A 288,358-nucleotide genomic window follows, 5' to 3' on the forward strand; every position below is an offset into this window, starting at 1 on the left:
GTTAATTGGATTATTTTTAGGCTAGTAGAAATATATTTTACTTTTTAAACAGATGCATTGTGTTGTAACCAGTTCTCTTTAGGAATATGTAATTCCCATTAAGAATAGATGTACATTTATATTAAAAGCACCACTCAGCTCGGTCACTGCACTAGAAGGGCTCATATCCATGGTGTGTTTTGCTGATGCCACTGGTCGGACCCTTTCAGTTACACAGTAACAGAGTGTTGGGCTCCATTGTAAAAGTCTGGGCCTGCCTAATACTAACTGAATTTTCATTTGTTGTAGCACAAATTACAGGGTGGACAAAACCAAAAATGAGAAGGAACATCTGACATCGATCTGCTATAGGGCTTGTGACAGATCCAGGTCTGGATATCAACCAGTGTCGAAGGCTGTGGGTGATAATACAACTGAGAGGCATGATCTAAGGTTCAAGGGCTTTTTAAAAAAAACATTAATGCTAAGGGTTTAGGTTGAACTGTTGTTATTTTGTAGGAAATCAAAGAACACAAACAATTGAGGCGTGTTCTCTTCTTCAGTCTTTCCTTCTCTTCCTTAGCTTCCTCCACCAGGAAGTTAAATAGTCACTCAGACTTTTGGGGCTTAGATTTTACAGCATATTGATGTTGAACTGGCATCTGTCTCTGGTACTCTTGGTCATCTGATGCTTTAAGATCCTAGCAAAGATTGTGGTGGTCCTCGGGGTGGTCCAGCTTATCTCAAATGTCATTGTAGCACCCTGGCACATGATGAAATATGGATTTCTTGATTTCCAAAATCCTCACAAATTCAGAGTCTTCCAACACGGGTATGTGTGATGAAATATGACTTCATTATTGATATTTATGATTTTATTAATAAATAGTAATGTTCACAATATTGTGTTTGGTCTCATTTTGTACAGAAGAAGTGCATGGTTTGAAAACACCTTTTCGTTTAATTCTAAACCTTAGGTTTGGGATTTTTGGGCTAAAACCGTATTTTCACGCAACAATGAGCTGATTCAAATGGTCCATTTTAATTCTTGTTTGTGTCAATAAACCATGGGAGCAGCTCTCATAGGCCCTTTGGAGAAACCTTCAATCAATGATTGATATGAATAGCTGACTGGCCCCTTTGCATTTACATGTGCATCGCAGTATTTTTATGACATGTTTTATTAGCATGGTAGTCATTCAATTTTGCTTACTATTGGAAATATAAACACATGGCATTTTGGTTTACATGTTTGACAATGTTTCCAGGTATTAAAAGAATTGGTGTCAGTTCTTTGGCATTCTTACACTCTGCTTACCGCTATTTACAGGGAATGGTTATCATCATTGCTTAGATGCAATGCAAGTTTACATTTCACAGGCTCAATGTTTCTTACTTGTAGAGTTCTGTACATTGTTGCAATGTGGAAAGGTACATTTCTTAGATGAAAGTAGAATGTTTTATTTTGAAAAAGGGATTTCTGCATTATTTGTTTTGAATTTAAAGTTGGTCACAACTCAATCCTTGGGCCTTACATATATTTCACGTAGGCAGTTCTAATTTTGATTCAAAGTCTGTGAGGAAAATCAGCATCATTTACCTGTTGCTGTCTTTCAGGTGAGAAGGTAACTACCTGCATTTTACAGGTGTACTTTTTCCTAGTATTTGAAAAAAACACAACACGTATGAATGAAGCAAGGTACTATTCTAGCATTTCTCACTTTAGATTTGTGCATTCTCCATGTCTCTTAATTTCTTCTATACGCTCTCATCTTCTCCTCAATCCTCCTTGCTGTCACCAACTTTCCTCAGCTCCAACTCCCTCTTTAAAGTTTTTTCCCATCATCCCCTTACTATTCCTCTGACCCTAGTGTATCTTCTGATTGTTAATTGTTCTCCCCACCTCCTCCTTATAACTTCTCTCACCCTTCTCTAGCTCCCCAGCCATTAACCTACATAACGTCTTTCTCTCTATTTGTCACCTCTTTCTCGATTTTCACCACCTTCTTCATGGTCCATTCAATTTCTGCCTCCATCCTTCTTGACACACCTTTTTGCACTATCCTGCTCCCTATGTCTTCTGCTCCTGACTCCCACACCCCTCCTAAAACCTTTGGCCTTTTTATATCATGGTGTGTCTTCATTTCAAAATTGTAATTGTCTAACGGACCTCAAGGGATGATTTCTTGCAAGCTCTGTGGTTGGGTAACTTGATGAAGGACTCCAAAGCCCATGGCTTTTTTGGATTGATGTGCATGCTGCAATGCAGGTGCACATCAAAAAGCTTCAAGTCTGAGGGGCTCCATCTTTGGTGCTTCCTGATGGCACCCGTACCCAGGTACGGTTGTATATGTTCATGCTCCTGTTTCCAAGCGCGTTGGCTTCCTTACACTCTGCTATCTTGTGCAAACTCGTGCGATGTGGGCAACTTCTTTGGGAAGCAATGTGCATGAACACTGTTTCCATTCTAGTAATGTTAAGAAGTTCACATTGTCCCATTGACAAGGCCCCAAAGAAGCTATCCCACGGACAGAGGAACTTGGAGAGCCAGAGAGTCCTTCAAAATCATTCCTCTTCTTTCCAGAGCTGGTCATTCTTAGATGTGAGTTGCAACCAACATGAGCAACATCAATCCCCTGACTTTCGGTATGGGTCTTCACATAAACTGGCAAGGGGGACCCTGGAGATGTAAGGTAACTCAGACACAATAGCCTAGGGCTAGAATGGGGAGCCTGGGGGATCTACCAATCGGCACCTCTGGGACCTACTTCATGTGCAGGTGGTGGTCCTGGTCATCATGTCCTCCCGAGTCCCATCCTTTAGACAAAGATATGAGACTTTGTCTCAGTAGGAAGAATGGGAAGATGTATGTTACGTTGCTTATAGAGCACTGAACACAGCCCGCAGGCCAATTCATAGCACTGTAGGGGGAGAAATGCGCAAAGGGTGTAGGAAAAAAGGGAAGGAGTTGGGATGCGAGGAAAAGGAGTCAGCACCAAGCTGCATTAAGTAAGGTTAGGTTAGATGTATGCCACATAAAAGTGCCATAATAAGACCTCAAACCACTGTAGAGGAGGAGTGGAGAAGTCGGCAGGTTAGGAGCGACAGCAGCGGCAGAGCGGGAAGAAGCCAAGTTTAGAGTGATAACGATTAGAGGAGAAGTAGTAGAAAATGTTCTGTGTAAAAGAAAATTAAATCTGAAGTAGTTTCCGAACCGGAAATAGTTCTGGATAATCAGTGTTGAGAAGGATCAAGGAATTTGAACGTCCATATGGGTTACCTGTAAAATGACTTTTTAAAACCTGCAATCTGTTTTATAGCATTAATAAGCTGTGTTGCATACAGTCATTTCTGGCATAACAGCCAATTCAACTGCATTCCAAAGTTGTCACAGCTTGCTTAACATATTTCAAGCACGCATCAAGCAGCTTGAATGTTTGAATACCAATTCCAAAACATGGAGTTCATTTATTCGCTAAGCATTGAGTAAACTGCTTAGAAAATGTTCACTGACTATTTAGGTCATTTACATGTTCGTGCCTTGGTTAGAAGCGTTTGAACCCACCCAGTGGGTTATTCACCACACCACTGGGCTTCCCCTCAAATCCCCCAAAAAAGACCAACACCTTTCTCCCATAGTATAGGAACCCTCCCCAGCAGGTCCCCTGGGAACTGGTCCTTTAAAAGCAGTCCTGACATAACAAAGACATGCTCCCACTCGGCTGCTGATCATTTGAGTCCCTTTGGAGTCAGCAGACATGGTACGGGGACAATGTTAGAGTAGCCATTGGAGAGAGGTAGGCTGAGATAGGAATTCCATTATCTTAGTTTCTGCTCGGGTTCTCCTGTCCCCACCTCACATTTTGCAGATAAAGGACCAATCCACTGTTGCAGTTTATCTTCCAAGTGCAGGTAATCCTGTCCTTAATGTATTCATCTTGGACCCTGAAAGAAGAGGCCTTCATTTGGAATTCTGCTGGGTATTTAGTATATTCAAACGTCCACTGAGATAGGTGAAGACAGATGCTTTCAAGGCAGGGAAGAGCTCTGCTAACCACCTCTAGGGAACAGTGGGAGTGATCCTGCTGTTCGACCCAGGCCTGTCTGCTGGCCCTGCACCTATCCCCCACCTACTCTTGAAAGCGCCAAACAACTACTTGGAATGGAGGTGCCAAACTAAGACCTCACCTTGCCCTTGGAGACCCTAGATTGGGCCTCCAAGTAACCTGAAAGTACAGAAGCAGCTGGATCCCTGTTTTACTACCTCAAGGCCTCTTTCGGCAGGCTCGCCAACGCTCGACTCACTTCAAGCCCCTACACAAACAGCAGTGCTGATTTTGCCACTCTACACCCTTTGAACCGCCAATATGGTCTTCAAGCCATCCAGATGCTGGCTCGATCCATTGCAGCGGACCCCATCAATCAACCTGGTAGCGCGACGCTGTGGTAGCAACTGAGTCCCAGCACGCACCGTGACTAGACAGCGACTTGCCATTTGGACCACATGGCTCGATCACCTTGAAACCAGCTCGATTGCAGCAATGCAGCTAGAATCCTGTTGACACTGCTGAGCCCCAATACAAAAGGTATTTGAAGTGGGCCTGTTCCCTTGGTCTGCCTTAAAGAAGCATACTGACTTTGAAGCCCATTCCTCAGCCTTTTTAAAAACTTATACTTGAGCACTGTCATTGCTGCAGAAATCTCTTGCCTGAACACCCCTGTTTATCAACCCATGGCATCCGTTCATATCAAAAGTCTGCATTCACTGTGTTTCTCTTACAGGTGATGGTCTTAAGTGTTTTTAATGTATTAATTGCTTTTATTAAATTTCGTATTTGCACATAACCTTACTGGATATGTTATTATGGCCCCACTGAGCTATTGTTGCTTTTGTGGCAACTGTATCAGCTCACACCCCTCGCGAAGATGGATCCTACTACCCTCAGCTCACGCTTCCAAAAGAAGCCAAGCAGGTTTACCTGTAGGGCTGTGCCTGTTTCACCTTCATGACTGGGATCACTGCTGGTCTAGTACTAGTGGGGGCTGAGCAGGCAGTTTAGCCACCACTCACCCTTGTCCTTCTGCAGAGCAGGGGCCATGCCGTCACACCTAGAGAAAGAGAAATGCTTGCTTAACATATTTTAAGCAGGTATCGAGCAGCTGGAATCTTCCAAAGCATGGATAAGCATTTCTCTTCTGCACGCAGTTCATTTTTTCTCTAAGCATTGAGTAAACGGCTTAGAAAATGTTCACCGACTATTTAGGTCATTTACATTTCTCGTGCCTTGGTCGAGCTTTGTAAATACTTAAAAAACGCACAACCGAAGCCGTGTCTTGCTTAGTAACTGTTTACAAAATGTCTTTCATTTTGACTACATCCTCAAAAACAAACTGATGCACTTTCGCTCTGGGGGTTAGCTCTCGTTTGGTTCAGAGCAGAGAGGGGGGCGTGGGCCATTTTTGGTAATTTCCCAGAAGTTGGCCTTTTCTGAGTGTTTTTCTCGTTCTGCCTTTTTTTGTGTGGTGGTTGAGGAGAGGATGTAGGAGGTGCTGGACTTCAGCTGCTCTCTGATAGGCGGAGGGGAGAAGACGATGTGGTCTGCCATGTGAAAGCGGAAGCACCATTCTGTCGTGCGTTAACTGTCGAACCTGTGTACCAATTGCACACACATTCCAAGCTTCGAGGAGGCAGCAGGTTCACACACAACAGACAGAGGTGAGTGGCACAATCTGGGCAACCACTGTACACAGCACAACAGTGACGGGGTACGTCTGGAATGGCACTGTACACAGCACACTAGTGAGGGGTGCTTTTGAACCTGCACTGTACACAGCACAACCGTGAGGGGGTACATCTGGACTGGCACTACAAAGCACACCAGCTAGGGGTAAATCTGGACTTGCACTGCACAGAGCACACCAATGAGGGTTACATCTGACTGGCACTGTACACAGCACAACAGTGAGGGATGCATCTGGTCGTGCACTGTACACAGAACACAAGTCATGGGTGCATCTGGACTTGCACTGTACACAGCACAACAGTGAGGGGTGCATCTGGACTTACACAAGTCAGGGGTGCATCTGGACTTGCACTGTACACATCACGCAAGTCAGGGGTGCATCTGGACGTGCACTGTACACAGCACAACAGTGAGGGGTGCATCTGGACTTGCACTGTAAACAGCACAACAATGAGGGGTGCATCTGGACTTGCACTGTACACAGCACACAAGTCAGGGGTGCGTCTAGACTTGCCCTGTACACAACACACAAGTCGGGGGTGCATCTGGACTTGCACTGGACACAGCACACCCGTCAGGGGTGCATCTGGACTTGCACTGTACACAGCACACTAGTGAGAGGTACATTTGAACCTGCACTGTACACAGCACAACCGTCAGGGGGTACATCTGGACAGGCAGTACAAAGCACACCAGCTAGGGGTAAATCTGGACTTGCACTGCACAGAGCACACCAATGAGGGTTACATCTGACTGGTACTGAACACAGCACAACAGTGAGGGATGCATCTGGGCGTGCACTGTACACAGCACAACAGTGAGGGGTTCATCTGGACTTGCACTGTACACAGCACACCAGTGAGGGGTGCATCTGGACTTGCACTGTACACAGCACACAAGTCAGGGGTGCATCTGGACTTGCACTGTACATAGCACACACGTCAGGGGTGCATCTGGACGTTCACTGTACACAGCACAACAGTGAGGAATGCATCAGCACGTGCAATGTACACAGCACAACAGTGAGGGGTGCATCTGGACTTGCACTGTACACAGCACACAAGTCACGGGTGCATCTGGACTTGCACTGTACATAGCACACACGTCAGGGGTGCATCTGGACGTTCACTGTACACAGCACAACAGTGAGGAATGCATCAGCACGTGCAATGTACACAGCACAACAGTGAGGGGTGCATCTGGACTTGCACTGTACACATAACAACAGTGAGGGGTGCATCTGGACTTGCACTGTACACAGCACACAAGTCAGGGGTGCATCTGGACTTGCACTGTACATAGCACACACGTCAGGGGTGCATCTGGACGTTCACTGTACACAGCACAACAGTGAGGAATGCATCAGCACGTGCAATGTACACAGCACAACAGTGAGGGGTGCATCTGGACTTGCACTGTACACATAACAACAGTGAGGGGTGCATCTGGACTTGCACTGTACACATAACAACAGTGAGGGGTGCATCTGGACTTGCACTGTACACAGCACACAAGTCAGGGGTGCATCTGGACTTGCACTGTACATAGCACACACGTAAGGGGTGCATCTGGACGTTCACTGTACACAGCACAACAGTGAGGAATGCATCAGCACGTGCAATGTACACAGCACAACAGTGAGGGGTGCATCTGGACTTGCACTGTACACATAACAGTGAGGGGTGCATCTGGACTTGCACTGTAAATAGCACACAAGTCAGGGATGCATCTGGACTTGCACTGTACATAGCACACACGTCAGGGGTGTATCTGGACGTTCACTGTACACAGCACAACAGTGAGGAATGCATCAGCACGTGCAATGTACACAGCACAACAGTGAGGGGTGCATCTGGACTTGCACTGTACACAGCACACAAGTCAGGGGTGCATCTGGACTTGCACTGTACATAGCACACACGTCAGGGGTGCATCTGGACGTTCACTGTACACAGCACAACAGTGAGGAATGCATCAGCACGTGCAATGTACACAGCACAACAGTGAGGGGTGCATCTGGACTTGCACTGTACACATAACAGTGAGGGGTGCATCTGGACTTGCACTGTAAATAGCACACAAGTCAGGGATGCATCTGGACTTGCACTGTACATAGCACACACGTCAGGGGTGTATCTGGACGTTCACTGTACACAGCACAACAGTGAGGAATGCATCAGCACGTGCAATGTACACAGCACAACAGTGAGGGGTGCATCTGGACTTGCACTGTACACAGCACACAAGTCAGGGGTGCATCTGGACTTGCACTGTACATAGCACACACGTCAGGGGTGCATCTGGACGTTCACTGTACACAGCACAACAGTGAGGAATGCATCAGCACGTGCAATGTACACAGCACAACAGTGAGGGGTGCATCTGGACTTGCACTGTACACATAACAACAGTGAGGGGTGCATCTGGACTTGCACTGTACACAGCACACAAGTCAGAGGTGCATCTGGACTTGCACTGTACATAGCACACACGTCAGGGGTGCATCTGGACGTTCACTGTACACAGCACAACAGTGAGGAATGCATCAGCACGTGCAATGTACACAGCACAACAGTGAGGGGTGCATCTGGACTTGCACTGTACACATAACAACAGTGAGGGGTGCATCTGGACTTGCACTGTACATAGCACACAAGTCAGGGATGCATCTGGACTTGCACTGTACACAGCACACCAGTGAGGGGAAAATCTAGGTATGCACTGTGCATGCCACATCGTTCAGGGGCTGAGTCGTGGCATGCATGTTACACAGCACACCAGTGAGGGTACATTTGTAACTTGCACTGTACACAGCACAACAGTGGGGGGTACAACTGGACGTGCACTTTACACAGCACACCAGTGAGGGGAACATCTAGGCATGCACTGTACACAGCACACAATCTCGGCATGCACTGTACATGCCACATCGTTCAGAGACTCAGTCGTGGCATGCACGTTACACAGCACACCATTCACATGGTGGATAACTGTTAGAGAACATTATTGTAGTGCCACTACCCTTAGGCTTCTCTTAGCACTGGCGACCTACGAAGTGACTTGAGGATTTAGGAGCGACCTCCGGTTGTCTCGAAAGATGCAAATATGCTCTGATTTGAAGGGCATCTGCCCTCTGCCACCTTGGCTTTAAGTTTGATAGAGCTCCTATGATCTCCTGCCTGATCTTCCTGCTACCTTTCTCCCGAGCCTGCCCTGCCCCCTGGGCAGTCTCCACTGTTCCTCTTTGCCTCTTCATTTTGATGACCCCAAAGGTCGATCCTTGTGCCTCCTTTCTTTCCTAGCCACACCAGTCCTCTTGCTTCTATTATCTCCTCTTCTGGCCTTGTTTCACATCTTTCTCTTCTGATGTTACTTAACCTTTGACATCCTGCTTTTCCAGAGGTTTAAGTTGGGCCGATAAATCTATGGGCTTTCTAACCAGGGTGCACGTCCTAAAGAGGTTGAAGCCTAAAAGCAAGCATGAAACACTTGCGTATAGGCGCGTTTTAAATGCCATATCACATCATATCATGTGGCTTAGGCAAGGGCTGCCTGCAGCAAAGAATGCAGAACCACTTTTTTGGGGAGCGTGGGCAATCTTGCAACAAACAAAACATGTTCACTATCCACACGCCATATTGCCAGCTTTATCAATGCTACAGTATATTAGCATACACTACAAACTGAATTGCTTCTAAGGGCTCTCAATTTTGGCAACTGTGAGATTAAATGATTTGCCCAGGATCAGGCACTTGGGTTAAGTGTGGAAGCTGGGATTTTAGCCCAATCTCCAGTTGAGGCTCTTCAAAAGATATCTTGAAATGGACCAAATCACACAATCAAGCAACCTGAACATATATGCATCTGTATACAATAATCTTGAGCAACAACGTTATGAGTGTATTGTTATTCTCCTCCTCCGGAAAGCACTGCAAGACACAAAGCGAAAGAAAATGCATGATATGGTCACCCGATTGAATGAATTGTTTGACACAGTACGTTTTCAACTGCTCTCCTGTCTAAGCACACATTTAAGAACATCCCACTAACTCCAGTCAGTCCCTATTACACACTCAGTCTGAGTCTGCAGCTAACTAACACTAATCATCCCTTTTAACTGCTCTGCTTGTAACGAGACGCCTAATGCCTTCCTTTGAAATGCACCCGGCTCCACAAAGTTTCATCTGGGTGGGCCACGTTTTGTGATAAGGGGGGCTCAATCATCATTGGGAGTGGGCGTAGGAGTACCCTAAACACATTGAGCCAGATTTCCCAGATCGGGAAAAAAATGCATTTGCATCCATCAGCTGGTTTAGTCTGACCGCTTTAAGAGGTGCAGAAGCCTGGATTCAAGCCCAGGTTGTTAGGACCAGGGGCAAGGCACCTACCCCTAAGACTACTTGAGTGTCTGATCAGGATGCTTGTAAGGATTGCAGTAGTAACATGTTTAAGTCAAAGTGCTTCATAGCCAAGATTGACAGAGGGCCCTGTCTAGGCTGGTCATAGGGGTGGAGCTTAGGGTGGTAGTAGTTAATGGCTGCTACATGTGCGACAAATGTTCCATGTTTAAGGGTTTTTCCTGACATAAAGTGATTTGCAGAGGATCACTCAATTTGTTCAAGTTGGAAATCTGCTCTCCCCTTCCATCTGCTCCTCCCTTCCATAATCACATGCTCCCCACTACATCTTCCAAAGTGTTTTGCTCCCCTCTTCCATCTACTCCATTGTTGCATTCCATAAACTCTGACAGTACTTTGACCTTCCATTCCCTGTTCACTTCAGCTTCCATCCACTCCCCCTTCTCCATCAGGACAGCTATTGCCAACGCATGTAAAATAAAAACGGTATAGTGCAGACCCCTGAACAAGAGCCTGAGAGGTAAATATCCCAATTAATCATACCCTAAGAACAAAGGTTGTGCATCTTTTTTCAACATAATTCTATAAATGAGCTAAAAAAAACATTACAGAGAGAAAGAGAAGCCAGCAACATAGTGTGGCAACATCAATTTACCTATCTTCCTTTACCTTCCCACCTGCTCTCCCTTTTCTATTCTATGCACTGCTCCCTCACCTTTCACCCCAATCACCTTCCATCAGATCCCCCTAACCACTATTCCCATCTACAACCACTGCCAGCTACCCGCACCATGCCTTCTTGTCCTGGCTGGGGAGAACCGAGGAAAATGCCTTCTCCTCCTCTGTGAGGGCTGAGCAACGAGGCTCCAGTACTTATTCAATCTCAAATGGTGTAGGTTCAACAATGTCTCTTTGGACACTCTGGCTACTCCCAGCAGGCAATGGAGGAGGTGATTGGGATACTGCCAATGTGCTGTGAAAGGCAGACCCTCCTCCAGAATACTGGAATAGGACATTTTATTTCTTACAAAATGACATTTTGAAGCACAAAAGTGTGTTTTTTGTTGCAATTTTGCAGGACACTTTCATTGAGTTGAGGGTCTGAGGGAGTGTTAGCATGCAGATGAGAGAGCCAGGGTGGGGGTGCTGGATAAGGTGGCAGACAGTGAAGAATGAAGGGTTTCTGGACCCCTGGTTTTGCTCCAGGTGTGGCGTGGCAGGGAGGACGAAGCCTTTATGTCATTGTCTGGTACATAGTAATATGCAGTTCTCCATGATGACATCTTGTTTATCATGTTTGCTTTGATATGTGCTTGAATGTCGCAATTTTGTTCAATAAATGCAGCATTAGTTTTTCCAAGAAATATCTGTGTGTGTCTCCTTGGCGGACCCTGCTCTGCCCATCGATTAAACCATGAATGAGGCTTTTTAGAATAGATTATCTTAGTGGCACCTCAATTTGGCAGGTACAGCATAGTGAGATTCAATGATTTTCCCAGGATCATACACTTTGGTAACTGGCAAAGCCAGAATTTGAGCATAGCCTTAAAGGCGGTGGGTTGGCAGAGTGTTCATTGCACTACCAGAAGGAGGAGCAATTTCCATACACACTCCACTCCGGACGCAGAGCGTCGCGGAGTGTTGGGAGAGTGTGGGCCTGACTCCATTTGACTGTGCTGCTGTGCTGGAGGGCTGTTGCAGAAGGGAAGTATGCTTTCCATTGCGCTACCAGAAGGAGGAGCAACTTCTATATACACTCCACTCCCAAAGCAGAGCGTCGCAGAGTATTGACAGAGTGTTTGCAGAGGGTTCGAGGAGGGCGAGGAGGCCATGGAGGCTGCGTTACCACGGGAGACCGGACGGCTGCAAAGGACGCGCAGTCAAGTAAGGACCCTGATGTACGAGGTAACGGGGGTGCAGTACATCTTGTGTGCCTCATGTAAGAACAGGTAAATCCACATTAACTATTTCAGCCGCGGGAACCGTGAACACACCCCTAATAAGGCAATATCCTACTCTGGGGCAGGACTCAAATCCAGGGGATGCTTCTGAGCACCCCACATTGCGAGTGACACCAGAAACCCCCGACCGTCCCACTACCTCTTCACCCCTGCTGATGACTAACGACAAAATTCAATTGCAACTACAAAATTCGCCTGAAAAATTGTCTCTCTGTCGTCTCCTGACATCGAATTGACAGGGCCTCCATATGGGTCTCCAATCAAGGATTTATGGGCGGGTGGTGTTCAGTGGAGGCAATGGAGGGGGAGGTTATGCCACCCTCCGCAACGTTCCCTCGTTCAAGGAAACTACAGACTTGTGAAGACCAAGAGGTCCATATAGGTACGGTTCCCATAATGAAAGGAAGCAAAGCGGGGGTGTCTTCAACTACAGTGAATGCTACCGAGGGAAAAAGGGGAGAGCACACCTTGTTAAAATCGAGGAGCAATTCCCTTCCTGACTATAAGAACATAAAACGGCACTTCAGACTAAGGGATGCCCCGCCGCTGCTGCTAACTGCCAAGGACCACAGAGTCGGGTTGGAGAAAAACATAACTAACAGCTCTGTGATGCAATCCCCGAAAGAAGAATGTCATGATCCATCGGATGCTGACCTGCTGGCGAGCACAGATTCACCTGCTCTGTCTCTCCAGGAGACCCAGCAAACTGTAATTACTGAACTGAACGATCCGTAGATGGGAGCTGCTCTCTAGGGAGGTGCAGCTCAACAGGGGGACCTGTAGATGAATCACTAGACCTCCTAGACCATGCCGGTGCCCCAACTGAAGACTTAGCTACTGATAGTGAATGTAATAAAGATGTAATTGAGAGACATACGACCATCCCAATGGAAACCATAATTTCAAATATGGAACTAAGGTCATATCCGGGTTGGAGGAGCCAACCTCGGGGAAGAAAAACGCTCTGGCGGCTCAAATTGCGAAGGACATCGCAAGTTTCACCTTACAATTGAGTATGATCATAGCCCCCAAGGGTGGAAAGAGGTCAATCGCAGAAGTAGGAATGAATACAGAGTCTAGTTTGCCCTTTCCTCAATAAAAGTTGAAATCTGTCAGAGACACCGACACTGCTTCGACTTCTAAGGATCAGCCTCCCAGGCCAGCAGGGATGGCTTCCAGAGAGGTCCACTGTGGGGTGCTCCCTTGGGGGCAACAACCCCGCTTACCGAGTTCAAGTGAGGAATTGTGTGAAGAATCCGACATGGAAGCATCTTGGAACCCGATAAACCATCAAGAGACAAGAGAAACGGGGGTTCTGAAACAGACTACAGGTGAGCGAGACCCTATAGAAATCACCCTAGAGAAAAGCAGATGGGATGGTCAGTCTCCACAACTCCAAGCCGCTATTGGACACTGTCCCCTTTCCTAAAACTGTATGAAAACTTAACATTTTTAAGGACAAGTCGACACGTCTAGCTCTAATGAACTCCAAACTCATCTTCATTGAATCTCACATTGAAGTGGCTAGAGATAAAAGATCAAGGGAAAAGGAGACAGAGGGGTTGATCTTTAAAACTCTCATTGATGTAATTGAAGAAGCAAGAGAAGATAAAAAGGCCTTCATAGAGTGCTTCCAGGACATCATAAGATTAATGAAGCAACAAGGTAACACTGGGATCAGAAAAGGTGAGAGCAAACAAGTGGATGTGGATTTGGTGTCAAGCTCAAAGCAACTGGAACTCACCCGAATCCCAATGATACCCGAGGTCAGAACTGAAGTTTAGCCATCTTTGGAGAATATGGAGTGCCTACAAGCCCAATCTAATAGTGAGCCTTGTCACGCCATAGAAGCCGATAGGTGTCAGAACCGGGGCATCATCCAGCCCGCACCTGGCACAACCAGGCTGTAGTACTGAGACAACAACCTCGATAGAGGTTGGTAGGTCAGATGAACCGGTTGGGAGTACAGCGACGAATACGGACCATTTTCCCATTTTCAGCATGAACCTGCAAAAACAGACAAAAATATCAACAAAAGCAAAGAAAAACCATGACCTATTTAAAAAACCTAAAACACACACCAACGATGAAAACATCAAGGGGGGTGGCGGCTCAAGAAACTTCATTAGAAATTTAAGAACTGTTTCAGTAGAACCAGCTCATACTGCAATTCTAAAGGAAAGCTTCTGTATAGAATCCTCTAAAGTAATCACTTTGTATCAGGAACCACATGAAAAAGTACTTAGGTCCTTGCCCACGCAGGAAGTGACGATAAAGGTGGAAAACATTGATGAACCCTTGATGCAGCGGCCCACATATGAGGATTACGAGTCGGACGACTCCGTGGAGGAACCTATGTCATTCTCAAATCGGAGTTATGGAGACCGAGGAGAAAAAGGGCCGGAACTCCAAACAAAATACTCGACCCAACAAAATGTATCATATACGACATTAGAGGATAAGCGGCCTAAAGCAGCGATGAAGCAAGCTCCCCCAGTGAGACGGTCTTTACTGTTGGGCAGAATGATTGAACAATCTTGTAAGGACAGACAGTCTTGTGATCCGGGCAGAGACTATAGAAATACCAATTGGACACGGGGTGCAACCCCAACTTATCTTCCTAAGCCCAGACTGTCAAAGAAACAAGACACAAGAAAGCCGAAAGGTGAAGTAATATAATGTAAAGATATCCGGATAGTTGACGTCCAAACTGAGCAAAAAAATTATTGAGTGTGCCTGCACATGGCCTCCTCTGCCTTGACAGCTCTCATGGTGAACGCAAATGATGATCTAGGGGTCTTAGGTTTCGATCTCAAAGATTGTAAATCACCAACTAGCGGGTGCCCTGATACACCCTTAGATAGTCAAAAGGAGAGGGCATGTGATTTTAATAGAGGTCGTAACATAGAAGCTGAGGGGCCAAACAAACCAGGAAAAGACAGCCCAGTGGTCCTTCATGGCCCGTCTCTCTGAGGATAACCATAAGAGAAAAGAAAAATTAAACAGCACATGAGAGCCGGCTCCGGAGCACAGACTCTGCAGATAAGACAGATAAGGAGCAGTCATGGGACTGGCTTGCTAGAGCTCTAGCTCCTGCCTCCCAGGATTAGAGTGCGACCTGGAAAGGACCAGGAAGGTTGCAGAACAGATCCTGGAGCACCAGAGGATTCGCCCACCTGTTCCGAGTTCTTGATCCAAGATTGGCTAAACAGGACATTATGTGTCTACAGGAATGATGGCTCAGGGAGACCCCTTAATTGGACGGTTTCACAGGATATTTAAATAATGCAACAAAAGGGGTGTAGGGAAGGCTTAGCTCAGGACTCCTGACATTGATAAATAATAGTTCCATGGGTAAGGTCCTGCGAGCAATACACCACAAACCCCTTATTCAGATAATAACAATAAAGTTACTGGACTAGCCCTCTGACACACAGGGGAATCTAGTTCTATTCAATCTGTATTGGAACCCTAATGGCAAGTAGGCCAATATTTGTGTTCATTGTGTAATGAAATGGATAGATTTTCTATACACTCAATTGGATGATCCATGGTTAATCATTTGTGGCGACCTAAACATTGAATGTCTGCACTCTGCTTTGAGAAGAGATGGGGGATTAGGAGGCCTCAACAGAAAAAGAGTACTCAACATCAGGATTGGCTGGAGGAAATGGCCCTGAAGGACATACACATGGAATACGGCCAAGTGAAGGGAGATCTGGCAGGAGCTACAACTTGGCACCCAGGGTCAGCAAGTGCAATTTTGGATTACTTTTTTGTCGCAGGCTCCGTAGATTTACGAGTAACATCTTTGACAGTAATACCCACAAAACAAAGTTATCACGATCTGTTGGTGCTGTCTTACGTGAGACCGTGCTATATCGGAATGATAAAAAGGAAATTGAAACATTAGAATAAAAAGCTGACTGCGGGTAGAAACAGACTTCGTATTAGCCCTGAGACAGCGGCTCAGCTTACGGAGAGACTGGTTGTCTGGCAACAGAATGTAGAAGAGGGGGTTGAATATGAACACAGTTTGGCTGTTTTTCCAGGAAGAATGTAACAGAGGAACTAAAACCCGCTTTAAGCCAAAGCACGTATCTGACGTAACAATTGCAAACCAGAAACGTCTGCTGCAATATGACCTCAGGAGACTAAAATCTCTCCCAGCTGTATCCAGGGGTCAGGCAGTGAAAAAGAGGAAAAACAATACAGGAATTGGGTCAATTCCTACAGAGCTACCCTTTATCAGAAAGACACAGAATGCATGATGCAGGCCATAGATATGAAGAACTCAAGAAACTTATGGCAACTGCTAAATGGCAGGGAAACCGACAACGGCCTTCTACAACTAAACCCGATCCACAAGAACGGGTGGGTCGAACATTTTGAAAGCCTCTTTGGTCTCAAGGTCCAAGAGAAGAAGGATTTGTACATTGAACAGGCAGAGTCATGGTCAATTCATTTTGAAAGAGAAGAAATCCAAAGCATCATAGCAAAAGAAAGCAACTCCCGAGCCCCTGGACAACACGCTATGATGAACGCCATGCTAAAGGAGGCCCATGCCTGGGCGGTCTTTTGTATGGTCCTATTTAAAAGGATTGCGCGATGTGGAAGAGTCCCGGCTTCCTGGAAACAGGCGGTGGTGGTCCCTCTCTACAAGAAGGGCGATAGGGTGGACCCGAAAAACTACTGGCCGATCCCCCCTTTTGATGTATTGGGAAAGATCTTCACGGGAGTTCTGCTCATAGACCTAAAAGATTGGGGTGAAGAAGTCTGAGTCCTATGACCCCAGGCAAACCAGATTTGTCAACAGCGCAGACTGCGGCCTGAATCTGCTACTAGTTAGCCTCCTTAAGATGAAGATGCTGAAAAGGAAAGCATGCATAGATATGGAGTGTGCTTTCAACTGCATCGACAGGGAACGATTATGGGAAAAATTGACAACAATGGGATGCCCTAAGGACCTAGTGGCAGCAATTAAAGATCTGTACACCGGACGGCTCTGCAGATTAGGCTCGACCAGGCATGGAATCTTACGAGGGGGATACAAACCTTTCGGGGATTGCAGCAGGGTTGCCCCTTGTGCCCCATACTCCATAACATATTTATTATGGATATGAAAGAGGTCTTAGACCCACCCAGATCCTGCCCACCAAGGATCAATGGAACCTCGGCTGGATGACTTCTGTATGCCAATGACCTGTATGCCAATGACTTGAACCCCCATCGGTATTTAGAGAAATTTGGATACTCTGCAGAAGTACATTGATCAGAATTGACTTAAGATTAACATTCCAAAAACTGAAATTCTGAAGATGGAAAATTCAAGAGGGAGGAGAAAGTGAACGCCATGTTGGACGTTCGGTAAAAACTGAATAAGACCACTTGTATCAATAAAATACCTAGGCATAATGATCAGCACGAGTGGGTGTGAGAAGCCATGGATAGCCAGTCTGAATATGAAAATAAAGCAGCTAACAGAGCAAGGTATGGTGATCGGGAGGAAATATGGTAAATTCTCCCTCCTCCCCATCATCACCTTTTACAACCAGAAGGTTTTACCAACTTTTACCTATGCGGCTGAGGCCGGACTGGGGATGTCATGAGAAACCAGGGAGAGACTGGAGAGCAGATTTTGGAAGAGGATTCTAAGACTACCGAATGCGATCCCCATGGCAATCATCAGACATGAACTGGGCCTCCTATCACTACACGTGATAATTGTTTGGAAAGTCTTGACGATCTTTGGTAAACTTAACACTTCTTAGTGCCCTCTGCAATTTCACATCATAATGATGAAAGAGGAGGGTATATCCGATTGGCCTTTAAACCAAAGGAGAGAGAAATGTGTGGTAATATTGTGAAACCTTGGTTTGTCAGTTGCTATCCTATGCAGAAACCCCTTATTGATCAATAGGGCCTTGTGGGCAGGCAGACTGGAACGAAACTGAAGCTAATAGATCAACTTCTAAGATTTACACTCTTTCAAGATCGCTCACTGGTTTACCCAACATAAAACCTCAGTATCTGAAAAAATGTCCAAAAGCCAACTACAGGCACCTGTTTCTGAGATTCTGTTTGAATTTTCTCAACACAAAAGTAGCATCGCATAGATACGGTGGTATGGTAGAAGATGATAGACGCCCCTATGTAAAGCCGAAGGGGAAACATTAAAACACCTGATCCTCTCCTGCCCGGAACTGAGAATACAGAGAACACTTTTCTTGTACGAGCGCATGAAGAATATCTTTGGGACTGACTAAGATGCTTGGTGGGAGGCATTGGCCCTTTACGGGGGCCAATGTGGGTCTCATGCGGTCCTTGGTAAAGTCCCTGGAGTTGATCTTTTGGAAGAAATTCAGAGAAACTGCCCAGCTTTAGGATTGGGTTGCCTATTCACTTTGAACCAACTTGAGTGCAGTACCCTTCCTCTTCTCATTGGTTGTCACTACTTTGCTGGACTTTTTAGAAGTGCTTTTGGGAAGGGAAGTATTGATTGACGAACTGACCTTTTCTTTCTTTTTTTAGCTGTAAGTGTTCTGTTTTTAAATGGAATGTAATGGAATAGCAAACGTTTAAAAAAAACTAAATGTTAAATGCTTTTTTTAAATAGCCTGAAAGTTAGGTACTTGATCACACATCTTCCCTGCTCAAGTTGTTACAAATATTTGTTGAAGTTTGGTTTTGCATACATTAACAAAAACAAAGTGTATACCTATTATTTTAAAAATGTACGAGTCACATGACAATGTATACATCACTATGGAAACGTGTTGCTGAAAAAGAGCAAGGGGCGGGTTATTTTGTTTTGAATCCTACATTTCACAGAGGGGACAATTCCTATTTGCAGGAGGGCCCCCTGCATGCAATTTTAATTGTTTCCACCTAGCACTGGGAATGAAATAGTAAAACACAGGTAAAATTGCCTTTGCTCTTTACATTTCGATTGCATGTCTGGAAAAGTGTAAATCCTTCCAGCAAATAACGATGGTGGGGAGCCATCTACAATGGATTGCTTTGGAAATCTGCCGTTTACCAGGCGTAAATGTCAGGTGGTTTTTACAGAAATCGATTGGTTTTCCCACCAGCATAAAAATACATGCTGGTGGAAAACCAATTGGATTTGGCAGGGGATCTGTAAGAGCAGGCAAACATGCAAAGTCTGCTCTGCTCTCCAACTTCGCCAAATTCCTGCAGCACCTAAAACGTGGCGCTAAATGCTTTTTTGCACCACTTTTTCCACTCTGCTTGACTTGGAGAATTGCCCACTATGATTGTAGCTTTATTTTCCCTCTCCTATTTCGAAGCCTACAAGATCCAGCATGCAAATTAACAAGAGACACAAAGTGAAATGAAAACTTGACAAGGTCGTTGTTCCACACAGCTTGTTCTGTACACCCCAATTTCTAATTACCCAACATTCACAGTTAAATAGCTTTTTAAAACCGTACATAATTTTAGGAAAAATTTACCACAGTAATGGTCACTGCCAGTTACATTTTCCCATTTCAAATCACTTCCTGTTCTAAATAATCTGCTGCTGAGATACATTAAGTGATACACCCTCACTGGGAGGGCCTGTGCGGCACTGGCTGTTTGTCTTTCAGGGAAGAGAGGCCAAGCTGGGGGTTGGGGGGCATGGACATTTGTCCCTTGCCTGACTGTTGAATCTACCTCCGATTGAACTTTGCAGGTAAAATGTAAATACCGCTTTTTAGCTTTAAAGATGTGCCCCTTTTATAGTTTACCAGCAACATTGTAGGAAATGTTCCTCTCTTGTGTTATGTTCCAGATATTCATGATTAATCTTCTGAGAGGAAAATGTTTATTGGGGGATGAGAACAATCCGCCTGTCTCGCTGTCCCGCTCCCCGCACCCATGACACGGGTGGGATATCACAGTAAATATTATCCATTTCTGGCATTTCAGCACATATTGAGGCCGATTTATGGAATTAATGTGCGCTGAAATTTTCGGCGCAAGCGTGCAAAAGCGTGCGAATCGCAGTGCAAGTGCGAAAATCGCAGCAAAACCCGCGCACAGCGATTCATGGAAGCCCGTGTGCGTGTAAATCCCTGGATGTGCGCTAAAATTCTGCGTGGCGCACGCTGGCACACACGTCTCCAAACAGCATGCGCTAAGCGCACATCGAAAGCGCACTTAGCGCAGCGCACACAACAAAAGTAGGCGGAACAGGGGGCGTAACACGCGGAATGGGGAACAACGCGTGAAAATGTGGACGTCACGGGGGAAGTACAGGAGGCAAATGCGCGGACACGCGCGTCTACAACACGTATTCATGGAATTGAACGGGGCTAAGGCGTGCAGCAAAAAAGAAGCGCTAATCCGGAAACACGTACGCCAGCAGGAAGCAGGCGTACGTGGACCCGCGCAGCATAAAAGTGTGCGCAAACAACAAACAAGCTCAGACGCAAAGATGAATATACTGTTCCTAGCAGCAGTGGTCATGGGATAACGCAGGAGGAGGAGAAGGATAGTCAGGCCCAGAATTTTTACTCCCAGAACCAGCCTTTTTGGGATGACTGATGACCAGGTGTATGGGAGGTACAGGTTTCCACCTCACATAATACTCGACCTGGTGAGTGAGTGGGAGGATGACCTCACATCACCCACCCTGTGCTCCCAAGTACTCAGCCCCCTGGAGAAGGTCCTCAATGTACTGCACTTCTTGGCCACTGGATCATTTCAGCGGACAAGTGCTATAGTGGGAGGGTGTTACAGGCCACACAGTCATGCTGCCTACACCAGGTGTTGGCCATCATGACTGCACGCCCATCAGTCCGCAGGCACATATACCTGCCCAGAACACCTGCAAAAAGGCAGGCTGCCGTCCTGGATTTCTATGGGGTGGCACAATTCCCCAAGTGCTAGGTGCCATTGATTGCACCCATGTGGCTCTACGTCCCCCCATGGCATCTGAGAACATCTATAGAAACCGCAAGCACTGGCATTCCATCAACGTGCAGGTAGTATGTGATGCCAAGGGAATCATCACCTCAGTATATGCCAACTATCCAGGGTCCACCCACGACAGTTTCATTTACAGAATGTCAACCCTAAACCGGGACCTAGAAGCTGGGCGGCATGGCGATACATGGCTGCTTGCTGAGTATAAATGCCACTGCACATGCATGCATGTCAGATACTGAGTAATGTCACAACCCCACTAATGATACCCATCACCACCTCCCCACGGGACAGTGCCTACCCTCCGAGCACCCACATGATGACACCAATTCGGAACCCCACCACGCCACTCGAGGTAAGATACAACACAGCCCATATTGCAACCCGGGGCATAGTGGAGCGCACATTCGGAGTGCTCAAGTCACGCTTTCGCTTCCTTGACCGCTCTGGTGGGCAGCGGTTATATGCTCCCCCAGTAGTGTGCAGGATCATAGTGGCAGCATGTGTCCTGCACAATGTTGCAACACGCTGGGGCCTGCCGGTGGACATGGTGGTGCCCCCACATCCCCAACCACATGCACGCCTGCTGCGCATGTGAGGGGAAAGGGCACGTGGTGAGGCAGCCCGTACGCAGTTGGTGGCTAATTACTTCACATAAAATCACACCCCTGTGGAGTGCACACAGCCCTGGCACATACCAGCTGACAATCAATGATGATGACATAAGGGACACTCAACTATCACAACCATACCATCCTGAGATTGGTCACCTGGAAGTGTTACATTGTGCGCATCCCTACCTACCCAAACATCACTGATGCTGTGTCATCAAAGACAAACATCAATGCTGCTAAATTCATTACCCCCTTGCTAAATACAACATGAGAACAGCGCCATGTCACCCAACCCCTCCACAGCTCCACCACTAAACACACCATGGCATGTCATGCAATGTGAAAGCAAAAAAAGCAATGCACAAGACCGGACACAAGTGTCAAAAAGTACACTGTCCCTAATGGAAACTGCCCACACACAATATGCTCCCAGTAATGTATAACTAACAGCACACATTACCAAATACCACCAACACAATGCTGCAACACACCACGGAAAAATGCAAAAACATGACAGTATTAAGTTCAAGTAGTGGTAGTCTTACAACCTGAATACGCCAGCACATCGACCCATTACAACTGCAGAGTGTTGCTGCCACGCAAATGTCTCAGTGTACTGCATACAACATTAACTGCATCTGCAAAGTAGACAGCCTTGTGAAGACATGAGGAAGGAACCTGCAGATTAGGAGGAAGACATGGATGCACAAGCACATATCAATACACCATGCAGTGTACAATACAACAACAATATCCACTAGGGATGTCTACAGAGTATTGACTACAGACTGCCCATACAGCTCAATGGAGCCCAACATCTCTGTGTAATTCACTGTCACTTGGTCACACCCTTTGCAAGCCCATGGAAATGGGAAGCAGGAGGGGTGTGTGTCTCACGAACCCAAGCATCTAACCCAAACTCAGGACAAGCCTGCATGTGCCCAGCCGGAATACAGTGGATGCCCACGGAAGCCACACAAGGCAACACACTGTAAAAAAGAAAATGAAAAATCAAAAATGGCCATGTGGGGACTAGGGGGTTGGGGGAGGCCACCCAGGAGGTTCGAGGACAGAGTCCACACCAACACCCACCTGCGTGGATGTTGCAGAAAAAAAAACCCTCCTTGGGCTCATGGCCTGCACTGCTATGCCATTGTGAGAGAACTACTGTCGATCTGCTCATCCTATGCTGCTGCATCAGGAGGCAGTGGCACTATGGGAGGCAGCCCATGCAAAGCCCTGGTATGGTCCTCCATGGCAGCAGGCATGTGGGTCTGGAAGGTCTGATTCTGGAGGATTAAAGTGCCGAGATCCCCATGCAGCACATCATGGGTTGCCTGCATTTCTGCACGCATGGCCTCGGGTGATGCCCGGATCTCCTCACGTGTTGCATGCAGCTCAGCTGAGAGCGAACGTGTGAGCTGCTCCAGCTGCTGTTCTGCCCTTAAATTACTGGAAGCCTCAAGTGCAACCAGAGTCTGCCTGAGGTTATGTAGTTCTACCCTCAGGGCTTCCCTGTGGCCCTGGGACTCTATTGATATGGATTCACGCAGAGTCTCCAGTGCCGCCCGTCTGTCGCTGTTGGACGCCAACATGTCTTCCCTGTGTGATTGGCAAATGGAGTCTGTTGCCTGCTGTTGTTGCTCCATCTGCCTTTCAGGGGGGATAATGGAATTGGCCACCCTCTCCATTGCCTGAGCCATCATTTCTACTGATGCTGCCTGTTGGGTTGCCATACCGTACATGGAGTTTTCCCATACAGTATTGCCTGGTGGCGCACGGCCACCGTGTCGACGGGCACCACACCTGTTTGGGGCAAGGCGATCTGCACCTTGCTGTGCTGGCACTGCCTGAGGCTGCAGGACTGCATTCCCCCTCTGATCTACTTGCCCAGGAACAGGATCAGATGCTGTGGAGTGTGACCCTGCATCCGTAACCACCAAAGGCGGACCTACCAACACTGATATCCCCATAGAGGGTTCGACCCCTGGTGCAGGTGGGTTGGACAGAACAGAATCCCTGCCAGAAACACTTACCTGCGACTGCACATAAGTCTCATCATCCGATTCAGCACCTGAATAGAGGTCTGGGGAGGTGCACCCAGAGACACCCCTGGACAGTATGGTCTGCAGTAACATTGGGTTTTCACCCACCACCACACCACATCCCCCACTGGTGCCCGGTCGTGCCTGAGATTCCTCCTGGGTCTGCACCATCTCCTCAACCTCAACAGCACCAAGTGCGTCATCACCTGCAAAAACAAGAAAGACAACAAATGGAAACAGGCATGAGCACCATAGCACACACATAGGCCGTGACAAGCCAGAGATCCAGTACATGATTTACACATGTCCCACATGACTATAACCCTGCCATGCATGCACTGTCAAAGAGTTGGAAGTGGAGTCAAAAAGGCAGACACTGGGGAGAGCAAGATGGAAATGCAACACATTTGCAGCATGTTGGGTAGCACTGGCATCACACATCAGGCTGTGAGTGGCATGTCCAATACACATACATGACAAATGCCACCACACAGATGTCATGTAGCATAGCCACAGTAAATTACCAAACTACAGCAATATGTCAGTGAATGAGTACTGTCACACATCCATGTCATATTGACATGATGCGAAGATTGATGCTGAATAGTGTTGCAAAATATGCATGTGCCACACACTCAAACACATCCAGTGTCCAATAACACAGTCATTGTGGGCTGATCAATGGTTGGTCACTTTAACATTACAGGAAACATCTGTCATCTTCCACATGCAAACAGGCCCTAATAAAAAATGTCTGCAGCCCAATACTCCATCGGCCTGAATGGTGTAATCATTAACATAACCAGGTAAAAATAGTGGCCCAGTGTGGGCTGTAAACAATGACCGAAGCATATCACATATGTTGCAATAGGGCAGAATAATGCGTAGCAAAAATGGGAGAGTGGAAACAATCAGCCTGAATGAACACTTACAAAATCTGAACAATGTAGTTGCAAGATGACAGTTCAAGGTAAAGTGCACTAATGTGGGCCTAATTGGCAACTGTGGGCAGAAGGGATACAGTCATACCCAAATCCAAGGCACGTGAATGTATGGGAGGAAGCAAATGGGTGACCCATAACACTCAGGAGTACACACCCTCACCGGGCACTCAATCAGAACCCGTCACCCAAACAACATACACATAGATTACACACACACGCATGGACACTCACCGGACAATGCATCGTAATCAGGTAGTTCTCCCACACCTTAGATCTGTTCCTCTGTGGCGAAGGTCCCAGCAACAGACTCATGTTCAGTGAGTTTGTTGTCCTCTTGTGGAGACCCAGCGCCAGTCACCAGAGTAGCGGCATGCTTTGAGGCCAGCTTGTTCTTTGCTCTGCGTTTCAGGTCATTCCACCGCTTGTAGCAATCATCAGCTGTGCACCTCACAAATCCAAGGGCACTTATGCGGTCCGTGATGGTCTGCCAGTGTGCCGTACGTTGACCAGGTGTGGTCTTGCACCCTGCAGTCACCAACATTTTGCGGCTATGTGCCGACACATAGCTCACAAGTGCATCAAGTTCGGGGTCATTAAAGCTAGACGTGCCGGACTGTGTAGCCGTGTCTGGTGTCTCAGCCTGTAGTGCCAGAGCACCCTTCTTCCTCTTCTTCAAAGGTGGAGCTGAGCCTGAGTGGCTTGCGCTGCTCTGGTCAGTAGGGGCAGAAGCGCAGGTGGACTGGGTACTGGGAGTGTGCAAAGGCACAATGACCATAGGTCTTGGTGCAGGCATTGGCTGAAGTGTGATGTTGGCAGGGGCAACGTCAGTTTGATGGACCAGGACGAACACTGTCCCAGCTGGGAGACTCAGAGCTGGGGTGGATAGAGCTGCAGCTGCCCCTGCAGCCTCCCCACCCTGCCTACTTGGGGCAGCAGATGACATTGCTGCCCCAGATCCACATGGCCTGGTGACACCAACTTGCACCGACACACGTGGCTTAGACTTGCTGACCTGGAAGTCAGCCTGGGAGTCATCCTGTGTACCGGCTCAGGTGCCACAATGGGCTGGTTCAACAAGGGCTGAGCTGGGATGGTGTCAGCCATGTTTCCCTCAACCGGGGGGGCATGGGTGTCCCTGATTGGTCCTCCACACATGGGGGTCTAGGGGCATCCTGCAAATCCTGGCCACGTCCCCTACCACGCCCACCTTTTGGAGGTCAGCCACCTTTGTCTCCCTTACCGATAGGTTGCCTCCCAACCATGGCACTGATGTTGTTGTGCGTATGGGAGTTGCAGTAAACAATTGGGGGTGAAAGGGGTAGGGCACTAGATGGAATTCGTACCCTAGTGCTCTAGCAAGGCTGTCTGTGACCCCTGGGGGAAGATGACGGGTCACGCAACGCACAGGCACCCCAAAAACAAAAAGTAACATGCACGCAACCCCTCATAGACCACGTGCGTGGAAAAATGAACCCGCACTATGCTGTGGCACCCAGAATCACAAAAACAAGCGTACGCGTGCTACACGCAGCCTACAATGACCTCTGAAGGGGTACGCGACACACGGGGCAAGCACAGTTGGTAAATGTGTGCGCGACTGGAAAAAGAACGTGAAAAAAACGTGTGTGCGCGTAGGCAACACCCCCGCCAAAAGAAGAACTGTACGCTGTCTGAGGAGACAGGACAAAAGAAGAAGTGAACGCTGTTTGAGGAAACAGGCCCAAAGAAAATAAAGATTGCTGTCAGAGGTAACAGGGAGTACGAACTTGAAACGCTGTGAAGTAATCGCATGTGAACCGACAAGAAGTACAGAATTCACCCACTCGCTCTCCACGAAAAGCACGTACAAGGGAATGGGGTCCTACACGTACCTTTTAAAGTGGCCCACACGTACAGAGTCACTTACGAATGTACGCGCTAAGGCCCTTTCCTCCAATTACACGAGCTGACACTCGGACGTGCAGTTTTTGGACGTGTACGATGAATATGCCCCCGTGTTGATGGAAACGCCTGTGCGCGTCACGTCACTCACGCACGTAGGCCCTTTCCTCAGATTACACGCATCCACACACGGACGTGCAGTTTTTTCACGCGCGCTGAACCACTATGCCCATGTCACGAGGGAAACGCCTGCGTGAGTCATGTCACAGAAGCGCTTACGCGCTAAGGGCCTTTGGTCCAATTAAACCACATATGTGTGCTGACGCGCTTATGCGCGAAGGGCCTTTCCTCGAATTACACGCTGATGTGCAAGATTTTCACGTGCCAAATCACTCTGTATCAAGCTGGCCACGCAACAACACACAGAAGACCACGCTCCTGCCCAGAAGGCCGAATTACTGCCCCCCAGAGCCCCGAGCACGCCCCCACCTGCCATCTGCTGCTGCCTGCCTGCCTGCTGCCCACGTGCCCTGCTATTTGGTGCCTGCACGTCAGCCAGGGTTCCAGTTGCTGTGTCCACCCCTGCTGGAACAGAAGACTCCTGACTGGGATACCATCGCTCCACAGCCCAGCCCCAGGACCCAGTTGCCCACCCACACCTGCCTCGGGGGTCGCCATGTCGGGGCAAACACCATCTGAGACCACTGGTGACCCCCAGCCAGAGAGGCAGAGAGCCACCAGCTTCGGTCTTCGGACCATCACGCGCCAACAAGGAAGGACTGGAGAGGATCTGGGACGACGTAGTGGTTGCCATCCACGTGGAGGGGGTGGTAACCCGCGACATCAAGCACCTCAAGAAGCGCTGGAAGGACTTGAGGTCCAGGACCCTCTACAAGGCCCGGTGCCTCGCGCAGGGGGGCCGGGTCAGCATGAGTGACATCCAGATGAGGGTCCTGGAACGCGTAGGCCCAGCGCTCCACGCCCAGATCCTGCAGAGGAAGACCCGTCTGGAGTTGAGCGGTAAGTGGCCAAGCATTGGTGTGTGAGACAGGGCATGTTGCAGTGTACTGGTAGTCTGATACTTGCCTGTATGTGTGACATAGGTCATGTATGAATGTGTGTGTGCAGGGACATCATGGTCATGAGTGTGAGACAAGTAATGTGTGAACCACATGGTTGGTGCATGAGTTACAATGCAACATGCACATGGTAGGGGTGTGAGGGATGGGTGATGCTGTCATGTACATGTATGGTGCACATGTGTGTGTGTCTGAGAAGTGTGTGTGTGACTTAGGTACGCCATGTATTCATGACACATGTCTGTGATGATGTGTATATTCACTCATGAAGTGCGGTCACCGTTGTATGCACTGTGTCTATCCACTGTGTCTGTGGTGTGCAAGGCATGATGCATGACCCGCCGGTGATGTGTGTGCATGGGATCAGTGTGAGCCATGATGCATGTGAGTTTGAAGGCAAGATTTTGCTTAATAGAGGCCCTTGTACATGGATGCTGGTGTTTATTGCAGGCGCTGTGCCTGTTCATGCATGTGTGTTGCGTGCATTCACCCATGTGTTGTGGAGGGACAGGATGGAAGTGACGTTAGACACTGCAACTCATGTGTTATTGCTTCCTGTCTAGGGGAATGTTGTACTGTACCCTGATGCTTGTGTTCTATGTCTCCCTCTACGCATCGTCAAGTGAAGAAGAGGGCGGAGACGGCGCTGTGGAGCCAAGCGGCGGGGATGCCTTTACCGGGCGGCGACGCAAGGCCTAGCCACCCTCCCAGGACTTGCCATCATCCGGGACCAAGGGGGCTGGTGCCGCGTCTGCCACTACGGCTGTGGTGGAAGGGCCGGGTGAGCCCCCACAGGGGCTTGCAATGGCGGAAGACAGTACGGAGACATCCAGGTTGGTGGTCTCAACAGAGGAGGAGCCCGCTACTGAGCCGCACATGGGGCATGGTGGGGGTAGTACCACTGGTGCAAGTGGTGCAGTCCAGGGCCAGGGTCAGGAGGCAGCACAGGTCACCGCGGAGGGGCCTGTGAATGTCCCTGTCCTTGACCCTGTGACTGCACCACCATGCACCAGCAGGGATGTCCCGTCCCAGGCCCGTCCGCAGGTAGGGGAGAGTGCCATGTCATCTGCCTCTCCACTACTTGCGGACGAGGGGTCCCATGACCGTATGGGCTCCGTCCGGATTGGTGTTGCGTTGCGCACGCATGACATTCGTGATGACGTGCGTTCGTCCTGGGCGGAGAACGCACGCCATCACGAACAGCAGCATCGCAACGTGGCACTGTTGGGAGGGGTCCTGGTCGGTGGGTTCCTACATGTGTTGCGCACTCTGGTGGGCCTCTCCTCCTCTGTGGAGACTATGCTCCAGTCGTTCTCCCAGCCGTCTTCCGGCCCAGATTCCACCAGGGCCCCCTGTGGACCTGGCCCGACCAACACAGCCAGCTTGGTGGAGCTCACATCCCTGCCACAGTCGGGAGTCGCCGGTCCAGCAGGGGTGGACACCACAATTGGAGACCAGCTGATGGAGGATATGTAGGCACCATCGGACAGGGCACCTGGACAGCAGCAGCAGGAGCAGGCTCTAGGTGGGAGCAATGATGGCTCGGGGCCATCAACATCGGAGGGGCAGGCATCGGCCAGAGGGCAGAAGGACCCAGGAAAGGGAGTGTCTTCCGTGTGGCAGCGGTTGTGCCAGCGGATAGATGCGGAGCGGCAGCGGTTGGAAGAGGCGCGGCTCACCATGGTCAGGGCGGAGTTCTCCATGCGTCGGGCGTTGAGGCGGGCAGAGTGCCTCGAGGCAACTCGTAGGGAGTTGGAACAGGCCATGAGTGCCTCCCTGCGAGACCTCGGGGCCAGGGCAGAGGCCCACCTCCGGGACATTGACATGGAGTTCGATGATGCCGTGGCCCGGGACAGCACAGAGTGAGCCGCAGGACTTGCCTGCCGCCATTGTATATAGTTAGATAGTGTTAGGTTTCCTTTCTGTTTTTGTTTATTTTGGGGCGATTTCACAATGCACCACGTTTTTGTAAATAGTTCTTTATTAGGTGGTCTTTTTTGTAGGTTTAATTTCATTTGTTGGGCTCATGGACCCTGGATTGGTGATTTGTATATAGTTGAACAGTGGATTTATTATTATTTGTTTTCATTTCACCATGGAGCAATGGATTTCACTTATTTTTTTCCCTTGAATTTGCTTTGTTGGACTGAGACTTTGGACACATTTTCATTTGGATTTCTTTTGATTCTGATTTCATATTTTTGATTATTTTCTGGACATGCTGCGTTTTATTTCTTCTTCACATTATTGTGTGTTTTTTTTCATTGCATTCATTTTGGGTTCAATACATTTTTGTTTCATACTTCGATGTGTGGTATTCTCTCATTGATTTCATGCATGTCACAATGTGGGTTTTGACATTCACTTGCACCCATTGTGTGTGTGTGACGGACATGTGTTCATTTACATACTTGCCATTCGGGTTGTATCATGTAATGGCCATTTCTATGTGGGTGGATGCAATACTTGGTTGGGTCTTTTGGCTGGGGTGGCGTGGGGTGTGATGTGGCTGGCCATTAGGCCCATGATTGAGGATCGTCATGACGTGGGGGCAGGGGGACATGTGTGGGGGCCTGCTGGCAGGTGCCCCTGACTGCTGGGGGTGGGGTGCTGGGGGACATGAATGGGGGCCTGCTGGCAGGTGCCCCTGACTGCTGGGGGCTGGAGGTGCTGGGGGACATGAGTTGGTGATCAGTAGCGCAAGGTGACATGTGGCTTGCTGGGAGGCATGCCCATGGTGGATGGGCTGCCTTCGGGACATGACCAGGGGTGCAGGGTAGTCCCCTGTGGTGTGGGCTGCCTGCAGGGGCCTTTGAGGGTGTAGAGGGAACACCTGGGAGGACCCACACTGCCAATTCACGTGTAGGACTCCCCGCACACCCCCGAAATACAAGTTCCCCTCTCCAATCCCGTGTGAAACTTCCCGCGCACCCCAGGAATACACGTACCCCACTTGCACAGGGCATTTCACGTGTGAAACTTCCCGCGCACCCCAGGAATACACGTACCCCACTCGCACAGGGCCTATCACGTGTGAAACTTCCCAGGCACCCCAGGAATACACGTACCCCACTCGCACAGGGCCTATCGCTTGTGAAACTTCCCGCGCACCCCAGGAATACACGTACCCGACTCGCACAGGGCCTATTGCATGTAAAACCTCCCGCGCACCCCCGAAATACACGTTCCCCTCTCCAATCGCGTGTGGAACTTCCCGCGCACCCCAGGCCGACACGTACACCACTCGCACAGGGCCTATCGCGTGTGAAACTTCCCGCGCACCCCCGAAATACACCTTCCCCTCTCCAATCACGTGTGAAACTTCCCGCGCACCCCAGGAATACACGTACCCCACTCGCACAGGGCCTATTGGGTGTGAAACTTCCCGCCCACCCCCGAAATACACGTAACCCGCTCCAATTGCGTGTGAAACTTCCCGCGCACCCCAGGAATACACGTACCCCACTCGCACACGGCATTTCGCGTGCAAAACTTCCCGCGCACCCCCGAAATACAAGTTCCGCTCTCCAATCGCGTGTGAAACTTCCTGCGCACCCCAGGAATACACGTACCTCACTAGCACAGGGCCTATCGTGTGTGAAACTTCCTGCGCACCCCAGGAATACACGTACCCCACTCGCACAGGGCCTATCGCGTGTGAAACTTCCAACGCACCCCAGGAATACACGTACCCCACTCGCACAGGGCCTATTGCGTGTGAAACTTCCCGCGCACCCAAGGAATACACGTACCCCACTCGCACAGGGCCTATCGTGTGTGAAACTTCCAGCGCACCCCTGAAACACACGTTCCCCTCTCCAATCGCGTGTGAAACTTCCTGCACCCCAGGAATACACGTACCCCACACGCACAGGGCCTATCGCGTGTGAAACTTCCCGCGCAGCCCCGAAATACACATTCCCCTCTCCAATCGCATGTGAAACTTCCCGCGCACCCCAGGAATACACATACCCCGCTCCAATCACATGTGAAACTTCCTGCGCACGCCAGGAATACACATACCCCACTCGCACAGGGCCTATCACGTGTGAAACTTCCCAGGCACCCCAGGAATACACGTACCCCACTCGCACAGGGCCTATCACGTGTGAAACTTCCCGCGCACCCCAGGAATACACGTACCCCACTCGCACAGGGCCTATTGCATGTAAAACTTCCCGCGCACCCCCGAAATACACGTTCCCCTCTCCAATCGCGTGTGAAACTTCCCGCGCACCCCAGGACGACACGTACCCCACTCGCACAGGGCCTATCGCGTGTGAAACTTCCCGCGCACCCCCGAAATACACGTTCCCCTCTCCAATCACGTGTGAAACTTCCCGCGCACCCCAGGAATACACGTACCCCACTCGCACAGGGCCTATTGCATGTAAAACTTCCCGCGCACCCCCGAAATACACGTTCCCCTCTCCAATCGCGTGTGAAACTTCCCGCGCACCCCAGGAATACACGTACCCCACTCGCACACGGCATTTCGCGTGCAAAACTTCCCGCGCACCCCCGAAATACAAGTTCCGCTCTCCAATCGCGTGTGAAACTTCCTGCGCACCCCAGGAATACACGTACCTCACTAGCACAGGGCCTATCGTGTGTGAAACTTCCTGCGCACCCCAGGAATACACGTACCCCACTCGCACAGGGCCTATCGCGTGTGAAACTTCCAACGCACCCCAGGAATACACGTACCCCACTCGCACAGGGCCTATTGCGTGTGAAACTTCCCGCGCACCCAAGGAATACACGTACCCCACTCGCACAGGGCCTATCGTGTGTGAAACTTCCCGCGCACCCCTGAAACACACGTTCCCCTCTCCAATCGCGTGTGAAACTTCCTGCACCCCAGGAATACACGTACCCCACACGCACAGGGCCTATCGCGTGTGAAACTTCCCGCGCAGCCCCGAAATACACATTCCCCTCTCCAATCGCATGTGAAACTTCCCGCGCACCCCAGGAATACACATACCCCGCTCCAATCACATGTGAAACTTCCTGCGCACGCCAGGAATACACATACCCCACTCGCACAGGGCCTATCACGTGTGAAACTTCCCAGGCACCCCAGGAATACACGTACCCCACTCGCACAGGGCCTATCACGTGTGAAACTTCCCGCGCACCCCAGGAATACACGTACCCCACTCGCACAGGGCCTATTGCATGTAAAACTTCCCGCGCACCCCCGAAATACACGTTCCCCTCTCCAATCGCGTGTGAAACTTCCCGCGCACCCCAGGACGACACGTACCCCACTCGCACAGGGCCTATCGCGTGTGAAACTTCCCACGCACCCCCGAAATACACGTTCCCCTCTCCAATCACGTGTGAAACTTCCCGCGCACCCCAGGAATACACGTACCCCACTCGCACAGGGCCTATTGCATGTAAAACTTCCCGCGCACCCCCGAAATACACGTTCCCCTCTCCAATCGCGTGTGAAACTTCCCGCGCACCCCAGGACGACACGTACCCCACTCGCACAGGGCCCATCGCGTGTGAAACTTCCCGCGCACCCCCGAAATACACGTTCCCCTCTCCAATCACGTGTGAAACTTCCCGCGCACCCCAGGAATACACGTACCCCACTCGCACAGGGCCTATCGGGTGTGAAACTTCCCGCCCACCCCCGAAATACACGTACCCCGCTCCAATTGCGTGTGAAACTTCCCGCGCACCCCAGGAATACACGTACCCCACTCGCACACGGCATTTCGCGTGCGAAACTTCCCGCGCACCCCCGAAATACAAGTTCCGCTCTCCAATCGCGTGTGAAACTTCCTGCGCATCCCAGGAATACACGAACCTCACTCGCACAGGGCCTATCGTGTGTGAAACTTCCTGCGCACCCCAGGAATACACGTACCCCACTCGCACAGGGCCTATCGTGTGTGAAACTTCCAGCGCACCCCAGGAATACACGTACCCCACTCGCACAGGGCCTATTGCGTGTGAAACTTCCCGCGCACCCAAGGAATACACGTACCCCACTCGCACAGGGCCTATCGTGTGTGAAACTTCCAGCGCACCCCTGAAACACACGTTCCCCTCTCCAATCGCGTGTGAAACTTCCTGCACCCCAGGAATACACGTACCCCACACGCACAGGGCCTATCGCGTGTGAAACTTCCCGCGCAGCCCCGAAATACACATTCCCCTCTCCAATCGCATGTGAAACTTCCCGCGCACCCCAGGAATACACATACCCCGCTCCAATCACATGTGAAACTTCCTGCGCACGCCAGGAATACACATACCCCACTCGCACAGGGCCTATCACGTGTGAAACTTCCCAGGCACCCCAGGAATACACGTACCCCACTCGCACAGGGCCTATCACGTGTGAAACTTCCCGCGCACCCCAGGAATACACGTACCCCACTCGCACAGGGCCTATTGCATGTAAAACTTCCCGCGCACCCCCGAAATACACGTTCCCCTCTCCAATCGCGTGTGAAACTTCCCGCGCACCCCAGGACGACACGTACCCCACTCGCACAGGGCCTATCGCGTGTGAAACTTCCCGCGCACCCCCGAAATACACGTTCCCCTCTCCAATCACGTGTGAAACTTCCCGCGCACCCCAGGAATACACGTACCCCACTCGCACAGGGCCTATTGCATGTAAAACTTCCCGCGCACCCCCGAAATACACGTTCCCCTCTCCAATCGCGTGTGAAACTTCCCGCGCACCCCAGGAATACACGTACCCCACTCGCACACGGCATTTCGCGTGCAAAACTTCCCGCGCACCCCCGAAATACAAGTTCCGCTCTCCAATCGCGTGTGAAACTTCCTGCGCACCCCAGGAATACACGTACCTCACTAGCACAGGGCCTATCGTGTGTGAAACTTCCTGCGCACCCCAGGAATACACGTACCCCACTCGCACAGGGCCTATCGCGTGTGAAACTTCCAACGCACCCCAGGAATACACGTACCCCACTCGCACAGGGCCTATTGCGTGTGAAACTTCCCGCGCACCCAAGGAATACACGTACCCCACTCGCACAGGGCCTATCGTGTGTGAAACTTCCCGCGCACCCCTGAAACACACGTTCCCCTCTCCAATCGCGTGTGAAACTTCCTGCACCCCAGGAATACACGTACCCCACACGCACAGGGCCTATCGCGTGTGAAACTTCCCGCGCAGCCCCGAAATACACATTCCCCTCTCCAATCGCATGTGAAACTTCCCGCGCACCCCAGGAATACACATACCCCGCTCCAATCACATGTGAAACTTCCTGCGCACGCCAGGAATACACATACCCCACTCGCACAGGGCCTATCACGTGTGAAACTTCCCAGGCACCCCAGGAATACACGTACCCCACTCGCACAGGGCCTATCACGTGTGAAACTTCCCGCGCACCCCAGGAATACACGTACCCCACTCGCACAGGGCCTATTGCATGTAAAACTTCCCGCGCACCCCCGAAATACACGTTCCCCTCTCCAATCGCGTGTGAAACTTCCCGCGCACCCCAGGACGACACGTACCCCACTCGCACAGGGCCTATCGCGTGTGAAACTTCCCACGCACCCCCGAAATACACGTTCCCCTCTCCAATCACGTGTGAAACTTCCCGCGCACCCCAGGAATACACGTACCCCACTCGCACAGGGCCTATTGCATGTAAAACTTCCCGCGCACCCCCGAAATACACGTTCCCCTCTCCAATCGCGTGTGAAACTTCCCGCGCACCCCAGGACGACACGTACCCCACTCGCACAGGGCCCATCGCGTGTGAAACTTCCCGCGCACCCCCGAAATACACGTTCCCCTCTCCAATCACGTGTGAAACTTCCCGCGCACCCCAGGAATACACGTACCCCACTCGCACAGGGCCTATCGGGTGTGAAACTTCCCGCCCACCCCCGAAATACACGTACCCCGCTCCAATTGCGTGTGAAACTTCCCGCGCACCCCAGGAATACACGTACCCCACTCGCACACGGCATTTCGCGTGCGAAACTTCCCGCGCACCCCCGAAATACAAGTTCCGCTCTCCAATCGCGTGTGAAACTTCCTGCGCATCCCAGGAATACACGAACCTCACTCGCACAGGGCCTATCGTGTGTGAAACTTCCTGCGCACCCCAGGAATACACGTACCCCACTCGCACAGGGCCTATCGTGTGTGAAACTTCCAGCGCACCCCAGGAATACACGTACCCCACTCGCACAGGGCCTATTGCGTGTGAAACTTCCCGCGCACCCAAGGAATACACGTACCCCACTCGCACAGGGCCTATCGTGTGTGAAACTTCCCGCGCACCCCTGAAATACACGTTCCCCTCTCCAATCGCGTGTGAAACTTCCTGCACCCCAGGAATACACGTACCCCACACGCACAGGGCCTATCGCTTGTGAAACTTCCCGCGCAGCCCCGAAATACACGTTCCCCTCTCCAATCGCATGTGAAACTTCCCGCGCACCCCAGGAATACACATACCCCGCTCCAATCACATGTGAAACTTCCTGCGCACCCCAGGAATACACGTACCCCACTCGCACAGGGCACTTTGCGTGCGAAACTTCCCGCGCACCACCGAAATACAAGTTCCCTCTCCAATCGCGTCTGAAACTTCCCGCGCACCCCAGGAATTACACTTACCCCACTCGCACAGGGCCTATCGCATGTGAAACTTCCCGCGCACCCCCGAAATACACGTTCCCCTCTCCAATCGCGTGTGAAACTTCCCACGCACCCCAGGAATACACTTACCCCACTCGCTCAGGGCCTATCGCGTGTGAAACTTCCCTCACACCCCCGAAATACACGTTACCCTCTCCAATCGTGACTTCCCATGCACCCCAGGAGTACACGTACCCCACTCGCACAGGGCCTATCGCGTGTGAAACTTCCCACCCACCCCCGAAATACATGTACCCCGCTTCAATCGCGTTTGAAACTTCCCGCGCACGCCAGGAATACACATACCCCACTCGCAGAGGACATTTCGCGTGCGAAACTTCCAGTGCACCCCCGAAATACAAGTTCCCCTCTCCAATCGCGTGTGAAACTTCCCGCGCACCCCAGGAATACACGTACCCCACTCGCACAGGGCACTTTGCGTGCGAAACTTCCCGCGCACCACCGAAATACAAGTTCCCTCTCCAATCGCGTCTGAAACTTCCCGCGCACCCCAGGAATTACACTTACCCCACTCGCACAGGGCCTATCGCATGTGAAACTTCCCGCGCACCCCCGAAATACACGTTCCCCTCTCCAATCGCGTGTGAAACTTCCCACGCACCCCAGGAATACACTTACCCCACTCGCTCAGGGCCTATCGCGTGTGAAACTTCCCTCACACCCCCGAAATACACGTTACCCTCTCCAATCGTGACTTCCCACGCACCCCAGGAGTACACGTACCCCACTCGCACAGGGCCTATCGCGTGTGAAACTTCCCACCCACCCCCGAAATACATGTACCCCGCTTCAATCGCGTTTGAAACTTCCCGCGCACGCCAGGAATACACATACCCCACTCGCAGAGGACATTTCGCGTGCGAAATTTCCAGTGCACCCCCGAAATACAAGTTCCCCTCTCCAATCGCGTGTGAAACTTCCCGCGCACCCCAGGAATACACGTACCCCACTCGCACAGGGCCTATCGCGTGTGAAACTTCCTGCGCACCCCAGGAATACACGTACCCCACTCGCACAGGGCCTATCGCGTGTGAAACTTCCCGCGCACCCCAGGAATAGACGTACTCCACTCGCACAGGGCCTATCGCGTGTGAAACTTCCCGCGCACCCTTCAGGAATACACGTGCCCCACTCGTACAGGGCCTATCGCGTGTGAAACTTCCCGCACACCCCCGAAATACACGTTCCCCTCTCCAATCGCGTGTGAAACTTCCCGCTCCCCAGGAATACATGTACCCCACTCGCACAGGGCCTATTGCATGTGAAACTTCCCGTGCACCCCAGGAATACACGTACCCCACTCGCACAGGGCCTATCACGTGTGCAACTTCCTCCGCACCCCAGGAATACATGTACCCCACTCGCACAGGGCATTTCACGTGTGAAACTTCCCGCGCACCCCTGAAATACACGTTCCCCTCTCCAATCGCGTGTGAAACTTCCTGCACCCCAGGAATACACGTACCCCACTCGCACAGGGCCTATCGCGTGTGAAACTTCCCACGCAGCCCCGAAATCCACGTTCCCCTCTCCAATCACGTGTGAAACTTCCCGCGCACCCCAGGAATACATGTACCCCACTCGCACAGGGCCTATCGCGTGTGATACTTCCCTCCCACCCCTGAAATACACGTACCCCGCTCCAATCACATGTGAAACTTCCTGCGCACCCCAGGAATACACGTACCCCACTCGCACAGGGCATTTCGCGTGCGAAACTTCCAGCGCACCACCGAAATACAAGTTCCCCTCTCCAATCGCGTGTGAAACTTCCTGCACACCCCAGGAATACACGTACCCCACTCACACAGGGCCTATCGCATGTGAAACTTCCCGCGCACCCCAGGAATACACGTACCCCATTCGCACATGGCCTATCGCATACAAAACTTCCCCCGCACCCCCCGAAATACACGTTCCCCTCTCCAATCGCGTGTGAAACTTCCCGCGCACCCCAGGAATACACATACCGCGCTCCAATCACATGTGAAACTTCCTGCGCACCCCAGGAATACACGTACCCCACTCGCACAGGGCACTTTGCGTGCAAAACTTCCCGCGCACCACCGAAATACAAGTTCCCTCTCCAATCGTGTCTGAAACTTCTCGCGCACCCCAGGAATTACACGTACCACACTCGCACAGGGCCTATCGCATGTGAAACTTCCCACACACCCCAGGAATACACCTACCCCACTCGCACAGGGCCTATCGCATGTGAAACTTCCCGCGCACCCCCGAAATACACGTTCCCCTCTCCAATCGCGTGTGAAACTTCCCACGCACCCCAGGAATACACTTACCCCACTCGCTCAGGGCCTATCGCGTGTGAAACTTCCCTCACACCCCCGAAATACACGTTACCCTCTCCAATCGTGACTTCCCGCGCACCCCAGGAATACACGTACCCCACTAGCACAGGGCCTATCGCGTGTGAAACTTCCCACCCACCCCCGAAATACATGTACCCCGCTTCAATCGCGTGTGAAACTTCCCGCGCACGCCAGGAATACACATACCCCACTCGCAGAGGGCATTTCGCGTGCGAAACTTCCAGTGCACCCCCGAAATACAAGTTCCCCTCTCCAATCGCGTGTAAAACTTCCCGCGCACCCCAGGAATACACGTACCCCACTCGCACAGGGCACTTTGCATGCAAAACTTCCCGCGCACCACCGAAATACAAGTTCCCCTCTCCAATCGCGTGTGAAACTTCCTGCGCACCCCAGGAATACACGTACCCCACTCGCACAGGGCCTATCGCGTGTGAAACTTCCCGCGCACCCCAGGAATACACGTACCTCACTCGCACAGGGCCTATCGCGTGTGAAACTTCCCGCGCACCCTTCAGGAATACACGTCCCCCACTCGCACAGGGCCTATCGCGTGTGAAACTTCCCGCGTACCCCCGAAATACAAGTTCCCCTCTCCAATTGCCTGTGAAACTTCCTGCACACCCCAGGAATACACGTACCCCACTCACACAGGGCCTATCGCATGTGAAACTTCCCGCACACCCCAGGAATACACGTACCCCATTCGCACATGGCCTATCGCATGCAAAACTTCCCCCGCATCCCCCGAAATACACGTTCCCCTCTCCAATCGCGTGTGAAACTTCCCGCGCACCCCAGGAATACACATACCCCGCTCCAATCACATGTGAAACTTCCTGCGCACCCCAGGAATACACGTACCCCACTCGCACAGGGCACTTTGCGTGCGAAACTTCCCGTGCACCACCGAAATACAAGTTCCCTCTCCAATCGCGTCTGAAACTTCCCGCGCACCCCAGGAATTACACGTACCCCACTCGCACAGGGCCTATCGCATGTGAAACTTCCCACACACCCCAGGAATACACCTACCCCACTCGCACAGGGCCTATCACATGTGAAACTTCCCGCGCACCCCCGAAATACACGTTCCCCTCTCCAGTCGCGTGTGAAACTTCCCACGCACCCCAGGAATACACTTACCCCACTCGCTCAGGGCCTATCGCGTGTGAAACTTCCCTCACACCCCCGAAATACACGTTACCCTCTCCAATCGTGACTTCCCGCGCACCCCAGGAATACACGTACCCCACTCGCACAGGGCCTATCGCGTGTGAAACTTCCCACCCACCCCCGAAATACATGTACCCCGCTTCAATCGCGTGTGAAACTTCCCGCGCACCCCAGGAATACAGGTACCCCACTCGCACAGGGCCTATCGCGTGTGAAACTTCCTGCGCACCCCAGGAATACACGTACCCCACTCGCACAGGGCCTATCACGTGTGAAACTTCCCGCGCACCCCAGGAATACACGTACTCCACTCGCACAGGGCCTATCGCGTGTGAAACTTCCCGCACACCCTTCAGGAATACACGTCCCCCACTCGCACAGGGCCTATCACGTGTGCAACTTCCTGCGCACCCCAGGAATACACGTACCCCACTCGCACAGGGCATTTCACGTGTGATAGTTCCCGCGCACCCCAGGAATACACGTACCCCACTCGCACAGGGCCTATCACGTGTGCAACTTCCTGCGCACCCCAGGAATACACGTACCCCACTCGCACAGGGCATTTCACGTGTGAAACTTCCCGCGCACCCCTGAAATACACGTTCCCCTCTCCAATCGCGTGTGAAACTTCCTGCACCCCAGGAATACACGTACCCCACTCGCACAGGGCCTATCGCGTGTGAAAATTCCCACGCAGCCCCGAAATACACGTTCCCCTCTCCAATCACGTGTGAAACTTCCCGCGCACCCCAGGAATACATGTACCCCACTCGCACAGGGCCTATCGCGTGTGAAACTTCCCTCCCACCCCCAAAATACAAGTTCCCCTCTCCAATCGCGTGTGAAACTTCCTGCACACCCCAGGAATACACGTACCCCACTCACACAGGGCCTATCGCATGTGAAACTTCCCGCGCACTCCAGGAATACACGTACCCCATTCGCACATGGCCTATCGCATGTAAAACTTCCCCCGCACCCCCCGAAATACACGTTCCCCTCTCCAATCGCGTGTGAAACTTCCCGCGCACCCCAGGAATACACTTACCCCACTCGCACAGGGCCTATCGTGTGTGAAACTTCCCGCACCCCCCCGAAATACACGTTACCCTCTCCAATCGCGTGTGAAACTTCCCGCGCACCCCAGGAATACACGTACTCCACTCGCACAGGGCCTATCGCGTGTGAAACTTCCCGCCCACCCCCGAAATACACGTACCCCTCTTCAATCGCGTGTGAAACTTCCCGCGCACCCCAGGAATACACATACCCCACTCGCAAAGGGCATTTCGCGTGCGAAACTTCCAGCGCACCCCCGAAATACAAGTTCGCCTCTCCAATAGCGTGTGAAACTTCCCGCGCACCCCAGGAATACACGTACCCCACTCGCACAGAGCCTATCGCGTGTGAAACTTCCCGCGCACCCCGGGAATACACGTACCCCACTCGCACAGGGCCTATCACGTGTGAAATTTCCCGCGCACCCCAGGAATACACATACCCCACTCGCACAGGGCCTATCGCGTGTGAAACTTGCCGCGTTTTCCAGGAATACACGTACCCCCCTCGCACAGGGCCTGTCGCGTGTGAAACTTCCCGCGCACCGCTGAAATACACGTTCCCCTCTCCAATCGCGTGTGAAACTTCCCGCACCCCAGGAATACACGTACCCCACTCGCACAGGGCCTATCGCGTGTGAAACTTCCCGCCCACACCCGAAATACACATACCCCGCTTCAATCTCGTGTGAAACTTCCCGCGCACCCCCAAAATACACGTTCCCCTCTCCAATCGCGTGTGAAACTTCCCGCGCACCCCAGGAATACACGTACCCCACTCGCACAGGGCCTATCGCGTGTGAAACTTCCCACGCACCCCAGGAATACACGTACCCCACTCGCACAGGGCCTATTGCGTGTGAAACTTCCGGCCCACCCCCGAAATACACGTACCCCGCTTCAATCGCATGTGAAACTTCCTGCGCACCCCAGGAATACACATACCCCACTCGCACAGGGCATTTCGCGTGCGAAACTTCCAGCGCACCCCCGAAATACAAGTTCGCCTCTCCAATCGCGTGTGAAACTTCCCGCGCACCCCAGGAATACACGTACCCCACTCGCACAGGGCCTATCGCGTGTGAAACTTCCCGTGCACCCCGGGAATACACGTACCCCACTCGCACAGGGCCTATCGCGTGTGAAACTTCCCGCACACCCTAGGAATACACGTACCCCACTCGCACAGGGCCTATCGCGTGCGAAACTTCCCGCGCACCGCAGGAATACACGTACCCCACTCGCACAGGGCCTATCGCGTGTGAAACTTCCTGTGCACCCCCAAAATACACGTTCCCCTCTCCAATCGCGTGTGAAACTTCCCGCACCCCAGGAATACACGTACCCCACTCACACAGGGCCTATCGCGTGTGAAACTTCCTGTGCACCCCAGCAATACACGTCCCCCACTCGCACAGGGCCTATCGCGTGTGCAACTTCCTGTGCACCCCAGGAATACACATACCCCACTCGCACAGGGCATTTCCCGTGTGATACTTCCTGCGCACCCCAGGAATACACATACCCCACTCGCACAGGGCATTTCTCGTGTGAAACTTCCCGCGCACCCCCGAAATACACGTTCCCCTCTCCAATCGCGTGTGAAACTTCCCACGCACCCCAGGAATACACGTACCCCACTCGCACAGGGCCTATCGCGTGTGAAACTTCCCACGCACCCCAGGAATACACGTACCCCACTCGCACAGGGCCTATCACGTGTGAAACTTCCCACGTACCCCCGAAATACACGTTCCCCTCTCCAATTGAGTGTGAAACTTCCCGCGCACCCCAGGAATACACGTACCCCACTCGCACAGGGCCTATCGCATGTGAAACTTCCCGTGCACCCCCAAAATACACGTTCCTCTCTCCAATCGCATGTTAAACTTCCCGCGCACCCCAGGAATACACGTACCCCACTCGCACAGGGCCTATCGCGTGTGAAACTTCCCGTGCAGCGGGGTACGTGTATTCGGAGGGGTGCGCGGGCAGTTTTACAGGCGTTTCCGTGGTTGTGGGCCTGCGCGCCATGTATGGGATTTGTGCGCTGTGCATGGCGCACGGGGAGGGGTTGGGGGCATAACTGGTGCTGCTGCAGGGTCGCTGCGCCACTCTGCGCCACGGCTGGTTTTGGAAACTAAAATCCATGAATACGCTGTGCGCGGAAATGGATTTTAGCGCACGCGGCTGGCGCAGAAATTCGCACGCACACACTGTGCGCCAGCCGCGTGCGACACTTGTGCGCTGAAGTCTATGAATTACCCTCATTACCTTCTAAAAATGACCCAAAATAAACATGATCTATTCTGTTGGCATACAACCTCTGTTAATAGTTACTCAAACGGTATGAGGTTATCAAGTTAGGCTTTCCAATAGCTTATTTTAGAGAGAGCAGCAGCGCAAGGAACAAATGCACGATAGGCATATTGCTTATAAATGAACAGGCTACAGACATATCTTGTTAGGAGATTTGTATTACACCAGGAGCATATTTATAGAGGCATTTAAGTCATCAAACCCTCTACGGGATGCATAGATATAACACTGGCAGGCCATATACAGCACACACGTTGGTGCTAAATCTGATAGAGCTTGCTCAAAGAGTTCCGAGGAGGGGGTCTGTTTCATCAGGGAGGTGCAGGTAATCAGTGAGTATGTCATAGGGATGGACATGGCAATGGGTAGTTCAATGAGTTTATAAATGACCAAACACTCCTATAGGCTGTGTGTCCCACCTCACATCCCATCTCCATCCTATCTGTGTTACAACGCAAGAGTTCTGGCTTACACCCAAAACTTAAACAATATGGATGTAAGTATCTGAATCAATCATAACCACCAGCATTGCTTTGGTCAGCCTTCCAGGCCATAGTTTGCAAATCAACCTTAGCCCTGCCACTAATTTGAGCAGTCCTGCCCAAACTGCTAGTCCACAAGTCCTACAGATACCTGTGGTTGCCTGTGTTTCAGTGCAAAGAGCGCATGGCCTGGCAACTGAGATTGAACGCATTTGGTGGCAGACGCAAGAGTCATTTGCTGATGACATGTTCCCTTCTGTAATGGCACAGACATACCAATGGATTATGGCATGGAAGGTTGCCCAGAGCAATGATAGTTGTAATGTTCATTCAACGCCTTGCTTCTATCACATTTTGGTTTTACTACACTTTCCCCTCCAGAATTAATTTTTTCTTATTACCAACCTTATTTTTTCACGTATACCCAATTAGTGCATTCAGCAGAACATACACATTGAATGTAATTTGTAAGGACCCTCAGTCAGTAGATGCACCTGCTGCAGAAATCTGTGTGCAAGCAGCTCACCAGACATTTATTGTTTGATACAGTTAAGCCTTTAACTAAGCATGATGGGAATAACTGTTCTATTCCCACAACAACAACAAAAACATACTTTAAATTACAGAAATTAACTTGTGATTTCAAGTTTGAAAAAACCTCTACCTTGTAACTGAGATGTTGGAAATGTAGGTAAGATGAACCATGCAGTTAAAACACAGGATCTTGCTGGATACAGTTTAGGCAGCCTTCTTGAGCAAGTGTGCTGCCACAGGTGTGAAATGCCCTCCATGTCCCTGCTGTCATTAACTACAGAACACGTCCCTTTTGGACTTCCTGGTCCTTGTCACAACGGGGCGTGCAATCCATAATACTCCCAACATGGTCATCCAGCGTGAAACCCCTTTCTCACTCCACGCGCTGGACGTAACGTATTCTATTAATAGACCACGCCTTCCCCAGCTCTGCGCGTCTCAATGCTATTGCAAAGTAGCGATCCGACGTGTGTTCCGTAGCTCGCGGTAATGTTTCCTTGTACCTGTCTATCTACCCGTTCCTTGCCCCTTCCTTTCCTCCTATTTCATGGACTCCTGTGCTAGTTGCACCTTTCCTAGTTCCCCGGATTCCTGGATCTGCGTCCCGGAAACTGAACGCACTCTGGAGTCGGAAGACACTCGGGCAGCCTGGTTCAAAACCAGGTCCGTCCGCAAGAAGGCAGCGACCAAGGACTCTAGCAAAGAACGGACCCAGGTGAGAAGGGGGGAACTCCTTGACAGTTTGAGAGGCCACCCGACCGAACTCGATAGCGACATGGAAGCCGCCGTTCAGGACCTGATGCGTCACATGCAAGAACTATCAACCGAGGTCCAAAATCTAAAGGCGGAAAACGCTGCACTCAAACAATTGGTCCTATCCCGGGATTCGGCCACAAAAGAAAGCGTCTTGTTGGGCGGCATTGTTGACAAATGCGATGGGTCAGCAAAATCCCTTCGTGGATTCCTGGATTCATGTTTGGTCCACTTTACATTTAAGCCTTATTACTTTTCGACTCCCAGGGCTAAGGTGGGTTTCATAATTTCCCACCTTTCCAGGAATGCCTTAACCTAGGCTACACCCCTCGTTAACTCCGGCAATGCCCTCCTAGATGATTATGATGGGTTCATACAGGCCCTTAAAAACATGTTTGATCGCCCTGAGCAGGTCTATAGTGCCCAGGAACGTCTGTTAGACTTTCAGCAGGGTTACCAGGATATGCTCACTTATGTGACCCGATTCAAACAATTTTCCAAGGAAGCTGATTGGTCCTCTGAGGCGAGTTTCACCCTGTTCAGGAGAGGACTGAATGATGAGATTAAGGATGAGTTGGCCAGAGTGGCTCGACCAAACTCATTCCAGGCACTAATGGACCTTGCCATGCAAATAGACTTCCGTATCCAGGAAAGAAAGGCTGAAAAGAAGAAATCCATGGGAAATCCTTCCAAGGTGTCCTTTGAGAGCACCGTCAGAACGGACACACACCCAGGCTCAGTCACAGAACCAGAGCCCATGCAGATAGGAGCCTTCCGTGGACCCATATCCCCGCAAGAAAGGATGAGAAGGATTCATACGGGGTTGTGTATGTATTGTGCTTCGGACAAACATTTGGTTAGGGAATGTCCTCTAGCCCCCCCTCGGCATTCGGGAAACGCCAGCTCCCGATCCTAAATGGAGCAGAGCTTCGGGAGAGAGATGTTTGCTCCACATCAATTCCATCCTTGAACTCTCCTGGACAAAACAAATTGGTCATACTACAGGCATTTCTATCACCCTCCAAGAGCAAGACCTATCCCATTTTGGCCTTGGTAGACTGCGGAGCTATGGGGATCTTCATGGATCATGATTGGGTTGCTAGTCACCAGATTCTATATGAGACACGAAGTACCTTGCAGCCTGTGGAAGCCATCGACGGAAGACCCCTCACTTCAGGGCCCATAAGCCTGCAGACCAAGGAGATCCAGCTCTCAATAAATCACCATCGAGAGCTGATTAGGTTCAACATCATTAAGTCAGCCCACTACTCCATGGTATTGGGCATGCCCTGGTTACAAAAACACAATCCGTATATCAACTGGACAGCAGGATCACTATTCCTAGGCTCAGAGTTTTGTATGTCTCACTGTCTATTCCTGGAACCTTCATTAACACCCCCTAAGGAACCGCATAAAGACCAAGAAACACCACTCATGGTTTCCAATATCATACAAGTCCCTGAGGCCTACCAAGGTTACGCTGATGTGTTTTCGACTGCCATAGTCCAGGCCTTACCCCCACACAGGCCTGAAGACTGCGCAATAGAAACTGAACCCTCAGCAGTGATTCCCTTCGGCAGGATGTTCATCCTTTCTGAACCCGAGGAAAAGGCCCTCAAAGAATACCTGGTTACCAACCGTGAAAATGGCACCATAAGACCTTCAAAATCTCCAGCAGGTGCTTTGTTATTCTTTGTTCCCAAAAAGGATAACCAGGAACTCAGACCCTGCCTCGATTATCATGGCCTAAATCAATGCACCCTCAAAGACCGATACCCACTACCCTTGATTTCGGATATCCTGGAAGCCGTAAGAGGTGCGGTAATATTCACCAAGTTGGATCTCCGGGGTGCCTATCATTTGATCCGTATCCGGGAAGGAGACGAATGGAAAACCGCCTTTAGAACACCCTTTGGCCATTACGAATACCTGGTCATGCCCTTTGGACTAGCTAATGCCCCGGCAGTCTTCCAACGTTTTATGGATAGGGTGTTCTCTGACATGTTGTTCCTCTTCGTCACTGTATATCTGGATGACATATTGATCTTTTCCAAGGACCCTCAAAAGCATGAAGAACACGTAAAGGCAGTACTACAAAGACTCTGTGAACACCAACTCTTAGCCAAACCCGAAAAATGCTTGTTTCACATTACCTCTGTTCACTACCTAGGATTTATCCTTAGCCCAGAGGGAATTGGTATGGACCCTTCAAAGGTAAAGTCTATTCTGGCATGTCCTGCTCCTACGTCCGTGAAACAAGTTCAATCCTTCCTGGGGCTTGCCAATTTCTACCGAATGTTCATATCCACCTTTTCCGAGATTGTTCAACCGATCGTTGCTCTCTTAAAGAAGGCACCCCTTTTATCTGGTCCACACAGCAAGACACAGCATTCCAGCATTTGAAGACCGAGTTTACACAAGATCCTATCTTAGCCCAATCCGACATAAGCCGACCATTTCTAGTGGAAACGGATGCCTCTAATTACGCCATAGGAGCAGTGTTAAAACAGAAATTAGAAGATAAGCTGGAACACCTCATTGCTTATCTCTCACGAACCCTGACTCCGAGTGAAACACACTACTCCGTCCTGGAAAAGGAATTGTTAGCCATCCGCCAAGCCTTCACTGAATGGCGGCATCTACTTCTGGGAGCTAGACATCCAGTCCAAGTCTGTACGGACCATCGGAATCTTCAGATTCTACAGTCATTGGAATGTAGAAATAGTCGTCAGGTGCGTTGGGCCTACTTTTTTGCCCAGTACCAGTTCCACATCACTTATGTTCCCGGATCACATAACCTGATTGCTGACGCCTTGTCTCGACGTCCTGACTACGTAACCACTGAAGATAAGGCATATCCTAAGATGTTTTTCCCCACGATCTTCGTAGCTCAAGCAGTCAACCTCCTGGAAGAAATCCAAGCGCAAACCCAATCCTCTGAGTTATGGAAGGATATGTCAAGGAAAAACCAATGGAATCTAAGAGCCAAGGAAGGATATTTATTCAAGGACAATGCACTGCTCATTCCAACACAGAAATTACAACCGAAAATAATAAACCTCTGTCATGACACACTTCACTCCGGGCATCGTGGCATCACCAATACCCTCCGTCTTATACAGAGACAGTTCTGGTGGCCTAAAATGAAGACTGACGTACAGCAGTACGTCCAAGCTTGCGGTGTCTGTGCTCAAAATAAGCATAACAAGAGACCGGCGGGTCTTCTACGTCAACCAACACTGCCAACTAGGCCATGGGAATTCATTGCTACAGACTTCATTGTGGAACTACCACCATCTCGAGGATACACTACTCTCATGGTTACCATAGACTTGTTCACTCATATGGCTCATTTTACGCCCCTCAGTAAACTACCATCCTCCTCCGAACTAGCTGGAATCTTTCTGGAACACATATTCCGCCTGCATGGACTTCCTTCCAAGATCATATCTGATAGAGGACCTCAATACGTCTCACAATTCTGGAAACATCTCTGTCGAGTTCTCGGAATTCAACGTGCCCTCTCTTCAGGATATCACCCCCAAACCAATGGAGCCACAGACCCGAATCAGACCCGGGAACAGTATCTTTGATGTTTCACCATCAAGGTCCAGGATGACTGGTCACTCCTGATACCCGTTGCTGAATTCGCCTACAAATACTCCGAACATTCAGCGCTCAAAACCAGTCCTTTTTATTGTAGTCAAGGGTTCCATCCATCGGTTTTACCCTCTGTTCTTCCTCATTCTACACCGGTACCTACTGTTGACTCCTGGATTGAAACCCTCATCAACATACACCAGGAGGCCAAGGAATACTTAGAGAAGGCCAGAACGCAGACCAAGAGATATGCAGATTCTAAAAGAAGACCAGGCCCCTCTTATGCAGTCGGTGACCAAGTATGGTTGTCATCAAAATTACTACCCCGACATCTACGACCAAACAAATTGGCCCCCCGGTACTATGGTCCATTTTCCATCAAGGAAATTATTAACCCCGTCTCATACCGGATCAAACTACCAGACTCCTGGAAGAAAATTCATCCAGTTTTTCATACCTCCTTATTGAAACGCTACATTCCATCCTCCCGGAAATCCTGTAGACCTCCTCCTCTGCTGGTCGACAACCAACTGGAATATGAGGTATCCCGTATTTGCGATTCCAGGTATAAACAGGGCCAGTTTCAATACCTGGTTGAATGGAAAGGATACCCTCCTAGTGAAAGAACCTGGGAACCTATTTCTAATATCAAGGCCCCTCGGTTGCTCAGAAGATTTCACCTCATACACCCGGACAAACTTGGAGGAAAGGGTCTTCGGAGGAGGCATACTGTCATGAACTACAGAACACGTCCCTTTTGGACTTCCTGGTCCTTGTCACAATGGGGTGTGCACTCCATAATACTCCCAACATGGTCATCCAGCGTGAAACCCCTTTCTCGCTCCACGCGCTGGACATAACGTATTCTATTAATAGACCATGCCTTCCGCGGCTCCGCGCGTCTCAATGCTATTGCAAAGTAGCGATCTGACGTGTGTTCCGTAGCGCGCGGTATTGTTTCCTTGTACCTGTCTATCTACCCGTTCCTTGCCCCTTCCTTTCCTCCTATTTCCTGGACTCCTGTGCTAGTTGCACCTTTCCTAGTTCCCCGGATTCCTGGATCCGCGTCCCGGAAACTGAACGCACTCTGGAGTCCGAAGACACTCTGGCATTCTTGTTCAAAACCAGGACCGTCCGCAAGAAGGCAGCGACCAAGGACTCCAGCAAAGAACGGACCCAGGTGAGAAGGGGGGAACTCCTTGACACCTGCTCATGTGCTGTCATGTCTGTGGAGCATAAACCATTGTGCAGGGCAAACAATCAAATTCTGTCTGGGCCTCCTGCAGTGCTGCTCCTTAGAAGTTGCTGCTGCGAGTTTAGAGCAAACTCCACTTTGCCTGCCCCAACTCCCCCCACAACTTTCCCAGTTTAGCACCACTGGCAAGGGCTCCCTTCAAGTGGGGGTAGGGCGTGGCCTTAGGACAGCCTGGCACCCCAGACCCCATCCCCCCCCCCCCTGTGCTGGAGTCAGGGCAAAAAGAGATGAACACAGAACAGAGGTCTGCTAGTGCTGGCTAGTAACAGCTGACGCTGTGCCCTTACAGACCACCTAGAGCCGGTCCTGGCTGGGAGGACTGAAGAGGTAAAGCGTGATAAGCGGCGGAAGCGTGAGTCACGCTTCCGATCATGCTTTTGAGGAGTGTTTGCGAGCATTAGAGCTCCCACGCATACTTCTGCTACTCGTGGGAGACTGAGAAGTGCCATGCTCAGGAGTAGTTTTTGGCGACTGCTACGGTCAGCCTCGGCTAGCTCCAGCACACTTAAAGCCCACCTCTTTCCACCATTCAGTTCTGGGTGACCTCTCAGTCTGCCCATCTAGACTCCAATGATCATACATACGTTCTTTCCTTCTGCCTCTCCTCTGCAGACATCCTCCTCTATGTCTTTGAACCCTCTTACCTCCCCTGATCCCTATACACCTGTAATGCAGGCATACCTTTGCTCCCACTTTCACGTCATCTCCCTTACTCCTTGCACGAGGCAATATCGACTATACGACATCTACAAAATACGCCCCACCCCTGCTGTCTCTGCTAGTAAAACTCTCTACCTCAATGCTCCCCTCGACTTGGTGACTGCTCTTCTGTTTTCCTGCGCCTCCCTTCTTCCTGCTTGTGAATTAGCCACTCTTCCGCCTTCCGTGCTGTTAGGCGCCTTTGCGCTCAGCTCCCCCCTACAGCACCACCTGCTCTGTAATGGCTGCCATCCTCAGGCTGCCTTTCCCTGCACGTCTTTGTGTTTGCATTCTCTATGCTACCATGGCTTTGTCCCTAACACGTTCTCCTGTCTCCACACCCTTTCTCTTCCTTATTGACGCCAGTGCTCGTTTGCTCTGCTCCTTTGTGTCCCCCATCATTTTCCCCTTGTGCCCCTTCCCTCTTATTTCTACTGCAATAGTGAACTACATTTGCTGCTAAGGAAGCAATTTAGCTAGCAGTTAAGTGGATGCACTCTGGCACTTGGAGCCAATGGAGTGAGCGATCGGCACCGAGGTCCACCCTCAGTCACTTTCTGCACTTCCACACATGCCAACATGCCCCATTCCGTTCGGGGAGATGATAGTCTATAGTCCAGGCCTGGTTTTAACTTTGCAGTTTTGGACTCGATGTCCCGGATTTCGCCATTATAAACTCAGTTTGACAATTCCCAGAAAGCAAACTTAAAAACCCGGACTGGAGTAGCATCTCCCGACCGGAATGGGGCGTGCTGGCATGTAACCACTCCCTGAAGCTTGATGGCTAGATCGGAGGGAAACACTTCATGCAAGGCACTGGCACGATCCAGTCTTCAATGTATCTGCTAGTTTGATACGCAAAAAGGAAAGTCTCATTTCACAGAGATATTCAAAGTTCCTTAACACCATTCATAACATCACACTGGAAGTCTGAGTGAAAAGATCTCAGATACACTGCTTTACCAAAGTGTGTGGTCCCTGGAACATCCTTTAATCTCTCTCGGCATTGCCTGCAAACAACAGGGAGTGCCTAAAAGGACCCGTGTCCAAGGTGCCGCGCCGAAACAGCCGCCATCGAAAGCGCTGCGCCGTAGCTTGGTGAGTACCTGCACGTCTTTATTTCCGTTTAAAGCACTGCATATGAGCGGGCACTCGAGGGAGTCTTAGGGAATTCTCTGCATTTGATCTGAGAGAGTCAGTTGGGGGCCTGAGCTGGAGGGTCCCGTGAGGATTGGCTGGTGGTCTCTTGTACAGAAGCTCAAGAGTACCTGGAAATAGTGTAAATGAAGCAACCTGGAGCGTTCTGCAAAGAGGCTCACAGCTGGCTGGCGTCTTGGCGCTGTAACATCTCAATTACTAACCACTGCAGCCATCTGAGGGCTTAGGGACTCGAGATCCTCTGGATGAAACCCCTACCCTCTTTTGGCTTGGTCCTCAGAGCCCCAAGATGTGAGAGATGATAACTGAAGTGGGGGCTGGATGATGTATAACCCTAAAAATAATCACATCCGTTTTTGAGCTGTCCAGAGGTAGGTGCTTATCTCTAGTCCAACACTCGTGTTTGCTATTGGCAGCCTTGAAGGGTCTGGAACTCCTCCTCAGTCCCAGACACTTTCGCATGAATGTGGGTGCATGCAATCACCATGCGATTACACGGGCACTGGCAAGGCAGCACGTTAAACAATGACCTCCACTTCAGATTGAAGAGAGTCAGGGACAGCGGGGGCGGGCTGCTGGCAGCACCGGAACAGAAATGGGGAGCACGGGTCGCACCACAGCTGACCATGATGAACAGAAAGGGCCCACTTTCACCCTCTAAGCTAGGGGTTATTTTCAAGGACAGTATGGGACCAGCTGAGGGTGATACTTGGCATGCACTGTTTACACCATCTGTGGATGAGTCTGGGGTGCATTGTGAACAGCACATCATTCCGGGGGCGAGTCTGGGCATGGACTGTGCCCAGCATGCCATTTAGGGGTGAGTCTTCCCTCTCAAAGAGAACTCTTTCATTTTCCACAGCAGCCATGTTTTCTGTTTTTTTCATTGTTTCATTTGGAATGCAATCCAATTTCTCAAAATAAAAACAAATTAGTCTGGGAGGGCAGCTTGGCTGTTAATTGACCTTCACCCTCCATGAAGGCACTTGCCTTCACCTTGGGCCTCTAACTTAGGCGGTTTTTAATTATCTCATGATATTGCCCTTTTGAATGTTCATGAATGCGCTTTTTGAACCAGCAAACTAAAGCCATAACCCTCAGGGCATAACAATTGAGCGATTCAGTCTTCAAGTGCCTGCTAACCTTCAGGCCTGCCTGCCTTCACTTGTGTCTCCGGGCTGTCTGCTGCTTGGGCAGTAACCAGGCAGTAACCAGGCCCTCGGATGAAGCCCAACGTCTGTAACAGAGGATGATTTGTGGGTTAAGCTGCTCGTGGGTGAAAAACTAATAACACGATTAGCGCTATTGAATTTCTTCCAGGGTCTGAAATTGACTTAGATGCTTTGACTATTTTTGGTGATTGATGTATATTGGTTGTTTCAGTCATGAATTGTGGAATGAAACCATTCTGTGAATGTTTTAAGAATCGTGAAATTTGTAAGTGTGTAATAATGGAGGAAGTATTTTAACTTTTAAAAAATTGTAAAATGTAAATTAATTGTAACAGGTTAAAGACTTTTGTAAAGTTGATTATTCAGCTGTATCAAATAAAAAAAAAAAAAAAGAAGCCCAACGTCTGTATCAAAGAACCCTGTCTCGTTTCACTTCCTCCGTGATTCTCAATGCATTCTTGATCATCATAGCTGAGAGATTACAGCTCTTTAAGGAAGGGTCTCCAAGCCGACCCATGGACCCCTGCACCTAGCTCCCCACCTGTTTACAAGTTAATATTGCCTTATTAAGCATTTCCAGCCTCCACCCACATGCGCTTCACAAATATTTCTCGGAACGCAGTGTCACAGCAGGTCAGGATGTTGAAAAATAACCACAGAAGCAACAAAAAAAAAGACTCAAAGTAGATAATGAAAATGGAGAACCAAGCAACGCTATCAGCCGGATACAGTCAGTGTATTTTTGAGGGCTAGAATGTCACCTTGGTGCCTGGTGAGTTTACAGTAAACTAGATTTTACTAGGGCATTGCGCTGGACAAGTCTATCAGCCACACTGAGCAATTCACGACCGATTAAGCGCTCTGTCTCCCAAAGAGAGCACCATAGAGTTGCTCCACCTGGTGCAGATAGGGAGGGAGTTTTGAGGGTCTGCAATTATCTGTTACGTGGAGCAAAACACACATATCTTGTCATGATACACCACTGCCCCCACCTCTAACTTTAGAAATTCACGCCTCTCGTTCGGGACAACACGCATCAAGACTCCAAAACCCTGTCTTCCACCTTCCCCCACCAACACACCATTCTGGGAGTCCTTATCAATGCCAGATCTCTCCCTGCCCACGCCCTTGATATAGCAGGCATCACCTCTCACAACCTAGACTTCCTAGCGATAACTGAATCTTGGCTCCATGACGCTGCAGGCCCAGCTCTCTCACTCGCGGTTCCTCACAGCTATTCCATTTGCAGAAGGGACAGATGAACGCCAAAGGGGGAGGGGTGGCCATCATAGCCCAAACATCTATGAATATGAGAGAGATACCCTCAACACCCCCCACTCCTCCTGTGAATTACTGTCTGTTAAAAAGTCCCTATCAGCTACCTTGACTTTAAACGTGCACCTCATCTACAGACCCCCAGGGCCAGTACACACCTTCGAGAGCGAGGTCTTGCAAATCATCTCATCCTATGCCAAACCCAAATCACAAACCATCATTTTAGGTGACCTCAACTTAAGCCTGAACCACCCACTCGAATAGCTATGCTCGATCCCTGGCTAACACCATGTCGGCACTATGTTTTGCGCACAAGATTCAGCACCCAACTCATGTGAAAGGCTGCATACTTGACTGGCTTGCAGAAACCAACTGCATGTCCACCATCACCTCTAAGGCTCCCTGCCCATGGTCGGACCACCACCTCATTACTTTCAACACAGACATTAAGAGCTGCCCAACCAACCTACCCATCCTAGTGCCTGAGGCGCCATCCAGAAAGAAAAAGAATATCTCTGCCAACAATCCGCTCCCACACATGCAACTTGTCCTTGAAACAACAATGGACAATAATGCTGACCATACCATTATGACCAAACTTTCCAACAGCACCATCTTAGCAGCAATCAACACATAGCTCCCCTTGAGATTCGCAAAGCTAAACAACCGGCCCACCTGAATGGCTGGTTCGCCAATGAACTTAAGGCTTTAAGAATCGCCAAAGGAAAAGCAGAATCACTTTGGATAAAATACCAATCTACCTCCAACAAAAACCTATTTGACTATGCCACGAGGGAATACACACAAGTACTCCTTACCAAAGACAAAATCTATAACGATAGAATATCTAAAGCTAGCTCTAATACTAAGGAACTGTTTACAATCCTCAGAGAGCTAGAAACTCCCATCCCACCACCTGAAAGCTGCAACAAAGATGCTAAATGGTGCAAGGACATACAAAACACCTTTCAGAACAAAATCTCTTGCTTCCAATCCAACATCGAAGCCAAAAAGAATAGCCTCGCCAAACTACATGAACCTCCACCCCCCATAAAACTGCTATCAATACCAAGGAGCCCCCAAATTCGAATTCTCAGAAGTCAACATCCCAGAAATATTGAAAATCATCACTAGCCTAAAACCCTCCTGGTGCCAGGGTGACCCCTGCCCACCTACAGTCATCAAAGACTGCGCACCTCAATTTGTCCCCTTCATCACCAACCTCATCAGCACATCATTTAAAAACAACTGTGTACCCACAGACCTAAAAGACGCCTGTGTATTACCTCTCCTAAAAAAGCCCACCCTTGACCCTAACATTCCGAATAACTACTGCCCTGTAACAACGGTACAATTTCTCTTAAAAATACTAGACAGAGTACCCTACTTGCAAATCCAGAAATATCTGCAAGCCAACAACATTCTAGGGTTATGTCAGTCTGGTTTCCACTACGAGACATGGGACCGAAACAGCACTTCTGGATTTGAAAATCCAAATGGACAACCTGAGGGACAATGGAAAACTAGCTGTGCTCCTACTCCTAGACCTCTCTGCTGCCTTTGATCTGGTGGACCACAACATCCTGTTCAAACACCTTACATCTGCAGCCAACTTCTCCACTAACGCCATGCACTGGATAAAATCCTTCCTCAGCAATAGAACCATGAAAGTCTTCTCCCCTAAAGCCGAAGCACCCCCCTCCTTAGTCACGTATGGAGTACCACAAGGCTTGTGCGTGGCCCCCACCTTGTACAATATCTTCACAAAGCCACTCTTTTACCGTCTGAATAACTTGGGTGTCACCTACACCAATTATGCAGATAACACCCAGATCCTCTTCCCCATATCAGGTAACAAAGCCCCCCTCAACGCCATTTACCTCACCATCCAAGCGTGGATGGCACAGCATGGGCTTTGCCTCAACGACGACAAGACCGAGATACTCATCATAGGCTACCAACTCAGAATCTCCATGCTTAAAGGCATCTTCAACTCTTTTATCTTAGACAGCGGGCCTCATTACTAGGTTGGAGGTAGCCATGGCGCTATTACTCATCCTCCAAACTCGTTCCGACTCCGCCCTGGTGAATGGAGCAATTACCGGTCCATTCCAAGGTTGGCGGGACCGGTAATTCCCCATTCACCAGGGCCATTCCCCATTCCCATTTGAGCCCCCATAGGGCTCAATGGGAATGGGGAAGGCGCTAATAACGGGACCGCAAATTGCGGTCCCGTTATTAGCTCTAGAGTCCCTTTGCGGGTCCCATCCTTAACGCCTGAAAAAACCAGGCGTTAAGGAAGGACCCGCAAAGGTTACTCGTAGTAGGGCGGTAAGGGATTACCGGTGGTGCCCTTCACGGTGCCGGTCAATCCCTTACCGCCCACCTCGTAATGAGGCCCAGCATCTCCATTAAAACCACTAACGACATAAAAACTCTCGTCTTCTACCTAGACTCCTAACTTAATCTACATAAACAAGTCAATGCTACCACCTCTGCCACGTCATGCACGTGCAAACTCATCAGTGCCTGTAGAAAATTCTTGACACCAGCCAGCTGCTTAACTCTAGCCAGAACCCTAGTCGTTACACGCCTTGATTACTGTAACGCCTTATATGCTGGCACTCAGATCCAGAATATCAGGAAGTTACACGCCCTCCAAAACAATGCCCTTAGAGCTGCGCTCAACCTCCACTGATCCGCACACATATCTGCCGCCAGACACCAGCATCACTGGCTCCCAGTACGCAAATGTATCTTTTTCAAATCTCTCACATTAACTCACAAATGTCTTCACCAGATAGCCGCTGCCTACCTAGCTAATAACTCACCATGACACAACGCACCAGACCCACCAGAGCTTCCTACCAGCACCGCCTCAACACACCCAAGCTGCAAAACTCATGTGGTAGCGGTTTACACACGTTCGCCAGCAAACACTGGAACTCACTGCCGCCCACACTCAGAGCGCAAGAATCATTCTGGACTTTCCGGAAACAACTCAAAACGCACCTCTTCTCGCAAAGCTTGTGCAGCTAACCTACCCACTACAGACCTTCCTGCCCGCAACTGCTCTCGCTTGTCCCCTCTCTCAGTAAAATGTCTATTTTTTCTTTTTTCGTCCTCTGTAAGACCACCTACAGGCTACACGTCTCTGTTTGCGTGGTTTTTGAGTAACAAATGTAACTACGAAACTCTGTAAGAAAGCGCCCAGATGCCTTTGGGCTTGGTGCACTATATAAGCTTCAAAATAAATAAATACATAAATGAGTGCAATGCGTCATTACGGTAAATGAGTAAAGTGTATGTGTGCGCCAAAGGAGGCGCCAGCTAGACCACACCTGCCCTGTTTCAGTTTATTATTGATGCCAGTTTACTTGTCCTCGTAACTACCTCAAAGCAGGTAACAACTGGTAACAAGCAGAAATGTTGATTCTCTTATCAACCTGTGTAGAGAAATCGTAATCTTAATAAGATAACGGAGAGTAGATTCTACATTAACTTTTTTCAGAGGTCAAAGTGGGTGGGAACTAAAGGGTATGACTTCCCTTTCTGCTCGGTCATAGTTCCCTTACTTTATGTGACCGGGAGTATTGGTCCAGGATGGTAGCAAAGGCCACTTTGAAAATCACAATTCCCCTGCTAGGGATTTGAACCTATGTTCTGGGTTAACAATCCTGTGCTAAACAACATTGTGCTATCTCAGAAGCGCTGGCTACGTTTAGTTTAGTTTATTGTATTTGCTTGTATAGCGCACCAAACCCAAAGGTATCTGGGCGCTTTCACTTGAATATACATTTGTTACATAAAAGCAATAATATTACAAGGTACAAACGGATATCACAAACATTGAAAGAGAAATACATAAAAAAGCAAAGTGGGCGACTGACTTGTGTTACATGTCTTGACTAACAGGAAGTGCTATATAGTTATATGCAGTGTTCTATACAGATGTAGATATCGTTCTGGACTGTATATATGGACTGCTTGCTAATGAAGCCTATTCCCAGGCAGCCACTCAGCAATTTGGGAATTTCTGTAGGCACAAGGGGCTTGTTTAGGCACAGAGGTGTTTACAGGTAATGGCAGGGTGGGTGTATCAGTGCCCATTGTCAGGTACATGCCCCTTAAGAGGTGTGAATGGTGCATGAAGGGAAGGGGAGGCTACATTAAGCTACATGCTGAGGGGACAATAACACACTAATAGCCGTCATTTAAATGTTTTCTTTAGTCTTGGGAGAACCTTTGTAAATCACAGCTTTTTGGGGTGGAGCTAAGGATTGGAAGGACCCAGGTCAGTGGTTTGAATTGAGGGGGTGGGTGGAATGACTGTATGCGGGATGGAATGGAGCAGAAAAAGGGGCGGGCATAAAAGGGGGGCAGGACAGTGGAACATCGTTCCACTACTTTTTTTTGTACACCCGGACCACTGACTTTTTTAAATAAAATGCCAGCAGCAAAGAAAGTAAGAGCCAGTTAAATTGTGAAGATAAAAAAAGCACCCACCAATGTGACGTGCGTGGTCCCAGGTGGATATGGGCATAATTAGCAACCTATGAATATCTGGCACTCTGCCGCCACCAGGCGATAACGAGAACAAATACTCAGAGGAGGAGAGGAGGCTGGGAAAATCTACAGATCCGCTGTCTTTATCGAAATTACAATTTTCCTACACAGCTAGCTTAGAAAATCGATATTTTAGGGCAAGACATAGAGGCTGCATTTCTGCACGCTCAGCACGCCTTTATCACCACCTGTGAAGAAGGCAGAATTGGCTTAAAACAGAATGAATGCCTTAAAGGTAAAACGGCTGGACCATTCAGCCGATCTCAATAGGTCTTGATCTGAGCCCTCTGCTAAAAAGGACTTAGGAGCCATAGCCCCCGGGGGATGAATGTGGTCCAAATGCAGACACATCAATGCCTGCTCGGGACATGACCCACTAGATAGAGCGAGGGTTTAAGAGGAGACGGAGGCAAAAGGCCCTTTGAAAGAAATAAGCAGCTATGATTGGCTCACTCAGATTGGATGTAGCTCTTTCTTACTTTTTTAAACATTTCACAACCCACCAGGAGAAGATGATTTTGTATTGATGTCTAAAATCTAACACCAGAAACACTTCTGAAGAAACTCCTGAGGCAACATGTTCAGTTTGCCAGATAATTATTTTAAAGAAAAAAACGAATTACCATGCCAAGATTAGAAAAGATTGAAAACTAATTTCACGTCCCACAAAGCAGCGTATGTGGGGCCTAGGGAAGCTTGAGCGCACCTTCACACCTTTTAGAAATTGACATATCAAAGGATGGTTACTTAGACGCAGCCCCTCATACAAAACATGCCCAGCTGAAATGGCTGACCTGCAAACATTATTGATGTGGAATAGTTTGCCTTGTTCAAATAAACTGGACAGAAAATGAACCGCAGCTTGATCCAAGAATTGGCCCACACACCAGTGCACCCAAGATCCCCAGAACCCTTTTGGGGTTCTGTGGGCTCAAGACCCTCTATCGAGGGAGGCACCTGTAGCAAACAGGCCCTTGAGATCCCAGGAACCCCTGACATTTCCAAACTGGAGGGATGCCTCGGGAACAAACTTCTGCCACCTCCCTGTATGGGTCCAACTGAACAGCGCGGAACATGGTCAATAGCCAAGGAATGTCTATGGGCATTTCCGACAGCCGGATGCCTAGCTTGAGATTGCCATAGAGAAGAGTGGCGGGTACCGCAGTGGCCTTCTGCATCCTCGCCTGCCTAAGCAGCCTCTGAATCATCACGAATGGGGGAAGAGCATAATCATTGCTCTTCTACCAACTCAGTTGAAAGGCATCCAGAGCAGCTGCTTCTGGGTCCGCTCTCCAACTGAAAAACATCAGATTTTGTGCATTGAGAAGAGACAGAGAGAGGCACATTTGCAGAGTCTCTACTGGTGAAGCCTGTAGTCACTGGAATCTTGCAGGTGTCGGGAGTTCCAGTCGGCTACCATATTGTGCAACTCTGGAAGGTATTCCCGTGGATTACATTAGCACTGTCAAGGCAAAAATACCAAAAATCCTTTCTGAGTTCCACCAGCATGCGCAAAAGGGGACACCCCCCCATCTTGTTGACAAATTAGACTGCTGATACGTTTTCCATTCTCTGAAACAGTTGATCCTGTCCTTGGCCAAACATTTGAGAGAAAACGTCTGCCATCAATTCTAGACAATTTATGTAAAGTTCCATTTCCTAAAAGGCCACCTTCCTCCCACCCCCCGTGGCTAGGGAGAGACACGGCATGACTGCCTCCAACCTAGAAGACTGGCGTCAGATACTATAATGAGTTCTAGAGCCATACCAAAAATATCCTTGCCATTCCAGGCTTGTATGTGGTCCACCACGATCGTAATTCAGTCCTGGCTTCTGGGGAAAGCCATTTCTCATCTGCATAACTGAGACCTTTCCTGATATGAAGAGTTTTCAGCCTCTGAAGGACATGATAATGGGAAAATTGCCTAAATCGATGCAGGCAGCAGCCCTACAATTGGAGTTAGCGATCACAAAGAGATTACTCTAGTCGTTAGAAGTATTTTGACCTCCTTTCTGATGGACCTGATCTTGGACCGAGGAAGCTATAGACAGGCTTATAAGGTGTCTATTTGAAAAGCTAGAACATATGTTATCTGACAAGGTTCCACTTGGGATTTCATCCAAAAAAGTGCTATAGGAGAGAGGTCTTGATTTGTAGGGGACAGGCTTGCGTGGCCCTGGATTGGTACATTAAGAGAATGTCATCTAGATAAATAATGAGTTCAAATCACCCTCACCCTGAGGGCTGTCACAACTGGTTTTATAACCTTAATGAAGCACCAAGGGGCAGACAACAGTTCAAAGGAGGGAGCTACCAACACACACTTCCTGTTATCCTGAACAAACTGCAGGTAATTCTGATGAGGGCCATGAATAGGAATTGTCAAATATGCATCTTTGAGAGCAAACCTGGTCAACGGGTCACCTGCAAGTAGGGTGCCCCACAACAAATTAATGCCTTCCATCTTGAAATGGTTGTACCTTGCTGCGGAATTCTCTCAGATTGATTATAGGTCACAACCCTTCCAGATTCCTTTTCACAAAGAAATGTTGCTCACAAACCATTGGGTGTCCCTGAAAACCTGAGTGAAGGTTGGCTCCCTTCTGGAGAATGTCTAGAACCTCTTGATGAAGTGGAAGAGCACTTGAGGGACAAAAACAAAATGAATAGAGAAAGCGGACTAAACTTGTTCTTGTAAAACAAAATGTGAAACCCTCATATGGTCTAAATAACACGTGGGTCACCTTTGATGTGGTACCAAGAAGGGAAAAGCCAAGCCAACCTGCCCTGATTTGTCCCTCGAAAGAATTGCAAAGGAGGGAAAGGGATCTAACCTCTTTGTTACCTCTGCTTTTGGAAACCCCAGTTGCTAGTTCTGGATCGCCATCCTCTGCCTTGCTGAGGAAAACATTTAGGGGATTGGAAGTCAGCTTGTGGCTGCTGGACAGGGCGTTCTTGTCTTGACGGTCCTTGATATTAATCGCTGGCCAAAACAACCCCATCCTATTGCCAGCTGACAAAAACAACACCCCCCAAACTCCGAGGGAGGCCTGTGCTTTATCTAGTCAAGTACAAAGACCCACACATTTGGAAATGTCCTTGATAAATCTTTCTCTGGTTAAGTGAGAGCCTACTTCAACCTTTGGCTCCATAAAGGCTAACTCTGTCAATTTGTAGTCTAGGGTCAAAGGATCCTCATTTCTCCTCTCAGCAGCGATGGCTGCATTGCCATCGCCCCATAAACAAATTGCTCTTTGAGGCCATACTCGGAGAGGGACAGGGCCCACCGTACTTTAGCATGGCCTCTTCTGCCAAATCAAATATCTGTGTTAAGGGCCCTGAAACGTCCAGGGCTTTGACTTGACATGTTTTTCAAACCCTATCCAAGCCTGTTTAGGGTCTCTGCCTAACCATGCAAGTGACCAGTTGTGGATATAAGTCAGGGATAGCCATGAACTTCTGAAAGGATGCAGGCCTGGGTCATTCAGATCGTAACTTGTTATTACCTCTCTCTCTCCAGAGGTTTTCTTAGTCTGACATCTTAGTACCTTTCCACAGTGGGTAAATGCGTCCACTGCTGGTGCCTCAGATGAGTAATCTCTGAAGGAACTAGCAAATAGATGCCATGGGATTCCAATACCCACTTTGTGGCATAGGATGCTTCTATAAAAGGGGAAGTATGTCCCTCACCTATAGGGGGTACAGAGTCACAATTACACCTCTTTTAGCTCTCCAACCCGAAAAGCAGGTCAGAAGAATTAGACTCAATCTGCCTCACTCTCCGAGTAGGAGAGAAAGGCTACCCCCACTTCCTTTTCCCAGAAGCACCATCTTTGCAAGCAGAAATCTTACCTCTCATCAAATGTTCTCTTTTATTTTGAGGCACAGACACAATCTTTTTCCCTTGGCACCTCCCAAGGACTTTCATTGCTAGACTGGCCCAGGCATCTTTTTAGTAGGTGCCTCACTAAAGGATGCCAACGGTCTGGACATCCCAGACGACCCAACTGCTCTTCAGAATCAGGAGATACTATACAAACGTTATCCTTCCTTTTTGGGATGCTTGACCGACTTTATCTGACATTTATTGTTAAGGTAGAAGTCATAGTAGAGGAAAGAGATTAATCAGCACTTATTGAGAGGAATGGAGTTTTGCCAAATCCTCAAACAGAGCTCTGGCGACACTCAAAGGTCCTCTGCAGGGCTTGTGGCTAGCTGGGGCTCCATATTGCGAATACTGAAGTTATCTATAAGCTATATATAAACCTAAAACCTTACCTAACAGATGAGGACAGAAAGAAAATAAAGAAATAACGAAACCCCCGAAAAAGAACACTTGTTATAGAAGAAGGCCACAAGGGTTGAGTTAATCTGCAAAGGCAGGCCACAAAGTATCCATCTCTGTGAGGAACGGTTGGCGGTGCCGTGCCGGTAAATACCGGCATGGCTGCCGCTAGAGTCATGAATTTTCCAGCTCTCGGGAATGGGAAATTACTGGGTCCAATGGGGCTGTATTGCCCCGGTAATTGCCCATTCTCGAGTGCAGAAAAATATTACTCCCTATTCCCATTTGAGTCCCATTGGAGGACGGATGCACCAGCACCATTAATCAATGGTGCCAGTGCATCCGTCAAGGTCTGCGAGCGGGTGCCGTTCCGCCCGTCAGGTCAGACCTGGCGGGCTGAAAGGCACCCGCTCGCAGAACTTTTTAGTTTGCTGGTCCGTAAACAATGGCACCGGCAAGCTTACCGGTACCGGTGTGTCCGGATCAGCAAACTTGTAATGAGGCCCAATGGGGTGCGTTACAACATTGCGGGTATCCTGTCGGTAAATCCGCCAGGATACCAGCTAATGGAATTACCATTACCGGAATTCGGTCCAGTGGAATGTCCACTGGATTACGAGTGCCAGGTGACACGGGGGGATATTGCCGGTATTACAGGTGCTTGTAGTTGTCCAGTGCGATAACGTACCAGTATACCTTAATAGAGCACGTCCAATCAGACACACTGGCACCAGTTTGTGGATGGGGACCAGACAGTCCCAGCCTACTACCTGGGCCCATACACACATGGCATGCACGAGCCCGCGAAAACAGCAGTTTTCCGAGGCAAATGCATGACTATAAAAAGGAATTCCTGACCTGAGAAGGCAGGAAGAAGGCCAAAGAACAAAATGAGCAAAGAAAAAGTGAAAAGTCTAGTGGCACATCCATTTTGGGCCACTAGCCAATGTTAGTAGCCAAACCCAGTAAACACGAATGTGCTAACTAAAAGTATAGCAAAGATTGTCAAAATGTAACTGCTTCCACCAGCTTGTGTTTAGGCACACTTAAAAGTAACCAAAAATTCCTTTGGTGTACGCCTAGAGTGAGACAACAGTATCCTCATTGCAATGCATTGAAAGATGCTGTGTGCAATATGAAAAAGTTACCCAAAGAGGTAATATGTCAAAAGACAAAAGGGAAACATATTTTCCCAGTACTGACTGTCTGAAGGCCAGCATGCTATCCGAGGGCAGTCCAAGGACCCCCAAAACGAGGCAATAACTCTCTTGGTGAGTACCAAAGCGATGGCAAGGAATGTCTTCTCGCAGTGAGAAAGCCCCTCCTCCCCCATATCCCAAGTATTACACATCTCGGGTCTTAGAGGACCTCCACATCCAATACATTTGACAACTTGCGTTTACATTTCCCCCACAATAGTTGAGCCTAAGGACATTCCCACAGGGTGTCATAAAATAGGTCATAAAATATGCTCCCAGGCCTCCCGCACTGTAGGCAACAATTGTTCTTAGCCTACCCAGACCCACACAGTTTAGTGCAGGAGTATTAGACCCGATGCAGAATCTTACACTGTATAAGGCAGAGCCTGGCTGACATTCCAATCTCCTGAGGAGACATCAGCGCCACCACCCATTCCTCGGATTCCATGGGGCCTACATCCCTTTCCCATCTGTCCTTGAGGCAGGACACTTCCTTAGCCCCATAAACAGATATTACTTGATACAATGTTTGCCTCCAACAGGGAGCACTGCGGGATCTTACTCAAGACAGGAAATTGGGATCTCACAGCATGCGAAAGCAGTATGTACCTAAAGCGTTCACCACCACCACGGGCAGACTGCTCCTGAAGAGACTCAAAGGGAAGAAGGCCATCCCCCTGTATCACATCTGCCAAGTTCAAAATCCCACGCCTCTCTCAATGTCTGAAGGGACCCACCTTGAGGAGCTTGAGAAGATGTGAGTTACCCCATAAGGGTTGACTTAGAGTCGGCCTCCCCATCTAACCAATGTATGCATGTGCCTTGTCTCATACTGGCTGCACATGCTTCGACATAAGTGGGAGCGATCCCCCTCTCCCTTTCTTCATATATAAAACCTGCACCGGGACCCCCCCATCCAGCCCCGTTCAGATACAATATGAGGCAACCTACGGTCACCATGCAGCCAGTCGTTCACGACTCCCAACTGCGCAGCGCAGTAGTATTGTTGCAGACAGGGTAGGGCCATCCCTCCCTCTCAGACTGACCACTGGAGAGTCTTAAGGGCGATACAAGCTTGTTTACCCCACCACAGAAGCTCCCTATGGACCTCATCAATCCCTCTAAATACCCTCTTGGATACCGGGAGTGGAGCGTTCTGCAGTACACAAAGAATCTTGGGCAGGGATATCGTTTTGAAAAGGGCCGCTTTGCCCATCAGGCTCAGTGAAAGGGACTGGCAGTGCATGACATCGAACTTGAATTTGTTGATTATCGGGTGTACATTTAAATCGAGAAACCTCAAGAGATGTTTGCCCAATTGAATCTCTAGATACCGGAAGCCTGTCACAGATACCTGGTAAAGGCAATCCTGCGGGAGTGTCCACATCCCAGCCTAGTATAGGGAAGAGGACCAATTTCTGCCAGTTGACCTTGGGGCCACTGGCACCCTAATAGTTGCTTAATATTCTTGTCACCACGTAACAGGATACAGATGGATTACCCATATAAATAAGTAGGTTTTCCGCGTATAAAGATGTCTTTTCTTCACCTCCCCAGGGCCACTTGAAGCAGACCTACTCTGTACTTGACCTAAGCTTCACAGCCAGTGGTTCCACTGCTAGAATAAAGAGCCAGAGAGAGAGAGGTGACAGCCCTGTCTCGTTCTCGTCCCCACCACAGGGGAAAAGTCCTAGTGCAAAACCCATTGACACACACTTCAGCTACTAGCGATTTGTATAGAAGGTGCACCCAGCTCAGAAAGTTCTTCCAAAACCCATATTTTCCATATTTCCCCACATCGAATCCCAGTGCACAGAATCAAAGGCCTTTTCAAAATCCACTGACAGTAGAGCTAGGGATTGTTGAAGCTTGACCCAGAGCCGTTTGTGCCCTGAGCAAGTTCATGCGAGTAGACTTAGATGGCATAAACCCGCACTGATCCGGGTGGAGCAGGCAGCTATAACTCCTAGAAGATGATTTGCCAAGACCCTTTCCAGGATTTCCATGTCCCCATCTATTAACGATATTCGCATGTGGGGGCATAACATCCTGGTAGCTTGCCTGGCTTAGGAAGATCCACAATGCGCGCGTACCTCAGATCTTCTGGTATTATGCCGTCTCTCCTGCCCTGCAGATATAGCCGGTGGAGTGGGACAGACTTCCACTAGAAAGCCATTCGGGCCTGGGGACCTCCCTGTAATTGGGAGATAACTGCCATTATTTCTTCTTCTGAGATATCTGCGTCTAGCCACTCCCGCTGCCGTACTGACAACTGTGGTAGATCCCCCGGATCCATTATCCCCAGCTCCTCAGTTCACTGTTCCCTGGTCTGCCTGATGAGACACTGTATAGAGATTCATAATACTCCACAAATGCCTGTGCAATGTCCGCGGCCCTTGTCAAAGCCTCAGCTGTTTCACTCTGCAGGGCTCACACATATGCGCTACCTCTTTCCCATCGCTCCAGCAGTGCCAGCATCTTTCCCGGCTTGTCCCTGGCTTCATGAATCTGGCTTCGCTTGAGCCAGTGTGCCTGTTTCGCGTTGTCTACATTCCAGAGTGTTTCCTGGGTTGTCCGTAACTTAAGCTGCGCCTTTTAGGAACCAGAGGCGACCAAGTCCACCTCTGCTCTCTCGGAGGTCGCCTCAGCTTCCCCCATATGCTTGGCTAGTGCGTGTTGCTTCCACTGTGCCGCGACCAGTGAAATCGCCTCCTTCCTGAGAACTGTTTCGTATCCCTCCCAGACTGTAACCAGACTGTCCACTGATCCCTCATTAACCGAGAAGTATTCCTGCATGGTGTGTGTTAATGCCGCAGGAAACTCAGGGAAGCCTACGAATTCAGCCTGGTGTGCAGTCAAAAAATCGAAGAAAAAAAATTCGAAAGTCAAAAAAATCGAAAACATAATGTCGAAAAAAAAAGTCGAATGATTTATTCTTTTATTTATATTTATTTTTTGCCTCTCGCATGTAAAAAAAAGGTAAAAAAAAAAGTGGGGGGACCCCGCCCATTTCGAATGAAAAAACGTAATACAAAAGAAATTCGACACTTTTTTTCTCGATATTTTGACTTTCGACTTTTTTGTTTTCGATTTTATGACTATACACCGTTCAGCCAATGCGGGAGACTCGTGCCCGCTCTTGAGCGTAACGAGTGAACAATGGTCAGAAATTCCCCAGGCTAGAAATTTTGCGGAGAGCAGACAATGACTATCGCCCAGAGGATGATAAAATGATAGTCCAACCTGGATAAAGAAAGAGTGGGCCCCATATCCCCAGCATGCAAGGATCACCAAGTGTCCAACCAACGCATTGTCCTAGCAAAGGAACATAATGTGGTGGGGTGCTAGGTATTCCTACTTGCTATGTGAGATCTATCTAGACCCGTGTCCATCACATTATTGAAATCCCTTGCCAGGACCCATCTCTCCACCTCATCCAGCACTATAAGCTTCTGCAGATCATTAAGCAGGTCCCGTGTGAGGGGGGTGTGCATACACCACCATAATGCCCCATGTGGCTCCCTGTAATTCCCCCCCGGATCAACACAAACCATCCCCTGGGGTCTGTTTGTACCACAATGATTGAGAATGTCACCCGTTTGTGTGTAGAGATCATGGTAGCACTCGCTCCTCTGGCAAAGCTGGCATGATATGTCACTCTGTAATTTGTGCACATAAAAACTTACAATGCGACCCCGCCAGGAGGGTTTCAGTGAGGAGAGCAAAATCTGGTGTGTGCCTATTGAGGAACTGCAATATTAGCCTTTGTTTTATGCCCAAGCACATCCCATTTACATTCTAATTTACCCACGTGACTCCCTTATCCTGTGCCATCCTCCCCTAGGTGCCAAATACCGGGCAGCTTCTCTTGGGGGCCCGGGTCCCATCCCACCATTGTTCCCACATAATGGGCAACGCAAGAACCCACTGCGCAGATATTCTCCCGCCTCAGCCAAGCAATGTGAAACCAACAACAATAGAAACATTCCCACCCCCCCTCCCCCAACTTACACTTCTCTCCCAACTGAAGCACCTGTCGGCCAAATAACTCAACCATGAGCGGAGCAACCGCTAATTCAGCAAAAACTCCAAATGGTTCTGTCCCCAATCCTCTTGTGGTCTAGAGTCCAATTTTTTAAAGTAGGTTCACCATGAGATTTAAACATCTCCAGCTAAACCGGTGTCCGGCGCCACCTGTCGACCCAAGTTCATCCATCCTTCCCCCTGTCCGGGGTCCTGCCAATGTCTTTTCGGGACATCAGTACCTGCAAGGCGAAATAAGACACTGGTTCTGTCACTGGTCACTGCTTCTCCCACAGCATGCGGCCCATTGGTGGCTGAATTTTGGTTTCATACCACTCCCATGCTTCCTGTGGTGTACTAAAGAGGAGGTTCCCTTCCCTGGGGTCCACGGTCTATGAGGCCCTCACCTCACTCAAGGATGCATGCCCCAACTAGGTGAGCCACCATGCTCCTGCCCCTCCGCCCCCCGCTCACCAGACAGGCATGGGGCCTGCCCCACAGAACAGTCACTGCCAGCCAAGATGCTGCACCAAAGACACCTGCTGCCTCTAGCGTCCCGCCACCACCTAGGCATGCCCATGTTGTGTGTATATAGCCCCACTGGTTATTTCATTGGACTCAGGGCCCCAGGCCCACCCCCTCCTCACCTCCATGCCGCCCGGGGGCTTTCTGTCCACTGCAGACCCACTCGGGAGGAATAAGGATCCTCCAGTGCTGCACCTCACTTTCTCTCCGGTAGTGTGCCGCTCCTTTTGTGCCCTCAGGCCTGCCGTTGCAGGGATGCACCAGTAAGTTGAAGCAGCCCACGCTGCCAACAAGCACCGCTGGCACGGCTCACCTTCTTGCACAAGCCTGTCGTCGCTGGGGTGCTTTTGCTTGTCATAACAGCCCACACTGCGATTGTGCCTGCAGGGCAATCTCAGCTGCTCTACTGCCTGTCCGCCAGTACCTGCATCATGGCACCCGCTTCACTGGTATTTGCCCGAATATCCACCCAGAGGGTCACTGTGTTGGCCGGCGGGCTCACCACACTCTGGTCCCCAGGAAATATGGCGGCCGCAGCACTGGGCCCTCCAGCTGCTGCAACTGTAGCCGCTCGTTTCCCCTCTTCCCGACCTCAGTCTGCGTCAGAAAGCTCCAGGGGGTCGCAGGCACCTTCCACAGTGCAATTATGGATCTTGCGCCAGCTTTCAAGCAACTTTAGAATTTGATCAGGATAATTTAGGCCTCTCGGAGCGCCGAAGTCCTACGTCTGCATCTGCTGCTGCTCAGCATTGCCCCCAAGAGTCGCTATCTTGATGATCCAAATTCACACCTCCCAATACAAGAGGCAGGGTAACCAGCTTCTGGTAGGAATCTTCCCATGGCAGATTTGAAACTATAGATGTCTTGTTTCCTCCCCTTCCCCGACCAAAAACTCGAACCCAAATTCCTTAAATCTGTTTCTAATGAAGCATCTTCCCATCGATAACAAAACAGGACACTGAAACCTACATTTTCTCGAGTTCAACTACAGTACCACATTTACAATTTGAAGATGATGACATTCTCTAAAGGAGGCACACATTTAAAATGCAGTCTGGCCTCACTGTTGATCCACAAGCCATGAGGTCTCATTACGAGTTCTGTGTAAATACAGTGGTTGTTCCATGAGAATGAATTATCAATGCACACAGAAAGGTTGGCAGAATTCCCACAGCATTATCAGGCCATAGCGTGCACCCATTGACTTGGCGTAATGGTAATTCCATCTGTTGGAATTACTGTCAAATCGCTTTCCTGATCGCAAGTCCTGCAGCATTTGTTCTATTCTATCATTCCCTGCCCTCCTAACATTCCTCTCTTTTCTACCTTTGAGTATCAATAGTCTCTCTTTACTAAACCTTACTCCTTTGATTTCTGATTTGTCTATTGGCTCCCTGGCCCTGGTGGCTCCTTCTGTGATGATCTTGATGTTCCCCTGTACTCTCTTCCCTCTGGTGCTCCTTTGATACTCCTCGATGAATTCAACCTTCATCTCACCACGTACTACCCTTTTGTCCCCCTTATCCCTCTCCTGGACCCATATAATTTATCTACTATTCCTACTCCCCCTTCCCACATTTCAGGCTCTTCCCATTTATCTTTCATCTCATTCCTACCCTCTGTATGTATTCATCCGATCATTCTCCCCTCTTCTCACTAATCACTTCCCTTTCTTCTAATCCTCTACTGTACTCTCCTTTGACATTTCTTCTTTGTGATCTATGGTGTTTCAATGCCCCTGCTTTTACCTCCGCTTTCACGTTATCACTCTTGCAACCTCATCTACAACACTCTGCACACCCTCTACCCAGCCTCTAATTATTCTCCCACGCATATGCCATCTCAACCGTGGATGACTTGTGCTCTACGCCGTGCTGAAAGTCGTTGGTTGAACTCCCACTCCCCCTTTGACTACAATATTCTAACTTCTCTCCGTTCTGCTTTTGACTCTGCTTTATTTCTTGCTAAACAACATTACTTTACTGATCTTCTTAACAATTTTTCCTCTCATCCCCGACACCTTTTTGAGACTCTGAAACACGTTCTTTCTCCTCCCTCTGATCCAGTTCTGTCCCTCTCTCTGTCTGCCTCTGAATTTGCCTCCTATTTTTACACCAAGGCTACCCTTCTCTGTTCTACTAGTTCCTCCTTTCTCTCTCCTTCCCTTTGAGGCTTATTCTCCACGTAAGTCTTCTTTTCTCACCCTTTCCGAATCTGATATCTCCTCTTTTCTTTTTGAAGCTCACCTTACTTCTGCTCCTTCGAATCCTTTCCTGTCTTCTTTTATTCTGAAGAGCTAGCCGTCTCCCCTTCCCATCTTACTATACTTTTTAACTCCTCTCTCCTATCTTCCACCTTTCATTTCTTATTCAAACATGCCACTATTCTCAAGAAACCTTGCCTCTTCCCTCTATTGCTCTAATTCACTTCTCCCCTTTCACTCCAAGCTCCTTGAGCACACTGTTTACGCTCAGATTTCTATTCATCTTAACATAAATGTTCTCCTTCCATCATATCAATCTGTCTTTCATCCGTTTCATTCAACCGAGACCGCACTTCTCTCTATCTGTGACTCTCTTCTTTCTTCTCGCCATGCAAAACAATCTTCTCTTTTGCTTCTTCTCAACTTGCCAGCTGCTTTTGACATTGTTGATAAATCTCTTCTTCTCTGCTTTCTTTCTTTTCTGGGATTAAGGGTCCTGTCCTGCACTCGTTCTGTTCTTACCTTTCAAAACCGCACTTAGTCTGTTTCATGGGCTGGTCAAACCTCCATGTATTCCCTCTTCAATACGGGGTTCCTCAGGGTTCGGTCTTGGGTCCCCTTCTTTTCTCTCTTTACACAATCCCTTTAGCATCCATGATCACTTCCTATGTTCTATCTCATCACCTTTATGTCGATGACTCACAGATGTTTCTTTCTTTCTGTTCTTTTACCCCATTGATCCATAGCACTCTTACCTCTTGTCTTCTAGCTATTCAGTTTCAGATGTCTGATCATTTTCTCCATCTTAATCCCTCCAAGAGTAAGGTTCTCTTATTTCCAGCTACTATTATTCCTCTGCCTCTCCCTCCCTTTCATTTTCTCCTGCTTCTCTTCCCATCTCTCTGTCTGCCGCTAATCTTGGTGTCATCATTGATTCCTCCCTCACTTTCTCTTTCCATATCTCTGCTATTTCTTGATCCTGTCATTTTCATATTTTTCGCTACACCGTACCTCTCCCGCTTTCGTCATTTTCTTTAATTGCCCCAAGGCACTGGAACGCACTCCCTGTTTTTGTTTGCTCCCTGTCTTCATTTTCTCAGTTCTGTTCTCGCTTTAAAGACTATCTACTGTCCTCCTAGTTGTATCATTATTATTTGTATAACCTGCATCTGATTTGTACTGTTGTTTCACTTTGTTCAGCGCTTTGGCGAGAAGAGCTCTGTAAATAAAATAAGGTATATTAATAGAAAAGATATATTAATAAAAAAGTAATTATATCCATTTGGGCGATTTACTGATCGATTATTCCACACAAAAAATAGAGAATTAGCGATAAGTGGAAATAACGACATGATTAAAACAAGAAGCAGAGCGGCATCCATCATAACAATGTAATACATTAGAAATCATTAATGTCTGGTGTGAAATCAAAGTGTTAAGTGCCAGAAATGAGGCTCAGGAAATCCACATTCACTAAGGTGGAGCTGACTGCCATGACAGTTGAGCTTGTGGAAAATGCCAACAAGCTTTCCGGAGAAGGAAGCAGAAAAAATCAACTAGACGTAGAATGCCGCCTGTAACAATGTGATGGATAAGGTAGTGGCAGTTGGTACAGTGTCCTGTGATGGATGATATTAAAAACATTGGAATGATCTCAGGCCAGAGTTCCTCTCACACTGGTGCTCCACCATAAGAAGACAACAACCACAGGAGGAGGCACCGTGAAGTCTCCAAGCGAATACGGTCAGCGTCATCCTGCGCGTTGGTTGGCTTGGAGGGCCTAGGAATGGCCAAGGTTGGAGCTGCCAGCCAAAAAGACCCCAGTTAGTAGATGAATGTCCACTTGAGCCATTTGCAATGGGGAACTGTGCTGTGTCTAACAATCCGCAGACCCTGTAGCTGACAATGCACAATGTACACAACTAATGCAATGGTACCAACAATCAGGCCCCAAAACAGGTAGTAGTACCCAGAGAATAGGATGTGCAGATAGAAGCAAGATTCATCAAACATTGCTAACCTGTGATTGACATGGCCATGGAGTATAATTTGATTGACATGGAGTATCTTTTCCCTGGAGTATCCTCTGGCTCCCTAATCCCCCCTTAGCACAATAGCATGTAAAAACATGCACATGCAGGCCCAAGACATAATGAACCCTGACTGGCACACGTGCAAGCCAGATGCCATCCTGCCTCACCTGGGTGTCAGTCCACTCTTCCTCTGCCCAATTCCCACCACTCTCTGTCTTGTCTCCCTCTCACACTCGGCCTCCCTCTGCTTGTCTGTGTCACTGCATCTGCTGCTGATGGCCGGCAGGTCTTGCTCTGCTCCCGACATACCTCTCCTTCAATGTTCTCACAAAACTGAAAGGGGGACGTCTTATGCCCTGCCTGTGTTGTCTGTGGTTGTTTTTTAGTTTTACCTATTGGTTTGCACTTAGGCACCACCTATGAGCCGAAACTATTGCATAGGAGTAAAACTAGTGGGTGAGATGACACTTGTTAAGGACACACCGCTTGTGGATGTTGTTTTATTATTTACCGCCCATTGACTTTCCATGACCTTAACTAAAGCTCTGCAACCTTTGGCTCTCCAGACGTGTTGAACTACAATGCCATCAGCATACACACCATAGCCAACTGCAAAAGGTCATGGGAGTTGTAGTCCTAAACATCTGGTGAGCCGCAGGTTACAGACCCCTGACATAAACCCTATGGTCATTTCCCCCAACTGCATGCACTTTCCTTCCCAAAACACACCCTCCTGGGTTCTCTTTGAGCCATCTCTATTTAGCAGTCACTGCAAACTTTGGACTTCCATTGTTATTGCTAAACATTCTGCCCAAGTAGTAGCTGTAAATGCGCTACTGGTGTAATCATTTCTAAACCAAGTGTGTCTTTAGCCACTTTAGCACATTGCATTTATTTCCTGTCAATAACCAGCATTGGCAAAGGCAAGAGTTTTGATTTTTTTTATATGCATTTTCCAGTCAGTTTCATCATATGACCACATACTCACACCATTTTCCAGCTGTTGCCATCGTATGGCCAGGTAGTATCATTCCGGCAGAGCTTTGCGTATGCCTACCCCATGCCAACACAAAAGCCAAAACTGTTGGCTTTGCCAATGCTTGTTTCCCTTCTATTTCATCCTTATGATTCAGTAAAAGAAAGTGAAAATCAGGGCCCAAAGTGTATACCCAGGTCAATACTGGGATGCTAATAGCTTTCATCTAGTGGCCGTGGGCAGTAATTGTCCTCAACCCTTGTTCATTTTATTCTAAAGCAAGCCAGCAGTTTGCCCTGGGGAACCAGTTGGTGGGGAACCCACTGGCAGAGACAGGGGAAGAATATAAAGGGTCAGAGAGAACAGGTCAGTGTGGGCTGTACAGGTGAGGTCAAGGAAGGAGAAGTGGACCACGAAACAACTGGGCAGAGGAAGGACAGTGCAGAGGAGCAAGGAGATGTATTTTCAAGAACGGGTGCTCTTGAAAGCTGAGATACTGGTTGCAGAGAGAAAGTGGTACATGTGTGTGAGAGTGATTGAGAAGGGTGACTGAGTAGTGAAAGGAAAGTGATTGTGGAGAAGGAGTGGGGATAGAGTGCAGTTGGTGGAGAGTGTAGCGGATTGTATCAGTGGTAGTAGACTGGGAGGAGTGGAGACTAGTGGGAGGAGGTCAGTAGGGGATAAGATCAGAGAGCAGAGATAGGCAGTACAGAGAGAGAGGAATATCAGCGGGACAGAAGAGGGAGAATGAGGGAGGGAAGGGAAGGCCGGTGGGAGGAATAGCGGGGAGGAGAGTTGGAGGAAGGGAAAGGAGACAAGATAGATTACAAGATTACTTGGGGTTTTAAAACGTCTGGGCTGGATGGGGGGAGGGAGAGCCCACGTGAGACAAGAAAGAGAGTGACAGTCATTAGTGATCCCTTTACAAAAATGTCAATGAAAACCGTTGAAACTTCCCTGCCATTTGGTGTGTATTTGAGACCACCTGTGACATAACCCATAAATGAAATGACTCTTGCCTCTACGAGTTAAATTTAGTTTCATTGTGTTTTCATAATGTTAATTGCACATAAGTGTGTTCCATTATTTTTGCTTTTGGGAGATGCTATGGAAACGACCTATGAAATTGTTTTGTATTTCTGAAAAGCTTAAATGATGCATCATAATTAGAGTTAATTCGATGATTTCTTTTGTTTTACATATTGTACATATTGTTTATGCTAAAGACATGTGACGTATACTTCTGCATTCTGAAGAACCCAAGACGCAGAAGATGGTTGTTGCTGCAGTGCTGTTAATCTGAATACCCTTAATCGTGGTTAAAAGACAAGATGCTGTGTAGCAAGGAAGGTTGGGTGTATGAGGCCTGTTCTTGTTTTTCGGACCTCAGAACAGTGGCATGTTGACACCATCACGGGGAGCTAATAGAAGAGCCTGGGATAACTTAGAAAATGACATTTGCTATTTTGCAAGACAAATACAAAAATTGTGCTGAATTGCCCCAATGGGCTTTGGCAATTAAGCCTAAACCCATCCTTACAGGTGGCAACTTCACAGTTCTGGCAGAAGCGAAATCGCCATGTTTCCACTGATCACGAGTACAGTGAAGGTGGCGTAATGTACGCTGATGTTACTATAGTCAATCCATCACAACGCTGATGGAACAAATTGTGGTTGTGAGGGGTCAGTAATGTGAGACTCACGATTGTATTTAGTTTTTGCAGGATTTGCCATTTTATTACACACAAAATAATAACAGAAATCCTAACTAAACCTACTCTACCAGGGGATTCCCTACCTATTATAAGATCTAAGGGAAAGCCTCCTAGCATTCACAAAGCTAACCGTCACACTAAACAACATAAACATTAAAAACTACATAAATACAACATAAATAAAAAGGTTGCCAAACACCCAGTGTCTTGGATGACTTCCTGTGGTCCTGGGCAGATGTTGCTCCTGCAGGAATGTCCATAGTCATGTTCCTCCAAGGAACAGAAAGTCTTAACCAAAGTCTTGAAAAGTTCCAAACAAACAATATGTTCACACAAATAAAATCCACTGGCCAAAGTCTTTTCTTTGTTTGACAAAAGGCTTCTTTCTTTACAATTCCACAAAGAAAATAACCGCACCAATGGAGTTTCCTGGATGACTTCCAGGAAAGAATAGATGAAGTTGACTAAAGTACCTCTCCTACTTTGTGTATTATGTACAAATTGTCAGGATGTTCCCATTTGAGATTTAGTTTTCTCTCAGCAAATTCCTTCTGCGATATTACTGTGAGAGCAGGTTCCTTTGCCTTCATTGGTTACCCCAAAGCAGTTGTGCCGCTCTCCCAGCTTTGGATGAAGACTCTTGGGTAACAATCCATTCATCAACTTCAGAACACTGGCATACAGTTCTTATGTGCGTGGGATTTTACTTTTATAGAGGTCCCTCTATGGGCTTGGGTAATGCTTGTTCTGTTCTACTACTTCTATATCTACAATCTCTTGCTTTAGCCTTTAATGTGTTGCCAGATGTGTTTTTTTTATGAAAACAAAATTAGGGACAGGCGATTGCTTTTCAGTATTGAACTGCCACTTCAAAGAGAGACGCGCTCCCTCCTTTCGGTAAGCACTCAGCCTCCAAGGTATCGGGAAACATTGTCTCATGCACGCAGTCCCTTTAAACAATACTTGCAACTCTTCAGGAAAGTCAGTGTAACTTCAGTTGGGATACCAGTAGTGTTCTTTGTGTCAAATGGGGCTACGCGACTGCTCAGCAACAAAGTATTGCTGATGTTAGGGAAATAAAGGCTTTTCAACATACGTGAGCATTTCTGTTAAGTGTGTGTTACTTTCCTATTGATAAAAAATGTCCCACTTCTGCAGTTAATATCTACTTGCTCATACTTCAGCGTGAGTGCAATTAAAAACTGGCCACAGTTACCGGCAATCAACTTCTGCTTCTCAGGAGTACAGAGCTTCCTTTCCCGACTCCCAGTTATAATGACTGCAGGCTGATGCGCTTCCCGACTTTGTTTCGTCTCCTCCTACTACTGCGGGCACTCTTGGGATCCGCAACCCTGTGCTGCACGGATTTCTCCGATCCGGCCTCCTTAAGGGAGAGTCTCCTACTCTCCAGTTTCCTTCAGCTTGACTCTGCACACAGGCCTTAGGAATAGCTGAAACTTCAGCTATGCATTCCCAGCGATGAGGTGCACCTGGAAAAGACTGCATGTTGCTTTCTTTTCCATCAAGTGCTGCCACAGCTATTCAGGGTTTGTGAGCACAGGACCAACTCAGAGTTTGCAATTGAAAGTTGTCTCTTTACTCCAGAGTCCCTTTTGTGGTCACACTTCCTTGTGATCTGCTGGATAAGTGCTCTACTTTTGCTACTTCCAGCTCCTGCCCCAGCTGCTTGCTACTGCTTCTCTCTCCGGTAGCCTTTTATGACCCTCAGGTGGACTGGTCAGGTTCAGGCACATACACTTATGATTAATTGCATGACCTTGTCTAGAGTCATTAAGCTTGCCTGCCTGACCTGGATTCCTACATGCCTCTTTAGTTCTCTTCTTCGTCCCAGTCCCTGAGGGATTCTGGGACTTGTAGTTTGTTTTGGAAAATTTCAGTTCCACTTCCCAAAAGGACATAAAAATGGCAGGGTTATGGGGACAGTTTAAAAAGGGTTCCTCCCAGTCATCCTGGTCTGATTCCCCCATGTGATCCTTCCACAGTATACCACCCTCAGGGTGGGGATCAGAGAACTCCTCCTTCCCCTGGCCACATGAGAAGGATCCCAGACCATGTTCCTGGGGCGAATCCCATCGGATTCTCCACATAACCTTCCCCTAATGTGACTGGTTTCTTCAGCTTCAAAGGGGAACCGGGAAAGGAAATCAACATTCCCTTGTTCCTTGCCTTCCTGATGTTCCACAAGGAAGCAATAGGGCTGCAGACCTAGACACTAGCACATGACCCTAGCTTAGCGTTGGAGTCTTTTATTATGCTTAACCATTTCAAAGGGTCATGGTCTGTGACCAACTTAAACTTCCTTCCTGTTAGATAATACTTTAAAAGGTTTATAGCCCATTTCATGAAATTAATTGATATTTTATTTATATTGCGCTTGTACACAAGTGCTTCAGAGTGCGACCAGGCAAAGGGAGGGGAGCAGAGGAGAACAAAAACAACAATCTTACTAGGCTGAGTGACATTGAGAACGCGCTAGTGCATGGGTATGGAAAAAGGGGGAAAGCACACGGAAGGGGGGAGAAATTGGAAGGAGCAGAACAGAGGAGAGAATAGAAATAATAATAATAAGTAAAATAAATAAAGGCGATAAACAGTGGTAGTGCAGCCGGCAAGGGGCAAAGTGCTAAGTTAGTCGATTAGGGTGTACCTGATACGATACAGTCCCCAGTGCAAGGGGTGGCCCGGAAGCAGTGCAGGTGGGTGGTAGGGCGAGCAGGTACCTGTGCCTGAAGGACAGAGGGTGGCCAGGTGCACAGTGCCGAGAGAGAAGGCAAATCAGCTGGGGAGATGAGGGGCAAAGGTAGAAGCAAAGAGGAAGGTCTTGGGGTGATTCCGGAACTCAAGATGGTTCTCCTCAAGTTTCAGAGTGGCAGGGAGGCTGTTCCAAAGGGAGGCCTCAGCTGAAGACAGAGATCTAGCCCCAGCTCATTTCTTTGAAAAACGACTGACCCTGAGGGAGTTAGATGTAGAGGAGTGAAGGGCTTGAGAGGGGAGGTATTTACGGAGGGATAGTTGAAGGGATTTTGGAACCTGGCCCCAGAAAGCCTTGTGGACAATGCAGAGGGTTTTAAATGTAATCATTGCATCCACTGGGAGCCAATGATGGGATTTCAGAGCTGGAGAGATACAATCCCAGGGCTTGAGGCCAAGGACAAGTCTTGCAGTCCTGTTCTGGGTTAGTTGTAAAGGGCGGAGAGTAGAGGTAGGTAGATTTAGGAAGAGGCTGTTACAGTTGTCCAACCTAGAGAGAAACAGAGCTTGGGAGACAGTGGGCTTCTGAGGGAAGGAGAGGAAAGGCATAGTACCTCTAAGGAGGTGCAGTCAAAAGTTTGACTTTTTGGAGACGTCAGAGATGTGTGCAGAGAAGGAAAGTGTGGAGTCAAAAATGAGGTTCTTAGCCTTGCAAGTAGGGGCAGGAGGAGGGCCAAGGGAGGCCGGCTAGAGAGTGAGGGGGTAGGTTGGTTAAGGTGTACCAATGAGGAGGTTCTCAGTCTTGTTGGCATTTAAACAAAGGTCGTTGGCGGCACACCAATTTTGAATGGCGATTAGGCAATCAGAGAAGAGGGAAGGAGAGGAGGTGGCTGAAGGAAGCCTGAAAATGAGTTGGGTGTCGTCAGCATAGCACTGGTAATTTGAGCAGAACATGTAGATGCAGTAGGTGAGAGTTGCCAGGTATTGGTTGAAAAGCCAGGGCGAGAGGTTAGACCCCTGGGAACACCAAAGGTAGAGAGGGAGATAGAAGATAGGAAGGCCCCAAGTTGTACTTGGGAGAGTCGATCAGTGAGGAAAGAGGTCAGGCAGGCCAGAGCCTGATTGGTGATAACCAAGTTGTCACAGAGACGATTGAGCAGGGTGGTATGGTTGACCATGTCGAAAGCAGAGGAGTGATCAATTAGGATGAGGACAGAGGGAATGTTAGAGTCAAGGTTGGAGAGCAGGTCTTCATGAATGTTCAGGAGAGCAGTTTCCGTGCTTCTGGCAGGACCCTCCAATTCTAGAGTAGCATCATTCTTCTCTCGATCAAAATGTTTTCGACTTACATATATAGGATTGGATGCTCTATCCCATCATGTATCTGAGATTACACTGTTCCTAAGCCAATGCCGAAGCATCCATTTGTAAGACAAATGGTTGATTGACATCAGCTACTTTTAAGGCTGGTGCACTGCATAGTATTTTTTTCAGTCTATCAAAGCATTGTTGAGCTTTAGATGACCACTGCAGTTTTTGAGGAGCTACATTTTTAAGCTTATTTGTAAGGGTCTTGGAAGAAATATTTTTGATAAAACAGCGATACTATCCAACAAGCCTCAGAAAAGCACATAGCTCTTTCTTTGTTTCAGGAGGTGAAGGTTACATAACAGCTTGCACTATATCCTGTTGGGGTGGCACTAAACCATTTCAAATGAAAATCCCTAGATATTTAGCAGAAGATCTGCCTAGATGGCACTTTTGGGATTAGCTCTTAACCCTGCTTTTCTCAATGCTCTTGCAACTTGATATAAATGTAACATATGTTCAGACCAGATCTTACTATATATAATGATGTCATCAATATAGGCCCTACAAAAAGAGGATAGTGGTCTCAAGACATGATAGATTAATCTTTGATGAGTGGCAATAGCCCTGTGCAGGCCAACAGGCAGGACCTTAAACTGGAATAACCCAAAAGATGTTAAAAAGGCAGTTTTGTGCTTTTCTGCTGGATTAACCGGTACTTGACAATATCCTTTTGTAAGGTCCAGAGTAGACAAACATTTGGCATCACCTAACCTGTCGATTAGGGGGAAGATCAAGGGATTTGGGAAGGCTCAATCACATCGGCTTCTAACATGGCTTCTATCTCTGCTTGGATGATTTGTTTTGTAGTTTCTGGTATTCTGTAGGGTTTCTGATGTACCACTCTTCCGGGAGGAGAGCAAATGTAATGATACACTCCTTGCACTCTAGCGGGTTCTGTCCTAATCACATCAGGAAATTATGCCAATAGATCTAATAAATCCTGGTTTTGATTTTGGGGTAGTTCAGGAGATATTAGTTCATATTCCTGGTTTCCTTCAGATAGGAAACTGGTAAGCATAATGGAAGTATCTGTGCATGTAGGTTACTTCCATTCTTTGAGCAGATTAACATGGTAATTTTCCTATCAGGTTGTGAGATCTTATCATTATAAAGCCCTGTCTGTTCCAGGACTTCATAAGGTTCATGCCACTGTGATAGCATTTTATTATCAGATGACGGAAGGAGGACTCATACCTTTTGCCCAATGAAGTAGGATCTTATTATTGCTTTTTGATCATCGTTTTACCTTTGTTTTTCTTGTGCTTTTACCATACTGGAATGCACTATTTTTCTGACAGCAGCCATTTGTTCCTTCAACGTCTGTGTTGTTTGGGATAACGGGATACTAGCTCTTTCATTTCCTCCCACATTCCTTTTAACATATCTAGCACATCCCTAGGTTCTCTTCCAAAGAACTATACAAAGGGTGAAACTCTCGCAGACGCCTGAGGAGTTTTCTGGGTGGCAAACAAAGCCTAAGGTATCATAACATCCCATTTTTTCCCATCTATTTCCACCAGCTTACTCAAAATATGTTTTACGGTTTGGTTGAATCTTTCCACCAACCTGTTTGTCTGGGGATGGAAAATGTATGTTCGGGGGTTTTTAATTTGGAGGATATCCTTTACTTTGGACATAAATTTACTTCTGAAAGTGGAACACTGATCGGCAAGAATCTCTCTGTGAAAACCAATTTCAGAAAAAAATGGTCACAAATGTTTCAAAATTTGTTGAGAGGTATTTTTCCTTAAAGAAAATGTAGAGAGGCAGATGTAAAAGGCATTTATAGAGCCCACCCCCTCACCTCCATCAAACTGGAAGAACAGCAAGAGCAAACTGTGCATGACACCTGGTATCACCCCAATACCAAACCGAAGGTATGAGAGACGTTATGTACTCAGACAATCGTACCGAATGTACTCTCGAACTGAGGCAGTAGACATGAGTCTCCAGACACCACTGGACATAGAAAAGCTATAAGTAAAGTCGGGCAGAAGTGATGTCATGAAGAGAGAAGATACATAGACACAATAAACCTGAAGTATAGATGTCCAAAGATTGAAGATATAACTGAAGCAACGAAGAAAAAATATATGCAAATATGAAGAAAACCATATACACTTAGAAGATAAGTGAAGAGAGATGTGGTATATGTATATAGACAGAAATGTACGAGACATAAGACTATGCATGAGCTTCCTAAAGCTGGAAATATAACGCAAGTAAACAAACATCGTTGAGAAAATGGACATCGGCATTGTATAATAGTAAGCAAGAAATCTCGAGGAGAGAGACCAAGGCTGCAGAGCTGACATGAGCTGGAATACAGCTTTGTGCAAGTACACAGGGTAATTGCTTGGCTCATGATCAAGGATGCCACAGCAAGAATCAACTGCAAGGAACGCAAGGAGTCAAAGATGATAAGCTATGTCCGTAACACATATTTCTCTCAGATTCAGTAAAGGAGTGAATAGTTATGAGTGCCAATTATTGAACGATCAAAGATGCATAAAGCACATGCAGAACAGAGCAACCAAGTCTCCATAGACCTAGAGGAGTAATAGCAACCAATATAGTTTATCAAATAGCATTAAATAAAAGAACAGAATGGACAAAATCATGGTCTCTTCACAAATGGTGTAAGTCCAGAAGAAAATGCCTATTCATTAAGCTCCAGGCAAAGATAGCAATGTACCTTTACTCCCTTTAAAGTTCAGAGGAAGAGAACAGCCAGCAAGGTCATCTACAAAGAGGAAGTTCTGTCTTAGGGCCTAACTGATGAGAGATGGAAAATAGCTAATACTTTTAAGTCTCTTACAATAAGTGCCGAGGCTAAAGAGAAGGCATAAGAAACAAATTTACCTTGCAAATAATTTAGTTTTTTTAAAATAGAGATGAAAACTCCTACTTTTCTGCTGTACGAGTTCTAGTTAAATATTTGCCGTTGATGATTAATTAGAAGTAGACGTGTATTAAACTAAGTTTAAAAATGTCTCCACTTAAAAAGAGAGCCAGAGAACCCTTTCCCCAGTCTATCTTCCTTTTGTCTTAAGCATCTAAAACCACCAACAAATCGAAAAAGGTGCATCAGAAAAGCTAACTCGTTGTACCAAATGTTCTTCCTCCTCCACTGGGCCAGTGTAGGAAGTGTGCTGAGATCGTTACTCAGGATCTCTTTTTTTACAAGAAAACTGCCACTGTGTAAGCAACAGAAAGCAAGATAATGAAAAAATGGCACTGACCTGTGTACCCTTAGGAGAAAGACCATAAATGACTAATAGATACTACCACGAGTTCTGCCAGTCCTTCCCTCTGCAAGTGTGCACATAAACAGTCACATGTGCAAGTCCGGTGGCCCCATCTGAGGTGTTTCCAATGGACCTCAGGAAACCTTGAGGAATCCAGAAAGGTTAAGCACTACAGCTTGACAGAAGCAACAGGTGTGTATCAGAGAACAGAAAGACAGGTTTATAATATGCACCTTCTTCCTGAATACACCCCCTTCAACTTCAACTATTCCGTAGCAAAGTTTGGCACCTCCCTTGTACTCGAACACCATTAATTCCAGAGTTAGGGGCATCTCTCTCTGTTTCTGACCTACTGTTACACTATAGTTGAGAAAAGCAAATAATTCTCAACAAAACATCCCTACACTTAACGCCACATAACCACTTTCTCAAAAGGGACAGAGAAACACTGGATGACTTTAAAGTAACTTGAAAACCACACTGAATGCATAGCAGCATCTATGGGACAAAGAGGGTATACTAACCAGGAAACTCATAAACAAACATAAGACTACTAAACCGTGAGGCACTGCTAATAATGCATCTGCTTAACCTAGGGATATCAAATAGCCACCTAGGAGGTTTCTTCAAGGAATACTAAACAGCAGAATGCAACTAATGAGAAATCTTATGAATTGAGGAATAAGAAAGAGGAAATATCACTAATGAGGATGCTTCAGTAATTTAAGAATACTATGTAGTAGAACAGAATCAATTAGTAAACTTCTGTAATCTAGATATACACAACAGCTCAATGCCACCAACAAGGAAGGCTCTGTGATCTAGGTAAACCAAACAGCACAATGGCACTAATGATGAGGTTTCTGTACTCTAGAAATCCCAAACAGCAGAATTCCACGAATGAGTGAACTTCTTGTGGTAGCCAAGGTGTGCCCCTTCCCAAGGGTCACCCCGGCATCAGCCTCAGCTTGCATCAAATAAGGAGATTAGACACAGACTGATGGGTAAATGAAGCTTCTTGTATTAGATAGAAAATACACAGCATACAGAGTTATCAGCTGATAAGCAGGAAAATACAACAGGACAAGTGGTGGGCAGTCGGCACTCAGAGCTCCCGAGACAGCCCTTAGAGCGCAGGTTATATAGCATATCATATGCAATTACTAATATATTACAGCATTTGCACAATGGTAGGAGGTACTTGCCATGAAATTGCAGACATTTGGCAATAGCTGTCAACATCTCACTGTAACAAAGCCTTGCAGGGACATGGTTTGGGTATGTCGTGTTGTCATATGGATAAGCAGTATTCACAGAAACACTATTGTTATCTACCATCTATGGTGCTCATGCTATACTCGTAGAGAGCAAACAAAGAGACGGTCTGATGTGTCCCTCTGCCTTGTTACGGGGTCTTGGTCCAATCAGCACCAGAAGGGGTTTGAGCAAATCAGAGGAGCTGAGTGCAGAGGGAGGCAGAGGGAAAGGCAATATGGAGGATTTGCGGTCTAAATATATGAGAGCACAATGTAACATACCATAGACTAGCATAACATAGCATAGCATAACATAGCATAACAATCCGGCCACATCAACCCCCCCGTTTGGGCGTCCCTGAGACAGGGCATAAACTATAGGGAGCAGCATTGGGGCATAGCATCAATCAACGATGCCCCGGTACATTGGTGACATAGGGATAGGGTGGATAGGCAAAGGGATTGTCACAGAAAGGATGTTGCTTCAGAGACCTCTAAGGTCCCAATTCAAAAATTCATAAAATTCGGGCATTGGTGATTTGTCATAGCACATCTACCATTTCATGTTCATTGGAGGCGTCCTCCTTAATTAGAGATGTCTCTGTTTCAAGTGGCAGCAGTCAGGTCTTGGCAGGCAAGTGAGACACCTGCTTAGCACAGCATGACAGAATGCAGCTAATAAGAAAAACTACCATTGCAAAGGCGGCAATTATAGTAACAGTGACTGAAATATTATGTAGAATGGAAGAGCACAGTGAAGCAAAAGTGATTAGAATCCAAGTTAACAGTGAGCTGGCATAATCTTCATTTATTTCGTGTAAGGTGGTCCCAACCCTAGAGGTGTTTCATGACGCCCTCAACCTGGGAGAAGTTATCGGGTCCCCAGGTGCAGCATTCTTGTCCTATAATTTTACAGGTACTCCGTGTTGATGGCAGTGCCAATGTTCGGGACCAGGAACCCTAGGAGGCCTTTGAACCATGTCCAGGCATTGCGTTTGGAACATCGGGGTGGTTAGTGAGCTTTTGGGATAAGGGACAAATGGTGGATCGCTGGGCGAATGAACCCAATGGTGCACTGACCATTCCAGTTAGCTGGCAGCCATTGGTAGGCACTAGCCCCACAAAGGAAATATAACCCTCTGTGGTGTAGAGTGCTATTGCGGTGCTAGGTGTGCCAGTACTATGAAATTGTCCTATCCTACTTACGCTGTGTGGTTATAGGTGGTGGTGGTAGCATTTCTGTTAAGGACATAGGTGGCTGGTATGATATCCATTGAAGGCAGAGTGCCTATTGTGGTGAAAGTGATAAGAGGGTCTGGAACAAATGTAGTCAGTGTTTTGGGAGGTAAAGTATTGGTGTAGCTGGTGTAGAAGACTCCCCGGGGGAATGGATGGGTCAAATTGGGACAAGAAGAGTAATTGATCAGAAGGTTATAGCACCATTCAGCAAGACTGAACGGGACAGGGATGAAGGGAATCCCCACACTGGCGTACATAGGAGTGTGGGAGCATAAATAGCAATCAGGGGCATTCATTAGGTCAGCGTGGGCCCAAGAGAAGTTGAGGAAGGTGTTGGTATCTGGGTGTAGGATGGCGGAGGTAGTGGGAAGCAGAGCCAATACCATGGTAAGGAACAGCAAGATGTTGGAAACAATTGGGACAGTGAATGGTGAATGCACCAACAATGCAATAGTAGCATTATTTCTAGCTTTAACAGTCCAACCCTATGGAGATTGGGTCCTTGTGCCCAAAAGTTCCAAAGAGTGCCAGGCTTTACAGGACCCGGTAGGCAGGAGAAAGGATGATGCAGAAATTCAGGATCCCTGTAAGCATGATGATGACATAAGCGTAGATCTGGATGAAATCAGGTAGCTGCCCCACTATTCTAGCCTGGCGAGCAGTGAGGAGGAGACCCAGGTGCTTCACGTGGGTCAGGCATGGATGGCATATGCAGAGATCAATAACTGCAGAAAAAAATCCTTCAGCTAAGACACTGGGCACATCCAGCTGGCCCCTGAACTCTTTGGGCCGGAGAACATATGCACCTATACTCAAAGTGCACAGCGTTATTGTAGCTGCTTGATGACAAAAAGGTTTTGAGAGCGTTGGCCCACCCAAAGGAGACAGGTGTAGCAATGTATTGAGAGTATTGTGCCACGTGTAGGAGACAGATGTAGCAGCAACTTGTTCCCGGTGTGTGTGGTTCATCTGCTGATGTCAGGTGAGATGGTAGCTGCACTCTGCAAGTTGTACCTTCGGACAGGTAGCAGCACTTCACCGTTGAGGAATGCTGGATGTGGAGTCACTGGGGTTTTAGCTACTGGGACCCCGGTGGGCAGCTGAAGAGAGGTGTCTTTATCCTGTACGCCTGCAGATTTCACCTTTGCTGTGTCTTTGATGCTGGCAGACAGCAGGGTGTCTTTGTCCTGGACCACTTTCCATTCTTCGTCATCGGTTGGAGGTGCTGTTTTCACACACTGGCTGGCATGGACCCAGGAGTCCTGGCCTCTACAGCGTACTGCGGTGAGGATTGTCAGCAGGACCTGGAAAGGTCCCTTCCATTGACGGTGCAGGGCTGATATTTGCTGATGCACTTTAAGGACCACCCAGTGTCCCGGCAGGAAGATGTGGCGTAGTGTTTTAGGTGGTCGTGGCAGATCTTATTGGATTTGCTAGAAGTGAGAACTGACAATGAGCATTAGTCTTTTGCAATAGGAAACAGCAAGATCATCGTTCAGTTGTAAATCACAGAGTTCAGGAGAAGGTGGAGTAGTGATTGGCATTCTCATGGGCTTCCCGTGAGTATCTCGTGTGGGGAGAGACTGTGTACTCTATTTACAGTGTTTCTTAGGTCCATGAGTACAAGAGGGAGGGCATCAGGCCACTGTAGGCCTGTTTCCTGCCAGATCTTGGCAAGGCCAGAGTTTCACGTCGATGTTTTGGCATTGCACCACCCCGGCGATTGTGGGTGAAAAGTACAATGAAAGGTCTGGAGGATCCCTAAGGTACTGCAAATGTTCTGTACAATTTGTCCAGTGAAATGGTGCCACTGTCAGAGTTTATGGAAACTGGAAGGCCAAACGTGGGATGAACTCTTTCAACAGTTTCTTGGCCACTGTATCAGCATATTTACAGAGTTAGGCCTCGGTCCATCCAGAAAATGTGTTTACTACTACAAGGACGTAGTCGAAGGAGGCACTCCTGGACAGGCAAATGAAGTCGACTTGGAGATTCACAAAGGGGCCATAAGGGACTTCATGTGCCCCTGGAGTGGATTTCACAAGCTTCCCAGGGCTGAACGTGAGACATGTTGGACAGTGAGCAAATTATTTATGAGCAATGAAGGGGAACCTAGGAGCAAACCAATATCTCTGGACCTCTGTGGTCATTTTTCCTTTGCTTGAATGGGACACAGAGTGAGCAACACGTGCTAGATACGGTAATAATGAGAGTGGGGACACTAACCATCCCGAGTTATCAAGCCATAGGCAATCAGAGCAACAAACACATCCTTTACTTTCCCAGCCATGTTTCTCGCCCTGGGGGGCTTCATCTTGGAGGTCCACCTGGATTGAAAGAAATACTAGAGGGCCCTCAAATGAGAGGAGATACAGCGACCCATAATCAGGATCCTGAGGGCCATGGAGGGAAGCATTTTTCGTGTGGCAGTCAGCCAATGTGTTACCCTGTGAGGTGCTGTCAGAAAATGTGGGCCTTGCATTTCACAATTGCTAACTCAGTGGGTAGCATAATGGCATTAAGCAGTGCTTCCACACAAGGTGCAATAAGAATGGGTGTACCTTGGGCAGTAAAGTAATCTCTCTGTTTCCAGAAGATCCCATACTCATGTGAGATGCCAAAGGTGTACCGTGAATCATTGTATATAGTGGCTGTGCATTGTGTGGTATTCGTGCAAGCCTTTGTGAGGGCAATGAGTTCAGCAACTTGCACTGATCGTATTGGTGGGAGCTGAAAAGCTTCTAACACTTCAAAGGAGGTGCAAATGGAAAAACCTCCCTGGAGGCTACTTGTTGAATCTCTAAGACAAGAACCGTCAACAAAGATTTGTATTAGGGAGGGGAGGGGAATATCCTTGTGGTCAGTTCTTGGTGATGATACAACATCAACCACTGAAAGGCAGTCGTGCGGGAGACTGTCATCAGGTGTGGGTAGGAGGGAGACAGGGTTGAGTAGGGTGCATCTGATGAGAGTGATGTTGGTGGCAGAGTGGAGGAGGAGCAGTTTTTCATATTTGGTGAGGTATGCAGCAGATTATTGTTGGGCTTTACCCCTGGGGAGGAGTGCTAACACAGAGGGCCTCATCACGAGTCTGGCGGTAACACTTAAATGTGGTGGTATCGCTATTACCGCCACATTTAAGGGTCCGCCAGATCATGGCCCTGGTCGATTTCCCCCCCAGCTCTGAGCTGGGGGGAAATCCACGGATAAATTTGCCGATTTTCGGCGCGATTACTGCCGGCGGGAAATCTGCCGGCGGTGATAGCGTGAATTTTCCCCATTGGGCCCAATAGGAATGAGGAATTCCTGAATGGGCCCAATGGGGAACGGGCACTAATGTTCCACCAAACCCGTGATCCGGCACTAATAGCGCCAGGGGTTGGCGGTAGGGCTATTAACGCCGGTGCTAATAGCACCGGCGTTACCACCCAACTCGTGATGAGGCCCAGAGTGTGGTACTGCAACGTTTATGTGGTGTGCTAGGGCGATGTTGTCAGCTTTTGTAAGGAGAAGGGCAGTTAGCGCTCTGAGACAATTGGGAAAGGCAGAGGCTACATGGTCTAACTGTGAGCTAAAATAGGCTACAGGGCATTATAGGTCCCTGTGCTTCTGTGTGAGTACGCCTAAGGCATACCCATCTTTCTCATCACAGAACAGGGTGAATGATTTAGAGTAGTCAGGAAGAGCAGCAATGCAGGGCATCTTGATCTTGGAGAAGGCTATGGCAGCATCAGGGGAAGATGTGAGTTTCTCAGGTTGGGAGTCATGTAGCATCTTTTGCATAGGTGCTACAGCAGAGGCATGATCAAGGATTCAGGGGTGACAGAAATGGTGTATTCCTAAAAAGGAGTGTAACTATCTTTTAGTGGTAGGCATGAGACATTGTAAGATGCAGGACACACGAGAGAGGGCAAAGCGTCTAGTGCCATGGGAATTGTTGTTTCCTAGGTAACAGACAGTGGTTAGACAGAGCTGCAATTTTGCCTTGTTCACTATGTGAATTTTTGCTGCTAGACAGTGAGGACCACTCCGGAGTCGGCAAGTGTTAGGCAGAATCCTGTGCAGTGCCTGGAGGGACTACTACACACAATTAAGACTACAAGTGGTAATACAAGTTCACCTTTGGTACAAGCCTGTACTATTATGTTAAAGTGGTAGAAGTAGCAGAGCAGCCAGGCTTATCTCAAGAGTATATGAGCAGTAGCAGAGATTACACAAAGGACCACAATTACCCGTGACTCAAGCAAAAACACTGACTCAAGGTTTCAGGAAAAAAATATAAGTATATTTATTTTTAAACCATCTGTTATAAAACACCTCACTTCTATAGATTGGAAACCACACGTAAAATACACCACACACAACCAATCCCACTTGTGGCAGTAAATTCAAGGTAAGTACATTAGGATTTGACAGTCCAGTGTTGCGATACTGACACGTACCCGCGGATAGAAATGCTCACGAAGTTAAAACACACTTTGTACTTAAGAATTTAAAACAAGGGAAAAGTGAATAAAAATCAAAGGCAATACTTTTTCAAGGCAAAGAGACTCGAGGACAAGTTCAAAGATACAGATAACAGTCAATAGGCCTGCGCCAGTGTCAATGGAGCAGATGCTCAGTTATCGAGGATCACTGAACAGTTAGAGATTCGGGATGCCAAGAGTTTGTAAAGATTGGCAAATGGATGGAAAAGTCATAAGAAGGAGGGAAGAAAGAACAAATCTTCGTGGAGGAAAAGGGTTCACCCTGATTCCGGCTGGTCAGACGGAGAGAAAGACCAAGTGTGCACAGTACCTTATTCCGTTGGAGAAAAGCTGGTGCCACGGCAGTTGTTCCTGGTAGTTCCTCCAGACTCATGGTTCCTGCGGCTTCAGTCATGGGGACAAGAAGGAGGACATCTGGAGCGATCTGCACTACCCAGGGATGAGGCCAGCAGCAGCGAAAAGGAGAGCAATGAATAAAAGGTGCGCTCCTTTAAATCAGGAAAGGGCTCTTCTGATGGCTATCCGGACCACTACAGCACAGCAGTGATTTCGACCCAGGAGAGGATTCTCTGACTGAATAAAAGACAAGCTGGTTGATCCCACCAGGCTCAAGGGAAGAAGACTCCGTACTGGATCTTCTCTTAGTCGTTGAAGGGGTAGATAGCTCAGGACTGCAGCAGGGCTTCACCGGGACTCTGGGTTGCAGCAGCCGTCTTCTTCTCTGTTTCTCTTCGATTCCTTGTAGTTCCAGAGGCGACTCTGCCTTCTAGCTCAAGAGTCCTGCCTTTTATGCCAAAATCCCCCATTCACACAGCCTGGCTCTCAATCACTCAGCGGGGGGTTGTCCAGCCCGGACAACCACCTAAGCCAATCAATACAAAGTGCGACTTGGGTCTCCAAGGAGACCCTGTGCAGGGGGTGACTACACCCCTCCCTCACATTCAGCCCACCTAGACATGCAGACGCCAAAGAAGAGTTCCTGGTCAGAAGCCCGCCAAAGGTCGGCAAACAAAGGAGGCAAACCTGGTTTGCCACACAAAGAAAGACCCAAGAAGGATGTTAACAAAAAGAATGGTGATTAAACCCAACTGGAGCTGAAATAAAAAGTATTTGGGCTAGCGGGTTTAAAGTTTGAAGCTACTAAAATAGCCTAAAACAATACCACGTTATGTAATATAATTGCAGTAGGACAATTATGGTACATACCACTGCCACCATCCAAGTCTTAATGTTAAGGGAGTGAAACAATGCTCCAAGAGGTACAGATAAAAAGGGCTAAGAATTAACCCTTTTCAATACTCCATATAAAATGGTGTGTACTGGATCTGTGGTTAAATGACTATGTAAAGTTAATGGCAACTTTACCCTTTTCTGGGGGACAGTAGTCAGCCCCAGAAATGGAGTCGGTGGGAAGTCAAAACGACAACCCTGTGTCACTGCACTGAAGGTGCTGTGTAACACACAAAGGAGTGGGGCTACTGAAGTGGTGTACTCCAGAGTCCACAATCACAAAAACAGATGAGATACACATGGCAAAACACAGGTAAGAGTGGGGAAAAAGCTCACACTCTTACCAAGCGAAAAAAATAAACTCCAGAAATCCAGCAAAGTTGCTGAGGGACTCACTAGGTAAGGGAAATTAGCCATAGAATGAGAATTCTCCTTAACAGCGAGGGAGACTCGCAAGGAAGGTGATGCTAACAGTACATCATCCAAATATTGGATCACAGTGTAGCCACCCGGGAAGGTGACATCCTGGAGGGCTTCCTGAAGAATCTGGGAGAAGAGAAACAGGGAGTCAATAAAGCCCATTGGAAGGGGCCTGTAGGTGAGCTGATGCCCTTGCATGTGAATGCAAAGGGATACTGAGAGTTAGGGTGGATGGGACCAGAGAAGAAGGCAGAGGCAAGATTAATGCAAGTGAAAAACTTGGCATGGGCGGGATACAGGAGAGAATGGTCAGGGAGTCCGGGACCACCAGATGTGAGGGTATTACTGCCTTATTAAGGGAAAGCAAATTGTGTGCAAAACAGAATTTGGCTGCCCCATTCTTGGCCACATGGGAGTATCAGAGTACGGCAGGGGCTAGCGGTGTAGTAGAGGATGTCCTGATCAATGAGGGAAGAGATGACAGGCTTGATACCTTCCTCTCCCTGAGGGGATATTCTGTACTGGGACACCATGTTACACTCACTCTCACCTGGTAGCCACTGGGGTTCCACAAAATACTGGATGGAGCTCTAAGCGATATCCCGGACCCCTCTCTGCTTGGTTATGTGCCAGACGTTGGGTAGTGCCTTAGGTTTTTGTACGTTGAACTCTCCGTCCTGCGTCTCTGTGAAGGTGCGCGTGGTTGGTGCGGGTGTTCCGTGGACCTAGTTGCTTCACTGGTCTGTGTGCCCTTATGTTGGGTCCATACCGGCTGTGACTCTGACTCTCCTTGCTGTCTTCCAGGTGAGTTATAATGTCCTTTCCATCTTTATTCTGTCTCTTTCTTTCCCTCTGTTTTCTCTGTCTTCTCGGGGTCTTGCTCCACTACACTGTTCCCTAACAATGTCTCTTTTTGTTTTCACAGGGATGGTTGCGATCTCGGAGTTGCCGCGCCGATGGCGAAGACCACAGTGAGTTATTGATGCACGGAACGCTGCACTGTTTATTGGTGTTAATTGCTAACCTGTGTTCTCTTCTCTTCTTTGTACAGGTTGCGGTGATGTTCTGGAGTGATGAGCGATCGAAGCGCTGCTTGCCCAGGTAAGTGCCTTGTTAATGCTGACCTTGTTCCTTCTTGCTTGCAGGTTGCGGTGAAACCCGGAGATAGGCGAGGTAAGAGAAGCGCAGGGTGCTGCCAGGACTCGCTGCTTGCTCAGGTAAGAATTGTTATTAATGCTGTCCTTGTTTCTTTACCTTTGCAGGTTGCAGCAAACTCCGGAGATGGGTGAGGTAAGCGAAGCGCAGGATGGATTCAAGGCCGGTTACTTCACAGGTAAGTGTTCTTGCTTGCGAATGCTGTTCTTGTTCTTCCAGATTATTAATGGAATCCGGATCTAGGACTTGAGGATCGGGCCGCCGGAGAAGCAGATGAGCAGGAGCTGGACACGGTGAGCGTTATGCTGCAGGAGTGCAGAATAACTCGAAGCATGTTCTGCTGTTTGGGTGTGATTTAAATAGCCCAGGTAAAGTAGTTCCAGGCCAAGTAGTTCCAGGCCCAGCCACACCCAAAACACTAGACTGCATGGCTTGTTTCTAAAGAACTGAGCTGTGTAATAGGCCTCCATGTTGGATTAAGGTCCAAAATTGGTATTGCTTTATTCCTGATAATAAGCCTGGCGCCAAAGGCGCCAGGACTGACTCCATGTATGTTTCTGATGGGGTTTTAAGGCCCTTGGGGCCAGTGTGAAGGGCTTTAGCCCCACTGCTGCCAGGGGGCTTTATACCTGAGAGGGTGTGGGGCATGGATCGTGACACACCCATGAGAGTGGGACCTCCTGATTGAGAGCGATGCGCACAGGATTAGCAGAGAGAATGTGGCCAACCTCAATGGCATGTGCTACCCAGAGGGCAACTGGCAATTAGTCGATAAGGTGTAGTACCTGTGTATCCTGTGTGGGTGTGAGGCATGAAGGAGGCTCTACATCCGGGTGAGTGGGTTGTTGGAGGAGAAACAAACATTCAGCTTGCCTAGATTGTGAAACCTATAGATAAATGCCATCAGGAGAACAATAAATGGTACAATGCAGCAGGGGCTCAACAGAAAAGCATGATGTTCAGTGATGGGACCAATAGAAACAGACAATTAATTTGATACCGGGTGAGGAATAGTGGTGACAGATATCCCAACAGCATTGATAATTTCCTTTGAAACATCAACATTTGGAAATTCAGCAGCTCGTAGCATGGATTGCCAGATACCTGTGTCAATTGAACAATTTATCCTTTTCCTTTCAATGTCATATTTGAGATAGGGACCAGACTGGTCCAGCCGGAGCAAAGCAGCAGACAGCATGGCAGAGTCCCTCTCGAATGTCATTGTGGCCCATAAGAGATATGCATATCTTGGTAGCCCCCATTAGAGAAGGAGGCGGCGGAGGGGGTGGTGGCAGGTAGAAATTAGAATTGCCAGAACAAATGAAATCATTGCGTGGAGTAGTGGGACCATATTGTTCGGCAGGTTTGGTAGGGCATTGCTAGATGAGATGCCCTGTCTGTTTACAATATCTGCAGAAGGGTTGCCCTGGCAGGGGGTGCTGGGCAGGCAAAAATGGGTGTGCAAAAGTATGTTGTGGCTGGTGGCCCTGGTGAAAAGTGGGAGGAGCTTGTTGGGGTATGCTTAGTGTGGGGAACCCAGGCGTCCACAGGCACCAGAGGCAGTCTTTTGACAAGCATGCTGGATCTGCAAAGCCATGAGGCGAGTAGCAGCATCTTACTCCTGGCGTTTGAGCTTGTCAAAGAAATGTTGAGCTGCGTGCAGTGCTTTTTCAATAGATTCAGCTTTCCACCCAATCTGAACATGTTGAATATTGTTTGAAATTTCAGGAAGAAGACCATTCACACAATGAGGAACTAATGCAGGTTTAGCTTGTTCTCTAGCGTTTGCAATACCAGAGTATTTAGTGAAACAGTCAGTCAATCTAGATAGGTAGTCAGAGGGGGATTCAGACTGATTTTGCTTGCAAGCGGCGATCTTTGACCAGTCAGATTTGACAGGGTATTTCTCTTTGATGAGGGCATCAAATGCAACAGCCAAAACCCCCAGTTCCCCTTTTTCACTTTAAAGAGTTATCCGGAACCAAAATCCTAAAAATAATCAACAGCCTCAAACCCTCAAAATTTAAAGGAGACATTTGCCCAGCACCCCTGATCAAAGACTGTGCAGAAATACTTACCCCAGTTATCACTGCCTTCAGAAATGCCCCCTTCACCACAAGCACAGTAACAGTCTGCCTCAAAGAAGCATGGGTCCCCCCCCACCAAAATAACATCTCTAGACTCTGCTATTCCTACAAACTACAGGCCAATCCCCACTGTCCCCTTCCTACTAAAAATCCTCGATAGAGCTGCCTACTTGCAAGTTCAGGACTGAATCCAACCACATTCTGGGCATGCAGCAATTCCCCCCTGGCCATGGCACCGAATCGGCCCTACTTGACTTAAAAATCAGCTCGATGATATTAGGGATAAGTGCAAGTCAGCTCTTCTCCTCCTCCTGGATCTGTCTGCAGCATTTGACCTGGTCAACCACAAAATCATATGCCATTCACCACCTCTGCAAATTTCTCCTCCATGGCTACCACCTGGATCGCATCCCTTCTGGAAGGAAGAGTCATGAGGGTATTTTCAGAGAACGCCAACGCCTCTCCATCCCCCATCACTTGTGGGGTACCGCAAGGGTCATGCATATTCCCAACACTCTACAACATCTTCACATGAACCCCTGTTCAACATCCCGGACTCCCTCGCCATAGCTTACACCAACTATGCCGATGATACCCAAATTCTTATCCCACTTTCAGGCATCTATGCAGACGATTCGAACACCCTCAACAACATCTACTCCCTAATCCAATCCTGGGTGGCAGCAAACCAGCTTTGCCTACACCGTGACATAACCGAAGTTTTACTCGTCGGCCCACCTAGAGCCCTAAAAAATCTTCATGAACAATACACCACCTTCCAGATTGACAACACCTCTATCCCCGTCTCAGCATCAGTAAATACTCTATGGGTCTACCTCGATGCTTCCCTTATCATGTACAGCCAAGTAAAGGCCATTCAGAAGCTTACACTACCAAGGTACTAAACACTGCTAGACCATTCCTTTCCAAAACCAGTTGCCTAACTATTGCTGAGCAATCAAAGGCTTGAGGATTGATTATTGTACTGTCCTCTTCGTAGGCACCTCCTCCAGAAACATCCACAAACTCCAAGTTATTCAAAACAACGCGCTCCGAGCAGCCTTGAATATCTCCAAAAGAGAACGCATGTCTAAGGCAAGAAGAAAAGCCCACTGGATGCCCATGCAAGACTGCATTGTAAGAGGATTCAATCCAGCACTACAGCTAAGTCAATGCCTAGTCTGGGATACTGAATGGAAACCCTTATTGATATATCTTTATGTCCAGTTCATGAGTTCTGGATGACTACCCCTATATAACACCCCTCTCTTGGAATCCCCCTGACCCCACTGAGCCAAGAATTAGTTCTGTTTTGCAAGTTTAAAAGGTTTATTTGAGAAAAATTAAACAATATATATATATCACACTTTTATGATAAATTAATAATTAATATCACACTTCAGAACATGAGCAGTTAACAACAATGGGTAATGTTCTACTAACAAACTGATTTGATTACCCAGGAGTAGTATAAAGGATGAGGTAGCACGCTTAGGAATAGGAACAGAAGAATAAGGTGGTAGAGAATGCTTTATCTAGTTTCAGATGGATGCAATGTTGAATGAAAATGCAATACAGAAAATACTCAATATGATTTCAACAAAACAATGTAATCACTTTTCTCTGGCAATCCACTCCACCCCTTATGCAATGTAAGTAAATGAAGGGGAGAGCACACAGTTCTTAGAAATGCAATCAAATGTAATTCAGTTCACCCCAGCAAGCTTAGACTACAGAAGTTTGAAACACAGGCAAAAGGCTTTGAATATGATGACAATGCAGTGAGAAATATGCTGAAAATGCTTTTAATTCCCTTCAGGAGGTTCAGGGTGAGTGGTATCTAGTTAATATGAGTTCAGGCTCACTCTAGCAATGATTCAGGGATGGTTCTTAAGAGGCAGACGAAATTTAGCAGTTCAGGCCAAAGCAGCTATCTTTTTACAAGTAAAGAAATCGGGCCAAATCGCAAATCGCGGCAAAATTCGCGAGTGCGAGAATCGTGATTACGGCAGAAGTGTAAGGAGTAGCAAGTCGGTTCTAAGCTTGTTGAAAAGCTGAGATTCTAAGCTTTCAGAGGAAAGTTAAACCAAGTTCCTAGCACAAACGGTTCCAGAGATACGGACGATTAAATAAAGGTAGTTTTTCGGATTAGAAATTTTAAAAGTTCAAAGCGACAGGTTACAGCTTGCAGCTAGAAAATGACAGGTGACAGTTTTGCAAATGACAGGTGGCAGTTAGGAGGCAGTTCTGGTTAGATTAAAATAGATTGAATTATATTATTTTAACTAAGAGATTAGTTCTGCACAGTTCTGCTAGGTACTCACAATATATTTTGAAATAGGCCTCCCCACAGATCTGGTCAGGTTTTGGACTGGACTCCGGTTCTGGTCTCGGCACTTCACAGTGATCTGGGTCAGCTCTCTGGTTCTGCTAACAGCGGTCTGGGTCACTCTGGATCTCTGACCTCTGGTTCTGGATACTGCTCTGCTTTCTCTGGACCCAGCGTTGATCTGCACGGCTCCTGGATGCTGCTACCGCTGTTAGGTTTGCTGGATGCTGAGGCCTACTGAGAAGAGTTCTCAGTTTGTGGGTTTAGGCCCTTGCTTTGAGTTCTGAATCAAGTTCTTTGGAGTTTTAAAGTCTAAGTGTAGAATCTGGTATCTTCTGGATGTTGTATGGTCCGGCAGAGCGCGTTGCAGCAACTGGATTTGAATGTCCTCTCTAGCTTCCAGTGGCTCTTTTTATGTCTTTTGAAAGTGGGTGTGTGTGCAGCATCACTAGCCAGCCCCTCTTTCCCATTGGTCAAGCTTTCCGCACTGCTTTGACTGGGGGAAGGAAATGTGTGTCATGGTGATGCTGTAGGTTTTATGGATCAGAGGATCCTCCCCTGGTCAGTTTGCCCACAAATCTATATTTGACCTAAAGACATATTTCATAGATAAACAGTGGTTTGAAATTACATGCACCCATCACGTATCACATGAGGTATACTCTGTTCAAACTCTGATGTTTCTAAGAGCTTGCATTCAGAAACTGCAACATTTTGTGTTTTTTAACTGGTTTTGCAATATTGGTTTTTCATTAAAAATTAGACACATATACACGGCCTGTCCATACATCCTCCAGTAAATTCCCATGTCTCTAGCTTAAACACAGAGTCTGTAGTATACATAAATAGCAGGGTTTTGCCCCAGAACATCACACAAATTCCCAACGCGTCTTAAAACGTGCACAGAAAAATCACATGAATTATGGTATCATTTAAATAATTTTGACAAGTCCGCACCATGAGTTATACATCTTTCTTAAAATCATATTCTGGCAAACAGGGGTGTGTCTTCCCAGGTCACATGGTGGAGAAACCAGTTTATCCAGTTTCTGCCAAGCTCAGAGACCCTGCCCCTCCCAGCTTCTGCCAAGAGGAAGCTGTTTTACGATTCCCCCAATAAACCATTTGCCTGGGCTCTGGAAGGCCCATTGTTCAAGAGGAAGCCATTTATGGCCTCCCCCCAATAAACCCTCTGCCTGGGTCCTTTGTTTAGTCTCTAGCAGTCCCTTGGTAATTCAATCAGAGAGGGGTAACCTCCCCTCAGAATGCAGCCAGGCCTGAGAACTGCTGTGGATCCAGTTTCACTCCAATTGGGGGGAAGTTGTCAGGCAGAATCCAGTTCCTTAAGCCAGGCCCCAGCTAATGTCACTTTTAGTTACCCAGTTTTCTGCATTCAAATAAAACTAACAATTTTTACATATGCAGCTAGAATGCTGATTCTAAGTTCAAAACTATGACAGTTTAACAGTGACAAACTATGTGGCAGTCACAAGTCTGTCCCTCAGTTTATTTACACATTTCGATTTTTGGTAATTTTAAATCCAGTTTCAGTTTAAGCCGCTGCAGACCTGCAGAGCTCAGCCAGTCTTGTTATAAACCTTCAAGTCACTTCAGAATATAACTTTACATTGTATCCACCTCTCAGTAAGTCTTTCTTTGGCCTGCTTTGGGTTCATTTATTCAGTTTTACACAAAAGTCTGGTGGTTTTAAAACGCCGGCTTTCTGATAGTGGTGAGTACTGGTAATGCAACCATTTTTGGGATTTAAGAAAATGAATTCCCCACAGTTCTAGGTTGCTTTTGGCAATCAGCATTGCCATTCCCGATGGTTTCAGGCTACTGTGTGGGTAGTCCAATAGTGGTTTTAGGCAGTGCCCTTCTGTGCCCATAACATCGTCAAAAATGGGTGGCAGACTATTCTTCATGCATTTCCCTGGGCATTTTCTGGGAAGCTCTGGCCATCATGATGTTTTCAATGCCAGTAATGCACAGGTTTTTTTTTTTTTTGGTAGGGCTCGGATGCATGGGTAAAAACATCCTACAAGCCCCCCTCTTGCGATGGCCATTCTGTTTCACTGATGGAACTCTCAAGATCTAGGATGTTCTCCTCATCTTCTTCCAATAGATGGCACAGTTCAGCATCTTTTTCTCCATCCAGTTGGATCGATCGGTTCTCCTCGCCGGTCCTGATGGGCGGGTTGGGCGGTACCCCCGGCCCCTTGCGTCTCTGCTCCAGGTCTCCGGATCGTCCTCCCTGGCCAGTCTCAAGGTTTTCTTTCTCCTAGGACGACAAAGGAAGAGCGGCAATACCTATTCATAGACATTTTTCCCCCACCATTGATATAGTGGGGTGGCATATAAATTTATAGTCAAAACATATGAACATGCACATTTCTTTTTGCATTCAAAAACCAAAACACCCACATTGAGAAACTCAGAATTTGATAGGCGATATGTAGGATATTTTAAGTTAGAACTGAATTAATCTGAGACAGTTCCCTCTAGGATTTCAGAGGATTCCTCCAGTTGTTGCAGAGTGTGCCTGGGATGGCAACACTTTAGCTGATTTATATGTACCCACTTGTCTTCCCCCTCTGCCAAACCGCCTTTGGGGATGCGGATCTTGTAGGCCACAGGGGAGATCTTGTCTATAATCTCAAAGGGTCCCTTCCATGTAGGCAAAAAGTTTGGCCTGGTTCCTTTGGAAATTGTATAGATAGACCCGGTCCCCCACCTGATATTCCTTCCTGGAAGTTTTCAGGTCATAGTGGGTCTTCATACTCTCGGCTGATCTTTCTAGATTCCGCTGAGCATAGGCAAAAGCATGTTGAAGGTGTTTCCTTAAATTCTCCACATACTCATGAGTTGTGGAGGCATTTATCAACGTTTGCTCTTGGGTTCTGTAGAGCAAATGCTGAGGAAGCACCATCTTGCGTCCAGTCATCAACTCAAATGGTGACATTTTGGTTGCAGATGAAGGGGTAGGTCTGATGGCCATTAGGACCAGAGGCAATCGGATATCCCAACTTGGCCCAGAATCTGCCACAAACTTCTTTAATATGCTCACAATGGTTCGGTTATATCGCTCTACTGCCCCAGAAGAAGCTGGCCTGTAAGCAATATGTAGCTTTCTTTGGACCCCCAGTATCTCCCACATCTTTGTCATTACTTCACTGGTGAAGTGGCTACCTCTGTCTGACTCAATCCTTTGAGGTAGACCAAAACAGGAAAAGATGTGGTTAATCATCAAGGCAGCTGCCGTTTCTGCCTTGCAGTTTGGGGCTGGGAGACATTCCACCCACTTGGTAAACAAGCATGTCACAGTCAACATGTACTTATTCCCCGTAGCGGAGCGAATCACGGGGCCTACAAAGTCGATTTGTAAATCTGACCATGGGAGTGTCATTCCCCTCTTTTGGAGAGGCGCCCAGTGTGTGAGGGATGTTGGCTGAAAATGTGCACACACAAGACAACCCTTCAAATATTGGTTGAGGTCCTGCCCCATGTGTGGCCAGTATGCAACCTCTCCTAAGATTTCCAATGTTGTGTGAAACCCCCTATGACCGGCGGTGGCCGCATCATGGGCGTGACTTAGCATCAGGCTTCGGAATGAGGTAGGAACCACCCACTGATCATGGCCAGCTTTGGATTTCCTTACCAACAAACCGTCTTGGATCCGGAACATTTTTGGACATTTCATCAACACTCTTAGGTCCTCTTTCCCAATGTACTCAGTATCCGTCAGGGGAAAGTTCTCAGGGTCCTCAAGGTGTTGGTAAAACTTACCAATAATTGGATCCCCCTTCTGAGCTGTAATCAAATCAGCATCAGGGGTCTCCTTGCTCCATTGGGCAGTTGAAAGATCATTGTGAGCATTTGTCTGGGACCTAGTGATAGCAGTGACCTGGATTTCCCCCAACAGGGACTCTATTTCGATTAGATCCCCTTGGATGGCCCCGGTTTTGGCCAGCTGATCAGCTAAGTCATTTCCAGTTTTGTCTGGTCCCTCTACTTTGGAATGACCCTTGATCTTCTTCCAATAGATGGTCATCCCCTTCGAGGTGACCAGATCATCAATGTTTTGGATTAACTTCCCATGTTTCAGGGGTTTGTTATTAGCACATAACATGCCTCTGGTTTTCCAATTAACCAGGTGCTCCACGAACCCGTTCCGTACATACTCCGAATCGGTGATTATGACCAGTTCGTGGAGTTGATGTTGGACAGCAGTGAGGATGGCTTGATGCACAGCCATCAATTCTGCCACCTGACTACTTCGGGGACCAATTTTGTATCCAGCGGAGGGTTCTGGAGACTCCTTCACCCATGCATTCCCTACGCCAGCCACCAGTTCTTTCTCCCCATCGTTGTCAACATGGTAAGAGCATCCATCCACATAGACAGTGGGCATTCCCTCACACTTGTTCTCTTCAAAGACTTTGTGTGGGGAATTAAGGTATGCCTCCGTGTTGTCCTTGATTTTTAGACTTTCGTCCTCGAGACAGTTTTCTCTGGCACAATCATGCAAGTCAGCCATTCCTTGCGCGAGGGGACTCTTCTTGTTTTGGCCATATCTGACCTCCACAGGAAAGCCTTTCATTGACAGAATCCAGGAAGTAATTCGGGAATTACTCACATTCCCGGCCCGGATTCTGTCACTTTGGAGATATTGCAGAGGCTGGTGTGGAGTCTCCACTATGATGTGTTCCCCCTGGATAAACGGGCGGTAATTCTTCAATGCCCACACCGTTGCCAGGAGTGCCTTCTCACACTCGTTGAATTTTTCCTCCACAGAGGATAAAGTTTTGCTCGCATAGGAGATTACTTTATTGACCTTGTCATGCTTTTGGTATAATACTGCCGTCAAGCACGTATTAGAGAACCCTGTCTCCAGGAAGAACTCCTTGTTTCTGACAGGGTAAGCTAGGCAAGGCGCTTGTGAGAGGCTTCTTTTGAGTTGTCTTACTGCCTCGGCTTGTTCTGGACCCCATTCCCACTTGACCCCCCCCTTCAGGAGATGAATCAGGGGTCTGGTGATCTCTGCGTAGCCCTCAATGAACTTTCTGCTGTAATTAGTCAGTCCAAGGAGGCTCCTTAGTTCCCGCAGAGTTGTGGGGTCTTTCAGTTTCTGACGTGCTTCCACTTTCTTTTCCTGGGGACAGAGACCCTGAGGAGTAATCTCATGCCCCATGAAATTAACACGGGTTCTACACCACTGTGCTTTCTGAAAGGAAAGTTTTGCTCCGGTGGCCCTCAACTGGGTCAGAACATAACGGATCTCCGCTATGTGTTCCTCCACAGATGAACTTTTGATGGGGACATCATCTACATAAGCCAGGTTACCCCTCGCACCCAGGTCGGGCATGGCCTTATGTAGGAAAATGTTGAATTCATTGCCGGAGTTGAGGTATCCGAAGGGAGTCCGGGTCCATGTGTACTGCTGGCCCCCAAAGGTAAAAGCCAGCTTGTATTGGTCCTCCCTACTGACAGGCACGGTCCAATATCCATTGGTCAGGTCTATTGCAGTGAATACCTGTGACCCCTGGATCTGGGCCAGCCCTTTGTCAATGTAGGGCAGAGGCCATCGGGAAGTATGGACACGTTTGTTGAGCTCCCTAAGGTTGGCGCAGAGTCTCCACTGGCCGTTCGGCTTCAATATTCCCAGCACCGGATTGTTGAAGGTGCTGTGTATTGGACGAATTATCCCCCGGGACTCAAGGTTCTTAATTATTTCAGTAAGGTACTCCATTGATGTGAGAGGCAAGCGATATTGCTTCACAAACACTGGAGTCATGCCAGGGTCCGTGGGGATTGTTGTTGTGTGGATGTCGGTGCGGCCACAGTCATATGAGTCTACCGCAAAGAGAACTTGGAAATCCAAGAACACTTGTTTCAACTTTTGCTTCCAGAGTCACACAGGCATCAGCTAGGTTGACTCTCTCTTCCACCATCTGCCTGAAGCTTGGAAAGACTTCTGGTTTGGCTATCTCAGCGGCCTCCTCCAGCTGGGTGGAGAAGTCCTTGATCAGAGTGCTGATTTGGACTGGAGGCTTCAGGTGGGAAAGGCAGCCCTCATGGACCTGGAAAATCACCTCATCCCTCCTGAAGTCACAAGTCACATCTTCCTTACCATAAGGGCAAGAAGTGTACACCAGGAACTTCCCCCCATGCCGGGTAAAAATCCTGTCTGGTGTTGTATTGTCATCATTGTCGCCGCCAAAACAGTCCTTGGGGATTGGTCCTAACAGTTCCTTTCCTAGATCAATGGAAAAATGTCGGTCATCAACCGCCATTCCAATAATGGTGCCTGCGGCTAGAGTAATACTCTTTAAGTCGCTGTTATCCACCTCTATTGGAATGGTGTCATGTTATATGTTGACTAATGGAGTTGGGTTTACCCCCAACCCTTGCTGTTGGAGAGAAGCATTTAGATGTATATAAGCATCAGGGTTTTGCAAATATTGTCCTCTTTTAACTTTCACTTCCAGGGAGAATCGTCGGGTCCTTTCTGGGATGGTGACTTCCTCTTTGATCTCAATTTCAACTGCATAAGGTAGCAATTGAGCTGACCTAAATGCTTTTTCTGGATCATCAAAGCCCATGGGATTATCCGCTAATCGGGACCAAGCTTTGAAGTTTATTAGGTCCAAACTAATGGCAAAGCGATTGAGAATGTCACTGCCTAAGTAAAAAGCGGCAGTGACGTCTCGCACAACCCAACAATTGTGGACTATGCTCTTGTTGCCAATGGAGATTTTGAGCATAAACCTGCTTGGCAGGAGATGTTTGAAATTGGGTGCTTCCAGGTCCATTTCCCATTTGTCTATCAGTTTGAATGTGGGAATGGCTGGATCTTTTGGGAGTTGGCGGAACATGGCTTCGCTGATGAAGCTCTTACCGTTGTTCACACACACTCGAGCGAGAACAGAGTCCTTCCCATCATTTAACTGAACAGGGATGAACAACTGCTCTCCAATTTGCTGAATATCAGCCAGGCTCTGGGCTGATTTCACATCTTTCTGGACTATAGGAGTGGGAGTTTCTGATTGTGGATTAGTAAAGAATTTCAGGGTGTTTCCTTCCAGTGTGGAATACCACTTTAAACTGGAAGGAAGGTTGATTTTCAGAAATAGAGAGGACCCCCCATTACCAGTCTGTTGTCCTACTGCTATTACTGTCACGTCTGGAATTTGGTTGTTCTGGAAGTGAAATTGTACTTGGTCAGATTTTTGTTCAACCATGTGGCAGGTGCCGTTTAAACTAACATGGTTGACACTCTGTTTTAATTTTATCGGTCGGCTAGTCTCGGTCCAGAGGACCTTGTTTACACAATCTAATAGGGGTGACAACCTTCTCAGGAGGTCATTCCCTAGTAAACAAGGGGTGCCCTCTGGAGTCACTACTATGACCGGGTGTTTCACCTTGTGTCGCCCAATTTTAATGTCCAAGTCTGCAGTCCCCTCAACGGGAATTTCCTTCCCGTCAAAGTTCTGCAGTTGTCCAGGAAGAGAGGTGAGAGGAATACGGTAATCCTCCCCCCTTCCTGCATTTAGTTCATCAAAGGCCCTTTTGGACAGAAGGGTAGCTTGGGATCCAGTGTCCACAAGTGCCAAAATTGTACCCTGCCCTTGTACTTGTACCGGGGCATAGTATCTTCCCTCCTTCTCCTCAAGGGGGCACAGATAATGCACATTTTTGGACAACTGGTGGGCTAACTTTCTGGTTTTGGACATTGCTAGAGAAGAGATTTGGGCAGAATTCTGTGAAGAGCCTTGGGAATCTGAAAGAACAAGTTGGCAACTGGAGATCAGAGCCATTGTGGGTTCCCCTGGTTCCGGTTCTGGGCTGCCCCCCCTTCTTGGAGGCAGTCACCAGGATGGGTTTGAACCAGGGGATTTAGGTATTGTGGGTTCTGGGATGAGATGATGGGCGGCGGTAGCTCAGTCTCCATATCTCCCCAGTCTGGATTGGAATCCCCTGGGACCCATTTTTCCTTGGGAGGAGTTCCCCCATCTCTGAAGGAGAAGATCCTTTCCCCAGGATCCTCTGAGGATCCCTCTCCCTCAAATTGGAAGACCTGTACCTCCTCCACAAAGTGGATCTGTTTGGGTCCTTTGTTTCTCCTACCCCCCCCCCTGCCCCTTGGGAGGCAGGCTTTCAGGGGTAGGAGATTTTGTTTCCGGTTCCTGGTTTTCTAGGAGCTGTTTACAAGTTGGGAAGAAAGCTTCCTCCAAGGCTTTACACCCCCCTTCCCCTTGTGCCTCCTCCCTGGGAACCGGTGTGTTATCGGGGTGCTGCCCCCGTCATTGTTCTGGAGCACCAGGTCAAGAGTTTGGGGCATTCTGCGGTGGCATGCTCATCTGAGGGTTCTGTTGAGCCCTCAGTATGTGACCCAGATCCCGTGCCATATTTTGGACCTGGCGCTCTAACTGGGAAACCCGCTCAGGCTGATACGGGGCTCTATTTTCTCCCCTGGGCTGATCCCGGGAAGGGTAGCTATCCCTTCTCTGGTAGTACCCCTGGTTGGGAAGATTTTGGTACCCCTCCACCCTTGGCCTCCCCTCTCCCGGATTAGGTTGTCTGGGCTCAGGGAATTGGGGAAAGAAGGATGGATGATTTTGGGGCTGGAAATTGGGCGGATACCTGGGGAAAAAGTTCTGCCCAGGATTTGGAGAATTTCAGCCCTCCTGTTGGAAGTTGGGAGGGAAGTTCCCTGGGTTAGGTGCTTGGCCGGATCCCCCCCCTTTGGGCTGGAGGAGTCCACACATAACCCAGGATTGGTCGGTTTCCCTTATAGCGGGGACTTACATAGTCAGGGGAGCGGGGGACCCCATTTGTGGGACTACCTCCTCGACTCCCTGTCTGTGACTGGCCCGAGGGCCTTCTGGGCTGTGAATTATTAGGTGCAGGTAGGTTTTTAGGCCCCCCCATCTCCAAATCCAAAACGGGGGTGACCTTTACCTCTGCCACCTTGGCAGCAGCAGGGGTGCTGTTGGTTTTGGGATTTTTCTGGGTATTGCTTTTATTTTCTATGGGCTTCTGCACCTCATAGATCCGGGTAGCCTGTTCAATGACCCAGTCTAAAGATCTTTTCTCATGAAAATCTCTCACGAGCTGGGTCATTATATATTTGGGCAAGGCATGGAAAAATGTATTGACAAATTCTCTGCTGTCTGTGCGCACCCTTCTGGTGGTTTGCGCAAAGGCACGTTTCAGTTCTTGCACAAATTCTTGTGGGGCCTGATCCTCCCCACATTGCAAATTGTAGGCTGCCTTGCGAGCCTCTTGAGGATTTCTGTGAACAGAAAAATGTTTCAAGATGGCCGCCTTATAGGTGGACCATCTGAAATGATTTTGGTCCTCCAGCCCCGCAAAGAAACTGGAGTATTCTGGTGAGAAGGTCCACTTTACATATTGAATACAGCTTTGGCAGTCCTTCAAATGGAAAGTCTCCATCATTTGCTCGTAAAGCTCCAAGTGTTCCCAAACAGAATACTTGGCGTTCTTGTGATAAGGCGTGATGACACTCCTTATTGCCTTTATTTGCTTCAATGGGTCCTTAAGCAAGGCCCTTTTTGCCTTATTGGCCTTTTTGGTTCGGGTAACCCTGGTCCATTCATCCTCTGACTGAGAGGCACTGCTCCCAGAGGTTCCTGTCTGATCTTCCAGGTTTTCCCGGATTCTGCGAGCCTGGGATTGGCTGGCAGAATGTGGGGACCTGGTCTCCTGTGTCCTGCGCCGTTCAGAGGAGTCTTCAGATTCCTCCTTGCTGCCAGGATTTGATGGGTACCCCCCCCACTGACCTAACTGGGCAGAAGTTTTCAGGATGCCCTTAATGGGCCTATTCTCCTGGGGTTCCCCACTAAATTGCACTGTGCTTGGGTGCCCATACCCGGATGCCCGCCCATCCATTCCTGGGAGGTACTGGCCTATGAGCCCCATGCTTCTGGCTGGATAGTAATCTGCCATCCCTGTGGCCCGGTGCTCATGTGCGCCAGGGGACATGGGGGTGGCAGAGTCCAGGGACTGAGAGAGATAAAGGCCTCTGGTACTAGGGCTCCTGAGGTTATGCTCAGGAGTTTCCCTTTCCCAGCGAACCTGGTCTCTATCCGCCCCTGCTCCCTGTTGCAATGCAGGAGCCTGCGCCTTCAGTTCCTCAGTTAAGGCCTTACTAGACTCTATCAGTCTCTCCTGCATTGCTACCTGTTGTTGGAGCCTATCATCGTGCTGGCAGAGAGCCTCATTCTCTCTCTGCGTTTCCTGATTGGTCCTGGAGCACTGGGCCAGTCTTTGCTGCAGGAGGGTTACCTCCTGAGTCCCATCCCTACTGGCCTGCTCCTGTCTTGCCAGAGCCTCCTCCACCCTCCTGGTGTGCTCTAGCAAGTCCTGGTGTTCTTTTTGGAGGTCACCCAGTCCCTGGTGGGCCAGGTGATTTTCTTCCATTTTTCTTTTTAAGTGGCAGACTTCCTGGCCTAAGGTGTCCCTTTCCTGACTAAGAGTCTGCATCTGTACCGTCAGGTCATCCCTTTGCCTTTGGAAGGCACCAGCTTTCTGGCGCTCCTGATCAAACTCTGCCTGGGTATCCAGGTCTTTCAGGATCAGTTTATTGCTCTCCTCTTTCTCTCTGTCTAGTTGGATTTGCAGGGTGGCTACCTGCTCTGTGCATGCCCTGTTGAAATTGATCTGTTGCTCCAGCTTTTTCTGGCTCTGCAGTAGGGAGTCCAAACTGTCTTGGCGTTCCTTCTGCAAGGCCAGAATTCTGGTATCCTGGTCAGCCTTTTCCTGTTGCAGTATATCCATGTCCTCTTTTATTTTAATGATATACTGCCTACTATCATTTTCTGACTCCTGGCTCCTCTGCAGCCTCTGCTCAAAAGAGTCCAGATCAGATTGGGCCTTCTGTAATACCAGCAGTTGCCTACTCGCCAGATCTTGGCCTTCAGCACATTTGTCCTGCATGGCTCCCATATGTAAATATAAATATGCTGCTACCCTGGCAATCTTGTTGTGCTCATCCTTGGCCTTAGGGGACATATATAGTTCACTCAGGGCCACATGTAAGGGACCCTGGTCTCTCCATTTATCTGACCCTGTTTCAGTGATCTGGGGTGCGATTGCCTGCAACCAGACCGTCTGGTCCTGATGAGTCCACTCACCTCTCACAAATAGCTTATGTAAGAAGTGCTCTCTGGCTATTTTCATATCTACCAAGGTCGTCATTCTGGAATTTGAGTTCCTTCCTGACTTACAGAAGTTTGTATTTTATTTTTGCAAAACAGACCTTTTCCTTAGAGCGTTCCTTTGAGGAGTGCTTTACAGCGTAACACAGCGTGGTGATCCGACCGGATATGTGTATCTGGTCAGCTGGCACACTGTATTAATCTGCACAAGTGATAGATCTAACCCAAACGTCCGGCTCGAGCCCCCACTTTGTAAGAGGATTCAATCCAGCACTACAGCTAAGTCAATGCCTAGTCTGGGATACTGAATGGAAACCCTTATTGATATATCTTTATGTCCAGTTCATGAGTTCTGGATGACTACCCCTATATAACACCCCTCTCTTGGAATCCCCCTGACCCCTCTGAGCCAAGAAGTATTTCTGTTTTGCAAGTTTAAAAGGTTTATTTGAGAAAAATTAAACAATATATATATATCACACTTTTATGATAAATTAATAATTAATATCACACTTCAGAACATGAGCAGTTAACAACAATGGGTAATGTTCTACTAACAAACTGATTTGATTACCCAGGAGTAGTATAAAGGATGAGGTAGCACGCTTGGGAATAGGAACAGACGAATAAGGTGGTAGAGAATGCTTTATCTAGTTTCAGATGGATGCAATGTTGAATGAAAATGCAATACAGAAAATACTCAATATGATTTCAACAAAACAATGTAATCACTTTTCTCAGGCAATCCACTCCCCCCCTTATGCAATGTAAGTAAATGAAGGGGAGAGCACACAGTTCTTAGAAATGCAATCAAATGTAATTCAGTTCACCCCAGCAAGCTTAGACTACAGAATTTTGAAACACAGGCAAAAGGCTTTGAATATGATAACAATGCAGTGAGAAATATGCTGAAAATGCTTTTAATTCCCTTCAGGAGGTTCAGGGTGAGTGGTTTCTAGTTAATATGAGTTCAGGCTCACTCTATTAATGATTCAGGGATGGTTCTTAAGAGGCAGACGAAATTTAGCAGTTCAGGCCAAAGCAGCTATCTTTTTACAAGTAAAGAAATCGGGCCAAATCGCAAATCGCTGCAAAATTCGCGAGTGCGAGAATCGTGAATATGGCAAAAGTATAAAGAGTAGCAAGTCGGTTCTAAGCTTGTTGAAAAGCTGAGATTCTAAGCTTTCAGAGGAAAGTTAAACCAAGTTCCTAGCACAAACGGTTCCAGAGATACGGACGATTAAATAAAGGTAGTTTTTCGGATTTGAAATTTTAAAAGTTCAAAGCGACAGGTTACAGCTTGCAGCTAGAAAATGACAGGTGACAGTTTTGCAAATGACAGGTGGCAGTTAGGAGGCAGTTCTGATTAGATTAAAATAGATTGAATTATATTATTTTAACTAAGAGATTGGTTCTGCACAGTTCTGCTAGGTACTCACAATATATTTTGAAATAGGCCTCCCCACGGATCTGGTCAGGTTTTGGACTGGACTCCGGTTCTGGTCTCGGCACTTCACAGTGATCTGGGTCAGCTCTCTGGTTCTGCTAACAGCGGTCTGGGTCACTCTGGATCTCTGGCCTCTGGTTCTGGATACTGCTCTGCTTTCTCTGGACCCAGAGCTGATCTGCACGGCTCCTGGATGCTGCTACCGCTGTTAGGTTTGCTGGATGCTGAGGCCTACTGAGAAGAGTTCTCAGTTTGTGGGTTTAGGCCCTTGCTTTGAGTTCTGAATCAAGTTCTTTGGAGTTTTAAAGTCTAAGTGTAGAATCTGGTATCTTCTGGATGTTGTATGGTCCGGCAGAGCGCGTTGCAGCAACTGGATTTGAATGTCCTCTCTAGCTTCCAGTGGTTCTTTTTATGTCTTTTGAAAGTGGGTGTGTGTGCAGCATCACTAGCCAGCCCCTCTTTCAACTGCCCATTGGTCAAGCTTTCCGCACTGCTTTGATTGGGGGAAGGAAATGTGTGCATTGGTGATGCTGTAGGTTTTATGGGTCAGAGGATCCTCCCCTGGTCAGTTTGCCCACAAATCTATATTTGACCTAAAGACATATTTCATAGATAAACAGTGGTTTGAAATTACATGCACCCATCACGTATCACATGAGGTATACTCTGTTCAAACTCTGATGTTTCTAAGAGCTTTCATTCAGAAACGGCAACATTTTGCGTTTTTTAACTGGTTTTGCAATATTGGTTTTTCATTAAAAATTATACACATATACACGGCCTGTCCATACATACTCCAGTAAATTCCCATGGCCCTCATTACGACCCTGGTGGAAATCGAAAAACGATGGCGGAAATGCAATACCGCCATCGAATAGCGCTCGGTGCGATTATGACCCGTCACCGTAAAGTACGATGCCATTAGCGACACCGTAGTGAACGCCAACGCTAACTGCACCAAGTACGCGCACGCGCGCCATGCAAAACCGTAATTACCACCATGGCGCAACGGTACGCGAATTCTGACCCTAGCGGACATTTACCTAACGCCATCAAGCATGGCGGAAAGTACCATTCCGCCATGGTGAGAATTACGGCATCGCGAACCAACCGTAAATGGCCCTACTGAGTGCCTGTAGACCACTCCCTGGCCACATTGCACAACTCCTCGTAGGTGCAATGAAGTCACACAATGCAACCAGTGAAATGTACAAGTCACCCATGCATGCCAACGAACAAATGAATGTAGGGGCTCCAAGTGCCTTGTGAGTGGCCATCCATATTTGGCATGTCACCATTGCCGTACTGATGCAGCACAGGCATGTGAAGGTTCAAGTACAGCAATATGAACTGAAATATGAGACAAAACAACAACAGGCCCCCATCGCTTGACACCAGTGTAAGGCAACATTCAAAGCAGTATCCTGAGGGAGACTGCACCAGCCCTGTACTCTTGCCAGTAAACAAACCAACCATCAGCATAAGCATGTACCACACAAGTTGGCAGAGTGACTGAGCAGCCAGGCTCATCTCAAGAGGGGCCAATGGGAGCTGCAGGGCACAGATGGCACGAATACAGAAGCTATTCCAATGGACATGACCTCAGTCTCCCTCCAAGAAACGCACGCAAACACAGGCACCTGTGACCAGCCATATTCTAATAATCACATCATTCCACCAATCCACCTGGCTGACCGGCATCTGTTACACAAAAGCTAATCCCCCGCCCCTGAGCATGACATCATTAAAACAGTCATAATGGCAGCCCCTATCCCTGACCTCACTGGGCTTCGTAGGCAAACGTGCCCAGTACAGTACCACGCAACTATACTCAGAAGCCGGAACCCAATGCAGATCTTCTCACAATACATCGCTCCACAAATAGGAATATGCTACATTACTTGCAAAGAATAACGCTACACGGTTAATATCATAATAAAAATTTAATGCACAACAAAATCACCAAGCCCATACAGCTATTAGGTCATGAACTCCAAAATATATTTCATTATTGTGGGCTGCATCCGCAATAAATGACCAGCTTCTTCTTGTGTGACGCCCTGTTCCTTCATGGTACACAGGGGCTACATTCACGTTCAAAAAGGCAACATGGAAGCGCCTAGAACCGCAGGACCGTCCCATTAGGTAGGCACTAGTCCAGCTGAAAGGTCGATATGTTGCTCCTAGCCACTAGTACTGCGTAAGGGCATGTGGCCCATTGGCGATCGTCCCATAAGATCGTAATGGTGCTCCACTGATTAACTTGAAGCAGCAGGTGTCGGGAGTAAAAGCCATCTGCAGGAGTGGCATACAGATGGCAGCGGCAAAAGGGGAGGAGATACCTGTCACCCAAATGAAATGAAAAAGAATAGTATGGGCATCAGAACTTCATTTGAATTACTCACTTCAATGATCACACTAAATCTACAGCCATATGCATGCTAGCCCACTCAAAAGGATTATTCCCACCCAAAAATCACTTGCGAATCATAACTATATAAATCGAGGTGAAAACACTATTACAAACGAGTCTTTGTGTGCATGCGTCTGTTAAAACAGAATCCATTAGATGGGATTAGTAACGTGCATAGACACAAGTGTTTGAAGGCGCGTCGAGACAGGGAGGGTTCAACAAGGGCAGATAGACGATGGTCCCACTATGGCAGCTCTGCATCACATAGCGCAGGGGAAGTGGATAGATTCCAAAAAGCCATGTACATGGCAAACTCTCAATTAAATCATCTGTCCATGCATCCATACACTCATTCCCTCATCCCGGTATGAAAACGCCTGATTATTTACTCACATAACATGTGAAATTTCCATTGAGTCTGTGCGTAATGCAGTCTGCAAAATCCACTGTGCTCCAGCCCGGAATTCCAGTGTTGTGAAGTAACATGTATTTGGGAACGTCCTGCCTTATCGTCCACTACGCTATTGCGCATCCCATACTATTCATATCAATCATTGCATTCTCGCCATGGCCCCTGTCCGAAGGACATTAAACAATAGAACGTTATATTTGCAGTCAGACCTGTGGGCGTCTCCTCGCCGCTAGCTGAAAACCGAAAGCGCTGTCCTTCGAATTCCTCATTTGCAACATCACGTCGAAAAGGCATCTGTGACCGCTTGAAATCACAAATTCATCCATGTAGTGCGGCAGTGTGTGAAAATGGCAACTGGCTTCACTCACAAATGGGACGCCCCACCCGTCGGTGAACCTCGGTACAGTGCTGCATGAGGGTCCACCGTTAATCGAGTACTACATTCCACTGACCCTTCACAAGTTTGTTCGCGACTGCAAAGATAGTATGTGAAACAATGGGACCATAGCAGAATGAACATATGAACCAATATTTCACTGCCATCGGGATTAAATACATGATTGTAATAGCAAGATGCCATGCGTCAAATTGCAGCGTTGTGTGCGGGACGTGCTCGCCCAAAGGGGATTGCAGCTTGCACAGGTGGAATGAATCACCACAGGTGGAGGCTATACAGCCTGAAAATACATAAATTGCACACCCAACCCCCTCCCACAACCACACCCACTCCAAAATGCTACCGGCAGGACTAGCGATGTTGGCCCTGGGGGACCTGATAGCACTGCAAGTACTCCAACTTCAAGAAGAAGACGAACACCAACTACTACAACAACCGGCCGCACAGAGGAGACGCAGGAGGAGGAGGAGGGCAAGGCAGGGCCAGCAAGGCCCACCAGCACAGCCACTACCACCACGCAGGCAGCCCGCAATCCCACGCCTCCGAGCTCATCCGTTCAACCTCACTGATGAGCAGATCCACACCCTCTACCGTTTGGACCGGGACACCATAACCGCCATTGTGGACATGACACACGCTGACCTTGTCAGCATGATAGATAGCCCAACCGCCATCCCACCCCTACTGAAGGTGGTGTCTGTACTCCACTTCCTGGCCACAGGCACCTACCAGCACACAGTCGGACAGTTGCATGGCATTTCACAGCCACTGTTGTCACGGACACTATTGCAAGTGCTCGATGCCCTCCTGAAGCACGCAGACGACTACATCACTTTACCACGCTCGGAGCAGGAGATTACAAACACAAAAGTGGGATTCCATGCACTTGCCGGCATACCGGGTTGCATTGGTGCCATCGACTGCACCCATGTGGAATTGGTTGTCCCACATGCCATGGAGGTCCAGTACCGCAACCGAAAACAATATCATTCTCTTAATGTACAAATGGTGTGTGACTCCAACAGGATCATTACACATTGTTGTGCCCGATTTCCTGGATCAACCCATGATTCTGTGGTCTTGAGGAACTCTACAATACCACGCTACATGGAGCGACACGCAGGGAACAGATCCTGGCTACTCGGTGAGTCTCATTTCATGCATGATAATGTGGGGTATGTGATGCGGCAATGACCTGGCAGGAAGGGGGGGGATGCGTACGTAGCAATGTCATTCCACAAACATCCTTTATTGTCCACATACAGGTGATGCCGGGTATCCACTGAAGAGATGGCTCCTTACACCACTCCGGAACCCACAGAACCAGCATGAGGAGGACTACAACCATGCCCACTCACGTACCCGTGTAGTCATAGAACAGGCATTCGGCCTACTGAAGGCTCGTTTCCGCTGCCTCAGCAGGTCTGGCGGGGCACTCCTGTACCGCCATGAGAAGGTTGCAAAGATGGTCATGGCATGTGTCATGCTACACAACATGTGCGTACGTAGAAATGTGCCCATGCCCCCTGACGCAGAACTGCAAGCACCTGAAGATGGTCATGATGAGGGTGGGGATGTGGCAGCACCTCAAGGAGTCCGCGAGGCACAGGAGGCCCATGAAATTCGTCAGAATATCATAGATTCATGCTTCTAGCACTCACGCCTGGTGGCTGATACATGGACACGGGACTTGTGGCACTGTGTGTGTCTGGAACATGCACAATATGGACTGTACGCCTATAAAGGCCTCGTACACAAAGATCAATGTCCACACATCTCATTGGATGATTGTGAAATGTTTATAGCATATGTGAAATTATGTTACACACCCCATCGACCCGCCACCCAAGAAAGCCCAACACACCCCATCCACCCTCCTACCTCCCCCCCGAACACCAGTGTCCAAAGATGCTCATTGTCAGTGGGCAGACGCTATTGCAAGCCCCCTCTCCGGGTATCAGGGGCACCCCTGCATGTGGAGCGCAGGTTCCTCCCAGATCTACGTTGGGGGCTGCCCTGGACGGAACTTGCAACGGATGATGTCTCTGCCTGCTCACGTCCATGCATGTCCCTAAGGGTTTGTGAGAGCTCAGTGAGCACACGGCGCACAGCGGCAAGTTCAGCACATACGTCTTTGGACGTCGCATGCAGTTCCCCCCTCAGGCTCTCGGTGCTTCTCTCCATTTGTACCCTCAGTCTCTCGGTGCTTCTCTCCATTTGTGCCCTTAGTGTCTCTGTACTTCTCTCCATTTCTGCCCTAAGTGTCTCAGTAGATGTTTCTATGGCTGCCTTAGTACCCCCACATTCATCAGCATGCTCCTTGAGGAGCGTGGCCAGTTGCTGCTGTTGCACGATCACCTGGTCGAGGGACTGTTGCCTCTGCTGGGCCATGCCCATTTGCGGTGGTGTCACAGAGGGGCTGATCACCTCATGTTGCCTTGCCACAGGGCTTGTGGGGGATGGCCAGTCCTCGTCTTGTGGGTGCCCCTGCGTGGTATCCTCATGGTGTACGGGATGAAACAAACAGGGGGATTGAGACAGGTCATGGATGGATCCTACATCGACAGCACCGTTTTCTGTGTCGGAGCATGCTGCCATTAATGCAGTGTCACCTATGGTGCTGCTGCCACCAGAAGCAGTGCCTCCTGTGGCATCCATTGGGGGGACCTGTGGTGCTGCTGTTGTGGGCATGCTGGCTGCTGGGGTGCCTGTTGAAGTCCCCTCCTGTGTGCTGCCACTTGATTTGTGCTGCTGCCGTGTCTTGATCCGTGCAGCTGAGGTGGAGGGTCTTTGGCCGTTGGTCTTGGCCCTCTTTGCAGGTGTGCTGGTAGGGGTGTCCTGAAGCTCGTCGTTTGAATCAGACCCTGTGATGGAGTAAAGAAGGGCGAGCGTTATTTATGGGTCTGTGGAAATTGGAATGGCAATGTATCACATGCATTGGGGTGGTACCTGAGGGTGATTTGGGTCAGGGCCTTGGAGGTGGTTTCATTTTTGTGTGGATTGAGGATGCAGTTGTTTTGCAGCCTGCAGTTAGGGTGTGCATGCTGCACGTGTAGAGGGTGTTTTTAGGATTTTTGATTATTTATGTATTTAATGTGACTTTTAAAGTGCGCTATCAGGCCAATGTATGTGGACGTTCTCCTGGACATGTGTTTCTGTTGCACTATGTGGACACATGGTACTTCACATGATTGGACATTGTGGATTTAGCATTGTTTTATTTGGCCCACCTACCTGATTCTTCGGATGTCTGCACTCCTTTCTCCATCCCTCCGACTCCCTCTATACTCTCCATTCCGATGGTGGAGGCACAGATTTCTTCCCAGGGGGTCAACTTGATGGGTGATTCCGATCCTCCCCCGGTAGCTGTGGCAATGTTACGGTTGGCTGATAGTATGCTCCGTACGCGTATCCGCAAGTCGTCCCATCGCTTTCTGCATTGCTGTGGGTTGCGGGGTGCGGTCCCCACCGCACTTACCCGCTGTGCCACCAGGGCCCATAGGGCCTTCTTGTTCGCAAGTGCCGTCCTGGTCATTTGCGTCGAGAAGACGACGGCAGCATTCTCCTGGAGGGTCTCTGTGAGCACGGTGAGTTCCTCATGGGAGAAGTGGACCTGCCGCTTGCGGTCGCACGCTTTTTTCGCAACTTTTCCCATTTTGATTGTTTTCACTAGGGTGGCTAACGGGTTGGGATGTGTCTCAGGGTAGGATTTTTAATGGTTGTGTTGGGATTCTGATTTTATAGGTGTACGGCGTGCTGTTTCCCGTTCCGGCCCCATGTTTTTGCTTCCGTTTCCGTATATTTACGGTCACCGTATTTTGCGATTACCGCTCATTACGGTGACCGCTATGATGGGTGGCGGAATTGCACCTAGGGCGCCGTACGACGGCGGTGAGGGGCGTTTTGGGGACATTTCCGCCATCGCGGACTTTGCACTTCCGCCATGGCGTAGTGCTCGTGCCCGATGGGTCAGAATTAGCCGCACTTTACTCCGTCGTGCAATGGCGGAAACGCTATTTACGCTATGGCGGTCAGGTCAGTTACTTTCCGCCAGGGTCGTAATGAGGGCCCATGTCTCTAGCTTAAACACAGACTCTGTAGTATACATAAATAGCAGGGTTTTGCCCCAGAACATCACACAAATTCCCAACGCGTCTTAAAACGTGCACAGAAAAATCACAAGAATTATGGTATCATTTAAATAATTTTGACAAGTCCGCACCATGAGTTATACATCTTTCTTTAAATCATATTCTGGCCAACAGGGGTGTGTCTTCCCAGGTCACATGGTGGAGAAACCAGTTTATCCAGTTTCTGCCAAGCTCAGAGACCCTGCCCCTCCCAGCTTCTGCCAAGAGGAAGCTGTTTTACGATTCCCCCAATAAACCATTTGCCTGGGCTCTGGAAGGCCCATTGTTCAAGAGGAAGCCATTTATGGCCTCCCCCCAATAAACCCTCTGCCTGGGTCCTTTGTTTAGTCTCTAGCAGTCCCTTGGTAATTCAATCAGAGAGGGGTAACCTCCCCTCAGAATGCAGCCAGCCCTGAGAACTGCTGTGGATCCAGTTTCACTCCAATTGGGGGGAAGTTGTCAGGCAGAATCCAGTTCCTTAAGCCAGGCCCCAGCTAATGTCACTTTTAGTTACCCAGTTTTCTGCATTCAAATAAAACTAACAATTTTTACATATGCAGCTAGAATGCTGATTCTAAGTTCAAAACTATGACATTTTAACAGTGACAAACTATGTGGCAGCCACAAGTCTGTCCCTCAGTTTATTTACACATTTCGATTTTTGGTAATTTTAAATCCAGTTTCAGTTTAAGCCGCTGCAGACCTGCAGAGCTCAGCCAGTCTTGTTATAAACCTTCGAGTCACTTCAGAATATAACTTTACATTGTATCCACCTCTCAGTAAGTCTGTCTTTGGCCTGCTTTGGGTTCATTTATTCAGTTTTACACAAAAGTCTGGTGGTTTTAAAACGCCGGCTTTCTGATAGTGGTGAGCACTGGTAATGCAACCATTTTTGGGATTTAAGAAAATGAATTCCCCACAGTTCTAGGTTGCTTTTGGCAATCAGCATTGCCATTCCCAATGGTTTCAGGCTACTGTGTGGGTAGTCCAATGGTGGTTCTAGGCAGTGCTCTTCTGTGCCCATAACATCGGCAAAAATGGGTGGCAGCCTATTCTTCATGCATTTCCCTGGGCATTTTCTGGGAAGCTCTGGCCATCATGATGTTTTCAATGCCAGTAATGCACAGGTTTTTTTTTTTTTTTGGTAGGGCTCGGATGCATGAGTAAAAACATCCCACAGCATCACCTTTAAAACATTGTCCATCACCCACAAATGCCTATACAACACAGTCACCCTTCCCTCTCGCAAAAACAAACTAAAGTCGACAGAACAAGACCTACGAGGACACCAGATATTGACCATCTTCTCCTTCCCAAATTTAAACGTACGAAAGCCAGATTTGCCTACCTAAGCAGCCAAACAATGGAATTCCCTCCCCCAGCACTCAGAGCAGAAAAATGTTACTGGGTTTTACGAAAAGCACTGCTGTTCTCCTAATCTGTAACATCTCCTGTGTCTGCTCCTATAACTGAAAAGATTGTATGTCAATTGTAACGCAAATTACATGTACGTGTAACAGCACCTTGATGCCTTTGGGCTGTTTGTGTGCTTTATTAATAAAATAAATAAATATATAAGTAATAGCTCACATTCCGCCAGTGTGTCAGGCCATTCTAGTTTGTCCATAATTTGTTTCTATAGAGTGTCTTTGAGCACAGCTCGTAGGGGATGTTTAAGGTCTCCAATGGCGGGATCATAACAGGCAATCACTGTGCTCAAATGTTCCATGAAAGCAGTGGGGTTGTCAGGCAACTTGGGGAATCGTTGTGCCATATGGTATAAGTCAGTGGAGCTCCAGGGCGTGTGAATTCCCAAAGTTACAGCATCGTTATGGGCCTGAGGATAGGTGCACATAGGCATAAAGGTGGTGGCAGCAATGGCAGATGATTTGTCATCTGTGGTGTGGTGTGCTGTGCTGGGTGGGGAGACATGGAGGCATCTGACAAGTGGAGGTTGTGTTTTGTGAGTTCCTGCTATGCAGCAGTGTATTGTGGTGAATCTGGGTCTGCTGCAGCGAGTGATCTCTGTAGGTAGTCAGAGGACAACTTGTGTTCCAGGCTCTGACGGCGTTTGTGTTGGGGTGAGCAGTTGGGGTGGAGGAAGCTAGAGATTTGGCTTTGGTGGTAGAACATAAACAATGATGTGGTCATTTGGGTGCAGGGTATGATGTGGGAGCCAGAGGAGGACTCTGGGAGCTGGGTGCGGGTGGCTGTGGTTGCATGGCAGCTCACTGTGGCGTGGTGGGTGGCGGGTCCATTTGATGCGGAGTAGGTGGTATGTGGGCATCAGTAGAGGCGAGTATGATGCTAGTTCATCTAAAAGGTCAACAGGTGGCACTGTAGGTGCTTCTGAAAGGGAGTCTTTAACAGTGTCTGCAGAAACACTTGGGCATAGTCCTGTTTTGTGAGTGTGTTTACTGTTTGGCCGGCCTGCCTTTGAGGGATGCTTGTTTTGTTCTAATTATTTCTGTAGCCTAGCCTGAGAGTGCCTACATGGTTTAGTCTGCCTGTCACATAATCTGATAATTGATTCATTGTACTAAGTGAAATTGGCTGACCAATGACCATCAGAAGCATTAGACTTTCTTTGTTCCAAAGCCCCGCGCAAGACAACAAGATGATCCTCATGAAATGAGCCCTCAAGTGACCACTGAAACTCCTTTTGAACCCGGGTCAAAAAATTCCAATCATTCAAATATTTACAGGTGAACGCCCCATACCCTGAAAACATGAAGAAGGCATTGGACCCTACTGCAGGTGTAAGTGGTGTTTTGGATAGCTCAGAGCCCATCTCTAAGTCTAGGAATTAAAAGAGTGGGGATACAAAAAGGGTGCTGGACCTGCAGGCAGTTCAGGTCAAGAGGAGGGATGCAAACAACCTCCCGGCAATTGTTATTTACTGGTGGTGAGAGCGTAAAGACAAACCGGAGAGGTGGTACAGAAGGGGAGACAGGAGCAAGCAAGGAATGATAGAGGTTGTAAAATATAAAGATAAAGTAAGACACAAGATATACTAGAGGAACCGCCTCAGGTTTAGCTCAGCAATTACATTCTGTACTTAACTCCCATATAACATCGGCATTGCTGCTTCAGTAGAAACAAGAACACAGATATAGACCGCAAGGCTCTGAGTGTTGTAGTAGGTAAAGTGATGAAGACGGGCCAATCACAAAAATGTTGTTATATTTTTCTTTTTTGTCGATCATGGCCGTCTCCGCGCACAGCTGTAAAGCATGTAGGTATGTCTGTGCACTAATTTGTCCGTAGCATGGACAGGGTGCTGGTGAATAGTAGCATAAAATCTTGAAAATGCCTACAGTGCTTGTCTTTATCTTTGTTTTATGTTTGGCGAAAACATTGGCTTCGACATGGTTTGTGGCAGGCACCCTCTGAGTGCTTTTCAGGTCTGCAGGGAGCTGTTCTGCTAAAGGGAAGAGGGGACGTTATGGGCTACGGCACCATGTATGTGCTTCTGCAATGCAATTACCTGTGCTGATAAAATATGGGAAATTTGTTTGTTTTTAACTTTTCTGCCAATATCCCTGTATACAGACTTGTAACCCTAATGGTCCCGCAGAGATGGCAAAGAAATTACTACGCACAGGAAAGGCTGCAGCACTAATTTCATTCATAGGGACTCAATTTGAACTCTACACTGGAGCCATCAAAGATGGCCTATGATAATAACCACTACAAGCTTGACAGACACAGTGAATGCAATGAATGCAACATACAGAGCACATACATTTCTTTTTAAATAACTGCAGCCGCAGCTATCTATAAAGGTGAATGCAAAATATACCAGAGGGTGTAGATAGAGAGACAGCGCATACATGCCATGGCAAATCAAGGTTTAGTCAAAATATAGTGCAATCCCGAGAAAAACAAAGTGAAAGAAAATAAGCGGAAGGAGGGATGTATTTACCGATCAGCCAGAGGGGAATAGGTTCACAGCTATGTGCCACGCTGGAGATCCTCCATGGCCCACCTCTCAAACCACACCACAGATTTGGCAACTTTGCAGTCAACAGGTATGCCACTCTTATAAAAGTAACCACAGGTATGGTGAGGATCTTGTGTTACTCAGCCCTGCGGACTCGGTCGAGGGCAGCCCACAGAAAACTCCTGCACAGTGAGGCCCAAGTCACGGGCACCATTCTGTGGTAGCCAAGGTTTGCCCCTTCCCAAGGGTCACCTCAGAATCATCTTCAGCTTGCAGCAAATAAGGAGATTAGACACAGACTGATGGGTAAGCCAAGTTTATTGTATTACATAGAAAATACACAGCATACAGAGTTATCAGCTGATAAGTATGAAAATAGAGCAGGACAAGTGGTGGGCAGTCGGCATTTGGAGCACTCTCGGGACAGCCCTTAGAGTGCAGGTTATATAGCATATCATATGCAATCCCTAATATATTATAGTATTTGCACAATGGTGGGAGGTACTTGGCATGACATTGCAGACATTTGGCAATAGCTGTCAACATCTCACTTGTGACCTTGTGACAAAGCCTTGCGGGGAAATGGACTAGGTACATCATGTTGTCATATGGTTAAGCAGTGTTCGCAGAAACACTATTGCTATCTACCATGTATGGTGCTCATGCTATATTTGGAGAGAGCAAACGAAAGAGACGGTCTGACGTGTCCATCTCTCTTGTTACGGTTCTTGGTCCAATCAGCACCAGGAGGGGTTAAGGCATTTCAGAGGAGCTGAGTGCACAGTGCGACAGAGGGAGGCAGAGGGAAAGGCAAAATGGAGGATCTGAAGCCTAAATATATAAGAGAGCATAATGTAGCATACCATAGCATAGCATATCAACCCTGCCACATCATTCTGTAGCCTAGGAATATTGAACAGGAGTATGACACCAAACACACAGGTTTCTCGTAAAGTGAGAAAAACCTAATGGCAGTAGAGTTTTAAGTGCATCAGATTTTGGATGCACCTATACCAGAGGACCCAGAAACCTAATTGAAGCGGCATGCATCCAACTCCTAGACATGGATTTATGGGATCTTAAGCAACAATCTGTAACCTGGAATCCACAAGAACAAAATCTTACACAGAAATCCCAAAGTGCAAAACCCAACATAGAATCCCGAAAATAAAGAAATCCTGACATGGAGTATACAAGACCAAACCCAACATGACAGCTCAAAAGTCCATAGCATGAAATGGAACCTATAGGGCAAATTCTAAGATAAAATATTGAAGAGCAAAAACGTGGGCACACATTTCACAGGAGCTGGGTACATCTCCCTGCTTAGCATGTAAATCTTGACAGAACCGTAAAACCACTTTAATGGTATTTCTACACTTTTTCATATAACATACTTAATTCACTTTTAACAGAAGCTGCAACAAAGTCCACATTCTTAGCACTTCAAAGCATTCATGTACATATGCCGCCAGCAACATTCTTCTCAGAGTGGCAACTAGAACATTTAATTTACAATGCAACCCCGAATGTGGGAACCCCCCACCCCTGTGTCAACCTCTATCCACTTCAACAGCAAAATACCAGTATGATCCACATCAGTCAAGTGCACAACTATTTTCTTTTTTCAATATTTTTAATGCAATGATCACAAAATGAATCATACATTATTGCATGATAATAAATGTAATATAATGAATGAACCAGATCACACATATATGTAAACCTTATTATAGGGCGGAGGCCACAACCCTATCATTAAGATTCAGTCTATTGGCATTTACTTTTCCCAAAATTCTATTGCTAAAAACCTTTGACTCACTGGACGGAGTTGGATGACATTTTCCCAAAAAGAATGTCTGGCACGGGCCAGTCAAAGCTGGAACATTTAGGCAGCATTACGTAAATAGTTCAAAACGTATTAAGAAAACAAGTAAAAGCTGTTTCCAGCTTGCGCCAATGCATTTTACAATAGACAAAATGTGCTACCATTGAACACACATAGTGCAAAAACCGTGGAACCGCAGATTTACACTAAATAAGAAACAAGTTGGCAACGAAGCATTGCAGCTACATTTTTTTTAGATGGGTGTAAATCCGTTGGGTAGTTTTTTAAATATTCAGCAGAAAAGGTGGTGTCCGGACCAAAATGTATTTTAGATATCTCCCAGGATGCATTGCAACAGTGAAGCCTCTCAAAAATTAATGGCTGCCATAGTTTGTTTTCTTCGCTACGAATGATTACCATGGGAATGGTGTAAGAAGCCAAAAAACAAAAGTCCTCATAAAGAGATTTGGAGGGGGCGAAGGGAGGCTTCACATTAGGGTAGATGTAGGGAGGAGGAACGAGGACCACATGTGTAGTGGGAGACTTTGGGCCGTGTAGGAGAGCCCATTTTGAGACAAAACGTGTTCTGCTTACTGCAGGAATCTATCAGGATCAATGTGGGATTCCTGCGGAAACGATGCAGGACGCGCTTGGAAATAAAATGCATCATGGGAGCCGGCGCATGAAAGGGGTTGGTAGAAGAGGGCTAGGGAGGATTTACAGAGGGTGGGAAATGTCAGGGAACCTAAAAAGCAAGGGGACACATGAAGAGTTGCATTGGGGATGACAAAGACTTTTAAATTGTGAGCATTTTCCCATTACCCCAGCAATCGGCAGACAGTCTACTACTGCAGAAATGATTACTGGGAATGATTAACACGATTATAGAAGGCAACGTCAATGTGATCGTGGTTTGTTAGCATGGGGATTTCCCCAGGAAAACTACCACAGAAATAAAGGAAAGAGAAACAATAAGGGACTGGCCCAATTGTCTGTGGATGTTATGGTTGCAACGCGGACAGTAGACACGAAAGTTAGGACGTTGGGCTCTTGTCGGTTACTGAGCAGGGGAATGTGAGCCACAGTAGGGTGTGGTAAACTGGTGACGACGGTAGGCCATGCGCAGCGCGCCTCGATCCTTAAGGCCATGGCCAGTGGGGACTGGAAAAGATATAGTATAACAAAACCCTTGAAATTCAGAGAAAAAACTTTAGTTAAGACAGATTTAGGATGATCCAATCAATTGCAACAAAACCATTGAAATTCAGCGTATGTGGAAAATAATGATCATCTTAGCTCAGAGCCCTCCCCAACCCCCTCCCATGAGCTCATACATGAGATCACAGTAGGGACCAACAATGAAAGATAAATTGACATCATGGGCGGATATCAACGAGGAGTTGGGATTAAAGTCACCACATCCACCAAATGTTATGGGCGTGGTTGTGATCAATCAGATCATGTCAACTATGTCTTAAGTAAAGGGTTTTTGCTTAATATATATATATATACAACCATCTTAACTCAGAGTCCATCTGTCCCCAGAGATGTCCCCTATGATGTCCTTTTTGTTCTCATTGTTGAACCCTGCAGTGATGGGCTGAGCAACTGGGGGGACTCTGAGATAAGGTGATCATCACTTTCCACACTCTCTGAATTACATGGGTTTTCATGCTCTTATTTTGATCATTTTAACTCTCTTAACTAAATTTTCACTGAATGTCAAGGGGCTTGTTATGATATATCCTCTCCAGTGAACACTGTCTTGAGCTGAGGGTCGTTACCCACCTGTCTGGTAACTAACCAGATCCTACCAGTCATATGCTTTAGCAGAGGACCACGACCCATGTCCCTCTTTTTCTCCCTCTGCTATGATTTCTGGTATATAGTTTTCCCCGGGATATTCCCTGGTACTTACTGGTCATTACCCTCCATTCATGTGGTAATGCTTCATTTTCTGATTACCACAGAAATAGGAAAACACTCGGCAATTAAAAAGCCTTCCTTATTTCCAATGCCACTATCCATGTGAAACCCTCCTCCTTTCTAGGTCCCCTCCTTGTATAAATCTTGTAAATCCTCCATCACCCTCTCCTAGTACCCCTTTTCACTTGCTGGCTCATGTGATGCATTTTTGTTTTCTCAGCATGACTTGTTTCATTTTTTCGAGAATCCCACAGTAATCCTGCTAGATTCCTCCAGGAAAATGAAAGTGTTCTGGCACAAATGGGCTCCCCATCCCTCCCTTAACTCTCCAGCTAGGTACGTAGTCCTCTATTCCACCTCCCCACGTCTACGCTGATGTAAAACCACCCCTTTCCCTCATCCAAATATAATTATAAGCTTTATATGAGCGACCTGCCTGCGGCCCTAGCACAGAGTACTGGCAGCTGGCCAAAAATAAATTGGGGTGACCATTCCCGGCTTCATTTATGCAGACAACTTGTTCATATTTAGTCATACACTAGGCGGAATAAAGAATATGTTTGAAATTTGACTTGATTTGGCCACAAAAAATGAATTGACTGTCAACATGTCAAAAACTAAGATAATGCTGCTCTCTCCCAGATTAATACAAGCTTGGGTATTATTGAATCCGTGGGTAAATATCCTTATTTGGGCCTTGACATGAGTCAGAGCTTGTCGTACAAATATACTATCAAGGCCAAAACAGCTAAGGGACGTAGACTGGCTAATATGATAGAGAAGTTTGCTTGCCAGTCTGCCAGCTACTCATTAGATGGTATTCTAACATTATATCAACAAAGAGTTTGCTCTATGGTCCTATATGGTCTGGAGGCAATAGCTATGACAGATCTAAGATGGCTCGATCAATTAGAGGGATACTTCTGGAAGCGAGTCCTGAGGTTGGCGAAGAATACTTTGGTACCATACATAAGAATAGAATTGGGTTTGGTATCCCCACGGGGACAATTGCTTACACGCCAGGGTGGACTGCTTCTCAAGGCTAACTCTAATCCCAGATGTAAGTTGCTGGCTCTAGTGGGAGCAGATAGTGGGAAAAACTGGAAAATTGGCGATGATGAATATCCCCACATGATTATGTTTGTACGAGGATCTAGGGTGGCATTCCAAATTTGAATGGGGGACCAAAGAGCCCTGTTCAGAAATAAATTGGCCCAGTGGGATTGGACCCGCAATTAGACTCGGCTATCTACACTAAAGTCCTATGTACATGTGGCAAGAGTGGTACATAGGTACTTATGTTTGTGGGAGCTCACTTAAAATCCCCTTAGACTCTAGAGGAAAGAGTATGCCGTATGTGTAATATACCGGCGGGAGTTACAGCGACCCCCAAACATGTATTTATGGAATGCCTAACCATTATTGGACCGTCTTGGTGCAAGGCCCTCAGGCCAACCTTCACCTCTTTGATAGACGCTTCCTGCACCTCATCAACTTCCTTTCTTCTCCGGCTGTCCCCTCTCTCCTTTCCTTGGCTACCTTGCCTTCCCCCTCCCTCTCTGCCCCCTCTCGGGCTCCTTCTACACCTCTGCAGGGCGTACCTCTGATCTGTACCTCTCCCCGGAAGTCCTTCAAGGATGGCAACCTTCTCCACATTGCCACTCTTAACTCTCGCTCTGCTGTCAAACACTCCTCTGATATCTGCCGCCTTCTGGAAGAACTTGACCTCGATGTCCTCGGTCTCACCGTACATGGTTCACGGCCAGCTCTGTCACTAGCTTTCATACGCTGCTACCTGACGGCGACAAGATCCTCGCCGTGCCCAGGTCCTACCGTTCTGGTGGGGGTGTAGCCCTGATCTTCCCCGAGTGGATTCCTACCTCTGTCACTCCTACGCAGGCCTACTCTTCTTTTGAATGCCTCGTCTGCAGGCTCTCTCTCTCCCCTAGCCATTCCCTTACTGTGACTACTATCTATCGGCCACCTGGTCAGATCTCCTCCTTCCTCTCCGAGTGGGCTGACCTCTCCTCCTCACTCCTGGCTTCAACCACTAAACTCCTCCTTCTTGGAGACTTCAACATCCACCTGGATGCCTCATGTCCTCCCTCTGGACTCTTCCTCAACCTCTGCGACTCTCTCTTACTCACTATTCTCTCTTCTGGCCCGACTCTGCAGGGCACACTCTGGATGTTCTGATCTCCTCAGACCTTCCCGTTTCTGTCCCTCTCACCACTCCTCTCTCCTGGAGTGATCACTTTCTTCTTTCCTCCCATCTCACCCTCTCTACCCCTCAGGCCAAGCCACTTCCTTCACTGCCACCCACCTTCTCGGTCATCGGACCCATGAATCGCGTGTCAGCTGAGGCTTTCGCCGCAATCTTCTCACCCCCTCCTCCTCCTTTGGCTGACTCTCACCCTGACACAGCCCTCTCCACACTCCACTCTGCTATATCTGATACTCTTGATATCCTTGCCCCTGTTATGAGAATCCGCCTGAAGGCCAAAGCCAAGTGTAACTCCTGGTACGCTTCAGACCTCGTCACCCTAAAACGCGAGTGCAGGGTGGCTGAGAGGAAATGGCACGCTTCATGTACATCCTCTGACAAACTGGCCTGCTGTCTGCTGCAAAGGCAATACCGGCTCTCCATTCTCACCAAGAAGAGAGCTCATATCCAAGCCCGCATCTCTGCGGCATCTAACAACTCAGCTGAACTCTTTAAAATCTGCAAGGAACTGGCCAGTCCTGCCGCAGTCTCTACCTCTCCTGTCCCTTTCCAGGCCCTCTGCACGGCATGGGTTTCTCACTTCATCTCTAAAACTCAGGACATCCTGTCCTCACACTCCTCCTATCCCCTCCCACCCCCTACTCCCTGCTCTTCCTCTGGCCCTTCCGTGCTACCTCCATAGCCTCCTTCTCTGCATTTCCCCTTTACTCTGCAGACAAGGTTTCTAGACATGTCCGATCTATGAAAGTCTCGTCAAAACAGGTTCACCCCTGTTCCTCCAAAACTATCAAGGATCACATCGACTCCCTGGATCCTGCCCTGGCTGATTTTTGCAATCACTCCTTCACCACTGGAGTCTTCCCATCCCCCCTGAAGCCCTCCCTTGTGCACCCTCTTCTTAAGAAACCCTCTGCTGACGCCTCCTACCCGGCTAACTATCGCCCAATCTCCATCCCTTCCTTCCTGGGCAAGCTCCTAGAGAAACTGGCCATCTCCCAGCTTAATCTCCACACTGAATCTGTTGGTTGTCTTCATGATCATCAGTCTGGCTTCAGAGCTGCCAGAAGCATGGAAACTGCTCTCCTGAACATCCATGAACACCTGCTCTCCAACCTTGACCCCCTGTGTCCTCATCTTGCTTGATCTCTCTTCTGCCTTTGACACTGTCAACTATGCCAACCTGCTCAATCATCTGCGTGATAACCTGGGTATCACTGGTCAGGCTCTGGCTTGGCTGATTTCTTTCCTCTCTGACCGACCCTCCCATGTCCAACTTGGGTCCTTCCTCTCTGCTATCTTTTTCTCTACCTCTGTTGTCCCCAAGGGGTCTCACCTCTCTCCCTGGCTGTTCAACCAATACCTGGCACTCCTTGCCCACCGCATCGCTGCTCTCTGCCCCAACTTTCAGTGCTATGCGGATGACACCGAGCTCATCTTCAGGCTACCCTCTGCCTCCTCCTCTCCTTCCCTCATCTCTGACTGTCTGCTATCCAGGAATGGTGTGCCGCCAATGACAGCTGACTTAATGCCAGTAAGACTGAGATTCTCCTGATCAGCACACCCGCTCCCTCCTTCCCTGCAGCTCTCTGGCCGGCCTCTCTTGGCCCTCTTCCTGCTCCCACCTGCAAGGCTAAAAACCTTGGGGTCATCTCGACTCCACACTCTCCTTCTCTCCTCACATATATGACGTCTCTAAGAAGTCACACTACCAGCTGCACCTCCTCAGAGGTATTCTTCCTTTTCTCTCCTTCCCCCAGAAGCTCACTGTCTCCAGAGCTCTGGTTCTCTCTAGGCTGCACTATTGCAACAGCCTTTTTCTAGATCTTCCTGCTTCTACTCTCCGCCCTCTGCAACTTCCAGAACAGGAATGCAAGACTTGTCCTTGGCCTCAAGCCCAAGGATTGTATCTCTCCAGGACTGAAATCTCTGCACTGGCTCCCAGTAGTTGGCTAGACAAGGTGCCCGTTTCCATGGCAACTACTCCAGCAAGCGGAGACATGGCCTTCCCGCGCATGCTCCCTTCACAACTGCTCCTCTCCTTCTTTCAGTGAGGACGCCACTGAATCACAGACACAGCTCCTGCAGAAGCCAACACGGACCCCATTCCGGTTGCTTTGTCAATGCATGGTGAATATCCGTGTAAGTCCCCATTCAGACCGAGGACCCGCCTGCACCCATACCGCTCCGAGCAACCCACCAAGCTCAGCAGCGGTCTGTTATTAATAGTGTCTCATCCTGTTCTGTTTATTTTTCTTTCATCAGGGCAGATGTTTGTCTCCATGTGATGATTCAACTTGAACTCCCAAACATGCCGCACCCCTGGTCACACCACGAACTGCATGGAACTTCCTAGTTTCTTCCATTAAAATTCACGTGCGAGCTCCACCACGTGAACTAAGATCCCTTTTCCTCCTTTCTAAGTTAGGAATCTTTTACTTCTTACTTATGTTCCACGTCAGTGAGAGTTAGTTTGAACATTTGGCACCCTTTTAAACTGACTTTAGGTACCTTTGTTCACCCCACAGGCAGCTAAACATGCCGACTGCCGGGGATTCCCAATCTTGGGCCAAATTACACACTCCAAGATCTAGAGCACCAGCTTTAGAGCGAGTTCCGTACAGTCTTTGACAACAATAACTACGGTTACCAGCTAAGCCTACCACAGGAGGTCTGTGACTCCGGAAACCAGACTACACCTCTCCAATACCCCTGTTACCGTTTCAGGATGAGTATTGAGGTGTCCATGTTTGTAAAAACGAACCTTGTAGCATTTGTTTAGACCTTTCCATTAGGAAAGGGAAATTACAGTTGTGTTCTTCATGCCCAATTGATACCCCCCTTCTTTTTCTGTTTTTTCTACTTGCCTTCGCCCCCCTCATTTCTACCTATTCTTTAGGAGACTGAGGTAATTGTTTTTGCCCCGAGGAAGGCTGAACTCAGATGCCGCCGATTCCGGCCAGCCGAAACGTGTAACAGAGCTTCACCTAAACCATATTAACTCTTCTTTCTTTTCTGTATTAAATATGATTGTGGTCCAACAGCTTAGAAAGCCCTGTGTTTAATAGTTTGAAACTCAGGCAAACACGTTGGCATACTTGGCAAGTTAATAAAATCAGAAATGATCACACGCTGATCATACAGACATACAAAACTTGTGCATTTACATGTACAACTAGTTAGACGATTTAACTCTAAACAAAAGAGTGATATTGTTGGTGCATTTCAGTGGGGGATACACATAATAAAGTATCCTTTTGAATTTTTAATCTTTTCTGCATTGTTTTCATCACAATAGAATTAATTTCGTTTGATCGCCTTAAATGTGTTTTCTTTGTTTAACAGTGTTTTCTCATGTTTACACTTATTTCTTGTCCTAATTTTCTCTTGATCTTTGTGCATTTTAAATCATTGTTTATAATTATATTAATAATAACTCCATGTTGGAATTAAAATCATTTAACCTTGAAGACACACCTGTATATTTCTTTTTCTTTTTCTGGTGACTCTTGTTGAGCATTGGGTTTGGTCTCTTGAAAAACCTCTATGACTAACACCTTGAAATAAATGGGTGTAGCTATGGGGATTTTTCCTTCTTTCTGTGTGGTTACTGTTCCCTGTCCCCAACATCCACATTAGCAAATTTGGGAATACCCTACCTTTCGTGTTCAATCACCCCTCCCTTGTCTTGTCACGCCTTGAAACATTTGTGTATAGGCGCGTTATAAATGCCATATCATATCATAACTTAGCATATCATATCATATCATGAGCAATATTTATGTGACCATACTGGGTAAATACGTCCATAACTACAAGTCCATAAAGAGTGACGCATTCTGGATTTATTCCCTCAATTCAGACTTAGACTTAGAAAGCCTTCATATTAGCCTCTATTAGCTGTGACGCCATATCGCCAAGCAATTATTAATAGATAAAGCGAAACCTTAACCTGAAGTGGATTGTGAGAAAATAATGGTGATTGAAATATGCAGTTCTTGTATGATTAAGAAGTTATAATGAAGGGATCTAAAATGTGGTCATGGTGCAGTTGTACATATACGGATAGAGCAGGTGCAATAATTAAAATATTTGAAATATGAAATGTATGAATTTTAAACATAGAAACCGTTGACCAATTTTAATATATTTTAAACTAATTAATTCATAGGCTTAGCTAGAATTAAACTTGTATTTGCACTTGCTCAGCCTGCCCACCATAGACACAAATTGTTTATTCGTATCGATTTTATGCTGGTATTAACCAAGTGTTATTTATTTATCAAATGTATGAATGATATGTCAATTTTAAAGAACTGTGTTATAATGAGATTTTTCTTGTAAAGATTATTTTAGAATCATATGCAAATAAAGAATAATAAATATGATTATGATGAGAGAGAGTGAAGGGGTGCCAAAAAGCTGACTTTGCGGTTGGCATGAGAACTGGAAATGCTGTGCCATAATCGGCCAACACACTAAATGCTATGTCTTGTTCCATTATGCCAATGTAATCCAATAGTGGCTCGTTCAACTATTTTTCTCCCAATCAGAGTACTGTACCATGCCACGTGTCTGTGTCACTTTCAAAACTGGGGCTGCATAGTGATCTTTCTTTTCACAGCCAGAGGGGGGCTGGACTATAATTGGGCTAGTTTCCTGGGCCCTTTTGGCTACATGAAGGCTTCCTTTTCTGGATAGTGTTACCATACAAGCTATTATTTTCTGGAGAGGTGCAGTACCACTGACAACATACACATGTTGATAAGAACCTACAAGGCACTCCCTACTTGCACTGCTTCCCCTTTCTCCCTTGCACTATCCCTCCTCCCCCTTGTGCTGTTCTTGCTCCCTTGCGCTGTCCCTCCTCCCTCCCTTGCACTGTCCGTCCTCCCCCTTTCACTGTCCCTCCTTCCCCCTTGTGGTATTGCTCCTTCACCCTTGTGATGTTGCTTCTTCCCATTGTGCTGTCCATCCTCCCTCCTTGTGCTGCCTCTTCTCCTCCCCTTGCCCTGTGCCTCCTCCCTGCCTTGTGCTGTCCCTCCTCACCCCCTTGCACTGGACCTCCTCCCCCCTTGTGCTGTCCCCCTTTCACTTCCCCCCTTGCACCTACCCTCCTCCTACTTGTGCTGGTGACCCCATGGGCTGTCCCTCCCCCTTGTGCTGTCCCTCCCCCTTGCATTGTTCCTCCTTCCCCTTCTCACTGTTGCTTCTTCCTCCCTTGCGTTGTTCCTCCGTCCCCCTTGCACTGTCACTCCTTCCCCATGTGCTGTTGCACCCTCCTTTGGGCTGTTGCTCCGTCCCATTTGCCCTGCCACTCCTTTCCCCCATTTACGCTATCACTCCTTTTTCAAATGTTGTTCAATTCTCCTGTATACTGTGCAAGTCTAGCTTTCATCTATGGGATTTGTTTGTTCTCCCTTGCGTTGAAATGTATTTCTTATTTCTCTTCCCACAATGCTACCCTCGACCCCCCAGCGCTGACCTTCATTCCCTACATATTGTCATTTCTTCCTTCCTCCCTATTCTGTCATTCCTCATTCCTCATTCCTTCCTTCCATGCTAAATGTAAAATGCAATAAACAAGTACAAACACCAATATTGGCCAATGCTTGTTCTATATATGAAAACGATTGAGAGTAGGCTAAAACCAACTTCTTTCTTAACTTGTTAACTGTTTAACACATTTTCCCCAGATTGTCCTGTTTGGAGGGGCTTGTGGCAGGTTTTTACTCTGGAAGAATGCCACCCAAGTACTTCCAGGGAGTCAAAGGTTATTAGCCATAGAATGTTGGGGAAATTCATTGCAAATTGGTTTCATCTTTAGGATAGGGTATGACGGCAGCCCTATAATATATATGCAAATCAGATGTATTAGATGCCAACTGAAACAGGTTGCTTCGTGGTGCCTCCAAAGTAAAACGAAAAGGCCAGATCAGGCAAGTGCGAGGCAGTGACAATAGACAGTAGATGCAGTGATGCAGTGATGCAGTGGAATGATGGAATAAGATTGCAAGTGCATAGCACTGTTTCAAGAGAAGGGAGGAAGTGCAATAACTCGGGTGGCAATGGCAAATTCAAGAAAACAGGAGACTTTGAGGAGGACACGGCAAGATTAAGAGGAATTCTTCAGGAAAAGGCAGAGACCAAAAACCATTAACCAGGAGACTCCAGCAAACAGGTGCAAAAATGTTTAAAGAGATCTTCGGGCCATTGGCAGCTCATTTCAGGCAGATACCCCTACAGTATTCGTGTTCTTCTGCCCTGTTTTTTTTCCTGGAAGGTTGCCACTGCGAGGGTATTAGAGGTGAAGGATTTGAGAAGCCTGGGTCGGCAGTACATTTAATTTCGCATTTGCATACATGAAAAGGTCAAACCATGTCTTGGGGGAGTTATTCAAGGCAATGCATTGCTTGGTAACTGGTTTGCTCTGCTTAAAATGAGAGCAATATTTCTATGTAATTGGCTTCAGCCAATGCTAACCCATATTTGTAAACGTTTTGGGTGTAATTGTGTCTGCCAACAGCAGCTTTTGCTTGTGAAGACTTGAAGCATCTTGTACATACATTCAGTGCTCAATAATTCAGGCTGAAACTAAAATATAGAATAAGTAATGAGTCGAATGTAATGATGCCACCTATTATTTATTTATTTATTAATGTTAACATTTATACAAGCGTAGATAGCCCATTGGCATCTGGGCGCTAGTTACAGTGTTACAGGTAAAGTTGTCATATTGGAAGAGGGATCAGAGGCGAGGGAAGACATTGGGTGAAAAGACGATTTTTTATTTTCTTCCTGAGCAAGGGGTAGGACGGTTCATTCGGCAGGCCGGGGTGCCGGCGGGGAGTTGTTCCTCAGGCTGGCAGCGCGGACTGGGAAGCTGGAGCCACCCGCTCTTTTATGGTTGAATCTGGCTATAATCAGACGGTGCTTGTAGGTGGGTGTCTGGGCCCTCACCGGGATATGTCTCTGGAGTTTATTTGCCAAGTAAAGGGGGGCGTCATTGGGCAGGCAGCGGTGGGCGATGGATAGGATCTTGAAATGTATTCTGTCTTTGACCGGGAACCAGTGGGCAGACCTTCTGGCATCCGAGATATGGTCATGCTTGCCTATGCCCAGGGCAGCCCAGAGGACATTGTTCTGTATAATTTGTACTTTGTAACGGCTTCTTTTTCCGAGGTACCGCTCAGTAGAGCGTTCCAATAGTCCATGCCCTTATTGTCAGTTACTTATTTCTTTTTTTTATTAAAGAACTACTGTAATCACTGTAACCACACACAGTTATTCTTCAGATCTGCCTCATTACAAGAAATATGCCCGGCTGCCAGCTCCAGGTGTGGATTCTACGAAATAGCGTATGGAGTATTTCTGCAAATCACCAGGCACTATTATTTTCCTTTATTCATTCGCTCGCTCGTTTGCCGGATGGAAATGGATTGTCAGTGCACTACGGTGCATTACATGCTAAGGTGGTCTGGTGATGGGCCTGAGCGATGCCCACTTTTTCACCCCCTTCCACAAAGGACACCTTTTTTTCCTGTATTGAGAGAAGCACCTGGGATTCCCTTCAGTACAGAAACAAATGTAAGAACTTAATAGAGGTTTTGTCATTGCTACCTCTGGGGTGGCATTAGAAATGTGAGTTAAAAAATAAGGTGGAAGGCCGGTAAATATGTGGGTCGTAAAAAAGGGGCTATTTCCATATGGCAGGGGTGCACTGGGAACCAAAAGAGACCCCGGAAATAGTTTTCAAAATTGCCCCAAATTACACATTTTCAGCAAGAGGAACATTTCTCCTATGAGAACATGAGAACATTTGGGATACAGTATAATAGGTCACCACACAAAAGAGGCCCAGGATGCAGAGGGCTACCAGGAATTCTCCAGAGTTCCCTATGGGCCACTGGCCCAGTCCACCATGTTCCTATGCTGCCTGTTTTTATAATTACCATCATGCTCCTAATTTAGGCCATAATGGTTGTCATCGGGAGGATAGATCAGGGGCAATGTGCTCGCCTTAGAAGCAAAACCACAAGGAGCAACACAGGTTCTGTCACCGAATCTGCGCTTAGATAAATATCATATCATGTGTTAATCATCTCTTTTTTCCCAAAACTCTTTTATAAACTCTAGTGATGACAAATTAAACATTTCTGCTATAAAATGCTGCTTTATTTTGTATCAGTTAAAACAGATATCCATTCCTTTGTTTAACGATGTCTAACAAATATGGACGTATGTTGGTCATGGAGTTCTTGAAGAGAAGTCAGCCATGTTCTTTTCCATATCTAACTGCGACCCTTCATTCTGGGCAGGTGACCATGGTCAAGAACATGGACCTCTCACTCATCACAACTGTCCTGCTGGCAGCTTCGTCCTGTGCACTGAACCCATCGCTGGATGTTGACTGGAAAAATTGGAGGAGCCACCATGGGAAACACTATCCGGAAGTAAGTACTGTGTGAGAGCAGGCGGGTGAAAGAGTGCGGTAAGATTTGCTGTTCTTCACGAGTACTGGTGAGGATGGTTGTAGTAGCGCAGAGAACTGCAAGCAGCCCCATGACTTCCACCGCACCCATGTCTTGCAGGGGGCAGAAGCTTACCGTCGCAAGATCTGGGAGAACAATCTGGAGATGATTGCGCGACACAATGAGGAGCACGCCCTGGGGAAGCACAGCTTCAGTCTCAAGATCAACCACTTCGGAGACCTGGTAATCTGAGCTGCTGGATGGTGTAATAATAATGGGCTATGACGCGCATGGTGAGGAGTAGGCATGGGAGTTGCTAGGTCTGGAAAAAACCCGGGGCTACGCTGATGTCGGAACTGTTGGGACTGGGGGCTAGCTAGACTTTTGGCTGTAGCTCCTGAGATTCTATCCGGGGCTACAACCAAAAGATCAGGGGCTATAGCCCCCTTAGCCCCCCTCTAGCAACGCCCCTGGGAGTAGGTGTGGTCGAATTTACCACTGGCGAAGTGAAATTGGTGAACTTCGCCAGATATTTGGCTTTGCCCGAGGAGCAGATTATCCATTCTTTGGAGAAATGTGTTTCTCTGCTTGCAATGTTGATTTTATATGCCAGAAATTATAGTCATGAGTTGAATCATACAATTAGGGGTTGGTGGAGGGGTGTAGGACAAAGCAGAAGGTCAGATTAATATGGAGAAGGGTGTACAATATGGGAGAATGAAATGATGAGAGATGGGACAACAACCAGGGATGGTCTCAAGAGAGATTGAGAAAGGATGGCGGTGAGACAGAAGCAGTGTTTTGGAAGCAGAACATGGGTGTGTTGAGTAAGAACATTCATGATCCATGAGTGTAGTAGATGGGCAACATTGACTGAAGGGAAATACGATAACAGTATTTAATAATAGTATAGTACTGAAGGGAAATACAAGAGGGCCAAAATAAACAATAGAATGTGTTGGAAAGCAGGACAATGGGATTATGCTGGAGAAGGTAAAAACAAGGGGTGCATTTGTACGTTAAGGGTGTGACTAAGAAGAGACCATGAAGAGTGTTGCACATGGAAGGACTGGGTTGCGGATGGAGGGTTATCTCAGATGGAGGCAGTAGTGGTGGATAAACAGTCAGCCATGTTTGGGGGACAACATGGCACTAGAGCGGTGAATGAAAATGCAATGAGGTAGGGGGAAGAGATGAGAGATTTTATTGGAGGGGTGGTGATGAAAGAGTTGTGCAAGTGGCCTCTGTGCTATTAAATCCAATCCCATCCCATAGGGTTCTCGTCTATAACTATCCTGTACCCACTCCTCCCTGGTAGCATTGCTTGTCATGGTACTGCCTACTCCACCTCAGACGTATACCCATCTACGTAACTAGCACCCAGATGCCTGAGGGCTTGGTGCGTTGCTATAAATGTTCAATACAATAACATATACTCCACTTCCTCTCTCTGTAGCTTGAGAAAGAATTCGAGCAGCTCATGAACGGCGCCCTGACAGAGCCCTCGCAGCACTATAAGGAGGTGCCAGTGTTCGAGAGGTCTGGGTCATTTGAAGCACCCAAGGAGGTCAATTGGAGTGCAAAGGGTTTCGTCACCCCTGTAAAAAACCAGGTGAGTGGGAACACTGCATATCAGACCTGCTTTATAACTAATCATACAGCAGGTCACACATGACAGACACATCAAATTTGCGGGGGCTTGAGAATGTGAAAAGACTTTGGGAAGCCCGTTCTAGAAATCTCCCCTTCCTGAGGAGGAGATGTGGAAAGATGGCTACTGTGCTGCCTGTGAAACCGGAAGACCTGGCTTCCCTGTCCTAGAGAACCTACTTAATCAAATTGTCTGATCCTGGGTAAATCACTTTCTCTCTGTCTTAGTTACCTGTAGTTTATCCGTGCTCAGAGACCGGCGGTCCTGCTATTATGTTTATATGCACCTCCTATTAAAGGCATCCTTTGCTGTCAGTCAAGCCTGACACTAGAGGCACCCTCACAGCACCCACATATTTATGTAAATTAACTCATGTAAGAGAATGGCAGAGAAGCTCCAGGAAAATGTGACCTATCGGATGGACTTGATTTTACACCAGATGTATGTGAGTGAATTCCTTTTTTAGTTTTGCTTATCCAGTTGCACTTGTGCGTCACCTATAAGCCGAAACTATTGCATTTGAGTACAGCTAGGAAGGATGTGAGGAGGGACACACTGCTTGCAGGAATTGTTAGGTTATCCACCCACTGAATGCCCATGGCCAAGTGAATCCCTATGACCATTTCACCCTATTTCCCGCCCCTCTCCACCCAAACAAATCCTCCTGGGCTACCTTTGAGCTAGCTTTATCAAGCTGTAACATTGAAATGTGTGCTTGAAGTGTATGTAGCATTATTTCAAAGCAGTCGTCAGAGAATTAATGGCTTAATTGGAACTGTGGACAAATAAATAATGGAATGAAAATGTATTAACCAAGTGCACCTTCATCCAATTGTTTTACATCCAGTAGAGTCCTGATAAAAAAAGCATTGGCAAAGCCAACAGTTTTGGTTTGTGTGTAGCTATTATACACACACACACACACACACACACATATATATATATATGTGCCCTTCACCCCTGATCAGCACTCTTCCCCTCCCCTCTACCCTGCACTTCTCTTTGCCTCACTTGCTCATTCCAAATGTCACAAGGCATAGTGGGATCGTTTTTTTTTATGTCTTTCCTGTTCACCCACTCTCTTGCCTTGTTGTGCTTTGAAACACATTGGGCCTCATCACGAGGAAGGAGGTAACCATGCCGCTTTTTGCAGCATTGGCTACCTCCATTCCGGGTACTGGGTCCGGGTTCCTGGAATGGGAAATACCGGGCCATTTCGACCATTCGAGGAACCCAGACCCTGTACATCCCCATTCCCATTCGAGCCCCCATAGGGCTCAATGGGAATGGGGATGATGCTAACAACGGGCCCGTGAATGACGGGCCCGTTGGTAGCATCCTGGTCTGCTCGTGGGACCCGCTAAGGACGCCTGGTAAAACCAGCCGTCCTTAGCGGGTCCCGCGGGCAGACCTGTAATGGGGCAGTAAGGGATTAGCAGCTCCGACACCTTTACCGGCGCCGTTAGCCCCTTATTGCATATCTCGTAATGAGGTCCATTGTGTATAGGTGCATTATAAATACCCAACAAATAAATATATAAATAAAAAGATTTTCCAGGCACTGCTATTATATGCTCAGGTACCAATACCATTTTGCAAATGCTACCAATAATGGTCAGTTAGTACCATTATGGCTGTGCCTGGCAAATGCCTTGCCCATGCTTACACAAAAGCCAAAACTGTTGGCAATTCCCATGCTTGCTTATACATGTGACAAAAAAAAACTGGCTGAGAAATTCTTTTTTTTAAAACAATGTGGTAACCCACAGCTCCCCAAGCCACCTACACACCTTCTAAGTGCCCCCTGTATGTGTGAGGGTAGAGGGGAAAGACTTGGATAGCATTTTTACTCCCGGTATAAAAAACAACAAAAAAAGACCTGGTACATGTACAACATCAGATAATTTCTGCTGAGCGGGAAATATGTGAATCTATAAAAAAATGGGTCCATTTCCAAAAAAAGCAGAATGTGCAATGTGTAGGGTAAATATAAACATCATACATCTACATAAAGGCACCTGTGTTACACTAACATCTTGCTAATTCCAGCGCATCAAATAAAAGTCTATGGCTCCCAGTAGGAGTATTGCAGTATTCTGCAATTTACAGCAAACATGCAGAATTTCAGAAATACTGTATGGGATATTTCTAAAATCCAGGATTCCAAGTTTCTGTACTATATTTAAAAATGCATTCCATCCTTGTTTGGGAGATGGAAATGCATATGTCCAAGCAGGGCTTTACTCCAAAACAGTACCATTAATGAAAATAAACATTATGCATGAACGGCTAAGGATTTAGGCATCTGCTATACCCCACAGTATTACTCCTTTTGGTAGACCCTCCGCCTAATGTAGTCTCTTACAGTAGGTTGAAGGGATGTTACGTTAGGTTATCTTGCATTTGTATAGCGCCTCCTGCCATAGTGTTTATCTTCAAAGTGCTTTGCCTGTCAGAGAGGCAAAGGAGCAGTATGATAATACATTCAGCAGTGGTAGGGAGAAGCACAGTGGGGTAGATAGTTGGGATCAGGATGAGGGATGGATAAGATACACAGGAAGGCATGAGAAGGAAAAGGTGGAGGATCTATGTGTACAACTGGACTATATTTATTGTGGGATTTAACTGTATTTTATGGAGCGCAGCACCAAGATGAGATAACTGGAGAGGAGGTGTTCTCTGCTTAAAGGGGGGAGTGTCTGAAAATTGCTCACTGCACAGTGAGCCTGGGTATGTTGAAGCCATGCCCAAGAAAACTCACGAGGCTAAACCCTTATGTTTAGTTCCCTACACCCCAACAACTTTTGGGAGGGATTGTATGTCAGAAAAGGCAGCAAAAAACCCTCACATTTTCTGGTTTCCCCATTTATGTCATGGTTACCAAAACCCTAGACTTTTCTTTTTTTTTTTAATTTCTTTATTGGGTTTTCAACAAATAGTAACAAACAAAGGATCATGGATTAGTCAATGCAGTATGCATAATTCAAGAACAACATAATATAACGTTCCCAACCCTCCCGCCCCACCCCCCTCCCTCCGAGACCTCAGTTACATCCACAGTCTTCTTCTGGACCTCGTGCCGGGCCGGGACTGTCTGTACTGACCGAGGCGCTGTCTTGTGCCGCTGGGTGGAGCAATGGCACTGTTAACGCCACCCAACGGAGTAGTTCTTCACTGGAGTCCAGCCTGTGTACCTGAATCACTGTCACCCGAGCCACGGTCTCAGCAGCTATCCATCTTTTGAGGTCACCCCACCAAAGGGCGTCGCTTAGGCCTCCGGCGCTTTTCCATCCCATGGCTATGCATCTTTTCGCTGTTATGTATATCAAGTCTAAGAGTTTATTTAGGGACTTATTCTTACTGTTTTGCTTGTAACTTCCCAAAATGCAGGCTGCTGGCTCGTGAATTTCCACTTCAATCTCCGCGTTTGCTACCCTCTCTTTCACCTGGGCCCAGACCCTCTGGACCATCGGACAGCCCCAGAACATGTGGGTCATTCCTGCCCTCGGCTTGTTGCATTTGGGGCATGTCTGGGTTGTGGCTCCTTTGAACCTCGATATGGCGTCAGGTGTAAGGTAGGCCCTGTTGGTAATGTACAGCTGGATGAGTTGGAGACGGGCATTTCTAGAGATTTTTTTTATGGTAATGGGTTATTCTCTCCCATGCTTTGTCTTCAAATTCAAGGCCCAATTCCCTCTCCCACCTCTCTTTGCATTTAAGTTAATTCTTGGTCGTGCCCTGCAGTAGGGCTTTGTATAGTTTGGAGGTTGCGTGGCCCCCCTCAGTAGTGTCCAGCATTGACTCAATGATATCGTTCTCAATGACTTGGTCAGTGGCCTCCGGCCATCTGTTCTTCATGGCCTGTGTTACTGCTCTGTGGAGAAAAAACTGGCCTGTGGGCAGGCCTGTGGACTATCTGACATCAGTGAATGTCATGAGCTCCTGTTCGTAAGTGAGGTTTCCTAATACTGCCACCCCATAGGGTTCCCACTGGGTGCGTGTTTCTGTGTGTCCCCATGAGAGCTTAGCCATGACTGCCGCAATGGGGATCTGCGGGGAATAGGGGTCTGTTGCTCCCACTGTTTTACAGGCCCGCTTCCAGAGCTGGGTTCCAAGCCTGACCAGGTATGGGTAATGTCTCAGAGCCCCCTTCTCAACCCATAGTAAGTCTCGGAGTAACAGTCGAGGCAGAGCTGGTTGGAGAAGTCGGGTGTCTGAGGTGGTTTCATCTGCCATCTATTGCATCACATGGCTTAGTTGGCTAGCCAAGTAGTATAGTTCGAAATTAGGGACCTTCAATCCCCCTCTCTCATAGGGTCTATGGAGAATGTCCAGCGCCACCCTGTGCCTACCTCCCTGCCAAAGGAATCCCCTACAGAGTTTGTTTATGTCTCTGAAAAAGGAGCGGGGAATGTTAAAGGGGACGTTGGAAAAGCAATGCAGTAAACGGGGGAGTGCCACCATTTTGAGGAGACCCGCCCGCCCGCTACCGAGAGTGGGAGCTTACCCCAAAAATCCATGGACTTTGCAAGGGCATCTTTAGCTCTAACGTGTTAAGAATGTGTGCGGTGCTAGGGTTACGGTGTATGGTAACACGCAAGTATCTAAAGGATGTCACCTGCCATTGAAGGTCTAGAGGGGGCACAGATCTGTGCTCCTCACTATACAATGCACCAAGGGGGTAGAGACAAGACTTGTCTTTGTTGATCTGAATGCCCGTGTGTTTATGAAAACAATCTAAAGTCTCTAAAATGTAGGGCAGGAGGTGCTCGGGATTGTGCAGGTACAGCAGCATGTCGTCTGCGTACATAGAGACGAGGTGTGTCTCCCGTCTAGTTCAATGCCTCCGTCTCCATACTCCTGCCGGAGATATGCAGCTACAGGCTCCACGGCAATAATATATAGCATAGGGGACAGTGGGCATCCCTGCCGTGTGCCTCTGTAAAGGGGCCATTTCTCTGAATATGTCTTATTGGTGCGCACTCTGGCAGTGGGATTGGTGTAGACCAATTGGGTCCATTCAAGGAAGGCGGGTCTGATCCCCATCCTAACCATGGTGGCATATAACCATTCCCATCTTACCAAATCGAAGGCCTTGGTGGCGTCTAGTGACGCCACAGCATATTTCTGAGACCCTCGCTCGGTGCTGTATATGATGTGGTGTAACCTGCGCAAGTTTTCGGTGATAGAACGCCCTGGCACGTAGCCAGTTTGGTTCTGGTGAATCAGCAGGGGGATCTACGTAATCTATTTGCAAGGAGTGCAGTCAGTATTTTGTTATCTACATTTAACATAGATAGTGGTCTATATGACCCACAGTCCATCCCATCTTTTCCAGGCTTCAGCAAAGGGATTATTATGGCTTCTCTCATGGAGTCAGGGAGGATACCGCGTTCGCAAGCCTCGTTGTATACTTGCGCTAGCAGTGGGGCAAGGGTCTCTTCATATGAGTTATAGAATTCCCCGGGTAGGCCATCCATGCCCGGCACTTTCCCAGATGGTAAGGATCTAATTATTGCTTTCACCTCATCAGGGGTAATTGGGTCATCTAGGGCTTCAGCCATTTGTGAATCTATTTTGGGTAGCTCTATGCTATCCAGGACATCCTAAATCTCGGTGTCAGTGGGGGGCAGGGTCTTGGAGTATAGGTCACGTTAGAACTCGGAGAAGACCAAGTTAATCTCTGCCTGGGTGTGCGCTGTGGTGCCATCAGGTCTGAGTATGTGGCAAATGGGAGTCCTAGGGGTTTCCTTCTTGTAAAGCCAAGCTAAGAGTTTACCGGGTTTATCTCCCAGCGTGTGCGTTCTTTCAGTGTGCTTAGCATAATTTAGTTTCCCCAAGGTTTCCCAGTGCGACAGGCAGGTTTGTCGCAGTTTGGTTATTTCCTGTAGATGTTCTGGAGTCGAATCTGCCCTGCTCTCCAGCTCCCCCAACTCTTTTTCCGTGCCCACCAGGGAATTCGTGATGGTCCTCTGGGCTAAACCCCCCACCGCAGCTATCATCTCTCCCCTCATGACTACCTTATATGCCTCCCACGCGGTACTGACACATTCTACACTGTCCATGTTGTTTTGCCAGTATTCATCGGTACTGTCTTTTATGTGTTCGCGAAAGGCTGCATCGAGCAGGGCTTCGGCCCTAAGTCTCCACGTGGGAATTGGGGGTCTGGGCGGGTATACTTCCTAGGTGACCAACATGGGGGAGTGGTCTGACAGCACCCTTGGCAAATACTGTGCGTCGCAAAACGTGGCTTGCTGCCCCAGAATGACTAGAATATAGTCCAGCCTAGTGTGGACATTGTGTGGCGGGGAGAAGAAGGAGTATTCTCTTCGCTCAGGGCCCTGTTCCCTCCACAGATCACATAGTGACAGCTGGTTTATTAATTTAGACAATATTTTGGTTTGGGGGGATGGGCGGGAGTGCTTGGTATCAGACCTGTCTTTGAGGGGATCTAGGGTGCAATTATGGTCTCCCCCCAAAATCATATTGCAGTTTACATAAGGGCTCAGTCGGGAAAACAGGGAGTGGAAGAAAGCGGTGGCATCATGATTAGGAGCATAAGTGCTAACCAGGCATAGTTCCCTCGCTTCCATGGTACGTTGCACAAGTGCCATTCTGCCCTCGTCGTCCGTCTTGGTGCTCCCTACCCTGAATGGGATGGTCGGGTGGATTCATATCAGGACCCCTCTTGCATAAGAGGAGTAGGAGGATCCAATCTGTGTCCCTCGCCATGTCTTGGCTAGCACCTTCAGTTTTTCCTTCGTTAGGTGTGTCTCCTGGAGCCCCAGGCCAGTGCTCGGCAGATCCGCGCATACAGATTGAAGGAGCCGCAACCCCCGCTGCTCACCACCCCCACTCCACAAGTGGACTGTAGAATCGACCGGGGCCTCCGGCAGGGAGGGGGGCCAAGGACCCTTCCAGAAGGGCGACCCGTCTCATAGCTTTAGATCCGGTCGGGTCTGTTGTGGTTCGTGTTTTAGGGTCTCCGGCCAGCCCTCATGTGCCCTGCTTTTCTCCTGGGTCATTGGGGTATTGGGGGTGCGCAGGCGGCGCTCGCGGTTGGTCCCAGCTGGGCAGGTGGTGTCCTCCGCTCACCGGCGGGACGTGTCCGGGAGTGGGGCGGGGCAGCGGGCCGTCTGCACTAGGCTCTGTGTGCAGCCTCCCCCCGATCGAGCGCCTCCGCTCTTCTGGTGGGTCCGGTCTGGTCTCCGCGGCTCCCCGCAGCCGGGCCGATGGTTTCCTCCTATTGTCCACGGCCCCTCGAGTGTCTCGGCGGCCCATGCAACGCCGCTGATGCCCCACTCGGCAGCTGCACCACCGAATCGCTCTTCCTCTTCCTCTCACGAGCGATTGTGCAGGTTTGTAGTTTTGCCGTCTGTTGTGCTGGCGCTGGGCTCCCCGGGCTCAGTGTGTGAGAGCCGCCATCTTGGCTTCTTGCCGAACAGATATTCACGGGCAGCAAAACAAGTCTTTCGGGCTTACACCCTCGTGTGTGGAGAGTCCTGGAGCTTCACACAGGCGTCCGCAGCAATCGTGGTGCTTTGCAGGGTCTGGTTAATGTTTCAGAGCCGTAGGAAACAGCTTATAAGTGGCACATCTAGCAGAGCTCGCCGAAGTCGCGTCCTCTCTACATGGCGGTTAGCCACGCCCCCCCACCAAAACCCTAGACTTGTACGCACAAGTGATCCAAGGTATGTAGAAAACCATGCCCAAAAAATCAGCGTGCGGAGCCCCTCCACTTTCCCCTAAGTCGCCACGAACGGTCAGTTTCCATATATGCTGGAAGGAAATGTGGGCACATCTAGCTGAGGGTGGGATTTCAACCACACTTCCTTAGGAGCAGAAGCCCATCCGGCCCTCTTGGAGGTTCCCGAGTCCTGCCAGGGCCTTTAAGGTAATGGTTATAATAGTGTGTGAGGCAGGAACCATCCCAAGCTTAGGCTGGGCGCTTATGGGAGTTAATGTACAAAATCCAGCCTTTGACTAGCCTTCTCAACCTGGGCTGCAGTTACTGTGTACTAGAGACATTTTAGGTCATAACAGGGGAATGAGGTATAGTATAACAGTTTAGATTTCCACGTCTACCTTCTGCGGTTATTTTGGCATTTTTAGAGGGTTACTACCTGGTGTCTTATGGCTGTTTCAAAAGTGCTTGAAAATTAGGAAGGCACCCAGAAAATAGGATAGCAGATATTTTCTTGGTGTAGTGTACAAAGGCCTGGTCATTGCTGGAGGGAAAACACATTTCTCATCAATCTTATAAAATATTGTTTAAGGAATAGCCGGTGATGTAACTTGATGCACCACTTCCAGATGTCTGAATCCCAGCAGGACCAGCTAACCATTAATGACGTCGACAAAATATGGACTGAGTTGTGTAAGCGAAATGGTGGATGTTTAGCTCACTGAGTCTGGTAAAGCCCCGGGGCCCATACTTAACTAAGGCCCAGGGGCTTTACCAGACTCGCTAATGCTGCAGCGGCAAGGGGCTTATTTCTATTAGTACTTCGGTACGCAAGACTGGGGAACTAATAGCATTGTTTTTCTGTTCTGAAATGCTACGGTGTTTAGGAACAGAAAAAAAAAGTCTAATAAAATGGCCCCCAGGGAAGGGGAAAGGGAGTCCGTTTTCCCTTTCCATGGTGGTCATTTAAAGTGTACTGAAAAAGGTAAACAAATAAAATGGCCACCATGGAACGGGAGGGAGAAGGGACTGCAAGTAGTCCCTTCTCCTTTTCTATGGTGGCCATTAAAAGAAAATCGAAAAAAAGGAAACAAAAAAATTGCCGCCATGGAATGAAGTCCCTTCTTCCTTTCCATGACGGCCTGCCATGGATCGGGAGCGGACGCGCTGGGGACAGAAGTGTTACCAGTGTATCCGCTCGCAAAATGGACCAAAAAGAAGGTAAGTGGTGTTGGAAGGGCGGGGAAGGGATTGTTTGGATTAGGAGTCTGGGGGAACACTTACCTCACTCCCCGGTTGGGGAGGATGACAGCCTCCAGCCGTGTGTCTGCAAGATGATCTAAGAAGAGAAAGAGATGTGTGAAGGGTAAAGGAGTTCAACTTTCATTCCCCAAACCCTACATTTACAAATAAAACAGATGGGGCATAGTGCCCTACAATGGAATGGTCGGAACTGCCTGAGCCTGGAGCCTGGAAGTACTTGAAAGCCAGAGTTGCAGCATGTCAGCATGCGCAGCAGCGCATCACAGGCACCTTTGACAGCAAAGAGTTTGCTGGAGCAGAGGACCATGCAGTGGGCAAGTCTGTGAGTGTGGAGCCCTTGAGTCCTTGAAAGAAATAAATCAGTGGCGTAAAGTCAGTTGGGCCAGAAAACAGACCATGCAGCGGGCCTGAAGGTCTGAACACTGACTGCGAAAGTGCCTGAAAAAGCAAGTTGTCAGAGCAGTTGGGGCAGTTGGGAGTTCCGGCGGCGAGGAGTTGTTCATCTTTACATCTTCCTACATCTCTGCTCGCTTATGTTGGTGCTTTTCATTCATCACCCCTGGCTTGCCCATGTGCCAATAGCCATACCCTTCCTGTACAGTCTTTAGTGTGTGCCCACAACCAGCTTTGTAGCCCTACTGAGAGAGAAAAAGATGGAGAGCGGCAAGTGAAGCAGGAGGCAGATGCACTACAGAGATCCGGTTGAAGATAGGGACCTGGCCCGCTCCTTTAAAAAACCAACAGCACTATCTGAAGTTTGGTGAAGATGAGGCAAGGGTGTATAGTGTCATCTGAACAACATGGTCTAGAACGTCCTTTAATCTTGTAATCCTTCCTCAGACACGGTTTCGCATGATCACTACTTAGTTTTATGTTTACTGGATCCCATTGTTTCAAAGTTTTGAAACCCCGTAAATTCAACATAGACTATAATGGTAACAATTTTTAACGCTTAGACATCTTGGAACTGACTTAATTTTCTTGAGCTTTTTAATGACACCTTTGAGCCAGTTTCGCATCTGTCATTGTGTTTACACTATTACTCTCTGAGTAGTCCTGGCCCCTTTGTGTAAACCTGATGATCTGGTTTGTGAGGGTGTCACAATCTTAAATTTGCATATAGCCCATCCTGCCTAATCATACTCTTGTGAAGTGGGAGGGAGGTGGACTCGGGCAGTCCATTAAGCCAGTCGAGCATGCCCCATACAAGGTATCTCCTGGGCCCGCTGCACCAAACGTGTTTTCATCTGGGTGACTAAGTAGCTTGAGTGAGCATGTGCTCCAAATCTTGTTGGCCAATGGAATCAGAAGTCAATACAAGAACAAGCCCCATACTGATTAGAAGAACAAATGTGGGGAAAAAGAAAAGGCTGCACACAGAAATTGCATAGCACAATAAGCCAGTGCTGAAAATGGACAAAATTTACTGGGGGAGCCCGCCTCCCTCTTTGCATCCGCGGGTGGATGGTTGTGGATGGACTGTCAGTGCTGCGGGTGGAACTGAGGGGTGGAAAATGGCCTGTGGTGCCCTAAATATAGGATGCTGGTTGCCCCGTCTTGTTCAGGCACAATTCCCTCCCTGCTGTAAGCAGTACTAATTTGAGGATAACTGAAGGGAACACAATGCCGGCATCATGGCTTATTAAACAGTCTACTTTAAAGTTTGTTCAGAGACCTTTGAGACCACTCTGCTACCCTCTTCCCCCACCCGAGGATGTTGCAGCAAATAAGGAACAGGAGATAAAAGCAGGCTCCTTAGCGGACTCGCTCCTCGATAGCTTAAATGTGTGTGAGGTTCTTGCGGTAGAAGCTCCAGTAACATTATGGTCAGAAAAAAGCACCAGTGTCACTAATAAACAAATCTACCCAGTGGTTGAATACTGAGCTCGCTGGTGGCCAATCGGTCCGGTGATCTGAAATAATGGCTCATCAACCAACATGAGTTGTCAACGCTCCTAAAAATAATGAGGGTGAAGGAGGATATCTCGGATATCAGCGCGTTTGTCTTGGAAGCAAGACAACGCAGCGCAACACAGGTTATAATTCCGATCCCGCGCATAAAAAACAATTTCTGATATTAAGCAGCACGTTATAAAAGAACAATTATAATTATCCACTTGCTGGTTTTCACCTTACTTCCTTTCACTTGAAAATACGTTTGTAAGGCCATTGATAAAGCCCAACCTCGACCGAGGCATTGATAAAGAGCTTACCTCTATGACTGACACAAGTGAGAAACAGGAGGCTGTGATTATTCAAAGATGATTTTCTAATTTCCAGTTTCTTAACCTGGAATATCATTATATTGGCAGTAAGTTTGATCAACCTGATCTCGTGCACTTGTATTTATTTATTCATGTATTTATTTATTTATTTTTATTTGTATATGGTTTATTCAAACCTTTACAAAACATCAAGAGAAGCATTTAAAATAAAAAAAATGTTTCACATAGTACCAAAACATCTCTACCATCAGTACTGACCGAGTGGAATTAAACATTATAAGAGAAAGAAAACAAAGATATCAAATACAGTACTCATTGTACTCAAACATTACATAAGTCATTTCCCACTCCTGACAGAATAGCAAACTTTACTCTATGTTATAATAAATCCGGATAGGGCCAAGCCCTCATGAATGGTTTGAATATTCAGGCATCTTTTTCATGCCCACTCCTCCTCATACATAATGGGGTTGACTTTTAGAGGGTCCAGATATTTTACCCTGAGTGGATGTAGAGTCACACTCCATAACCAAATGTTTTAAGGACTCTTCATTGGCCAGGCAGAACCTGCATTTAGCAAGATCTGCTGAAATCAACCCTCTTCTGACCAAGATATTGCTAGTGGGGAGCACATTCCATCTAGCTCTAAGGATAATACCTCGATATAATCTATCTGGCAGGGTAGGCAGAGATATTGAAACCCAAATATTGCACAGAATCAACCAATTTCAAAGGAGTCTCACCCAACCTGCCAATATAACCTGAAGTCTTGACCCTCGCTTTTCTAAAGGACAGAATTCTCGTTTTAGAGGGATTAATTGTTAAACCATTGGTTTTAGCATATGCTTCAAAATTACTTAGAGACCGTTGCAGCCCCACCTTGGTATTATCAAAAATCAACAGATCATCAGCATATGCTAGCCAAATAATTTTGTCCTTTCCGATCTTGGGGGCCAGGAATCCTTCTTTGGCAAGTAAGATGGCTACATCTGAAAAGTATTGGTTGAACAGCCAGGGTGCCAATGTGCAACCTTGTCTGATGTCCTGAAACAATCTAATTCTCCTTGAGAGATCTCCTCCTTGATTCAAACGAACCCGGACCCCACAGTTCTCATAGACCCCGCTGATTAATCTCAGGAGCCCTGCAGGTAGGCCCCAACCAGCCAGTTTTAGCCACAACCTGCCCCGGTCAACCCGGTCAAACGCGGCCATCAGGTCAACTGAAGCCATATACGTGCAGCCACCTTCTGTTGACCATGCTGCCTCTTGTACACACTTCAGGGCAAGCCTGTTGACATTGGTCGAGTGACCCCTTCTAAAAGCCGTCTGGAATTGATCCAGCGGGTGACTCCTGAGAGCCCACTCCTCCAAGTGTGACAACAGGAAGGAAGAAAACATTTTGCAGTCCACATCGATTAGTGAAATCGGACGATAGTTAACCGGATCCGTCCTGCTGCCACACTTAAAGAGTGCGACAACATGAGCTGTGTTCCAAGATACAGGAGTCACCCCTGAGGACAGTATATCACTGAACTCCAGGCACAACAACTGGGCCCACAAATTAAGATTGTCCTTGAAGGTGTTATTTGTGAGGCCGTTTGAGCCCGGATCCCTTGAACGCTTACATCTGGCGATCAGTTTTAAGATGGTTTCTACCTCAACTTGTGGATCCCACCTGTCCTCTCTAGTCAGGTCCAAAACTAATGGTGGGTCCATAGAGGACTTCCCAAATCTACTCTCCAAGAACTCGATCCATTGTTTTTCAGAAATTGAGTTCGACTGGCAAGTTGTATAATTTGGGTCCTGCCCATTTACCAAATACCAAAATGCACTTGTATCTGCCGCAATTAGGGTTCCAAGCATCTTTTCTGAATCTTTCTGAAGTATTGCAGATTTAATAGACTTACAGTAGTTCTTATATGATTGCTTAAGTTTCCCAATTAGCTTTCTGCTCACTGCCTCGTCTTGATTAGTGCTCTGAATCTGCTTTATTGTTCTTCATAACATCTTTTTTGCAGATGCTACATCGGTATTATAACAGTGGGCATGCCTAACTTGGCCAGAGCCATTTGCTCTCATTCCCAAGGCCATTTTGTCAGTCATTTGACCCACAAATGATTGAATGATTCAATACGTGGTATATTTGGGAATTCAAGACACAAATTTTCGGGTCAGTCCACTTAACAGCATTACGCCCTACCTTGGCCACTAACTGTAATTCTTGCAGACATTTCCTAATATTTAGAACCCAATTAAATTGTGCCGTAAGAATGCAATGGTCGCTCCAATCATTTTTAAATATTTCAAATGACAGACAAGAGTTCATAAGGGAAGTGTCTACAAAAATATAATCAATCAGAGACGAGCTGTCTCCTCTGTGCCAAGTATGCCATTTTCTAAAGTCCCCTGATTCAGTGCTTTTCCCCACCAGTGGAAAAAGACCCCTACCACCCAGATTTGTTATCCACTTCTGACCAGCCACTTGCTTCTCTGAGTTACCCCCACCAATCTCTTCCAACTCCCACAATTTGTGAGAATAAACACAGTTTGCATTTAGATCTCCCATAGCTATGACCCTGCCATCTGGGTGAGTTTCCATCCACTCATCCAGCACCCGGCAGAGCCTGTCTACAAATGGATCAACCAGTTCAATACCCTTATTCCAATAAATATTGAGTAATAGTAGATTGATCAAACCATCCATTGACCTACAATCAACCCCCAATACACCAAAGGGCAAATCTGCAATTGCCATCCCACTAAGGCCAAGGGAGATATCCACAGCAATCAAAAGGCCCCCCGATTGTCTCCCCTCATCCAGATTGGATGCTGAGGTTAACTATGTCTCTTGCAGACAAATGCAATTAGCCTTTCTCAACGTTTTCATACACACAGAATTAGCAAAAAGATGGATATTGCCACAAGTATTCCAAGATTTCAAACATAATGTTAAACTCTTCCAATGATCACCCGAAGAGAAATTCTTTTCATGGGACCAATTTTTGCCATAGAGAGGAGATAATGGATGCTCAATCCATATCATTCAACACTCCACTCTGGGCCAGCTTATCAGATATAACGGCAACCTTGGGAAAGCTGGCAATGGATTGGCTCATACCATTCTTGACGATTCCCTTATTTGGTTCATGAATCAGAGAGATTTCGAAACCCAATCCTGCCAGTTCTTCTTTTTGAGTGAAAATGAGTTCTCTTACTAGCGGAGAGGAGAGATACATAATACTAGTAGTCGTATCCTCTCTGACTGGGAAGGAAACTCTCCCCATGTCAGCCGATGACACCAAATCCAGACTTGGGATAGATGCAAAAATGGTTAAGATGTTTGGCCGATTCATACAAATCTGATAGTCCAAACCCAGGGTACAGTGGATCTTAACTTGATGTATATCACGGCCCCCACCCTTCACCCTCTGTTGTGTAACTATTTTCCCTTTGAATGCATCAGAATAAGAGTGTTTTGTTGGTGGAGCACTTGATGGACCATAACACGGATCACCATTCCCTGTAGGTGCACCAGTGAGCCCTCTAACAGTAGCACCTGAAGGGTAGTGGAGACGCTGCAACAAATTCTTTATTCCAGCTGAAACTCTGGGGTAGTTAGATTCCAGGGGGAGGTCAGCCACCTCTTTGAGGAATGTTGATTTTCTCATACCAGATCCTGCCACCACCCTGTCTATAGGCAAAGTAGGATTAAGACATGGGAGGGGCAGTTGTGTAATAGGAATATTTCCTCTTTAACCAACGTAGGTCTGGTAATGTCATTCGTAGTGCCCCAACTCACCACCGGTACCTCATTCAAGACTACATGAGGACTTACTGTTGAACATACATGCCCCATTTTCCCCTCCACTCTGTTCCCCAGCGTCATGGAGGTAGTTGCCCCCTCTGTTGGGCCCCAAATAGACTGAGATTGGCAAGAGAGTGGACTAAATCTATAAGGGCCTCCTCCCTGCTCGCCCCAAAACCCAGTTAGGTGTGGGAATGGAGTAATGGGAGAGACTTTTAACCACCCACCCAGGCTCATATCGGGAGATACCACTACCTTAGTAAATTCCATATTCTTTACAAGTGACTCTGTAATAGGATCCCGGGGAGCTGGGACATCGACCACCCTATCCGGCATTGTTCAAATATTCTCAGATGTGATCTTAGATTTTAACACTGGTTCATGTATTGAAATTACCTGTTCCGGTACAGGGGATAGTCTAGCATGAAACAGAGTGTGGTAGGCCTTTCTTAAGGATAAAATTCTATTTTTCTTGGCCCCCACCCTCCGCTTCATAGTTTTGCCTTTCAACACAATAGTAGTTTTTTGGGAAACTGAGTGTTGGGTCCCCGCTTCGCTCTCTGAAGCGGGCCCAAGCAGCTGAGCCGGCGCATGCCGGAATAACACGCAGGAGCCGGGTCTGTATTCAACCTGCTTTAATAACTGCATTGGCGGAACTGCCAAAACCTCCCTCGTCCCTCCCCCTTCCCCTGACGTCACGTCCGGGACGTCGTGTACTGGGGACCCAACAGGGGTCCGCCCACACAACGATGTGGGCAACCTGACATCTCCCCCCTTTTTAACGCGTTAGTTGAAGGGCTCCTTTCTTACCCCATCTCCTCGATGAGTCGCATCGGTTTTCATGCGACTCCTCTGCGGTCGTGTTGTCCTGCTCGGGGTCGGTTCTTCCCTAGCGGGTGGGGAGCGGGGCGCTTCGCCTTCTGACTCTTCTCCGTCTCCCTGATATGCTTCTTCGCGTGGTCTGTCCTCATCGCTGTCTCGGTCCCAGGTCCATTGGCCTGCTGGAGTCAGTCTGACTCGTTTGAAGTGCGAGCTGTTCCGGGTTATTGTCGAGTGGTCACCTCTTTGTGCGGTGACCATAGAACCCTTCTTATGTGTCACGACCAGCGGTGTGGGTGCGAAGGTGGCTTCCTCTTTCCTGTTCTTGGGTTGTCTTAGCCATACTTCGTCTCCTGGTTGCATTGTGTTCTCCCGAGCCCTCCTTTTCCTGTCCGTGATCTCCTTTGTTTTTGCTTTGTTCGCGGTGTCGTTTGCTTGCGCTTCTTGTTCCAGCGGTGTTGGATTTTGTGGTCTCGGGTCCTCGGGTAGTCGCGTGGTGATCGGTCTTCGGAACATCAGGTCTGCCGGGCATACAACCGTTGTGCTGTGGGGGGTGTGCCTGTATTCTCGTAGAAGTTGATTAAGGGCCTGTTCGAATGGCTTGTTTTGCACATGGGCTATTTGTAGGGTCCTCTTTATGTTGGCCATGAATCTCTCGACCATGCCGTTGGCCTGTGGCCACCGGGGGGTTATGCGTCGATGTTGAAACCCCATGTATTTTGCGAATTGTTGAAAGTCTTGACTGATGAAAGTGGGACCGTTGTCGGACTTTATGATCTTGGGGATGCCATAGGCAGAGAGCATCCTGTCGATAACTGGGATGACACACGTCGTGGCGCTGCTCTCTACTATCTGGGCGTCCGGGTATCTTGAGTGCTCGTCCATGAGTACGACCACGTGTGTCCCATTATTCAGTGGTCCGAATAAGTCTATTGCCAACTCTTCCCACACTTTGTTGGGCAGCGGTGAGGGTTGTAGGGGGTTCGGGTGTGGCGGGGGTGCCACTTGTGCACAGACGTGGCAGTTGCCCACTATGTTTTCCACCAGGCGGTCAAGTTGGGGGAACCAGACTTTCTGGCGAAGGAGGCGCTTTGTGGCGACTACGCCCCTGTGTCCTTCATGGGCTAGGTGTATTATCCTTTCCCGGAGGGTTCTCGGGACGACAACCTTGCAGCCTTTTAGTATGACGTTATCCTCTACCACGGTCAACTCGTCGCGGACTTGATCTAGCCACTTGATGTCTTCTTTCGTGGTTTCCGCTTCACCTCTGGCCTGCTGTTTCATGAGGGCCGTCTTGTCTACCTGAAGGCAGTGCCGGGCGATTCGCAGTGCTGGGTCTGCTTCTGATTGGACGGACAGCTCCAGCCACCCTACCGGAAGTGGTTGTAGGTGGTGAATAATGTAATTAATGTACGCGTCCGCTATGGACGGTTGGGACGCCGTCGTGGGCATGGGATGTCGGGAGAGATAGTCCGCGGGGTTTTCCTCTTTTCCTGGCCGGTGTTGTATGGTAAACCTGTAGTCCTGCAAGCGGAGTCCCCACCTGGCAATTCTTGGTGGCATCCTGGCCTTCGGGCTGCCGTATATGGTGAGTAGTGCCTGGTGGTCCGTGATGATGGTGAACTCCTTGCCAAAAAGGAATAGATGAAAGTATTCGCAGGCCCAGACAACCGCAAGGCTTTCTTTTTCCGCCTGAGAGTATGCCTGTTCTGTGGTCGTCAGGCTCCTACTGGCATATGCTACCACGTGCGTGGACCGTGGCTCCTTGTGGTCTTTTTGTGTCAATATGGCGCCCAGTCCCACAGGGCTGGCGTCCACAATCAGCTCGGTATCACGGCTGGCGTCAAAATATGCCATGTCCTCTGCCTGTGTGATGGCCCTTCGTATCTCTTCGAATGCTGCCTGGCACTCCTTTGACCACGTGAACGGCGTGTCCTTCCTGGTGAGGAGCCGTAGGGGATTGCTGACGGTGGCATAGTCTTTCAGGTATCTGGAGCAGTAGCTGGCCAGTCCCAGAAACGATCTGAGGTCTGTAGCGTTGACGGGGGGCGTGGCTGAGTTGAGGGCTTCCACTTTCTCTGGGTCTGGCCTCATGCCTTTATCTGAGAAGATGTGCCCGAAAAACCTCAGCGATCCTTTGGAGAATTCGCACTTAGCTTTGTTTAGGGTGAGCACTGCGTCGTCTAGCGCCTGACATACTCTGTGCAGTGCCAGGTCATGTTCTTCCTGTCATTTGCCATATACCAGGACGTCGTCCGAATAGTTCAGACAGTTGGGAACGTGCCTGATCACCTTGTGGATCTCCTCCTGAAAGATCTCAGCGGCTGAGGATATGCCAAAACTGAGCCTTTTGTATTGAAACAGGCCGAGATGAGTGACAAACGTGGTGATGTAACGGGATTCCGGTGCTATTTCGATCTGGTGGTAGCCTTTTGTGAGGTCTAATTTGGAGAATATCCTCGCCCCGTGGAGGAGGTGAATCATGTCCGTGATTCCCGGCGCTTGATGTCGCTCCCTTTCGATGGCTGTGTTGGCTCTGCGCATGTCGACGCATAGCCGTATGGAACCTTCTGGTGACTTCTTCGGGACAGGGACGATGGGTGAAACCCATGGTGTCGGGCCTGAAACAGGTTCTATAACATTCATTTTGATGAGCTTGTCCAATTCCTCTTCTACTTGTCTCTAGATGTTGAACGGGATGCCTCGGTAGTGTTGGGCTACCGGTTTGACCTGAGGGTTGATGTGGAGGTGCACTTTTCGGTTGCGTAGTTTGCCTAGACCTGTGAAGAGTCTGGGGAATGATTGTTCAATTGAGTCCGGTTTGGCGAAGTACTTGTGGGCCATCAACTGGTATAAGATGTGTACCAGTCCCATGTCAACTGCTGTCCGGAAACTCAGTATGCACCCGCTGTTGGCTTCTGTGTCTAGAATGTACAGTGGGATCTTCGCCGAGTGTCCTTTGTGTGTGCATGTGGCTGTGATCATGCCTTTGCATGGCAGGGGTGTCCTGGATCCATAGGGGTATATGTCCACTGTGGCTTTTCGGATCTTTGGTGGGGCGGTCAAGGACTGATATGCGCTTTCGCTGATGATATTGACCGTCGCTCCGGTGTCCACGAGAAACTTCAGTGGTGTGTCGTTTACTTGGAGTGTCAAAATGGGGCTGTGTTGGGTGGCCGTCGTGTTGTCCTGTAGGGCCCACACGTACCCTTTCCTTCTCTGATCCTCTTCTGACGAGAGGGTATCCGTGCTGGTGGGGGATCGGGTCTCCACATACCTTACGAAACGCCGCCTGTGTGATCTTCTAGTGTCCTCAGATGACCGTTTGTCTTCGCGTGTGTAGTGACTTCTGCGGTCTCCTTCTTCTTTCCTGGTACGCCGCCTTTCGCTGTCCGCTGGCGGCCTGGGCGGGCTCTGTGGTGTGGGCCTGCGCCTTTCCTGGTATCGGTGTTTGGGCGTTGAGTGGGTCGGGGCGTTCTTGCACATGACCCTGTAATGGTCCATTCCCCCGCACGCGGCGCACTTCTGCCCTATGGCCGGGCATGTACCAGTGTGCAGATATTCGTAGCCGCATTTGAAGCACGTGGCATCGGGGTGTTTGTTGGTCTGACTTGGGTGAGTGTATATCTTGTTGATTATTTCTGCGTTGTCACTGGGTTGGTGAATGGACACCTTGCCGAGGTTGTCCAGTTGCGAGTCCACCGCTGCTTCCATGCGGGCCAGCGCCAGGATTTCTTCTAGTGACCGTTGTTTCTGTAACAGTTGTTTGCGGAAAAGCTGTGAGAGGCATCCAGCTATCACTTGGGACCTGAGCGCCTCTTCGTTGGAGTACCTGTGGAATTCACAATGTTTCAGTTTGATGCGTAATCGCATCACAAAACTGTCTATGGACTCCCCTTTTTCCTGTCTTGTTGTGTGGAACATGTGGCACTCATAATCCACGTTTGTATGCGGTGCGAAGTATTCGGACAGTTTGGCATGTAGTTCCCCATATGTGACGGTGTCTACGTCCAGCAACTCCCCCGCAATGTCTCTTACTGCTGGTCCCACTGCCATGAACAGTGTATTTTTCAGCCTCGTGTCGTCCGTCAATCCGATGGCCCCTGTGTAGAACTTGAAGTCTCGTAACCATATGTTCCATCTGGGCCCCAGGTTGGAGGTGTCTCTGATTTCAAATGGGTTGGGCATATGCATGACTTGGGCTGCTCCTTCCTGGTGTGCATGCAGGTTGTTGTCCTGCGCTGTGTCGGCGCTTCCAGATGCCTGTCCTGCTCCTCCTGAGGAGGACGCCGGGGTGGTCGCAGTGTCCGACATGACTGCGCCGCAGTCAGGGTGTTGTGGCAATGACCTTTGTGCTATGTGAGATGCACTGTGTGTACCTACGTTGGTGCTTCCTCGTGGTGTGGCCTTTGGCTTGTACTCCTGCTGGCTGCTGGATACACCAACACGTCTTCTTTTGAACACCCGCGTGTGGAGGGGCGGGGCCGCTTGTGGCGGGTGCCTCCGCGGGTCCGGAGCGCCCGTGTCCCGTGGGCTTCTCTGAGCGGGTGTCTGCTGTGTCACGTGGGGCCGGGGCTGCGCTCACACGGCACGCTCGACCTCGGGGGCGGGGCCGCTCATGACGAGTGCCCGGCGGTGCCGGAGCGCCTGTGTTCCGGCTTGCGAGTAATGTCACACGGGAGCCGGGGCCGCGCTCACACGGCGCACCCGTTGTTGCAGAGGGTGAACGGGCTGGATGTGAGGCCTCTGTCACACGGGAGGCGGGGCCTTGCAGGGTTGGCAACCGTGCCCGAGGCGCGCCGATGCGCTAAACTGCTCGGCCGCAGACCTCAGCACAGCGCCTGCGGGGTCCGCGCCCGCTCGTCGCCAGTGTTGGGTCCCCGCTTCGCTCTCTGAAGCGGGCCCAAGCAGCTGAGCCGGCGCACGACGGAATAACACGCAGGAGCCGGGTCTGTATTCAACCTGCTTTAATAACTGCATTGGCGGAACTGCCGAAACCTCCCTCGTCCCTCCCCCTTCCCCTGACGTCACGTCCGGGACGTCGTGTCCTGGGGACCCAACAGGGGTCCGCCCACACAACGATGTGGGCAACCTGACACTGAGGGCATCTCTTGCCCTTTGGCTAAGTTCCCTTCATCCTCCATGGGCACATTTGCCACCTCCCCAACTGGAGATTGATCATTAGTGATATCAATTATGTCAACATCAATCCCCATAATTCCCTGTGCTGGAATATCAGTTACAGGATCCGTTCCACTAGATGATGACCTCACTTCCAAGCGGGTCAGCTGATCATTTGAACCCCGATCATCAGAGATTTGAATAACAGACCCCAATGTGTTATCAGAGTTTGCCTTAGACTGTATAACATTCCTAGTTTCCACCTCATTTCTCATAGGCACATTGGCAAAACAAATCTCAAACTCTAGTTCCTCGAGTTTTGAGGTAACATTAGTCAATATAGCATTGGTAGATTTCAGTTCTGCCCAACTGTTGTCATATAGGGCAACAAAAGAACTCAACACCATGTTCAGAGCCGATACAGTGGGGTGAGACAGGCGAATACGTTCATCCACCTCCCTCAAAGTATGGTGTAACTCAGAGGATCTTTCATGAACTCCTATGCCATCCCTCATTTGGGAAGGGACTTGACAGTCTTTTTGGTCATGACAAGAGGATTCCTCATTTATTACTTCCACCAAGGGGGTTAGCAAATCAAAAGTAGCAGCATTAAGAGGCTTCTAAGACTGTAAATTAGACAGCTCCATATTCAGGGCCTCCCATTCGCCTTCCGCTTGATCAGCCAGTTCAATGATGCTAATATCTGTCAAATCTCTAAGCCCCCAAAATTGGGCTGTGAAGACATCACTGAATGGTCAAGAATAGCTGAATCCCTTTAGTGCTGGTAAAGATTTAATCTCTGTACTTGTTGTTGCAGATTTAACAAAATAGTGGTCCATGACCCTTCGACCTGAAATTGGCTTTAAAAACAGCATTGAGTTAGATGCCCGAGAGGCTGATAAGTTTGAAATTACTGCCTTGCTCCCCTTCCGATGCACTTGCGGTATGATGGTCGGAATAGGGAGGCTTTCCACCATTACCTCTACACCCTTCTTTCCATTACTAATCCCTTTACAAATAGTCACAATTCGTTCAAGTGCAGGATGTGATTTACCAGGCATATGGATAATTTTTACGCCCATTTTCTGGGCTTCACATGCCTGTATCTCATCCTTAGCAGTAAATGCTACCCCTGTTTCGGGTGGTAGGGGATTAAACTTTGCATATTCTTTGCTGGTATTATATGATCCCCCAACTGAATTCCACTAACTCCACAGGGTACCACCATGGGCTCTTATAAAGGTGTACGTAGGCTGGCTCCACTACGTAGTTCTGATCTCATTAGGATAGATCCACAGGCAAATTACTAAACAGAGGTCGGGTCAAATGGTAGAGACAACAGACTCACCCCACAGTCTCCGAGGCTGAAAATGTGTGCAAAAGAAAGAAAAATCAAAAGCAGCCTCAGGAAAAGTTATAGTTAGCAAATGCACTTTGCTTATTTTCCTAATATATCTGCTGTTTGAGACCACCAGAGACAAGGAACTAAAATGGGATCAAAGAGGACTTGCCTCAACAGTCTCCCACTTAGTAACTCATGCAGCAATTTCGGGATCTTACCCTAGGCTGGCTACGGTATATTGAGCAGATCCTCTTTACTTGCTAATGCAAATTAGCACCGTCAGTTGAGGTTTTCGCGGAGCAAGGAGTCACTGCTCCTCGCACAGAGCACAGCAAACAGCCAGACAGCACCAGCCCTTCTGCCACCAGGGCTTACGCCGCAAGGGCGGCAGTGCGTTGGATTTAAAGTTGCAGACGTTATCACGTGACCGCGTCACGTGGTCCTCAGCGGCTTCGCCTCCCTCAGTGCAGCAAGAGCCAGGCACTCACAATGCTGCTTGGAGGGGGAAGCTAGCTGCTGCTTAAAAGTAAATTCAAGGTAAAAGCACACAATCCTGCTTCTCCGTTCACAGTGTCCCCAGTGTTTACACTCAGCATTTGTATTACTTTTGCATGAATTAGGGGTGATGAACCTCCCTCACCTACATGGACACACATAAACCTGCTGTGCTAAACCCACAGCTGAAAACAGCAAGGGACCTAATGCTAGGGGCCCTGTGCTTTTATGACTCTGTATCTATGAACGTTTCAATTTAGGATATTATTTCGGGTTCCCCGAACATCTAAGTGTTCAGAATTCCTAACGACCAGGATTCCAATTTCCTTGTGATACATTTTTATAATTCAACCACTAATCAGCCTCCTCTCAAGGCAGTGGAGGTCTTTAAAGAGGTGTCATCTCATCTTTCTGAAATGGATGTTAATCGAAGTTTCGTTGGATGTACTATTATTGGCATGACCTCAATCTCAAATGGAGAAATTGGCTGCTAGAAGGATTAGCATTATCATTATGGCCCCTTGCTGTGACACAAGGGGGTTACAATTCCATCCATTTTTGATTGAGTGCACGTTATGATCTGTCAATGGAAGAACAACAGGTATGTACCTACAATCAATTATTTTACCATGAATGGTTATGTTATGCTCCTGGGTAAGGACCTATTTATTGAAAGAGGTTATGCATTTATTACTAGTCATAGGCGATCAATCAGATGAGCCTCATTGGTCCCTGATCCTGTGCTCCATGAGAGATTGAAGATAGCTCTACCGAGATCAAGAGATGCCCCGGGGAAGAATGCACTGATTCTGAACTGTTGTGAACCTTCTCAGATTGCTATTCCTAAGAACCTCTAGGGACATCAAGCAGATAATAGCCCTTGGCTGGTTCACGTCCGCTGCTGGAAATATGCAACAGGGGAAGGAGGAATGGAGATATGAAGGGTGGAGCATGTGTGTCCCTGTAGCAGAATCATACAAGAGTGCTGACCCTAATACTGTACGTTTGGTCCTTTTAAAGCCAACCAAGACTTGTGGGTTGAATTTCTTGGAAGACTCTTTAATAGCATCTGGTATGCAGAACAGGTCCCACTTAGTTGGCAACAGGCCTTGCTTGTGCTATTCTACAAGAATGGGGGATTTGTACCATCATAAATTGCATCACCCTATCTCCCTTCTCGATACGACGGCAAAGGTTTTTTTGAAGATTGGTTCTCTCAAGATTCTCTGCATGGGCGCTTGAGGAAAATGTCGTAGCTGACTAACAGGGTGCTTTTGTGGAGGGCATTGGCACAACTGAAAGGATAATACATTTGTATTTGCTCATCACAAAGTATTAGTATTTGTATTCAACCCCAATCCAAGTGCGTGGCATTCGTGGATCTCTCCTTGGCCACTGACATTGTCGATAGGCTACGGTAATGAGAGAGTGCGATACGGATTCCATTGTCCATGCTGAGCATTTTAAAGCTCCCGATCATGGAATGAAAGCCCTCGACCCTATTGCCTTGGGGGTGAATGTACCAATTGGCTCTTTCTCAATATGAGCTTATGCAACCCTTCTGTTGAACTTATAGGCAGACTCGGGGGGAGAAGGAGTTAACCGAGCAGAGAGTTGGATGCTCCTTTTCTAGGGGAGGTACAAGCCACACTATCTAGCTATGTCAATGGCACTCTCTTGCTCGCCATGACCCCTTGAGCCCACCAATGCTTTATTAACAAGTGTGCGGCAAAAGCTCCCCATTATCACAACAAAGACAAAAGCCTTAATAGTTGGGAGCAAAAGAAACTCTTCCTGCAATTTCACTTGAAATGGCGTGACTTCCGAGGGTGTCAAGCAGTTGGCATGTATGGGTATCATGCTTAGTGGGAACCTGAGTGTCTAGGAGACGGGTTGCCTTCATGAGCCAGGTGTATGAAGCAATGCAGCTCTCTTCTTCTTTTTTGAAAAATATTATTTGATTTAATTGATTTACAATTTTTACAAAAGAAAATAATTCATTACATTTCCTCTTTTAAGAGAAGAATTGAGTCCTTGCCCTTCCAGACGAGGGTGGTTGTCTTTGTCTTTCCTTTTTGGGAAATAGTCAATTGTCTAATGCAAATTCTTCATCCTTATTTGTTATCCTGATTTCTTTTTTCATAGGTCTTTTCGGCCTCCTGCTGGAAGATTTTCATCCAAAATGAGACCACAGCTATCACCAAAACATGTCTTTTCTCCACTCATCAATATATTCTACCCATCTTCTATATCGTATGATTGAAAGTTTGAGAAAAGTTTTTTTCCCCTCAATTAAACCTGGACAATAGAGAAACAGGTGCTTCAAGGTTTCAACCTGGTCGTTTTCTTTGCAGTATCGACATTTGTTTTGGTCAGATTTTCCTCTTATTGCAATGATCTCGTTGGTGGGGAGAATGTTTAGACGACTCCTCAAAAATGTATCACAATAAGGTCTACTAGGGAACTTTTACAAGTAAGATGAGGGCAGGATTAGTTTTCTGCAATTCGTTGGAAGATGGCCCGTTAACTGGTAGGTTGATGCGACAGCAAGAGTTCGGATCCAATCATTTTCACCTAATTTCTTTTTTACTCTTGTGGGATTAAACTTCAAGTCTGCTTCCCTGTAGTTAAATTCCCCCAATTTAGATCTGTTTTTGGTGGCCCAGCTGTTTAATAGTTTACTTGCTCCCCCCAACAGTTCTTTGTTTATGATCGGTAAGGAGATTTTTCCAAACATTGCCAGGTCTTTCCATTCTACCATTGCTTGGAGGGAGAAGAGGCCCAGTTCTCTTTGTATAGTCGCTATTGGGGTTGAGTTAGGAAGACCCAGCACTCACCTCCAAAAGAGGCTGTCTGTTTTCTTTGGTATTTTGGGCATAGCCTCAGTTCCATAGGTCAATGAAGGAACTACTTTTGCCTTGAAGTAGTTCAGGACCGCTAGCATGGAGAAACGGCAGAATTTGTTGTCCATAGCTGGCTAGCCAAGATCTTTGTTCTCTCGTGGAGGGAATCCTGCATCGGGGCTTCCATTGTGCTGTTATTCAGCGTGACTCCTAGACATTTAAATTGTTTTACTTGCTCAATCTGCGAGTGATCAAAGAACCATTGCAGTTTCTCATTTCATTTTTTTGATTTTTCAAAGCACATGATTTTTGTTTTTTCTTTATTTATCTCCAATTTGTTTGCCATGATGTAATTCTGGAAACTGTCTAGCTGTCTCTGGAGCCCCACTGTAGTTTGAACTATTAAGATCAGATCATCAGCATACAGGAGCCGGGTCACACAAACGCCCCCTATGGTTGGGGAAAAAGATCTGATCATGGGCTTGGAATACTGGAGGTCGGTCAAATAGAATTTGAACAGTGCTGGAGCAAGTGGGCATCCTTGTTTAACACCTCTGGCTGTGGTGATTTCTGATGATAATGTGCCAGAGTGATTTAGGCACACTCTCATAGACGTGTTCGAGTGAAGAGCTATTAGAGGTTCTAAAATTGTCGTCAATTCTGCTCTATCAGTTTTTCCCACACGGTTTCTCGATTGACCTGGTCAAAGGCCTGGACCCGGTGAACAAAGACCACAAAGATCCTTGATCTTCCCCCCTGAACCATCCCTTTTAGAATGCTCAAAAGGAAGATTTTTGCAGTCGTGCCAGTGTCCTTTATGAATCCAGTTTCAAAAGGGTTGTTACAACCCATAGCCTTTGACCAGTCTTGAAAGCGCTGTAGGAGGAGGGAACCAAAAACCTTCCCAATCTCATCGAAAAGTGCAATGGGTTGGTAGTTCCTTGGATTTTCTTTCTGACCTTTTTTAAAAATAGGGACCACTGTTGATGTTCTCCATGAGCTAGGAATTGAGCAAGTTTGTGTAATTTGCTCTAAGACTTTGTGAATAAAGAGGGCCCATTCTCCCAGAAGTTCTTTCAGGATAGCATTGGTTAGACCATTGGGGCCAGGAGCCCTTGAAGTATTCAGTTTTTGTAATTTTCCCAGTATGCTATCTACATCGTGGGGGATATCCCATGGCTTTGTTGAATTCACTAGTATGTGTTGAGGAAGAGCCTTTGTTCCTTGAAAAAGAGTTGGGAAATGTTCCACCCATATGTTTTCACTAACATTATTCTGCTGGAAATCACTAGTGTTAGTTACTGTAGTTTTAACCAAGGACCAAAAGTATTTTGCTTTGCTACCACAGATTACTCGTAGCATTTGCTCTGAGTCATTCTGGTAAAGATCCAATTTTATAGTTCTTAATTGCAATAATTACTTTTCCTGTGTCTTCTTGGAGCTTTGTTTTAGCTGCGAGGCGTTTAGCTCTTCTCAGCACTCTTCTTTTTTCGACAAGCAGTCCATCAAATGTCTGAGTTCTTTGTGATGACTCCATGTTTAGGCCTCGTTTTTTGAGAGTGGTAACATTTGAAGAGAGGCATGTAGTCGACTTTGGTGTTCTCAGCGTCGACACTATTGGTTCTTGAATTATTAGAGTAATCCTGCGTTAGTTTTTCAATTGCAGATGTACTCAATCTGAGTTGTGTGCCTCCGTTACACTCCTCGACCAATATCGTCATTTGTTGTCTTTTCTGTTCTGCAGCCGCCGCCCAGGTTATGCATAGCAGATTATGATTGCTATTTTTCGTCTTCATCACTTCGAATGATGTATAAAGGTGTAGGAGATCTCTAGATACAAAAACATGATCAATATCTGCACATTGGTTACCTCCTTCCCAAGTCGACAATGATGGTTTGTCCCCCTCAACTTGTACCTTTAGAGTGTGGAGGTCATGTGAATTAATAAGAGATAGCCATGGGGTTGCTCTCTAGGCTGGTGCTGGATGATTTTTTGGCCCACTCTTCCTGCTGTCTCCTTTTGAACAGCTTGCGCTAAGGTCACTGCATACAATGATGTGATTGGAGTGCTGATTTATGTATGCATCATCAATTAGGTTTGCCGCCATATCCAGGACCTTTTCGTTGCTTGAGGGTGCTTGAGGGTTCCAATAAAGGTTTATAACCACCAAAGTACACAGCTTTTCTTGATCTGATGGTTTCATAGGTTGCCTCCAGCTCACCAGTAATTCTTGGGTGAATAAAATCGAGAACATTATTTGTATAAGGTTTAGGCCACCACTAGATCTTATCGTTGTTAACAGGCCTGATGTAGAGCATCCTTTTTCCCCTCTAATTGCTGGGGCCAGGGTTACCTCGTATCCATCGAGGCTAGGTCTCTCCATTAGCCAGGTTTCTTGCAGGCACAAAAGGTTGTAGACCTCCAAGTTTACATCACTGTGATTTGTAAGATGTTTGAAACCCATAGTGTTCCAGTAGGCCATTTTTAGAAAGGTGGTCATGTGCACGACAGCCTTATGCCTGTCTTGTTTTGGTAAACACAGATAAAGCGTCTTTAGTGCTATGCACAAGCTTGTTGGGCCAGTGCTTAGGACCAATTCAGTTGTTATTGTGCCTTTTTTGACTGATTGATTGGGTTTTTGTTTCTTTTGTGTGGTCTGGCTCAGATTGAGTCTCAGGCCTTTTGAGGCACGGCCAATGTCCAACGAGTCCTTGAAGATTTGAATCTCTCTTGTTTTCCCCACAAACACCGCTTTGCGGGGAGATAGGGTGTTTAGACTTTCTGGCAACATCTTCTGCCCCACCAGTCACCTCCTCTGTTTCTCGTTGGTGAGATGGAAAGTCATCAGAGGTCTTTACTGATGTTAGGTCAAAGCCAAGCATTAAGAGACTTTCCGCTGCATCTAGCAACATCCCCTTTAGTACTTGAGATGGAATATGAAGGTAGATGCTATCCATACGATGTTCGTCTCTGCAATCATCTTCAAATCGTACTAGAGAATTTTCCTAAGGTTTGGAATACAGTGGAGTAATGTCATGACCGTCATTCTATTCAATATCAGGTCATCTCCCTTTTCTAAAATTCTCTCTAGTTTAAGTGATTGCTTCTGGTCTGCTTTCCTGTAGGTCACAGTACTTATCTTATTGCCTGCTTGACAGGTTGATATCGCGTTTGCTGTTTCTTCATGCTGTCGCTTTGGCCAGCCAGATGTCAAGACTCGAGCTTGAGGAGTCCTAGCGCTACTCCTTCTATTCTTAAGTTGGCAATGATTTAAAAGTTCTCTGACCAGAGTTACAGAAGAGGAGGGTGCTTTGATAATCAGTATTTCCCCACTGAGTTGCCTCTCGGTTGCTTTTTGTCTCTTTTCCGAGAGTGTCAGAAAGAATGGGGAAATTGGACCCTCTGTCCCAACAGACAGTAAGTCTGTGAATTTTCTGTTTTCTTGGTGCTGGTTTTACAGTTCCTGGGAATCCGAGGATAACATTAGTAGCTCAGAATCAGATTGTTCTACTGAGTATTGAGACAAGTTCATCAGATCTTGTGTCATATGCAAGTCCTCATTAGTTAGATCAGTCCTCGTGTTACCTATGCTCTTTCTTGGCTTTGTTATTTCTATTATTTGCAAGGAGTTTTTTCTTTGAAACTTTCTCGGGGCAGGTTTTGGAGCTTTTTGGTTAGGTTGAACTTCATCTCTGGTTGCTGTTAAGGAAGAGTAGTTTTGAAGTGAATCTGAGGAAAGTGTTGAGGTCTTTACATACTCTCTCATCTTCTTTTTCGTTTGCGAGAAGACCTATCACCTCACGTAGCTTTGGAGGTTTTTGCATAGTTTTTGCTGAATAAAGCTTTCTAGATTCCAAATCAAGTTATTTATCTTTGGGCATGACCCAACTATTAAGCTCGCTCTTTTTCCCCAGGTCAGAAGTAGTTAGGGCTCCTATGTTACTCTGGGTGACTTTGTAGGACCTTGAGAGGTCGACGATGGTAAGCTCAGATCTTGTTTCCCTTGTAGTGATATTTAGATTCTCCATCGCTTCGCTTGTGAGGTCCACTTGTGTGTTTTTACTCATTTGAAACTGTTTTAATTGTATACAGGAGGCACATGGGGCAGAATCCCCGATATTCTGATGTTCTCTGATGATTTGCCCGAATGTCATGCTTCCTTGCTTCTGTTGCAGTGATGTATCCCTCCAACTATAACAGTTTCGTGTGGATCATGGCTATCATAGTCGTGTGATTCTTCAGTGTGTCGTTTATTGCTTCATAGAGTTAGTGTATGGGGCGAGAGCAATGGTTAACGTTGACATTATTGCAAGTAGATCAGGTTTTATGTTTTGGTGTTCCCTTTCTGTTAATCCGTGTTGATGCTCTGATGATTTGTCTTGACAAAGTGAGGTGGAAAAGTCCAACTAAGGATCCAATGTTTGGATGTTATTGTTGGTTTGCTTCGGGCACTGTATATACCCTGCTGCATTGCTTTGTTCCAATCTCGTTAGGATTTGTAGACCTTTCGGGTCTGACAGTTGAAATCCTCTCCCAGCCGGGGTAGGAGATCTTGGTCTACCCAGGTCCCATTTCTGTACAGCTAAGGGATCAATGTTTCTTCTTCTGGTTTCTTCTGCCAAGGAACAAACCTTCTCTAGTTCATTATTATGATTGGAAACGGTCATCACTTGACCATGTATGGGATTCGCAAGGGCTGGTAACGTTCCGAAGGCCCCTTTCCAATCTCATCTGTTGCATACAATAATGTAAGTTGATGAACGGTCATTTTTAGATGGTTTTGACGTATAGAAGGATCTTGAGCCAACGTTGGCTTTATGATTTGAGACTACTAGATGCCATCTTTTAGTTGGTAGCTCAGGGCAGGTTGTTCCAGGTACTTGTGCCTCTTCCATCGAGGGTACAGTGAGTTCTTTTGCTCCTTTGAGAATCTCTGCATCAGAAAGTTCTCCAGCATGGTCTAGGTGCAAGACTTTCCTCTGTTTAGGGAAAAAAGTTGAAACGTTTGTGACAGAACATGGTCTTTTTGTAGTCATTTTTCAGTAGATTCTGGGTGCCTTTAACAATTTGCCCCCATGTCGTTGTGGTAATTTGAAGTCAGTACTTCCAAACTGTATACTGTCTCCAGGCTCTACAGGATCTTTGAGTTTAGTTTTCAATTTTAACTGTGTTTGTGATGTTTTTAATGTGGGTAAATTTCCCCCCGGGGATGTTATAGACTGGTCACTCTCAGTTGATGTCAATTTCTGGATCAAAGTATTCTTGTTAGGAATTTCAAGTTGGGTTCCCATGAATGGCTCGTTTTTATTGGCCGTCCCTGCTTGTTCGTCGACTTGTTTATCAGTGTCTGTATCATGTACTCTTTCATCTACATTGAATTAGGATGACATTTTCTGTGAATCTAGCAGGGTGGAGCCCAGGGGCATCTAGGCTCTGGTTACAAGCATGGTGGTTACAGATATTTTTCATAAATTGCTTATGGTTACAGTGTACCAGGGATTTATAGTGGATATCACATGGCGCATTATTACATTGGTCGTACAGATAGTTACATATGTTGCTTATGGTTACATTCATACAGTGATTTACAGTGGATATCTTATGGTACATTGTTATATCAGTCGTACAGAGGGATATGTGGTACATGAGCACACCGTGGGGTGCAGGTTCAAGGTAAAGTTATACAGTAATGCAAAGTATCTAATTCCCTTGATTGATTGATTGTTTTGAGTTATTTACCGAATGACCAGAGGGAAGGGTCTGATCTCAACACTAGAGGCATAGCATTCCAATGTTTAGCTGCGACCACTGGGACGTTACTGTCTCCCTCATTTTGTTGTTTGAAGCGAGGGATGTCCAGGCAGAAGGAGTAAGAAGTTTCCGTGATAAATTGTGTATTGACATCAATGGCCGAGAGTGCGTCTTTACACTTCTGTCACGTTCTTCATGGAGTTAATTTAGCCGGACTGGCGGTCTCACCATTTGCACCATTTCCGTGTGTATACTTTGAGTATTGAACTCCAGTGATTTCTGAGAATTTACAAGTGAATCCCCAGACCATGTCTCCCCATGACTCGAGTTTTTAGCATTTTCTTTGCCGAAAAAAAATGGTCTCTGGCCGGGGGACTCTTAAGCAGAAAGAGATGTGATTCAGTAGGAAATGGATTGCAAAGGCCGCTATGTGTAATTTGAGTATTGGGAGATCGAGTATTGGGAGTGGGAGTTAACGTCAATGGTATATTTACCAAAGTTGATTGTTTCTTGTCCGCACCTGCAGCTAACTCCTCGTTTGCATTATGTGTCGCTGTTTGAGGTATTTGCAATCTCGAAGGCTCCAAATCCCTTTCTTCTTCTTGCTGAGGCTTTGAGCTGTGCAGGTAGTGGCCTTCCTCCATTCTGGGGTCATGCTCCTCCCGGTCTGCACAACCTACACAGGCTGCAGATGGAACTCTGCGTCGGAATCCGCGGCTGCTCTGCGGCTGACAAGGGTTTTTAAACAAAGGTCCTCCTCTTCAGAATAGGCAGAGAAAAAAGACCAACGGGTCTCACAGCAAGTGGAGCACAGACTGCAGATGGAACCCTGCGTCAAACTCTGCGGCCGCTCTGCAGCTGACAAGGGTTTTTAAACCAAGGGCCTGCTCTTCAGAATAGGCAGGGAAAAAAGACCAACAGGTCTCACAGCAAGTGGAGCACAGACTGCAGATGGAAATCTGCGTCAAACTCTGCGGTTGCTCTGTGGCTGACATGGGTTTTTAAACAAAGGTCCTCCTCTTCAGAATAGTCAGAGAAAAAAGACCAACGGGTCTCACAGCAAGTGGAGCACAGACTGCAGATGGAAGTCTGCGTCAACTCTGCGGCTGCTCAGTGGCTGCTCCACGGCTGACATGGCTTTTTAAACAAAAGTGCTCCTCTTCAGAATAGGCAGAGAAAAAGAACAAGGGGTCTCACAGCAAGTGGAGCACAGACTGCAGATGGAACTCTGTGTCAAACTCTGTGGCTGCTCTGTGGCTGACATGGGTTTTTAAACAAAGGTCCTCCTCTTCAGAATAGTCAGAGAAAAAAGACCAACGGGTTTCACAGCAAGTGGAGCACAGACTGCAGATGGAAGTCTGCGTCAACTCTCCGGCTGCTCCGCGGCTGACATGGGTTTTTAAACAAAAGTCCTCCTCTTCAGAATAGGCAGAGAAAAAAGAACAAGGGGTCTCACAGCAAGTGAATTACAGACTGCAGATGGAACTCTGTGTCGAACTCTGCATCTCTCTTCTAACTACTACGGCCATCGGATTGTTGAGGCAATGCTGTACATACACTCTGCAAAGTCACACGCCTATGGAGTGGATGTGTGAGGTTTTGAGTCATATGATATTGTAATATTATTCAGAAACTACAGTACTCATTTGCCAAGCTCATTGGGGGTCATTCCGAGATTGGAGGTAAGTACAGGGCTTTACCGGCATGGCACAAAGAACGAGTCCGATCTGGCCTCAGACCGCTAATTGCGGGCCATTACGACTTCGCAGGCACGAGCTTTGCCCCATGCCGGTAAAGCACTTAGCGACATGCCGCAAAAGGGCCCGTAAAACCCCTTAACGGCATGATGTGTACCGTAAGTAACAATACCGCCATGGAAATAGCGGTGTCCGTTAATAACGGAGACCGTAAATTAGGGACACCGCTAAATAACGGAACCGGAAATATCGTCATCGCACATAAAACGGGAAGGAGCACGGCGGTCATCTTTAAAAACACAATCCATTGCCATCCTCATCAGGCAGCACCCTTGGGAGCATTTTGAACTACGGAAAAGGCCATCACACCCTGCAGGAATGCCAAAAGCCCCGAAGAAGTAAGCAGACCGGCTCCGCAAAAGCAGCGATTTAGCCCGGAAGAGCTGCAGGCCATGGTAGACACCCTGGAGGAGCACGCTGATGTCGTGTTCAGCGGGGCATGCGCAGGGAGGTGGTGCTCCGTAAAAAGAACCTCTGGGCACAAGTTGCCCAAAGGGTGAGCGCAGTAGGCACCACCCCTGCACCCCCAGGTACTGCCGCAAGCAGTGGGATGACTTGCGGATGAGGATGCGGAGCATCCTCTCCACCAACCGGAGTCAGGCACAGCAGACCGGAGGGGGCCCAAGTTCCCCCCTGAAACTCACAGCATGGGAGGAGACATGCGCTGCACTGATTGGGACCGCATCCATAGAGGGCGTCGGCGAAATGGAGTGTGGGGCACCATCGTCTGCTGATGGAGGTGAGTGTCCAAAGTCAACACCGCCAATGGCAATTACATGATAAATATACACCCCAGGGCTGTCCAAGGCACCTTGTCATGGTGCCCTCCCCCCATCCAAATCATGCTGAGCCAACTGCCACCCAAGCAAGTGCCAAGTGCAAGTACATAACGCACATCACACATAGTGCACAAACTGGCACATCCCATGATGCACACTGTGCAGCTGGGTTGGCAGTGTGCGAGTCAGACTGCACAGTACAAGGCCAGGATGAGTGACTCCGACACCTGCGTACACATCAGACACATGTTGCAACGCCCAAAAGGCCACAAACCCCAAATGACTGAAATGTGAATGCAGCCATTAATGTAATTAGCGTCTCAAACAATCACTCATGCTGTCCCTCCCTTCTACCCACACAGGCAGTGAGCATGAGAGCGAGGAGGCCGAGACGAGCCGTCACACCACCTCCAGGGGCAAAAGCAGGGTCCGCCGCATACCAGCCCAGAACGACACACCCACCCCGGCTCTTCCAAGGCCCATGGAGGGTGCACCACCCCCATCCCTTCCTGTATCGGCGCCTGCCACAATGCCCACCCCAAGGTCAGAGGAGTCAAGCATCGCTGGGGAGATGGCAGCCACGGCCCCTCTGGAAACCGTGGACAGCCCCTTGTCCATCTGTGGGGCATCAGAGGAGGACTTCTACCCCACCGTCCACACCCCAGAGCCCAACAATATCCCCCAGTTGTCGTGCAGTAACTCAGGGGAGCCTGACGCACCTGGCCGATGTGCACGTGGCAAAGCACCGGGAGACGCCAATCCCGTGCCCAGTCACCCAGTCGAGGCCATGTCAGGGCATGTAAGCCCAATCCCCTGCAGGGAAGAAACCCTGTCACTGGATGCACTGCGTGCGGCACAGCTCACTGCCCTCATCACTGAGGTGATGGAAGACAACCGCCAGGGCAGGGTGGAGTGGCTAGATGAACTGAGGGCAATGCGTCAGGTGGTCACGGATAGTACGAACCGGTTATGCGAAGTCCTTGGACGCATTGCAGATGCCCTTGAGGCTGCGCATCCCACTCAGCCACCTCAGCAAGAGGACACCCCTTCATCCAGTCGCTCTACCCCGGCAAGCCCACTGCGACGTTCTCTGCGTTCTCTGTGCCACCGGGACATGTCTCCCCCGGGCCCCGGGAGCATGGAGTAGTTGGCATAGCTGCCACATGTGGCCTTGATGGTCACCATGGGACTACTGTTGCGGAGTTGGGGGGTGGTGGTGGGTGAGGGTTTGTTGCAGAGTTGGGGGGAGAGGGGTGGGGCGTGTGGTGGTGGAGGGAATGTTTACACTTATGCATTTAAATTTACAATACACTGTTGGTGTCGCAAAGTTTAACCTGTGTGGACATTCATTATTGAGCATGTGTATTATTATGTCTGACAGTGCATGGTCTACAAGTATCCACACACCCAGTTCCCTGTGTGCCCATGTCATGCCACCCTCTGCTGACTTGTGTTTCGGTTTTGATGTCCAATCAATGTTTGCCACACGACATGTCCCTCCTGTGCACCGGCTCCATGATGCTGTCTTGCCCCTTCCTCCTCCTCCTTCACTCCATCTTCATCTGGTGTTAGCAGTCCCATGTCAGGGGACAGGGCCACGTTCCAAGGGATGCACATTTTGTACAGCTTTACACATGACATGGGGGTCTTGGACACCTACACATTGCAGTAGATGGGTCCCCCACCAGACCAGCTTCAGCAACTCATATGTGCCTTATGCAAGCCAAGTGGCTGCTTCATATCCACGCATGCACGGGTATGGGCAGTATTGTAGGCCTCCTTGGGCCTGTTCTGTGGGTTTCTGACAGGGGTCCTGTACCATGGTGTGAAGGGACAGCCACCAACACCTGCATGTCAAGCCAATGAAGGTAAGTGCTTGGACTGTGATGGTGGAGAACTGAACTTGTCTTACATGGCAGCAGGTCATTGATGCCCATACGCACATATCCATGGATGCATTTAGCCCATTCATGGCCCCAATATGTGTCCTGTGCAATGGAATGCTGTAGGGGGGAGCGTCTTCGAGATGGTCTATGAACAATGGCACGCACATCTCGTGGTACGTGCTTCATTGATGCATGCAGCAGTCTTGAGGTTAGATCCGTGAAGTGCTGTGTACTGTGTGATTCCGTAGTTGGGTGTGTTGGCTGTAGTCAGTGGCATATTCATCATACTGCTCTGATCCGTACTATGGTGAATTCCACCACTCCTATGGGTGTGCTGAACCGGTGATGTGGTGTGGTATCCCTGCTGCCCTCAGTTCAATCCACTCCCAGGGATGACTCTCCGGTGTGGTAACATGCTGGAGGCAGCCACATTCTGCACATGCAGTGTGTCTTCCTATATGCCCTTACGGTGTGTGGGGGCCGCCAATGAGTGGTGCATGTGTTGTGGGATTTGGCCTTGTCACATGTTGGTTATGTTATATTAGGTGTGTGCCTTACTCCATCAATGTGGGAATCTGTACTCATGTGCCGTTACACTGGATCTGTGGCACAGTGTTTGGTGGGGTGAACATCGTGCACTGGCGTCATCATTTCAACCCAGTTTGCTTATGCAGGCACCCACCTCATGGCACCAATGCACTTGCATGACACAGTCAGACGACTCACCAAGCAGCCAGGCATGTCATCCTGCATGTCGCCCCATGCGGCAGGGTAGCGTGGAGTTCAGCTGGCCCATTGAGTCATGAGTTGGTCCTGGATGTCGGGCACACCCATGTGTGATGTTCTTGCTTGCGTTGCATTCCATCTGCACGTTGGTGGAGTGGTATTGCTTACGGTTGCGATATGCCACCTGCATGCTATGCAGGTCCGCCTAATCCACGTGGGTGCAGTCAGGGGCACCCATGTAATTTGGCATGCCTGCCAATGCATGGGGGCAACTTTTGTGTCGTATATCTCCTGGGTAGTCTATGGTAGGGATTTGTAGCCCCTTGTGTGCTTGAGGAGGTGATCCAGCACTAGGTTCTGTGTCCGTGAAATGGACGGTTGTGATATGCCATGCATGGGCCCCACTGTGTGCTGGTAGGTACCTGTGGCATGGGTGTGGGGCACAGGCACCACCTTCAGTTGAGCGGGATATCAGTGTGTAATTGTATGATGCTCACTTATCTCGTAATTTCTCAGGCCAACTATGGTGGTGATGGTGTCACAGTTAAGCTGGTAGAGGTTGTTTATCTGCTCAGGGGTTCGCTTGAGGGACCGGACCTGATGCGTGGGAATGGGGGCTGCTGGGTGGTGACGGAGGCTGCACTGGTGCTGCATGCTGGGCCTGTCTCCCCCTCCTTCGCCCCCTGTGTCTCCTCAGTGGTGGGGCCTGGTGTTGTTGGTGTTGTTCTTGTGGTTGTGCCCTTGCAAGCAGGGCCTCCTGCTTCATGTACTGCTACCACTATTGGTATCATCTTGGTGTGGGAGGGGGTGTGGTGTGTGGGTGTCGTCCTTTTGTGCTGTGGCAGACTCCATTGACTACACCTGTGCTGATTGTGTGCACCTGTGGCTCTGGGAACTACTGCTCAGGGTTCTTTACTCCTTCTCTGAGATGACTGTGTGTACTCCATGCCGGTAAGGTACTTTACGGGCTTAAGGAGGCCGTTATTTACGTGTGCACGTTCATTGTGATGAGCTCCGGTTTACGCCATGCCGCTAATATCGGTACGGTGTGTCGCGCGCGTGACACGAGATCGCTATTTATTGCATCGTACTTTGTGGTGCCGTAAATAGTGGTCTGGTTGGTCGGAATGGGCCGTAGCGGTATACGATACCGGTAATCACTTACCGGCATCATTTTTCCCTTTACTCCAACCTCGGAATGACCCCCATTGTCTGGTTAACTAAATCATCACTACTATGGACATTTCAATGAGTTAAAGCAGAGTTATATATCAGTGATGCAGCAAGGTTTGGATTAATTCTCTTGTAGCTTTCAGTGTGGAGCAATCCTAAAGCAACTTTTACGATACCTATTATGTCAAATATTAAAAAGCGGGCACTTCTGCACCAAGATACCCTGGTTTCTCAATCGCCAGAAAATGTTGCCCACTATTCGAGGCTCAGCCTTTTTACCCCATCACAGGTCACTTCATTAAGCCGTCAGACAGCAGAAAGATAGCAATACTGTTCCAGGAGCATTTCATGATGATTAGAGAGGACGTTGAACTACAAAATACAATGAATGCAAAACGCAGCAAGCAATGCTAACTTTCCGGTCGTCATTAATAGTTATCTAACGTGTAGTCCAGTATTTGAAGCCAAGGGACAGCTAACTCGTCTGCGATTTGACTCTCTTGCAAGTTCAAAATGTGTCTGGATGAGTACTATACAGTACTCAACAGCATTCCACTTAAGACTCTGGCCGGGACCCCAACCCGTTCTCCTCATCCCCATTCCAGCTACCTATTTTATCCCCACACCTGGCATGTAATACCTTGGGTGCGTCTCCTTTGTATCATGCTCTGTTTCTTCCCAAGTAGACTTGTGCTATATATCCACGAGGTACATACATGCATACTGTGACAAGGTCCCCTGTCTTTGATTATGGCATGGGATAGTCACAGGGCATTAAGGCGTGCCACTGGCCTTTTAAGATAGGGTCTCTCCTCATTGGTTGATGATAATTCCAATACTGCCAATGCTCCAGTAGAATCAATGGGACAAGTAGGCAGACCCCTTTAAGAGAATCCAGGAGCAGCAGTCCCATGGAGTTGTTAGTGCCAGAACGCTCTGCTCCGCTAGCACGGGTGCAGAAACTGCCTTTAAATCTGCAAAGAGTGGGACATGAGATCTTCACTTAACTTAACTTTATTACACTGTATTTACTTTCAAAGAAACCTTTACAATGCAAACTTAGAAAAACAAACATTTCATTGACATATCAAATCACATATCACAGTTAAAAGGTACAGCTTTCAATTCATTGCAATTTTCAATTCATTACGTCTATTCATTGGATCAACCTTTTCTAAAAAAATTCTGAAAACAACAATACATATTATTTGGATATTTATCCACTAAAATATAATCAAATTCATCCTATCCTAAAAGAAATACAATACCAAAAAGTTGTTAACAATGTTCCTCCAAATATTTCATTATGTTCAGCCACACCCTATAAAGTTCTATGTCCATTGTATTAGAATCCGTATTAATACAATAGGATTAGGATTTCGCCTAATTTATTGACTCATAGTTGTGCATCATTTTCCCTAAAATAGTCATGCATATGGGGCATAGCCTCGGGCATTGTGTGAGGTGGTGCTTTATATGTTCATTACTAGACCGTACCTGACAAATTCGGAAAAAACGTTCTTCAGGGGGTAACTTCCATTTTGTCCCACAGGTTGCCCGTACTGGGAGTTGGTTGGTGCGTAATTGCAATAATTTCAAGAGGTATAATTGAGGTTTCATATACCTATGCACCACCTGTGCAACCTGTGGGTAATTGTGTAACTTCATCAGATGTCCGTAGTTCTCTGCCCAGTCCCATTTTACGATCCTTTTCCTAAATGCTCCCCTTAGAGTGGGATAGTGGTTGCATCGTTCAAAATCAGGGAACCAATTTAACGTATCACACAAGTCTCTCATCAGCATGGTAAATAGATCACCAACTTTACCTGTAACTGATAGATTGAGACTAGCTCCTATGGTCCCTAAGAGGGGGCACAGTGGTCATGCTTTAGCTTTCAGGAACAGTTTGCCTCTATGTTTCAGTAACGGGGCCTTCAAAGAAAGCAGACCTAACTCGAGACAGATGTACTCTATCAGGGTAGAACTAGGTAGACCCAAAATAGTTAGCCAAAAAAAGAAACTTGATAGTGTTCAACCATTTTACATTCTTTAGGCCGAGTGCCTCCAAGCCATACAATACTGAGGGGCAGAACCAGTGCCGGTAGAGAACACATATACCCCTAAGGGAAAAACTAGCATATTGGTTTGCAAAACTTCGTACTAATAATGTTATCTGTTTGGCCCTATTATGTTCTTATATCCCAAACCGTTAGACATCAAAAGCCCCAGGTATCTATATGAGTTCATATATTCAATTGTCCCCCAGGTCGTGTTTAACATAGGTCTATTTATCTTTTTTGTGGATACGAGCATACTTTTAGTTTTTGTCAGGTTTACCATTAGTCTGTTTTCCTCCGCGTAATGTCCCAGTTCCTCTAACATTTTTTTCATTCCCGTAAACAGCTGATAAGAACTAAGTCATCAGTATAAAGCATTGATGACACCGGTGTAGAGGCAATCTTTTGGAGACATTTTGCCTTTAAGGCCAGACGAGCAGGTAGATCCTCAACATATATGTTAAAAAGCAACGGTACAAGCATATACCCTGGATTTACACCTTTATTTATTCTTATTGGATTAGAAAGCAGCCCTTCGTAGTTCAGGTGAATCTGTGCAGTTGTGTCAGAATGCATAGCTATAATTATCTGCAACAGCCAATGAGGGCAGCCAATCTCCCTTACTTTTGTCCAAAGGATATTGCTGTCTACCTGGTCGAACGCTGCCCTAAAGTCGACAAACACAATGTACAATGACGAACCCTGAATCAACCTTGCACGAGATATAAAAGTGTCTAACAGTCGAATGTTATGAGTGGTGCTTGAACCTGGGCAAAACCTTGTTTGCAGTGGGTGAAGAATGTTATTTTGAGTAGCCCATGCTTGGAGGTGGTCCGGAACACAAGAAGCAAATACCTTACCAGTAGTATCTAGGAGCGACAACAGTTGATAATTCTCAGGGATTAAATGGGTACCCACTTTGTGTACAAGGACCAAAATTGACCTCCAGGATACCGGGACCAGCCTGTGTCGCATACCTTACTGAATAAAGTTACAAGTACTCTTGACCATAGCACAGGGTCCTCTTTCAGTATCGCAGAAGCCAGCCCATTTGGCCCAGGCGCCCTTCAATTTCTCACCTTCATAATAAACTGCCTCACACTTTCAGCACTAAATTGCAAAGGCCAAGCTTGTGCTCTTTCAATTGTTCTCGGGTCCTCCCTCCGCGGATCGAACATTCTGGACTCACTGTACAACACCCAGGTCTGATGAGCAATTGGATTTAATACCCTAGATGCTGGTTCGCCCCTAGCTAACTTTTGCGCCCTCCACAATGATCTGGAGTTCCCGCTATTCAGTACCCCAATCATACATTGCCATTTTTCATTCAGGCCCAATGTGCACCTTATTTTCAGCCAGTTTCAATACAGGTTTTTTTTATCCTTTTAACCTCACCCTGTTTTAATAATGCAGGATCATTATTTTTGCCAATTTGCCTTAGCTCTCTATGGATGTTCCACTTTGCCTTTCGAATAGCTGGGTCGTAAGGATGAGTAAACTTCTTGTCAGTGGAAACCAAAGGCTGCCCTTGACAGATCCGAATCTATGTGCAATTTGCGCTAATCAGGACTCAAGTTCAACAGCTGCTAGAAGGCAAGTGACATCTATAACAGCCTCCACCTTACACCGCAGTTCCCTGCAGACCTTGCGTATATTAGGAACAAACCCCCGAAGGTGGTTTCCCTCCCTGGTATTTGGTCAAGATTCCAGGGCCCTTTCCACCAGATGTCAACATGGGGAAGAGTAATTGTAAATTTATTAGAGAATGATCACTGGAGGAGGTATTGCACACTTTTAAATCCTTTGCCACATCCATTAGGGCAGAATTGCCACACAAAAAATCAAAAGTGGCACGCTTGTTTCCTGATTTCCAGGTTGTCCTCCCATTTATAGTTGATGATTCCCATTCCTCTAGAAACGTCGTCCACTTTTTCCCCTAATGTTCACATTATTTCTTTCAAATGTGATTTTAGCGAGAATACGTTTATAATTTATCTTGAAGGTGGATTCACCACACCGTGCAGTCAGATACCCTCCGAACAAGATCATGTCATTTTCAATGTCGCTATCCCAAGTTGATACAATGGTGTCCACAAAGTCAAAAATATCAACAGTGCAATGCCCATCTGGGGGATCATATACATTAACTATCAACATACAGTAATCTTTAGCTAAAACTGTAACCCGTATTTCGACTGCAAGCCCATTTCCGCAGGGGTCGAGAGGGGGTATCAGGGAACAACACAGTTCCTGACGGACCCCATAATCAATCCTCCATACGGACGACCCTTTAGACCTCTTTTTGACAAAGCTTGTATAACACATAACCATCCACATACACAGCCATGTTTCCTGCAACATAAACACTGAACATTTAATTAAGGCATTTAGAGAATGCCCCTCCTTTATAAAATGAGAATGGCCAACTAGTATTCCAAGAGAGTACATTCTCACTTTTGCTTGCACTGTATGCCTGGCAATAGACTCTTAAGCCAGTGCAAGCATATTGCGTTATCAAAGCCCTCTAATGATACGTAATCAGATTTTATAATATTACTAATGCTACTGGCATTTTTGTGATTTTTACAATGTTCGCAACCACCAACCGCAGGAGAAGGAGGGGCAACTGCCTTATTACTATCGTAACCCAAATAACTAAGGGATTCGTATTGCTCTCTAATTAAGGCAGCTGTCACGGGCAAAATGCAGTGTACACGGGACATTCCACCAAAGCCTAACTTCAAAGGTTCGATGAATTCGTAATCACAGGATGTCAAAATCCGTAGTGCCGGGCTGTTGTATAATTATAACAATAATATACAGGAGGCTGCTGAGTTGCTGATGAGGCTTCTTTATTCAATACTGTACATCAACTTCTTAATTGCCTATCAACTCTGCTTCCAATGAATGGGCAGCAGGCCCTGCAACTCAGCTCCACTTATGTGAGTCTCTAATCTATAAAGATGTGCTTCATGGCAGTCCAATGGAGGAGCACACGGGAGCTGATGTTTCTCTGTGCCTTCTCTCAGCTCTCCAGCGCGCGAAGCGCGGGAGCCGCACTTCCGCTTTTCCGGCGAGATCTCACGAGACCCGGAAGTCTCGCGATATCTCTACACAGACTTTAAGCAAACAAACCAAGTAGTTTAGAACGATTTATGTGTCTTCTTGTGCGAACATCCGGTTTTTCCTTTATAGTTAGTATTCGGCTGTCCAGTGGAGGAGATAGATTGCTAAGAGTTCTTATGGCATTGGGCGCCGTCCCCAATATAGAAAGGACCAAATAAATCGAAGGCAGTACAGATACAGGCAGAGTTCTTATGGCATCATTCGTTCCCCCGCCTGCCCTCTGTTCAGGCATAGCACTTAGGTTGAGCTCACTGGCGTCAGCGCCACCATTCAAGTTGTCCCTCAGTAACTGGTTAATGTACCCGACTCCCGTCGAAAACGTTTCATTCGGCAAACTTCTCTTTTCTTTGCTCGCTTTGTTTTCGGTCGTAGGGAGACAACAGAAACAATAGTCTAGTTCATGGGCTGGTCTATACCCCCATTTGTAGAAGTGAGTTCTGATGTTGTTAATAGGACATTCATTTTTTGTTGCTTCTTTCTCAATCGAACCTGTTCATGAGTTAAATACATAAGCGGGGAAGAATCAGGCACTGCTATATGAATCAGTACCTCAACCATTTCCTGTGAGTCAATCACCAGAGGCCTTGAACTGGCGTGCTCTGTTTGGGACTAGGAGCCCCTATGTCTGTTGCATCTTCAGTACTTCGGTGGGAACACTAAAAGTCTAGTTCATCACTGAGTCTTTGAATATCTTTGTGGATTTGACCGCACAGTTTCAACAGAATTTTGATGGCAAAATGTAACACTCCAGGCAAGGGGACAACTCCTGAGTTGGAAGAATGCTTGGAATGTGGAGTTGTGAATTTTGTGTCCCCAGCTGCTTGCATGTCAAGTTGGGCATCATTTTCTAAAGTATCTCGAGGGGCAAGGGAGAAGAGAGAGCAATTTGACACTGGGATCTAATTTGGAGAAGCAAGCAGACAGACGTTGTGAGGGATTATCGTTTACAAGTAGATCAGACTCGCTCCCTGTAGAGAAATTGTTTCCATTGGGATTTATGCTGGGTGGGGAAAGGCGAGCAAAGTTGCACATGGAATAGCACAGTTTTAAAAGAGTGTTGTCATCTATATCTCCAAACGATTCCAACATGTGTGGGAGTGGAACTGTCCCGCTACCTGCACCACCTTCCAACTCCACTGGGGACTTAAGTAACATTTGCGCATTTGCTGGGTTTGAAGTAGGTAGTAATCTTACCTGCTACAGGGGCGGGCAACAATGCCCGTTTCCCCTCATGAGAACTTTCAAATCCACTGCCATTCTGCGCAGCTCTTTTGTAGCCGTTTATTTTCCCATACCACTTGTCGTTATGTAAATTGCATTTTTTTTGTCTACTCAAAGTCTTCCCCGGCATGTTTTATAGACAGGTGGATACTTTCTGGGTAAGATATTAATAACACGGGAGGTGACAATTCTTACCTTGACTTTTGATCTTCGATATAGTCCAGCCTGTACACCCACACTCGCCACCAGCTGTCAGCCAACAGCATTCAGCATTCAGCATTCAGCATTCAGCATTCAGCAAAGCACACGCGCATGCCAATGCACGAGCACAAATGCATGCGCGCCGATGCGCGTGTGCCAGTGCTTTTGTAGGGTTTCCAGGGTGGAAGGCGGGAGGTTTTACAGCAGTCAATCATAAGCCTGGAAGTGTTTTTGTGCTGGGGAGTGGCATGCGGGTGACACGGATGGGTGACAAGTGTGACAAGACAGGCAATACAGAATGACAGTTGCAGGAATGAGGAGACTGACGACCATGATGTGAGGTGGAAAAAACTTTGGCCACAAGCTTTATTTTAGTACCAGCCATGGTGCAAAAGAAAAACCAGCCATAACATCACATAAGGATAACAATACTATATTTTGGGGACAGAGGGAACAGGTGAGCGGGGGGCCCTAATCCCAATTAGGGGCCCGCTTGAGGCTGATCCCCGCCGCCATTCATATGAAAGCTTGTGACAATTGTTTGGCCACAGCGTGTGAGCTGTGACATGTTCATCATTGCTTGTCTTTGGAGCAGGTTCATCCTGCTTTCTCTTGTCCTTTCCAAGTGAGGTGGGGAGGTGTGCGCTTGTGTGCCTTTTACTGATGTCCAACCTGACCAGGTTTAGCACTTGCGCCCTCTCTTGCTCACAGGGTGATTTTCGCTGAAGTTATGGCTCTTGATCCTTATTTCTTGATAGAACAAAAATCCCGCGTTGTGAAGCCTTTCACTTGATCCTCCGCGGGATGTGTTCTTGGAGCCATTTTGATTTTTTGGTCATGTGTTTTGTACTTTTCCACGGATGGAGGCGTTTTAGCCTCTTGGTCCACTCTTTGGAGATGAATTTGGCACTTTCTCCACACATGATCCACTTGAGTTTTTGAAGCCCCCACGCTCCGTTTGCGGGCTAGTTGTTTCCTCGGGGGTGGGTTCTGGGAGCCTTACTAGGGTCTTCCCTGCTCCAGATCCACTTGTGCTACGAGACCCCTTCTGCGCATTAGGCTGCTTGTTTTACAGCCGGGGTGGGTTCAAAGAGCCTTACTGGGTTTTTTCCCTGCTCCCAATCCACTTGCGTTGTGGGACCCCCTCAGCACTTAGCGCTGCTTGTTTTTACTGCCGGGATGGGTTCAACGAGCCTTACTGGGTTTTTTCCCTGCTCCCGCTCCACTTGCATTGTGAGACCCCTCAGCGCTTAAAGCTGCTTGTTTTTACAGCCGGGGTGGGTTCAAAGAGCCTTACTGGGTTTTTACCCAGCTCCCGATCCACTTGCATTGTGAAAACCCCTCAGCGCTTAAAGCTGCTTGTTTTTACCGCCGGGGTGGGTTCAAAGAGCCTTACTAGGTTTTTACCCTGCTCCCGATCCACTTGCCTTGTGAGACCCCCTCAGCGCTTAGCGCTGCTTGTTTTTACAGCAGGGGTGGGTTCAAAGAGCCTTACTGGGTTTTTACCCAGCTCCTGATCCACTTGCATTATGAAACCCCCTCAGCGCTTGAAGCTGCTTGTTTGTACAGCCGGGGTGGGTTCAAAGAGCCTTACTAGGTTTTTACCCTGCTCCTGATCCACTTGCGTTGTGAGACCCCTTCAGCGCTTAGCGCTGCTTGTTTTTACCGCCGGGGTGGGTTCAAAGAGCCTTACTAGGTTTTTACCCTGCTCCCGATCCACTTGCCTTGTGAGACCCCCTCGGAGCTTAGCGCTGCTTGTTTTTACAGCAGAGGTGGGTTCAAAGAGCCTTACTGGGTTGTTACCCAGCTCCCGATCCACTTGCATTATGAAACCCCCTCAGCGCTTGAAGCTGCTTGTTTTTAAAGCCGGGGTGGGTTCAAAGAGCCTTACTAGGTTTTTACCCTGCTCCTGATCCACTTGCGTTGTGAGACCCCCTCAGCGCTTAGCGCTGCTTGTTTTTACCGCCGGGGTGGGTTCAAAGAGCCTTACTAGGTTTTTACCCTGCTCCCGATCCACTTGCCTTGTGAAACCCCCTCAGCACTTAGCGCTGCTTGTTTTTACAGCAGGGGTGGGTTCAAAGAGCCTTACTGGGTTTTTACCCAGCTCCCGATCCACTTGCATTATGAAACCCCCTCAGCACTTGAAGCTGCTTGTTTTTAAAGCCGGGGTGGGTTCAAAGAGCCTTACTAGGTTTTTACCCTGCTCCTGATCCACTTGCGTTGTGAGACCCCCTCAGCGCTTAGCGCTGCTTGTTTTTACCGCCGGGGTGGGTTCAAAGAGCCTTACTAGGTTTTTACCCTGCTCCCGATCCACTTGCCTTGTGAGACCCCCTCAGCGCTTAGCGCTGCTTGTTTTTACAGCCGGGGTGGGTTCAAAGAGCCTTACTGGGTTTTTACCCAGCTCCCGATCAACTTGCATTATGAAACCCCCTCAGCGCTTGAAGCTGCTTGTTTTTACAGCCGGGGTGGGTTCAAAGAGCCTTACTAGGTTTTTACCCTGCTCCTGATCCACTTGCGTTGTGAGACCCCCTCAGCGCTTAAGGCTGCCTGTTTTTACAGCTGGAATGGGTTCAAAAGGAGAGCCTTACTAGAATGTTCCTTGCTCCCGAACCACTCGTGTTGTGAGACCCCTTCAGTGCTTGTGTTGTACTATTTCGCTGCTGGGGTGGGTTCTAAGGGCTTAGCTGGGAACTTCCCCCGCCCACGATCCACTTGCGTACCCCAGTGCGCTTAACTTGCATAAACACAATTGTGAGAGGGTGGGTTCCAGAGCCTTACTAGGAACTTACCCTGCTCCTGATCCACTTGTGGTGAGACCCCCCCTTCTGCATGCATGGAGGTGGATACTTGAGGTTTACTAGTACATGTTTCTGCTCAAGTTCCTCTCTCCTTTTCACTTTTGTTATACCCCTATGGCTCCCACCTGTATTGATGTTCTCTGGTGGATTCTGAGCGCCTGGGTCTTCTATAACTGTATTTTCCTGGAATATTAACTAATAGACAAAAAGACCCCCTGGTATTTTAAGAAGGCCCTTCTTGGAGTTGAATTTTTATGTTTATTTTTTGAAGTGAGGTGTTTTAGCCTCCCCTAATGCTATGAATGTGTTCCATTTTCTACCTGGCCCTCGCTATAGCTTTTCCTTATGGTTATTTGTAGGGTGGGAGGGATGGTTTTTTAGACCTGCAGCCGTCCTGCTGCTGTTCGTGGCTGACGGGGAGGAAGCATGAGAAGGGCCACCTTGCCCCCGCCAGATAAAGGCAAAATTCGGCCTGGGGGCAAGGCGGCCCCTTCTTTGAACTTCAAAAGGCCCCCGCTCAGCATCCGCAGGATGGGAAGGGGAGCCTTTGAAGTATGGAGGGCAAGGTGACAGGGGGCAGCGACTGCCGGTTGTCACCTGCCCCTCTCACCTCACCCTCCTGTCTTGGAGACGCGCTGTCTGGGTTCCCATTGTAAAGGGACCCAGCAGCCCGACCCCACCATGTGCATGCTAAGTGGGGCAGCGCCAAAAGGCACTGCCCCACCGGACTTAGCACAAACCCCCCACCTCCCAGCTTACGGCCCCGGGCCTCCCATCCGGGTGGGCCCGGGTGTATAAGCCTGGAAGTGTTTTTGTCCTGGGGAGTGGCATGCGGGTGACACGGATGGGTGACAAGTGTGACAAGACAGGCAATACAGAATGACAGTTGCAGGAATGAGGAGACTGACGACCATGATGTGAGGTGGAAAAAACTTTGGCCACAAGCTTTATTTTAGTACCAGCCATGGTGCAAAAGAAAAACCAGCCATAACATCACATAAGGATAACAATACTATATTTTGGGGACAGAGGGAACAGGTGAGCGGGGGGCCCAAATCCCAATTAGGGGCCCGCTCGAGGCTGATCCCCGCCGCCACCCTGAGGGGATGCTGACCGGCACCTCCCAGGTCCCCCCAAAATAAGAGGTTATGAATTAAGTACAGCCTCTGGCTGCCAGGGTCCAGAAAATATTCCTGGTGAAATGTCCATACCTTCAATGGACAGGTGAACCCGGTCATTGCAGAACATGGCCTGGTTGTGTACCGAGATCCCATGTTTAATAAATTTGAGGCCTAAGAAAAGGCAGAAATTGGCCACCGCTTTGTTAAGCTTTGTTAAGTTTGCGCCTAGAAATCTCCTATCATGATTTCTGATATCATCACTTCTGTTCGAAGTCTTAGCATGCGGGCCAGGGATCTGAGGGAGGTGCAGATTTAAGCCAGAAGAAGCTTCCTGCCCAGCTGAGGCGAAGTCATGGCCCCCAGATGGGTGGATGATGAGATAATCGGGGGGGGGGGAGATACTATTAGATCAAGTCTTTCCTGATGTATCTTTTTTAAGCCCCCGACTTCCAACCCCCAATCCCTTTTATGGCTTTCTCTTGCAACCTCCCCCATCCAGAGTGAAGTGGCTGCTCCTATCCTGAAGGAGTGGGATCCAAACTCAGTAGGATTCCATCCTATAGCTATTGTAGTCTTCCTGAGGACAGACCTCACCTGGAATCTACTGAGGGCAGACCCATTTTTGTGTGTGAATAATTGCTCCCCCCCCCCGGCTGGGGCGCTTGTTCATGAAGGCCCTGGTGGTGCAGATGGGGCAATATACTGTTTCCTCAGTGTAGTACAGGTTGATGATCCTCCCTTTTCCTAATTGGTCAGTTTTGGACCTGCATGGTTTCACAGCCCTACCTCTGATCCTGTGTTTTTGGAGGCTATCTCGCTGATCCTGAACGCCCCAGAGTAGTTGAGGGTGAAGGCAGCTCTAAATAGTGAGGTCTCGTAGGCATTGTTGCATACTGCAGGGAGGGTGTCTAGCAGAATTTTTAATTTAGCAAAATTGAGGGGGCACCTGGTGTCTGTCTTGACCCCTTCCATTTTGGACCAACCCTTGAGAGCATATCTGGTTAGTGCGCCGAGGGTGGGGTCGGATGCCCCCGCTAATCTAGTGTAATATGAAAATGCTGCCAGATGGGATGAAGCCCATGCCTTCTTTTTGCTTTGTTTGAAAGCCCACTCCATAAAGTCGTTGACATGGCTTTCCTGTATATCCCTGATGTTGGTGACTTCTGTGATGTTTCCAAAATCAGTCAAGCACTTATTGTACATTTTGGCAGTTTTCTGTGCCGGCGCCTTTATTGGCCAGTACCCCTAGGACACCTTTAGGCTCACCTGTAGGAGTGTGGTGCCGGTAAAGGCAGCCCCCTTTTGCCCGGGCCCAGGGGGTGGGGGGGGTGTGACCGGCTGGCTGGCGGGGGGTGCCTTGGATGTGTCCCTGATGGCCCAAACCTCTTCTGGAACTGCTGTCCTCCTAGCTTCTGCCTGTGGGTTTAGTGCCTTGCAAGTGGAGAACTGAAAACAGGACAGAGCGTCAGCGGCCTTATTATCTTTGCCTGCAATGTGCCGCCCAATAATTACCATGTTATTTTCCAGGGTGACTTTTGTCATTTCTCTCAACACTTTTAGCACCAGAGGGCAGGAGGCAGCACCCTTGTTTAAAATGTGTACAACCGCCATGTTGTCTGACCGTGTGACCAGTTCTGTGCTGGCCAACAAGTCCCCTCATAAATAGAGTGCCATCCATATGGGGAATATCTCTAGCAGTGTGATGTTCCTGGACCAGCCCCTCCTCTGTCAGCAGGGAGGCCAGTGCTCTGCGCACCACTTGTTACCAAAACATACCCCAAATCCTTTGCTGCCAGCCGCATCCGTGAACAAGGACCTTTTGTCTGCGCCATTCATGGTTTTGCGCCATATCACCTGGCCATTGAAATTGTTAAGAAATGATTCCCATATGGCCAGGTCTTGTGTTATTTCCTTGCTCAATCTGATGTGGTGGTGTGGCTTAGTAACCCCCCTCATTTTTAATTCCAGGCTCCTGTTAAAGATCCGGCCTTGGAACATGATTCTGGTAGCAAAATTGGGCTTCCCAGCAAGGGACTGTATTTCCCGCCGCGTCGCCTTATCCCTGCCTGTCATCAACCTTATTGTCTGAAGGAGGTCCTCTATTTTGTCCCTGGGCAGGCGACACTCCCCCATGGAAGAGTCAATCTCTATTCCTAGAAAAGACAGGGTGGTGGTGGGTCCTACAGTTTTTTCGGGTGCCAGCGGAACCCCTAACTCCTGCATGGTTTCGCTGAATGTTTTTAGGGATGAGCTGCATAGGAGGGATCCTGCTGGGCCAGTGAAAAAGAAATCATCCAAATAGTGTACCGTTCTGGCTCTGGGCATGGCCTGTTGGAACGCCCACTGCAGGAAAGAACTGAACTGTTCAAAATAGGCACACGCGATGGCGCAGCCCATGGGAAGGCATTTGTCAAACTAGAATTTATTGTCAAAATGGAGACACAGCCACTGGTAGGTGCTCTTGTGCACGGGCAGCAGCCTGAAAGCTGACTTAATGTCTGCTTTTGCCATGAGAGCGTGTCTACCTGACAGTTTTACTAGGTCGACAGCATCTTGCACGCAGCTGTAAGAGACAGCGGCCTCCTTGCAGGGATGCCGTCATTGAAAGAGCTACCGGGTGGGTGTGATAAATGATGGATCATCCTGAACTCCCCCGGCTCTTTTTTGGGCACAATGCCTAGGGGAGAGCATAAAAACTCAGTGAAGGGGGGGATGCTGGAAGGGGCCCTCAATCCTCCCTAGTTGTAGCTCTTTATCAATTTTTTCTCTTATTATGGTAGCTAGGTATGAGGCAGATTGTAGGTTCTTGGGTATGGTAGGAGATCCCTGGCCCTTGAATGGGATCCGGAAACCATCTTTGAAACCCTGGGCCAGGGATGCTCTAGCTGCTGGGTCAGGGTAGTTCTCTAACATTTTTAGCAATTGGTCAATTTTTATTGGTGAGGCCCCTAATCTATAGCTAGTGCATGTTTTTGCCCTCAGTGACTTTTGGGCTGGGCCTGGAAGGAGAGGCCTTTGCGCAATTGTTGCTGCTGTGCCCACCACTGCATGTGCTGCATTGGTGCTTGTATCTGCACTCGGAGCCCTTGTTACATGACCCTCTGTTGAAGTACCAGCAGGACCCCGTAGTGCTTCCTTTGGCCCCCCCGTTGTTGGGGTTGCCAGCCTGCCCCTGATTATGCTTTGTTTTTTGCCCCCCTTGGGGCATTCTTCGAAAGGGGGGTTTGTTTTTGTTAGTATTTATACTGTCATGTTGAGGCCTGCGCTGGTTATGTTGCCTGTTTCTACCCCTTCTATTATACTGATGCCCATAGTCCTTGCTGCTTTGGGCGCTCTTAGCTGAGTTTTCTTTTAGTACATGAAAAGGATACAATTTAGGGTCTTCCTCCTCCCAGCCCAGGTCAGGGAATCTCTGCATCTCCTTCCTGAACTCTCTATCATAGTTCAGCCAAGACTCCCCCCCAAAGGTATTGTGGATCTCCAAAATTCTGTGGTGGTAGGCAATCAGTGCAGTGCCCTCTTCAGGGAATTTTTCTAGAATTATTGTGGATAGTATTTAAAAAGAGGCCTCCCAGTTCTGAATATTCTTCTCCAGTGTGGGCCTCTTTGCTCTCTCTTTTTCTTCCTCTTTCTTATCCCTTTTTGAAATGCCAAAACCTAATTCTTCATATTCCAATAGGCAGAAAATGTCAATAAATTGCTTTTTCCAGATCTTTCTCTTAATTTTCCGCTCAATGTGCCATGCAATGGTCTTTTTTAGGCTTCTATTTACACTTTGGCCGGCAGTGCGCCTCCCATATATAGTCATATGAGGGGTTGGAGACGGTACATCATTGCTAGGCCCAACCCATGCTTTAAGGTGGCCCTGGTCATCCTCGCCCTCAGATTCTGACTCTGTGTCCGTGCTGTCACTCTCGCTGCTGGAGCTGCTCTAGTCATCCCTGTGCCTCCTCTTTTTCCCAGCACCCGCACCCTTATGCCATTTTAAAAATTGTTCAAGCATAGGCCCCAAATCATTGCTTTTCACAGTACCTGATTTTGCTTTCCTTTTGGTGCCTGGGTGGGTGTCTGAAGAGGCGGGCATGCTGCGGACGTCAAGGCGCTGCTTCTTCCTAGCTGGCTGCTCCCTTTCTGCTGGCTCCTCATCGCCGTCAACCTCCTCTTCCAGGGCGCCTGCGTCATCCTCATTGAGACTGGTGGATGCAAGCTCTGCCATTCTTTCCTGCACCACATCCATGCCATGGACGGCTTCCGCTGCTTTGGCCCATTCCAGGAGTGGTGTTTCTTTTAGGGATAAAGTGTTGGCCATCACTTTCCTCTTTTGGCCTCTGAGTGCTAGTTTGTAGTGGGCTGTCCTTGTGTTGCCCACTTAGTGTGCTGTGCCCCTGTGTGCTCGCTTCTGACCAATGCTGCCAGGGGTCAAGCACTACCATATGATGTAGGGTGTCTTCCTGCTTCTTTATGGCACCAGTTATGAGTTACACTTCTTGCTCCGTGTCTTCCCGCTTCCAAAAACTTGTTTTGCGCTTTTTTGCCGAGTTAAAAGCTGTCTGCATTCACTGCAGATGCTTGCTGGTGCTGTGTTTTGGAAAGGAGACGGCCTGTCAGCACCACCGTGGTCCTGCTCTGTGGTGGTTAGGCCTGGAAACAAGGATTAATGTAGAGCCTTTTCTTTCGCCCAGTTCGGCTTATTATTATCTCCGAATTCAGCTCCCCGGGAGTTTACAGAGATCACTTTCTGCAGGGCTGCCTTCCGCAATGTGCTGATGTGCTAATGCGGAAAAATTCAATATTATGTATGCCAAGTTCGCAGTTCAAGTTTTACCTCTCTGGAGGTTGCTCTGTGTCGACCTGCTTCCAAGGCTGAGGTTTTTAGCCTTTGCCGTTCCAGGCACGGGCTGCTTTCTTGCTTATGTTTGTGCAGCGTCGCCTCAGTGTCCCCAGAACAGCTGCCGCACTCGCAACTGTGTCGGACTGGCCTGGGAGGGAAAGCCACCCTTCCAAGCGCCTCTGCGCAGGGTTAATAGGTCGCCGCATTGAAGCTTTTCTGGGTTGGCAATCGCTGCTTGGGGAATGTGAAAAGGCCTGCCGTGCCTTGGGGAATTAGAGGGCAAAAATATTCCTCTTTGCTGCTTCCACTCCTGAATGTGTGCCCGGGCCAGTTTTGTGCCTCCTGCTGCCACCCTTCAGTTCCCTGTCCTATTCAGACGGCTTGTTTGTCCTCTGAGCACCGTCGCTGTCTGTAGGGCTGGTGCAGCTAACGTCCCGCAGTGCTCTGCTGAGGCCAGATGAAAGACACCGCAGGAGTGCAGAGACTTCTTCCAGTCTCAAAAGCGTGTTCTTTTCTGGAGACCTGCAGCCGTCCTGCTGCTGTTCGTGGCTGACGGGGAGGAAGCATGAGAAGGGCCACCTTGCCCCCGCCAGATAAAGGCAAAATTCGGCCTGGGGGCAAGGCGGCCCCTTCTTTGAACTTCAAAAGGCCCCCGCTCAGCATCCGCAGGATGGGAAGGGGGGCCTTTGAAGTATGGAGGGCAAGGTGACAGGGGGCAGCGACTGCCGGTTGTCACCTGCCCCTCTCACCTCACCCTCCTGTCTTGGAGACGCGCTGTCTGGGTTCCCATTGTAAAGGGACCCAGCAGCCCGACCCCACCATGTGCATGCTAAGTGGGGCAGCGCCAAAAGGCACTGCCCCACCGGACTTAGCACAAACCCCCCACCTCCCAGCTTACGGCCCCGGGCCTCCCATCCGGGTGGGCCCGGGTGTAATTGAATTAGTTCCGTTCCAACAACCAATAGGAACGCTTGGAGAGGGTTTTGTGGTTTTAAGCACAATCCAATTGAAGTTTTACTCCGTGAAGAGGGTAGACAACTCCACAGCTGACAGAACTCAGAAAAGCACTTGAGCCAATTCACGTACGCCGATGAGCGGATGCCAGTGCTCTTGTAGGGTTACCGGGGTGGAAGGCGGGAGATTTTTACAGCAGCCAATCAATTGAATTAGTTCCACGCCAACAACCAATAGGAACGATTGGAGAGTGTTCATGGTTTTAAAAACAATCCAATTGAAGTTTTACCCCATCAAGAGGGTAGACACCTTCACAGGGGACAGCACTTAGTAAAGCACTCAAGCCATTGCGCGCCTTCCATCCCAGAAACATGAGATATTCCGGGGAACCCAGCAGGCAGACAAAAAGCTGCAAGGCCTACCTCAAACCTAGAACCCACCATATGGGGAGAGGCCTACTATCCAACGCCTATACCAGCAACCTAAACAGGAAGAGTAATTGAGGCACTCCAAGATGGTGGATGTAGTTCCTGGGGCTGCAGTACAGCAGAAACCGAAGACCTTCCCGGACCCAGAGAGCTACAACTCCAAAGCTTCTTACTACAAGTATGCACACCTCAGTCCCCTTTTGCCAAAGAGATTCTTCAAGGTAAGATCAAAGACCTTTAAGAATCGAAGGCCAGTGTGGGAGTTAAGAGAAAGGAGGACAGCATCTGGTGCATGAAGGATGATTTTGGAGACAGATGGAGGAAGGAGTGTGGAAATTGTTGGAATGAATTTGGAGAAGGAAACAGGAGAGGGGCGAGCTCGAAGTCTAGAGGGGAAACTGGCCCTGGTGGTGATTGATGAAAGTAAGGAGGTGGAGGCTGACGTTACATTGAAAGAGGTGAGGAAAGAGCAAAGAGATGTGTCATTAGAATCCATGGGGTAGGCAGATGGTGTTGGGATGTTGGTGGTAAAGATATAAAGGCAGCAACTGATGATTTGTTGCTGTGAGAGGGTTAGAGGAAGAGGTGGTTGGGGAAGAGATACCAGAGAGTACAGATAAGGGGTTAGGAGGAGAGATCAAAGTTGTGGAGGAGAATAGTCACAGGAAGCTAGAGTAGGAGAGACCAACGAGTTGTAGGAGGAGAGAACTAAGGCTGTGGTTAGAGAAGACATTGAGAAGTTTGTAGTGAAGAACGGAATTGCCAAAGAGATCCAGTATAGGCAAGAGGAGGGTGACGCTCAAAGGAGCAAAGGAAAGACAGAGGCAGAAGATGAGAAGAGAGTAAGAGATGAAGAAAAAGAGAGAGCTTGTCGAGAGAGATAAAAAGTTAATATGAGAACTGATAAGAGAAATGGGACAAGAGGGTATCAGGTAACAATATTGCCATATATATGGTCGCCGTAAATAATATCGCAGGGAAAATGTCGTGGCGATATTATTTGGGTGACCATATATATGGGGACAGGGGCAAAAAAATGTTTTTTTTTAAAAAAAAAAAAGTTTGGGGGTTGCGGGGGTGTCCCCCAACATGTTCCATGCAAAAATGTCACCACAAAAAACGGCAATTTTTCGGCGATATTTTTGCATGGCGAGATTTTTGTGGCAACATTATTACATGGAACCGACAGGAGATCATAAGGGTAGTTGGAGGAGCTACCCATGAGGTTGAGAAAGAGAGTGGTACAGAGGTGGGTGAAGAAGTCCTACCACTGTTGTAAAGGAGAACAAAGGTTGTTTGGGAGATTGCAGAGGAGAGTGCTATGTTTTCAGAGGAGGGGGTTGCTGAAGAGCCAGAGGAGGAAATAGCAAGACGTGTTAATTATTGGGAGGTGGAAAAGGACGAGATTAGGTGGTGGGAGAAGCTTGAAAGAGAAGACAAGGAGATTAGATTGTTGAAGAAGCTAGAAGCTAAGGATGTTAAAAGGAATCAAATGCAGATGGCGAGTAAATTCACAGCCTGAGAGAACAGTACAGTAGAAGGAAGCTTTAGGAAAATACAGGTCCACAGAAAGTGTAAGGCAGTCCTGAGGACCAAGGGTTCACATCAGAAACCACTGCTTAGCAGAGTACCCAGGGCTCATCGAACCCTCCCCTGGTAATGATGGAGAACTCAGCCATGGGGCAAGTTAGAACTGTCCTTATTTTCCAAACAGACAGGTATCATACAGGAAACACAACAATCTCTGGCAATCACAGCTCCTGAGCCTGTGTCACACGCTTTTATCCCTTAATGACGTCACAATTCCCAACCCTTGCCCAAAAACCTAAGAACCAAACCCATTGGGTAGCTCGGGTAGTAGCACCTATAGGTAGCCCCTATATGGTTTGTTGGATTGGCCTTCTCATGTCAGGTGGGTTCGCCTGAGACTTCCACAAAAACGATCTATTACATTGTTGCATGGACGTAGGATGACCATTGGTACTTGCCCCACTACACACCACCCCAGAATCCGTGCTCTCTGATTGGCTGGAGTGGGTCTCCTCAGGCCTGGGACCCTGTTCTGTTCACAGCACTCAGTGTACCTTTTCAAGGTAATGAGAAAGACTGTGTGTCCCCATTGTTGCCACTGCTATAGCCACCTAGCCGGGGAGAGTGCCTGCAGGTTGCAATGTCTGGTGGGCAACACATGTACCATTTTTGTCTGGCTTCGCTGGGAACTGCTTCTCTTCCCACCAAGGGCAAATGGCCATTGTTTGGCTTGGCTGAGTCACGTGGGTAAGGACCGCAAAATGGAGCTCTTCGCTCGGCAATTTATTCTGTTATATTGTAGTTGGCTCCCTGCTCCGGGAGTCAGGAATTGTCCTCCCGCCCTTGTCCTTAGCTGTGGGCACTGGCTCTGTGCTTCGTGCTGCAGAGTCTGCATCTCTTCTTCCCTTAGTCAGAGGCATGCGGCTTCATGTTAATTCTCTACAGTCATTCTATGGTTTATATATATATTGTATAATTCACCTTAGAGGTTAGTAGTCTACTCTTCCACTCTTCCAGGTTCTTTATAGGTCCCTGCAGCTCCATATGGTTAGTTGCAATAAAGCAGCTGTAAGCTTGCTCTGTGTGAACTTTGCTTTACTTGCATTTCTGCATTTGGCTAGTGAAAAGGAAAGGCTTCTGACAGTATGTATATGTATTTGTCTTTTATCTACAGAACTGTGTATGCATGCTGTTCATGTGTGCACTTGTGTCTATGTAACTTCGTGTCGTGCAGTGATGCAAGTTTACTTCGGGACTAACATTACTATGTCGTGTTGTCACTAATGACATCACCACAGCTGGATATTTGTCATCAGTCAACCTGGTCCAGTGATGAGGCACCTGTATCCGCGAAGACATCAGCTGGATAGGGTTTGAACGCTTGTCTAAGAGAGTATCTGCTCACAAACGTGGAATGCACCGGTCCACCTGGGGGTTGGCCAAACAGCAACTGGCATCTTTTGTTTCTCATCCTTTGGTCTGACATGGGCATAGTGGGCACGAGGGCCATTCCAAGGACCCTCTCTTCAACAGTATTAGGCAATACAAGAGGGTCCAACTGCCCTAGGCAGGCATTAGAGGGAGGAGAAGGAATGAGCCAGTGGCAAAACAGCAAGGCAGTAGCTTATCATAGAGAGGTGATGGGGACAAGGGTGGTCAGAACCATGGAGAGCGGAAGAACCATGATAGGGAGACCAGAATCCCCAGGCTGCCATCAACCCAGCCTGAGCCAGCTCTGCTCCACACGAAACTCTGGCAATCCCCTCAAGCAGGCCAGAAACAACTATTTGGACTTTTCATTTGTAGGGTTGGGGAACACCTTTAAACCTACACTGGGAGGATCAAAGGAAAGATCATTGTAGCTGAATTCATCACGGAGGAGTGACTGAATTGTGAAGTGACCCAGGAGGGGGGTCAGTTTATGAACCTTGAGAGACTTTTTGGTTGCCTCTGCTCACCCCATCTGCTGTTTAATCCCCGAATAAAGCCTTGCTGCACTTCATGTACGAGTCTGACTGTCTGCAGATTCCTGATGGCCGTCTTGATAATACATGCATTCTTACCACTTAGAAAGGGTTCTTGGCATCCAATCCAGAGCACAGGGAATGGATCCAATAATCAAAGCTGCTTGTGCAAGCAGGCAGTACTGCTACTTTAAATATATTTAGTGAAAAGCACATATCGTCGCCTCCCATGAACTTCCAAGCACAGATCTCTGACACACCTCAGAGTGGGCAGGGTAGGATGTCCTTGAACTAGATGTATTATTCAAAATTGATCACTTTATACATTTTCTTAATCAATTCCTTTGGTCTGTGGTGGACTGTTCATTTGCATTCACCAAGTATCAGCGCTGCTCATTATTTGAACTCAGCTTTGAAGGCCATGAGAAACCTACTTAATCCAATGTGAAAACATCAATACATGTAGGCGTGGAGGACAGGTGGGGGTAGAGGCAGAGAAAGGGTGAGAGAACATTATTTACAAAGAGGAACAGAAGACGAAGTGAAAATCAGGGAAAGAGGAAATTAACAAAGAAGAGGAGAAAAAAGGATGAGACAGAGAGTGGAGTGGGGAAGAGAAGGGAACGGAGCAGAACATTTGTGTCAGGTGTATAAAAGGAAACGAGGACGAGAGAGAAAGAACTTATGGGGTGCAAGTGTAGGAGTGAGAGAAATAAAAAAGGGCATTAGAAGAAAATAACAGTATAGAGACAAACGCCCCTCAAGAGAAGGGGATAGCTAAGCGGCAACGTGTTCGCCTTGGAAACAAGACGACACAAGCAACACAGGTTCGATCCCCGTGGCCGCACCTAGAAACCCCTGGGTATTTAAGGCATTATAAATACGCAACTAAGAAAAAAAAAACTATTACGCAACTAAAGTACTAAAACAATTCCTATAACAGCTCCTCAATGCCTGCGAGATATGTGAACGCTTTAAAAATGCAAAAATAAATAAAAAAGAGAAGAGTTGGTCTGGGTTGATAAACACCTGGGCCCTTCTGGGAGCCTCTCCATCGCCTGCTGTTTTGGTTAGAAGAGGTGGCAGTTGGGGATGCAGAGCAGGAGCCACATAGAAGAGACTGAGCGCTCACAAGATGGAGTTGAAGGAGAGGGAACTAGAGAGAAAGACGGAAAGAAGAAGAAGGTGAAAATGAGAGGGAGAGAAGAGGCAGGTACATTTTCTTTCTTAAGTCCAGCATATCACGTTTTGGCCACTCCATTCAGGTGCTGTAGTTACTGCAGCAGATGGACTGGCTGGGTCAAGTGGGCCCAATGCATACCCCTCTGTTGCGGTTGGAATGCACTGTATGCAGGGGTTTGTCTCGGTATCTCTCTGGAGGTGGGTTTGTAGCCACATAGGTGATAGGTGTGTGCACAAACAGCCTTGACGTTTTTTTAAGGAAAAGGGACTAGGTAGTGCTCAGAGCTTTAGAGTTTTAAGGGGGAGATGAGGGTGGGAGGCAGTAAGCATGTGTGAGGGAGCAGAGATGGCCAGGCGAGAGGGGTGCAAGGAAATGAGAAAACTCCCAACACGAAGTAGGTGGAAGCAAGAGAGTGGGAAATGGGGAAAGGAGTGACAGTGCAAGAGAATAGAAGGAGAGCAGGAAGAGAAGGCGGGCTGGGATACTTAGGGAGCGAGAGAAAGCACACAGAATGAGGTATATGAGCAGGTGGGCCAATGGGGGGAAATGAGTGAGAGATGGAGTAGTCGAGAAACAAGATATGGATGAGTGAGAAACAAACTGAATCTGTGCTGAATAGCTTTTCCCCTCGTGTGTGTGTGTGTGTGTATATATATATATATATATATATATATATATATATATATATATATATATATATATATATATATATATAAAAAAAAACACATATAAATGAAGGGTTGTAACACTACAAAAAACCCCACAAAATATGCCAAAAGTATTCCCAGCACTCAAGACCAAAACACCTTCTTACAAAAATACTTCGTTTTTATTCATTATAAAAACAAGCAACCAACTGTGCAAAATATGCAAAAAAGGGTAGGTATACATCAAAACCTCCCCATGGCATACAGGTTTAAACAACACTCACCCCCCAGGGTGGAAAATCGCCACGCGTTCCGCCTGGATATACCAAGCTTCCTCAGGCTGATCAAACTCCACATCCGTGTAAACACAACCCATTTAAAACTTAAGGAAAGCAACTCGAGCGAGCAGCTCCTCCCCCCTCTCATTGTCTCCGATCACGTGATCGTTTAATTCCGCATTGAAAAATACATCAAGCGGGCCACCATGGTAGAATGACTATATAGTCATTGTGTTCACTATGAACACAGTACACTGGCCATAAAATATGTGCCATCTTAATATGCGAGTATAGGGACAGAGAACTCCTCGCTCCACGTTGCATTTCCCTAATTAAAATCATTAATTTCTTTAAACATTTACTTGTGTTTGAATGCGCTAGTGCACCTATCTATAACATGGGTAAACCGTATCAACCTTGACAAGAATTTTACCCATTACGTCCCTGAGTTTGTAATGTGTTACTCTAAAAGCCAAACACGGCACGACAACAAATTCATAAAACACCAAAGCTCTCCTATATAGATGTGGGACATAATGCCCTCTGGTGGAGAAAAACTATATCTCTTTTAGTTCAATCTCATATATAAGGCTTTCACATGCTTGGAATAATTTCCATTGTGATTGTATTTATCTATAAAAATGCATATCCATTTGGATGTTCGGTCTTGTTTATATAAAAGACATGTATTTACCACCGCAGTTATAATTGCTAGACGTGACTAATGCATACTAAAAGGGACAATATTCTATTAATGATCCTATACAGCAAACCACAATATATTTACAAAAGCTATTCAAAGTGCAAGTGCTCATAGTTTTCAAACTCAAACATCACATTAGATGATAAAATACTGATGTAATGAATCCTGAATTGTAATATAGTACTGCAACAGTAGTACCATATTACTCACTGAAATAGGTAATACCCTCTTGTCAACAACAACAGCAATAAGGTCTTTTTAACCATGACAAAGCAGCCACAGCAGACGTGGCGGAAGGGAGCTTACCAGCAAGCTTAACTATACAGCAGAAATTAGACAAATTGGAAAAAATAAAGAAAAAGGAAATTTCAAAGTGGTGGGAAGCGATGACGCTACAAACGTATCTGGAAGTCCGACGCATCCCAAGGGGTTTAAGAATTTTAACTATCCCCACGTTCGAGGACATTGATCCCAAACTAATAGAGGAATGGACGGAACACACTAATGAATGTTCATTTAAAATGATTGAGAGCCTTATCAAATATGCTAAAACTGACAGAGTCAAGCTGATAAAGGACATTGAGGAAATGGAAGAACAACTGTTTGCCTCTGAAGATGGGGACGAATGTAAGAAACGTATGCCAAGAGTGGATGAAAACCTTGAAAGATACGAAGGTGAAATCAGAATTAGAAAACAACAGAAATTCAAAAGAGATCGTTTGGATTATGAACAGGGCAGAATATATACATTCGCTAAACGTTTCGATGCCCCGATTAGACAAAGACTTGAGCAAATGGCAACAAATGTTCAACCATCGGCTGTAATGTCAGTAGAACCTAGTAGTTCAGAGGTAGAGTCCTCAGATACAGATGGAGCCACCTCAAAAAGGTTAAATTTTTTAGAGGAATTCAAATTACTGCATCTGGACAGCAGGACAGACAAGAGGGGAAAGGGCCAATACTCCGGACAAGGAAGAGGTGCAGCCGGAAGAATAGGAAAAAGAGGACGAGGCGGGGATGCCAGCATAAGCAATGCACCAAACATGACTACACGATCTGGCAACAATCCGAGGGGGAAACCGAGAGGCAGGAAAACCTACAATTAAAGATTTTCAACATATCCTCCAGAAGACTTACACAAGATGAGAACTCGGTATTATCCCTAGGCCTATCCTTCAGCCCCACATACCCCTATGATTATACATCTACGAGGGTGGATCTCTTTAAATTCCTGAGAAAATTAAAACTTACTAAGTTCTATGCAACAAAGGTCAGCGAAGGAACTAAAAATAGAGAAACAATCAGTAGAGAGATATCTCCCCTCACGGACAAAGATATGACAAGTCTGGTATGTCTTGCGAAAATGGGATCACAATCTGAGTCAGAATGGGAGTTAGCGTCAACATTGGACAATATAACATTGGAAAGAGAATTTGGTATACCCACAGATATCACTTGCCCTAGCAAGTTCAAACCTAAATCAATTTTTTGCCCCAACATCATTTGTGGCCCGATTGACACTTTTGAAAGTTTGGTTATGAAAGATCTCAAGCAACTGCCGGTGAAGATATCTCCATCATCCAGAAATCTCAACTACCGGCAATACAAGGCATTGGAGAACCTAAGAGACGATCATACCATAGTAATACGTCCCTCGGATAAAGGGGGTGGTATAGTGATCTTGGACAGTGATCAATATAATATGGAAGCAAAGAGGCAATTGAGTGTCACTAGCAATTATACACTGGTAGAGAACAGTGTATTACTGAATACCAATTTATTATATTATTCAATGTTACGCAAGTGGTGTGATCTGGAATTGATCAGTGATGAGGAATACTGGTTCCTAAAAAATCCTTTTCCAGTATCCCCATTAATTTACTTTAATCCGAAGATTCACAAGAGTTTAACTAATCCACCTGGTCGCCCTATAGTTTCTTCTATAGGGAGCCTTCTAGAAAATAGTTCTAAATTCCTAGATCACTTCCTACAACCATTTGTTACCAGTCTTAGCTCATATATACGAGATACTTCTGACCTGTTGACTAAAGTAGACAATGTCAATTGGGAACCACAATATATTTTGGTTTCCCTTGATGTTGTCTCATTATATACATCTATCGTACATAAAGCGGGCATTGAAGCTTGTAAATTCTATTTAGAATTTAGATCCATTAGTCATCGACAGCACAACAAAATGTTGTTGGAAATGCTTCAGTTTTGCTTGGAGCATAATTATTTCTTACATGGTACTTCGATTTACAAACAAACTCAGGGTACAGCTATGGGGTCAAGTATGGCCCCTACTTACGCTAATCTCTATATGGGATGGTGGGAGACACAGATAGCTTGGAGAGAAGAGATGGAAGAATTTACTAAACACATAGTTGTCTGGTACCGATTCATAGACGACCTGTTTATTATATGGGATGGTACCGAGACTCAGTTACATAACTATGTCCATATTCTTAACATTAACAATCTGAATTTGGAATTGACATGTGTACATAGCAAAAAAGAACTGATCTTTCTGGATGTGTTATTTATTGTGGAGAATAACTGTTTAACATCTAAGTTATTTAGAAAAGAAACAAGTTCGAATTCCACTCTGCATGCTAAGAGTCACCACCCTACCCCATTAATTAATTCAATCCCCTATGGAGAGTTCCTGAGAGCAAAAAGGGCATGTAGTAAAGAATTAGATTACCAGACAGAAGCCAAGCAGATTGGTAAAAGGTTTGTCAAACGAGGCTACAATAAACATGTAGTCACAAACTGCTTTAAGAAAGCAGAAGTTCCGAAAAGAACAGAATTGTTTGGAGTCCAAATTAGCAAGAAACCGGAGAAGATCAGATTTATAACAGGGTATAATCATCAAGCTACTAATGTTAAACGAATTATGAAAAAACATTGGAATGTGCTCCTGACAGATCCTGATCTTGAGAAGGTACTAGATAAAGCTCCCAATGTGACATACCGTAAAGCGCCAACTCTTAAGAATATACTGTCACCAAGTATGGTGGTCACAGAAGTTACCAAGTCAGGCCACTTTTTGAAACAGGATTTGGGAGGTTTTCGTAAATGCGCGAACTGCAAAATGTGTAGCTTTGTATCTAAAACTCCATTTGTCAGTTCCAATGGTTTATCATGGAGATATAAACATAGAATCACATGCTTGACTAAGTTTATAGTATATGCTATTACCTGTACCTGTGGTCTTCATTATATTGGATCGACCATAGGAATGCTTAAGCTCAGGATTCTCCAACATTATAGAGCCATTAAGAATGGAGATATAACCAATCCTTTGACAGGACACTTCATAGAGAAACATGGTGGTAATGTGGAGGAAATGTCATTTGTTGGTCTTGCCCATGTCCCACAACACAGAAGACTGGGTAACCGAGAACTGAAACTTAGGCAATTAGAGGCATCTCTAATCTGTAAATTTGACACCTTAAGGCCTAATGGACTCAACACTGATTCAGAGATGTTTGTATTTCTCCAGTAGATTGGATGGATGTCTATGTAAGTCTATGTAAGTGTATGTAACAACAGGACCCTGGTTAGCAAGTTTGGTATATCCCCTTATTGCTGTTGTTGTTGACAAGAGGGTATTACCTATTTCAGTGAGTAATATGGTACTACTGTTGCAGTACTATATTACAATTCAGGATTCATTACATCAGTATTTTATCATCTAATGTGATGTTTGAGTTTGAAAACTATGAGCACTTGCACTTTGAATAGCTTTTGTAAATATATTGTGGTTTGCTGTATAGGATCATTAATAGAATATTGTCCCTTTTAGTATGCATTAGTCACGTCTAGCAATTATAACTGCGGTGGTAAATACATGTCTTTTATATAAACAAGACCGAACATCCAAATGGATATGCATTTTTATAGATAAATACAATCACAATGGAAATTATTCCAAGCATGTGAAAGCCTTATATATGAGATTGAACTAAAAGAGATATAGTTTTTCTCCACCAGAGGGCATTATGTCCCATATCTATATAGGAGAGCTTTGGTGTTTTATGAATTTGTTGTCGTGCCGTGTTTGGCTTTTAGAGTAACACATTACAAACTCAGGGACGTAATGGGTAAAATTCTTGTCAAGGTTGATAAGGTTTACCCATGTTATAGATAGGTGCACTAGCGCATTCAAACACAAGTAAATGTTTAAAGAAATTAATGATTTTAATTAGGGAAATGCAACGTGGAGCGAGGAGTTCTCTGTCCCTATACTCGCATATTAAGATGGCACATATTTTATGGCCAGTGTACTGTGTTCATAGTGAACACAATGACTATATAGTCATTCTACCATGGTGGCCCGCTTGATGTATTTTTCAATGCGGAATTAAACGATCACGTGATCGGAGACAATGAGAGGGGGGAGGAGCTGCTTGCTCGAGTTGCTTTCCTTAAGTTTTAAATGGGTTGTGTTTACACGGATGTGGAGTTCGATCAGCCTGAGGAAGCTTGGTATATCCAGGCGGAACGCGTGGCGATTTTCCACCCTGGGGGGTGAGTGTTGTTTAAACCTGTATGCCATGGGGAGGTTTTGATGTATACCTACTCTTTTTTGCATATTTTGCACAGTTGGTTGCTTGTTTTTATAATGAATAAAAACGAAGTATTTTTGTAAGAAGGTGTTTTGGTCTTGAGTGCTGGGAATACTTTTGGCATATTTTGTGGGGTTTTTTGTAGTGTTACAACCCTTCATTTATATGTGTTTTTTTATACATTAAGGAGCTCAGTCCAAGCTTCCTTTCCTAGCACCAGCTACGAGTTAGGCAGTGCACTAAATTTGGCTACTTTGTTTTTACATATATATATATATATATATATATATATATATATATATATATATATATATATATATATATATATATATATATGCCCAATAAAAGTAGGGCTGTCTGACATGCATCTATGCTGTGTGAACACAATGAAACAGGACTTGTCTTATCAAAGGAGGACTTTGCTCAGTTATCTGAGCTCACAGGAGCCTTTCAAAAGTACAAGGCAAATGATGCCATGACACTTTCTTCAAGTGTGAAGAAAAACAGCTTTATTCACGGGAAATGCATTTTCCACCTACACATCCTCCGCTTATTGCCTCAAAACTTGTATGTGCCCTGTCCTCTTTCTAATACTTTTTTTTTTAATCTCTGGGCCCTCCCTCCTAATCCAGACATTCCCTTCCCAAAAAGAGCTGCTGCTTTTTTTAATTTTATTTCCCAGATGGTCTTTCCCAGCCTTGATTTTTTTTAACCGGCACTTGGCTCTCTTAAGTGCTATGGACGAGCATGCTTGTCCTATTTGCATAGCATTTCATAGAGCTCAGCATTTAAGGGGTTAACGCCATTTCTTTCAGTTCCTTCTGAGGCATACCTGCCCATTCTAGGACCAGGTACCACTACAACTCTCCCTTCTACCCAAATGTAACAATCCCCAGCTCTTCACTGTGATCATTTTCTCAACAACTTGTATATTCCGTTTGCCATCTGGCACCCAGCTGAATTCTCCCCAGAAGGCGCTCTGCTGTCCGCATTTACTGTGTTGGCAAATCTTTCACACAGTCTCCCACTACATCCATCACGTTCATTTGGTATATCTCTGATCCTAGGATTGATAAATGCTCACCATCAGAGCAAAAATAAACTGTTGTTTTAAGCTTGTTATCCTCATGTCATAGTACACTTATACCAAAACAGTTATAGACAACCCGTCATTTCCAAGTCAATCACTGTGGCCTTCCTAGCCCCCCACCCCCCATACCTTCCACGGAAGTAACTATGTCCACATTACCCTCATGTCAGGCCACAACCTATGTACCATACCCAACTGCATCATTAACTTGATGATTTCCAGGCCCCCTAATTGTATCTGCTCATTCTCCCCTAAATGCGCGATTGGCAGGTCCTCCATTTACTGACTCCCTCTGGGGACTATCTCATACCCCCTCACCCGAACATATCAATCCCCCACTGAACGATTGTCCCAACCGTCTCCCAAGAGTCTTTTCTTCTGCCTAGTATCCTCCTATATAACAATGCAGTGGTCATTAATCCTCATCTTCCATTGGTTCAAATCTAAAACAAGTAATGTGTTGGCTGAGGCCGCACCCTAGCCTCATCCGAATACCAACTGTTGCTGTAACCTTGCTACCCTGTCAGTCTCCACCTACCCAGCCTCCTTAAAACCTGAAACCGGGGGGGGGGGGGCGCTGTTGAGCAGCCTACAAAATGGCTGCTTAGCTCTGAAGCTCCGTGCCTAGCCGCTGATCATCCGGCTACATCTGCGGTTCTTGCCATAATCCTTCATTTTCATCTGGCCCCCTGCGTTGCTGACTGCCTGGGCTACCTGCACGCCTGATCCTGGAGCGAATCGGACCCCCCAAGGCCCCCAACTGACTACTACGCTGTGCCTCGCTGGAGGCCGACTCTGGGCCTGCGGGGTGGCGCTGTGACCGCTGCGAGCCGGCTGTGTGCCGCCCTCTGGAGTTTCCGTCTGCTGCCCCGGACCTGGCGCCTCCAGAACCAACACTTTCCTCGGAAACTGGGCCGCTCCACACGCGCAGCCTTCCTGACGGGACCCGGGCTGCCGGAGACCCCCGCCCCTCGCGTGTGGCACGCAGATGCTGCTCGCCCTGGCGGTGGGGTGTTCCGGTCCTACGCCGATTGGCGGTGGCCTGCATTTTACCTCCCTTGCTCCGTGGACCTGTGGCGAGGATCCCGCTCTGACCGCCTGCGGGGGCCCGCGCCCGGCGCTCTACGGCGGGTGTTCATCCCGCAACTACGTGCGGGCGCTCCGCCTCTGCTGAGCCGCTGGGGGTGCACGGCGGCGCTCCTGTCCTGGGTCCTCTGCCCACTGCTGGAACTCTGGGGCCCCTGCTGAGTTCTCCCCGCTTGGGATTGCGGCCTACAGGTGAGGAGCTTTGCGGTGGGTCCATCTGCCAGCCCTGTCCCCGCTGCGGCTGCTCCCCCCCACGGACTGCCTAATAACAACTTCGGTCCCTATGGGGCTGTGACCCACTGGAGCTGCTCATGTCAACGAGGGCCCCCCGCCTCCCCGGTGGCTGCGCGACTGGGTTCCCTAGACTGGGACCCCTCCATAATTCGACCAACTGGATGTTCGATTAGCTGCAAAACCACAGTAGCTGGTTGCCCTCACTACGCCTAGCGCAATCTGCCGACACTGTCACACCCGCTGCAGACCCTCCACAGAGGCCCGCTTCCTCCACACCACCATCTTCTCCCACGGTGCGACCACACTGCACCCAGACTCTTACTTCCTACAATGTCGAGCCGCTCCAAAGGAACTGCCAAAGGGGGTACCATGGATAAGTTCGCTAAGGCGATTCCTCGAGCTGAAGCGGCCCACATATCGCCCCCACAAGAGGAGCTCGATAATGACACCATTCCCGGGGTTGTGGCGCCAGATCTTACCACACTAATGGAATCGATGGCCAAAAACTTCGCCTCATTCCACGAAAAGCTTGACGACATCAATGCAAACGTCGCCTCACTAAAAACTCGTGTAGATCAGGCGGGATCTAGAATCACGGAGGCCGAAAATAGAATCTCCACTAATGAAGATGCTGTACACACGCTCCAAGACACTGTGGCCTCCTTGTCGCGGGACATGAAGAGTGTAAGGGCGAAATGCGATGATTTGGAATCTCGTTCCCGCAGAAATAACCTGCGCATCATTGGGGTCCCCGAGAACGCCCTCAAAGGTCGGATGGAAGACGCTGTGGAGAAACTGCTTAAAGACCTGCTTGACAATCCGGCCCTCTCCCCATACTTCACGGTGGAGCGAGCTCACCGGGCCCTATCACCACGACCTAAACTGGGCGACAGCCCTAGGCCCATAATCGCCAAAATTCTCAACTACCGCGACAGGGACCTCATCCTCCACCTGTCACGGGAGAAGGGTGACCTACGACTGGAGGCCCACACCATTAGAATCTTCCCGGATTTCTCTATGGAGGTGCAGCAGGAGAGACGTCAATTTCTCGGCGTTAAGAAACTGCTCAGGGTGCGCAACGTCCCATATGCCATCCTGTTCCCCGCACGGCTCAAGATCACCCATAATGGCAAATTGTACTTTTTCACCATCCCAGATGAGGCGGTAAAATTCATCGAGATGCAAATACCGCTCCACAATCCGGGGGACGGCCACGCTGGCGGCATCTGAACACGCACTGTGTGGCCCAACGGAACTTACTGAATCTGCTGATCCCAGATTTGTGATATGCTATTGGCAACATGGTTCTGTTTACTATGGGGTTGTGGATCGCTACTGCATGCATTTGTATCGTGGTCTGGCTCCTGAAGGGTGGGTGCTGGTCACTCCTTTCTGCTGGACTCGGGGGCTGACCAACCGCCCCGGCCTTTGGCCTTGGCTGACCTGGGGGGTGCTCTCGGGCTCCAGGGCCCGACCCTATAATCCGCCCGTTGCAGTAACATGTCCCGGTCTGCACATGCTGCCTTTAGTATGCTTAAATTGACGGCTGCGTGGTGTCAACTCATCCCACTAATGCAAAACCATGGCCCGTGCCTTTTAGGTGCTTTGCTTACACGTGATCCAGGAATCTTACTAGGCAATGCTGGCACCCCATATTAACCTCGTCTCTGTATTCACCATGATACATAGCCCTGGTACGCACACTTCATTTGTCATCTCGGAGATACACTCCATGGGGCCAATGCATTATTGATCCGGCCTGCCCTTTAATAATCACTGTCACTTGTTGTTTAAATCGCAATGCTCCGATGCTTCTGCGGCAGCCCTTATTTCCCACTTGGGATGAGGGGGCATCCACCACGTGACTGTTGTAATTGTTTGTATTGTAACTGAGTTGCTACGACGCATACGCCGGTCCCGGTTTCCCACTTAGACAGGCGGGGCCATACATTACATGACCACCAACACTGCTCGTCTTGTAACGGAACCATTTGGTTCCAAGCGTGCTAGTGCACGGCAATGGCGCACCCCACTGCGATTGCACTGTTCTTGGATACACCTTTGTTGTGGGTTAGCCCCTGTTGGGCTTTTGGACAGTCTGAGCCAAGTTGGGACGGCTCAGACGCGTACAGCTCGGGGAGGGTGATGTTCACACTACTAATCTTGGGTTGGTGGTGAGGTTGGCGGGCGGGAATGGGGTGTTATTCCAAAAAGGCACACAAGGTTTCGCGGCGCATGTATTGATGGGCAGCAAGCGCACTTTCAATCCCAACTCCTTGGGCTCACACTATCACTGGACATGGGATGTTCACTGAGTCGTGCGTTGTGCGATTAGTCGTTCCAATTTAACATGTGGGCGAGCAGGAGAACCGGGGTACCAATGAGTGGCGTGTTGGGCCTGGGCCGCAGTCCAATACAGCATCAGGTCCGGAGCAGAAATTCCCCCTCGTTTGTATGGAAGCACCATATCAGTCCACTTCTTGCGTACCGCACCGGAGTGCCATAGGAACTGTGCGCATAGTGCATGTAGTTTGGAGAAGTAGTCCACCCCAGGCCATACGGGTACGCTGTTGAAAGTATAGAGGAGCTTAGGCAGCAAAATCATTTTAATGAGGGAGAGACGACCTGTCATGGATAATGGGAGGGTGCGCCACTGTGAGAGCTTAGTTTCAACTATCTGTGCTACAGCTGAGTAATTATCGGCGAGCAAGGTGGATTTGGGTAGGGATATTTGCACACCCAAATATTTGACACCATCTGGAGACCAACGAAGAGGGTATTCGGTGGTGGTTGTATGGTAGACTTAGTAAGAGGGAAGATCTCAGACTTCGAGTAGTTAATTGTGAACCCGGAGTGGGTGCCGATGCGGGTGATATCTCTTAGTATAGGGTCAAGATGGGCCATGGGTTCCCTGATATACAGTAGGACATCGTCAGCGTATAGGGAAATGATTTCGGGATCATCAAGCAGTCTTATTCCTTTGCGGGCATGGCGTGAACGGACATAATCCGCCATCGGCTCTATCGCCAGTGCAAAAATGATCGGGGAGAAGGGGCAACCCTGTCGGGTACCCCTGAAAAGTGTGAAGAGGTCAGATGTCAGTGAGTTAGCTCTTACTCGTGCAACAGGAGAAGTGTATAGTAATTTGATGAACCCGATCATGTTCGGGCCAACGCCCATTGTTTCAAGTACCAGCCACATATAGTTCCAGGAGACCATATCAAAGGCCTTTTGAGCGCCCAGAGCTACTGCTACAGCCTGGACGCCCTGGTCTATACGGGACATAACGTTGAACAACCTTCTAATATTGTGGGAGGTGGACCTACCGGGGACGAAGCCTGCCTGGTCCTCGTGAACCAAGTCTGTCATGATGGGGAGAAAGCGGTTCGCTATGATCTTAGCAAAGATCTTTGTGTCGAGGTTCATCAGGGAAAGAGGTCTGTAAGACCCACATTCGTCGTCAGGTTTGCCAGGTTTGAGCAGCACCGTGATGACAGCTTCACCCATGGAAGGGGGAAGGATGGAGACGCGTAGTGCTTCGTCCCAGATCTCGAGCAGCCTAGGGGCCAAAATAGCGATGTGCTCTTGGAAAAATTCAGTGGTGAGCCCGTCGGGGCCCGGTGCTTTACCTTTGGGTAGGTCTGAAATGACTGTCACTATCTCGTCCAATGTGATCGGGGAGTCCAGTTGGTCCCGGGTATGAGGGGATATCTCAGTGGTGGGGATCTGGTCAAGGAGCTCGCGCATGTGTTGTTCGGTGTGTTCGGTAGGTTGGGAGTAGAGGGACCTATAAAATTCGGTAAATATGTCTAAGATACGTTGGTCCGCCCATTGTGGGTTGCCATGTTGATCTTTGATGGAGGTAATCTGCGTCCGACCAGATTCCCTTTTTACTAGTGTCGCTAGCGTTCTCCCGGGTCTGTGCCCCTCCCCATACTTCCTGGCGGCCTGTGGGCGGCTGAAGTATTGGACTTCGTTGGTAGCAAGTGTGTTATATATCTAGAGTTCATCACTAATTTGGGCGAGTGTACCGGGGTCAGCAGCCGTGGGGCATTGCAGCTCTAGTTGTTTCAGTTTGGCTCCAGAGCGCCCAAGGGCAGCTCTTATTGCTTTCAGTACTCCAGCCTCTCAGGAGATAGACATTCCCCTAATATACACTTTAAAGGCGTCACATCTCACCGCGGCTGATGTATCTTGAAGAGAGTTACACTCAAAGAAAGATTCGATGTCAGCCAATATTTCAGCCTTGAAGACAATGTCTTTGAGGGCCTCAGATTTAAAACGCCAGGTGCTGAACGTCGGGATGGGCATCCCCAGTTCCACCGAGACTGTAATTGGGGCATGGTCTGATAGTGTGCGAGGTAGGATCCAGGAGCCCCCCACCCTGCCCATAATTTCCCTTGACACCAGGAACAGGTCTATCCTAGATGAGCTGTCATGCACAGACGAGTAATAGGTGTACTCCCGCCGCTGGGGGTGCAGTGTCCTCCAGACGTCGCAGATGTTTAGTATCTGTATATGGCTGCGTAACTGACGTGCAGCACTGGACAGAGCTCTGGTAGCAGTTCCAGTTCTGTCCAGGACAGTGTCCAGAATAAGGTTCAGATCTCCTCCCCATATGATTGGTACACCCACGAAGCCCAGCAGTATGGTGGCTACAGCGCCAAAGAATTCGGGAGAGTCTATGTTGGGGCAGTATGTGTTGACCAGAAGATATTCTTTATTAATCAGAGTGCAATGTAGTATAACATAACGTCCTTCAGGATCTATGTAGCTTTTATGCAATATGAATTTGATTGATTTATGGATCATCGTGAGTACGCCCCTAGATTGGGAGGAGTAAGAGGTAAAGAACCTGGAAGGGCCCCATGATGTGGCTATGGTCCTTGGGATGTGACCATTGGAGTTTGTCTCCTGTAAAAATAGTACCCTACAGCTATGCCTATTAGCATAGGCCATGATTTTACGGGCCTTGGTGTGGTTACTTAAACCCCGGATTTTCCAGGACATTATGACGGTAGACATTTCATTGGGCAATAACATAATGTCCCTCATACTGCATCAGCACTATATATCTGACTCCCCCATCGATCCAATCAGTGCGACCCTGCGTGCCTGGGCACGCCTGTTGTGTCTGACATCCGACTCCTTCCCTTACTATAAATGGCTCCCGGTATGGGCGTTCCCGGGCCTGGAACCCACGCATGACACTGCTCTTGCCCGTCACTGGGGCGCATTGGGATACCAGGCATTATCGGATTTCTATCCGGAAGGCAGGTTCATTAACCCCCAAACATGGAAACAGGGGCACACCAGATCCGCTCTAGAGACCCTCCAATACTATAGGCTCCGAGCTGCGTTTCGCACTAAATGGCCCTCATTTCCAGATGAGCCCCCTGATAATCCGGCAATCGCATATATCACCAACTCGGGCGGCGCCCGCGGCGTCGTCTCCTCATTATATAAGATCTAACAAGACGTCACCGCGATCCCAGCGCTCAGAGCACGCGACGATTGGGCGGTTGAACTGGGCCTAGAAATATCCGACAGGGTCTGGGAGGAAATGTGCCTACAGACCCAAAAGGTCTCTCTCAATTTCCGCCACCGGGCCATGCAATACAAACTCCTAAATAGGCTTTACTATACCCCGCACAGGACTTCGAAGTTCACCCGCACCGCGGTGCACCCCTGCCCTCGCTGTGGAGCAGAGGGAGCCGACCATCTACATATGTTTTGGTCCTGTAACAGACTATCTGAATTCTGGAAAAGCATCCTAAATACACTCACCGAGATTATCGAAACGGTGGTCGACCCTGATCCCTTAGCAGTCCTTTTCGGGGCCTGGAGAACGGTGGACACTAGACGTCTGGCTAAATTTTTAAACATAAGCTGTATGATAGCCAAGAAATGCATACTCCAGAGTTGGAAAAGTTCCTCCCCTCCGGCCTTTAAGAAATGGCTGAATTTGCTCACCTGGTCACGAAACTGCGAGGAGGAATACCTGACCATGCTCCCTGCCCACTCTCGCCCCAAGAACACCTGGGTTGAATTTAACACCTATCTTAACAACCAAAGTGAAAGTACACCCACAACTGACTTGTCCCCTGCCTCACAAGGGACATCCCCCACATCATGAGGCCTTATATCCTCTGCTTAAGGTTCGCCCTGATGCTATTGCTATGACTGCTGTACTGTGATTACTGTGTTGCTCAAGAATAATATGTTATACACATGTGTTGCCTTGATGTATGTGCCTTGTGAACCTCTGCCTGCAAAAATAAAAGTTTAAAAAAAAAAACCCTGAAACCGCATTCCCAGATTGGCAACCTTTGTCGCCTACTTATGCAGAAAGACTGCATACCAAACCGTGCCGGGTTCCTGCCAGTGGAGTAACTTTGCTGAAAATCCTGAGGGGACCTGACATCTAAATGAAAGGGGTCCCAGCCCAGTGAGTGGGACAGAATGGTGTGCCACAAAGGTTTGGGGGATAAACTCCTTGGCCCCCACCCCTAAAATTACACCCATGGATCATTCCCACCCCAGCTAGACCCATCCATAGCACTACCAACACTTCTTTACCACCTGCCCTGGGACCGTCACTGTGGCAGAAATACTGGCCCACAGGTTCAACCTTTTTAATTTCCCCAAAACTTCCTAACTCAGTCACCTGACAAATCCGTGCCATTCCAGATCTACCCAGGAACTTGCTCCTCTGGTCTGTTTGGCTCTTCCGTACCGCTGCGTTGGAGTGGCCCATATCCGCAACTCACATAGCAGGCTACCATTTGCTCCCCACCAATTCTAAATCCCAGAATCCCCTGAAAACCAACCCTATGAACATTGCCCGAAATATGCAGAATGTCCATTAGGTATAGCACACTGCTTCCACTTGCCATATCATCCCCCCTAACAGTTCCACTGATATTTATTGAATACATTTGATATAGCAGAAATCATGCATGAAGGAATGCAGAGTACTGTACAATATGCAACAGTACGTACATAATGCAATAACATACAATCTCAGAGCAAGGACTATAGTACAAAATAAAACTTTAAGCTAAAAGTTCAATGGCCAAGAGTGAATCAGCATAATCACAAGAGTATTCATTCATTAATTCATTCATTTTGTCATTTGTTATAGCGTCTTCCACCATAATTATGGTCCAAATGTGCTTTTGGTTGACCGCCCTCGGACGGAGCAGGATCCAGAAATTTGGGAAAGGTTTGGCCGGTGCTATTAGGCGTGTGTGAATTTCAGCGATTATAGTTATGCGAGGGTGGCCAAGAACCTGGTTGTCATTGATGTCTAAATGTATTGTGTATGGGCGCAGCGGCCGAAATACTATGGACTAAGAGGGGGATTTTGTGTAAGGAGATAGAGAGTTATGTGGGAAGCTACAGTTTAAATATTTGTCGTTAAAAGTAGCTTCAGTCTTATGGCAGAGGCGATGTGTAAGAGTGTTTGTGTTGTGTGTGTGCAGGGTGCGTGGAGTGAAGCCGAGCCTTCCACTAGAAGGTGCGGTGTGCGAGGGGAGAAATGGGTCAATTGTACACCCAACAATGACGAATACCTGGATTCCTTCTGTGTACAAGGAGCATTGGTGTGTCTCACAGGTGATTTAAGTGCTTGATTGATGGATCATATTGCACTCTGAGAGGTGGGCATAAAAAAGCCTTTCCACACCTTGTGAAAGGCACGAAGAGATGTAGTCAGGTGCACATGTACGGGAGATAGCGCAGGGAAAAGTCCATTTGGATGTGAATGCTTTTAAGGACTAGCTGAACAGGCAACAGATGTGACTGGGCGTGCCCCGGATTCCCCAGAGAGATGAAGCTTTGCTGCTAGACAAGATGGCTGCTGCAGAGGCAAGGCCTGAAAGGCTAGGCAGCAGAGCTTAAAATGGATACGAGACTCCTGTGGGAAGGCAATGGAGTGTAGAAGTGTAGGAAGAATGGGAGACATACTGTGGCATTTTCAGGCATCCAGCACAAGACGGGATGCGGAATGGGATTATGAAACACCCATAGGAAGGAAGGGCAAGGGAATGAGAGCCTGAACCACAGAGCGGAAAAGATCAAGAAGAGTACCTTGTGTTATACGATGAAGCAGGGACATCTGAAAAGGCGGTTGTGATTTATTTTCCGCATGCACATTGACTTACAATTTATGGTCCGGCCAAGATTCAAGAGAACTAGCTGAATAAAATAGCGATGTATAAATACCATTCTTGCCCATAATGGCTAACCAAGATCTCTATCTCTCCATTCGATTGGCCAGGTGAATACAGGAACTATCCAGTCTTGGCAGCATTACTTTTTATCTATGCAGCCCGCATCCAAGACTCATCCCAGTCAAGCCTAGCGGTGGACAGGCTTATAGGCAACTCTGCAGCTTTCCCAGTAGGCCTCTGCACCTGGGCCTCTTTTGTGCGGCAACTTGTTTTATTTCCAAACGTTCTCATAGGAAAAGGGTTGGGGTTGCTGAAAATGTGTAATATGGGGCCACACTTGAATAGGACACTGTACATTCAGTAAGGTCAATGTAATCGTTGATTGACTCACCCTCAGGGCACAATAGTTGAAAAACCAAACTGAAGTCCGCTTTTTTATTTCTTGATCACTATCGAATCTGGTAATGACACCCGTGAGAATGGCCCAGCCGTCCTCCCTTCCAGCACCCCTTTCCTAAACTTTCCCTCCACTAAGCGACCGTGGTGAACACAGATGATACATTAGCCGGTCAAGTGGCACAGCGAGTAGAGCACTCGCTTTGACATTCGTGCAGATCCTGCTAACCAGGTTCGAATCATGGCAGGGTCAAACTCAGCCTTTCATCCTTCCGAGGTTGATAAATGAGCACCACACTAAGCAGCGCTCAGATACCTGAGGATTCGTAGTGCTATATAAATGCCAAATTATTATTATTATGTCCCTTGGTCCTGCATAAGGGATCAAAACACATACATGAAACCATCACTTGCACTTGCACAATCTGAATAACACAAGGCCTAGTTAAATCGTTCGTTTTGTTCCCCTTTGACTTCCCCTTCCTTGTCTTGTCGCGCCTAGAAACACTTGTGTACAGGCGCCTTATAAATGATTTATATCATATCATGTCTTATTGGCGTATACCATGTCAGCTGCCCTTTCCTGGTAGTGGTCCAGCCACTCACTTAACCTACTTTTCCCAGCATCCTCCTACTGTTGCCACTCCCACTGCCCCATTGGTTCCCTCTCTGTATTGCTGTACACCTCTGTAAAGCACTCGGTTGCTTCTCAAAGCTATGTCCCCGCTCAATAAATACCATAATAATAATACTAATAATAATAATCTTCCATACACTCTCCTGCCTATCTCCCTTTGCTCTCACCTGCCTCACTGAACTTCTACCCATCCTTCCCTCTTCCAACTCAGCATGCGCTCCAATTGACCCCTTTGCACCACAAATTAAGGGACTTGCACCTGTCACCACATCCACCTCTTCACCTTATTCTAGCTATCTCTCTAAACCAGTATCTTCCAAGCCTTTTACAAAAGAGCCACAGTCATACCTCCCCTAAATAAGCCAACTGCTAACCCCAGTAACCCCTCATTCTATGGACTTGTCTCTCACCTTTCCTCACAATGTAAAATCCTTGAGATGGTTGTCTTCAACTGCATAGTCAAATATCTTAAGGTACGCTCACCTGCTGACCCTTCCAATCTGGATTCCAGTCAAAACACTTCACTGAGACTGCACTCATCAATGCCACCACTTCTCTTATCATTGCCCACCATGCTCTCCATGCCTCCATTCTCATTCTGCTAGACCTTTCAGCTGGGTTTAGCACAGTGCTTTTTCCCTCCCAGCTTCAACCTTGTTCCTTCCTTGCCTTCAAGAACACTCGACTTGACTGGGTGTCCACCTAGCTCTCTGGCTGCTTCTTCTCCATTGCATGGGACTCCACCCCCTGTCCTCAACCTCCATTCCTGTGTGTGTTCCTCAAGGATAAGTCCTGGGTCAATTTCTCTTCACCGTATACACCACCTCCCTTAGCAAACTGATTTCCTCCTTTGGCTTTAACAATCACCTTTTTGCTGACGATACTCAGATATTTTCCCCTCCTTGACCCCTGTAATCTTGGAGCGCATTATCAACTGCCCAATTGCCATCTGCCAGAGGATGGCTCTAAGCTGCCTTATGCTAAACTCTTCAAAAAACGAATGTCAGCTCTCTCCATTCCGCCAATGCCAATGCCAACGCCAACTCCACATTGCCTTCTCACTTTGACAGTGACCTGAAACGCCACCATTTCATCATGGCCACTGGCATTGTAGCCTGACTCGGCCTCTTAAACATTATAAAAATCAGCACCCACCTTACACACCACTCAACTAAAACTCCTATCTCTACTTTTGTGCTCAGCAAACTGGTCTACTGGACAGCCTTGCTCTACCCCTCTACTCTTCTCCCCTCAACAAAGTCACTTTGTAATGCGCCCTTTTCAACCTACCCAAATCCATCCCTAGCTCCACCTACCATTTCCACACTGGATGGCTATCCATGCAAAATTTCTCTCTCTTCAAGTTTCTGCTACTCATATATAAATCCACGCCTGGCCGTGCACCCCCATCAACTCATGGAATGCATATCACTGTATTCTACTTCTCAAACTCTTCACTCCTCGACTCTTCACAACCTATCAGTCCTCACCCAGTGCCTCATACCACTTTCACTCCATTTCCCTACTTGCACCACTCCAATGGAATGAAATGAAATGATATTTTATTCATATCGCGCTCGTACACAAGTGTTTCAGAGCGCGACCAGGCAAAAAGGGAGGGGAACAAGGGAGAGAAAAAACAGAAAAAACAGCGATCTCACTAGGCCCAGTGACATTTAAGAAAGCGCAAGTGCATGGGAAAGGAAAATGAGGGAAAAGTGCAAGGAAGGGGGTGGGGGGAGTGGAAAGTGCGAAGCAGAGGAGAGAAAACATAAATAAATATTAAATAGAATAAATAATAAATAAGGGCTTTAAACCATGGTAGTGCAGCCAGCAGCATGCTCTCCTATGCCATATCAGCCATCTCTTCAGTCTAACACTTGACAACATGGCTCATACTCCACTTTCTAGCAATGTAAGGAGCACTCCAATCCCCTCCAACACCCTGTCCACTACCCACCTAACCCACCCCACCTGCATTCTGCCCTAAGCCTACACCATTTAATTTATAAATATGTAACTACTGGCCTTAGGCTCCCAATGGTAAACATGTTGTAATATCCTCCAGTTCCTGTTCCTGGTTTATGTTTCTATTTGTGCCCATTTAGTACCCAGCATCCATCATTCAACAATGCTCTTATGCAAAGGCACCTTATCCTCGCCTCTCTGGTGTTGCCCATTATCTCTAAGTGATTTCTGTTTGAAATTACATCCTGTTCTTAAATGCAAACACAATTTTGTATCCCTTCCCTCCTTCACCCAGCCATCTTTGAACAGATTACCAACTGTCTCACTGATATTCCTTACTGCTTGTCTTTCCGCTGCCTCATACTGGACTTTTCAAACGCAGAAGTCATCTTTTTCCCAGCTTCCAATGCCGCCCCACTCTTCCCTCTCGTATCTTCTAGTCGCCTGATCTTTTTATTCCCTCACAATCTTGGGGTCCATTTCGATACCGACATCAGACTGAAACAACATCACCTCTGCTGCTCATATTGACCTTCTGAACATTCCGACAATGTGTCCATTTAAACACTCACCATCCCTTATATATATATTTGTTGTTCAGTTTTGTTCCTGGCCTATGTCCCACTTTGTTCACATCTCACAAACAGTCTCACCGCTTGTCATCTTCTTTGTATTATATTATACTGGCACCCTTCTGGGGAATGCCTCCGCCATCTGTAAATGTGTTACTTTAAGTCATTTCTGATAGAAATTGAAATCTTTATTCATATTAATACTAATGTCTCCATTTGTCTTCACTCCATGTTTTGACAATTGCGTGGCTCCCAACCTGGACAGGCAGTGGGAGCCAAACAGGAGAGGTGGGGGCACTGCTATTATTCCTTTTGGTGCACCCTGCCTCTCTTTTTGTATCTTAATCACAGGCTCTGACCTCTGCTGGCAAGCTGCCTCTGTTGTTCGGAGCCAGTGATTAAGAACCACAAAGGTTAGGAAGGCATATCAAAAGACATGATAGCAGTGCACCATGCCTCTGCTTTTTGTTCTTTTGGGAGAGGTGCCATTCCCCTCAGGCAGCCTGTCAACTCCACATAGCTGCATATTTAAAGGGGTGCATGCGTGCTGATTAAGAAACAGAAAAGGTGCAGAATGGTGCCCCACATCTCCTTTTTCTCTAATCATAAGTGCTGACCCCACAGGCAGCCCTCTAACCATGCTGCTCTTTGAGTAAAAGGGCTGCCTGAGGAGGTTGACGCTGCTACGGCTAGTTGGGGGGAGACCCTTTGCAGAGCCCTTGCTCTTATTCATTTTTTGGAGGCTGCCAGAGTTCTGCACCGGCTAGCCACGCACGACTTAAAGCCATGCTTCAGGCACACTCAGCTGCCCCTTCAGTGGTCCTCTTTTTTTCCGTTGTCCTCTCAGGAGGCCAACACTCCAGTGACAGTACTCATCATCCTCCTCCTCATCCCCTCACTGGCCTAATTGTCCGAATTTGTATGTAAAGCATTTCTTCCTTATGGAAATGGCGCGCAGTATCTACTGCTGCGCTGCCTCGCAAGTTTTTGTTTCCTTCCTCGTACTGCTCCCAAAATGATGTAAGCCCTCCGAGTGTAGCGTTCACCATTGTACCCCTAATTGGATGAGAGAGCACCTGTGCTTCATCCAATACTTGCGCCCCACCCCAATAAGTGGAGCCCTTTCCTTCGCACGGTGCCCCTTCGTCCTCTTTGATGTTGAGTGGGTCCGTATTTCTGGTGACCTCCACATCACCCTGACAGCGAGACATTTCATATTATGAACTGCATTGCTTTTTTATGGGGAACTTGTGACAAACCAAAATGTTTTGGGTGTGTGTCAAGTCCATAGTGGTTGCCAGAATCCAAAGGCGCTGTGGGGACTGACACTTCCCTAAAACCCATCAGCTCCGTGGCTTTATCATTTTTTAAATGTAACTTTCTTTTAAAGCATTTCATTTATGATTTTGCCAATCTATATTACATTTTTGCATGCATGTTCCAGAGAGAACGTACTTGGTAAACACACATATAATCATATTTTGAAATAAAAGGTCATTGATGAATGCTAATTAAAGCAAAACGAGTATGACTCCACGATGGAGAGAGAACACACCAATAACATACAAGGCTTCGACCATCCAAGAATAGTTACTACGACCTAATGTGGCAGACATGTTGAACAAAGTAAATCTTGTCTTCTTTCTACTTCAGAACACACTAGACCCAAAAGGTCCCAGCCTCACACAAGGCCATACATGTCAACCATGTCTATCGTACTGAGAACATATGCTGAGAAGTTAGCCTTCCCCTCCGTGCACCCACGGGCCCATCTTGAGCCCAGAGGACTGAAATGCCAAAATAAACCGCGATTTCCAAGCACCATGCTAGACCCGACACACCCGAAAACCATGGTGATCCCAACGCATCTGAATGCCCTCCTTGTGGTCCTTACATGGCAGTTTTCTATATGGCGGACTGCTCCATGGCAGTTATAAGCTAAAATGATGGTCCTTTCTGGAGGTAGTGACCTGATATTTGTTAGTTTTGATTTTTGGGTGCTAGCTACCCGAGGAGTGAATTTTGCTGCTTGTATTTACCCTTGTGGCGTTTGCTCAAAAGATTATGGGGAAATTACGTAATAACATTTATCATGATTTGCCAGAAACGATTATTTTTAACAATACATTCCAAAGGATTCTTCTTTCCAGGACAAACCCCAGCCTAAAACTACACTTCCATGGCGTCCATCTTTGTTGTAGTGTTTCTGTGTACAAATACTGATTGCTGTGGGATCCTTTTTTCTTCCCTTCCCCACCTTGAATGTTGTACCAGGGTGTTAATGGCCATAATCCCATGTTTGGCAAGCCGGACCAGGGGTAACAGCCTTCCATTCATGTTAAAGGCCCTCGCTATGCTTGCTTACCAACTCAGGTAGTGCCCCGTTACCGCTACGTATGGCCCGCTAATCCCAGTATTATGGCCTGAAATCACTGTGGTGCTACTCAGTAACCCTGCATTCCCTCATACTGTACACACAAATAAGCAAGTCTTTTCAAACAGGCCCCATTACAAAAGTTGTAACTAGACAACTTCGCTGACATTCCGGGCATTCCTTTATCTATTTGACAAGCTTGTTCTACCAAGTAATTTCTTACAACACTATCAAAATGACATTGTTTCGGCTCTGTGGAATGTGGGATTTTAGCGTTTGTCCAGCCCGAGACAAGGAGTTAACTGCCCCCAAAGAAGCAGGGCTAGATGGACCTCTTCCAAATCGGGGCAGAGTGCAGACTTTCAAAGTAGCGTTGATGAAAGAGGTGGAGACTCCACCATGGTATGCTTGTCATAGGGGGGGCAACACTCTAAAGAACTAGAACCAAAGAAGGGCTTCATACCTCTGGAATGGTGGGGTTTGGGGCCAAGCTTCGAGTGAAACCATTGAAGCAGTGTTGCTCAGGGACAGGACTTCATGATTTAGCGAGCGTAATGCCGCACTCCTCTTTCTTCTGAGTGCTGGACCACGATTGACCCCATGTTGCACTGCATCAACAAAGCAAGCATTGCCCCTGAGCTATCCCCCTACGACTTAGACCTGAAGGCGCATCACTTTGGGCTTAATGTTTTTGCCCATAGGCCTGTGCATGGGCAATTTGGGAAGGACTTGAGGCTATAACAATGTATGAGAATGTGCATATTTTCTTTGTCTGTTGGGAGGCATATGATGGGTTGTGTGTAACTTCCGAGTAGCATTCAAACATTTTCCTATCAACACCCCGCCCACGGCCACTGTAGTAAAAATGATGTTTCTGGGCTGCCCTGCCTAAGGGTTGCCCTCTACCCCCTCAGAGGGACCAAAGGATGTCCAGTGTGATCTGCCTCTTCAAGATATAATCAGATTTTCTACTGCTTATGTTTTCTGTTAGAAGCAATCTTCTTAATTCTTTTCTTTTATTAAAAACAGTCATGTCATCTTAGTCCCCTTTAAAGAGTCTGCCCCCCTTCCCTGGACACGCTTTGGCCCCCTTGAGGGGGGCAAGCCTCACGGTTTGAAGACCAGTAGATTAGACTGATTTTGGGATATTTTTAGGTATATATTCAATGAACCAATCAAACACTCATGAGAGGACCCAGGTTAGAACAGGAAAGAACAGACTGGGTATTTATACAACACGCATAACAAAGGGGTCCTTTCCTATGAGTTTATGTGCTTATCTTATTTTCCTCACAAATCGCCTCCAGACTATCAATCTACAAAAATATATAGCCGATTTTATTCACAAAATGTATAATAATATATAAAAAAATATATACACACTTGCTGTTCGACAAACATATAAAAAAGTGCATATAATTACTCAAAAGCGTAAAAGAATATATATGTGTATGCAAGGACAGAGGTATATTGCAGAAACCTCAAAACAGAAATATCCACTCACAATGCAGAACAAATATACAAGAACAAACCTCCTATCAATGGATGCAAAATATTTTAAAAAAAAATCTGCATCAACACCAAATGACAATAGTGAACTGTTAAATTATAATCCATATACCACTAGCTAATTAGTACCAAAGACATCAACACACTGTAATGAATAAAATACAATGACAAACAGACTCATGTAAAACACACAGACATTTCCAAAACACAACTTGAAACCTGCAAATACTAATTGCTTGCAGGTTCTATGCCTGACATGTTTCTGTACCTAAACCATTACGGAACATTCTTCAGGGGCTACCATGTGAATGCTTGTGTTCTTGTATAGACTCTCACTGTTCAAATCTGGGAGTGGATGCTTATAGTTCTATCTGAAAGGCAAAAACTAAGACACCATTTCTACTTGTATCTGTAGTCTGAAAGCATGGAAGAGAAATCTTCCAACATGTATTCATTGAATAGTTCATAACACCATATCATTCAATATTTAATGTTCATCTGTGAATTAGACCCCCATAGGGTGCCGTTAATAAAATCAGACAATTAATCCAACAAAAACATGCAGGTGTGTAACCCTTAACAGGCACAATGTGCTTCCATGCTACCTAATGTCACCACAAGTTAAATCAACTTGACTGACCTCTCTCATAAAAAGAGGCAGGAAAATCGTTATTTGTATATTTCTATACATTTATGTGAATACGTTCGGCTATATATTTTTGTAGATTTATAGTCTGGAGGCGATTTATTGTGAGGAAAATAAGATAAACACAATAATTAACAGGAAATGTATTCAATGAACCTCAGTATCAAAACAAGGAGCTGGCAAATAAAGACAGGAAAAATATGAGTTGTCCTAAAAACATACCATTTTGTTGTATAATTGTTTCTTCAACTAATTGAAATGCATAAAAGAATAACGTTTTTCCCAGTATATATTGTGTTGCTGACAGATCGGTGCTTCTGGTAGTAAGGTTAGTCTTAGGGAATCACTTATATGCAACATCTATGGATAATTTATGGGATTACCTGACAGGCCCGTGGCCCTGAAAGGCTGGCAAGGCTATGGCAGAGTCAGTCACCTATAACTAAATGCTCTCCATTCTTTCTGAGTACCTGGGCTGTCTGACAATCTTCCAGTTTCCCTGAAAGCAATATAACCTCTGCTGACTACTGACTCTGGCGCCCCGTCGCCCTTGCACCCCTGGTCCACAGAATTTGGTTGATTATCTCTCTTGTTGTTGCTCATTTCAGGGACACTGCGGCTCCTGCTGGGCCTTCAGCGCTACGGGGGCCCTCGAGGGACAGATCTTCAAGAAGACGGGCCAGCTGGTCTCCCTGAGCGAGCAGAACCTTGTTGACTGTTCTAAGTCCCTTGGAAACAGAGGGTGCAGTGGAGGGTACATCAGCAGGGCGTTTGAGTATGTGCGCAGCAATGGGGGCATTGATCCGGAGGCAATTTACCCATATGTGGAGAGGGTAAGGGGTCAGGAGGATGTTAAATAACTATGAGAAATGCCTACACAACTGAAGACCTTTCTGAAAAGACTAATAACTATGTCCTCTCTGTCTTCTGTTACGATGCCCAGCTATCTGTCTATAGATTTGCCCTTCTTTATTTCTGTCATATAACTGTGTCTGTCTATTTCCCTGCTGTCTTCCCTTTCTTGCTTTCTATCACTCCATATATATATGTCTAAAATCTGTCACTGTCTTTCCATCTATTTATCAGTCTGTCAGTGTATCCATCGATGGTTGTGTCTCTGCCAGCTCTCAGACAAGTTATCTTTCTAGCTCTCTTTTTTTAAATCCCTGTCTTCATTTCTAACATCAGCTTATGCTTGCTTCTCCCACCAGCTGTTCATTTTACTATATATCTTTCCCTGTTGTTCTCTGAGCTCCCCCCAGTCTCTCATTTATCTGACAATTTGACGTGTTATGACAAGTAAAAGCATGATGGGAAATGTGCAGTGGGAACATAACATCTATGCTTTCACTCACATACAACTCACGATCCTTGGAGAAATAATTTCTCCATTATATTGACCATGTATGGAGATTTCTTTAATCATGCTCACTGTTTGTATGGTGGCCTTGCAGCCATGTTATGCACTTGCATTGTTTTGGACACAGAGGGACTGAGTGATAAAGATTTGCAGTGGAGCAAATCAGGGGATGCCAGCAGTTCAGATTTGCACCTCCCACCATATACCTGAGTCACAAAGCCCAAAAGCCAAAGCTGGAGAACCACATGTGGAGATTCCTGGAGCTTCCCTGTGATGTACTTGAGCTGATCTTGGGGAAAACCATTTGCATGTGAGACTCTCAAGGATGCTCCAGACACTTATCGATTTGCTCCAGTTTGGAGCTTTCTCAATTAGTTAAGATGCAGAAGGTGTAAATCTGAGATGCTCTCGGCCATCTGCTGATTTGCTCCAGGGGAAAACTTTGAGAATCACCTACAATTTATCACAGAAAGGAAGTTTTGATGGGAGTCCCTTGAAGAACATTGGCATGCACATACCCAGTGATCTGCGACTGACTTCTGAAGGGTGGACATTGATGGGAAAATGCATCATGGACACTCTTTTACATGTGAAGAGGCAACAGCATATTTATCACATTTTGATTTTTGTGCAGGACGATGGGACTTGCCACTATGACCCACTGCATAAAGTTGCCAATTGCTCATCATATAGCATGGTCCAGCAGGGCAACGAAGAGGCCCTGGAGGAGGCAGTGGCATCAGTGGGCCCTGTCTCAGTTGCCGTCTACGCCAGCCTTCTCACTTTCCGATTCTACCATTCAGGTAACCAACACAGCTGATAAAGGTTAACTCATTCAACCTGCACTATGGACCGTAAACAGCGTGGCATTAGAGAACTAAAAGGTCGATCCAAAGTTGGATACGACTACATGGAAATGTGGGCAGTTTTCCCACAGGTATGTGCATAATAGTCTGGGAACGAGACAGGCTCCATTCAAAGACTACAATTTGGGAATTTGACAACTTCTTCATATCATATTATGGGCTTCATTACAAGTATAGCGGTGCGGTAAAAATGTCAGTAAAGTGGCAGTAATTTCATTACTGACACTTCACCACCGTATTATCATACTGTTAAACTGCAGATTTGCTGGAGGTAAATCCTCGACTTTACTCCCAAAACTCGTTACAATTACAGCATGGTATTACCACTCGCAGTAAATCCATTGAAAATCAACATGGAGTCCTATGGACCCCAAAAATGGGAATTTACACCGCTTTACCATCACTTGCAATACAGTTGTAATTCCAGAGTGCCTTGTAACTGTAGCTAAATTTGGCGATATTTCCATGGATTAATTATTTGGTTTTTTATAACTCACATAATACCATACCTGAGTTCAGTTTCTAAGCACGGATCTGGGATTCAAGCCTCTGTTGCTCTGCATGGTCTTGCTTTCAAGACCGGGCCATTGCCCCTGTGCTATCCTTCATATAACCAGATTACCACCAAACTCATGATGAGGCCCAATTGAGGTAACATTATCAAGCACTTGTAGCCCTCGAAAAAGTTCTGCTGTCATTGAAACTCTCAAGCACTCTTTAAACAAATCTCATCACCCTGTGAACTCATTCTGTCACTGGGCGATGAGAGTGTTTCAGTCTTAATTTTGCACGGTATGGTCCTAGAAAACATTTAGAGGCATTCTTGCACGCTAGAAACCGAGACCCAGGATTGTTGGGTTCCATTCCTAAGTCTCCAGCGTGCAAATAAAGGTGCTAAAGACACGTAAAAAGGTGTTATGATTGTCTCAAGAATTTCATTCACGATCTTGAGTATTTTTGTGATTTTATATGTGGAGGGGAGCAGAGGAACGAGAGTTACGTTTCCTCCTCCCTTTGCCCCTCTGCCTTCAATAACCACTTAGTTTTATACCATCATGACATTTTCATGCTGGCGTAAAAGGAATGGCTTCCTATGGAATCCACCTGCTTTTTGCCTGGCTCGAATTGTAAACAAGGTATAGAGATACCTAAAGGCAAGTACGGAACATCACATAACGACTTGCATTCAAAGTCAAGTCTTAGCTGTCTAAGAAGAGCATCCCATCAAGACACCTGGATCTGGACATTGTTGGCCACATACAAAGGAGCTTTAGTATAGACTACGTAAGAGGAAGACATAGGTAATTTCCAAACAGAGTCTTTCACAGTGGCAGCTAGAGGCACTCTATGAGATGACAGGTTATTTATAACGTGCCAAGAGGTTTCTAAACAAGGACCCGGGGATCGAACCTGCGGTGCTTCGTCTTATCATGCTTCCAATGCGAGCACGTTGCCCCTGAGCTACCCTCACGCACAAGAGTTAAGATGCTCACAGTATCTGCCTTTGGTGGACCGAGAGAGGATTCAGGTAAACCAGAAAGGCCAGAGCTGTCCATTTGTAAAATAACAAATGCCTGAACAAGGTGATGAAAATAAAAATCTGAGAAAACGATGAAAAGACTTAAAAGACTTAAGAAAGGACACCGGCTAATAAGTAGATTTTACTGATGCGTTTATGGGGTGAAGAAAAGTCAAGGCAAAATCAAGAGTGGAACCAAATGACTGACCCTAGGAGTCCAGTGAAGAATGCATTTCATGCACAGAGTGATCAATTAACCAGGATATAACCCATGAGCATGGATTAACATATCCAAATAACACTTTTCCAATTGTTCATTTTTAGAAAGGCGGAACCCATTTGGGAATCAATTCTCTGAGTGCGGCCCCTGAGCAGAGGGAAATCAGTTGGAGACGGCACACTCGTGTACAACTGCATGTGGCCTGGGTACTAGTGCTGAGGCCACTGTGACTGGGCCTGAGTACAGGTGCTGTCAGGCGTGGGAGGACAGGGAGGGAGTCCCTTCCCACCTTATCTGTGATGGCAGCGTCCCTGCCGCAGGAGAACACCCACAGGGAGAAACCGCAGCGGGGAGCAGCAGGAGGAAGATGGCAGAGCCACTCAGTCGTGGTCTGCACTATGCTGCGGGATGTGGCGAGTGGCATAACACGGGCTGCATGAGCAAGGGGGGCCAGGAAGACTCTACAAGTCACTGGGGTGTCCATTAACCCACTAAGGATATTTATTAATGAATGAAGGCCTCCAAAGAGGCCTTATTAATGAAAACCCCACTGGCCCACCAGGGAAATAGACATCCACCAGAAGGCCTTTTCAAATGGGGAGTCCAGTCCCTCAGAAAGTCTTTTACTTACTTTTCAAAATGTGTTGCAAGACTACCCGGAAAAGGGGGTGGGGCTTATCATCCCCTTTTGAAGCCTACCTAAGCACTTCCTCAGCCACACCCGCTGGAGCCAGGTTAGTTATTCGAGAGGGTCAGTTTCCAATCTTAGGTACAAAGGCCGGAGGAGGGCTATTTAAGTAAGTTCATGTGAGTTGTGCGGTGCGGGTTAGTTGGATGAGCACAGGAGGTGAAGGAGGACGTCCGAGGGTCCAGAGGAGGCTAAAGCAAAAGAAGTGCAGAGGCTGTTGGAGAGAGGGGGTCTGTAGAGTGTTTGAGTTTGAAATTAAGGAGTATGTGAAATAGCAATCTTGGAGTCAAGCCCTGATTAGAGTGGTTTTTAAAAAAGGTAACAGAATGGATCCAAAGAATTACAGGCCTATCACGTTACTAGATGCGGCAAGTAAGGTCTTCTCTGGTCTAGTTTTGATAGGACTTCAAGCCTGGGTTAACAAGCTGGGCGTTCCTGATTGCTTCCATGCTGGTTTTAAAAAGAACCTTGGTACGTCTCAGAATTGTTTCATTCTACAACTTCTTGCAGCTCAGGTGAAGAACACAGGTAGACCACTTTATGTGGCGTTCCTGGACCTGTCTCAGGCATTTGATTGTGTGGACAGGCCCAAGCTTTGGTCAAATCTGGCTAATAGGGGCTGTCACGCAGCTGTGCTAAACATTTCAATTGCCTTGCGATGATTAAAATGTGTTTAGATCAGCACCAGCACTTTACTAAGTGGATCAGGATGCAGCGCGGACTTCATCAGGGCTGCTTCCTGGGCCCTTTTTTATTTAATTTTTATATCCATGGCATTGCTGCTGCCTTTGCTAATAAAAGTACTAAACCTCCATGTCTGGGATCTTTGCTGCACCCAATATTGTTTGAGCAGTTGGTGAAACAAACAAAGTTACGCAGCTGTAAGGTACTGGATGAATGGTCTGGATCTTGTAAAGCGATTCTGTCGTCAGTAGAATCTATTGAGGGGGAACTAATATTAAATAAAATGAGAGTCAAACGAAAGATGTACGAACAGGATTGGATTAGTAATAGAGCACACATAATGCACTATCATCTTTTTTTTATAATTTTCATTGAGATATTAAATCTTTTAATGTCTGACCGAACTGTTTGGGGAAACACCCTTCAAGGAGTTTTAGGACCACTTTACTTAGATTTAAATTTAATCTTAACCGGACTAGAGATGTTCTGGGCACTCGATCTCATATTGACAGGGCGGAAAGCGTATGGCAATATTGCAAAAGAGAGATGGAGACTTTATAGTTTCTGATTATCTTTTGCCATGTCATAAGGCCATTAAGATTGGAATCATTCAAAAACATGTGTGTTGTGTGAAGAGAGTTTATCTACAGATTATTTTGGTTTCAGATTTTAAATTCTCAGGAATCTTCGTTGAGTATTGCTGTTTTAAACGTTTTACCAAGGTCTTTGCTTGAGGATATAAATGTGAAAATACTGTTTTTAATGAATTTATACTGCAATTTATTTGATGTGTTATTTTGCATAAGGTTTGTTGTAGCAATGAATGCAATAAATTAATTAAAACAATGAAATAAGAATAGAGTAGTGGGTAGTGGTAGTTGGGAGTGGTGGTAGTAGCATGACATGGCAGTTGGTAGTAGTGGACGGTATTAAGTGGTAGCAACAGTATTGGAAGTGACAGTAGTGAGAGAGATAGTGAGACTGGTAGTGGTATAGGAGTGGTAGGAACAGCAGAGAGTTAGTCATGGTAACGTGGAAGTAGTGGTAAGGGTAGAGTGGGGGTAGAAGGTGGAGTAGTAGTGAGGAGGAAGGAAGGAGAGAGGAGCAAAGGTATTAGCAGTAGAGTGGTGGGTGGATGTAGGGGAATGCAGAGAGTGGTAACATCTAAGTGTGGAGGAGTAGGAAGGCAGGGTGTGAAAGCAGGGGGACAGTAGTACAATGAGAGAACATTCTGGAGCCCATTGCAGGAGAGACTGTGTGTGTAATGAGATCAAGTGGAAGTGTCGGTAAGGTTAAGTGGGGTTAGGTCAGGGACAACTAGAAGGCCTCTAGGAAGGTAGGTAGCTACCATTTTAGGGATAACCATTTTAGCCAAAGGAAGAAACACAGACAGTAGGGGTCACCTTCCGATATTACTAACAACCCGTTATGGGCACCTTGGCTAAGGAGGAGGAAAAGGCTGGGGTAGTCGAGTTAGAGATGGACAGCCCTAGTGCCAAACATCCCAGTAGGCCCTAACAGCCATTTTGATTGTTGAAATAGCTTCAATAAACCCCACTTGTAACATATTCCTGTCTTCTTCGGAGTGATTCTTTGCTGCATGTGCCCAGTCACAACACCCACACTGGATAGAAAAATCTACCAGAGGCTCCATGGATAGAATGAATAACACAGGAGACAGGATCATCCCGTGGGGACCACATTCTTTGTGGGGGAGGAATTGACAGGAGACCAGAACCGTATTCTTGAGCGTTACCGCCTTCTGCAGGATTTTGACATGAAAGGGCAGTATGGGGATGGCTGATGATGACTGAAGCAGGAAGCAGTTACATGCTCAGATTTCAGGGAGTTGGGAAAACACTGCAGAGAAATTAGTTTGGGATTATAGTTTCCCAAAAGCGTAAACCAAGAGAAAGGATTGTTTTTTACTACTAGGGAGGGGACTACATCACCAGCATAACATGTTGGTTATGTGGATGAGAGAATCAGTGCGAAACCTGCGGCTGTCACTGAGGTCAAATCCACCCATTGCTGAATGGGGAGAAACAAGTGGAATTAGAAGAAAGAATTGGTTTTATTCCGAATTAAAGAAATTACCTTGGGGGGTACAAGAACCCAGGGATTCTTAATATTTTTGGCTTTATTAATAATGCTCTGATTCATTTTCCCTAGTTGCCTGAGGTCCTAGCCTTGTTGCTCTCTGATACTTATCCTGAAGTTCCTAGGTCTCGGGTTCATGTTTTGGTGTTTTCAGATGACCTCAATTCTTTACCCTGGTGTTCTCAAGCTCTTGAGTTGATGTTATTGGGCCCTTTCCTTGTTATTCACTGATCTTTCCCCTGGGGTTCCTGTGCCATTATCCTGGTGTCCCAAGCATTTGCCTTGGTGATCCCACTCATTTACTCTGGTCATGCCAGATGTACTTGTCGTTCACATTCCTTACCTAGTCCCCTAGCTTTGATTTGTCTTTGGTTATAGGGTAGAGGGGATTGGATTTTGACCCTGATGATTCGGGAGCATTGTTTAATCTGTCCTATGCTTTACTTTAGAGGTCAGAGAGCCAATGTCCCCAGGCAATGGTCTAGTTACTAAATAACAATGTCCATGATAATCCAGACCACTGTCCTTTTGGGCCCACACCAATATTATGCCCTGGTGGTTCCAGACCAATGTCCAAGCTATCCATGATCAATGTCCCAGGCATCCCTGATATATAAGTGGCCAATATCTGAGTAATTTATGTTCAATGCACTGGCAATCCCAAATCAATACTTTGGCCACCCAAAGACAGAGGGGCTACCTAAAAACTATTATTCCTCTAAAATGTTATATTGTAAATAACAATGCATTTTGTGTATTAGATAACATTTTTAAAAAACCTTGTTTCCATCCCTTCGTAGGTGTTTATTATGACCCGTCGTGCACTGGAGATGTAAATCATGCCATGCTGGCTGTAGGCTATAACACCAGCCACGTGAATCAGACTGACGCGGACTACTGGATTGTCAAGAACAGGTACGCTGTTGAAACTGAAAAGATGACTTCATGTGATGGCCTTGGTAACTTCGAGAGGACCCATCATCCCCAGCCCCCTCACTGGGATCTTTCTTCTCAGCCATCGTATGTAGCTCCCAGAGTGACTATCACCGGGTGCTCTTTACATGCTGAAGTGGTAGTAGTAATTTTGCGATTGCAATCCAAAGCCTTTTCAACAATACAACTTCCTGTCCGCTTCCTTGTACCTAGTATTGGCAACTCACTCCCACCCTTACAAGATAACACAAAATATAATTTGCAGAAGCAAGAAGGCAAGTCTGTAATTCTGACTTCAAGACTTGTGTACCTCTCTTTAACATAGTAAATTTATTTTAAACTTGAAGATTTGTTTTCTAATGTACTTGTGTCTTTTTCTCTACAGCTGGACCGAGCACTGGGGTGAACAAGGGTACCTGCGCCTGAAGAAGGGGGCAAATAACCACTGTGGAGTGGCCAATCAGGCCTGCTATCCCAACCTCTGAGCCTTTGAGTGGGGATACATAGCGCAGGGAACTGGTTCCCTGAGCTCTATGTCAACATGGCCACAGTTGACTGCTTTACTTGCAGTTCCATCACTTGACATGACTTTATGTGAGCTATTTGATACCTTCCAATGAGTATTCTTATTCCTAAACTGGGGAATTGCAGGGCCAAATCTTCTCTCATGATCTCCTCCTCCAAGCTTCTGTTCCTTGTAGATTTCAAAATTCACTTCGACTCCCTTGATGCAGCCTCTGGGTCTTTCCGCAACCTCTGTGACTCTGTTCCCCTCTCCATTCTTCCCTCTGGTCTGACGCACTCTGCTAGACACACCTTGGATGCTCTCATCTCCTCTGAGCTCCCCATTTACAATCCTCTCGTTACTCCTCTCTCCTGGTCTGATCATTCCCTCCTTTTAGAGTGTTAGCAAAGGGATGTAGATGACGTATTGAGAGACACCATTTTGATTACTGGTTGGAAGTGACAAATTGGCCTGCCATGAAATGGGCAGATTTAAAAACATACCATTGCATTTGAGAGGCCCGTAGGGCTCATTCAAAGTCAATCTTATGTTGGGTGAATTGTGAGTGACATCTGAGGGCTTTGGGCAAATGGGTCGTAAAGTTCATTCTTAAGTATAAGTTTAGGACCATTGGAAAGGTGATGATATTACAATGAGTGGAACGGGTGATGCGATAAATAGTTGAAGGGTTATCCTCTAATGTAACAAATACGGACTACTTGAAGGGATTCGCAGAGGCAGACCTGCATCCCCTTCCTGGTGATGAATGACTACTAGTACAGTTTAGATGCAGACTTAGTTCTCATCCTAAAACCTAACTCAAAACAAGTGAGCAGATTCACAGAATCTTTTAATGTAATGTAAAGTAGTCTTATATAGTACCTCAGGAGGCTAGCTCGGGGCAACGTGCTCCCCTTGGAAGCAAGACGACACGGAGCAACACAGGTTCGATCCCCGGGTCCGCTCTTTGAAACCTCTGGGTATTAAGCGCGTTATAAGTAACCTATGATATCATATCATATCACCACTTCTGTCCTCTTTTCAATCTCTTGCTTGTATGCTTTGATGGTGTCTCCCCCTCCACTAACAAATCCAATAGCTCATATAGCCCTATGCACTTGGTCAAGACCCTACTGAGATTGACAGCTCCCAGTATACTATTTTTGAAAAGCCTACCACAGTTAAAATGGCCTTTGAGATTGGTTAAAGGTTCGGATTGGAAACAATACTAACAATACTATTTTATGGCCCAGCACACCTGCGGGTGTTACATGATTTGTTTAACGAGGAGCGGTTTTGTACAGTTCCTTGTGCATGTTGTTCATGTGGAAAAGAGTTAGCGCTTTTTCAGAGCAGTGCCTTTATACAGCACCAGACACATTGACTGCTTTCATATATAAGCAGTATCTTCCCTGCTGACTAGCCAAAATAACTTCCCTGCTTTCATTCTTGTGACTTGCACTGGGCCCTCTCCTGACCCGAACAGCCAGCACTTTTGCCCACTGATCACACAGAATACCACTTTGCATGCTAAATGCCCTGAATACCCTGTTCCATCTTACTTAGCTAGCACCCCGTACCCCTGGATAGCCTGAATCTCCATTTCTCAACCTTCATCGATTGATCCTGTTAGGCCCGGAGGGGGCCTATACAATAATGACAGACACGCCGTGGAGTGTGCACATCTTCCTTTATTCGTAGCACCATGGAAAGTGAATGTGAACTTTACTCCCCCTCCCACTTACGTCACTGCGTCACGTGACTATCTCCACATGACACGGTCCTGGCCTCTTAAAGAGACAGAGTGGGTGTAACATCACCCCCGGACAAATGTCCTTACATCAATCTCAACATTCTTCCACCAGCCTAGCTGGCTTCTTCACGTCTCGTTCAGGCTGACTGCTAGTGGCTTCTCCTGGATCCTCTTCTGGTCTCTCTGTCCTCTTTGTTCCTGGGCGAGGCGAGAATCTTGGAGGTGTCCATAGTGTAACTCGCAGGTCCAGTATTATGGGCTCAGGATCTGGGGGTTCCAGCCTCTCATTTCCCTGAGTTGTCATGACTTTGAACTGGGAGCAGTTTTTGGTTATCTCTTGTTCTTCGTTTCCGGCAGTCACCATGGTACCTCTGACTGCAGTGACTTGGAGTGGCTGTGGGGCGAACCTTGGGTCAGTTTTCTTGGCTGTTGCCTGTTGCACTAGTACTTCCTCTCCCACTTGAATGTCTTTTGGGCGGGCTCCTCTTCTTTCATCTGTCTGGATGCGGGTTTGTTCTTTCCAGTTTGCATCCCTCTCTAGGATTTCTGGGTCTGTTTCAGGTTTGTTGACCGGATGTCGTATGATCCGTGTGCGAACGTGGTACTTTACCATGAGTTCGGCTGGGGTCCTATTGGTGGCCTCATGTGGTGTGTTCCGGTAGTCTCGAAGCATCCTGCACAAGGCCTGGTGAGGGTCAACGTTTTCTAGTCTGGCTCTTTGCAATGTCTTTTTGATCGACGACATGAATCTCTCGGCCATCCCATTGGCCTCCAGCCATCTGGGTGTTATTTTCTGATGTTTGAACCCTAGGTGTTTGGCGAAGGTTGCAAAATCATGGCTGCAGAATGGCGGGCCGTTGTCTGACTTAATGACGTCAAGGATGCCCCATTCACTCACGACTTCATCGAAGACGGCTGCGATTTGAGCAAAGGCTGTAGATGACGATTTCTTTACGATGGGGAATCTTGAAAGTTCATCAATGAACAAGAGTATGTACTCCCCTGATTCGAGCGGTCCATAAAAGTCTACTGCCACTCTTTCCCACGGGTGTTCCGGTGTCTGGGTTGGTTGGAGGGGTAGTGGCGCCTCAGCTCTGGCCGTGCATTGGCATGCCATGCAGTTCCTTACCCATCTGTCTAATAAAGCGTCAAGGAACGGGAACCACACGTGGCAGCGGAGTTGTCGTTTGGTGTTGTCCGCTCCTCGGTGTCCCTCATGAACTGTCTTTATTATGTCTGACCGCAGGGCCGCTGGGATCACTATCTTGCAACCTCTGACGAGTATGGCTTCGTCTTTGACGGCCAGTTCTGTATGAATCCTTGCCAGTCTGTCTAGTTCATCCCGATTTGCATCTGGATGTGTAAGTAGTGCTCTTTTGTAGTCCTTCCACTTGTTGTGTTCTGTGAGCTCAATCGCCAGGGCCATGGATGGATCAGCTGCTGAGGCTAGTGCGACCGTTTCTAGTGAGATTGCTGGAGGCAGGGCATTCGTGGTGACATAGCTTATGTACTCTATGTTGCTTTGTGTTGGTGCAGGTCTTCCTGTTGGATGTCGAGACAGGTAGTCGGCTGGGTTATGTTCACCCCCCAGACGATGTATGATCTGATAATCATACTCTTGTAAGCGAATGCCCCATCGCTCGATCCTGGGAGGCATTTTTGTTCGCGGGTTCCCAATCAGTGAGAGTAGGGCTTGATGGTCCGTGATTAGCGTGAATGTCTTTCCTATTATGAAGTTGTGAAAATGTTCACACACCCAGACTGCCGCTAGGCTCTCCTTTTCAGCTTGAGAGTATGCAGACTCGGGGGGCACCAGAGCCCTGCTTGCATAGGCTACTACATGCCTCGGGTGGGTGTCAATTCCTACCGGGCTGGCATCAACCACGATTTCGGTGTGCCACTCCGGATCAAAATAGGCTAGTTTTCTGGCCTCTGCTAGGGATTGCTTGATGGTGTCGAATGCTTCTTGGCATTCCGCAGTCCAAGCAAAGAGTATGTCCTTTTGGAGGAGTTTTCTGAGTGGTTCGGTGATTGTGGTGTAATGCAGAATATATCTTGCGCAGTACCCTGCCATGCCTAGGAACGATCGTACGTCAGCGATTTGCCACAGCTCCTGCAGATTGAAGATTGTTGCAACTTTGTCCGGGTCTGGGGTCATCCTGTCTGCAGAGAATATATGACCAAAGAATTTTAACTTGGTTTTACTGAATCAGCATTTGTCAAAATTCAGTGTAAGGCCAGCATGTGGGATGGCTTTGCAAGTGGCTCGGAGAGCGACGTCATGTTCTTCTTTGGACTTTCCATACACAAGAATGTCATCACTGTAGTTCAGTGCTCCTCGGATTGGCCGAATGATCTGTCTGATGGCTTCATGAAAAATCTCTGCGGCTGATGATATGCCAAAATTTAGGCGCTTGTATCGGAATAATCCATTGTGCGTGGCGAAGGTGGTAATGTCTCTCGAGTCTGGGTGGAGCACCATCTGGTGGTACCCCTGGTTCAGGTCCAGTTTTGAGAAGAGGGTGGACTTATTTATCTGGACAATCATGTCCTCGATTCGTTCACGCTGAATTGCGATGTTGGCAACCCGCATGTCCACACAGAGTCGGAGGCGTCCTCTGTCTTTTGGCACAATTACCAACGGAGAGACCCATGGGGTCGGGCCCGTCGCAGGCTCGATTATTCCATCGTCTAGGAGTTGCTGAGTTCAGCTGATACTGCAGCCAGCAGATGGAACCCAACTCTTCGTGGGTGTTGCGGGACAGGTCGGACCGTGGGATCAATGTGGAGTTTTACTGGGGGCCCTCTTAGTTTTCCCAGGCCTTTGCAGATGAGGGGAAATTCTTTCATGATGGTGTCTTTTGACATCATCTCTGCGTCAGCGGGGCCAGACCGGCATTAGGCTCGGAGGGGGCCTATACAATAATGACAGACACGCCGTGGAGTGTGCACGTCTTCCTTTATTCGTAGCACCATGGTAAGTGAAAGTGAACTTTACTCCCCCTCCCACTTACGTCACCTCGTCACGTGACTATCTCCACATGACACGGTCCCGGCCTCTTAAAGAGACAGAATGGGTGTAACAGACCCAAATCCACAGAAATCATTTCTTGTTGACAATCCCAAATCCCCAGTACTGGGCTCATGAAGCCGTGATCCAAGTATCCCACCCGTGTCGATTGGTCTTAATCCCCAGTAACCAGACGTTGCTAATTGCCCTAAATCCCCAGTGCCATACACCTGTGGATCAACTTGTCTACTTGTTAGTGGTCCCCTGATGGCCATCCTGAACCACCATCCTTCATCCGTGTTCCAGTACTCTACCCTTATCTATCTTCCTTAATACACCTAACCCCCTCTGTGTCGATCAGCCTGAATAACCAGTGCTGTGCTGCCTTTGTTTATCAACTTGTATCACCTGTACCACCTTCTTGTTGATCGCTTGATTTGCTAGTTACCCATCCTAGCTTATTACTCCAGTACTCTGCTTTTGAATTATACTGTAAATCCCTCATTATCGGACATTCATGTTGGGCATGTAATTCCTTTTGCAGACTGTGATTTGCTTTCAGAATATGCCCTTACAAGGAATGCAGAATCTTCATTGAACTGTTTATGGGTTATCAGTTGTTAAACCTTTGGTGGGTCCTACAGGTTCTCAAGTGGCTCACCTTTAGTGGGTCCCATCTGCTCCCATGTGGTCATCCTTTGGCACGTCTTTTGGGTTTTCAAGTTGTCCTCCTTTGGTGGGTCCTATGGGTTATCAAGTTGTCCTCCTTTGTTGGGTCCTGTGGTTTCTCAAGTGGTCCTCCTTTGGTGGTTCCAGTTAGTACATTATGTTCATTTGTAGTCAAAGATTTGCCATTTTGCTAAAAGTATTGCCCTATTCCATTGTCTTTCAATGGGAAGTTCAAGTTGGACCCACATTTGACTGGTAGATGGACGCCACTGGGACTTTAAACTGTTGAGGGTTATGCGAGCGAGTCCAAGAACGATTAGACAACAGTTTAGCGCTATTCGAAATCAGCTGTGGCCAATGCATGTGCTTGCTCCCTCTTTTATTTCAATTAATAATAAATAAATGTGAACATGCAAAGACTGGTTTGTGTTCTCTGTCATTTGAAAAACATGGTACATATGCTGTATTTAGTAGTGTTTTCTGGTAATCATGTGGCACTGGCTTTGCACACTTAAAATGGACCTTCCGTCAGCATTGAGTGATATATATTTTTCACATAATTGATACATTATTCACATTTTGACTTAATTAAATGATTTGATCCATCCAATCATAAAATAATTATATCATTAGTTGCAAAAAAGGACCTTGTTAGAGTCTTACATTAATTGATACGATGTTTGTATGCAGTATTCCATTATAAACACAATCATTATTCTAAAGTAATATGCACAATACTTTACAGCAGCATTTGGCGCTGTATAGACACCTTAAATGAATACATACTAATAAAAAGACATAGCACACAATGATACAAGAATTGTAACATAGCAATACATAACAAAAGGCAGCTCATTTAGAAAATGTTGTCGCTATATTTCTCGAACAGTATTTGTGAAAGGTTTCCATCCTTAACTTAATCCCTCTACCCAGACATCATTGTTCTGTAATTTTAGGAGAGGAAGGTGAAATTCAGTGTGTGTGTGGAAAGGAAACCCTTACTTGCATGGCGCCGAGCCTCAGCTTAACGGGAGAGGGGGTGCAGTATATTTTAGAGGAGATGATGCCACCTGTGTACTGAAATCTCAAACAACTGTAGAGGAGGTCCCAGACATGGCCTGCACCCCTTCCCCTCATGGCGAGGTACCTGGAGCGTACTCACCAAGGTATGTGACGTATGAAGAGCAAATTAAACTACAAAGAGCTGCACTGGGACTTTGCCCAGTATACATCAGAAGATCCATACTGGTTGAAGCACCCATAACCAGACAACCCTGGGCAGCACGGTACCCTATCAGACAGCCATACCAGCCGCTGATACGAAATGAGGAGTACCTACACACGGTCCACGAAGAGACCCCAAAAGCCTTAATGGAAGGCCAGTGAAAATGACACGAGGGCCTGAACAGACCCGTGAATGAATAAAAGTAGCTATCGAAGATAACACGCCAGTGCGAGTAACTACGAAAATGAATGGAATAGACACAGAGAGGAGACAATGTTACAACGTGAGGAAACAGTGCTATGAGACAAGATGGAAGCAACCGTCTTGTTAAACGTGTGTAAATAGGCTTGAAACGCAAGATGCTAAGAAATCGATATTGCTTGCAATGCTTAGTAGAAGATAGAGCGGCAAGCGCCAATCATATATCTACCTCAATAAGGCACATTATACAAGTGCGACTCCATTTTGTAAAAGCAGAAAGGTACCCAGGCGGCTAGAGGCCTGACAGGCCATTTCAAAACCCAGGCAAAGGCAAGTGAAGGAGCGGAATCGAAACTCAACAAAGAGCGGCTCATGCCTAGGAAATCGAGGTCAACCAGAGAAGGGGAGGAGAGCGTCAGCTCACAAGACTCCAACTTCAGAGCATACCAGCCTGCTTCATGAAGGTCAAGATAAGGGGGGCCCATGCAGGTGGCGAGGCTGAAACAGAATTAAATGCACTAAAAGCTGGAAACTGAAGCAGATTCATGGTGAACTAACACGTGACCAACCAGGCGCGAAGAAGTACCATCGCCTGATGTCATCCAGGACCAGAGGATGCCATAACTGTTCCCGATAAGAGACTACAGTTTTGAGGCCATCCTTAGCCAACTAATTGACACATCGCCCTAAAGCACTGATAGATGGAGGGTGAAACTTGGGACACCAGGCACAGGGGTGTCCATTCTGCATGCTGCTAATTAAAAGTGGACATTTATGTCTAGGGGTGTAACCTGCCCAATCACAATGGACTAAGTTATCTGGAGTCCTATAGATACTGTAACCAATAGGACGTTGTAGATGTAGTGATGTCTATCACGCGTGATGTAGAGGGATGGACGTAGACACCCACCCGATAAGAGTTATCCAATCCACATGCCCTATTATCATATACAGATATAACACCTATACTTAAGTTACCTTTCCTAACCAATTATATTGCATGATGATTTTTGGTAGAATTAGACGTCAGTGATGAAGATTTTTGCCTATAAGAATTGCTGTTCGACTGAGGTTCGAGGAAGTCGGAACGAGACAGGTGATTGCAATGCTGCTGATTTCCATTTGTTTCTCTGTTTGATGTAATTGTCATTAAACAGACTTCCCTTTGCCAACTTACTGAGTCCTCATTATTGAGTCGTGTTGGAGCAAGTGAATCCTGCACTCCCTGTCCTCACATGGTGCAGCTATCTTGTCTTACAAGTTCTGGAGGGTGAGCGCTGACCTATGGGCCCGTCAGTAACTTATTCCCCTGAACACTTGGTAGCGTGGGGATGGTTTCGGCCATCGATTATTGATTATCGATTGATATAGTTATAAGACACCTTTAGACCGACGGCACGAAGTAACTCTAGGCCTTCGGTAAAATCACGAGTCCTTTCACCATTCCGACTGAGTAGACTGAGAGGCTCCCCGTGGACAATGATAGAGTAAAACTTCAAAAATCTGCAGTGGGTCTGAAGGAACCCGCCTTTCCAAGCATAATCCTTCTCATTCCCACGGGCAGCGGATCGAACGGAAACCTTAAAAGCAGGAAGAGGAAGGGGTGGTGATCCCGAAGTTCCAGAGAGGAAAAGATGCGATTGGTGAGTGAAGCAATAGAACTTGTTACTTTGGCGAATGTCGTGTAGGCATTAGAGCCAGTAAGGGAAAGGTAACGGTGGGCGGCAGGGAAAAATAAAGTAGTTAGAAGAAGAGAAGACTATATATATATATATATATATATATATATATATATATATATATATATATATATATATATATATATATATATAGGGGGTAATGACTCGAGCATAAGAAATAAAGAGAAGATTACCAGGGGGGCACCTGAGACAAAATGTAAGGATTACCAGGGGGGCACCTGATACAAAATGTAAGGATTACCAGGGGGGCACCTGAGACAAAAACATAAGGATTCGCCTTGTTCCTGAGCTTTAAGGAGTGGTCAGAAGGAACGTGAACCCATAGCCCACAGAGGGGGGACAATTTAGGCTACGGTGACGATTAAAGACAGCATCAAAGGGGTTCGTTCACATCCCATGACGGGGTATTGATTAGAAGGCAGGTATATGTATGACCAGCTGGTGTCCGTCTAGTCTGTCGAGTGTCTGTCATATGTGTCTTGTTGTATGTCAAATGTAAAATAATTGTATTAATGATTGGTTGAAATACATTTTGGCCTGCGCGATTCTGTAACTAAGAGGGAATCGTCTTTGAATTGATGGGTTTTGAGTTAATTGTTGGTATACATTTTGGCAGGAAAAGATTAGATTGGAGCTTGTGTATGTGGTGCTCGCTCATACCATTGGAGGGTTAAAGAACTGTGTAAATACTGTTAGTGACGAAATTAAAAATGGAGGAAGTTACCCCGCTTGCGCATTTGTGCATGCAACTGCCCAAGCATGCACCCAAACTAAAGAACCGCCATTAAGATGTTTATGCCATGGCCCCAGAACGCGTCACTCTCTAAGGCTGTTTTACAGCACATGACTACCTTCCTACACGCCACATATTCGGGCAAGAAGTTAGAGAAACGTCTTGCTGTTCTAGAGTTGTGGAAAATGTTTGAAGAAACGAAGGTGGATGAACCACCCACAGACTGGATTCTAAATGTATGTACATAGGGGGGTCAGATGCCTACCGCGCCACCTGCCCCGCCTGAGCCAGTCATTGAAGGAAGCAAGTCAGAGGGTCTTTACCCACTAAGAGAACTTAAAGCAGCCACGGGGTATAGCAACCCCGCATATGAGTCGCCTACGTACAGTAGTGACGATAATAAGGGAAAAGAATAGGAAAACAATATCGCCTCCGCAGTCTCAAGGGACAAAGAGAGATGCAAAGATAAAGGGAAAGATTGGGCACGGAGTTGTGCACCTCCAGATAAGGAGAAAGAGGGAAATAAACATAAAGGAAATGAAGGTAGAGGTGATGAGATAGCAATCGCGAAAGACGAATGGATGGGAGGTCAAATATTACTGAAGTTGGATGGAAAAGGAAGTGATGATTTAGGGCCAGGGGAGAAGTCTGATGAGACGCAAAGGGGAGAGAAAGAGACAGGGATGGAAGAAAGAGATGAAAGGACTAGAAAGAGAGATAGGCTAACACGAGAACAACTATATCGCGAAGAGCAAGGAATTCCGCTCAGTCGCACACAGTAGGCAGCCTATAAAAAGTACAGGCAGAACATGTTAAGGTTGGAGGAAGAAAGGAGAGTGCACGAAAGGAAAGTAAAAAAGCGGGAAGACAAGGAAAGTAGAAGGGCAAAAGAATGTAGAAATGAACGGATGAGGGAAGTAGATAAGGCTAGGGAAGAAGCAAAGAAGCGAAAGGAAATAGACGAGGAAATAGAACGTAAGCACAGACAGAGGGCACAGGATCTTGAATATTTATAGCAGGAAGTGATTAAACCCAATCCTACAGTAGAATGGGAAGACATAGAAGATTTCTTTCCTGCAAGCGATGCGATACCAGGCACAAGCGGGACAAATATTGAAGATGACTTCGACACCAGAAGCATCGGGTAAACGATCGATAAAATATACGACGAGATGGGCTAGAGCAGATATCCGATAGGGGAAGGGAAGATGAGCGCTTAGAGAGCACTCAGCTATATGACACTGAGGATGTCACCCGAAGTAGTGGGAGCAGGGGACTATCCCTAGACAGGCTGGAGATTGGGCAGAACGAAGAAGATGCTAGGAGTTGTGTAAACTGGGAGTATTCAGAATCTGACTCTGGTGGGGAAACGGAGGATGTGGCACATGAAGAAGGGAGTCAGTGTGAAAAACAGCTCCCAGGGGACCGAGGGGTACGATGGTCAGATGCTAGTGGGTCCACAAGTAGGGCACCAAAGTCTGCTGCGCAGTGCGGCCGACATGAAGGAACACCCCATGGTCAGAGGGGGGCGTCAGCACCTGCCTATGCAGACAGATTAAGGGCATTGCCAGGTAGATGGCAAGGTGGGAATGCCACCCCGGTGACAGACCGGAGAGCTATGGGGAATGAGAAGGAGGACTGTGCATTCCAATTCCCGTTTCTAGAAAAGGGGGGAGCCAGACCACAGTATATTCCATGGCCACATATGGACCGAGAGAACCTTAAAAATAAGCTTCCAATGCTGACATCGGGAGCCGGAAAGTGGATACATGAGTTAGAGAAAATGACGGGGGGTGCCACCTTAGCTATAGGGGACATTAAGGGCCTCCTAATTGCCATACTTGGTGAAAGAGCAGATGATGTATGGAAAAGGGCAGGCTATCCTAGGGTAACCCTAACTAACACCTCCCATGACGGAGCGCCGTTTAATAACTGTAGGGCAGCAGTGTGGAAAGCGCTGCAAACGCTATATCCAGACACTTCTGATATGGGGGCTATAATGACTCGAAAAATGAAAGAGTCAGAGGACCCATCGATTTATATCCAGAATTTTCAGGACACGTGGGTGCTCGAAATGCATGAGTCTTGGACGAAATCTATCCCTGTATTCTACCACATATTATGCCAAGAGTTGCCTGAACCGGTGCAGAATCAGTTAAAAAAATTGGTAGGAGTAGAAGCAAAACCATGGGCCGAAATACAGTTGACAATTGCACACTACTGTAGATTGTTGCAAGAAAAGAATTGGAAAAAAGAGGCAACTCGTAAGGGCGAGGAGGCGAAGCTGGTGCAAAAGAAGCTCTCGAAGTATGCTCTCGAGGGAGCCATGCTCACCAGCCCAGCCGAACCAAGCGCACAACAAGCGACCAACCCATCGCGGAATAATCAGGGTAATGCATGATTTTACCCAAGAGGAAGGGGTTTTGGAGAAAGAGGATGGCAGAGTAATCAAGGAGGGTTTTGAGGTAACCAGGGAGGCTTTCAGAATAATCAAAATGGCTTTCAGAATGTGCAGATGGGCGGTCCAGCTATTCCAGATGGACAGATGGCCCGACCACCGCCAGCGTGTTGGCTGTGTGGAATGACAGGACACGTGGCGCGCATGTGCAGAAGCCAAGGCATGTTGCAAAACAGCCAAGGGATGGGGGCAGGCATGGTGAATCAGCCTGCCGTCCCGCAACAGGGCGGTGCACAAAATTACACAGTGCAGCCGCAGGCGTCAGGCGTGCAGCAAGGTGCACAGCAAGTGGTTCAATCACAGATAATGGGGAACTTGCCACAGGGACAACCCCAGTAGGCACCACTGCAAATGTCACAGGGCACTAGCTCCGGAGGGGGAGTTAACCCTGGGGCTGGACGAAATCAACAAGTATACAGTGGGCCGAACTTATATATAAAATAGGACAGCTCACAGGGGACTCTGATGTGCTCTATCCTATCAGTAACACCAGACCCTAACAGGGAACCAAGGGTGAATGTCACCAAAGGGGGGAAAGAATATTCCTTCTTAGTTGACACGGGTGCAACGCACTCGTGCATACGAGAAGGCAAGTTTTCCGTGTCTGGCGAGGCTATAGATACTCAGAGTTTCACTGGAGCTCATAGTAGAGTTCCCTTTACAGACGCACTCCCAGTCTCAGTGGGAGAGCGCAAAATGAATGTACCTCTGTTATATTCGCGTCAGACCCCAGTAAATATTCTGGGTCAGGACCTGATGATTAAATAAAACATGACCATCTCGTTTACCGAGAATGGTATAGTGTGCTCCACTGCAGGAATGCATTATTCAAACGTGTGCGAAATGATCAGTGCATACTCAGGACATATAGCCATGAGAGCTGTACCGTAAGAGCCAGAAGTCTTTGCATATGGCGTGCGGGTGCTTATGGCGGGACTGCCAGGCCTCGCAGGCAAAACTATGAGAACCCCTGATGAGTTTCTGTTCAGACCAAGAATACCCATGCACGAAGAGGAGGGGCAAGTATTTCCCTTAATGATACAATCTGCTGCAGTGCGAGGGAAAGTGGTATTGGTCGAAGGATATGATGACGAAGGCAGACAATGGTGTGCGATTATCGCCGTCGAAGAAGGGTATCGAGTGACTGATGTCACCAATGACGATCTGTTCGAAGAGCACCCTGACCTAGAGGAGACAAGAGTAGAAGTAAGTCTCATATTTTGGGTCAAAATGATCAGACGGGAGGTGCCACAGAGAATGATGCTGGTGCTGGTACGTCCAGAATACTTTGAGGACGACATGGCCCAAGTGCCTGCCGCGGTATGGACTACAAGGCCCTATGATGTAGGCCTCCTGAAGGGGGCAGGTGAAGTAAAAATTAAATTGAAACCAGGAGCAATTTTACCACGAGCGCGACAAAACCCCATGTCCAGAGAGGCAGGGATCACGAAGACAATTTCCGCCATGATGGAGCAGGCATCCTAGTGATGTCAGAATCACCTTGCAATACAGTGATTTACCCTGTCAAAAAATCAAAGGGAGGGTCCTGGCGTTTAATCCAAGATTTACGAGCATTAAAATATAGTTGAAGCCGAGTTCCCTCTAGTCCCCAATCCATCCACAATACTGTGTAATATACCCACTGAGGCAAAATATTTCACAGTGATTGATTTGAAAAACGCATTTTTCTCAATTCCACTGCACCGTGACTCTCAGGACCTGACGTCATTTACCTTCAGACAAATGCGCCTGAAAAGTATGAGGTTGCCACAGGGGTATTGTGAGTTCCCGTCTATTTTCAACAGAGTCCTGCAAATGGATCTAGCTAATATTGCGGTGGACAGTGTTGTTTTGCAGTACGTAGATGACATTCTGATCTGCAGCACCACTGAAGAGCAATGCAGGTGCGACTCTGTTCAGCTGTTGACTATATTGGCTGAAAAGGGATACAAAGTTGATAAGGAAAAGTTGCAGTACTGCCAACAGGAGGTGTTGTACATAGGGCAACTGATCTCTCATGAGGGGAAGAAGGTAACACCAGAAAGGGCTGAAGCCATCATGAACACAGCCAAGCCGCGCACGTTAAAACAAATGCAGAGCTTCTTAGGCCTGTGCAATTATGTCAGAGCATGGGTCTTTGACTACAACTCGCATACCAAACCCTTGCTTCAGGCTTTAAAGAAAGCCCAGGCAACAAAAGGAGAAATTGAATGGACTGAGGCAATGGAGAAAGGGTTTGCAGAACTCAAGGGGGCAATTTGTAAGGCCCAGTTCTCGGGATTCCTAATTATGCAGAGGAATTCTACCTGTTCTCACACTCTGATGGTAATTTTATAACGACAGTGCTCGCGCAGCGAACCTCGCTGGGGTACAAGCCCCTAGCATATTACAGCGGGAGTCTGGACCCGGTTATGAAGGGCCACTTCCTGTGTGAACAAAATCTAGCTGCTGCCGCATTCGCTATCGAAAAAGCATCAGCCATTGTGATGGGGTGCTCCATGACATTATATGTTGAACATTTGCTGTTCGCCATACTAGAGAAGCCAAAGGGCACACTGACATCTCAGAGAGCATCCGCCTATGAGGTGATTATCTCTAACCCATCAATCAAAATAGTTCGATGTAAAAATGTGAATCCTGCTACATTCATAGCTGAGCCAGTCACATTGGGAGAACCTATACACGACTGTGAGAACTATGAGGAATTCTATGATGAGATCCCCAGGGCAAAGGAAAACGCCCTGGCAAGTGGAGAGATCGTCTTTATTGAAGGTTCTTCGAGAATCGACCAAGAAGACGGACAAAGGTATACAGGCGTGGCCGTGATAAAACACCTGGCGAATGGAGAGTTTCGAGTACTCATCAGTGCGCGAATACCCTCTCACTATTCTGCGCAAGCTGCAGAACTGCTGGCACTGATACTCGCCATTGAGAATCATGCAGACCAGAAAGTAACTGTGTACAGTGACTCAGCCTATGTGACATCCACAGTACATGCAGGTCTAGCGCACTGGAAAAGGAGGGGCTACCTCCGAGCAGACGGCACGCCAGTGCAACATGCAGCCCTATTGGACAGGCTGATAAAAGCACTACAGTTCCCAGTGGGTATAGCGGTCGTGAAATGTGCCGCTCATACCAAGGGGACAGATTTTGTGTCACGTGGAAATCATGAAGCGGACATGGAAGCCAAGCGCATGGCATCCAAAACTGAAACAATCATGGACGTGGAGGAGGCACATACTAATGAAAGGATGATGGTAGCGCGAGCCACACCAGAAGCCTATAGCAATATGGGGCAGACTCAGCTAATGGAGCACCAGGGGGAGGCACCTCAGGAGGAGAACAATTTATGGAAGCATCAAGGGTGTTCTTTAAACCCCTCCGACGGGTTGTGGAGGCAAGACAGCACTGGTAAACCAGTAATGCCTGCCGCCCTTCTAAAAGTAGCATTAGAGCAACTGCACTACCCCATCCATATGACAAAAGAAATACTTGCTGCAACGGTCGCAGAAGACTGGTTCACACTGAATTTAGCAGAGCATGTTGCATTTTTCATGGTGAACTGCATAATCTGCCAGCAATTCACCGCTGGGCACACATTAAAAGTAGTGAGAGGGAACATCCCAGACCGAATGGGCCATTTCAGCACTTGCATATCGACTACGTCGACATGATTCAAGTGTGCAACGTGTACAGGTATTTAATTGTGGTGGTGTGTCCATTCTCTAGATGGATAGAAGCAGGTCCCTGTACACACCCCGATGCTACCTGTGCTGCCAAGTTCCTAGTGAGGGAGGTGATCCCCAGATGGGGGGTGTGCGAAGTAATGAGATCAGATAAAGGGGCTTACTTTTGTAAATTCAGTTTTCGAACAGATTAGCTTGTTGCTTGGTATAAAGCACAAGTTCTCGTCGGCGTATCATCCTGAGGGGAGCGGGATATGTGAACGGATCAGCGGCTTGCTTAAGGAGAGGATAGCCAGGTTGAATCTCACATTAAAGAAGGGATGGCTGCACTGTCTACCATTGGCATTGTATGCACTTCGGAACCAACCAGGATCCGTCCATCATCTCACGCCGCACGAGATAGTTACAGGCAGAAGGATGAGGACCCCTCTTACCCCCCGAGATAGAGCTAGTTGTGATGCCCAGCCGACTAGAGAGGTCCTGGGAACAGAGATGCAAAGGTATGACATCCAGCACATCTGTCATTACAGGCCAGCTGCAGCGACGGCAAAAAGGGGACAGCGCAGCATGAAACACAACAGGAAGTGCTGAAGCAGGCGCAGCTCAAATCCTTTGTGCGCCCCTCGTCTTCCCTGGTGAGGCAGTATTGGTGAGAAACCACACAAGAAAAAGGTGGGACAAGCCAAGATTTAATGGCCTCTTTATCGTAGAGGACTGCACCACGTCCGCCGTCAAGCTCCAGGGAAGAAGAGCATGTATCTTTCTAAATGACATTAAACCCTATGCAGGAGAGAGCCCACCAGCTAAATCTAACTCCGAAGAATCTACAGACAACGGGGAAGAACCTCAGCACGTGCAGACAAGATCCATGGTGAGGAAGAAGGTGCAAATGAGCAGCAAAACAAACGGCAAAATAATCCAGTAACATGGTGGCTTTTAAAACAAGATAATTCCTCAAACCAAGTGAAGAATTATAAAAGGGCAATAATATGGACATTCTGTGCAGTCAAAGTTACAGAGTAAAAGAAGAGAATCGCACATCCAAAGCAGCAGTAACCCTACCCATATGAACGTAAAGCCACACAAGGCATTGGAAAAGCCCTAAGACTTTGACAAGCGGAAAATAAGACATTTCTGAGAACCAAAAAACGATATCCTGAAGCAACCAGTACCAAGACTTTGTCATAAAACCTATGGTATCCCCCAGTAGAAATATTACAAAGGATGTGATTTCCTGTTTTCGGCTAGTATTAGAGACATATCCATCACTTTTAGGGAGAGACACCAGCATCCCAGATTTCATTCAAAATCCAGCTAACAGGAAGATAATACGGCAACTACTGACGGTCCTCATGGAGGCTTTTGCCGAAGTGCCAGAGTACTGGGAATAAGGAGACAAATGCTTCCACCTCAAATGATCATCGATGAACTGACATACACCTTGTTTTTCCGAATCATAGAGGAGTGCACAGGACTTGTCGGGAGAACCACAGATACCCTAACCTTTATAAGAGATCGAAGAAACAACAAATTCCTAAACCAAGTGTGGTACAAACTGAATTACGTGGTTGCAATCCACGCAGCAGGAAAGTGTAAAAACTGTTCACGTCACAAGAAAGGCCTGTGATCTAGAGACCAGAAAGTCAGAGCGAATGTCATTGTCACCAGAAGACAGCAGATACGCATACCAAGTCTTCTTCCACCTCATTGAGAACTTTCCAGAACTAGTGGGTAGACCCAACAATATTGACGTACCCACATGCAACTGAGAAGCAATTACGGACATCCACTGCTAACGCGAGCCTTAGAAGGAGGAGATCCACAATGAAAATTTTCGTCATCCTTCCGCCGTGGAGCAGATCGAGGAGAGAGACACTGTTCTTCAACTTGTCGCCGAGTGACCGAGTGAAGGGAGCGGACACAATAACTTCTCCATCTTATTTTTATTTTTCTGCATCTTTCTCATTTTTTCCTATTTTTTCATGTGTTCACTTTTATTTTTACTTTTGTTTTTATTTTTACAACATTTTATTTTTGTGTGATTTTTAGAAGTTCCATCTTCTCCTTCTTTCGCATTGAGCAAGTTCCAGCATGTCCTCAGGACCAAGACAAATTTGAGGCGTGCATTGAGATCTCACCTATTATCGATATGTATAATCAATGTGATGTACCAAAGGTGCTAGCCTGACCCTTTTCCATAGTCTAGCACAAGAACTGTACTGAGTACCCAGAGACTACCGTCGTCACTCACGTGAGGGGGAAATTTGGAGAAGCACTCGTCCCTCTAATAGTAACGAACTCTCGAAATACGAGACCAGAGCAAAAGAAGGAATAAATAACTGACTATGAACTCATTGAAAATGGGGGCCCAGAATAGTAACTTGCTTTTACCCCCAACAGAAGGGCGTCCCCACTTCCCTGGAAGAAAATGCTGCAAATTGTCGTTCCGAACGATTGTGTGTATATGTATAGTTATTATTATTGTTTTTCTGTCATTAACAATCAGAACTGCTTTCTTTATTGGTGTGCGAAGTGCCCCAATCTCAGTGCACCCACCAGATAATGAACATCTGAGGCCTACGAAAGCACCCAGACCTTATATAGGCATCCCAGTCCCAAGAAAACCTGATGATAAAAGTAACAAACTCAATTTAAATGTAATGAGCAATGATTTAGACACATTTGAGGTAACAAATGAAGAGAAAAGCTGGAGACAGGGTCAGCACGGAATGAATGAAAATGCTGCACTGACCACTGCACGCACCCACCCACACACAGGATGCACACAGACAAGGGCAAGTGTCAATGGCTACAGGGCCTCCAACAAAAGCAGCAGAGAAGAGGTGACTGACTGCATGCTGAACAATCTATTCCAGAAAACAGTGGAAGTACTCAAGAGGAGCCAAGTGAACCACTACAGAGAGAGGGCATAGAAAAATCCCTCAAAAGAACAGAAGTAGCCACAAAGGAATTCACAGAGAAAACACAAATGCTGATAGACTATTTGTTCCCATTCATAGTCAGAGCAAAGAAACTGCACGAGGAGCTGGAACATGGAACTGCAGAGACTATAATGACAAACACGCCAGCTCGAGCACTGCAAACAAGCACCAGATCTATAACTCAGCCTCACGCTGAGGAGATGGTCAGCCAACGGCGGCCAGAGAACCACGAGGAAAATCAACAAGAGGAGAGGAAGAGAAACACAAAACCTTCTCCTACCACAGCCATGCAGTCGAGGCAGCCTGCTCCACTGAGACACCCAGAGAGGAAAAGCAGCACAGACACATTTAGAGACATAGTCATAGCAAACTACAGAAGAATGCTGAGAATCAAGAGAAGCACACACGAAGATAACAATTAACTTAATTATTACTTGGACAGCACAGCCCATCTCGTAAACAACATATGGTACCAGCACATGAAGGAAGTAGGACGAAGGCAGTCGGAAAGAGAATGCTTTGTCTGTGCTCTCCTACCATACAGCATGGGAAAATCCAAGATCTTCGTGGCTGTAAAAATTGATGCCCCTACAGCACACTGTATGTCACATGTAGCAATGTGCAACACCAGAGGACAATTTATGGGAAGAGATGGCTCGTTGATATGGGCCAACGAAAAGGATTACCCGGATGAAGATGGCTACGTCCAGGACATTGAAACAAGAAACCGAGCACACAAGAGAAATAATGTGATCAAGTACGAGAACCCTGGCATCAAAGAATCAGGGATAAGATGGGAAGTTAACCCGAGACTGAGCGTTCGAGGGAAGACTGCAGAAGAGGCTCAAATCTGGAAGAACAGAGGCCAAATGCAGATCTGGGGGTCAGTGGTCGCCCCAGATGGATGTGAGGACGGAGTAGTAATCTGCCCAGCATGGAGGGTCCTTGGAGCCTGCAAGGAAGCAATAGAGAATTCGCAGAGGTTATGCAAACCTCTGTGGCCAAAGCTAGTAAAGATACTAACATGGGTCGGAGATAGAGGGGGACCCCTGCAGATAGTGCCACTAGAGAGCCGAAACTATGCTTCAGAAACAATGGCACAAGGAAGATGGGAGAGAATCAAAACTGCAGAAGAATCTTTGAAGCCCCAGGAATGACACAAGGAACCGCAGTTATTATGGACCATTACTGGGTGTGTGGATCCAAGGCATACATAACGTTGCCGAAGAACTGGGGAGGCATATGCACACTAGTGAACGTCCACATTCCCGCGCTAGTGATCCCTAAGAATGACCTGAAGTTGGACAGTTTCCCGAAAGCAGACGCTCATCTAAGAAGAAGGACATCTGTAGAACTGGTATCCAGGATGAAGAGGAAAAACTACTTTTCTCCCAAATCAGAAGAGGCATTTCATGCAATCCCGTAGGAACACAGGCTGTTCAGCCTTACCTCATCAGTATTCACAACACTACTCCTGCCCCACATCCAAGTTGGAGTGAATACTAAATGGTTGCAGATAACCAGATGGGAGTTATTGCAGACCATCAATACCACTATAAAAGGATTCAATGCGATCAAAGAAGAGCTGAGAGCAATCAGATTTATGACCCTCCAAAACAGATATGTGCTTGACATGATCACTGCAATGGATGGAGGTGTTTGTGCAAAAATCGGAGAATCATGTTGCACATTTGTACCATCACACGATGAAGAAAACGGAACCCAGACAGAGGCCACAACCATGCTGACAAGCCTGAAAAACCAGATGATCGATGAAAGTGATGAAGTAGACGATGACAGCTGGTCTGGAGACCTATTCTCATGGGTCCCACAATGGATGGCAGATATAGTCAAGTTTCTGGGAGCTCTACTAGCAATGGTATTGCTAGGATTCTGCAGTATCAAGATAATCATTACACAGTGCCAGAAAACTGCAAAGAAAGCCATAGGGATGAAAATAATGGTTGATGTCGAGCCAGGATCGAAGCCCAGAGACCTGACTGATGAAGAAATAAGACACTTTGTGAAAACCAGCAAATTTGCGCCAGAGGGAACAAAGTTCACATACCATAAGAAACGAAGAAGGTATGAAGGAAAATGGATCTACTGCAGCCCAAATTGACAATGTCAGCTAATAACATGGAACAAAGACAAACATGAGAAAACAGCAGGGAGTTTGAAGGGAGTGATAACAATATGGACTCCAAAGGCTCACACATTCACACCATCATGTACCAACGCAGAGAACAATAAGCATGACACAGAAGAATCAAAGGAAATGAATGCAAAGGAGATTGCAGAAGTGGTCGATGAACCGACCAGAGGGGGAAGTGTAGAGGAGGTCCCAGACATGGCCTGCACCCCTTACCTTCATGTCGAGGTACCAGGAGCGTACTCACAAAGGTATGTGACGTATGAAGAGCAAATGAACCTACAAAGAGCTGCACTGGGACTTTGCCCAGTATACATCAGAAGATCCATATCGGTTGACACACCCATAACCAGACAACCCTGGGCGGCACGGTACCCTATCAGACAGCCATACCAGCCGCTGATACGAAATGAGGAGTACCTACACACGGTCCACGAAGAGACCCCCAAAAGCCTTAATGGAAGGCCAGTGGAAATGACACAAGGGCCTGAACAGACCCGTGAATGAATAAAAGTAGCTATCGAAGATAACACAACAGTGCAAGTAACTATGAAAATGAATGGAATAGACACAGAGAGGAGACAATGTTACAATGTGAGGAAACAGTGCTACGAGACAAGATGGAAGCAACCGCCCTGTTAAACGTGTGTAAATAGGCTTGAAACGCAAGATGCTAAGAAATCGATATGCTTAGTAGACGATAGAGCGGCAAGCGCCAATCATATAAGGCACATTATACAAGTGCAACTCCATTTTGTAAAAGCAGAAAGGTACCCAGGCGGCCAGAGGCCTGATAGGCCAAGTTTTGAAACCCAGCCAAAGGCAAGTGAAGGAGCGGAATCGAAACTCAACAAAGAGCAGCTCATGCCTAGGAAATCGAGGTCAACCAGAGAAGGGGAGGAGAGCGTCAGCTCACAAGACTCCAACTTCAGAGCATACCAGCCTGCCTCATGAAGGTCAAGATAAGGGGGGCCCATGCAGGTGGCGAGGCTGAAACAGAATGAAATGCACTAAAAGCTGGAAACTGAAGCAGATTCATGGTGAACTAACACGTGACCAGCCAGATGCAAAGAAGTAGCATCGCCTGATGTCATCCAGGACCCGAGGGTGCCATAACTTTTCCCGATAAGAGACTACAGTTTCGAGGCCATCCTTAGCCAACTAATTGACACATCGCCCTAAAGCACTGATTGATGGAAGGGAGGCAGGGTGAAACTTGGGACACCAGGCACAGGGATGTCCATTCTGCATGCTGCTAATTAAAAGTGGAAATTTATGTCCAGGGGTGTAATCTGCCCAATCACAATGGACTAAGTTATCTGGAGTCCTATAGATACTGTAACCAGTAGGACGTCGTAGATGTAGTGACGTCTATCACGCGTGATGTAGAGGGATGACGTAGACGCCCACCCGATAAGAGTTATCCAATCCACATGCCCTATTATCATATACAGATATAACACCTATACTTAAGTTACCTTTCCTAACCAATTATATTGCATGATGATCTTTTGTAGAATTAGACGTCAGTGATGACGATTTTTGCCTATAAGAATTGCTGTTCGACTGAGGTTCGAGGAAGTCGGAACGAAACAGGTGATCGCAATGCTGCTGATTTCCATTTGTTTCTCTGTTTGATGAAATTGTCATTAAACGGACTTCCCTTTGCCAACTTGAGTCCTCATTATTGAGTCATGTTTGAGTAAGTGAATCCTGCACCCCCTGTCCTCACATGGTGCAGCTATCTTGTCTTACAAGATCTGGAGGGTGAGCGCTGACCTATGGGCTGTCAGTAATTTCTTCCCGTCCTGAACACAACTGTGATAGTGCCTCCACGTGGAGTGAATGGGCAAGCCACAGGTTCCCCTTGCACATATAAGCACAGTAAGGACAATAATAATGCATTGACATCAGGAACCTTTTACATTTCTTTTCCATGATCAGCATAATGTATGCAGTTAGGCAGCATTGAAAACATCCCACATAGGCAATAACAGGTAAACAGCTGCTCCCGCTCTCAAGCCCTCTGTAACGATTCAGGGAGATGGACAATTCAATTCCGCAGCAGCGGTCCAGGGAGACAAGTGGCCGTGTGGTGGGGAAAACTGTCCAATGGACAGTCAACAGGCTCAGCAGATGCAGACTGTACTTGGGCGAACCTCTAAGTGTGCCCCCAACTGTAAACACGCTGGTTGACATAAAGGCCTCATGTGTTACTCTGTCACAAAAGTACGGAGACTTTTGCGTCAACTAGGCAACTGCGTGTGTTGAGTTTGCCAGGTCACACAGTGGGCATTTCAAAGGCAGATTCTGCTTGGGTTTCTTGCTTCTGTTTAAGTCTTTGCTGGCTTGGGTCCCAAGTGTAGACGAGCGCTCAGGTGCTAGGCTTTGCTTCTTTACACATTATTGCTTTTATTACTTTTCTCATTCTTCTTTCATTATTTCTTTACTCATAGGGCACACCTAAGAACTTAATGCTTGACACCTTATGGCTGTTAGTATAGTTGGGAGGAAAAGGAGTGACATTCACCACATTTAGTTATCCGTGTAGGGTATCAGGTAATATTATCCCCACCAACAATATCGCCATATATATGGTCATGGGGTAAGGCCATAGGCGATATTATTAGTGGGAATAATTTATGGGGTTATCGGGACCAGGAGTTGCAGGATGTCCCCCGCTCCATTAAAAAAATGATGGGGGTTGCGGGGGTGTCCGCCGCAGGGTCCATGGCTTAATATCGCCGCAAAAATATGGCAATATTTCTGTATGGCAATATTTTTGCAGGGATATTAATACATGGAACCCTGTGTAGTGTAAAGCCTCCTGCTTCTTTCCGCTTGTCTTTGACAAATGTATGATATTGGCCTATGGTAAATGATTGAGTGTGAGCTGTGCACAGCAAAGGCTTCTGCTGACTCTAACAACGGTGACAACCCCTTCACCTTATAACCGCAGTATCAGGTAATATTATCCCCATAGATAATGTCACCATACATATAGTCGCCGGGAAACGGCATAAGCGACATTATTTATGGGACCAATATGTGGGGTAAATGGGAGTGGGGATTACGAGGGTCCCCCTGCTCCATTGAAAAAAAATTGGGAGTTGCAGGGGTGTCCCCTGCAGGTTCCATTTGATAATGTTGCGGCAAAAAAACAGCACCATTCTTGCATGGTGACATTTTTGCGGGGATATTATCATATGGAGCCATAAGCGGAGAGCTTTCTTTTTGTGTTTATTCCATTTGGAACATTGGGTTTGCCTCAGCTCTAAGAACTCCATCTAAAACACTGCATTTGGACCCAACAACTGTGTCTTGAGCATTTAGTTACTTCTGCCGATGTCCCTACCCGAAAGCCTCTGTTCCAACAACGTTGCTTACATGCCATATACTTTATTTATATTTATTTACAAGCCTAAGTGAGGAATATATACTGGTTAATATATTGTGTGGACATTCCCTTACTGTATGTTGTTGTAATATTCCAACCTAGTCCCCTTTTGACAATATCGCTTTTGACTACCATGCTTGCCCCTGCGATGAGCTGAAAAATACGTGTGGATTTCTTTCCCTTAACTCTAAAGTTAGGGTCTAGGAATTTTCATCTAACCCTGCGCCTGGATCCTGTTGTATCTTGCTGAGGTGAAAAGGTATGTCTGCTGTGTAGATGAGGCAATCAGCACTCTCTGCTCAGCCTCAGAGGCATCTTGCTGGGAGGCCACCGTGGCCTGGTGGCACTGGGCTGGTCGGTCAAGCTCTGAGTGCTATACATGTGTGTGGGGGGCCAGTACGATGGCAAAGCTGATCTTCACTGCATGCCATGGCAGAATAGAGACTGAGCTGTCTGAGCAACCACAACAATTGGTCATACTGCACAGTTGACCTGCACGATGTACTTAAACTGCAGTGTGTGGCAGGGAACCAGCCACAGAGTGTGGTGTGACACCAGGAGCAGTGTTGGGCCAGCCAGTCCTCTGTGGCACACTGATAGATCTGAAGGCCGAGGCAGTCTATTCAGAAAAGTGAATCCCTTCTGGGACTGGATTGACCTTTCAAGTAAGAGCTTTTGTTTCTCTGGGCTGAATTAGCTATACATGCATGATATCTGGTGGGTAATACTGCTTGCTATTTGAACTCCACCCCTCGACCTCTGGGGGTGTTGCCTCAAGTTATTTCTTTTGATGCTCTCTCATAGGTCTGCAGGAGTGGTTTCTTCTGGTTGAGGTAAAAGCCCCTTTTAAAAAAAGAAAGCAAGTAGACAATTCTCATCGAGAATAGAGTCACAATAGCGAGTCCTGAAATATAATTAATATATGTTTTGACAGGTATATCGAAATACCATACATTTATTGGCCAACTCCTGACCTATTGAAGAGGTTTTTTGGCAAACCAAGGACCAAACCCACAAGCGGGATAAGGTAATTGTTTTACCTATTTCCCAGCATACTTAAATTTGAAGGTATAGGAATTCGAGTATTGAGTACAGGATCCTGATTTTTATTTTACTTCTATCAGCAGCTATCCCAGTCTGAAAATGATAATGACTTCATTAACGAAGATTGAGTTTATCCTTGAAAGAAATTGTGTTTTTAAGTGGAACGTGACATTAATCCTGAAGCAAGTCCCAGATTGACGTTTGGGGACTGAAACATGTCGAGTTTAAGAGTCTAAGGGCCTCATTACGAGTAGCGCGGTAAAAACGGGGTCATTACGGGCATGACAGAACGAGCGGGTCTGTGCTTGTATGACGCCGCTAATAGCGGGTGATTACGAGTGCGCGAGCACGTGCGAACCCCCATGCCGGTAATGGCCATACCGGCACTCTGCAAAAGGCCCTCCAACCCCCCGATAGCGCCATCACGGGACCCGCCGATACCGCCACCGCCTAGGAGGAACCCCTAAATACCGACCCGGTAATACCAACATGCTAATACTGGACTCGTAAAACCAGACCAGGAAATAATGTCATTGCGTCGGAACGGGAAATGGGCCAGCGGCCATTTTTAAAAACACAATCCATTGCAATCCTCCCAAACCACCAGTCGATTCCTGTTGAGCTCTATATACTTTGAGGATGTCCAAGGCTACCCGGAAGACCACCCCCCGGCTGCGGAAACAGCGTTTCTCTGACGCTGAATTGAATATGTTAGCGGACACTCTTGCTGCACATGCAGACCTCATTAAATCCCATAACATGAAGCGTGAGGTCCAGCAGAAGAAAAAGGAAATCTGGCAGGCGGTAGCCCGCAAGGTGTCGGCTGTGGAGACCACCCCACGTACTGTCAGGGACTGCGGGAAGAGGTGGGACGACCTCCGCTTGAGGGTCCGCAACATCATCGCAAGCAACAGGAGGGCAGCCATGGCCACAGGCGGGGGGTCTCCTGCAAAAATGATGCCCTGGGAGGAGACCGCAAGCAGCTTCATCGATCCAGAGTCCATCGAGGGATTCGGCGAGATGGAGATGGGTGTAGCATCATCCCCAGAAGGAGGTGAGTGACCCTGCAGATCCCTGTAGGGGAAACCATGACATAGCACAAGTGATGTGGAAGAGATTCTAGGCAAGGCAATGCATGTCCCAACACCCACATTAACATATCCAAGTCCAGATTGCGGGCCAAACCCTGCCAGAGAGAAATGCATGCTGAGTGCCAATCCCATAACCAACACATGGCCAACACACCTGGACGGTGCCCATGTAACACATCACACAAGCCCCAAATCAACAGCATGCCACCTGCCATGCAGTGAATGCCAAAATACCCCTCAGAACACCCTGTGTGACACACCTGTAACACATGATTGCATGATTGAATGAATATTGAACAGCACAATTGTATGCTTCTGGCATGTAACACCATCACTGATACCCTGCATCTCTTCTACACCCCAGGCACCGATGAGGAAGATGCTGTCATGATGCCTACCCCCAGGCATCCGGACCAAGCCCATCAGCCCCGGGAGCAGGCATCTAGACATTTAGTGAAACCTCAGCAGCCCCGGCTAGGGGCTATCTGGGTTCGGTCCTGGCGCCCTAGGCGCCAGGCTCATAGTAGGAATCAGTCCTGGCGCCTGAGGCGCCAGGCTCATAGTCATTACTTACCTCAGGCAGACCATGCTGCAAATGACTCCAATCCAACATGAAGCCTGAAAGGGACTATTTTTCTACAGGGACTATTTTTTACTTGGGTGTGGTTCTAGGGACTTCTTACCTGGGACTACTTTTGAGGCTATTTAAACCCCATCCGACCAGCAACACACGCTTCGCGTTATTCTGCATCCAGCAGCGTAACACTCACCGTGCCTGCAGCCTGCATCCAGTCTTCTGCCACGTCCGCCTCGAATCCGGAGCTCCTAAAACAAAGAGGAAAGACAGGGACAAGGTTAAAAAACAAACTTATTTCTATTCCACACCTGATTCTGGATCCATCTTATCTCCGGACCTGTAAAGAACATCATTTCTGCACACGCAGCACCTCCAGCTGCAGCGCCGCGCCATACTCACCAGTCTTCACAGCATCCTTCGGGTCGGCGCTGCCTCAATCATTTCTTTGCCGAACTTCGGCACCTAGGGGACAAAAGAAAACCACAAGGTGAGCCGAGAGAACCAACAAATATAATTCTTACCACCATAGACTTACCTGATTTACCACCGGAGGCATCCTTTTGTGACTCTCCATATTTTCACGTGCCGCATCTGTAAAGAGAGACAAAACAACACGTTTTCCTCGTGCAACATTTACCGGACAGCGCCGGGTAATACAGACTCTTACCTGAGCGCCACCAGCTGCCACAAGAGCATCTTTTCACGAGCCAGCTGCAAGACAAGAAAGGAAGGGGGGGAACAAGAGTGCACATCGGACATATTGAACTCTATGAACTTAATACTTATTGGTCCTCACCAGGAACCTCAGAGTCAATACTCTCCGGAACTCTCCCGAGCCTTCAAACCAGTGAAATAACTGGAATCGACGCGCCCCTGCAAATCCACGCAGGATGGAGAGCTCATCTTTCAAGAATATAAGGTGAAATTGCTGTGAGGGCATTTCAGAGGTGATTAGTTGGGGAGGACTGTGGGGGTGCCATCACTTGAATCCACAAGTGGCTAAATCCATCTCTCCACTTGCAGGAGAATATTTCTACCGGTTAAGCAGACAAGATTAGCAGGGCAGATCCAGTCAGTCATCGGTGCACTACGCATCACGTGGGTGGAGACCGCAGCTGTCTGGGTCCGACCGACGCCCCTGTGGGAGCCAGGTGAGCGTAACAGATGCCAGGGAAGACAACACCGCAAGGGCATCCACCTCCCACCCAAAGAAAAGGGCTACCGCCACCGCCATCAACATGGCAGCCAAGCAGGCCACACCCACAGCCAGTGTGCCTGACTGAGCCGACACACAGCCAACAACACCTGCTGCCAGTGTGCCGGACACACGTCAGACCCAGAACCCACACCCACACCAGTTGGAGGGGAGTCCCTACATGCGCTGGCCACCACTGAGGATGACATGGATGGCAATGTGGAAAAGGAGGGAGTCACAGAAGTGACATGACCACCCAGCCCAAGCTCCCTGTGCACCCCCCACCCCATATCGAGCCCTCACCCACCTACAGCAGTGCTGATCCCTGCCTCCATGACTCAGACCTGAGCACTATCAAGGAGGACAGCAACCAGAATGCAGGCCCTGTGAGTGCACCACCCACCACTCCAGCTCCCACCAACACCCTGGAGTCACGTCTGTCGAGGGTGGAGGCCCGACAGGAGGCCATGTTGGAGCTCCTGCGGCAGTACATTGCCGATGGAGAGGACACCAGGCAGGGAATCGCCACTGCCATTGCGGGGACCAGAGCGGCCATTGCAGCAAACACAGCCGCTGTGAATGCGTCAGCTGTGCTGATGAGGGACTGTCTGGGGGCAGTAACACAAGTGCTCACTTCAATCCTGCTCCACATGCAGCGGCCACACCTTGGAGCAGGCGTGGAACCTGCCTCCGACTCATCAACAGCCACCACACCTGCCTCCTCAGTCCCCACCAGCCCTGTGCGCCAGACCCGAAGGAGTGCACAGCACTCCGAGATGCCGCCCACGGACAGCAAAAAGTCCCGGAAGTAGTGTGGGCAGATAATGGGAGTGGGACACATGGTTGGGGGTGAAGGGGAGCATTTTATGGAGTATATTGGTTTTTTTTGGAGTTTGTTGGGTGGGTTTGGGAGTTCACTGGGGGTTTTTGGGGTTTGTTGGATGGGTTTGGGAGTTCACTGGGGGTTTTTGGGGTTTGTTGGGTGGGTTTGGGAGTTCACTGGGGGTTGGGGGGAGTGGTCAAATTTTTGCTGTTTGAACTAATATACCCGTTGTGTGAAAAAACATTCAATGGCTGGACATTGTTCATTTTGTGTGTATCCATTTAATGTGTGACGGTATTCAGTGGCCAAATCCCAACAATCCCTGTGTGCATGTCCACATGGACCCAGTGTGTCACTGACACGTCTATCATAGTCCCTGTGGTTCAGAAGTATTTGTGAATCAGTGCTTTGCGTACTGCATGGCCATCCCGTGCATCACGTACTGGCAGGGGGGCTACTTCACCTCCGTCTCCATCCTCATCATCCTCTCCCGGTGCATGCATGTTAATGTCAGGTGGGAGTGGTACATTTCTCCGGACGCACATGTTGTGCAGCATAACACAGGCCATGGTGATCTTTGCCACCTTCTCAGGCCTATAAAGGAGTGGCCCACCAGACCTGCTTAGGCAGCGGAAACACGCCTTCAACAGGCCAAAGGTGTGCTTAATCACAATACGGGTACGGGTGTGAACACGATTGTACTCCTCTTCATGGCTGTTCTGCGGGTTCCGCACAGGGGTAAGTATCCACGGCCTCAAGGGATATCCTCCATCACCTGCAAGTGAATACAAATAGGTGTGTGTCACTCTGAGCTGCCACCTTCAGGAGGCACAGTCATGGCCGCAGATATTTGGTGTGGACATGCACATGTTCCTGTATGTATGCAAATATGTTGACTAGATGCATACTATACTGCTATGAGTTGTGGTAGTCTGGATGGTGTTCAATAGATGATGCAGGGTGAAATAATGCATGCTGAGGCGGATGTACTGTGGTTGTACAACAATGTTTAGCATCCCATTTATGCTGTGTATTATACACTGTGTATGGTCACACCAGCCACATTGCCACAGTTGCAATCCTGTTCAGTCATGCATTGCTTGACATACCCATGGTGGCGTGGTTGTGCCTCTTACTTGTTGTCATCGATATGCATAATTGGTAAAATGTTTGCCAGTGATGTGTCATTTTGGGTTTGGGAGATTCAGGTCAGGAATGTCTAGCTCTGCATGCATTCTCCAATCACCGTCAATTGCCACCCAGGTGGAGTATGCATCCCCCCTTTCCCACCCAGGTAGAGTATGCATCCCTACACATAAGTAGCCCATTGCACTGCCATGGCCCACTCAGGCACTCACCAAGCAGCCAGACACGTGGTCCAGCATGTCGCTCCATGTGATGGGGTAGCGTGGAGTTACGCAGCAACATGGCATCATGTGTTGATCCGGGAAATCAGGCGCAGCATTGTGTGATGATCTTGCCGGAGTCACATGCCATTTGCACATTGATGTAATGGTATTGCTTGCAATTGTAGTACACAGCCTCTATGGCATGGGGGACTACCAATTCCACATGGGTGCAGTTCAGGGCACCAACACAATTGGGCATGCCTGCCAGTGCATGGAAACCTACTTTGGTGTTGGCTATCTCCTGGGCAGTCCGTGGTAGGGATACGTGGGTGCTTGCGTGCTTCAGGAGGGCATCTAGCACTTGGTTCAGCATTCGTGAAAATAGTGGTTACGAAATGCCATGCAGCTGCCCCACTGTGTGTTGATAGGTGCCTGTGGCCACGAAGTGGAGCACAGACACCACCTTTAGTAGTGGGGGGATGGCAGTGCGTATTTCCATGAGGCTGCCAATGTCGTTGTGTATCATGTCCACTATGGTGGTGATGGTGCCCCGGTCCAACCGGTACAGGGTGTGAATCTGCTCAGGGGTTAAGTTGAATGGACTGGGTCTGATGCAAGGGGTTGCTGGCTGCCTACGAGGCACTGCTGGCTGCGCTGGTGGTAATTGTTGGCCCTGTCTTGCCCTCCTTCTCCTCCTGCGTCTCCTCTGTGCTGCCTGTGGTTGCTGCTGTAGTTGTTGTTGTAGTTGGTGTTGTTGCTGTATTTGTAGCAGTATAGACATGTCCTCCAGCACCATGATTGCAACAGCTAGTGGAAGCATTTTGGTGTAGGAAGGGGTGTGGTGTGTGGGTGTACTCATTTAATACTGGCCCAGCCTCCATTGACTCCACCTGTGGTGATTGTGTGCACCTGTGGCAGTTGGCTTGATTGCTGATTGCTGTTTGCAGGTGGTCCGCGATGCCAGTATGGCCGGCATCGTGCAGCCCCTGATTACCACCTTCAGGATGCCGGTATTTGCATGTCTGCGTGGGTTGTGATGTCCTCCTATTACCGGCATGGGGTATTTGCTCCCCGAAGGGGCGCGTGTTTGCGCCCATGCCGCTATTAGAGACACCGTTATTTAGGGTGCCACTAATAGCGGGTTGGCGGGTCATAATAGACCGGAGCAGTAAGCGATGCCGGTAATCCTTTACCGGCATCGTTTTTCCCTTACCTCCAACCTCGTAATGAGGCCCTAAGTAATTATAGACCTAGAAAAGGACTAAAAGTTCAAATTGAACATTAGAATATCATCATTTAAGAAGATACTCTGTAAAACAATGTATTAATCTTGATGCCCGAGTATGGTTCATTTTTCTCACGAAGACCAGTTATAAGTCTTTTTTATGTATGTATTGTCTACTTTTACATTGATATGATTTTATATTGAGTGTTTAATAAAATTGTAATTTTGTATCTAAGGGCCTAATTGCTGATAGGTTCTATCTACCTCTCTTTATAATTAATGTATCTACCCCCAACTAAAATGTAGAGTCATCACTCTAGAGCAGTGGTTGAAGTGAGTGGGAGCGGTCGGGAGAGGTGCTCCTCTACTTTTTTTAATTACCTTTTACAGCTCCTATACTTTTATTTTAAAAAGAAACCGTTCCGGAATGGTTTCGTTTTAAAAAAAAAGTCTATGAAGAAGTTGAAACTTACCCTTTCAGTGCACTGCACTGAATGTTCCCTTAAACAGCAGGTGCAAGTGTTTGGGGGGGTGTATTGTGTGTGGGAGGGGGCCTGGCGATGGGGTTTGTGGGTAGTGGGTACAGGCCAGCAGGCAACATAGTTCCACTACTTCTTTTCGTACACTTCGACCACTGCTCTAGAGTGATAAGGGGGTTTTCCCCAGTTTAATTGAGCATCTCATATTGGCTATCGGTCACAGGAATCTGTTGATTTCTTTTGTGGGATATTTGTTGACTCATGCTCTCTATGGTTAATTGTTTACTCATAAGAACTTTCCTTGATTGTTCCACCAAATAAAACTGTCTTTCGTTTTGTAAAATGGCCGAAGATAGGACATTGGCCTACAAAGATAATTATGCAACAGCATTAATGAATGCTATCTTGATTATTAATAACAGTGAGATAGGAGAAGCCCAGGATAAAAACAACGAGTGGGATAAGATTATTCAGTTAAGAAAGAGAATGATACGCACCAAATTACATGGTGCTATCATGTTAGAATATTTAAAAAAACAAAGCCTTACCACAAGGATTGACAGTTCAGAATGAACTGCGACTTTTCCTTGACAATGTGAAATGTAAACTGTGGACGCGATTGGTTAATTTTGATATTCGACACAGCTAGAGAAACAAGCGAAAAGCTAGGTAGAAATTGATTTGAAAAAACTAGAAGAGGATATCAAAAAAATAATATCCCTTGAGGCAGAGAAGAAAAGACTTGAAGAAATTGAACAAGAAATAAAGGATTTTTAAACAGATAAACTTAACCGAACGGATATGTCTAAAAAAAAGATCTGGCACGCTACACACATGAGAAATCGTATCCTTATACCAAGGAGGGTTATAAAAATCCAACCCTACAACAAAATGGTCCACAACACCCTAATAGACGGGTTTGCTTTCGCAAGTAATAAAAGTGGAACAGGGAATGGTAGTAATCCAACACCGGAGCGAGGCAGATCCAATAACCGAAGGGGAAGCGGTAGAGGCAATCAAAACCCTGCACAAAGACCTTTTTTATACCCAAGCCCCAACAGGGGCAACTGGAACGGAGACCAACGACTCTGGAGATGCGGAAATCGCTCATAATCAATCTTTCACACTATGAACTCACAGATATGGAGCAAAAAGTTTTGAACAAAGGCCTTGGTTTTGTACTATCTAAAAAACATGACCCGTTTCTTTTTCGCACAGACTTTTTTAAGTTCATGCAAAAGATTCGACTTAAAGAATTTTTTGCAGATAAAACAGTCACAGGAACCGAATCACAGATGGCTAACCATTCTGGGCTAAAAACACCTTCAACCTTTTGTCCTCCTTCATATGCCTTCTCTCCAGAATCAGTAATTTTTGAGAAAAAAGTGTTGGCGGGAGTTGAAAAATTAGAACAACTCAATTCTCCTGTCTTTAATAACTTAAGCAAAATGGAAAAAGAGGTTTTGAACTCACTGGCAAACAATGAAAATATTATAATTAAGAAGGCAGATAAGGGAAGAGGCATAGTAATTCTGAATAGATTAAACTATGTTGAAGAATGTCTCAGCCAACTAGACAATAATCAATGTTACAAAAAGTTGACAAACAATCTGACCAATGAACTGAAGTCAATGATTGAATTAAAAGTAACAAAAGCCTATGAACATGGCTGGATAAGTAAATAGGAACGTGATTTGTTGACTAGTCTCGATCCCACTATTCCGGGTTTCTACTGTCTGCCGAAAATTCATAACACTCTAAGTAACCCTCCAGGCTGCCTGTTACGCTCACCTGGACCCCACAGGGGTGTCGATCGGACCCGGACAGCTGCGGTCTCCGTCAACGTGATGCGCAGTGCAGAGATGACTGTCTGGACTGGCCTGCCTGGTCTTGTCTGCTGGACCCGAAGAAGTATTTTCCTTATGTTTGTAAAAGATGAGCTCTCCATCCTGCGTGTCATGCAGGGGCGCATAGATACCAGTTACTTCACTGGTTTGAAGGTGTTGGGAGAGTTCCGGTAAGCATTGACTCTCAAGTCCCAGGCGGGATTGGTAAGTATCAAGTTCAAAGAGTTCAATGTGCCCGATGTTCACTCTTGTCCTCTTACTTCCTTAAATTGCAACTGAGTTCGTGAGAAGAAGGTCTCGTAGCTGCTGCTGGCGTTCAGGTAAGAGTCTGTGTTACCCAATGCTGTCCGGTAACTATTACATGCGTTAACGTGTTGTTTTTCTCCCTCTTTACAGATGCGGCATATGAAGATATGGAGAATAATACCGCAGGTGGTAAATCAGGTAAGTCTATGGTGGTAAGAGGTATTTGTTGATTCTCTTGGCTCACCTTGTTATTCTTGTGCCCCTAGGTGCCGGAGTACGGCGAAGAAATGATGGAGACAGTGCCGCATCAAAAGATGCTGTGAGAACTGGTGAGTATGGCGCCGTGCTGGAGTTGGCGAAGCGACGCGTGCAGGACTGATGTACTTCCAGGTCGGGAGATGAAATGGATCCGGAAATCAGGTGAGGAATTTGAAATAAGTTTGTTTTCTAACCTTGTCCTTTTCTTCCTCTTTATTCTAGGAGCTCCGGATTCGAGGCGGGCGTGGCAGAAGACTTGATGCTGGCTGCAGGCACGGTGAGAGTCACGCTGCTGGATGCAGAATAACACGAAGCATGTGCTGCTGTTCGGGCGTGGTTTAAATAGCCTCCAAAGTAGTCCCAGGAAAGAAGTTCCCCAGGACCACACCCGAGTAAAAAATAGTCCCTGTAGTAAAATAGTCCCATCCAGGCCTCACGTTGGCTTGGATTTATTTGCAGCATGGTCTGCATGAGGTAAGTAATGTCTATGAGCCTGGCGCCTATGGCGCCAGGACTGATTTTTATTATGAGCCTGGTGCCTACAGTGCCAGGACTGAACCCAGACAGCCCCTATCTGGGGCTGCTGGGGTTTTTGTAAATGTCTGGATGCCTGCTCCCTGGGCTGATGGGCTTGATCCGGATGCCCGGGGGTAGGCATCATGACAGAACTCCCCCCCAAGGCCCCTCCTAAAGTTGTTCTTCCCCTTGGCCCTGGTTTGTCTGGGAAGTTCCGATGGAATTTCTTCACCAACCGAGGTGCATGAACGTGGTCACTAGGCTCCCATGACCTTTCCTGTGGTCTGTAACCTTTCCAGTTGATTAAATAAAAAAGTCTTGATTTAACCAACTTAGAGTCCAGGATATTCTTTACCTCGAATTCAGGTTCTCCATCTATTAGGATGGGGTCAGGTGGTTTGGCAAGTCTTGTCCCGGGTTGAACTGGTTTCAGAAGTGAAACATGAAAGACAGGATGGATCCGCATATTAGAGGGTAATTCCAACTTGATGGCCACCGGGTTGATAATGGCCTTAATAGTGTAAGGTCCCAAATACCTAGGATTAAAAGTCTGAGTTCCTTTTAGAGGTATGTGTTTTGTAGCCAGCCAAACTTGATCCCCAATCTGATATCGTGGAGCATCGCTTCTATGTTGATCAGCATTTTTCTTATATTTCTCTTTCGCTTGTTTCAAATGTTCTGTTGCCTCCTTAAAGGCTTGTGTAATAGTAGAGTGTAAATGGCTAACTGCAGGCATTTCTAAGTGCTGAGGCGAATCGAGTTCTGAGGTTCGAGGGTGATGTCCGTATATGGTATAGAAGGGGCTTTGTCCGGTTCCAGAATGTACTGAGTTATTGTATGCATATTCAGAAATCCATAAAATATCCTTCCAATTGCTTTCGGTCTGGTGCAGCATGCAACGTAGGTACTGTTCAAGGGTCTGGTTGGTCCTCTCCGTCTGACCATCGGTCTGGGGGTGGTGACTGGTTGATAACCTCACGTCGATTTGCGCCATTTGACAACATTTCTTCCAAAATTATGAAATGAATTGACTGCCTCGGTCAGAGACCAATACGGAAGGAAATCTGTGTATTCGAACAATGTTTTCGAGGAACTCCTTGGCCAAATTTGAAGTGGAAGGTAATCCTTTTAAAGGAATAAAGTGGGCCATCTTGGAAAAAAGATCCACAATAACTAGGATGGTGTTAAATCCATTACATGGAGGTAGATCTGTAATAAAGTCTAAAGACAAGGTGTGCCATGGTGTAGGTGGAATATCCAAAGGTTGTAAAAGGCCAGCGGGTTTATACTTCTGGCTTTTGTTTTGGGCGCAAATGCCACAAGACATCACAAATGATTTCACGTCTTTTCGCCAAGTGGGCCACCAGAACTGTCTCTCAATTTTCGCTTCAGTTTTTGCGATACCTGGGTGCCCTTCCATCAGGGTGTCATGGTAATTGGAGATGACTAGTTCTTGTATTTCCTTGTGTGGTAGAAATAGTCGTCCTTGATAGTAAGGTAGGTCATTGACGACTGAGTAGTCCGGGCCTTTCTTTACCCAGTCCTGCAGGGTTGCTGGATCGAAGAGTTGTTGGATTTTTGAATGAATATCTTCTAGTGTCTGTAGAGTAGTTATGCCAAGAATTCTTTGCTCTGGAATTATTGGCACTGGTTCCGGGTTTGCATATGCTTCTCCCATCCCTATTCGGGATAAGACATCTGCTTTGCCATTTTTGCGGCCTGGTCGATAAGTGATCACGAAATCGAATTCGGCAAAGAACAATGCCCATCAAAGTTGTCGCGATGATTGGGCTTTGGCTGTTTTTAAATACTGCAGGTTCTGGTGATCAGTGATTATGGTAATGGTATGCCTGGCACCAAGAAGGTAGTGCCGCCAAGCCTTAAAGGCGGATTTGATAGCTAATAACTCTTTATCGGTAATCGCATAGTTTAACTCAGGTGCTGAAAACTTTCTGGACCAAAACGCTACTGGGTGAAGTTGACCGGTTTCAGGATCCTTCTGGGACAGGACAGCTCCCATGGCTTAACTGGATGCATCAGTTTCTACTATGTATGGAAGCTCAGGGCGTGGATGCTTTAAGACAGGTGCTGATGTGAATTTCGCTTTCAGCGCTTGGAAGGCCTTTTCAGCCTCTTCGGTCCACAAGAAGCGTTTGTTTTTTCGCAAAAGTACTGTGATGAGGTGTACAACATGGGAGGAGTCTGGAATGAATCTGCGGTAGAAATTAGCAAATCCGAGCATGCTTTGTACCCCTTTGACTGAACTGGGTGATGGCCACTTGAGAATTGCGTCCACCTTTCGAGAGTCCATTCGGACTCCCTTTGGAGTCAGGATAAATCCAAGAAATTCAACTTCCGTAGCATGAAAAACACATTTTTCCAATTTTGCATATAACTTGTACTGGCGTAGTTTCTCAAGGACTGCACGCACGTGCTTAACATGGTCTGATTCTGAGGAGGAGTACACTAGAATATCATCTATGTATACAACGACACAGACGTCAATGAGTTCACGAAGGACATCGTTCATAAAATACTGGAAGGCTGCTGGTGCATTTCACAACCCGAAGGTCATCACTTGATATTCGAATAATCCGTACTTGGTGCGAAAGGCAGTCTTCCATTCGTCGCCTTTCTTGACACGTACCAGATGATATGCCCCTCGGAGGTCTAACTTAGTGTAGATACAAGCATCCTTTACTTGGTCTAGTAATTCGGGGATCAGAGGCAATGGATATCGGTTTTTTACACCGTAATCTGACTTAATGCACGGTAATCTATGCACGTTCTAAGGTCACCTTTCTTTTTTGGCACGAAGAATAAAGCTGTGGATGCAGGAGACTTGGAAGGACGAATAAAGCCATTAGCAAGGTATTGATCCAAATATTGCCGTAGGTGAAGACTTTCAGGTTCCGTGAGGGCGTAGATTCTACTGCATGGGGGTTGTGCACCGGGTAGGAGGTCGATTTGACAATCGTATGATCCTTGCCATTCTATACAAGGATTATGTGTTTCCAACCATGGCATCCCCAGTATTATCTGGAACTGTGGGGCTTTGATTAGATCAAACACAATAGTCTCTCGATGCCCATCTTGACTCAACAGTGTCATCTCTGTAGTGGAATGAGTTACAGGCCCCGAGGCAATCTCAGTTCCATCAACTGTGGTGATGACATCCGAAGTGGTCTTTTTGCAAAGAGGTAGATTCATCCTTGACACCAATTCGTGGTCCATATAGTTTCCTACGGCCCGCTATCTATGTATGCCCTTACTGCGTGCATACGTGATGGCTGCCTGGGATCAAGTAGGACCATTGGGATGATCAGATGCGAGGTCTGAGTGTCCTTCTTTAAGCTCGGCAAGCGGACCTCTACGCTTGTCGGGCGTGGTCGTTTCCCGAATCATGCTCTATGTTGCTTTTATCAGCAACTCCTACCACCTTCTTGGGTGGTTTTGTAGGGCAATCCCGTAGAAAATGTCCTGAGGTTCCACAGTACAGACACAACTGCATCTGTTGTCTTCTTTCTCTTTCCTTTTGAGTTAAGGGTCCTTTAACCCCCCGGATCTGCATAGGTTCAGATGCATCTGTTCCTTTGGGGGCAATGTTGGGTTTAACCAATACCCGATTCTCGAACTTAGCTCGATCAGTCTTTCGGTTCTGAAGTCGGTGGTGTAGCTGGACCACTAAGTCTATAAATTCTGTGCAATCCTGAGGTGGGTTCACAACTTGAGCCAAGACGTCTTTGAGTTCTCCCCGAAGTCCACGATGAAACAATGTAATTCGTTTTTCCTCCGGCCACCCGGTTTCCACCACCAACCTATTGAAGGTTGCAATATAGGTTAGCAGATCCTGGTTACCCTGTCGTAAGGATAAAAGTTCGTTGTCCAGGGATTGACGCTGTGAGTGTCTGGCGAATAGTTTTTCCATGCTCATTTGAAAACCCTGAAAATCCCGGAGAAGAGGATCATCCTGGTTGACTAACGGAATGGACCAATCCGCTGCGCTGCCACTAAGATATGACAATACAAAGGCTACTTTGGTTTGGTCATTTGGAAAGGCTCCCAGTCTGAATAAAAAGTGCAAGCGGCATTGGTTCATGAACACGGCGAACCTTTTGGGGTCCCCAGCAAAGCGTTCGGGTGGAGCTAACGGAATATTTCCTGGTAAAACCACTTGCACAGGATTGCTTGATGAAACGGGGGTTGGGTTTCCCCCATATCCAGGTAGGGGTGTTTGCCCAGCTTGGTTTTGCAGTAGTTGCCTAGACAGATCATCAGTGCGCTCCTTTGAGACAATCAGTTCTCTCCTGAGGGCATTAGTCTCTTGGCGAGCTGCATGTACTTCTGCCCTAAGTTCCCCCAATAATTGGGCCAGTTGGTCGGTTTCCGAGGTTTCCATAACACCCGGGTGGGTATTTTTAGAAAGGCTTCGTGTTCTGTTACGCTCACCTGGACCCCACAGGGGTGTCGATCGGACCCGGACAGCTGCGGTCTCCGTCAACGTGATGCGTAGTGCAGAGATGACTGTCTGGACTGGCCTGTCTAGTCTTGTCTGCTGGACCCGAAGAAGGATTTTCCTTATGTTTGTAAAAGAGGAGCTCTCCATCCTGCGTGTCTTGCAGGGGCGCGTAGATACCAGTTACTTCACTGGTTTGAAGGTGTTGGGAGAGTTCCGGTAAGCATTGACTCTGAAGTCCCAGGCGGGATTGGTAAGTATCAAGTTCAAAGAGTTCAATGTGCCCGATGTTCACTCTTGTCTCCTTCCTTCCTTAAGTTGCAACTGAGTTCGTGAGAAGAAGGTCTCGTAGCTGCTGCTGGCGTTCAGGTAAGAGTCTGTGTTACCCAACGCTGTCCGGTAACTATTACATGCGTTAACGTGTTGTTTTTCTCCCTCTTTACAGATGCGGCATATGAAGATATGGAGAATAATACCGCCGGTGGTAAATCAGGTAAGTCTATGGTGGTAAGAGGTACTTGTTGATTCTCTTGGCTCACCTTGTTATTCTTGTGCCCCTAGGTGCCGGAGTACGGCGAAGAAATGATGGAGACAGTGCCGGATCGAAAGATGCTGTGAGAACTGGTGAGTATGGCGCTGTGCTGGAGCTGGCGAAACGACGCGTGCAGGACTGATGTACTTCCAGGTCAGGAGATGAAATGGATCCGGAATCAGGTGAGGAATTTGAAATAAGTTAGTTTTCTAACCTTGTCCTTTTCTTCCTCTTTATTCTAGGAGCTCCGGATTCGAGGCGGGCGTGGCAGAAGACTGGATGCTGGCTGCAGGCAAGGTGAGAGTAACGCTGCTGGATGCAGAATAACACGAAGCATGTGCTGCTGTTCGGGCGTGGTTTAAATAGCCTCCAAAGTAGTCCCAGGAAAGAAGTTCCCCAGGACCACACCCGAGTAAAAAATAGTCCCTGTAGTAAAATAGTCCCATCCAGGCCTCACGTTGGCTTGGATTTATTTGCAGCATGGTCTGCATGAGGTAAGTAATGTATATGAGCCTGGCGCCTATGGTGCCAGGACTGAACCCAGACAGCCCCTAGCTCGGGCTGCTGGGGTTTTTGTAAATGTCTGGATGCCTGCTCCCGGGGCTGATGGGCTTGATCCAGATGCCCGGGTGTAGGCATCATGACACTGCCCTATAGTAGCTGGAATAAACTCAGTACTTGAGCCACTTTCAAAATTTGCGGATCACTATTTGAAAGGGTGCGTGACCAGAATGCAATCTTATCTGAAAGTCACCAAAGACGTGATCCATACATTTGAGCATTTGCCTTACAATCCCCAAGAACAATATCACCTTGGGTTAGATATAGTGTCTTTGTACACTAATATCCCACAGCAAGAAACGCTAGACACAGTTGAAGAAATTCTTTTGACCAGACTAGATAGCGACCCAGTTCCCACCTCATTTATACTTCGGTGTATTGAGGTTGCCCTCACTCGAAATTATTTTGAGTTCAGTGGTATTTATTACCAACAGACTGAAGGGACAGCTATGGGCACCAAGATGGCACCCAGTATCGCCAACCTTTATGTCGAATACTTCGAAAATAAATGTATATATACCAAGCACCCCTATAAAGAACAGTTATCTACATGGGCTCGATATATAGATGACATTTTCCTAATTTGGAAGGGAACCCAGGTACAAGCTAATAGTTTTTTGATCTGGCTAAACCAGCAGAATCAATGTTTACAGTTCACAATGACCATAGAACAAGACAGTATCAATTTCCTGGACTTGACAATTTTCCATTCTGCAGGACAGTAATAGTAAAACCATTCCATAAGGTTACTGATAGAAACTCATTACTTCATTACCAGAGCCATCATGTAAAACATCTCAGAGATAATTTACCATATGGCCAATTCCTGAGACTAAAACGTAATAGTAGCCATATCAGTGCTTATGAAGAAGAAGCAACTAAACTCAGTAAGAAATTGAGAGCAAGGGGATACCCTAAAAAACTGATTAGGAAAGCTGCCAAAAGAGCAGGTAATAACGACCAACAGAAGACAGATTGGTATGTGTGAATACTTTTACTAATATGAGTTTAACCATTCGTAATATCATGCAGAAACAGTGGAAGATTTTCGAAAAATCAGAAAACAAAATACCTCTCCCACTTTTTGCTTATAAAAAATCAACCACGATAGGCAACTGTGTTAGCAAAAGCAGATTACCAATAAAAACAGTGAAATCAACCAATATCACCACTATGTGGGGTTTAGAACCAGTAACAGGCCATCACCCATGTGGTCAATGTGTTATCTGTAAATTGACATCTAAATCAAAGGAGATGGATATTGGAACAAATAAGAACTGGCAGCAAAGGAATTTCCCAAATTGTAATTCCGAATACTGCATATGCATGATCACCTGTCCGTGCTCGCTAATTTACATAGGCAATACTAATAGGAAAATTAAAACTCGAATAGCCGAACATAAAAGTTTTGACTGCCCCAGTGGTGAAACACTTTGTAGGTCATAACCATGGGAGTGAGGACTTTAAATGGACGATCCTGATGATAGTGCAAGGTCCAAATCACAATGTGAAGAATAAAGTACTGTTTGCACAAGAACAAAAACTAATTTTTCTTACACAGAGTGACACTAAGGGTCTCAACGAAGCCATTGAATGGCATAAATTAAGATAAAAGATCCTTTACTGACAATTAAGATTTAGAAGAAGTTACCCGGGGGTTCAATTAAAAAACTTGCCTTGCAAGTCCCAAAAGTGAAATGATCATTGAAAGACCTTGGTTTTTCAACAATTAAGTGTGTCACCCCTCTACAATGCAGGAATAGAATGTGGTGTATGGCGCTCTCCAAATAAGTATTTTTGTACACAATACTGTTTGCAACCCAGTAGAATGCACACATAGAATAATGGTCCTTTTTTAGTGTTTTACTGAAGGGAAAATCGTGGTGAAATTAGTTGCCCCTTGGATAAGAAAAGTTACAAACCAAGAATGTAATTAATTTATTTTTTTAAGCCTAGGAATAATTGGATAACTTAACCATAGGTAAGAATTTATAATTAAATAACTTAGTTCTGGCGAAGAACTCCATCGCTTTCGAAATTACTACCACTCGGCACGAAACTAAGTCCCTTTTTAGTGTCTTACCATTGGATGTAACATCCTGGAATCAAAATAGATAAAAGAGGATGGCGTCAGCGCAGTGATAACGCTGACTGTACGCTATTTTTGCCACCTATGATTAATGCGCGAGACGCGGCAGCCAGGATAAACAAAGAAGATCTCCAGGACCTCAGCTGAGTGAAAAACGCTGATCACACGTTGTGCTTGTTGTTCCCGATTAATGCGCGAGACACGGTACCTATGATTATCTAAGAAAATCTCCAGGACCTCAAAGTTGTAAGAAAGGCAACACAGACGTCAAAGAGTGGAAGAAAAGGTAAGAGGTCCTAAATCAGATTAGAGGCAATATAGAGCGTTAGAAAGAAAATGAAGGAGTAACACAGAAGGGGGCAGGACTCATAGAATATCTATTCCTTTATAGCTGGAGTCTGACCGGAGCACTGAGCAAGGATCAAAACGGGAAGGATGAGAACAGCTATTGTTAAGCAAGAAGCTATATACTAGCCCGGGATTTAACAGTGCATACACCCGACAAAGGGTAAGCATGTATTTATAGCCATTTATCAACGGTTAATGTTGAACAACAACTAATGAGGAAGTAACATCTATCTAGAAAGTAACAAACTTTTTGTATGTTTTCTCTATGTCTTCTGTGATATCTCCAGGATAGGTACTGTTTCTTGATAACACCACACCAACAACAAGTGGATTAACAAGTGGGGAGAAAAACTGACTACAAGATTCCTTTTTAGGATATCACTACCTAAGGTAAAAAAAGCAAATATTAAAAAAAAAAAAGAAAGCAAGTAGACAATTGTCATCGGGAGCGAGCGTCACAATAGCGAGTCCTGAAATATAATTAATATATGTCTTGTCAGGTATATCGAAATACCATAAGTTTATGGGCCAACTCCTGACCTATTGAGGAGGTTTTTTAGCAAACCAAGGACCAAACCCACAAGCGGAATAAGGTAATTGTTTTACCTATTTCCCAGCATACTAAAATTTGACGGTATAGGAATACGAGTATTAAGTACAGGATCCTGATTTTTATTTTTCTTCTATCAGCAGCTATGCCAGTCTGAAAAAGATAATTACTTCATTAACGAAGATCGAGTTTATCCTTGAAAGAAATTGTGTTTTTAAGTAGAACGTGACATTACGCCTGAAGAAAGTCCCAGATTGACGTTTGAGGACTGAAACATGTCAAATTTAAGAGTCTAAGTGATTGTCTAAGTGATTATAGACCTAGAAAAGTTGAACATTAGAATATTGTCGTTTAAGAAGATAACCTGTAAAACAATTTATTAATCTTGATGCCCGAGTATGGTTCATTTTTGTCACGAAGACCAGTTATAAGTCTTTTTTATGTATGTACTGTATATTTTTACATTGATATGTTTTTATATTGAGTGTTTAATAAAATTGTAATTTAGTATCTAAGACAAATCTAAGGGCCTAATTGCTGATAGGTTCTATCTACTTCTCTTTAGAATTAATTCTTCTGCCATCCGTCTGTGGGAATTTATGTTGACACCAATGGTGAAATCAGATCCCTGACTCCATTATAGGGCATGGAAATGCTGAATAGGATAACACCAATGAAGACTAAGATAGTTACGAATCAAGTGAATCATCATAATTGGTTCTCCCCGGAACTAATTAAGCTTAAACAAGAGAAGAGGAGGGCTGAACATTATTGGAGTAAAAAACAAACTGATGAAAATAGAACTACCTGGAAGAATATAGAAAAACGCTATAAAATGGGAATTTGTGATGCCAAAAAGATTTTTTTATTAGAGAAATTGGAAGGCAGCTAATAATACAAAAACACGTTTTGAGATCCTGAGAAGTTTAGAAAAAATGCATGCGGAATCAGAATCTCTTTCACCCACAGACAAGGACTGCATGAGAATACAACAAGCTTTTGTAGATAAGGTTTCAGGGGCATATGCGAAGATCTGTCTCTGATGTCTCATCTGAGACTGGTATGATGATTAGAGGAGAGAGCTCCTCACCGTTTAACTTCTCTGCTATCTCTGTTAAAGACATGGGTCCTCATTACGACTTTGGAGGCAGCCATGGCGCTATTAGCGCCATGGCTGCCTCCAAAATTGTGTCCGGGTTCCCTGAATGGGGAATTACCGGGCCATTCCGAGTTTGGTGGGCCCGGTAATTCCTCCTTCAGGGAACCCGGGCCCGGTCCTTCTCCATTCCCATTCGAGCCCCCATAGGGCTCAATGGTAATGGGGATTGAGCTAACAACGGGCCCATCAATTACGGGCCCATTGTTAGCTCCCTGGTTCCTCGAGGAACCTGCTATGGATGTCTGGAAAAACCACACGTCCAGAACGGGTCCCGCGAGGGGACCTCGTAATAGTGCGGAGTGGGTTTAACGGCACCGGCACCATTACCGGTGCCGTTAAACCCATTCCGCACTACTCGTAACGAGGCCCATGGAGAAGATATTGGAGAAAATGCGGCATACATCTTGTCTTGGTGATACCATTGCTGCTAAAATTATATTGAATAACATGTGTACCTTTGTGCCATTTTTGACACGTTTCACAAATGCCACTTTTTTCATAAAACCATTCCTGAGAATGTTAAACAGGTAGTGGTTACACCATTGATAAAAAAGCTGGGACAAGACCCTACGGGTGCTAACAACCTGAGGCCCATTACGAATGTCCCTTTCCTTTTAAAAACTATAGGCAAGGAGCCACGACACAGTTCCAGGGACCTCTGGATCGGACAAATATTTTAAACTCTAGACAACCAGGGTTTAGATCCAATCATGGAACCGAGAGTGCGTTATTGGATTTACAGAGCTAGATGTTGGGAATTGTGTATCGGAGCAATACAGGGCTGTTGATGCTGCTCGATTTGTCAGCAGCTTTTGATCTTCTGAACCATCAAAAACATCTGGCCACTTTGTCAACTGTGGGTTGTTGCTCAAAGGATGCTATTAGGTGGCTAGTCTTTTCTCTCAAATAGAAAGTCAAGGGTTTGTTGGGGTCAGGCTATATCTATGGATAGAATATCCACTTGTGGAGTTCCACAGGGAGCGTGCCTTTTACCAGCTCTCTTTAATGTCTACATTCGTCCACTGTGCAATCTCCTAGACAAGGCTGGGGCAAGGTTCACAAATTATGCTAACGATACACAGCTTCTGATCAAACTATGTGGTGATTATGTTGCGGATACCAGAAAAATACAAAGTATGTACAAATTGGTGAAAGACTGGATGACAGTCAATTGGTTATGTCTGAACAGTGGAAAAACAGATATCTTGATTTTTGGGCCTCCACAAGCTAAAACAAAATTGGACCCATGCTTCTCAAATTTCACTATAGATGGGGACTGTATTGAAGTACAGGACAAGGTGAAAACATTGGGTGTGGTTCTGGACTCGGCCCTTGGTGCTGATGCACAGGTAGACAGTGTGGCAAAGAAATCCCAGTACCATCGTAGATTGCTGTGATTGGTAAAACCATACGTCACTAATAAGAACTGCGAAATGCTAGTCCGGTCATCTATTTTGCCCAGACTAGACTATTGCAATGTGCTTCTGGGTGGCGCTAATAAAAGTTGCATAAATAAGTTACAAACTCTCCAGAACGATCCAGTGCGCATTGTTAAGAATATATCTAGAAGGGACCATATTGCCAATGTCAGAAGGGAATTGCATTGGTTACCGGTTGCATCCAGGATCCTTTTCAAGGTCATTACTATGACACAAAAATGTCTATTTGGATCCGCGCCATCTTATCTTAAGGAAAGCATTGTCCTACAATCACAAAGGAGAGATACCAGATCAAGTGAAACTTTTTGGCTTATATGTCCAAAGGTCAAGAGAACAAGAGGGAGCGGCCGTTCCTTCCCTGTCCAAGAAGCAATGACCTGGAATGGACTACTGGCGGATTTATGAAGAGATAGTAATCTCCTTACGTTCCGCAAACGATAGAAGACACTATTATTCAATTGAGATAGCCTCACCCATGATTAGAATTCCAGGTTAGAATTGATGGTCTGTCTTTGTGTGTGTGTCCTCTATGTGCGCCCTAATGCCTGCGTACTGCGGCGCATAAGGAATAGATAAATAAATAAATGGAGGGGTCTCGGTAGCCAAGGACAACCAGTCTATTGGGAGCAATTGCACCAGACCAGTGAGATACTGGAGGTGATTAAGGGAGGATGCTGTTGAATCACTCTCCTTTCCCAAGGACACTCTTTAGCCCCAACGATTTAGAGGGTATGTCAAAGGTCTTTCTCTGGCATATAGACTACATGAGGGTGGAAACAGTATTAGATCTGCCTATTCTACATTAACCAATATCTACTGTGTCGACATTTTTCTTGTTGCATGATTCTTTTATCTTGTTGACCCGACTGGAATCTGAAACAGGAGCACATGCTTGATACATTCTGGGTATATGTATTGGCTTCAAGGGGAGGGAGATTTACAGAAGAATAACAGCTCTACTCCACAGCTAAGGGCATGAAGGTTTTGCATTTTTGTGCAGTGGGGCAGTGGTGACAGCTGGACACAGGAAAAGGGAAGTTTGAATGTGATCTAAACAAATTAGAGGAACCTTTCAGAAACAAGACAAATGTTGTGCTTGAATGTTTCAATTTATTTCACATGTTCAAATACCAGGGGAGTCAATCAACAACTTTATTGCAGCGTTGACTGTTAATAATGTTAAGTAAGTTTGCAAGTGTGGAGGACTCACAGCTGTGTGACAAACGTACGATTAACTCCTCCATCCCTAACTTACCAGAGAGATTATAATTATACAGAAATTCTACATTGCACAAGGTAGAAGGGATAGTCAGATGTGTGGAGTTGAGTGCTAACTGTGTTAAGATATTTCAGACATGAACGACGCATTTAGCATGCATGCATGGCAGCTCTATTGTGCTATAAGGAGAGAGGTTACTCATGTGCATCTCTCTCATTGCTTTTGTGTTGCCCACTGGCTCTTCCATATTGTGTGAAAGTGTGGCAGGGCATTGCCCAGCCACCCATTATGGACTAGCCACCCCTGCTGAAAAGAGACTATAATCTTAGAGGTGCTGAGAAGCGCTGTTGTGGTTCCAACAGAGATACCATGAACATGAAAGGTAATGAATACAGACTGAAGATCTTTAGAACAACCAAGGCCAAAGACAGGCCTCTAAGAGGCGTTGCAACTCTGAGAAAGACTTTGAATACGGGGAAGAATATCATACGACCAAGAGATAAAATTGATTGTGAGAGAAATAAAGAGATGTTGACTTGAATTACCATTGTCCATGCCTTATTGACACTATTCTGTTACAGTACATAACGTCAGAAGTGTGACAGTGAGTGCCAAAGAAGACTGTAGTATTAAAATGGATGGTCTGTTGAACACTGTTTATTACATCTCATGGAAAAATCTGAGTGGGTTTTGCCCATGGTACTGGTTTGAAAACTAGTTAAAGAGGTCAGCATGTGTGTGGATGAAAGAAACCTCAATTCCAAGATTTGGGTTGATAGATATCCACTGACCAACATCTCAGGTTTACTGGCTTTATTGGGGCTTTCTACATGGCTCATAATGCACGAGTTATCCTCTGCTTACTAGCAAATTGGCATACAGAAATCCTTTCAGTGTCACAAGTAACTTCACATGCCTTCTTTGAGATATTACTTCATGCCTTTTGGGTTATCATTACCATCAGTAGTTTGTCTGTGGGCAATACACAAATATTTTAGAGACATAAAAGGAATAATTTAATTCCAAGATGACATCCTGATGCGGAGTACCACTGAAGAGAAATGTGACAAGAAAGTGCAACAAGAATTATGATTATTGAAGAAGAAGGGTATGAAGGTAAATGTATATAAGTGTCAAGGTAAAGTTCAGGAGAACCCTGGAGAACTGAAAAATGAAACACAGCCCCACCCAGACTCAAATATTATACTAATATACCAAAAGGCTGGTTTTGTATATTGAAATTTGAATATATTTCTTTACAAAAACCCTTCAAGGCCCTGCAGAGTAGTTATCAAATATGTTCACATACAACAGACATGTATTGTCAAACACTGTCTCTCCATGTACAATGTCCGGACTCAGCTCAGACTCTGATAGCAGGACCGCAGTTTGGTTTGATTTTGGGTATGCCATGGTTGGTACAACATAATCTAAAGATTGATTGGGAAAAAGAGAAAGTGGGGTTCAATGAGCAAATGTGTCATTCTCACATGGTGCCAGAATTGGGGCACACAGATTTTTTGGCGGTCCAGAGTCATGGAGGGCAGGTGGTAGGAGCAACAAGAACAGAGATTCCACTATAGTACAGGGATTTTGGTACAGTCTTTGATAAGGATGGGGCGGAAAGGTTACCCCCCCCACTGACCTTATGATTGTGTAATTGAATTGGATGCTGGGGCCAAGTTGCCATGCAGTAGAATCTATGCGCTCACGGAAAAAGAAAATCAATATTTGAGGGAGTATTTGGATGACATGTTGGAAAAGGGATTTATTAGGCATTCCACCTCCCCTGTCTCTTCACCTTTGTTTTTGCTCCTAAGAAGGAAGGAACCTTACGGACATGCATTGATTATCGAGCATTAAATAAGGTAACGGTAAAGAATAGATTTCCCTTGCCATTAATTTCAGTTATGTTAGATCAGGTGAAATCAGCACAAATCTATATTAAGTTGGATTTAAGGGGAGCATATCATTTGATTCGAGTACAAGAGGGGGATGAGTGGAAGACTGCTTTTCGGACTAAGTTTGGTTTGCTTGAATATTTGGTCATGCCTTTTGGTTTGTGTAATGCGCCAGCAGCTTTTCAGTTTTTTATGCAAGAAGTTTTGAGAGAATTCATTGATGCTTTTGTGATTCTCTATATAGACTACATTTTGATTTATTCTTCATCTCAAGAGCAACATGTCAAACATGTAAGAGTGGTGTTAAAACGGTTACAGGAGTAACAACTGTATGTGAAATTAGAAAAGTGTGCTTTCCACACCATTCAGGTCGAATTTTTAGGATTTATACTGACACCTGCAGGTATTGTAATGGATCCAAGGAAGGTACAGGCAGTTACAGAGTGGCCTTCGCCTCAGTGCATAAAGAATATGCAATCCTTCTTTGGGTTTGCCAACTTTTACGGACGTTTCATTAGCAATTTCTCGAAAATAGTAACAGCTATCACTTAGTTACTCAGAAAGGCAGTGAAATTTACATGGAATCATGAAGCAGAGGGAGCCTTTCAGGAATTGAAAAGGGCGTTCACTACCACTCCAGTGTTGAAACATCCAGACATGGCAAGAGCATTCCAAGTAGAGACGAATGCTAGCAATGTGGCGATAGGGGGCATCTTATCGCAGAAGGATGAGGAAGGAGTATGGCATCCGGTAGCATTCTTCTCCTGGAAATTATCTAGCTGTGAGCAGAATTACTCCTTTACTGATAAAGAATTGCTGGCCATTTGAGCTGCATTTATGGAATGGAGACATTACCTGTTGGGGGCCAGACAGCGGGTAGTGGTGGTCATAAGAATCTGCAATATTTTAAGACTGTGCAAGCCCTGATTCCCAGGCAACTCCGCTGGTCTCAGTACTTTAATGAATTTGAGCAAAACAAGAGGGGGGTCTGGGAATCTCTCTACCAGCACCAGACCCCCCCTTGTTTTTAATGAATTTGACTTTGTCATCACATTCCAGCCAGGGAGCTAGAATGGAAAGGCTGATGCATTGACCAGATAACAGAATCTAGGCAATACAGTGGGCGAAGTAAATGCAATCATTATTGACACTATCACTAAGAAACTAGTGGATCAGGTAAAAAAAGGTTTGCGACCACCCCAGATGCGAAAATGGAGGGAAAGTCATCCCGCCAGAACAGTGCGGGAGGGGTTGCCTTATCATAATGGACTATTGTATTTACCCACTAAAGAGTTGCAAAATAAAGCTTTGTATTGGTGCCATAAATCTCCACTCGCAGGACATTCAGGAAAAGGGAAGATGTAAGCAATGCTGGAAAAGTACTTTTGGTGGCCTGAATTAAGAAAAGATGTGGAAATGTATTTGTCCAAATGTGAAAATTGTGAAAACAACAAGGCGGATCATGTGAAAAAGAGGGGTTTGTTACAACCTTTACCTACTCCTGCGAAATCGTGGACGCACATTTCCACGGATTTCATTACAGATCTCCCACCCGACCATCAGTTTGATACCATATGGGTGGTGGTAGATTACTTGTCTAAGCAAGCCCACTTCATTCCATGTGTAGGAATACCAGGGGCAGGCAAATTAGCAGAACTATTTCTTCAACATGTGGTGCAGTTGCATGGTCTTCCAAAAAGTATTATATCAGATAGAGGACCTCAATTTACTTCCAGATGTTGGCGTCCTTTCTGTAAAATGCTCGGAATCAGCTGTGCTTTATACACAAGTTATCACCCGCAAACAGATGGCCAGACGGAAAGGGTGAACCAGACACTCAAGCAATATTTAAGGTGTTTTCTCGGAGATGGTATGGAATCTTGGGTGCAAGCTTTATGGTTGGCTGAATTTACATATAACAACACTAAACATGCCTCTTTAGGCATGGCACCCAACAGATGTTTTTATGGCCACAAGCAGAACATGATACCAGAACATGTACCGGAAATGGAACACATCCCTGTGTTACAAGAGCGCAAACAGTTGCTTCTTGGAATCAGACAGAAAGCATGCGCCAATTTGGAGCAAGCCAAAAAGGCATATAAGGTACAAGCTGACAAACAGCGGCAGGCGGGGCCTAAGTATCGAGTAGGAGACAAGGTGTGGTTATCTACTAAGAATCTATCATTGATGGGGTCTAGCAAATTCATGTCGTGATTTATTGGGCCTTATGAAATTATACAATGTGTGACTGCCACAGCAATTAAATTATGTTTGCCAAAGACTCTACCCATACACTCATTGTTCCATGTGTCTTTGCTTAAACCCGCAGATCCAGGGGTAATCACTAAGCGACCTCCGGCTATTGAAAAAGAAGGTCAAACGGAATATGAATTAAGACGTATTTTGGACGCTAAACGAAAACATCAACAGCTGTGGTATTTAATTCAATGGAAAGGTTATGGCCTTGAGGATTGTTCTTGGGAAACAGCTATGTGGGTACATGCTCCCCGATTGGTGAGACATTTCCATTTGCAACATCCAGAGAAACCGGGTCCTGGGAAGAGCCCTAAAAGAGGAGGTACTGTCAGGAATAAAGGATGGGGTAGACCTCGGGTGCTGCAGTACGTGAGATGAACACGGTTGGGCAGTTACAGGGGCAGAGACTTCAACTCCCAGCAGCCCCTGGGCGTTTTTGTAGTACTGTCTTCGCGCGCGTTGCCAGCTGATTGCAATCAGTAAGGCTTATCAGCCAGCAACGGCGCAAGACAGGTGCGGCTTATTTTGGATTGGAGGAGGACAGAGGAGGTTTTGCTGTGCCCGACGGCTGAATGATTTACTGACCCGGAGGAACACGCAGGTCGGAGAGGGGACACGCTGCCAGACTGTCATCTTTGATGCAGCGTTTTCCTCGCGGGACTGTGATTTATGACCTATTAGTGTTCTTTCATTTCAAAAGTGTTGGGGAATCAATTATCATGGCGTGTGTTTGTAAAAGCAAGGTTTACCTTCTGATGGTTCTTTCCTAAGGGGCATGAACTTGACATGAACACAATTGCATCCAATTCTGAGCTAAGAGAACAAGTATCTTAGTGGACATGAAACAAGTGTTGGGCAATGGTTCTAGTGCTGTGAACTGGGACTGTCTACATTGTGCTAACCTTTATGTATGTTCATGTGGTTCTGTTGCTTTGCCCAAAAGGGCCATGGGTTTGTCTTTTCATGCAGGGATATTATTCCCTTGTTTATTACGCTTGAAAGTCTAGTGCTCTCTATGTGTCATCAACTGTGGTACATGTATTAAGGTGTATTTAACCACATCACTCAGGAACAGTGTGGGTTGGTTCATGTGCCTTGCCAGAGTGCAAGGAAGCAAGTACGGATTTGTGTGTTAGGTGTTTGCAGGTTAGACTTTTACCCTGTGCTTCCCCATTCCTATCCAACCTAGTTGCTCCCTACTCCTTTTTCCGGTGTTCCTAATTTCCCCACCCTATCCACAACCTCTCCCTAATCCCTCTTCCCCCCATTGGCTGCCACGTGGTGTCCTGTGTATATACGATCAGGTACCTGTGCCAACCACGGTGGGAGGGGTCGATTCATTCGGCTTCTGTGGTTCGGGAGAGAGTGTCGAACTCTCTTCCCTAATAGGTGTGATTGTGACAATTACAGTACTGAGACGACTCTAATGAAAGGTATTTATCACCATTTTCCATTTGACCGCAGCTTTTTGACCCATATAATACTAGAATTATGGAACTGGAGTTGTACCTCTCAAAAATTCTGTAATTAAGAGTCTTATTATATGCCTATTGGGACACATTCAGATGGCTCCATTAGTGAATGAGTTAACTACATTTGATGCATAGTGAATTATTGAACTACATTAATGGGATTTATGGATGCATAGCTACTGTTGGAATATAATGTCTTGAAATTGATCAACTTTATAAAATGAACATTTACCTGACATGTCTTTTTGTTGGTGTGCACCTACAACTTTTCTGCTCCGGATGTGAAAACACCACCAGTAAGAAACTACCAAAGTCATTTCTGGGTTTGAGTAAATACTGTTTTAAATATATTCCAAGTGTTTCAGGCAGGTCTGTGTGTGCAGAAATGCCCTCATGATGAAGGTGCTGTGTTTGAGCGGTCACCGGAATGCCAAAAGCCATTTAAGTCTGTGATAGTGAGAGTAAGTAAAGCACCTGTGTTACCTGCATGTGACATCGGAAGTAAGTCATCTATGCCTGAACTGTACCAACAAGGCGTTGGGCCTACGGGGCCCAAGGTGCACAAAGGTACGGATGAATCAGATAGTTTGTGTGTCCAGTTTTTTTTTTTTATAGAAGGTAGAGTATAAGTATGTCATCAGGAATTGAAAAATAAATAAAAGCATTTTTTGTGGCAAGTTGTCTATGTGGTCAGGAATTATCACAAGTGACTGCTGACAGTGATAATGATTAAGGGGCTAGGCAATGTTTCTCCCTGCATCATCAGGTGATTGATGGATCACAAGGCTTTACTTATACTGTAGAATATTTGTAAAGTGAGAGACACATAGTGTCACACTGCTTGTCAAGGTTCACGATAATGAGTAAAGGGTACATTATGGGCCTGCTTCATGGAAGTGTTTTATAATGCTGCAATACCATAGGAAAACGTTCTGTGAATCAGGCCCTTAGTCTATTAAAGTGGACATTGTGGTAGCAGTGTTTACTCTATGATGGGACAATAGTAGGTTTTTGGGCATGATAGTGACAGACATTATAGTTTCATACTTCTGAAAATTTGATTAGTTTCATTTGAGGCAGGGAAACCCCTCTTAGCTATAGGGATAGAGAGGCATTTTTCCAACCCTTTTATTATTAATAAAAGTCTATATCCAAAAACATGCCACCATTTTATTCAAATTAACAAGGGGGTCCTGGGAGTCCCTCTGCCAGACATTAGTCCTGGTTAGGAGAGACTTACCCAGAGTCTTTAGCTGTCACGACTCGCTCCCTTCGCTCCCGTTCCCACCACTTGGGGGCATGATTTGGGGTTTATTCCCTACTGGACCTTTCCTCCGAACCTTATGCTACAGTGCTGTGATGAATTGGGAGCGCTAAATCCCTATTTTCCAAGCTACTTCCCTTCCGGATCCATTCCAGGTTTTTGGCAGCCAGCATGCTTCTTTAACCAAATGACTATGCTTCCCAGAATGCCTGGCCCACTGCTCCACCTCCACCCTTGCAGGACAAGGTTGGGTGGAGGATAGGTAACAGCTGTGGCTGCAGGTGCAGCAATCAGCACACCTGAGGCGTGTGCTCGTTAAGCAGCTTTAAAAGCCTCAGTCTTACTTCAGTCCAGCGCTGGTCATCGTTTGCAGTGTTCCTGTTGTGACTAGTCCCTTGTTCCTTGTTCCTTGCCTTTGTACCTAGTTCCTAGTTCCTGTTTTCTTGTTCCTCCGCCCTGAATCTCGGATTCATGCGCTAATTGATTTCTGCTCCCTTGATTCCCTTTTTGTCTTCCTCTGTTTGCAGGCAGCATTTCTCAGTGCTTTCCCCTTTTAGATGCAGCCCAGTTTGTCTGTGTTCTATATTTCTTTGACTCTGTCCTTTGCTGCTGTAAACCCGTATGCCTTAGCCTTCCTCTTAGATTAGCTTCCTGTCTTTTCCTTGGAGGGGTAGGGAGAAGTTTGCATTGGTTATTTCGTTTTTCCCTGCTCCTGATCCTTACTTCCTATTGGGATCCATTCCATGTTTTCCATTGCACTTCTGCATTTATTTCCCATTTGATTATTAGGTGTGGTGTGCGGTTGTAGCTAGCTCCTGTGTGAATGCTTATGTTTTCCTCACTAATTTGTAATCACTATTCCAACTTAGGTATTTAGTTTTCCTCCCATTGCTGTTCTAGCCTTTCTGGGTCCCAGTTTCAGCAACAGGATTCGTGGGCTAGCTGACATTCAAGAGGTTTATCTCGTCCTCGTGAGTACAGTTCTTTAGTTCCCTTATTTAATACCATCAAGAGTGTTAGTTCACAGATCCTGTCATTGCTTGCCCTCCACGTGGGTTTAGCGCTGTCAGTACCTGTAACAGCAATTGGGGGTAAGGCGCTTGCCGACTTTCCTCGCGGTCAGGTGCTTACCCCACATCCCTTTTCATATATTGGTTTTGTTGTCACACTCTATTTGCACTCCTGGGTTCTAGCATACATGAGTCGTTGTTCCTGTGTGCACGTAGTTTAATTCGAAGCTATTCACTGTGTGATTTAGTGCACATTTCCCTTGCCATATTCGCTGCCTTTGTACTCGCCTGACTAATCCTGACAGAATGACCAGCCCAAAATTCCCATTGAATATGGCAAGTTTAAGAAAGAAAGGCAGCAAGGCCTCTAACAAGTTTGTACAGAAAGCTTCCCCTACATTTACCTGTGACAATCAAATCACTAGTCCTGACTTAAATGAACTCCTTGTCACGAATGGGCATTTACGTGCAAAGTATTTTTCCCATAGGATGGCACATCCTACATTGCCTGATTCTAGTTCTATCTTTTGTTTTGATCCCGATTCTATGTCAGCGCAAGCCTTAGCCGCAGAAAACAACACACTGTTAGACTTATTATACAAGAGTACCTCTGTTGTTGAACCCCATGATTCCAGTTGTGCTTCACCTCAGATAGAACAGTTTCATGGTACATACATAAAGAATGGAGGGGTTCCTTGCATAACTTCTGTTTTCTACCCTCAGTCTAAAGCATACTCCTTTGCACAGGTACATACTGTAGTCCCTAATGCCAAGAGGTCTAATGTCAATAGTTTGCTTAAGGGAAACACAGACCAAGTTGGTAAGAGAAACTATAAATCACAGAACCTGCAAGCAGTAGAGGACAATGTACAATCGGTGCACATCCAGATTGCTAGTGCAGGATCCAGCCCTGATGCCACTATGCCTCCCCCTGTGCCTACTGATAGTGATGTACAGTTAATGCAGGGCATGCTAAGAGCTAAGCTTGAGGAGTTAAGACAAGAATTCATTTCTTTACAAGAGGAGAATAAAACCTTGCACTCTTTACTGAATACACCTCAGACTTTATCTGTTGATGTTGAGGAAGTGAACACTGTTCAGCCCCTGAGTGCAGAGACTTTGGTAAACCATGATATTTGTCAATATGTTAGATCTATTGGGAGTGAAGGTCTTTCGTCTAGCACAGCGCTTAATCTGAGCACAGTTTCTAACAATTGTTCTGCTGTTTGTCAGGGATTGCAGTTAGCTGAAGATTTACAAGCCACTCCTTTACCTATAATTTCCTGTGTAGCAGTTTGTCATAATTCTGAGCTAGCACACATACAAGCTTCTGATTTCCAAACACAATCCACAATGGTGGCATACACAGATTCAGTCACTACAGTAGGCTTAGGCCCTGCTCTTGATACAGCTGCTGAGACTGAAGTAGATGTTAAAGCTGATGTGGAAAACGATGTTACCTCTGGGTTCACTCTTCCTTCTGCCAATTCTGATCAATACGAACAGTCAGAGACAGTACAGATTTCATGTTCTGATGGACTCATTCCACAGTATACAGAACCAAAAAACCGGCAGGCGATTCCTGAACTGTTGATTGTTAATCTGCCTCTTTCAGAAGCTAAAACAGAGGAATGGACAATTGACGAAATCCTGATTAACAGAGACTTTACTATGGTGATTCCACTGGTTGATTTTGACTTCTACAAAGAAAGAGACTCTGTGTCACCCACTAAAGAAAGGGACTGCAAGGGTACAGCTCAGTCTTTGGTTACTGGTGCCAAGGAGTCTACTGCCCTAAAGGTGCCCTCCATTCCTGAGCCACCAATGTGTCTGTCAACTTCTGAGACTTCTGTCTGTCCTCCTACAACCATTGACTCTTCTATGATCCAATCCACAGCCCTGCAGTCATCTTTGGCACACTTGTCTTCAACCAATGAACCGCTGCCATGTCTGCCATTTACTCAAGAGCCAGTCCCAAAGACCTGGACATGTTTGTATCCAGCAACCGAGATTGCTTCAGCTTGCATGCCTTCAGCCTCAAGGTTTCCCCTGGCCTGCCTGTCTTCAGCTACAGTGACTCATCCTGCAGATCATCCTTCAGCTTTCGAGCCTCCGGTAGTCCATCAAAAGTGCATGTCTTCAGTCCCGGAGTATACTGAGTATTTGCCTTCAGTTCATGAGACGCCTGTATCCTGCTTAGCCTCGCTGCCAATATCAGAGGTATACCTGTCTACACCATCAGATCCTGCTGTATTTTTTTCTGCTCCAGCGATTCCTCCTGAATCCCAACCATTTACTGTCGATGAACGTCTAGCTTGCCTTTCTTTTGCTTCAGGAGGAGCACCAAAATGCCTGCCTTTTCCACAAGACGATTCTCCCAACTGCTTCACTTTAGCATCAGAGTTTGAGACTTTGGCCAGCTCCCGCTTCAGAGTCATCAAGCTGGAACAAGTGGTGAGTCAGAACCACTCACCTGGGTGTGCACAGGGGGTGGTGCAGACCGGCGTATTACCTACAGGACTTGTGCAACAGAATTCCGCCAAGAAGCACCAGTTGGGTGCTAGTAGCCAAAGGAAGGGAATGACTGCTGCAGTTCAAAATGTGTCTGTTATTGCTCCTTCTGCGAGTGTGCCTGAAATACCAAGTACTGCGTCTATCACTCCTATCAGTATGCCAAACGTCCCTGCTGTTGTATCCCACGTGCAACAAGGTGGTTACACGACTGTCACCAGGAGTACCAGCCTTGTACAACCCATTGGACTTTCAGGTCTCCAAGGCGTAGAACATGTGCAGTCAAACCTTAGTCACTTTCAACCACAAGCCTTTTCCCAGATGGATGACAGAAGAAAATCTGAACCTCTACCTCAGCCGCCACCTTCTCTAATGGCTGAACATAAACCTTTCCTGAAGCCAGCAATTTCCTCACCTCCCGCATGTCCACTCTCGGCAGAAAGGCTAACAGGGCTTCTACCATTGTCTAAGGCATGTTGCACCAGCCTGCCTCCCTCCTCAAAGACTTATAAGGGTCCACTCCCAGTGACTGAGCTTCCTGGACCTTCCAACTCTGCTTCAGGTCCTGTAAGTCCTTCATGCCTTTCTTCGAACCATGAGTCTCTTCCTCACCAGAAGCCACCGTTTCCATCAGTACCACCTCCAAAGACAAAGCACTCCTCTCATGGAAGTCCATCTGCCTTTGCCCACAGGCCACCATTTCCATCAGTGCCACCTCCAAAGAAAAAGCACTCCCATCATGGAAAGAAGATGTAGGAGGGAGTATACTGTCACGACTCGCTCCCTTCGCTCCCGTTCCCACCACTTGGGGGCATGATTTGGGGTTTATTCCCTACTGGACCTTTCCTCCGAACCTTATGCTACAGTGCTGTGATGAATTGGGAGCGCTAAATCCCTATTTTCCAAGCTACTTCCCTTCCGGATCCATTCCAGGTTTTTGGCAGCCAGCATGCTTCTTTAACCAAATGACTATGCTTCCCAGAATGCCTGGTCCACTGCTCCACCTCCACCCTTGCAGGACAAGGTTGGGTGGAGGATAGGTAACAGCTGTGG

General features: G+C 47.0%; 1 protein-coding gene across 1 annotated transcript; it reads left to right on the plus strand.

The window, feature by feature from the left end:
- Positions 1-5,553: 5,553 nt before the first annotated feature.
- Positions 5,554-235,808, plus strand: LOC138573682 (procathepsin L-like). Its single transcript, XM_069649357.1, has 8 exons — positions 5,554-5,695; positions 135,309-135,443; positions 135,582-135,704; positions 136,918-137,073; positions 221,693-221,917; positions 223,079-223,247; positions 229,322-229,436; positions 229,840-235,808. The coding sequence occupies exons 2-8, from the start codon at positions 135,315-135,317 to the stop codon at positions 229,937-229,939; spliced, it is 1,017 nt and encodes a 338-aa protein (XP_069505458.1). The 5' UTR covers positions 5,554-5,695; positions 135,309-135,314; the 3' UTR covers positions 229,940-235,808.
- The last annotated feature ends 52,550 nt before the right edge of the window (positions 235,809-288,358 follow it).

Source organism: Ambystoma mexicanum, chromosome 1p (genome assembly GCF_040938575.1).
Source record: "Ambystoma mexicanum isolate Mex_15411 chromosome 1p, UKY_AmexF1_1, whole genome shotgun sequence".
In the NCBI taxonomy this organism is placed as follows: Eukaryota; Metazoa; Chordata; class Amphibia; order Caudata; family Ambystomatidae; genus Ambystoma; species Ambystoma mexicanum.

Bases quoted from the DNA above. Each gene is read 5' to 3' on its own strand.
- LOC138573682 (XM_069649357.1), top strand. From the start codon at position 135,315: ATGGTCAAGAACATGGACCTCTCACTCATCACAACTGTCCTGCTGGCA. The intron at 135,705-136,917 runs GTAATCTGAGCT...CTCTCTCTGTAG, and splicing joins TCAACCACTTCGGAGACCTG to CTTGAGAAAGAATTCGAGCA. The intron at 137,074-221,692 runs GTGAGTGGGAAC...TGCTCATTTCAG, and splicing joins TCACCCCTGTAAAAAACCAG to GGACACTGCGGCTCCTGCTG.